Source organism: Nelumbo nucifera, chromosome 1 (assembly GCF_055504915.1).
Source record: "Nelumbo nucifera cultivar China Antique chromosome 1, China Antique-T2T, whole genome shotgun sequence".
In the NCBI taxonomy this organism is placed as follows: Eukaryota; Viridiplantae; Streptophyta; class Magnoliopsida; order Proteales; family Nelumbonaceae; genus Nelumbo; species Nelumbo nucifera.
Window position 1 is genome coordinate 206312910 of NC_142649.1, and position 288358 is coordinate 206601267.

Below are 288358 nucleotides of genomic sequence, written 5' to 3' on the forward strand. Positions count from 1 at the left end.
TGTGATGAGAAGGAACTTCTTCTGCGCAACCGCGGTGGGGAAGAGGCTGAGGATGTCCATTCCCCATTGGGCAAACGGCCATGGGCTGGCGATCGGTTTCAAAGGGGTCGCAGGCTGGTGATGTAGATTAGAGTGATGTTGGCAAATATCGCACTTCCAGACTAACTAGGTGGCATCCTGCTTCATCGTCGACTAGAAGTACCCTTGTCGGAGCACCTTATCGGCTAGTGTGTGTGCATCGGGGTGATCTCCACAAATGCCCTCATGTATTTCCCTAAGGACATAGTTTGCCTCGATTGGGGGGAGGCACCTCAAGTAGGGAAGCGTGTGGGAACGGCGGTAGAATTGACCCTGCATCAGGCAATACCTGGTTGCTCTGTGTTGGAGTCTTCTTGCTTCTGCCCGACCCTCCGAGGAGGTGCCCTCTCGAAGATACTCGATTATAGGGTCCATCCAAAATGAGCCATGTTGCATTGGAAGGATGAGGACGACTGACGGTGCGATGCTCGGTTGGGCCAGTGTGTCTAGTCGGACACTTGAGTTAAGATTGGTCTGCGGCGAGTTGGCGAGCTTTGAAAGGGCGTCGGCTCAAGCGTTCTCGGCTCGAGGGATTTGCTGGATGTCAAAGTGCTCGAGCTACTAAATGAGCTCCTGCACCTTCTGTAGGTAGCTCGCCATAGAGGGAGTTCGATGTCCGAGCCTCGAATTGGCTGTGGATTTGGTTGACCACAAGCTGAGAGTCGCTGAAGGCCTTAGTTCATCGTGCTCCGTGGTTTAAAGCAAGGCAGAGCCCATAAATTAGGGCCTTATACTCAACCTCATTGTTGGACGCTTTGAACTCGAACTTGAGGACGTGTTCCAACACTACGTCGTCTGGACCGAGGAGGATAAGGTCAGCGCCGTTGCCCTGCTGGTTCGACGAGCCATCAACATGGAGGGTCCATGCTGGGGGCAGTGGGGCCGGTTCCTCCACATTGAATGTACATTCTGCGATGAAATCTGCCAAGGCCTGGACTTTGATCGCCGGCCAGGGAGCGTACTTGATGTCGAATTCACTTAGTTCCACGCCCCACTTGACTAGGCAGCCCGACACTTCTGGTCTCCGTAGCACCTGCTTGAGGGGTTGGCTAGTGAGTACTCGAATGCAGTGGGCTTGGATGTAGGGTCTGAGTTTTCTGGCTGCGGTGATGAGGGCTAGAGCCAACTTTTTGAGATTGTAGTACCGGGTCTCTGCGCCATTGAGGACCTTGCTGGTGTAGTAGATCGGCCATGTACTCAATCCTCTTCTTTTACCAATACTTAGCTGACGACCTCATCCCCTACCGAAAGGTAGAGCAATAGCTCGTCTCCTGGGCTTGGCTTAGTTAGGAGGGGCGGGAAGCTTAGGTACTGCTTTAGTTCCTGGAAAGACTGCTCACACTTTTTTGTCCAATGGAGGTCCTTTGGCCGTTTGAGTGCTTTGAAAAAGGGGAGGCACCAGTCCGCGGACTTGGACATAAACTTGCCAAGGGCGGCTATTCTTCTAGTAAGTCGTTGCACTTCTTTGTGGGTCCAGGGGGATGGCATGTCAAGAATGGCTTTTATCTTCTTCAGATTTGCTTCGATTCCTCTCTGTGTTACCTTAAACCACATAAACTTGTCGGAGCCAACCCCAAAGGCGCACTTGGTTGGGTTTAACTTCATCTTGTACTTTCTAAGTGTGTCGAAGACTTCACGGAGGTTGGCTAGGTGGTGTTCGGCCTTTTGGATCTTCACAAACATATCGTCGACATATGCCCCCACGTTCCTATCGAGTTGTTCTTTGAATACCTCGTTCACTAGTCGCTGATAGGTAGCGCCGGTGTTTTTGAGGCCAAAGGGCATTACCTTGTAGCAATACAGGCCGCAGTTAGTGATAAATGTCGTTCACTCTTGGTCGTTCGGGTCTATCCGGATTTGGTTGTAGCCTGAGAAGGCGTCCATGAAGCTTATGAGCTCATGTCCTGCTGTTGCGTCGATGAGCTAGTCGATCCGTGAAAGGGGAAAGTTGTCTTTGGGACATACCTTATTTAGGTTGGTGAAGTCGATGCGAATTCTCCACTTTCCGTTGGCCTTCTTCACCATCACTACGTTGGCCAACCAATCGGGGTATTTGACTTCCCTAATGAAGTCAGCGTCGAGCAACTTCTGTACTTCTTCTGCGATCACTTGCCACCGCTCTGAGGCGAAGTTTCTCTTTTTCTGCTTCACAAGTCGGTAACGGGGGTCGACGTTTAGCGGATGTGTGATAGTTTCGGGATTGATTCCAAGCATTTCCTCTACCGACCAAGCAAATACATCGGCATTATTCCTCAGTAGTCGAACAAGTTTCTCTTAGAGGTGGTCGCCAAGCAGGGAGCCAACTTGGACTGTCTTTTCGGGGTCTTCCTCAAATAGGGGGACCTGGACGAGGTCTTCCGTGGGTCGGTCGGCTGTGCCTTTACTTCCACCATCAATGTATTGGTCATTGGACGTGGTCCTCGGCAGGATAACTGATAGCAATTCTGGTCCCCGCCCCCCCCCCCCCCCCCCCCTATGCAATACTTGGTTGGAAATTTCATGGTGAGGTGGTATGTTGGTACTATGACTTACAGGGCATTGAGGGTCAGCCTGCCAAGGATCACGTTGTAAGAGGAGGGGCAACACACCACAATGAAGTCTACCATGGCCGTCGCAGCCACGTCTTCATCTCTGATCAAGAGGGGAAAAGCTATCCTCCCAGTGGGTTGGAGGGACTCTCCTGAAAATCCCATAAGGGGAGTGCTAATTGGTGCAAGCTGCTCTCTGGCAATGCCGAGATTTTCGAACGCATCTTCAAACAATACATCGACAGAACTCCCTGTGTCGATTAGGATCCGCCGTCGCATAAAGTTGGTCACTTCGGCAGTGACGACCAAGGCGTCGTCGTATGGTGTCTGGACCCCTCGGAGATTGTTGTCAGTGAAGGTAATAGATGTATCGTGCTTCCTCCCGTGACCTTGGTCGTTGATTTTGCTAGCCGCGCATATCTTTTCCGTCCCAAGCTGCTTTCCCCTCTGGAGGCGGTTCCTCCCAATATCACGTGGATGACGCCGACTGGAGGGCATCGGGGCGGAGGCTACCGAGCTTCATCCGCTCTTCTTTCCTCTTGGGATGACTTCTCCGTTCTGTCTACGAAGTCGCTGAGATAACCACGCCTAATTAGATCTTCGATATGGTTGCACAGGTCGAAACAATTCTCCGCATCGTGGTCGTGGTCCTTGTGGCACTCGCAATATTTGTCTCGATTCCTCTTGTTACTTTGCGTCTTCATCTTCGCGAGTCACTTGACATAGTTGCAGTCACGGATTTGCATCAGAACATCAGACCACGGAATATTAAGTGGCATGAAATTCTGATAGGTCGGCGAAGGGGTGCGAGGTCTATGGTCGGTTCGGCAATCTTGCCTCTTGTGGTCTTTGTCCGACCTCTCGGACTTCCGCTCGTCGTTCTCTTTCCTTTTTTCTGTTGTGCTTCTCATCCTCGTCTCTGAGTTGCGCTTGGGCCTCTTCAGCGTTGATATACTTTTGCGCATGGATCATTAGCACGGCCAACGTTTGAGGAGGATTGTTGGAGATCTTGGAGATGGAGAAGTTGAATGGGGAAGGGCGGAGTCTGTGTTGTATGGCCGTCACCGCGACTGATTGATTTAAATCCCTGACTTGAAGTGCTTCTTTGTTTAACCTCGCCAGGTAGTCTCTAAGGGACTCCGCCTTTCTCTGTCGGACCTGCATAAGGCTGTTCGAGGTTTTCCAATGCTTCTGACTAGTTGTAAACTGTGCCACGACCTGGGTATCCAGTTGGGCCCATGACGCTATAGACCTCGACAGCAGGGAGGAGTACCATGCCAAGGTTGGACCTTGCAGCGTGGTTACAAGGGCTTTGCACATCAGTCCCTCTGGTGCACCATGTAGCATCATCTGGGCTTTGAGCACCGCGACATGGTCGAAAGGGTCGGAGTTCCCGTCGTACTTGTTGAATTGGAGGGCTCGCCATCCGACAAGGGGTACCTCGTCCACTATATCCTGGATGAAGGGTGGCTCCTTGGTGATATGCGCGATGGCCTGCACAAGTTGGTTTACGACGGGAATTGCACTCTTATGGGTGGAAGTGCGCTCTAACTCTTCCAGACGTTGTCGGAGCTCTTTAATTTCGGCATCTCTGTTGTCTGGGGCTGCAGTGTGTATGGCCTCCCTTTTGGGTCGTGTGGGGTGATCCTTGACCGAGCTTGACTCGGTGACTGAGACTACGAAGGGCGGCGTCCTTTTGCCGAGCCTTTCTTTGGCGAGGAGAGTGTCATTTGGCCCAGCCTAGTTCTCTCTTCTTCCCGTAGAAGACAATGAATGGTGTCTTCATTAGTTCAAAATCTCAAATACCTCGACTAGTTCAGTCATAAGGTAGAAGACAATGAACAGTGTCTTCTTTTTGATTAATTGGTGCAAGTGTGTCTCGTCTGTAGTCCTATGTTCCAGTTTACACTCTACTAACCTCTCCTAGACTCTCAAGTCTCACCGTCTCAACTCTTATGCCTTATTATGTGAGACTGTGACTTATTTTTCCTCTAAACTCTAAAGTCTCCACAGCTCCACTCTCCAGTCCACTCACGTACTCACGTTCTCTGTTCTCTCAAATTGATGTTCCTTAAGAAAACGGTGATGTATATGTGCATTGGAAGCACCGTTTCTGACGGTGTTTTTTTTTTCTATTTGGAAACGTGATTGATAGGTAGGACATTTTCTGGGGCAACAACAATACCTTCTGTTTGGTACCAGTACTCCATATCTGTTCTCAGCACTCGTACCCATTAGGTAGTCCACGTCACAACTACTATATGTTTTCATTGGCAGCAACGATATCCAAATTGAGAAAACATCAAATTCGTTGTTTCCCCATACCACGCCTTCTCAATTTCTAATGCGTGGTTTGGAGCAGCATTTTTTATGGAAAAATTGTTCCAAATATATTACCGTTTTCTAGAGCATCGACATCAATGCCAAACACTGCCTAAGAGTTCAGGCTTGAGTTGTGTCAATTCTAAGTTATGGCAGTGTTTTGCTTACCTCTTGAGTTTCCAGTGGAAATTTTCCACTTTCCACTCTTTGATAGTTTGAATCCAACCCAATACAGCAACTCCAATCTAGCTATCTTTTGATTTTCCCAAATCGGCAAATCCTAATATGTACTATGTAGTATCCCACTCCCACTAGTAGTTATAGTAATTACTAATTAATTTAGGGAGAATGATGGTTCAACACAGGGTCAGAATTTCTAGGCCCAAAGTACAGTTGGGGTGGGTGCCAGCTTGGAATTGATGCCAACCACCAGCTCGAAATTGATGCCAATTCATGGGCGAGCGTTGGTGTATAGAATGGGGGGTTTTGACATTTTGAATGTTTATAGCTCTGCGTGGAATTCAGAAATCTGCATTGGACCTGTCCGTACTTCTCTGATTAATTTAAAGTATTGCTTTTATTTATTACTTATACTAATTTCAATTGGGCCCAAAGCCTAAAGGTGGATCATTGGCTATATAGTTCGGTTGTATTAAACTATTATATAATATACAATTATATATAGTATAGTAATTCGATTTTCAGTTCTTTTAATTTTTGTAAACAAACTGAACCAAAACAGAAAACCGATTTTTTAACATAGAAAAAACCAAACCAATATCCAAATTAACTTATTCGGTTTGGTTTTCAGTTTCTGATCCAAATTTGAACACCTCATATCTTTGAACCCTTACCCCCTATCCAGCCCCTTCTTTGGCATCTGAACATACAAATGAATGTGAACCATTTGGTTGGATACCCCCATGGAGTTTCTAAAGATTAATTTTGATGGTGCTTCATCCCCTCATAGGCTACTGTTGGAATTATCATACAAAATCATAAAGGGATAGGGATGCAAGCGTATCGGATCGGATTCGAATCAGGTATTTTTGAGTCCAATTCAGGCTTGATGCAATCCGATCCGAAGATCCGGTCAGATTTCACAACTATTGATTTGGATTCGAATTCGATAAAGATGTTGGATGTCTGAATATGATCCGATCTGATTTATTTTTTATCAATAATTTATTAAAAGTAAATATAACAATTTAGATGAAGAAAAAACAAAAAATGAAGGTATTTTTCCAACTATTTCATCAAATATATACATTTTTTTATAAAAAAAATAATATAAAAAATCTACAAAAGTATAATCGAATAGGGGTGACCCTAACCGGAGCCAGTCAAACATGAAAATCCAAATGAAGACATTTGAATCCGACAAAATAGGATTGGACTTCTGATCGACCATAATCCCCATGGGGAATTCATATATGGTCGAACAATTAATTTGCCTTCGAAAGCTAAAGCTTTTGGTTTGTTCCATGCTTTACATTTTGTACGACAACTTGGTTTGACTAGAAATTCTTCACCAACCTTGGTGTATTGTCCTAATTGCTACTTGCAACCTCCGCCATGTTAGCTAAAACTCTAACCGGATTGCCCATAGCATTGCATAGTATGTTTGTTATACACAAAGCATCTCTACCAAATAGGAAAACAAAATGATTTTGCTCAAAAAAACAATACAGGTTTTTGAAATTATATGATTTATGAAACATGATGTTGAATAATCAGGTGAAAACATGTTTTTTGAATCCATATTCAACAACACATTTTTAGTTTCAGTTTTGAAAACAAAAACACACATATGCAGCCCAACATTTTAAATGTATTCAATTTTCAAACAAAATAGCTTTGTTTTATTTTTGAAAGTACAACAATAAAAACAATTCACGTTGTAGAAATCCATCTAACACTAGAGCGCTTGGTTAAAAGGAAAATCCATCAACCTATTTTTTCATGTATTTGTAGTGTTACAAATTTTGAATGAAAGATGTCATATTTCCATTGGATCCGACAACCGACCCAGATTCCAGCGTTAACGAGCAGATCCGGATTGTCTGAAACTGAAAACCTGTCACAAGACTCACAACAACTCCACAAGCAAACGCAGGAAAATAAACAATGCAGCAGATCCGGAATCGCCAGTCGGTTTATAAGGGGAGAGAAATTATTTAGACGCAACGGCCAATCGTTGCCAAACAATCTCTCTGCGAATGTCACGTACTGGAAAACAAGAAAGAAAAAAGAAAAAGGTTTAAGGCCTTTGAAGCCTCCAGGGGCGTCTCAGACTCTCAATCGCATGGCGTCAGAGTTCGAAGAGCATTAGAGTTCGTTCGGAAATAATGGCTTCCACCCCAAAACGACGGAAATCACTACACAAAACCCCCAATCATGAGTCTTCTTCATTGGCGTGGTTTTTGACGGAACCATCGCCAGACCTTTTTCCTTCCAAAGAGGAGTTTTTAAGGCTCCTCGCCGTCGTCTCTATTGCTCTCTCAGTTGCCATTGGTTGTAACTACGCAGTCAGTGTCCTCAATCGTCAATCGAAACCCTTTTGCGATAGCGGTGGAGCTTCTGAAGACTCAGTTTCTGGTGAGTTCCTTGTTTTTGTTTCCTTATATAGAAATTACACGGCTTCCCCATTTGGGGCTTTTCTTTTATAATTTTAACTTCCCGAAGATAATGTTCGAATAATTTATTTAAACAAATGAATGATTTTGATTGATCGGTTGCTCTAACTTGGTATGTTTATAGTTGTTATTCAGTTGTTCATAGCTACTCAGAGTTACAAGGGTAATTTTTTTCTGCTCGGTTAGAAACTTAGAAGCGTGATTTCGTGGTTGATATGCTGCAGCCTTGGCACACTAAAAGTTGATAGTTAGTACTGTGGATCAATTGGTATTGGTACTATGGGTTTTTGTGGGCAGTGTTTTCTATTTGTAAGTCTGCGACTAGTAATTGAAATCTGATAATGCTCAGTTTGGAAGGAGTACAAATACAAATATGTAGAGTGCAAAACCTTGTATTTTGTATTATTTTATATGTATTTGTACTCTTTTCAAACTGACCGTAAAGAACCATTCTTTTTCTTTTAAATTCTAACTCGTATGGATATTTTTTCCCAGTTTTGCATTCTTCATATTCCTTTGCTAGTTGAGAAGTTAATCTTAAAAGGGAAAGTAGATTTCTTATTTATGTGATCGACAAACACTCTTTGCTTGTTTCAACGGAATCAATATATGACATTTGCATAGATGTTTACACTGCGTACTGAGGGGATTTCAGTGATTTCCCTATAATCCAAAGTAGAAGTGTGCAGCTCCTTTTTGTGGAGAGCAATATTTTTTCGTGGTCATTGTATACAAGTCTACAACAATATCCAGGCTCTTATTTCATATATAAAACTGAAATATACAAAATGTAATTACAAACTGTACATTACTTCTGATTAACAATGTTTTATCAGTTAAATATGACAAATTCTATTATACTGAAATGGTATGATACCTGGAAACCTTTAACCAATCACAAATCCATGTGAACTTCAATGAATATCAGTTGATTGGTTACAAATTGAATGATACTGGTTGATTGGTTATCAGTTTTTTAGGTTTGATACCTTTTCGATATCATAGTCAGACTTGTTATATACTCGTTGATTTCTCAATTTGAACTTCATTGTATTGCTTGTTGTCATATGGGCCTCTTGGCTGTTTTTCTCTTTATCATTTAAGATGATATTCTAGTTAAAATTTGAGCAAATTGTAGTTATCATGATCTTTGTAAGTTCTTTTTTTTTTTTGGTTATGATGTGATGATATAACTTGTATGGTCTTCCTTCATAACCAATGAAACCTGTTTCAGATGACTGTGAACCTTGTCCAAATAATGGAGAATGTTTTGAAGGCAAGCTTGAATGTTTTCATGGATACAAAAAACATGGAAGGTTATGTGTAGAGGATGGAGAAATTAATCAAACAGCCAAGAAACTAGTGCGTCCTTTTGCAATCATATTTTTTTTTCCTGACATAGTGCTTTACTTTGTGACAATAGAAAATACTTAATGAACTTATCTTTCTATTTCATTTTTCTAGCTATTAATTGCAATATTATCAAATGCAGTCGGAATGGGTACAACTACGTGTTTGTGAAGCATATGTGCAGTTTTTGTGTGATGGAACAGGGACAATTTGGGTCTGTTTTCGAAACTAGCATTTGAATTTCATCCATATATGTATGTATGTATGTATATATATATATATATATATATATATATATATATATATATATTAGTGAATATTGATATCTGTAGTTCAACTACAATTTATTCTTTCAGGTTCAGGAGATGGGGTTATGGAAAGAACTTGATGGGTATCGTTTGAATAGAAATTTTGGCTTGAGTAATGATTCTTTTGTGTATACTAAACAGAAGGCACTAGAAGCTGTTGAAAGCTTGTTGGAAACAAGGAGAGATTCCAATGGGTATACTTTTCTTATCTTTGTTGCTTTAAAATACTAAAAGACTATTGATCCTTCTACTGGTTGTGTCACTTCATTCCTCTTTTTTTTCTGCTGCCTATAGGGTTAAAGAACTAAAATGTCCAGACTGGCTGGCAGAGCGCTATAAACCATTCCTCTGTTACATCCGGCAATGGATCTTGGAGAACACTTTGTATTTACTGCCCATTTCTACATTGGTATGCTACTTCAATAAAGCTTCTGAAATTTCCTCTGTTGTGTGATTGTGTGTCTACATATAAACATCTTAACATTATTAAGCTTTACAGCTTGTAGGTTTCATAACCTTATTGGTGTTGTTACTTAGGCGAGTGCGTAGGAGTAGATATTTATCGAGCAGAGCAGAACAGCTTTACCAACAGGTATAGATAGTTTGTTTTGAAGTTTTTCCTTATAATATATCCACAAACTAATTTTGTGAAATGCCACAGGAGTGCATCCTTGTTAGAGGGAAAACCTGATTAAGTATGCAATGTTTTTCTTGGTTATAAGATTTAGTTGAAATCACAACTAGAAAATATGTTATGGCTCACATCCTAACTTAGGGGTCTTGACCTGTCTTTTTTTGTTGGAAAGATTTTATTGTAATTCTTTAACATTTAAAATAAAGGTTGGGGTCTTTATCTGAAATGTTATTGACAGGAGAGTCTAAATCTAAATATGTGACTTACTGGCTTAGTGTGAAAAATGCCTTGTCAACTCCTTACCAACCTTAAACAAGAAGTTTTTTGTAGATAGCTTTAACCGTAATTCAATATGTTGAGTGCCATTCCCAAATAAGTAGCATGTTTGAAACTTTATTTGAACTGGTGAAAGAAATAATATTTATTTTTACAAGTCTCTCAAAAAAATAATATTTATTTTTACTGAAATATAAACAGTTTCTCACAGTCACTTTTGGATATGCAAGTTGTATCTACTGGAGATTTTACAATAAATTGATTGGATTATAGTTAAAATACAAGTAATCAGATAATAGAACCATAAGCACATTCCATCTCTGGAATGTATGAAAGGTACATACCAGCCCACTGCTGACTAGTTGGAGTTGGAGTTACAGATTGTTGCCTGTGTTCTTGATACAAATTCTTCCCAGGACTAGGGAGATCCACAGATTTATGATGCTTTCGCACTAGATATATAAGGTTATATTTAGATTTGTTTTGTTGAAAATTTGATAAAGTAGATAGAAAATGTTTCTTCTTCCTCCCTTCTCCTCAACTCTCCATCTAAAACCCTTTAGTTAACTATATTTTATACATGCATTCAATCTATGCTTTTGCCAGTGTGCTGAAAGAGAAAATGCTTTTAGTTAGATATTTCCTGAATAACATTTTTAATTTAGGGCCATTGCTTGGTGCAACAGGAAAATCTTGGGCTGCCAAGCATAGGAACACAATTTGATTCTAAGGGAAAATCCTTCCCGCAAAAAAAAAAAAAAGAAAGAAACAATAATCCGGAGGCTAGAACTGTACCCAGTCCCCACCCTGGATCACAAGGAACTTCATTGAGTGCTGCACTTTTGTTTCTTGAACAAGGGTGGTGCAGATAAGGAAGAGGAAAGAATCCATGGAAAAATAAATCAGTTTTTCAATTCCTTCACCAATTTCAGAAATTTGGGTGATAAGGAATTGGTCTTTGCCATGCTGTTGATGATGAAGCTATCCAAGACTACCTCCTTAGAATATCATATGTTGTGAACTCTTCAAACTTTTCAATGTCTTTACACAATAAGCGGCCCTAACTACAATGTTTTCTATTAAGTCTACCTTGCTCCGTGCCTTGTCTTTAAGAATTCTCGAATTCCTTTCCTCCCACACTGTCCATATTAAGTCTTCTAAAGATTTACTATTATTAGTAAATACAAAATTACTAGCTATGGTAATCTTGACTTGCTATTTATGGTAATTTCTGCAACTACTCTTTATAGTAAAATCGCAGTTTATCATTTTTAGTAGTTTTTTTGGGTTTCTTTACTAGTTTTAGTAGGATTGGAGTTGTTTCGGGAATTATAATCCTTTTTCAGTGTCTCTATGAGTTACCTATCAGTTTGTGTTAGTTCCAAAGCACCTAGACAAAGTTGTTTCGAGTTCAAATCGGAGTCTAAAGAGGGACATCCAAGTTCTTATGTTAAGTCACAGTAATTGCTAGGAGGATTAATTTGATGAAGTAGAATCTAGTTTATAGAATTCTGGTCGTTTTCAGGAGTGTTTCTCTTTTTTTTTTTTTCCATATTTCTTCTTCCAAATGGTCCTTCTCTTTGATATTTACTCTAATAGCAAGAGTTCCTCTCTTTCTTTCTAAATCTCTTACTCATTCTTTGGCGTATACCAAGCAATGTACTTGCTTCTCCATCTCTATTCTTCATCCTTAATCACCCAAAGCCATTCATTCAACTCATAAAGTTCACCATGAGATTTGGAACTTTAGGACCCTCCCACCTTGTCCTACATCAAAGGGTCATTGTGCAATGTTGGTCCAAGCTATATGGGGTCTTGGGAGAGGTTGAATTAGGGGTGATCATTCTCAGCTTGACCCAAATACCCAACCCAACTCAGTCCACGATATATATTATATATTAAATATTTTATATAAAAAATTAATATATTATATATATCCGCAAGTTGACACATGAGTCAACTCAAGTATGAGACAATAACTTGTTCCCTAGAGTTGTTTATTGTTATATAAATGAAGGAATAGACAACCATGTGTTGAAAACCATATCCTATTTTTTGTGTCATAGACCCAAAGCCAAACCAAGCCCAGCCAACGTGTGCCCATGCAACAATTCTTTTTCATGTAATACACATCATATAATATAAAATTTTATAAATAATTATGTTTTCATTATTTGATGTCAGTGAGGCGGGTTTGGGGCATGGACCATTCTCCCCATCACCGATCCCGACTTTGAAACAAATCCCTGTCCCCAACCTTGACCCCTGTCGAGGATAAAAATGACACCGTCCCCAATCCCCAATGGAGACGAGTTCCCATTGGGGATTCGAAGTTAAATCTTAAATACCCCTTATAAACTGGATTTTTTAGAAAAAATAATGAGCAGAAGAGACTTTTCAGTCTGGGGTAAAGGACTCAGTCTGGGAACCTCATAACAAGCAACATATATTTTGTTCGGTGGATCCACCATATTGTTCTGACCTAAGATAGGTCCTAAATGATCAGTTGTTTTTTTTTATCAATACCGATCAGTTGTCATTTAACTATCTGACTTACAAATTAATTCCAGAACTTAAGAGAGTTTCTCCACCATCCAAATGTTTGCAGTAAAACCACACAGTTGGAATATTAGTGTCCATCTATTTTTTGGCTCCCTAAGTCTCTAAAATGAGGCCCTTAGAATGTTGGGCTTCAGTCCTGTAAATAAGGGGCATGCAATAAGTTATGGGGCACCATGGGTCTCCTGGTCTCTGGCACAAGCTGTTGCCAAGATATAAGTGAAAATAGTAGTTAATAGTTTTTAATTGATTTATTTGATAAATGTACAAGTTAAAAATAAAAACCATATAACTTATGTATTATTGTTATTTTTTTCTCTAGCAAATTGTTACCACTGAAGCTTATATTTAGCTATAAAAATTTACAGCTTTGGGATGGATTCGTACATTTGATGTTGATGTCTGTCTTGTACATCATATCTTCTTTACTTTTAATACAATTGCTTTAATCCTTTTTAATAATTTACCAAAAAAGATGTCTGTATGCCCTTTCTTCTATAGTGCGGTGTAACAGATGTCTTTCTAATTTCTGTTTATGCGTTTTCATTTTCTCATAACTTCTCAATATTTTATTTATCCTGCATGATCTATCTATTTCCTGGAAGAAATGCTTGTGTGCCCTCATTCTAGCATTTCCAGACATTTCATAAATGTATTGATAAAAAAATCCATAAATGCTTAGCAGCTTCCTTAGTATGTCTCTTTTTAATCATCTTGAGCAAGTTCTAAATTCTGGTTGGCAATATTTTTGAAACTAGTGAGTAGGGACCACAATGTACATTTACAACCAATGCCGTGAGTCTATGAATTAATAAAAGCATATTATTATCCATGTCGAACAGAGAAAATTCTTGTCCTACTTTTGAACTAATCCAAATAAGAAAAAGGAAAGTGAAAAACTGCTAATTTATAGGTTTGTGACATACTTCTTTTTATCAATTAGGTTTGTGACATACTTGAAGAGAATGCAATAATGGCAAAGAATGTGAATGGAGAAGGTGAACCTTGGGTGGTTGCTTCTCAGCTGCGAGATCATCTACTGTTACCAAGGGAGCGGAAGGACCCTTTGTTATGGAAAAAGGTACTATCCTTTATTCAGGAATCAGTCATACTTGACAAATGAACCCCTTTCCACTGCAACCTTAACAACTAACATTTTCCAATTGTTACCCAACTTGCAGTTTCCTGTTAATTGTCTTCAGATTCTGCCTCTAATGTTGTTTGAAATATGAAAAATTCCTAGCTGTAGTAATCCTTCTATGTGGTGCATTGGTGTCAGACTTGGACCAGATCTGATGGTTGACCTAGTCACCTAGTGATCTTTCTGGGTTCTGGTTACTTGATGAGCTAACCCACCTGGTTAACTGGTAAAACCATGACCCACTGATCATTCTTTTTTTTCACGTCTGGTCTTGAGTCTGATGACACATTGACACCATGGATTTGGTGAGATTGAAAAAAGATAGCAAAAGTTTTGCTTCCTGTGAGTCATCACTGTGCAAAGAAAAATAAACAATTTGGGTGCAGTCATCACTGTGCAAAGAAAAATAAACAATTTGGGTGCACAGTGCACCCACTTCTATTATACACTTTACTATCATGAAACATTGCTCTTTTTTTTTTTGAAATGTTCGATTTGTTTTCCCATGAAATGTTTTCTCTAGAATGTGCAGGCTATACAGTTCCATTTTCAGATTGCATCTCAAAGAATGTTAAATTATAGGTTCACATAGTCCCAACTGTTGAGTCCCAGTGACAATTAAGAAGGATGTATGGTCCTCCTTTTTGATACATAGTACATGGTAGTTGCTTCACTTTAAAAATTGAATATTTACTGCTTGTTTGCATGTTAGAAAATCATGTGCAACACATGCCCTTTTACTAGTATGCAAAAAATGCATGAACAGAATACCTTTTATCAATGGGGGAGAGGATAGTAAATCATCTATGGTTTGAAATTTTGAATTATTAAAGGAAGAAATAGGGATTGTTTAAATCAGTTTCAAATAGTAAAGTGTCTTTTTGCAGGTCAGTTGGCACACCCAAAATATTCAAAAACCATAAAACAATAAAACAATAAAACAATAAAAATATAAAATTCTTCTTGGAATTTTTGCATAAAACTTCTCCCTTCCATCATCTTGCATTTCCTTTGGAAATATTCTTTTATTTGGCATTGAAGAGATTTTGCCTCTCAGTGTTCTCAGTGTTTTTTTGATAGATAACAAAGACTTTTATTAATAGATATTAATAGAGAAAGATACAAAAGGAGGGGTAAAAACTCTTAACCCTCCCAAGAGTACAGTTCAGATTACAATAATGCTCAGAAAAAATTGACTCTTCCCACCCCTTGTTTGGCCAATGAATCTGCCAAGGAATTGGCACACCTCTTAGTCCATTGAAACTTGACTTCCATGTTTTGAGTGAGCTGTCTAACTTTCTTCTTCTCATTTAGAAACTTCCACAAACTAGGATCATCCTTCATTAGCCAATTTATAGCCAACTTAGAATCACCTCCCACTATCAGTTTTCTGATATATATATATATATATATATATTGATGAATATCAGTTTTCTGATATTTAACTCTTGAACTCTTTTTAACCCTTCCAAAACAACCAATATTTCAGCTCTAAGAGAATCCCCCATCCAATAGAACCAGAATGCAATGCAATAATTCGACCTTCTCCATCCCTCAAAGCTCCCCATATACCCGATGGGCCTGGATTTCCTTCGCTACTACCATCAAAGTTTAGTTTAGTGAACCCCGAAGTTGGAAGGGTCGAGGGGACCAAACTAGGTTAGATGAAACCTTCCTTGGAGCTGACCAAGCCACTTCTTTCCACTTCCCTGATGATGTCTCCTCCTGAATAGTATTAAAAAAGTTGCAAAGTCTTAACCCAATGAACCACCCTTATACAAATTAATTCAATAATTACACCCTTATTTCTTTCTTTCCCATGAAAGGTCAGTAGAGATCACTAATTGCAGATTTAGTCGAGTTTCTTGTGAAGGAAAGAGGGGGAAGATGAAGATTTCAGCAGTAGAGAAGAAAGGAGAAGAAGAAGAGAGTAGGAAGTCAACCAGGATTGTGAAAAAAATTAACCCTAGCCGCCCCCCTCTCATTATATTTATACTTAAAAAGATGAGATATTACAAGGATGCCCTTAGTAGGGCGGCTACTAAAAGCTGAACAGTCACAACTTAAAAAAACATAAACTAATGGGCCTAAAGCCCAACAACTTCCTAACTAAATAAAAACAAACCAGACCAACTCAACACTCCCCCTCAAGTTGGGAGTAAATGTCACACATTCCCAACTTGCGTAGATCATGCTCCAGCTTGTTCTTTGCAACACCTTTTGTGAGAACATTAGCGAGCTGCAGATCAGAAGCAACGTATGGAAGATAAACTTCTCCAGAAGTTACCCTTTCTCTGATAAAATGTCTATCTACTTCAATGTGCTTAGTTCGGTCATGCTGGACTGGGTTATGGGCAATGTTAATTGCTGCCTGGTTATCACAGTATAGCATCATAGGTTCTTCTGCCTGTACACCAATTTCTTCTAACAGGGAACAAATCCAAAGAAGTTCTGAAACTCTATGTGCCATGGCCCTGTATTCGGTTTCAGCACTTGATCTTGCCACCACTGTTTGTTTCTTACTCTTCCATGAGACAAGGTTACCCCCAACTAGGGTGCACACTCCTGAAGTTGATCTCCTGTCATTAAGGCATCCTACCCAATCTGCATCTGTATAAGCCTCTAGTTTCAACTGTCCATGATCAATAAACAATATGCCTCTGCCCGGGTGTCCCTTCAGATAAGCAAGAATCCTGTCAACTGCCTCCCAATGCTGGACTCGTGGAGCATGCATGTATTGACTTACTACACTTACTGCATAGGAGATGTCTGGTCTTGTCATACACAAGTATAGCAGCCGACCTACAAGTCTCTGATATCTCCCAATGTTCTTTACTGGTTCACCTTCTGATGCATTGATTTTATGGTTCTGATCAATAGAGGTGTTGATTGCCTTTGTTCCAATCTTCCCTGTCTCTTGAAGAAGATCCAATACATACTTCCTTTGTGAGATAAGAATTCCATGTTTTGATCTTGCAACTTCAATGCCTAAGAAGTATCTCAGTTCTCCAAGATCCTTAATTTCAAACTCTTTATGTAGGTTCTTTTTCAGACCTTCAATCTCACTCAGATCATTCCCGGTGACAACAATATCATCCACATAAACAATTAGGACTGACACCAAAGATCCCCTTCACTTCACAAACAAGGTGTGATCGGATTGAGTCTGAGTGTAGCCAAAAGCAATCAAGGCCTGTCTGAATCTGTCAAACCATACTCTGGGAGACTGTTTCAAGCCATAAAGTGACTTCTTAAGCCTACATACCTTTCCCTTTTCAATATCATTGTAAAAACCAGTAGGAAGATCCATATACACTTCTTCTTGCAAATCCTCATTTAGGAAAGCATTCTTCACATCAAGTTGAAACAAGGGCCAAGAGTATGAGGCAACAAGAGAAAGAAGTATCCGAACAAAGGTCATCTTTACAACTGGCGCAAAGGTCTCTAAGTAATCAATGCCATAGGTCTGTGTGTACCCTTTTGCAACAAGTCTTGCCTTGTACCTTTCTATACTTCAATCTGCCTTATATTTTACTGTGTAAACCCATCTGCATCCAACTGTCTCCTTGCCTTCTGGTAGATCCACAATGTCCCATGTCTGATTCTTAATCAAAGTTGCCATCTCTTTCTGCATAGCTGTCTTCCACCCAGGTTTGGAGAGAGCCTCACTAACACCCTTGGGTATAGACATTGAATCCAAAGAGGAGAGAAAAGCACGGTAGGAAAGAGAAAGTCCACTGTAGGATAAGTACTGTGAAATACAATGAGCAATACACTTTCTCTTCCCTTTTTTGAGAGCAATAAGGAGATCAAGGTTATCTGTAACAGAGTTAGTAGGATCAATGGGAACTGAAACAGTAGCGGGACCAAGAGGAATACCTGAATCCATGGTAGCCAAATCTCGTCTCTCCAAGGAATCGATAGGAAGTGATGTGAGTTTTGTTGTAGTGGAATCAACCTCCTTGTGAAGTCTCTATCATAAGTAATGTTGAGAAGCAAAACGCAAAGGAGGTGGCAAGGTAGGTGCCACAGGGTGGTGGTCAAGCACTGGAGTAGACACAGGGACTGGAACTGGGAGAGGAATAGATTGCTGACTCGCTTCCCCAAAACATTCCCCCTGAGAAGGATTCTTTGAGAAGAAGTACGAGGATTCAAAAAAGGTGATATCCATGGTAACATACCGGCTCCCAGAGACTGGATCATAGCAGCAGTACCCTTTCTGATTCTCTGCATATCCAAGGAAGACACTTTTTTGCCTTGGGATCAAGTTTCGAGCGGTGAGGACCAAGGGTATGTGCAAAGTAGACACACCCAAACACCCTGAGAGGAATATGAAACATCTCCCCCTGAGGAAAAAGAAGACTGAATGGGGTGCTGAATCCAAATATACGAGAGGGCACCCTGTTAATCAGATATACTATTGTGAGAACTGCATCACCCCAAAACCGAACTGGAACTGTAGATGTGATCATCATGCCTCTTGCAGTCTCAACAATGTGTTTGTTCTTCCTTTCTGCAACACCATTCTGCTATGGACTGTAGGGGCAACTGCTCTGATGGACAACACCATATTCTAACAGATATGAGGCAAGATGTCTTTCAAAATATTCCCTGGCATTGTCAGATCTTAACACCTTTATTCTTGTTCCAAACTGTGTTAGTACCATATGATAAAATTGCCTCACCAAGGATGGTACCTCATCGCGGGATCTCATCAAGTAAATCCAAGAGTATCGTGAGAAATCATCCACAAATAAGAGAAAATAGTGATAGCCTCCCATGGAAGGAACATGGTAAGGGCCCCACGCATCCGAATGAATAACATCAAAAGAAGAACATCTTTTATTACTAGGTTTAAATGAATGTCTACAATGCTTTCCAAGTTGACAACTTTCACACTCTAGACTTGACAAACTAACAGACTCAAAAAGTTTTGGAAACAAAAAACTCAAAGATGAAAACGGTAAATGACCCAAACGATTATGCCAAAGCATAATTTGACTCATTGACCCTGACTCACTATTCATGTTGACATGATGACTCTGATGAGAAGGAAGTACATCCAGGAGGTAGATTCCATTTACTTCACAACCACTCCCAATCGTCCTCTTTGAATCCAGATCCTGCAAAATACAATGACCAGGAGAAAAAAATACTGAGCAGTTCAGGTTCTTAGTCAAACTAATAACAGATAACAAATTAGTGCTCAATCTGGGAACATGAAGGATAGAGGGTAGAGAAGTAGAATCACTAATCTTGACAGATCCCTTCCCAGCAATAGGAAGTTGAAAAAATAGTAGAGCTCTGGGTCATGTGCTCTGAGGCTCCAGAATCTATAATCCAAGGAGGTCCCTCCTTACCTGAAGTGGAAGCATAATTTGCAGTAACGTGTGAACTACCTGTGTGAGCAAAGTAAGTAGAGTGGACTCCACCAGTGCCACCTGTACCTTGTTGTCCGCTTGCGGTTGAACTGGAACTGTTTATATCCCGCTGGCTTAGAAGTAGCCCATACCTCTGAAGTTTGGCCCTTACTGCAGCAATTGCAACAGACTCCATAGCAGCTGTAGTAGGAGGGGCCGGAATGTCACCAGTAAGTGCCATGTGCGCATTTCCCTTCTTATTTTTCAATCTAGTCGGCACAAGATGTGGGTGAAGCTTCCAACAAGTATCTCTTGTATGTTTAGGCTTCTTACAGTAGTCACAGATCAGATCTCTTTTATCTTCCTTCTTGATGTCACTGCCACTTTGTTTAGGTTTCACAACACTTACCATGGCAGACTGATCAGAAATAAGGTTTTTCATCATCACATCTCTCCTGCACTCCTCCCCTGACACAAAGGCATATGCTTGGGAGAGAGTAACACTGTCCCTGGAAAGAAGGTGTTGTCGTGCAATATCATACTCAAGATTAAGGCCAACAAGGAATTCAAACACCCTATACTTCTCTAGATGTTTCTGATAGGTAGCTGCATCCTTAGTAGTTTCCCAAGCAAATGTCTCTAAATGGTCAATCTCCTGCCACAGGGTTTTAAGGACTGAAAAAATAGGCTGCAATAGATCTATCTCCCTGCCTTGTAGCAATAATCTGATTTCTCAATTGATAAGCCCTAGCAACATTCTCCCTCTGTGAATAGGTTTCTGCAACCCGATCCGATATTTCCTTAGCTGTATTTGCCCATAAAAAATTTTTACTTATATGTGGCAACATGGAATTACACAACCAAGTCATCACCATATAATTCTCCTGTACCCACCGGGAGTTGTTAGTTTCGGGTTTCACCTCTTCACCAGTGATATACCCTAACTGTAGTAATGGTCCCATCCCCGAAAGGGTCTCCAACACCTCCTCCCACTGGTCCTATTTCACTCCCGGGCTTATTTTCAACTCCGTGGCCCTCCATGCTTCTCAAAAAATGTAAAGAAAATAACTGAAATTTGCAGCAAGATCAAACAAAACACCTTTTGGAACTAACAACACCTTTTTGGTGTCGTAGACTTTCTTCCCACAAAAGATTCCTTTTCTGTGGGACGGGAGAAGAGAGAGAAGAGGTAGCCGCCCTCTCTAGAAGCCTCCAAATCAGGCAGGACTTGAATCACCCCCTTACAAAAAACTCCAAGGAACCCTAAAAAATTAGGGCGCTACTTCTTAGGTCAAAATTGAAGAGTCCAACAGAAACATGACTCTTCCCCGTTCTCCAGTTTTTCCTGATTTTGATGAGAAACCCTAGGCCAGCTATAGAGCACACAGATCCACCAAAAAAAATCCAAAAATTGGGCTTACCTGAGAGCTTCAATCAGCCTCTTAAATCACCATGCAATCGGCCGATCTAGGGCTGCATGAGAGAACAACTTCAAGGAACCTTCGGCCTGCTCTGATACCAAGTAGAGATCACTAATTGCAGATTTAGTCGAGTTTCTTGTGAAGGAAAGAGGGGGAAGATGAAGATTTCAGTAGTAGAGAAGAAGAAAAGAGTAGGAAGTCAACCAGGATTGTGAAAAAATTAACCCTAGCCGCCCCCCTCTCATTATATTTATACTTAAAAAGATGAGATATTACAAGGATGCCCTTAGTAGGGCAGCTACTAAAAGCTGAACAGTCACAACTTAAAAAAACATAAACTAATGGGCCTAAAGCCCAACAACTTCCTAACTAAATTAAAACAAACCGGACCAACTCAACAAGGTCCATTGATTCCTTTCCTCCCAAACTGCCCAACATACAGCTGCTCTTACACATCTCCACTGAATTTTCCCTCTCTTCTTCAGCCCCCTAACAGTAGTTGAATGGAATAGGCTTTGTACATTTGAGGGGGGGGGGTCCACCTGCAACCAAAAAGATAGAAAAACCAACAGCAGATCTCTGAAACAAATGGGCAGGAAACCAGTAAGTGATAACAAGTCTCACCATTCTTCTTACAAAGGATGCACCAGTGTGGGGATAAACACCAATTAGGCCTTTTTCTTTGAAGTAAGTTGCAAGTGTTACACTTTTCAAGGAAAGCTTCCCAACAAAAAGCACTAATTCTGGGAGGGATTGGTCTACCCCAAACTTCCAAAACTAGAAATGGGAGTCCAAAAACAAGTGGGGAATGAGCCAATTCTTTGAAGAAAGAGGAACAAGAGAAGACACCCGAAGGAGAAGGGACCCAAATCCTACTATCCCTCCTAGAGGGGTCAATAACCACCTCATCTAGGATTTTTAGCAGGTCAGAAATAAGGTTCAGTTCAGAGTCTCTAAGGGCCCTTCTAAAGCCCAAGTTCCGGTCAATAGTTGAATTAGAAGTGGTCAAAAAAGTGGAGATTGGCTCATTTTTAAAACGTGATGAAGAATACAAAGAAGGGAATAGCTCTTTCAACGGAGTGCTTCCCACCCAAACATGATCCCAAAATTTCACGAGGTTAACGGAGCACAAGTCATACCTGATTAGAGGAAGGAAAGAAGGAAGTATGGCATGAATGGATTTCCAAGGAGAAGCTCTCGTATCCCTAGCTGATACTCCCGAGTCCCAGCCATCCGCCGCTTGCCCATGAATACTTAAGACAACTTGAGCCTACAATTTATCCCTCTCCAAAGTCAACCTCCAAAGCCATTTCCCCAACAGAGCTTCGTTCTTTTTCTGCAAATTACCTAAAGGAAGCCCACCATCACTTTTGGTTTTGGTAAACTATATCCCACCTGACTCTATGGTCCCTTTTCTCCTCTCTTGGTTCCCATAAGAAATCACTCATTAACTTTTCCAAAGTCCCACATATTCCCTTAGGCATTTTAAACACCGACAGAAAGTAAACTGGCAGATTGGTCAGTGTTGACTTGATCAAAGTTGTCTTGCCTCCCATGGATAGGTAATTTTTCTTCCAAGATGCTAACCTCTTAGTGAATCTATCAATCACTGGATTCCAAAAACTCTTTTTGCTTGGTTATCCCCTAGTGGCAGCCCCAAATAGATCAACGGCCATTGAGCAATCTCACAACCCAAAATTCAGGCTCTATCCTCCACCTCACTTTCACTCAAATTAATGCCAATCACATAGCTTTTATCTAAATTCACTTTAAGATTGGTCACCTGTTCAAACACATTGATCACTTGCTTTAAATTACCAGCCCAACTTACCTCATCCCCACCATAAAAAAGAATTGTGTCATCAGCAAATTGTAGATGTGTTACTGGAACCCTATTCCTCCCTACCCTCTAGCCTTTCACCAAGTTTCTAGAATCTGCCCTCTCAATGAGCTTTCCTAGGACTTCAACAATTAGGGTAAAAAGGAAAGGAGAAAGGGGGTCTCCTTGCCTAATGTAGCTAGGAAGTGATCTACCACCTTACCATTCACTAAAATGGAATAGTGGCAAGTCCTAATACATCCTTTCACCGACTTGCACCACTTCTGTCCAAATCCAAAAGACACTAAGACTTTCAGTAGGAATGACCAATCCACCAAGTCGTATGCCTTTTCGAGATCCAATTTGCACACCAAACCTTTCTTCCCACTTCTTTTGAAATCTTCCACACTCTCATTTGCAATTAGGATTTGATCAACAATTTGTCTATTCTTCACAAAGGCACCCTAATTCGGGGAAATTATTAAGGGCAGCACCTCTCTAATCCTCCGAGATAACATCTTAGCAATGATCTTATAAAGGCTGTGTACCAAACTAATGGGCCCGAACTCTTTGGGGTGACAAGCTTCTCCCTTTTTTGGAATCAGAGCAAGGAAGGTAGAGTTTAGACCTGGATTGATCACCCCTCTTTCAAATAATTCAGAAAACACTCTTTGAATATCCTCCTTAAATATCTCCCAACAGTCTTGGTAAAAAGCCATTGTAAAGCTATCAGGACCAGGTGCTTTAGATCTATTCATAGAAAATATGGCTACCCTTATTTCTTCCAATTCAAAACTTCTTTCCAACCACACCCTCGATTCTTTCGGGAGTCTAGGCCACTCCAAACCCTCAATCTGTAATCTGCTAGACATAGGCCTTCTATAGATGGATTTGAAATGGTCCACAAAAACCCCTTCAATCTCATTCTGTTGGGTTAATGTTACACCATTAATCACTAGCTTGGAGATAAGATTCTTCTTTCTCCTACCATTGGCTATAGCATGAAAGAATTTTGTGTTCCTATCACCTTCCTTTACCCACTTGTGTCTGGACTTTTGCCTCCAGCTAATTTCTTCTTTGAAGAGCACATCCTCCAAATTTTTCCTTAGCTCCCACCTAAGCTCTTTGTCCCCTTCCCCAAACGAGCCTAGTTCTTCTTTTGCATCTAACTCCTCAATCTGATTAATCAACTGTTGTTTTCTTTCCTCTAGCCTCCCAAAATGAAGAATATTCCATTCTTTGATTTTACTTTTCAACTCTTTCAGCTTCCATTGAAATTTCATACCCTCCCAATTGACCCTTGGGTTACTTCCTACCCACCATTCTTTTCACTTTCTCCTTGGAAAGCTATTCAAGGTATTTTGCCTCTTATGCTCCCTTATTCCAAATATGATGTTTGCACTGGAAATAAAGTCTTGTTTTGGGAAGATGTTTGGGTTGGTGAAAACTCCCTTAGAGATAGATTTCCTTCTATTTACTCCTTGTATAAAACAAAAGAAAAGTGATCTCTTCAGTGTTTGTTGATAACTCTTGGGATTTGGGCTTGAGAAGAGGTCTAAAGGATTCTAAAATGGGGATGGTTGATGATTTGATCATTCAGTTAGGGGAAGTCTTTCTTGATTAGTCTTGTAGAGATAGCAGAATTTGGAAACCTTCCCCTTCTGGTTTTTTCAATTGCTCTTCTTTCTATAACATTTTGCTTCAGACCTCTAACCTTGTAGAGAACTTTCCTTCAAATGAGGTGTGGGGTAGCCCTGTACCCCCAAAAATTCAGGCCTTTTGCTAGGAAGTGGCACTCCAAAAAATCAACACCTTGGATTTATTGCAGAAAAAAGAGGCCAAATATGTGCCTCTCCCCCCATGTTTGTTGTCTCTATTTGGGTTTTGGTGAGACAATTTCACATTTACCAATCTCATGCCCCTTTTTGTCCTTTATTTGGTTTTGGTTCTCTTCTCTCTTTGGCAGCAGATGGACTCCCTCCTCGAGCATGGTGAAGCTCTTTAATCCAGCTTTTTGCAGGCAACCAACGGTTTGTGGAAGGATTATGTGGAGAGCCACTAGAGCTACTGTATTGTGGTCAGTGTGGGAGGAAAGAAACGATAGGATCTTCAAAGGTAGTTGTAGATCCAAGGAAGAGGTTGTGGAAGGAGTAACTACCAAGGTTATCCATTGGTTGAAATCCTATGATCTTTTTAAGGATTTCTCAGATGAAGACATATATAGAAGTTGGGGTATTGTGGCATTTACTACTACTACTACTACTTCCAAAGCTATGATACAGGAAGTTTGGTCTCCACCGGCACAACAAAGGGTAAAACTGAACTTTGATGGAAGCTCTATAGGTAATCTGGGCCCATCTGGTATAGGAGGTGTTTTTCAAAGATAATGAAGGCAAGACAATGGCTCCGTATTCAGGTCCAGTTGGAGTTGGAGATTCCTTAAGAGCGGAAATCTTGGCACTACATCAAGGTGTAGAACTGGCCAAACAATTGGGGCTACAGAAGATTGAGATAGAAGGAGACTCCAAATTGGTAATTGGGTGGATGCAGTCAGGGTAGCTGGGAATTTGGCAATATAGACAGCTGATAAGGGAAATACTTGGCATAACAAGGGAGGTGGGTGTTTGTTTCAAGTGGGTAAGGAGATCAGCAAATGGTTTTGCTGACGCCCTAGCAAAACAAGGGACTGTAAGGGAGAGACTTTACTTGGCAGTGCTGTAATGTTTGATGTTTATTGGATCAACCTTTTCTAATAAGGGTTGACTTCTGTATTTCAGTTTAATTAATCTCTAATGAAAGTTATTGTTTCTGATAAAAAAAATTGAAGAGGTTTTGCTTTTTATATATAGTCTATGGGATCATAGTTCACCATGGTCCATTCATTCTTGCTGTTTTCTTCATTTACTTCTCTTCTGAAACTGCATCTTGTTCTGTATGGTAGAAGCTATTTGTTGCGTCCTAGACCTTTCTTTTCCCTATACTTCATTCTTGTGAGCTCCATTGAGTTGAGCATTATTACATTGATATGTCAAACAGTTCTCTGTTTAGTTTTCTACGGTGGAGGCCCTTTGGCTGACAATTGTGTTGTTTCACTAAAAAGTGCCTTTTATGAATGGTTCAATTTCAAAATTCTTACAATGATGGATCAATTTTTGTCGATTTGGTTCATGCCATAATTTGTTTGATAAATATGTTAAAAGATAAGCAAAGTAAGAAAATGGCTTCATCAATATTTGAGAAAAATGTGGGAAATCCACCTTGAATTGGACATACTATACAATGGAACGGATTTAGCATCCTATAGAGTGGACATTGTTGCCCTGATGAAGGTGGGATTCATACCCAAGCCTCTGCTACTACCAGCAGGAGACTCTACTGGCAAGCTATAATCCTCCTTTCTTCTAAGATGTAGTTTTGTTCTGCATAATTGGAGAATTTGATTTTTGTTGCTTTGAAGTAACCTGCTTCACAATTTTTTTCTTGTCACACTCTTGAATGTCTGCGACACTACACTCCTTTTAACTTGTATGACCTTAAGAGACTTGCCTATATGGTGTTATTTTCTACAGTCTATGACTTAACTGGTTTTTACATATTCATATTTTCACTTAAGAATTCTTGGTGATCAATTCATATCTTTGTTGTAGGTTGAGGAGTTGGTGCAAGAAGACTCACGTTTGGATCAGTACCCAAAACTGGTGAAGGGCGAGTCAAAAGTGGTATGGGAATGGCAAGGTATTGTTGCATGTTTCCTCCATATTGTGATGGTTTTTTTATTCTCTTCTCATCGTTCTTAGTTGTAAATTATAGTGGGGTTCCAGATATCTTTTATTATATCCTTTCTTTTTTCGGTGCCTTGCCAGTTTGAATCAAAATGGAAATCATATTATACTTGTGAATTCCTTGAATTTTGCAGTTGAAGGTTCTCTCAGCTCTTCAAGGATGAAAGCAAAGGGACGAATGAACAAATTGAAATCCAGTTGGGGCATGTGTGATTCTTCTGCTCAACAACAGCAAGAGGAACATCAGCAGCAACAGCAACAAAGACACACGTTGAAGGCTCTCGGGCTGCTAAATTCCTGATGTATATTTTTTCATGGCTATGCTTTATGTATTATATAGTATATTATGGACTTTCTCTAATGGTGGGGCCGAACCAGAAGATACTTTTGCAGCATTCTACGCAGTGATGAATCCCCAGGCCCACTCTACCATGTATTTTATCCAACGAAACTGCTATCCCGGTGCTTTATTCATATTTCATAGCCCTGCAGTTCCATAGTACCTGGTCTTTGTATGTGGCAGCCTTTAATCTTCTTGTAAGAAACTGTAACGAGGTAGGAACTGTTTCATGGAATGGTCTGTCGAAACATGGAGACCTGTTTTCTCTCTGTGGTGCATCGTGTCAAAATCATGTTCAAACGGGCATGAATTGATGATATTTGACGAGGAAATAACCTTAAAAGAAATTCCTGCCATGGTTTTGAAAACTGGACTGGAAAGGATCCGCTTTGATCACCGGTTCCCGGGTCAAATGATCCGACTGTCCAGTCCAAACCCCAGTTAGATGGTTTTGGGGGTCCAAAACCAGACCCCGAGCCGTGATCAGTTCCTGAGTCAACCGGTCTGGTTATCCAGTTTGATCTGGTTTTTACATGATTCCTGTGTAAAATTTGAACATGTAAACGAAATAAAATATCACATCAAACTAGCGTTTGAAATTAAAGGAAATTTATGGTTTGTTTCTCTGAGAATTTTTTATTGATTTTCTGAACTCAAACCCAAGGTTTTTAAAATTGGATTGGATAAGGAACCGTTCTGGGGATTGATTCCCAGGTCGAACAGTCTGGGCTGTCTGGTTTGAAGGGATGACCTAAACTGCTGTCTGGATCAACGATATGAGTGCCTGGGTCAGTGATTCACTGATCAAATCAACTATTTTCTGGTTAAAAAGTGGCTTTGGGGTGAACTGGTACCTATCAGGTGACTTTTTTCCGGGGGGGGGGGGAGGAGGGTAAGTACACTGCAACCCAATGCAGAATTATGAATGACAGCCCCTCATAGTCTATTAGTTACCCCCTCCCCATAAACCCATGAATTTGACATCAATTCAGGATTCATCCCCCTATATGATGGGGTTAAAAAATTCTGATCTGGACTGATCAGTCATTCTCCTTTTTTTTTTGTCCAATCATCTGGTCCAGTCCAGTTTTGAGTCAAACCCCCTCTACAGTACCTCTTGAATAGTGATAGATTTCTCACTAGTCCCTGTTTTTAATTGTACAAATTCAAAAATTTCTAAGGTGAAATAATTAACAAAAACCCCTAGATTAAAACAATGATGGGTTCAAAATTCATCGGGGTGGTGGTTAATAAATGTGATATCTAGGTGACAATTCTCAGCCCTGATTCTACCTGTACTTGCATAAATGACTAAATGAGAAAGAAATCATGAAATTAGATCATTCAAACTATTCTTGTCTCTAGCGCTTGGCTAGTATGAAGCTTCAAAAATGTTAAGCTGAAAGAGCATGGGAAGTCATATTTTTCTGTATTTCTGCTAGTCGGGTCATTTAGGTTATGTTTGGTTTGAAGGAAAAAAGGTTGGAAAACCTTGATTGTAAAGGTTTCTCTATCTTTTCCTACCTTCTCCTTCAAACCAAATACAGACATAAGGGGCATTTGATTCCCTACAGATAAAGTAACTTTTCTACTGATATACGACCATCAGTAGAAGAGTATTTTCCATCCATAAAATACTTTTAGGAGGTTGCAGGCTTCTTGGGCTGTGTTTGGTTTGATAGAAAAAAAATAAGAGAATAAAAAAAATCAGTGCGAGACAAAATTACTTTTGAGTGAGTTTGAGTTTTGAGAACTTATGCACAACCTTCGAACCAATAACTTAGGATCTGTTTCGTTTGCAGTTGGAATCGGAATCGGAATCGGAATGGTTCATTTCCATAATCTGTTTGGTTCAGATAGAAATGGGAATGAGATTTCATTCCCAAGGGAAGGGCAAGGAATGACCATTCCCTCAAATGGGGGAATGCAATTCTAGCAGGAATGAGAATGAGATTCTGATTCCGCCCAACCAAACATTTAGTAGGGCTGTTCACGGGTTGGGTTGGGTTGATTTACTGAGGTTTTTCCAACCGACCTGACTTGGTTGGGTTACCTGAGATGAAAACCGAAACCGACCCAGTGTTAAGCAAAACCGACCTGGTCGGTTTGGGTCGGTTTGAGTCAGGTTGGGTTGGTTTGGGTCAGATATTTTAGTTTTTATGTAAAACTGAAATATCTTTATTTAACAGTTTTAAATATAAAATATATTTAAATTAAAATCAAAATATATATTTAAATAGATTAGGTCGATTTAATTTAAAATCGAAATATATATTTAAATAGTTAAGTAGGAATTAAGTCGGCTCGGCTCGGGTCGGTTTCGATTTTCACACAAGAAAACCGAAACCGATCCGAACCATCGGTTTATGAATTTATACAACCCAAAACCGACCGATGCTGATGAAAACCCGACTGACTCGGGTTGGGTCGGTCCAGGTTGGTCGGTTTGATCAGGTTGGGCCTTCTTATGAACAACCCTAACATTTAGAATTGGAATAGCCCATTCCAATTCCAATTCTAGATCCCTATTCCTGCAAACCAAATGGGACCTTAGTTATAATGGTTGAAGCTGAAGCTTGATAGATTACTATACCATGAATATTTTTATCACTTAATTATTTAGTAAATTACAAAGACCCCCTTGTACTATAGGGTCAGTGATAAAACCCCCTATATTTTAATTTGCGACAAATGCCCCCTCACTAAAATTTATCTATTTCATTTTTCTTGTTATTCTCTCTTAAAACCTAATTGATCCAAAAGTACCTTTAGTCATTGTCAGAAAAGGGCAAAAAAAAAAAAACTAACTTTCTGGTGAAAAATAATGTGAAAGTGATAATCTGTAGAAAAGAAAAAAAAAAAAAAACTCCGAAAAATTCATCATTGATCTTGAACCAACGCATCAACCAAAACTAGCCATCTTAAAAATATGTCTTTTGGAGTTAACGATCCTCTGTTGAGGATTTGTTCCGTGGTGAGGTCTATATGCTGAACTTCTAGAAAATTTTCACCAAATGAACTAAAGCTGTGTTTGGTTACAAACTTACAATGCAAATAAATTTGCACTGATGCAAAATTGTGGTAGTGCAAATGATTTAAGTGTAAATTATGACTTATTTTTGTTTCATATTTTAACTTATTTTGTTTGATTGCAGTAAAAATAAAGTAAATTAAGACATAAAACAAAACAAAATTATATAAGAATTTGCATTTTTTACATTTGCACACCCATTCATTTGTACTAGTGCAAATAAATTTGCACTGCAACCAAACATAACCTGAAGTGGCAAGGGACGGTTTCATTCCCTGAATGAAATGAGATTTTTGAAACACATTAGATGATTGTAGACAAAAGAAGCCAATGGGTTCCAGAGAATAGATAGTCGATGCACATGAAAAGACTACGGTACCTGACGTGTGTGTGTCCAAAATGTGTGCCTTTGATATGTAGCCTTCATTATTTCATAGTTCAGTTCGGAAACAGTAGAAATGCAAATATGTAGAGTATAAATACATACAAATAATATAAAATATAAGGTTTTGCAATCTACATATTTGCATTTGTACTCCTTCCAAACTCAGCTTAATAGAATTATTGTCTTCGCTCTATGAGCTACAGAGATACTCCAAAATCTGCAATGCCGTGGAATGCCTCCATTGTTTACCAATTGAATGGCTGATTAATAAATTAAGCATCTCAACAACAAAATCAGGACAAGATATAACCATTCCATGGAAGATCGACCCAATAATCAAGGACACTTGAGAAAATGGCAAGGGACATTAACATCTTGGTATTAATACAAGTCATCAATCCATGGAAGGTAAACAAATTGCAAAGCAGACCGTGAAGGATTTATGAGTATGTACTGAATTAACCCAACATGGCCCCATTTCTCAGGTCAACATCCATGTCTATTTTCGTATTCATTGATCATCCGCAGGCCTAATTCCAACTATAGTCAAATTAACAAACGCAGCTTTCTGGTTCACACAAATAGTTGTCACTGACCCTATAATACAGGAGTCTTTGTAATTTATCAACTAAGCAATAAATCATTCATTAGAAGCTGCCATCTAACAATCTTGAGTATTTGAAAAAAAAAAAAGAAAAACTTGGGACTCCCCAGGCACAAAAGTTGTAGGATCTTAGGAAAAGAGAAACAAATGTAAATTTGCGAACAAAAAAGCGAGTAATAAAAGTGGATATTGGGAATTCATAATTTGCCTCTTATTCCATGTTTAGAGAAATGTGATTTGTGATCCCACCGTTTTACACATAAATATACACACATTTGTGTTTTGTACATATATACACAAGTGTTTGCATACATAAATTTATAAAATTATACACACAAATCTAAAACTAAACCAGGCCTGGGTTGGGTCAGATTGGTCATGTCCTCAATCTTAACCCAATCTGAAGTTAAGTTAGGTTTACGCTTTTAACCCCAACTTGAGGTTCAACCTGGCTTGGGGTTGGTCTAACTTGTCCCAAGTTGCAGCCCCAACATTGATTAATCGTTAAGGCTCAATTTGAAAGAAGTACAAATACAAATATATACAATGCAAATACATACGAAATAATATAAAATGCAATGTTTTATACTCTACAAATTTATATTTGTACTCTTTCCGAACTGAGTCTAATGTTTTATAGGATGTCAATAGTATTAAAGCTTGCCTTAGCCCGGCCTGCACCTTGGGCCTGATATTACATGCCCTGGCTCGGTCACAAGCTGGCCTATATGAATTAAAATTAAAAATTTAATTTAATTTTATGTTCATAGTTATAAAAAACATATTTAAAAAGTTATTATATATATAATATCATATATACATGTTATACATACTTATATGTTAGTAAAATATTATACAATATTATCATAATGTGAGATATTATATAAATAAGTTATAATACTATATATTATGTACCCTATAATTTTCGGGCCGGGCCAAACAAAGCCCTACATTGTACGCGGACTTGATGGCGGTCCAGGATGGGCCGAAGTTGACAGAAATATGGATGCTCAGGCTCAGAAATTTGCGGACCGGGCAAGGCGGGCGGGGACGGATCGTAAATGATCATCGCTTATCAAAAGATCCTGTGGCTGCAGTTAACGAAAAGGTAGGACTAGGATGTAATTTCGTCGTACCTAAAGGTGATGATGAAAGAACACACGACCCTCTTGTCTTTTCCTTCTCCCTCCATAAATAATTTTTGATTAATTAATTTGCGCGGGAAGGAGTAAAGTAACAGTGCTCTCTCTCTCTCTCTCTCTCTCTCTCTCTCTCTCTCTCCAAATAAAAGATCGAAAACCCTACCAACTAAACTACGAAACCAAAATCCTAGCTTTCATGGCTCCCAGGAAAAAGTCTGGTTCTTCATCAGCGTCTAAGAAATCAAATCAGAACAACCACCAGTCCCAACCTTCCAAGTTTGGAATCCAGCATTTCTTCGAGCTTCACACTCAAAATGCCTCTCAGGCCTCCAAAAACGTCCAAGCTTCACAAACAACCGATCCGAAGAACCCATCCCAGAGTACGCCTCCACCCAATCTTCCGGCAGTTGCCGCTGCTACCATCACTACTACCGATGCAGCAAGCAATGCTGAAGACCACTCAACCGTGGTTTCGCCGGAAATTAACAAATCGGGTTCATACAAACGTTTCAAATTTTCACCTGGAATGGTATCTTTTATTCTCATGTAGATTAAATTCTATATTTTCGAAGGAATTTATCTGGATTTGGGTTTTCAAATCTGAAGCGATTTTTCTTTGTTTTGGTTGTTTAAATAGTTAATAAAACAGAGCCAGGATGATGGGGGTGATGAAGTCACATGGAGGATTTCTCCAGTAAATGAGAGGCTTCAGGCGATGTCGAAGCATTTGCCTGAGATGATGAAAGCCTTGGCAGATGCTTCCAAGCTGAATGATTTGAATTTTCGACGTTGTTCACAGAAACAGGCACGTTTTATGTGAAAATTTTCCGTGGTCACTTTATTTTTTACTTGTGCCATTTATAACGAGTTATAGATGGTTCAGAGCCCTCCTAATTCGGTCGGGAAGCTCGAGACATGGCTTTCTTCACCCACAATGAAGGACCCCGAAAGATCTTTAGTATTGTCAAGAAGGATTTCTCTGAAAGCAATTGAACCAGTACGGGGAGTGGAGTTCAATGGAAGCTGTTCGGGTGCAGATGACCTCAACAACTCCAATGTGGTTAAACGGCACAGCCCTTTTAGGACTCCACCCTCTGTATCGTGTTGCTCTGATGGGGTAACGAGACCTTCATTTTCTGAGTGGACATACTAGATTGCCACTATATTTACCATGCTGACTGGTTAAATGCTTTATAAAGTGCAGTCTGCTAATGGCATTTTGTGTCAAGAAGCATCTAATCAACTTGGTTTGCGGCAACACAGAAAGGTTCCTTCACTAACTCTATTCACTGAGCTTTCTATTTGGGTGCTCTTTTTTTTTTCCTATTTTAAGCATAGCTCTTTTCACTTCTCTCTTAAAGTGGCTTGTCTTATGGCTCCTGGTAGTTGGTTTGATCCTAATGCCTGTATACCATTATGCTATGTTAGTCATCAAATAATTTTGTCCTGGCATCGGTTTTAATGACCTAAAAATACCCTCTACAGGCGCTGCTTGATCTTTTAGATCAAGTGGAAGATGTCATTGCTGTCGAAGATACAGTGGTGAATGAGACAGACACATATTTGTTCAGAAATCAAGATAAAATGGAAAGAGGGATCACTGTTGAATCTGATACCATGGTGAAGAAACAAGGAAATTTTTCACAGCAAAGGGTCAATAGAGGTTCTTCTGATCTAAATTTTCTTGTATTGGAGGTTTGCCCTGTATTCTTTAACTGTCTTCTATATTTCTTTTTGTTTTTGGTATTTTAACGCAGCACACTAATAACTCTCCAAGGTGGTAACCGGTAGTGGGACTTGAATCCTCATCTCTGCTGGGACTACCCAGCTAACATACCAACTGGGCCACCACTCAGTTGGTATAACTGTCTTGTATATTTCTTAGAGGAACTAGGCCATTGCTGGGTGTAATGGTAAAATCTCAGTCTGACACACACGAGAATATGAGTTTGAGTCTGAGAGTGGCCACTTTGTGCAAAAATGCCAAAGGTAGGTCTGTATCCGATTCACCCAGGCACCTGCCAAGAACCCAGATAGCTGGGACCAACAATGGGTGATGGCTTTTTTTATTTTTATTTCATAGCGGAACTGGTCAGTTTTCCTTGAATACTGATCTTTTTCAACACTTCTCTGCTGTAGGTTTGTGAAAAGCGCCAAACTGATGAATCATTTTCTGCCCAATGCTCTTTTAAGGTTCTTGTTGAATTTCAATTATGCACATGTATGATTCTTTTGGGTTCTGTATTTAAAGCAACTACCTGCTTGTTTCCTTTTTAGGTTGTTCGTTTACTGAATGAGCAAACTGGGGAAGAGAGGGCTTTGCATTTGCATGATGAGTGGTATGTGTTGGTGGTTTTGCTTTAAGTTCTCTTTACTTTCTATATCTGTTTGTTGAACTGAATTTTTGAGTAGCATGTTGTATTATTTAATAACACATTGATGATGAAGTGTATTTTGTTAAATGAGGAAGGCCATGGAATTGTCTTAGAGTATATTTGCTCATTGGTCTAATTGTATGGCTGTTATGCTACTGATTGGCAGTGTCATGTCTATTCCCCATTGCACATGGCATGCATTTCTTTCATTGTTTCCTTTTGTAAACATCATTTGAACCACTACTATTATTTTGCTTCTTTGATATGTAAATATTTTTATGTCAGTGAAGTGTATTACTAGAAAGTTATTGATCGGCCCAAACCTGGACACTGGACATTTAATTTTTATATATTATGGAAATTTTGAAGACTTTTGAAACAAAAGTAGGAAAAGAAGATCCATTCTCCCAGTTTAAACTTGAATCCTCCAAATGCTGGTATCATGATTTTCTTGATTTTATCCACCAATGAAATTAATGAGTCAAAATAAATTACCTCCAATGTTTTCTTAATTTAACATTTTCATTTGGACCTTATTTTTTTCCTCACTGTGCCTTCCAATGTTTTGAAAATTGTAATTGTATCATAAATCATAAAGAAAATTGGAAATGCATTGTAAATTGTATCATAAATCATAAGATTATTTATTTCTTAAAAAATTGTCAAAAAATTAAATATAGATATGCTTAAAGGCAAAATATAAATAAAAAAGTGATTCTACTTTTTTTAATTCATATCTACCATATATGTACCTAAAACAATAGAATTTATCACTTGTACAATAGAAGTCTAAGATGACATAGTCAAGTTTGACTTGAAAGTCAATTAATCCACATGCAATGGCTCTATATCATACACATGATGGGATATAAACTCAATATATGGCCTTAAATAACGTAAATAAATGAATCTCTAGTAAGGTCCTCAAAACAAATCACCTTTGACAGAATTAAATATAAACAAAAAAATGGCAAAGTAGAGAATCTTTATTGAATTGTTTTGAATTGCAATGAATTGTATAAATCGTAAGATTTATGAATCAAATTGTGGGATTCAAACAAAATTTGTAAGATTTTTGCAAAAAAGGATTCAAACATAATATTTGAATCAAAACCCTTGTGATTCATGATTCAAATCGTGAATCGTATTATAAATTGTAAGATTTTGATAACATTGGCGCCTTCTATTAGTATTGTTCTCTATTCTAATTTTCTTTCATTTCTAGGAGGAATTTTCCTTTATGATTCTGATTTCTGATGTTACATAGTGTTCCTGGACTTGTAGGTTTTACAGCATTATTGGACCTGGAGACACTATAAATTTGATTGGAGAATTTGATAATGAAGGGGATTATGTTGTGGACCATGAAAATAATCTCATCATTGTTCATCCGGACATACTGGTTTCTGGAACTCGTGTAAATATCACCTAACAGACTGAATTTTGGTTCTTATCATTATAGAAACCTAAGCATTGATTTCATTAGGCTCAGTTTGGAAGGAGTGCAAATACATATAAAACAATACAAAATACATGGTTTTGTACTCTACATATTTGTATCTGTACTCCTTCCAAACTGAGCCTTATGTTCAATGAATTTTGGTTATCTATCCTGTAAAATTAGCATCTATTTATTCCTTGCTTTGATGAATTTCAATGAATTGAACCTCTTCCAGGTTGCTGCTAGTTTCGGCTGCCCTAGGAGATCTGTACTGGATGAGAGGCTAAAGAGCAATGAGCATTCAGTTGCAGCTCTAATTGGTACCTTGCTTCATCAAATTTTTCAGGTTGTCTGCTCTTCTTTTGTTACTTCTCCAAAAGATAATAACTTTGCCAATAGGGGTGTCACTATCTATAGGTCAGGTTAAACAGTAATCTAACCTATAGGATTGGGATTGGAGCAGCCTTAGGCTGCATTTAGCATTCCTTATTTTAAGGACTTGCTCTTTTTTGCAGTTAAAATGTCTCTATGAACACTGAAATTTTAACAGCGAAAAGGAGATAAGTCCTTAATATAAGGAATGTCAAATGCAGCCTTAGTCAGGTGTAGGGTTACATTTAGACTGCATTGTGTTTGAATCAGGACCAGGTTTTGCTTGTCCTGACTTGTCAGGTTGTTGTGTCCCTACACATACAGGGGTCATGTAGCTGGTTATGCCATTGTCCCTTTATTTTATGTAGCTGGTTATCTCTTGATGGTTTTTACGGGAAGGGCAGTTTTTGACATAGTATTGAAGAATATGCAAATATAGCCTTTACTAAGAAAAGGTGTTTTGTTCATGGGGTGTGGAGGAGGTGGTATCAGTTGGTACCCTATAGATTGCACGGCATTCAGTAATTATATTTCATTAAGTTGGGTCATGAGTTTGGTAGTGGGTGCCTTAGCATTGGGAATAGGATGAGGTGAGCCTGTATTGAATCTGCTCCATTGACATCCCTAGACAGAAAGATGATTTGGTTTCCATCTCTTTATGTTTTATGGCATTTCTTTCTTCTTGTAGGCTGGACTTCTAAGAGAGTTACCTACAAAAGATTTTTTGGAGGAATATGCAAGGACAGTGCTCCAGAAAAACATTGACAGCTTGTATGCATGTGGAGGTTGATATCTGTTAAACCATTATTGAGATATAGTTTCCCTTTTCTTGTTGGTGAATACAAATCCTTGCCAACTAAATAAATTTCAGCTACAAGATCCTAGATGCTTATCAGAAGTTTTAATCTCCCTCATCTAATGTGGTTTGTGCAGTAAACGAGGACGAAATACACAAAACACTGATTGATGCAATTCCAAGAATATTAAATTGGCTCCTTTGCTTTATGGGTTTGAAGGTATTACATAATTATTTATCGTGCGTGTTTAGCAATGTCTTTAGATAAATAACAACAATCTTTTTAGGCCAACAGGGCAACACCTTGCAGTAAATCTTCAAGTACATACACAGGAATATCTATGCTATGACTACTGTGCATGCATACATACACACATACATACATACATATATATATGTATGTGTGTGTGTGTGTGTATATATATATATTATGCACATACATGTTTTTATTTATTTGAATGTATATACACCTAGAGGTGTAAATCGGGCTGTGCCGTTCACGGCCCGGCATAATGGTCCGTGGGCCGTGCTAGGCCTGGCACGATCATGTGGGCCGTGCTGGGCCTAGGGTTTTAGGTCCATGGGCCGACACGACACGGCATGACCGAGCGGGCCGTGCCGCCTGCAGCCTGCGGGCCGGCACGACCCAGCCTGCAGCCTGGCCCGACACGACCCATATATATTATTTATATAATATTATATAAATTATAATTATATGATAATATATAGTATATAATATATTAATAAAATAAATATTTTTTTTTTTATTTTAATTATACTAATTTATTTAATTATTGTATATATAAGCAATTTTATACACAAAATTCATATAAAATTAAAATTTTAAGTTTTTTTTTAAATAAATAGCTTTGGCCCGATGCACGGCCCGACTTGGCCCAAGGCTCGGCCCACGGGCCAGCCTGGCCCGCAGCACAGCACGGGCACGCATGGGTCTGGGCCGTGGGCCGTGTTGGGCCGACCCCCAAATTTTTCACTGGGGAGGGTGGCACGGCCCGCACTTTGCGCGGGCCGCCATGGGTACACCATACAGTTGCCTAGTCATGTAGGCAAGCTTTTTATGTGACCTACCTAATTCTGCCACATAAAAAGCATCAAAGATTTTCTGTGGCAATGGCAAGGAAGAGGGCTAGGTCAAAGGGGCAAACTCTACTGGAACACGGTGGTCCAAGCAGTTACGTGGGGTGTTTGGGAAGAACGAAACAATTACATTTTTAACAATAAAGCTAGAACCATGGAAGACCTAAGCTCTCTTATCTCTTACATATTCAATTTGTGGGTGCTGAATTCAGAGATGCACAAGGTCTTCTCTCTAAACATGCTTCAGCAGAACTTGGTGGAACTGTTGTTCTTTTCACCTAGTGCCTTAAGAACTACCAGCCTTCCCCATTCAAGAGAAGAGGTGACCTTGTACTTTGATGGAAGTGTTCTAGGGAACCCGGGTTTGGGTGGATTTAGTGGTGTGTTTAAGAGGAGGGATGGTAGTCCTTTGTGGTTCTTCAGTGGACCAATAGGGACTGCAGACTCTACAACAGCTGAAGTCCTAGCAGTGCTAAATGGCCTCTGTACCACAAAAAGACTGGGCTTGACCAACCTGGTGGTCAAAGGTGACTCTAGCAACATGATAAAGTGGCTTGGGGAGAAGGAAGGCGGACCTTGGAGACTGGATCACTACCTGGACGAGGCTAGAGATCTGTTATGCTCCTTGAATACAACTTTAATCTGGATTCCCAGGACTCAACTCTGTAGCCAGATAATTTATCCAAGTCTGGTACTCAGGGAAAACCGTTATAGTGATAGTGTAATGCCTTTGTACCCTATGTGAGGCTAACCTTTTGTACATCATCTCATGTGCTCTTTCTTTCTCTTTAATAAAGTTACTCTTTCTCTCAATAAAAGTTCCCTACAATTTTTAATTTTTAAAATTTAAGACATGCCCATAAACAAGTGCTTATTTTGAAGTCTATTTGGCTCAAGTTTTTCCATGAGTCTATGTCTAGAAGAACTTGTGGAATCCTTTTGAATTCTGAAGTTGCCACGTGGAAGATTCTTAGGTCATTCAGACTTCTTCACTATGACCAGACTAACAAAAACATTGCCACATATTATATACTAGCCATGTGACACAAACATTCAGCTCCAGAGATTGATTTGGAAATGAGCTTTTAATGAGTGGAGAGAGTGGGTGACACAGAAAAAGGATAAATTGCAAGGATTAAAGAAGTTTTGGGATCACTGAAAGGGGGAGTGAATCTTTCCCTTTCATGCATGTTTATGTATGTATGATAACTTTAACTTGTAATGCTTTAGGCTGATAGTTTTTAAGATTGCTGGCAGGATTCAAAAATACCTGAAGTTGATTTTGGATCAAATAATGGACAAAAAAAGGTTAATGTAACTGAGGTAAGGCAGTTTTCACTTAATCTCCTTTGGATTTATTGAAAATGTTCATGCATTTTCTCATGCATGTGCATTAATCATTGGATGTATATTTCCTGCATAGGCATGTTACATTATTTTATATTCATTCACAAAGCAGATGCATGGGTTTTGTTTTTTATTTTTGATGCATACAAAATGTATCTAAATATAATGCATGCTTGTTGGACATACAGAAATGCGTATCCTCATGGCACAAAGTTCAAAATATTGCAATGTATTGGTTGGTATTGTGTGCGTGTTTTCATCTTTTGAACCCACTGAAACATCCTTTAAAAGGGTTAGGGGTGGGTCTCTAGGTTCGTTTATCAGATCCCCTCTTATCTTACCTAATGGCACAAGGTTCAAAATGTGTATCTTACCTAACCCTGGAACATCATGATGAAGAAAAAAAGAGTATCACAGCTTTATGATGTGCGAAAATTGCCATATCAATACTTTTAACCTTTCATGCATTTGATTTTTTCTGTCCACTTCTGCATCTGTACCTCTACATACATATTTTCAAATATATACCTGAAATGTCCACAATTTTCATTGAAGGACAAAATTCAGGTACTGTAGCTGGCCTTTAGGTTCTGTTTACTTGTGTGTGTACTGCCAATAATGGACTTATCAGAGGTTTATTTGAGAATGTAGGTGATAGATATTGAAGAGATGGCATGGGCACCAAGATATGGTTTGAAAGGAATGATTGACGCTTCCATACGAGTAAGAGTAGATTCAAACATCAATGGAGCTGATGAGAAAATTATGCCTTTAGAATTTAAGACTGGGAAAGGAACTAGTGGTCAGGTCAGTTTCTGGTCTTGCAAAATTTATGTCCTAGGGATTGAAAGATGGTTTTCTTTACATCAATTAATTTTCAGGGGCATTGATATGATTTGCCACTTCTCCTTTTGTGAGATGCAATTGGAACTCATATTCCTCATTTGTGCAGTCTGCTATGGAACATTGCGCCCAGGTGATCTTGTACACTCTTCTAATGTCCGAGAGGTGTGGGATCTATCCTTTTTTCTTCTTCTGTTATAACCTTATCATGGCAATATTTCTTTGAGGAGTTTTCTTTTCTTGTATATCTTATTTCTTTCATTTTTCAGATACCTGAAGCATATTGATTCTGGTCTTCTTTACTATCTCCATACAGATCAGACACAGGTATAATCAACTATATTTTTTGATTGATGTTACAGTTTTTAACACTAAATACTTTAACTATGTGGGGTTTAGCCGATAATACATGCATACAAATTACTTTACTTTTTACATGTTTTGTCAAGGGAATTGCGGTTCAAAGATCTGACTTGATTGGGCTAATCATGCGCCGAAATGAACTTGCCAATGATATTCTGAAGGCATCAACATTACAACAATTACCTCCAATGTTGCAGGCATGAACTTATTGAAATACTGGAATTAAATTTTACTTAAATCACTTGGCATGATTGGTTTAATTTTATCTTACTTCTATTGTAGAGTCCAAACACATGCAGAAGTTGTCGCCACCTCAATGCTTGTACCATCTATCATAAGGTACAAATTCTTCATTCTGCAGAATTCTACATATCAATTGGCAGGCTTTTGTAGTTTCCCATTAAGAAAACATGCTCCCTTCAATCATCTGGTTATTGCAATAACACAATTGCATCCAAATCAAATGGTTCTTGGTCTCTTGGATTAGGTGATTAAGAGACCTATCCATTTACACTAAAACCAAGTCAAATTGACAAGCTTTAACCCTTAAAATGTAGGCTGCAATAAAAGCGACAAACCTGCACCTTCAATTTCTTTAAGCTCTAAAATTTCTCCAATGTGATTTGTTAAACTATTTTAATCCTATTCCTACAACACTGACAAACTAGAAAATAGCTCTTAAAAAACTCAAATGGACCAAACCTTGTGCTTAATGTTTTGGATGGATGGTTATGCCACTGGTGGTGTTTCTTACACTACATAAAGGTTGGAACCCTAGCAATGTTTTTAGGTTTCATTGTGCTATAATAATATTCTTAGAAAATAAAACTGTACTCAAAATGTTAGTATTTTCTTTATCAGTAATTAGAAAAGTTTAGGAATGAAATAATGAGAGCTTGAAGAAAGATGCTGTGTTCATAAAAATTGATATGCACAAGAATATAGATGAGTAAATTTGTTAGTGTTGCCATATAATGTACTACATGAATGCTACCTCTCTTAAAAACATTTGTTTGTGTTGAGTGTGCAGATGAGTTTGGGCAGTGATCAATAAAAGAGATACTATTGTGTTAAAATTGTTACTATCGATAATTCTATTAACTACATTGTCACCATGTGAGAACAAACAATTATTTGGGAAATATGTATCAAAATAAATTTTAGCATATTGGCGGATGTTAAAGGGTTGTGGGATGGGCCCTGGTGCGTGGGCAGGGACTTCAATGAGATTAGATTCTCGGAGGAATCCAATAAGGTTAACCAGAGGGTGACAAAAAGCATGAAGAAGTTTAACAGCTTTGTGGATGACTTTGAGCTTAAAGAGATCCCCCTAGCCCATAAGACATTTACTTGGTCAAATCTCTAATCTAGACCCATTTGCTCTAAATTGGATAGATTCCTGTTCTCTCTGGATTGGGAAGTTCATTGGGGAACCTTGGCTTCTAGAGCTCTTCCAAGGGTGACCTCCGATCATTGGCCCATAGTGTTATGTAAGGAGGAAAGAAGGTGTGGAGGTCCTACCCTCTTTAGATTTGAAAATATGTGGTTACTCCACCCAGGGTTTAACAACAAAGTGAGGGAGTGGTGGTATGAGTGTAACCCTTTGGTGGAATGAGAGGGGATGAAGTTCCATAAGAAACTTCAATTTTTGAAAGCAAAAATCAAGGAGTGGAATTTGGTGGAGTTTGGGAGGATAGAAAAAAGAAAGGGAGATCTGCTGGATAAGATTGAAAGCCTTAACTCTAAAGAAGAAAGGGGAGAACTTGGAGAGGAAGACATTGAGCTCAGTGGAGATTTAAGAAGACAGTTAGAGGACTGCCTGCATAAGGAGGAAATTAGCTGGAGGCAAAAATCTCGGTGTAAATGGGTGCAAGAGGGGGACAAAAACACTAGGTTTTTCCACTCTCTAGCAGAAGGCAGGAGAAGGAAGAACCTGATCTCCAAATTGGTAGTAGATGGAGTTGAGCTAGTGCATCAAGAGGAGATTGCCGGGGCTTGTGTGGAGCACTTCAAATCTATCCTAAGAAGGCCAGTGTGTAGAAGGGTGTGGGTAGAAGGTTTGGATTGGCCAGATGTAGGGGTGGAGAACAGGAGAAGGTTGGAGAGAAGCTTTAGTTTAGAAGAGATCAAGGAGGCTGTATTTTTTATGGATAGAACAAAAGCCCTAGGGCCGGATGGGTTCACAATGGCTTTTTATCAGGACTGTTGGGACATTTTGAAAGATGATCTTTTGAAGGTTTTTGAGGAGTTTTACAGGAGAGGAATTGTCAATCCGGGTGTGAACTCCACATTTATAGCCTTAATTCCTAAAAAGAAAGATGCTTCCCACCCGAAGGATTTTAGGCCAATTAGCTTGGTTAATAGCTTGTATAAGATCATTGCAAAAGTGTTGTCTTTGAGGCTGAAGAAGGTTTTGCCAGATATCATTGCACACTACTAAGGAGCTTTTGTGAATGGAAGACAAATTACTGATCAGATTTTAATTGCTAATGAGAGTGTGGAGAACTTTAAGAGGGATAAGAAGAAGGGAGTGGTTTGTAAGTTGGACTTGGAAAAAGGCTTATGACTTGGTGGACTGGGAATTTTTGAGGAAAGTTTTGACTAAATTTGGGTTCTGGGCTAGATGGTGTAAGTGGATCATGGGTTGTGTCCAAAATTGTCATTACTTAGTGCTAGTGAATGGGACAGTGGTAGACTTCTTTCTAGCCAGTAGGGGTATAAGACAAGGAGACCCCCTTTCTCCTTTCTTGTTCATTCTAATTGTGGAGGTTTTGGGGAAATTGATTCACAGAGCAGATTCTAGGGGGCTCATTAGAGGCTGGAGAGTTGGGAGTGTGGAAACCTTTCTTACTCACTTGCAGTTTGCTGACGACACGATTTTGTTTTCTGAAGGAGGTAATGCGAGCTTTATTAGGAATTTGAAGTCAGTGATACAACTATTTGAGCAAATATCCAACTTGAAAGTTAACCTTGGGAAAAGTTGTATTGTGGGGGTGAATTTGGAGGAGGGAGAGATCAGGGAGAATGCTGAAGTGTTGGGGTGTGAAGTTTCGGGATGGCCTTTGAACTACTTAGGGTTGCCTTTAGGGGATAATCTCATGAGAGAGAGCTTTTGGAACCCGGTGGTGGAAAGGTTCGAAAAAAGACTGGTGTCATGGAAAAAGAACTACCTCTCTCTTGTTGGGAGAATTACTCTTATTAAGGCCACGCTTGCTAATTTACCTATCTTTTTCCTGTCGGTGTTTAAAATCCCAGTGAAGGTTGCTAATAGATTGGATAAGTTAATGAGAGATTTCCTGTGGGAACCGGGAGAGGTAAAGAGGGATCATAGAGTGAGCTGGGAGATATTTTGTAGGAGTAAGACTTGTGGTGGTTTGGGGCTTGGGAATATTAGGAGAAGGAATATGACTCTGTTGGGAAACTGGTTGTGGAGATTCCCCTTGGAGAAGGAGAAGCTTTGGGCTAGAATAGTGGCAAGTATTCATGGGCTGGAGCATAATGGATGGGACGCTGGAATCAAAGCTAGGACCACAAGCAATTCTCCTTGGAAAGCCATTCATGCCCTGCTACCAGTTTTCTCCCCCAATATCAGGTATGATTTGAATTCCGGTAACTCCATAAAATTTTGGGAACAAACCTTGGTGGGGAGTGCCCCTCTAAAGGATCAGTTTCCTTCTTTGTTTGCTCTTTCTGATTTGAAAAATGAGCCAATCTCGTCTTTTACCACCCCGTCTTCTTCCATTTCTGGGATTGGGTGGAACTTGGGTCTAAGAAGGGATTTGAGGGACTCAGACTTTGACACTATTTTGAGCCTTATTGCAATTCTTGATAACGTTGTCTTAGACCCCACTAGGGCGGATTCTAGAATTTGGACTCCTTCTCCCAATGGCATTTTTTCTTGTGCTTCTTTCTTCAAAGTCTTAAGTCAGTCCACCAGTCCTACCTTCCTTCCTTTTCCTGTTGATGAGGTTTGGTGCAGAGCAATACCTCCTAGGGTTGGTAGTTTTTGTTGGGAAGCCTATCTGGAAAGAATCAACACTGGTGATTTACTCCAAAAGAAGAGGCCCAATACTTGTTTGTCACCTCAGTGGTGTGTTCTTTGTAAAGCGGATGGGGAGACTGGTTTTTACCTACTGGTGTCTTGCCATTTTGTGAGATTAATTTGGGAATGAGCTTTGTCCCTTTTTGGTTGCAGTTGGAACCCCCCATCAGACTTGCAAGGCCTTTTTTCCCCTTCTTTTTTCAGGTGGCGGATAAAAAGGGGAAGGACAATGTGGAGAGGACTAAGGGCTGCAGTGTGTTGGACACTTTGGGAAGAAAGAAACTCCAGGATATTCTTAGAAGCTCAGAGAGGAGCAGCAGATCTGAGGGCTATCATTCAAATTAGGGCGGTACAGTGGCTGAAATCTTTGGAGCTTTTCACAGATTACACTGTGGATGACTTATTGAGGAAGTGGGGTGAAATTGCAAGTTGCACACAAACTAAGTCAGTAATTTGTGTGGCTTGGACCCCTCTACCTAGTGGTTTCGTGAAACTAAACTTTGATGGGTGTAGCAGGGGAAATCCGAGACAATCAGGGATTGGGGGTGTTTTTAGGGATGAAAATGGGGTCATTTCTGCCATGTTCTCAGGCCCAATTGGAGTGGGTGACTCCCTTAGAGCTGAGATCTTTGCAGTTATGGAAGGAGTCCAAAAAGCTGAGGAGTTGGACATCAGGAAACTCTTAATTGAAGGGGATTTAGAGGTGGTGATAGGGTGGCTGCTTAAAGATCACAATGGTTTATGGAAGTACAATAATGAGAGGAGGAAATTCAAGTGGCTGGTGCGGGAGATGGAAGTTAAAATACGTTGGGTTAAAAGATCGGCTAATTCCCTAGCTGACGGTTTAGCTAAACAAGGGGCAGAAAGGGACTCATTTTTTTGGGCCAAGCTGTAACTGTAGTGTGTTTTCTTTCTTTCTTTCTTTTCTTTTTCTTTTTTTTTTCCTTTTCTTGAGGTTCTTTGTTGCTCTTGGAAGATAAGCGTGTTTGTCTTCTTTTTGTAAATCTTCTATTGATGAATTAATGAAAGTGTTATTGATAAAAAAAAATAAAAAAAAAATAAATTTTAGCATATTAACACTAATCTAAGCAGAAATTAAGCCTCTCAATCTATTAAATGCTATTAATAGATACAATCTGCATGTTGCCTGTTTTTATCTTGTAACCAAAAGGGAAAAAGCAAAACAGTAATTTAAGCATGGTATGATCAATTCTCATATTTCCTTTAACTGTTTATTTGGATTTCATGATTTTTCAATTATATTTGTACTGAACAAACTTTTAATTTATCTTTTATTTATATTATTGATACCACCTTTGCACTGTTTGGATGCTTTAGGTTCATATCCTTTTACTTTTTGTTTAATTTGTACCAAGTCCGGCATGACATTTTAGATTTTTAGGTAGATGTAAGAGTACTGGAAATTGTGCTTGAAATAAATCCATGTTGTATCAATGCCTCAGGCACATGGTGGGAACAGGGAGAGTAGTGGACTGGGTGATTTGTTTGATTCACATGTTGAGCACTTAACCAGCATCCACTTTGATTTCCTTAGGCAATGGGAACGGTTAATTGACTTGGAAGCTAAAGTGACACAGGTAAAATTTTGCAAATTTCAGTCACAATAATTCACAGTGAAGTGCCACATATTTGATTTTTAATTCATCGAAATCCTTTTTTTTCCTCTATTTCAGGTTGCAAAGAACAAAATCTGGCAGTCACATAGCCTAAAGAGTGAAAATTCTGCCAATGGCCTTTCTTCAGTTATCCTTGATGCTTCAAATAAACTCTCCCAAAATGAGTATCCTAAGGATGGCCGGTACATTTATCGTTTTGTTCGTCAAGATTTGCCTCATCATAATATAGAAACACATGATGTAGACACAAATGAAGCTGGCTCTTCTCCAATGAGCAATCTGGATTGCACACTTAGAAGTGGGGATTATGTGGTATAGCCATATAGATTATATGCTCATGTTTTAACGTTAAAGTAAAATTGCATGTGTATATTGCTTATGAATTCCATATTGGTGTGACTGTGATGCACCTACATGAGAAAAAAAACTGAGTCGAACTTTGTTATGAAAATTTTGGTGCACTCAAGTGTTCTTTAAAATCCATAATATCACTGGCATGTAAATGATTACTCGTGTCTTTAACATGCTTAATTCTTAGTTGTATACAAATTTGAGTGTTCATGCATGATACTCACATGCCTATAGTCGAAAAAGAAGCTTCCTTTGGTAGGTTCTATTTCTTAATATTGTTTTCCCCCTTTTGTGTCTAGGTTCTCAGCACAGAGTCTGGGCATGTAGCCATTGCAAATGGAGTCATAACAGATATTAGTCGTGTCCATGTTTCTGTAAGAATCTTCTTATCCATTCTTTCTTTCTTTTCTTTCTTTTCCTTTTGTTTTTGTTTCTATTGTGCTGCCTTTGTTGTCATACCTACTTTTTTTGATAAGCTTGACAACTAGCTTACCAGTGGTTCACTTCATAAGAATGCTCTGAGCAAGGAATTCCTCTTAATTTCATGAGATCATCTCTCAACTAGCTTAACAGTTCCTTGATTCTTTCTTTTTTGTTTTTGTCCCTGAACAAATGCTAGGTTTCCTTTTCCAGACGCTTAAGGCTTCCAGGGAGCAATCGTGCTTCAGATATAGGTGATCTCCTTCAGACGGTTTGGCGTATTGATAAGGATGAAGTTATTACCTCCTATGCAATAATGAGGTAGTTAACTCTACCCCCCCCCCCCAATTATCTACATACTAAAACACAGCATCCTTTTTTTTCACATGTAGATTCAACCTCATACAACTGTTTTCCCAAAGTGCACAAGGTTCTCACCTAAGGAAGATGATTGTTGATCTTGAGGTGAATATATTGCCACATCTAGATTCTAGATTTCTAGAGTTCTGGGTAGTTGCTACACCTGTATTTCTGAAGTTTAGCATGTGGGGATGATAAGCACTGCTTAATAGTTTTTTAGCTTATCCCTTTCAGGCACCCAGGTTTGATAGTGGAGGTATATTCAGTCAGGATCCTGCAATATCTTATGTACGGTCGGAGAAAAGTTTAAACAATGATCAGCGAAGAGCCATCCAAAAGGTTAACTGTCACTCCACCTGGCATTGGAAAAAAGGAAAAGAGCTAACCAGGTTTTTTTGTGCCACTTACCATATACTTTTATACCTGCAGATACTTACAGCAAAGGATTATGCTCTTATTCTTGGAATGCCTGGAACAGGCAAGACATCCACTATGGTGCATGCTGTGAAGGCATTGCTAATGAGAGGTGCATCTATTTTGCTGACGTCATATACAAACTCAGCTGTTGATAATTTGCTTATCAAATTGAAAGCTCAGGTTATCTCTATTCCATTTGCATCTTGCAACAACTTTAGCATGTTAGGGGATCTTCAGCAATCATATTAGTAGTACATTTCAGAAAATAGCAAAAGAAATCAAATTACTCTTACAAAAATGGATTCAATTTTTGTTAACTTCAAAGAATTCAGGTGGTCATTAATCAGCATTAAACAAACAAGGATATGCTGATCAATGCAAAATTGGAGGTTGATCTATGCATGTTATTCTCCATCAATTACCTTCATTTGAAAATGATAAGTCCATAATACGGAGATTTGAGATATTGTTGGAATGCCATATCCATGGAAGCATGGTGAATACCTTAAAATATAGGTTGAGCCATAGTTGTCAAGGCGTAGGCAATTCTAGGACTATGGGGTGCCTAGTCGCCTAGGTAATAAGAATTTTCTAAAACACAAAAGTAAATTGCCCCACACTTGATTGGTTCATCTCCAACTAGCTATCATCCTTGGAGATGAACAACTCGAACTGTACACTACAACAGCTTGTTATAGTAGGACCTACCATAGAATATCACCCTAACCACCTTCCTGGACTTGGAGTACGAAAATACTCTAGAAATTTCTCTTACAAAACGGAACAACTCATAATGAATAGTCGAGACCACAAATCGTGAAGAAAAATCAATCATAAAAATTCAAATAAAAGCCTTTCTTATTGTTTGCCAATGCAAAAGGAACATTGGGGCTGATATGTTATACTTGTTAAATTACTGTAATTCCTTAATGGATTAGCAAAAAAATTGTAAGCACTTTAATTCTCTTAAAACAATAAAGTTCTACAAAATTATTTTTGAGTACAAAGGATCTAATAGATATTGACGTTTCAATTCTAAATAATGAATGGGCCCAAAGGAAAGCAACACAAGAATACTAATTAGGTAGAGCACAACTAGTCTAGATGGTCATTACTTGAAACAACTAATTGGCATGGTATTAGAGGTGCAACTTGGATTGGGTTGTATTGGGTTGAGATCAACCAAAGCCCAATCCAAGGCAAGGGTACCTCAAACCTAACCCCTTCTAGTGATCCTCAACTCAATGAGCCAACCCAAGCTCTATTTGACCTTAGACTGTGTAACCCTCACCCAAGTGCATGCTATGTAACCTGAGTGTCAAAACCTGGTTGGTTGGGTGAAGTTAGCCTTATAAGTGCATGGCATGTCCAAATTTCATTTTTATTTTTGTAAAATGATTTTTTAAGGTCTAATTAAAACTAAACTTACATAAGATCATACTATTTACTTTGTAGAGAACACTGATGTGGTCCCCACTATGTTCGTATGGCACAATTGTTTTAGTTAGTTATGGCAATGTATTAGTTGGTAGTTATTTCAATTTTTTATTATTAGTTTTCTTTATTCTTTTTGCCATGTAAGCAATAAGGGCAATTCGGCCCTTTTATTCTTCTCATTTTCAAATTACTATTTGTTTCTTTTTAAACCAAGATAGATTGTAGTCTTGATCGACTACTTGGTATCAGAGTCGACCTAGGAGTTCTTATGCTAGTCTAATTAGGCCGACTACATGAGAACTTCCTAGGTTTGGAAGCTTTTCAATAGAGAAGGTGGATCGGCTGATTCTTGGAGGTTACTGGCAGTAAGCGGCTGTTACTAAGGAAATTGTAGAAGCTTGGGAGAGTTTCAATGATTAGGAAGAATCAGAAGAAGCTTCAGACCCTCAAGATTAGGGTTTTGCATCAGCTAGAAGGTGGCAGCCAGGAATTTTTCATAAAGTAAGCCTTTTTCCTTGAGATCGACTTTAGAAAAGATCATCTTGGTTTATTTTGAGAGGTGCGGCTGGAAAATCTTTGCCTTTTTCAATTGTGTTTTTAGGGTTTTGAGAGAAAGCCCTAAAATTCAGAACTGTTGTTGGTTTCAGATCAGAATTTGAATTTGTTTCATTCAGAACTATGTTTTTTTGTTCTCTGGAAGACCTAGGTCGGCTGTTATCAGTTGTTTGGGTGTTGTTTCTCTTATTACAGTAGTTAACAAAGGGTTTTTTATTAATTCTTGATCAAGAATGGAGTTTAAGAATCAAGGGGAAGGTGTTTTTGGGGCTAGTAGTTCAGGTAACATGTTTGAAAATACCATTCAGATTACAACCGTAAAGTTTGATGGATCAAACTACTTAGAATGGGCTCAATCGGCCATGATGGCCATTGGGGGTAGAGAAAACTTGAACTACTTGTTGGGAGATGTGAAGGAACCACCTAAGGAAGATCAAACTTATACCAAATGGGTTCAGGAGAACTATTTGGTTATGACATGGTTGTGCAACTCTATGCAGCCACATATCAGCAGAAACTATTTGTGGGCAAAAACAGTTAAGGAAATCTAGTATGTCATGAAAGAGACCTATTCCCAACCCCTTAATGTTGCCAAGGCCTATGAGCTGAAATGTGAGGTTAACAACCTTAAGCAAGGAGAGAAACCAGTCTCGGTTTACTTCTCTACTTTGAAATCTTTGTGGCATGAAATTGACTACTTAGAAACACTTAAGTGGGAAAGTCGGAAGGATTCACAGACTCATAGAAAGTAGGTTAAAACTAATAGGGTTTTTGAGTTCCTAACTGGTCTAAATCCTAAATATGATATTGTGAGACAACAACTACTGACAAGAGACAGTGTGACCTTATCACAAGCCTACTCAATGCATACTGAAGGGACTAGGAGAAAGGTTATGATGCAATATCAGCCCTTCCAATCAGCCTTGGTAGCAGTTAAACCTAAGTTCGGGGGTGATACGGAGAGGGATATAAAGAAGGAAGACAAGTGGGATCTGGTATGTGCATTGCGAGAAAACTAAGCAGACACTTCTTGGAAGCTGCATCATCATCTAGTTCTAGCAAAATTCGGGAACAAAAGGGGTAATGCTAATAGGGCTGTGAATATTGATTGTGCAACCTCATCGGGCATAAAAGCCACATCTCTAGACACCCTAACTATTGTCTGGGCTGCCCTGACTCAGTTGGAAAAGGAAGTTGGCAATTCAGCTCAATCATCTCAGCCGCCATCAGCTTTTGCTCATTCAGGTACTCGGGCCTTAGCTTATCATGCTTCAGCTCCAGGTAACATTGAACATTGTTGGGTAATAGACTCATGTGCATTTGACCATATGACTGGCTTGCCATCATTGTTTATTACCTATCACTTATCATTTGGCAGAGATAAAGTGTCAATTGCTAATGGTTCCCTTGTTCCCATTTCTAGCAAGGGAGACATCAAGTTGTCTAATACCATTTCCTTATCTTCAGTTTTGCATGTTCTTAAACTTAGTACTAACTTGCTTTCAGTCAGTAGCATTACAAAACACCAGAATTGTTCAGTAACCTTTTTTCTTGATCGATGTGTTTTTCAGGACTTGGAGACAAGAAAGGTGATTGGGACTGGTTGTGAGACGAATGAGATTTATCTGCTTTGAGAGAGTTCTCATTGGGAAGATAGTGAAGATAGGAAGTCTTTTGTTTCTCAGTCTGTTAGTCAGGTTATGCTTTGGCATAATCAGTTGGGTCATTTATCTTTTCGGTCTTTGAAGAGTTTGTTTCCTAATTTATTTGAGTCTGTTCAGATGCCCAGTTTGAGATGTGAGAGTTGTGAGTTTGCAAAGCATTGTAGAGCATCTTAATCATTGAGTAATAAAAGAAGTAGTAATCCTTTTGATATTGTGCATATCGATGTTTGGGGACCTTATCATATCACTGCTATGGGGGGATACAAATATTTCTTGTTGTTTGTTGATGACTACACCCGTTTTTCTTGGGTTTACCTTATGTGTTCTTGAGATGAGGTTCCTGCTTTGACCTAGATCTTTCATCAAATGATTTTAACCCAATTTGGGGTCAAAATCAAAATCTTCAGATTGAATAATGTAAAGGAATACTTTCCCAACCCATTAGCCTCTTATTTGCTTAATCATGGGATCATCCACTAGAGTACTTGCCCTCATACACCACAGCAGAATGGGGTTGTTGAAAGAAAGAATAGGCACATATTGGTGGTGGCTAGAAGCATCATATTAACTCCAATGTGCCTTTTCGTTTCTGGGGAGATGCTATTCTTACAGTAGTGTATCTCATCAATCGAGTTCCTTTACGGATCTTTGATATGAAACCTCCATTTACCCTTCTATGTTCTGATAGGGAATTGTTTACTGTTCCCCTTAAAACCTTTGGTTGTATTTGCTTTGTTTAGATTCTTGGTCCTCATCGTTCTAAATTTGATCCTAAGGCCTCCAAATGTATTTTTCTCGGTTATGCACAAGCTCAAAAAGGATATTGTTGCTATGAACCTACTTCTGAGAGGAGATTTGTCTCTATTGGATGCTACCTTCTTTGAGGATGTACCCTATTATCCTAGGGTTTCTCCTCAGGGGGAGAGTAGTGAGTGTGGGGTTAACTCATCAGAAGTTCCTTTACTTATTCCATTGAGTGATGGGGGATGTAATGGGGAGGGTTGTTAGAGGTGCCGGGATTTGAGAGTTTATCACAGGTAGTGGAGGCAAGTTGATTTCGGTCATCAACAGTCCAGGCCAGCCCTAGTTCCTTCTGTGGATCCAGATCCAGGTAAGAGAGTCCCTTTATCAAATCCAGATTCCACTGAGATACATTTCACCATTGAGCTCTTACCTCCATTGGATGACCTTGACCTCCCCATTGCAATCCCTAAAGACAAACGGCGTTGCACCACATTCACAGCTCACTGCATTTCCTAGTTCTTGTCCTATGATCACTTGTCTTCTTCTTACAGGTCCTTTCTTGCATCCATTACCGATATTCCTATCCACAGAATAGTGTGGGAAGCCTTGTCAGTTCTTGAGTGGAAAGATGCAGTGAAGGTTGAAATGGATGCTTTTCTGAGAAATAATACTTGGGAGCTAGTTGATCAGCCTAAAGGGAAGAAACCAATTGAATGTAGATGGGTGTTTACTATGAAACATAATGCTGATGGTTCCATTGAAAGGTATAAGGCCCGATTAGTTGCAAAGGGATTTACTCAAACTTATGGTATAGACTACTTGGAGACTTTTGCTCCAGTAGCAAAGATGACCACTATTAGAGTTTTATTATCCTTTGCAACTAGTTATTCTTGGCCCTTATTCCAAATGGATGTTAAAAATGTCTTTCTCAATGGAGACTTGCAGGAAGAAGTCTACATGCAATTGCCTCTTGGATTTTATGATGAAGAAACAGGAAAGAATGTTTGCCGGTTGAATAAAGCCTTGTATGGGCCGAAACAGTCCCCCAGAGCTTGGTTTGATAGATTTAGATAAGCCCTTGGAAAATTTGGTTATGTGCAGGCCCAGTCAGACCATACATTGTTCATTAAGAGAGTGGATTATTCTTTGACCTTGCTTGTTGTATATGCGGATGATATTGTAGTGATAGGGAATGATAACAGTGAGATTGAGTCTCTTAAACAACTCCATCAAGAGTTTGAGGTAAAAGATCTGGGAGAGTTGGGTCTAAACATAGGATTTTTGTTTCTCAAAGAAAGTATGTTCTTGACCTATTGGAAGAAATCGGAAAATTAGGTGTTAAGCCTGCAGACACACCTATTGAACAGAATCACAAGATCAATGCAGAGGGTGGAGGGCCTCTTGACGGTAAAGCTATGCTCCAACGTTTGGTTGGAAAACTCCTCTATCTTTGTCTCACACGACTAGGCATCAGTTATGTAGTCAGTATATGCACTCTCCTAGAACCATTCACTTGCAGTTGAGAGGATATTAGCATATTTGAAGAGGTGCCCAGGTAGAGGTATACTATTCAAGAATAATGATCACATGAAGATAGAGGTTTACACAGATGCTGATTGGGCTGGGAGTGTTGATGATATAAGGTCTACCTCTGGATATTGTGCTTTTGTAGAGGAGGTAACTTTATCTCTTGGAGGAATAAGAAACAAAGTGTTGTTTCTCGTTCCAGTGCTGAAGCTGAATATAGGTCCATGGCAAATGGTGTGGCTCAAATCCTATGGTTGAAATCACTATTTGAGGAGTTGGGTGTTGCTTATGAGAAGCCCTTAATGCTGTACTATGATAATCAGGCTGCTATTAATATAGCCCATAATCCGTTATAGCATGACAAAACTAAGCATATTGAAGTAGACCGACATTTTAGAGAAAGGATTTCATCTCAAGAAGTGTGTCTTTCGTATATCACCTCCAGCATGTAGCTCGCAGATCTTCTCACCAAAGCTGTTCCAAGGAAGAAGTTAGAGGCAGACCTATGCAAGTCGGGAATGACAAATATCTATTCCCAACTTGAGGGGGAGTGCAGAGAACACTGATGTGGTCCCCACTGTGTTCGTATGGCACAATTATTTTAGTTAGTTATGATAGTGTATTAGTTGGTAGTTATTTCAGTTTTTTATCATTAGTTTTCTTTTATTCTTTTTGCTATGTAAGCAATATGGGCAATTCAGCCCTTTTACAGTTGGTTAAGCATATATATAAATCATAAGAGTGGATCGGCAGATTTTATGACCCTCTCTCTCTCTCTCCTTCTCTGAATTTCTCTTCGTGTACTTCTCTTCTTCTCTTCTTCTCTTCTTCTCCTCTTCAAATTACTATTTGTTTCTTTTTAAACCAAGACAGATTGTAGTCTTGATCGACTACTTACTTCAAGCAAAAATTTTGTTCCATTAATTTCACTCTAAAATTTCAATTATAATTACTCTTTTTGTAGACTAATCATGACTTCATGAGAGCTCCAATCTCCCTTTACAAACTCCAATTCCAACTAGGAAGCTGATCCAGAACAAATTCTGCCAACTTCAAAACTAAGGCAACCCAATGGTTAATGTATAGGGAGTAGAGACATTTAAATAAGGACTCTAACTCCTAAAATAACTCTAAATGCCTGTTAATAGTCTTATCAAAACTGTATGTGGAGAACCACTAATTAATAAATAGTAAATCACAATTTTACTATCAATAATAATTACAGGAATTTACATTATCAAAGTTTTGACTGACTAATCAGTTGAGGGCCAGATTGGTTGCATCACTAACTAGTTGGTTGATACCCATGATGCAGTTGCCTAGGATGACTAAGGTAGTGTTTTCAACTCATTGTTGACCTAGCTTGTTGAATCAAACATGGTTGGTTCATGTTTCTATATGCTATTCTCTTGTTTTGTCATCATGTCATTTTTTGTTATTGTAATTTATTGAAACATTGAGCATTATAGGGCATTGATTTTGTACGACTTGGAAGATATGAAGCTGTGCACGAGGAAGTTCGGGGACATTGCCTTTCAGGTTTGATCATGCTGCAGTATCAACTTTAGTTCCTTCCTTTGATGAATAGCTTTTCCATCAATTGAGGCTTTATAGAGTCTGAGCCCTAGCCCTGAACATAAGTATCTGTTACATCACAAACTCATTACAATGTTCTGTTTACTCCTTGTTTAGACAATGCATTGGTCATGCCATTGTATGACCTACTAACCTTTTTTTATTCTGCAGTTATTCCACTACTTGGCTCTTATATTGCCTTTATTGTGTTCTGGTGTTGCTATATGACCTGATTCTTCTTGCATAGCTAATCCACAACCACTTTGAAAGTTTGAATCACCCTCCACTGCTATGTTGTTCAGATTCAACCCCCATGCTGTCATTAAACCTTGCAACACAGTTTTTAATTCTGCTTTTATTGAATCCTTGTGGCCAATTACTTGACTATAGAGCTAGAATTGTTCCATTGCAGTCCCTATGCCTTCTGGCGTTGAATAACCCATGCTACTGCATTAAAGCTCAATTTAATTGCAGTAGTTCCCATTGTAATCAGATATGAGTCCTTTGCACTGATAAGCTTGCTATCCAATTCAACCTTCTTAGTAAATCCACCAGGAAATTCTCAAATGCCTTTCGTGTACCAGCTTTTGTTTCTTTGTGATATTCCTTCTTAATGCAGTCATATTTAACCTTTTCTATTGCAGCAATGGACATACACACTGTGGATGACATTAAACTAAGATTGGACCAAGTCAATGTTGTAGCAGTGACTTGTTTGGGGATAACCCATCCTGTGCTTGCTAACAAGAGTTTTGACGTATGCATAATGGATGAAGCTGGACAGACTACCCTGCCTGTATGTATTTTCTTTCTTAATGTGTCTTTTATTATCTATAAATGCCATTTTGCTATTAGAGTTTACAAGTTATATTATTATTTATTAAAAACAAGAATGATATAGTTTTGCTTTTATCTGTTATCAATGGGAATCATATATACTAAAACAATAAAAAATCTCTCTCTCTCTCTCTCTCTGTGTATATATATATATATTGAGAAAAGGTAAGGTAATTTTATTAAGACAAGTAATAGTATAAAGGGCCCCCCCCCCAAGGAGAATTCCTTGGCGGAAACCGCCAAAACAAAGCAAGATTACAAATACCAAAAGTTCCTTGAATTCAGTCTAGCCTCCGAACTGAGAGGCCTGAATCCCTTTTTCTGTCGAAACCCAAGAGATCAGTTTTCCAAATGAAATTGATATAAGATCCTCCTGATTTCTGGCAATACTATGAAAAAGCCTTTTGTTCCTTTCTGCCCAAATGGTACTAATTACAGCAGCTGGAATGGACATCCATACAGCAGCAGCAAGCTTTGATAGCCTTTGTAACCCCCAGCTCCATAACATCTCCTTTACTGAACCAGGCATAACCCAAGCAAGACCGAGAGCAGAAAGATAATGGTTCCAGATACAGGGCAGTGAAGAAATAGGTGACTGTTATCCTCCACGTCTTGACCACACAATACACATCTCTGATCCTGGGGTTGAAATCCTCTTTTAGAAAGATGACCTTTGGTTAAACATCTGTCTAAAGCTGCAGCCCACACCAGGGCATTGACTTTTGAGGGAGAGATCGGGTTCCAGATTTTGGAAGCATGCATGTCTTCCAAATTACTTGCCGACAGATGAAGAGCAAAGGACTTGATTAAGAATTGGCCATCTGTACTCCAAATCCAATACCGACTATCTTCTTTGGACAGGTCAAGAGGCTGGTGGGAGATAAACTCAAGTAACTTGGCTAATTTTGTAATTTCCCAATCCTGAATGTTCCTTCTAAATCAAGGACACCAAACAACAGAGTTGCCAAATACCTCAAAACAGTATGTTACCACTGCATCGCGAAGATCAGTAATTAAAATAACTGTGGGAATAAATCTGATAGGGAGGTAACTCCACACCAAGGATCTTTCCAGAAAGCCAACCTGTCGCCCTTCCCCAGCCTTGGATTTAAATCTCTGATGGAATTTGGAAGAATATCCATTATTTTCCTCCACAAAGAGCAGCCTAAGGAGGGGAGAGAAGAAGTGGTTATCCAATCTCCTCTATCTATATTATATTTAGCTGCAACTTTGGTTCTCCACCAATTACTTCTTTCCATTCCAAATCTCCAGATCCATTTTCTTAGCTGTGCCTTATTGAAAATCCTCAACCGACTGATACCCAAGCTTCCTTTTTCTTTCGGGGAGCACACCTGATCCCAGTTCACCAAGTGAATTTTCTTCTAATCTTCCTCCCACCCCTCCACAGAAACTCCCTCTGCAGTCTCTCGATTCTTTGAGCCACTTTCCCTGGAATTGGAAATAAAGAAAGGTAAAAAGCAGGAAGGTTAGTCAGGGAGCTCTTTAAAAGGGTGATTCTACCCCCCAAAGACAATTGTTTAGCTTTCCAGGTCGCCGATTTCTTTTTCAGCCATTCCAAAACTGGTTCCCGTATCAGCATCAAAGTACATTTAGCTCCTAAAACAATAAACAATATATTGTTTAGAACATATATGGACCATGGTTTCTATGCTAGTTTAATTTTTATTTTCCAAGAGGCGAGGAGGTTGATTTGAATCATGCACGTGACTTACAATATGCATCATTGATTCTTTCTATGTTTGCTAATCCTAATGCTTGGTTCCATGTTTTGAGCTCCATGGGAACCTGGGATGTAGTTTGCTGGTGTTTTGGCTTTTGTTTTACCTTCACAACTTCATTGGAAGTAGGGATCCTATGGGCTTCAGTATCTTATTTGAGAAGGGTATTTAGCTTTGAGTCTTCTAGTTTCATGGGCTTTGGTGGCTTTCAGGGATGGGTTTTACATAGACAGGAGGTGTTTATTCAACTCTAGGCCCCCACCCCTACACGTTGGGGTTTTGTCGTCTCTTTTTCCCTTTTCTTGTTCTTTCTTTTATATGTTTTGTATCATAGTTGTATAAATTTTATGATTTATGATTCAAATCATCAACCCCGAGGGTTTCAATTCAAATCATTTTTAATCCTATGATTTGATTCATGAGCCTTACAATTGATGTGATTCATGCATTTCAAATAAATTCAATTGAGATATAATTTCCAATTTGTCATTCCTTTGTGTTTCTTTAATTCTTTTCAAGGGGCACTTGTATGTTGTTTATTTAGGTTATTTAAAACCTATTTAGAAACCATATTGAATTTGTTTTCTTTCATGTATAGGTTAAAGAGCCATTGTATTTGGTTTAGTTGACTTTTAAGTAAAACTTATACACCATCTAATATTCTAGTGTTCAAGCAGTAAACTCTATTTATTGTATACATATATGGTATAAAGTTACTTTCCTATATCGTCGTCATCTAAGCCTTGCTTGAACTATATGGGGTTGGCTATATGAATCGATCCCGCTTTGCCATTTTGTTCTGTCCAGTGCCATATCCATTTTTTAAAATCATTAAATCATTTCTTACCACTAGCTCTTATAGCCTTTTCAACATGTATCAAAATCCAATATAAGTCTTTTTTCACCAAGATCTAGTGTTTTGTTTTGTTTTTTTTGTCGAGTTGGTCACTTGTCTGTACAGTCTGCTGATGTCATTTGACGGTGGGGTGATGACATCATCTCAGGAATGGTGCAGTCAACAGAGGAGGGTTGGTTTCCTGCTCTGATACCAGGTAGAAGATTAATGGCAAAATAAAGTGAAAGACGGAAGAAGGAAAAGAAAGGAAGAAGCGGAGAAACAAAAAGAGAGAAAGATTAAAGGGCCAAAAATGGCTATGTGCCCTTCACATCAGTATTTATAAATAGAGTACAATGGCAAAAATACCCCATAGTAAGAACATTATATGCCACTTCTACATACCATATAAAGTATTCAGAATATAACATAATCTAGCAAGGAGAAAATATGCTGAAAGCAGACAAAATGATTTGGATTTCTATGGATTTGAAAACTAACAAATTCTGCACTTGTTAATAATGGTTATACAATTTTCCTTCTCTTTCTTTTCTTTTCAACTTCTCATTAGAGAGTGAACCCTTACTGCCTTGTTTTTTTTAGTTTATAGGTTTTTGGGTATTTAAATTTCATTCTCAATATTTTCATTTGAAGTATTTTATAGGGGAACATTATTTACTTGATTTATTATATTGTTGAAAGATCCAATTCTCTGTTACTATATAGTTTCTTTATGCAAAAAGATCAGCTTGGTGGAAGTATAGTCTTAATATTTTCATCCTCTATATGCATTTAGGACTAACTTCTAAGATATTATCTTATTGACTTATTCTGGTACTGGGCTGCAGACATTTAGAATCACATTTTATTTTATCTATTTTAAGTGGCTCATTTGAGCTAAGCTCTATATTTGGCCTTCCTAATGATTGAAGTTTCCCATTTAGGTGTCTTTGGGGCCCTTGATGTTTGCTTCAAAATTTGTCCTTGTTGGAGACCATTACCAGCTACCTCCACTTGTCCAAGTATGCATCCATGTCTTTTCAGTTACTACTAAAGTTTTATATTTTTATTTACTGCTTGATTTGTCTTACTAGACAAAAATATTTCTGAGTTTTTCACGTATTTTTAGAGTGTTGAGGCTCGTGAAAATGGAATGGGGATAAGCTTGTTTTGCAGGCTTTCAGAAGCACATCCACAGGCAATTTCAGCTTTGCAGTCCCAGGTATCTTTGAGTCAGCAACCATATTGCTACACTTTATTGTCTCTTTTCTGATACTCAAGTATCAAATCAATTAACTGCATTTGAACATATTACTACATGAAGTATCGCATGTGTGCTGGAATAATGGAACTATCAAATGCCCTAATATATGGGAATAGATTGCGTTGTGGTTCCTCTGAAATAGCGAATGCCAAGCTAAAGTTTTTAGGTGCAGAGCCTATGACATCATGGCTGAAAGAGGTAAGCCAACTTTCTGCAGAAAAATTTTCTTGCACAGTTGTACTTTATTGTTTGTGCCCAGCATTTCTGTTAATGGATTTCTAGGTCATGCTATAAGTTGATGCTTTGCATTATTGAAAAACCAAACATTGTATCAGAACCCAACACATTAGAGTCTCCATTAAATAATATATCAAAGCATATCTAAAGAGGTCTAAGAGATTTTATTAATAAGTCAGCAAAAATAGAAGTACAAAGAACAGTCCATAGATCTTGAGGGAAAAACAAAAATATCAATTAAAACCATTAACCAAAACAGGGACACCTAAAGGCTAGTTCACCATGGCTGGTCCCAATACAGCCCTTCTTGATTTACATCTTCTCTAGATATATAATTTGCAATTAAGTTGAGCTTTGTACCCATTTAAACAAGATAGTTAATCTTGAAGAAAAAAACCCAGCCTCCTTAGTATACTGAAAATATTTGTTGCACAAATAAAGGAATTTTTAAATAAGGAAAAAGTGATGGGTGAAGCTACATGGCCTTTGATTGTTTTTCACTGTCATCATCATCATCATCATCCAAGCTTTATCCCAACCATATGGGGTTGGCTATATGAATCCTGTTGCAGCATTCTGTTCTGTTTAGTGCCATATTCATTATCATAATAATTTTAAATTTATAATAGCTTTATAATGTAGATATGTTTCTAATTCTTACTAATTTTCAATAATCTATTATTAGAAAATAAATGAGGTTAAAAAGACCATTTGCTTCAATAGAATATCCATCATAAGAGTATTGTCTAAGAATCTTAATGTTGGAACATTTTAATGGTACTACCAACATGAAGATGAAGTTAATAATTATGGTCCTTTTCCAGTCTGTTTCTGCATAAATGTGTTTCTAGATGTTATTTATGAATATGAATAGATCTTTTTTATCAGTAACTGTAGATTTCATTAATAGGTGGAAAGTAAAAACAGAGCACAATAAGAGTATACAAGCAGTGAGAGATAAACCCTCTTATCTCTCCCCAAACCACTCTTCCTACAATTGAGCCCAAAACAACTGATCTCTTCCCATCCCCTGTTTAACAAGAGCATTGGCCAAGGAATTTGCACTTCTTTTAATCCATTGTATGCTCACTCCATATTCTGTATCAACCATTTGAATTTCTTCCTTTCATTGTTATAGCTCCATAGTTTTGCCTCCTCACTTTGTAGCCACCCCAGAACCAACTTGGAGTCTCCAATAATTAGTTTCTGAGTGTTCAGATTTCTTGCCCTCTGTACTCTTTCAAGCAAACCCTTGTATTCCCACATGTACAAGTGTGTAGTCTGCTATTTGCATTGTTAGTATTTAAACAACTGAATGTCAATGCAGCTTTGATGTGTTAATTCTGTTTCTCTTATTTGTGATTACTTGATTTGTTGTGAACTTTTGTGTTTTGTACTTTGCATAGGTCTTGAATCCAAGCAGATCAGTTATATTTATCAACACAGGTTAGTAAATTTATGTTATTATTTGGTTGGTATGTAAGATTTTTCAGTATTTATGCATCCTTTTTCATATGTTAGATATGTTACCTGCTTTGGAAACGAAAGATCAAAATGCTGTTAACAACCCTTTGGAAGCTTACATTGTTGCAGAGGTACAATACTTGCCATTATACTACTCTCAAGAAAAGACTTCAGTTCTCTCCATTTTTCTATTTTGCTTGGACTTCTCATATATATAATGTACCAGTCAAAAAAACAAGATGGTCTTCATATTTTTATTGCTTTATTCGTAGGTCACTGAAGAACTAGTGAACAAAGGCATTATTGGGGAAGATATTGGTATCATCACTCTTTACAATTCTCAGGCAAATCTTATCCGACGTGCTGTCTCTGCAACATCTGTGGAGATCCATACCATTGACAAATATCAGGTTCTGTTTTTGCCACTATTAGTTTGATAGATACCTCCCCCTTTTCTCTCCTTTTTTGTTTGAAGATGACCTGTTTGCTGGAATGGCAAGAGTGTCCATCTTTTAAAGTTAATGGCATTTTTCAAGTTTGTGTTTGATTCTTTTCACTTGCCACATGAAAGCAGTAAGAGGTCTTGAATTGCATTTTGTATATTGAACATGTTTACATTGTGGTGCTTCCTCAATTTTAGTTTAATATTTTATTTGCTAGTTTTCTATTTTCTTAATATTTCTTCTGCTTCCAACTCCATCTTTGCCTATAATATTTCAATTTGAAATAGATATATGAATGGGCTGAGATCAGAATCATATCAGCAACATCAGCACGAGTATTTCTCTAATTTGTTGTGTGACCTGTATTGACTGATCAGGGACGGGATAAGGACTGCATATTGGTATCCTTTGTAAGATCTAGCGAAAATCCAAGATCCTGTATATCTTCACTTCTCGGAGACTGGCATAGGATCAATGTAGCTCTAACACGTGCCAAGGTAGGTGATGAATGTCATCATGTCTAAGTAATTTTCTTTCAATCAAATTTACAGTTTGAACACTTCAAAGTTTCCAACCTGGCTTTAATATATACTTGTGCATTTTGAACATGTAGATTAAAAGTTACAAATAAATAATTGCATAAAAATGATGGAACTATTTTCATTAACCTGCATGAAACCAAGGTTCAAAATATCGATACGTATTGGCCCGTATCGGCTGATACATATTGTATCTGGGCCTTCCCGATATGCCCCTACAGGGAGTGTTTTGGGTCAGGCCATGGTTCAGATATAAGGTACAGGAGCAAGTATGCACTCCTTCAAGGGAGTAAAACTGAACCACCAAAATGACATATCAGCACCCCTTCTCTCTAGAAAGTGCTAATCATTTTCAGATATTAATTTGGTCATTGTGGTTTGTGCAGAAGAAGTTGATTATGGTGGGGTCATGCAAAACTCTGTCAAAGGTTCCACTGTTGAAGCTTCTGATAGAAAAGGTTGATGAGCAATCTGGCATTTTGAGCGTCTCTAAGAAGGATATCAATAATTCACCTAAACTGAAGAGATGCTCTCATCCAAATGGTGTACAATAATGCATCAAACCCCCTTCACCAATTTTGTATATTAAAATTCTGTGATTATTTTTTTGTTCAATTGGCAGTGTGCAATAGTTCATTGATCTGCCTTTCTGCCAAAGGTTTTCTGAAAATTTTGTAATCATTGTGTTTAATTCAGAAATGTAAATATGATTAAGTGTTCAGTGATCTCTCTCTCTCTCTCTCCCCTCCCTCCTACTACATTTATTGAAACAGTTAAGATTAGATAGAGCTTTCTAAACTAAACTAAACTAATGAAGAGAAAACGAGGGTCAACATTTTAAAAGTAATCTCATCGTGGTTTGTCTATTTTTGTGTACTTAATAATAACGAACTAATATGATTAGTAGAAAATTAGTAATGAGCTGATGAACACTGTTCGTTTCACTTATTTTGGGTCTTTGAGGTCAAGAACCGTCTCGAGTCCGGTTTCATTTAATCTTAGATCCTACTCATGTACATCTATTATCTAGCTTCTGTGCTCAGTCACCAACTGATAATCTGTTGGCAGACGAACAATGGAGATGTTCCTAATACATGTTGGGATATGCTGTGGGGTGTAGATGTAAATTAGTAGCAGACTCGTAGAAAACAAGGCAAGTCTGACATGAGGAGCCACTGAACAATACCATTCTCATTGTATTAGAGTGCTCTTAGCGTCAATCAAGGTTCAAAGTTTCGATATAAAAATTGGGTGTACCGGACTTTGTATCAACACTTTTATATACTTTTTTTTTTTTTGTTTTTTGTCAAAATATGTTGAGGGGTCGGTTAAAGGCCTGGTTACCCCGTGAAACAGGTCGTACTCCAGAACTCTTTACATTTCGTGTATCGGTGACCCATCAATATGATACGCATGGCTGATATGTAATGAAAATTTGAACCTTGGTTCGAATCCTTTTCCAGCTATTCTAGATCCATCGGTGGTTGATATTCCCTTGAAGGTTCCCTCAATCAAGTGGGGGAACCTGTGGGCTTTTTCAGATGAAGAGATTGAAAAATACCTTTTGTCTTTGGTTTGCTTTGGTTGGGAAGTGCTCGTATGGTAGGCCTTCTTTGGCTGAGATTCGAGAGTTCTTGGTAGGATCATTTCGTCTAAAAGGTGCTTTGATTGTTAGTGTAAAGGATTCCTAACATTTTTCTTCCTTTTCCTACTTTTTTCTTCAAACCAAACTTAAATGGACTCAGGGGATGGATAAACGTGTTTTAAAATTAGATTAAGCAATAACGAGGTAACTAGAAGTCTAGAACCACAACGGGTAGGGTTTATGTGGGGTGGATCTATTGAAGGAAAATCCTAGTCAAGTTTGGGTGGGTTTAGGGAAGGAGGGTTTTTGGCAGAAAATAGAATATGAAAACGAGACTCCGCAAATACTGTCTCTTTTTGCTTTTTTAAGTATGGGCATCGGGAGGAAGATTGTAAGTAGAAACAAAATAAGAATTCCAATGAGGAAGGGGAAACTTCAAGTCTATGAATTTTCAATCCAATGATGAAGCCAAAGGAGATCGTAGAGCCGTGGTGGTGAGAAAGGAGAAACTGGTGGTTAAACAAATATACCATCTAGTTAGGAAGATTGTTCCAACTATGGCAAAAAGGGGGAAACAGATGAAGACGCTACGGACGAGGTGGATAATCTAGTTGAGCCAATTGATACCCGATGCTTGGAAGTTAGGGAGGTGATGCCTGATGGGAACAACTATTATACGGAAAACTGGAAGGAGCCAAGCTGATTTGAAATTGATAAAAAGATGATATTGGGATTAAAATGACCTTCTTAGATGACACCACTTCTACTTTATCCTCTGCCTGATAGGGTTATGAATGCAAAAGAATTCAGGAGGTCGAAGGTGGAGTTGGGTGAAAGGCTGAAACAATGGGAGAAGGACAAAGTCCAAAAAATTGATGATGAATTGCTCTCTAGAATGTCTGTGAGATTGGAAGGAGCTTCCTATGTTGTTTCGGAGGATGAGTGTGCGACTAATGCTGATCATTGCCCTCTGGAGGAGGTTTTGGTGGGTTTCAACAGATGTGGTTGCACCATACCAGTTTTAAAAATTTGGTGGCTGTTGGAAGGAAGAACCGAAGAAGTTCATGCCAATTCATTGATGAATGATGACTCTTTTTCTTTAGTTACGTAAGTTGAGGAGTCGGCTTAAGCAGTGGAACTTCGATGTTTTTGGTAATATTCACCAAGGTCCAAAGGTGCAGAAGATGGTGTACAGAATGCGTAAATGATCCACTTACAACAAAATACTGACAATAGTCTTGCTCAACCAAGGAAAAAGCTCCATGAGGTGATCATATCATATCATTAGAAGAAATTTTTTGGAGACAAAAAGTTAAAATTAAATGGCTGAACTCTCAAGATCGTAACTCTAAGGCTATGTTTGGTTTGAAGGAAAAAATAGCGAAAGGAAAGAAAAAAGAAGAAAAACCTTTATAAATCTTGTATAGATTTCCCTACATTTCTCTATTCTTTCCTTCAAACCAAATATAACATAAGTTCTTCCATCTTTCTGTCAAGGTGAATAGTGGCCGCTTGGCTCCGTTAATTTCGAGTGGGAAAGGTTTGGGTCGCTTGGTTGTTGTTTACCTAGGCTGTTTTTTTTGGTTGAAAACATGTTCACCATGGACATGTGGGGGTAAAAAATAATTTTAATCAATACTTTTTTAATAAAAAAGGCATATAAGGGAGTGAGGGACTGCGTGAGATGAATTCTGATTCAATTCTCACAAAACCCTACTCTCACTGCCCTAAGTTTTTTTCAGCCGTGCATTGGGAACATTTTCCTCTAGTCCAATTGTCATCAGAACATGTGTGCAAATTTGGCTACATGACCGATGACAAATCAAATATTACTCAAACCAAGGTATATATCCTTATTTTGGGAGTCCAGATCACCTGCCAATATGGGTTGGAACGTGTTTTATTAGCAAAAGGTCTAACTCTGTTTTAGGATTTGTAATTCCTCAGGATTCTCTACTTCTATTTTCCTCCGATTACTGTCCTACTGTCTCACTCCCAAGTCAAATATTATTCCTTCTTTCTTAATTCATCAAAACCTTCTTCTTCCTCGTTGTAAACGTATTCTTTTTATCATTCGTTACTTCATCTTTATCGTCAAATTTCTTCTTTATTTCATTCTCATTCTGATTCCAATTCTGATGATTTGATCTCACTTCATCCTTCTCTTCTTCTCTTCATCTACTTCTATTTAATTTCCTCCTCGTAAATGTCTGGAAGAGTTCAAGGTCGGCGTTGATGAATGCATACTTATCGAGTAGAAACTAGAAATAGAGAAAGAGTAATTAATTATATTAGAAACTATATTGCTTGTGATCGATCAAGAGTTATAAATATTAGACAGCAGATGGTTGCTTTAAAGTTTAATACCATTTCTGAATATAAACACATACTTGTATTAATTTATTACTTCCATTAGAGTTCAAGAGGTAGAAAGATAATCAGATGATGCAATATACAAAAAGGAATCCAATTTACTTGGGAAAAAAACCCTAATGAATCCAATCTGTTGACATCCCTACCCAAACTCATTAGTAGGCTTGTTCATGACCGGTCTGAAGCCTGAAAAAGTAATGTAAAATGTTTATGGGCCGGGCTTTGAGTTGACCCATGAACATTTTACATTGCTTTTATCTTCAGACCGGGCCCATTTAAAATTTGGCAAAAGCTCAGCCTGAGCCCAGCCCATGAACAGATTTATTCATCGGCCTGTTGTTATAGGCGAGATCAGATGGTCTGAAGACAAAATCATGCACAACAGGATGAGCAACCTATCACGAATGAAACATGCCAGTGTTTCATAACAAGCCTTTCATGGGGCAAAGTTTTAGGGTTAATCTATTTGAGATATCTACATTATATGTGGAACATCAGGGAGGAGTGCAATACTTCTGGCTGCAACTGCTTTCAAAGGCCCCTTGATGCTAATAAGAAATGAGACCCTCCTCCAAGTTGAAGTTGGTCTTATGGATATCTTTTAAAATGTTCCAACTCATTGATGATGGCTTGTTATATGCATCAGAGCTGTTAATCTACCAGCAACACTTATGGCTCAGTTTGGAAAGAGTACAAATACAAATATGTAGAGTGCAAAATCTTGTATTTTGTATTATTTTATAAGTATTTGTAGTGTTCATATTTGTATTTATACTCTTTCCAAACTGAGCCTATAGGATTCAAAGTGTTAGTAAATCAGATACATCCAAAAGTATTTAATTTAGAATGCACAAATGCAGCACCGGAGAAGAAAATATATTTAGGGTTCATTTGGTTCGCAGTTGGAATCAAAATTGGAATGATCTATTCCCCCAGTCTGTTTAGTTCAAACAGGAATGGGAATGAAATTTGAAATCAACAGGAATGAGATTTAATTCCCAAGGGAGGAAGAGGGAATGGCCATTCCCTCAAATGGGGGAATGCCATTCCACTAGGAATGGGAATGGGATTCCAATTCCGTCTAACCAAACAATTGAAATCAGAATAACCCATTCCAACTCCAGGTATAGAACCAAACGAGGCCTTAGTTTAGTGAGGGACCGAAAGGTGAAAGGGAGCTATTGGCACTCGGCATTGGCATCCCTCCAATTCCAGATGTGGAGGTGTAGGATTAAACCCGTATAACTACAGGCTTTCTTGTAATGTCAATCGGCCTCACATGCACCATCAGGATTTCATTCGCTTTTACCTTTCAGACTTTTTTTTTTCTTTTCTTTTGAACATAGAATTTCCTTTTTGGTAAAAGAATTAATTCAATTACAAATTTCCCTAGTTGTAGTTGATTTTTCCTTTTTTTTTGTATTTAATTTAGGTAATTAGATTAAGTGGCGAGGTCGGATCAGGTCCCAACGCAGGGTCCCAACAGCCTTTGCAACCGTGCATTGAGATGACAGCATCTCCCTCTGTCTTTCATGGCGAGATGCTCTTCTAATGTATAGATGCCGGTGCCTACCTCCATGGACAACCCCCATCAATACATAATACGGTCAGGCCCATGATCAGCTCTGATTCGATTCATTATATCAAATGGGCCTGGGGCGAAAAGACAATGAAAAAATGAGAATGATTAATTAGGCGATGTGATAATTGGGCCATGCTGCACTGGAACTGGAAAGGACAGAATGGGAAACAAGGATTATTGTATTTGTTGCTGAGTGCTGACTGACTCCATGCAACCAGGACAGGACAAGAGCCAAGAGGGAGTATGATTTATGAACCAAGGGGAACGATACCGTAAAAACGCCATATCTACGTTTTGTAATAATGGGCCCCACAATGTAGTGTGAAAATTTCAAGAGTTGCATACAAATCGTTGCTTGCAAGAAATGCACGTGAATTGTGATTTATAATGTTATGAAACATGGATGTTTTGAAAAGCATTAATAGCATCTCTTGCCACGTGGTCATATTGGACCCACAGAACCTTCGTTACACAAATGGGTATCTATCTATCTCTTCACAAGGAAAATTAAAGCAACAAATCATAAAATGAAGAGGCCAATAACGATCAGGATAGACAGGACACGGAGTTGGCAAATGAGTATGGTGGTGAGGGAGCGACCGACGAGACGACGATCCCATAAGGGTAGTTTTGGAATTTAAGTTAATTCATACCGACATCTTTCCTTTCGAATTCATTTATTCCTTGTTTGATATTTTTCGTCATGTTGCGTGGTGGGTAACCACTAACCACTAACCACTATACACAGATCACAGATGTTCACTACAATGCTGGTTTAGTGGAGTTATACCCAGTCTCAGTCACACTTCCCTAAGCTCTATCTCTGGTCTGGACCGTCTGGTCTCTACTCTAAATCTGCCTCAGGTGCTCTCTTCTCTTTCTCTCACCATTTCAACTAATGTAATGGCGAGAGACTGAGGAACCGACACCACTAGATCAAATCCGTTAAAGCACTCTTCTGACAGGTACGTCTCTCTCTCTCTCTCTCTCGCTCGCTCCTTCATTTCCGTACAAATTGTAGTTTTGTTTCGAGATTGCTTCACTTACGCTGTTCTCTTTGCTTTTACTTGCCGAGATGTGAGATTTGTTCGTGAACCTCTCTTGCCTCTCCTTTTTGGGTTAACTTGATTGAATTTAAATGTCGGTACTGAAAATTTTATGAAAAGAAAGGATGATATGTTCGGATTTGTGATCTGAAGAACTTGTATTGGGTGGTGAAGCGGCTCACTTAATTCTGTCCCCTGTTGTAATCCTGGGGTTCTAGGTTGATCACATTTTTTTTTTTTTTTTTTTTGTAGATATGTCATCTTTCATCTTAGAAACAAAACGATTGAAAGGATCGGAAATGTTTTTGTTCTCTAAACTTAAAACGAATGCTACATTTTTTAGTCCGTCGGAAATGCTCTTGGCAGCAGTTCAATGAGGGTATTCAATTTGAAAAAGCAAATGCACTGGGTACTATGGCGGAAAGAAAGGAAGGGCAGAAAACATATCAGTTTTTAAATTAAAAAATAAGAAAAATCATGTGTAATTGTGCCAATCGTTGACGTTATCAAATTGAGGGATTGAATGAAATAAGGAAATAAAAAATAGAACTGAAATCGACTTTTGCAACCTGATTTGCTTATTGTTCGACCTTAGTTTTTTTTTAAGGTGAAAATTTTATATGCAATCTCAGTTTCTGTTCCTTATTTTGTTGCACTTACTTGCATTCATTATATGTGTTGTGTTAAAAGTATCTTTACGTGTTTTTCACAGTATAGAGCATATGTAACACAGGCCTCATGGGACTATTAAGAACCAATAATGCGAATAAGGTCTCAAACAAATTTTATCAAACCAACAATATTTTAAAAGAGAATGCCATAAGCGAATTGTTATCTTGCTGATATGAATACAGTTTATCTCTGACTACTGAATCATGCTTCATACTCCTTTGAAGTTTAAATAAAATTTCTTGTCTTTCATTCTTCAACAACTGATCAGCGATTTCCTTTGTGGTTATTGTGCTTATCATTGTTTGACACCATAAAGTAATAATTCCCGCCCAAAAGAGATGAAAAAAAGAAAAAAAACGGAATATGTACTTTGGCAATTTGTTGCAAGTTCTTACCTCTTATTTGTTGCAAATTACAGAAAACTGGGAACTGTTCAAAGCATATAATGGGCTCAAAACTCAACTCAGGAAGCAGTAGGACTCGAAGCCCAGCATCTATATTTATTGTGGTTGGCCTCTGCTGCTTCTTTTACATACTGGGGGCATGGCAGAAGAGTGGTTTCGGAAAGGGAGATAGCATAGCATTAGAGATTACCAAACAGACAGACTGCAGTATCTTGTCCAATTTGAATTTCGAGACTCATCACAATGATGTTGGTGAGATTGTTGACCCTTCTGATACAAAAGCTGAAGTCTTTGAACCCTGTGATGTTAAATATACAGACTATACTCCTTGTCAAGAACAAAATCGTGCAATGGCCTTCCCAAGAGAGAACATGATCTACAGAGAAAGACACTGTCCCCCAGAAGATGAAAAATTGCGATGCCTTATTCCAGCACCCAACGGTTACATGACTCCATTTCCCTGGCCAAAGAGCCGTGACTATGTACACTATGCTAATGTTCCTTATAAGAGTCTGACAGTTGAGAAGGCTGTCCAGAACTGGGTACAGTTTCAGGGTGATGTTTTCAAATTTCCAGGTGGGGGAACAATGTTTCCTCAAGGAGCAGATGCATATATTGATGAACTTGCATCAGTTATCCCTATTGCAGATGGTTCGGTTAGAACTGCACTGGACACGGGTTGTGGAGTATGTTCCCATCCTTTTATCTTTCGTTTTTTCTTATGGTAAATTAGTGAATATATCTATTTGGTTTGTTTTCTTAGATTTCATGCTTCATAAATTTGGACTTGCATCATCCTTCTCTTCCATGTGTGTAGCTAGTATTTAAAGTTAGTTAGATTTTGCAGGGTCTTAGACATACCCAAGAAGCCACTATTCTGCTTCTAGAGGAAGGCTTTTAAGGACTGATGGACATGGCACAATGCTTTTTTGTAAGAAAATCTGGCATATGCTTCTGTGCTTAGGGATGGGTTCATGGCACAGCAGCATAAACGGTCATTGGGGCAAGAAAAAAGTAAAAAAGCAAAAGAGGAAGTTTCCCTATTTAATTCACACCTGGTTGCCATCCCTTTCTATGGTCAAGATCCACCATGTGATGGGTCTGACCTTGATAATTTCTTACCTGATTAACTGAACTGAATGGTTCTCTTGGGCTTAATAATCAGGATTCTGGCTATTAGATATCTATGTTGAGTGTTGACTTGATCATATCCATTCAATATACCATACCTTTCTCAAAAAATAAAAAAATGTACAGAGTTGCTTCAATTAGTTCAAAAATCAAAATGTATGCCTTGATCCTGATAACTCAGACAAGCGTATTTGGGCCCCTCAACCTAAGGGTCTGTTTTCATGTGCCTCCTTCAAGTCTCTTTGTAATTATTCCCCCTCTCCTTTGTTCCCCTTGAAAGAGTTCTGGTGCAAACCCGTTCCCCCTAAAATAAGAGTTTTTTGTTGGGAAGTAATTCATGGAAAAATTAATACCTTGGAAATGCTACAGAAGAGGAAACCCAATTTATGTCTCTCTCCTAACTGGTGTGCCTTGTGCAGATCTGATAATGAGAGTTGCTCTCATTTATTGATTTCCTATTCTTTTGTTGCAGATATATGGAATTGTTTTTTTTTCTTTGTTTGGGTGCAGGTGGTCCTTACTAGAGGAGGCTAATTTGTTGTTTGATCCTTCTATGTTTACTTGGCCAAAAAAGAGGGGAAGGATAATGTGGAGGTGTGTCAGAGCAGCCTTGGTTTGGACTATTTGGGAAGAGAAGAATATGAGAATCTTCTCTGAGAAGGAGAGAAGCAACGAACAGATAAGGGACTGTGTGATGATTAGAGTGGTGGGATAGGATCATAACCCAAGAAGCAAAGCTTGAAACCAAGTTTACTATAGAAGAAACAAGCATTATCATGTGGAATATATGGAAAAAGGTGAAATAAGAAGATATTCAATAACAAAACTTTCCCCACTGATCAAACAATTATTAAAATCAAATGGGACTTCGATGAGTATTTAAGGTATGTCACCCAATGTCCTCAATTGCCTCCAAGGGGAATGGTGAGAATCTTATTAGATGGACCTGGCCGAATAACGACATAGCTAAGATTAACTTTGATGCTTCCAGGAACCCTGATGGTAAAGCGGCGGTTGGTGCAATATTAAGAGATGAGTGGGGGCAGACTTTATGGGTGACCTGTGAGGATGTTGGTGTGTGCTCGATAAATGAGGCTGAAGCTTGGGCAGCTCTTGAGGCTCATCGCATTGCAACCAAATTCCCTCAGTATAAATTCATCATTGAAGGGGACTCGTGCATTATCATTGATTGCATTTGTGATCATATGGTGCCTCCATGGAACATTTACAGCCTCATCAACGTATGCCAGCTCCTGCGAGTAAATTCTGAGCTCAACATCTCCTATTCTCATGCATTCAGGGAAGCAAACTTTGTGGCGGATCGACTGGCTAGCCTGGGTCACTCTTTATCCTTTACTGGCCGAAGGCTTTCTGATCATCTTCTTAGTTACATTTGTCTATTTAATGCTTGGGGTCATTATTCTGAGCGTCATGCTTCGTTCTAAGGCTTAGTTGTCTTTTTCTTTTTTCTTTTGTGCTTCTTTTTCTTGTTCTCGTTGTGTTGTTTCTTTGTTTTATCCTTCCCATTGTATAAAAAAAAAGAAGAGTGATTCATTGGATCAAATCTATGGATCTGTTTTCTCAAATTTCTCCTGATGACTTGTGGAGAAATTGGGAAGGAGTGGCAAGAAGTTCTTCCAGAAGGGAAAGGATAAATGCTGTATGGCTACCCCCACCTGAAAACTATGTGAAACTGAATTTTGACGGGAGCAGCAGGGGGAATCCAGGACCTGCCGGCATAGGAGGGGTTGTGAGAGACATGGATGGCAAACTGTTAGCCTTGTTTTCTTGCCCAGTGGGGATTGGGGACTCTCTCGAGGCAGAATTACTTGCTGCCTTACAAGGAGCACAAGGATATGAACTTGAGGATAGAATGGGTGAGGAGATTGGCTAATGGGTTAGGTGATACCCTTGCCAAACAAGGGGTGAATAGACAATCTTTGTTTTGGGCTCACCTGTAATATTTTTGTAATAGTTTATGTTCTGTTTTTGTTTATAGAGAGGTAGCTTCTCGTGCCTCTCTAAGGGATGCTTGTAATGCCTATACCTTCAGAATTAATAAAATCTATTCTCATTCATAAAAAAAAAAGATCTCTTTGATGATAAAAACAAATGCAATGGTTTGGATTGTTGATTTCATCTTGCAAGTATATGACATTTTGACCTAGGATATCTTACAATCATTTTTTGGTGGGGCCCTACCTCCTTCATGAGCTATTAGCATTAAATATAAGATAGTAATGGCACAACTAGCATTTTAAACAGTTTTCCTCATTTATTTCTGAGTGGAATATTCTTTCTATGATAGTGAGAAAAAAATCTTTAGTAGAAGATCAAGACTGTAATCAGTCTTAAATCCTAATAGGTTTTAGGTTTACAAAACAGAAGAAAAGTGAGAGAAAGGAGAGAGAATAGAAGAGAAACAGGAGAACACAAGTGGTTGAAAGGAGGGACAGATTCTAACAGATCTGTCGCCGCCACTCTCTTAATATTTATAGGTTATGTTTAGTACACAATGGAAAGGACACATCTGCCCTTAGTACTTACATAATAAATAAAGTAAATAAAAGCTGAAATAAATAACAACTGAATTAACAAACTGACTCAAACTGACACTACTATAACTGAAACAAATAACTACACTACTGTCCTACGAACACAGTGGGGTCCACATCAATGTTCTCTACACTCCCCCTCAAGTTGGGAGTAGATATCTATCATTCCCAACTTGGATAGGTCTGTCTCTAACTTCTTCCTTGGTACAGCCTTGGTGAGGATATCCGCGAGCTGCATATTAGATGTGATGTACGGAAGACACGCTTCTTGTGATGTGACCCTTTCTCGCACAAAATGTCGATCAACTTTGATATGTTTAGTTTTGTCATGCTGCACTGGGTTGTGGGCTATATTAATAGCTGCTTGATTATCACAATACAACATTAAGGGCTTTTCATAGTCAATACCCAAGTCTTCAAGTAGTGACCTCAGCCATAAGATTTCAGCCACTCCATTAGCCATTGACTTGTATTCCGCTTCAGCATTGGAGCGGGAAACAACACTCTGCTTCTTACTCCTCCAAGAGACAAGGTTACCTCCCACAAGGGCACAATATCCAGAGGTAGACATTCTGTCATCAACACTCCCAGCCCAATTGGCATCTGTATAGACTTCCACCCTCATGTGATTATTGTTCTTGAGCAATATACCTCGGGCATCTCTTCGAGTATGCTAATATTCTCTCTGCCGCAAGAAGATGAGAAGTTTTAGGGGAGTGCATGTACTGGCTAACAACATTAACTGCATAGCTGATATCCGGCCGAGTGAAGCAGAGATATAGGAGCTTTCCAACCAACCGTTGGAACATAACTTTGTCTTCAAGAGGCTCCCCACCCTCTGCACTAATCTTGTGATTTTGTTCGATGGGTGTATCAGCCGGCTTAACACCCAACTTTCCAGTTTCCGCCAACAGATCTACAACATATTTTCTCTGAGAGATAAAAATCCCCTGCTTGGATCTAGCAACCTCAATACCCAAAAAGTACCGTAGTGCACCAAGATCTTTCACCTCAAACTCCTGATGAAGGAGCTGTTTAAGGGACTCAATCTCATGACTGTCATTTCCTGTCACCACAATATCATCAACATATACTGCTAGTAGTGTCAGAGAGGACTCCACCCTCTTGATGAATAGTGTATGATTTGACTGGGCCTGTACATAACCAAACTTTCCAAGGGCTAATTTGAACCTATCAAACCAGGCTCTAGGTGACTGCTTCAAACCATACAATGCCTTGTTCGGTCGGCAAACCTTCTTACCTGTCTCTGTATCATAGAATCCAAGAGGCAACTGCATGTAAATCTCTTCTTGTAAGTCTCCATTTAGAAAGACATTTTTAACATCCATCTAAAACAGGGGCCAAGAATGATTTGCTGCAAGGGATTACAGAACTCGGATGGTGGTCATCTTGGCTACTGGGGCAAAGGTCTCCAAGTAGTCTATACCACAAGTCTGAGTGAACCCCTTTGCAACCAGCTGGGCTTTGTACCTTTCAATAGAGCCATCAACATTATGCTTCACAGTGAACACCCATTTGCATCCCACCGGTTTCTTTCCTTTTGGTGGGTCAACCAGTGCCCAAGTATTATTCTTCAACAGGGCATCCATTTCAACTTGCATTGCATCTTTCCATTCTAGAACTGATAAGGCTTCTTGCACTGTTCTTGGAATAGGGACATCGGCAATGGAAGTGAGATAGGACCGGTAAGATGGAGACAGACGATCATAGGATAAGAACTGTGAGATGCTATGAGCTGTAGAAGTGGTGCAATGTCGTTTCCCTTTGCGAATGGCAATAGGGAGATCAAGGTCATCCATAGGAGGGGAAGTGGCAACAGTGAGAGGTATCTCAGTAGGCTCTGGATCTGGAGCCGCAGAAGGAACTGGAGCTGGCCGGGACTTCCGAATACTAGGATCAACCTGCCTGCATCGCCTGTGATAGACTCTCAACTCCGACTCCCTCTGACCACCCTCACCGCTACAACCTTCATTATCTAGTGGAATAGGTAAAGGAACAGCCCCACTCAAAACAACCCCACTTCTACCAGCCCCACTTCCACTCTCACTACTCTCCCCCTGAGGAAAGAAACTCAAAACAGTCCCACTCTCACTGCTCTCCCCCTGAGGAGAAACCCTAGGATAATAGGGTGTCTCCTCAAAGAAGGTGACATCCATGGAGACAAACCGTTTCCCTAAAACCGGATCATAGCAGCAATAACCCTTTTGAGTTTGTGCATAACCAAGGAAAATGCATTCGGAGGCCTTAGGTTCAAACTTGGAATGATGAGGCCCGAGAAGCTGAACGAAACAGGTACAACCAAAGGTTTTAAGGGGGACAATGAACAACTCCTCGTCTGGGTATAGAAGGGAAAAGGGGGTTCTCATATCAAAAAACCGGGAGGGAACTCGATTAATGAGATAAATTGCCGTGAGGATAGCATCACCCCGGAAGCGAATAGGTACATTGGAGGTAAACATAATGCTTCTAGCCACCTCCAAGATATGCCTATTCTTCCTTTTGGCAACGCCATTCTACTGTGGTGTATAAGGGCAAGTGCTCTGGTGAAGAACTCCATGGCTAAGAAGGTAGGAGGTCAATGGCTGTGCAAAGTATTCCTTTGCATTATCAGATCTAAGGACTTTGATTTTGGTCCCAAACTGAGTGAGAACCATCTGATGGAAGTTTTGGGTCAGAGCAAGAACCTCATCCCGAGAACGCATAAGATAGACCCAAGAAAAACGGGTATGGTCATCAACAAACAGTAGAAAATATCTGTACCCACCCATAGAAGAGATATGATATGGCCCCCAAACATCAGTATGCACAATATCAAAAGAGGAATTACTCCTTTTATTACTTAAAGAATAAGAGGTTCTACTATGTTTGGCAAACTCACAACTCTCACACCTCAACTTTGATAACTCAACAGACTCAAATAAAGCAGGAAACAGACTCTTCAAAGACTTAAAAGATAAATGACCTAATCTTGGCATAACCGAACTCATAGACTGGGAAACAAAAGACTTCTTATCCACTAACTCTTCCCGACGAGAACTCTCTCCAAGCAGATAGATCCCGTTCGTCTCACGGCCAGTCCCAATCACCTTCCTCGTCTCCAAATCCTGAAAAACACATCGGTCAGGGAAAAATGTTACTGAACAGCTCATGTGTTTGGTAATACTACTAACTGAAAGCAGGTTAGTATCAAGCTTAGGAACATGCAAGATAGAAGATAAAGAGATAGTATCTGATAGCTTGATGTCCCCCTTGCCCGAAATGGGAACAAGAGAGCCATAAGCAATGGATATTCTATCTCAGCCAGAGGACAAGTGATAAGAAGTGAACAAAGATGGCAAGCTAGTCATATGGTCAGATGCACCTAAATCTATTACCCAGTAGTGGTCAGTATTAGCTGGAGCTGAAGCATGGTAAGCTGAGGCTCGAGTACCTGATGGTGACTGAGATGGCTGAGCTGAACTCCCAACTTCCTTTTCCAACTGTATGAGGGCAGCCTGAACAACAGCTAAAGTCTCTAGGGATGTGCCTGATGAGGATGTTGAATCAGTGTTCACTGCCATATGAGCATTACCCTTCTTATTTCTTAGTTTTGCTGGGACCAAGTGAGGATGTAGCTTCCAACAAGTATCTTTTGTGTGCTTGGGTTTCTTGCAATGTTCACATACCAGATCCCTTTTATCTTCCTTCTTCCGGTCCCTTTCTGAGTCACCCCCTGGCTTAGGTTTAATAGCTGTCAAGGCTGGGAAAGAGGGCTGAGGCTGCATCATGACTTTCCTCCTGGTCTCTTCACTATGCACCAGAGAGTATGCTTGAGAAAGGGTCACACTATCTCTTGTCAATATCTGTTGTCGCACAATGTCATATTTTGAATTCAAACCAGCCAGAAACTCAAATACCCTATTCGTCTTGACTTGCTTTCTGTGAGTCTGTGCATCTTTGGGACTCTCCCACTCAAGGGTCTCTAGATGGTCAATCTCATGCCACAAGGATTTCAAGGTAGAGAAGTAGACAGAAACTGGCTTCTCTCCTTGTTTAAGGCTGTTCACCTCACACTTCAATTCATAGGCTCTGGCAACATTAAGGGGTTGGGAATAGGTTTCTTTCACAACATCCCATATCTCTTTGGCTGTCTTTGCCCACAAGTAATTTCGGCTGATATGTGGCTACATAGAATTACACAGCCATGCCATAACCAAATAGTTCTCTTGAACCCACTTGGTGTATGTTGGGTCCTCCTTGGAAGGTTCTTTCACATCTCCCAAGAGGTAACCCAGTTTTCCCCTTCCTCCAATAGCCATCATGGCTGATTGAGCCTACTCCAAATAATTTGACCCATCAAATCTCATAGTTGTAATCTGAAACCCGGTTTCAGATACACTACCATAACTGTGGTTTCCAAAACTACTTTCTTCCTGACCCTTAAACTCCATCTTTGATCAAGATTCAGTGGCTACAAACTGTTAGAGCCACTATACCAGAAAACAGAGTCAAACAAGCAAGTCTGAAATCTGATCCGAAACCAACACAAATCTGATCTTATCTGATCTGAAACCAACCCAAATCTGATCTGAAATCAATCGCCTATCACAGTATATGCAAGAAATCAACTCAAATATGATCTGAAATCAATTGGCATGCACAGTACCAGGCAGCCTATCAATCTGAGATGCTATTTTCTGAAATCACTACTGTGGGGCCCACTGCTGCGAGAGCAAAATTAGGGTTTCAACTGTAGGTCTGAAGTAAGTGCTCAGCTGCACTCTCCAAGCAGTCCGCACAAGTGGGACTTGTCGTAGGGCAATATGAAACCCTAAAAACTAATCACCTCTGAGGGGGGGGGGGGGGTTCGGCCCAACAGTCAAACCCTAGAAACAAATTTAAACACAGTTCGGCAAGCCAAACCCTAGAAACAAACTTGAACACAGTTCGGTCCCTCTTTCTAGATAGGTCCAACCTATCTCGACTGATTGCAGTTGTGTACTTGTGTACTTCGGTTTACTGTCTTCTAGGGTTACCTGAACCCTAACCTTCGCTGCTTCTTCCTGATTACCAACTCTCTGCAAGCCGCGGCAAGTCTTCAACTGCTGCGAACCTCTCCTGGTAATCTCCAAGATTCAGCCACCGAAAACTTCTCAAAGCTTCTAGCCCTAGCTAGTCCCCATGTGGTCGGCTGGACTAGACACACATGAGAAGCCCTAGATAGGCTCTGATACCAAGTAGAAGATCAAGACTGTAATCAGTCTTGAATCCTAATAGGTTTTAGGTTTACAAAACAGAAGAAAAGTGAGAGAAAGGAGAGAGAATAGAAGAAAAACAGGAGAAAACAAGTGGTTGAAAGGAGGGACAGATTCTAACAGATCTGCCGCCGCCACTCTCTTAATATTTATAGGTTATGTTTAGTACATAATGGAAAGGACACATCTGCCCTTAGTACTTACATAATAAATAAAGTAAATAAAAGCTGAAATAAATAACAACTGAATTAACAAACTGACTCAAACTGACACTACTATAACTGAAACAAATAACTACACTGCTGTCCTACGAACACAGTGGGGACCACTGCAGTGGGGCCCACATCAGTGTTCTCTACATCTTTATTAAAACAATGAAAGGGAGAAAGAAGAAAGACCCTTTGGAAGCAAGAAGGGCCCAAAACTACACATTTCCATCAAGGTGTTTTAAGCAAAATTATGTTTTAGCTTGGTTCTGTACATTATTATCCTTGTCACATTCTGTTCTAATTTGATCTCTCTGTTGATGACCTTTGGTACTCGATCATTTGTACTGGACTGACTACCACAAGCATGACATAGGTTGCAAGCTGGGGTGCCTACCTCTTGAAGAGAAATGTACTGGCTATGTCATTTGCACCACGCGATAATCATGAAGCACAGGTGCAGTTTGCTTTGGAGCGAGGTGTACCCGCTATTATTGGTGTTCTTGGCACTATCCGTCTTCCTTACCCATCAAGAGCCTTTGATATGGCTCAGTGTTCTCGATGTTTAATACCATGGACATCAAATGGTAAATGCTAGTCCTGACCCAAAATGGACATTGCAAGATCTCTTAATGTTCATTTTCATCAGGATAAGGAAATTACTTAATACAACTATGATTGTAATGTTGATACTCTTTAAAATTTTATTTTATTTATTTTTTCATCACTTTAAGTTCTGTTTTTTTTTGTCTTTTCATAAATCATCTTATGCATGTAAAGTAAGTGCTTTTGGGATTATCTATATTCTATAGTAATTTTTCAAAGTATTGTAAATCTCCTTGATTTAGAGATACTAGCAAAAGGTCTAGCATGTTGCAAGTTATATATTTTTCAAGAAAAGTTATTTCCTTTTAATTTTTCAAAATTCTGGCAACATGTAGAAAGCTGTAAAGTGTATATTATACACCTATTTTCTTTTATTACTAATAAGGGGCAGTGATGTGATTTTCACACTATTTTTAAGAGCATATATTCTAAGGGTGGGCCGGCTATGAGGCTATCACTCTTCATTCTCTCATTCAAAGGTATAAGATTTCTGTCTCTGTTTATTAAATATTCCTAGACAAAGATATCACAAGATTTTCAGGAACTTGATGTTTATAATTCAATGTATTGGAAGAAAAATATAGAAAAAAAGGAAAAATCTCATACCTCAGTGTCTTCCATTTGCAGATGGTATGTATATGATGGAAGTAGATCGAGTTCTTAGACCTGGTGGGTACTGGATCCTGTCAGGCCCTCCCATCAACTGGAAGACCTACTACAAGACATGGAAGCGGTCTAAGGAAGACCTCCAGAAGGAGCAAAGAAAGATTGAAGAATTGGCTGAACTTCTTTGCTGGGAGAAGAAGTATGAGAAAGGAGACCTTGCAATCTGGAGAAAGAAAGTGAATGCTGAATCCTGCCATAGAAAATCTGCTAATTTCTGTGTATCAGCAGATGATGATGTCTGGTCAGTTTACGTGCTTTTCCATTTTGTTAAAGAATTCATTGTGCTTGCTTTACAGATATTGTTACATTGGTCAAACATGGGTTTGAATTGGATGCTGCAAAAGATAACTAGAACATGTTCTATCATATCCAAGGAGTTTTCATGCTTTAGTACTTCATCTGTAAGATTCTTAAAATATAAATTTGATTTGCCAAAAACATTGGGCTTTCTAATCTGTGGTCAGAATTTCTAAATGAATTTTCAAAGCAATAGGTTTAGTGCTTTATCTTTTTTGATGCTCTTGTCCTCTTGACTTCTTGACCATTGTAACAATATTGTTACTTCTCTGGTTATACAGAAAATGATTCCCTAATATGGTCAAATAGGGATATACATAAAAAAAAATATGGTCAAATGGGATCTTTTGTACATAACCTGCCATATTTCTGCCACATGGAAGGATAATGTGCAATCTGAACCATCTGCCAAGTGGGGATCCTCTGGATTGGCTACCTATGTTGTGCAGTCTTCAAGTCCACATTATTATGTGTCCCACCTTTCATTAGTGTCTTCCACAAATAATATTGACCATTGAAAGTTTCAATACTTTTGTGGAGATATAACTTGTATATTCATTCATATAGGCACAGATAACTTGTTTCAATATTTTAATATTCAAGACACTTTGTATTAGTGTCAACTTCGCACTTGTATAAATAAGTTTTTTTTTTTTTTTTTCAACTGGCTTATTTTTTACCAAAATGTGTTAGCTCAGAGTGCCAAATAGCCTTCACTTACATCTCACTTTTGTAAGCAAGTTTTGTTTTTTCTCTCCTTCCAAACTGGTTATTTTCTACCAAAATGTTCCAACTCAGAGTTCCATATAGCCTTGGATTTTTAATTAGCATCTAATGATATACCTAGTAATTAGGATGGCATTGACCCACGTCTACTATCTATAAACAAGGCTCATGGTTAGATCTCCAAGATTAGGAACATAACCAATAGATTAGATCTTTCTCTTCTGAAGGTTTACTTTCAATTTCAATATCACTTCAAAGCAAATAAGAACACATTTAAGTAGCTTAGATCTTCATGGAGTGCTCTAGAAAAAAAATAACAGAATCATCATCAAATTGATGTTACAATCGCTCTAACTTTCTATGTTAACCCGCAGAAAGGAAAATAATAAACCACAAAATTGAAGAAACACCAAGATTTATGTGTTTTGGCTTGGTGCAATGGGCACCGGTTTGATGGAAGGTGGAGGAACTTGAAGGAGTGCTGCTCAAAAAATGCACCAGAAGATGCTATGATCGAAAAAACAAACAAAATTGAACAAAACCCAATACATCAAATCACAAGTTTCTAATGGAAAAGCCAAACCAATAACAGAACAGAAGATTGAAAGTATAATAGTAGAATCACCAGAGTTATCGAAACTGAAGAAAAGAAGATTGAAAGTATAATAGTAGAATCACCAGAGATATCGAAATTGAAGAAAAGAAGATTGAAAGTATAATAGTAGAATCACCAGAGATATTGAAACTGATAAGAACCCAGGTAGAAAGGACAATTGGCTGCTGAAAAAGCCAATATAATAATGTAGAACAACTGCTGAAAGATAGCATTGAACACCTAAATGCACAATGGAATTGAATTCAGAAATCAAGATCTTGGACTAATTATAACTATCCTAAAATTTGCTACAATATCCCAAAAGAATACCTCAAGAAAATTGTACTGGTTCTTCAAAATCAGAACTCCTAAGAGATCATCAAACTAATTACCATAGAGAAAACTAAATATTCATCTGAGAGATCAAAACCCTAAGCTCCTAACCTAAATATTCAGAAAGATGATTTCACCTCTTCTTAGATGACATTTAACTAGAAATAGATGCCAAATAAACTGATGAGATTGTCACCAAATACCAGAAAAAATCCCCCCCCCCCCCCCAAAAAAAAAAAAAAAAAAAAAAAAAAAAAAAAACAACCATGGTGTAGCTGAAGTAGTTGATGTCCTGTTGGACACCAAAATATGGATTTCTCAAAATATGAACTTAAAAATGACAAGAAAACTTCTGGTCCTGAAGTAGAAATCCAAATGGTTAGAGAGATATGTTTTGGTAGAATTCTGTCGCATTGATTTCCAAAGTTGTCAAATCTAGGGCTGATTGAAACTAGTCTATAAACTTTCTCCAACCTAAAAGAATGACCTGAACAAACCAAGATAGGAATCTGAGATAAAAACTCAGCCACTTTTTCAGGGCTGAGGAGGGTGAAATAAAAAAAAAAAAATGACACCTGATCTATGGGACCTTGCTGAGATTCCAAAGAAACCCCTTGATCAATGGTGTTAACAATCCTACAAGCACTCCAAAAAATCCTGAAAAAACTGATGACCTTTAAAAATACCTCCTACCACTTATGGAATGAAATTGACTGAATAGATCTCATTCACTGAAACAAAATCCACATGCCTCTGAACACAAATCTAAGAATTGCAAGTCTCTCTTTAGCCCAATAAATTTTCAAATTGTTCTCATAAAATGTTTTCCCTTATTTTAATCCAAAGGCTGGTGTTACTCTGATACCATGTTAACCTGCAAACAAGAAAATGATTGAAAATAAGAGGAGGAGATACACCAGGGTTTAACATGGTTCAGCTCAGTAGATCACCTTGACCAAGTCCCATTAGCTGTCAAAGGAGTCTTCTATTCATGCTGACTAATACTTTGCATCAAGTATTTGACAAATCCATACTGCATGTGACTAAAGCTTTCTCCATATCTATCTTGCACATGACTTCTGGTTACTCAAAAATGCATTTATTAGCAGTCAACTACATCAATATTTTTCTAGCACATGACTTCTGCTATTCTTCTAACCAGCTCTTTTAGAAAGTTGTCAGGAATCCATCCATACCGGGGGCTTTGACCAAAAACCCTAGTGGATGGATAGGGTTGTGGATCCCAAAATAGCTGTATGAACACCACAGGGAAGGTTCTCCATAAACTGCCCTCGATTGTATAATGCTTCAGATATGGTGATTTATTGGCTTGAAGTAGTATTGAGAAACTTCCACTGAATTCTTCTTCACATATAGTATGCCCAATATATTTAAATCAGTATTATGAGAATTCTGATCTCTATAATAAAAAGAAGGTTCTTTTTTTTTGATAAATATAAAAAGAAGGTTCTTTTAATGATTGAAATTGGTCAGCACATTCCTTTTCATGCTAAGATCTCTTGTCATGGTTTTAAAGTAGTTCTTTTCTTTATCAAAATTTAAAGTATATATATTTCTTTGCTACGTTACCATCCTGAAGTTCAATTTGTGGTGTATTTTAGGTACAAGAAAATGAAGAAATGCATTACACCTCTCCCTAAAGTGACCAGTCAAAATGAAGTTGCTGGGGGAGCATTGAAGAAGTTTCCAGCTAGACTTTTTGCAATCCCTCCTAGAATATCTAAGAGGCTTGTGCCAGGAGTCACAGCGGAATCTTATCAAGATGACAATAAACTGTGGAAAAAGCATGTGAATTCTTACAAAAGGACCAACAAATTAATTGGATCAGGGAGATACCGGAACATTATGGATATGAATGCAGGCCTTGGAAGCTTTGCAGCAGCAATTGAATCACCAAAATCTTGGGTGATGAATGTTGTGCCTACTATTGCAGAGAAGAATACATTAGGTGTTATATACGAGCGGGGTCTGATTGGGATATATCATGACTGGTATGTTTCTATGATGAATTTTCTTTCTTGTTGGTGTCAAGTCCGGATAGCAGAGAACTCACTGCAGATCAGTATTCCTTAGTAACATTCTTTTATAATATATTGGACTTAGTCATAAGAATTGATCAGACATTTGGTTAAGCATGGCTGAAGTTCATATCCCCCCCCATTATTGTTACAATTTCTCTTAGCCAGTGGATGCAGTTGAAATTTGGATTTGTAAATTCAATTACAGGAAAGGAAGGAAGCATAGCAGTGGAAATGTTGATATGTTTTTCACTGTCATTTTTTTCAGGTGTGAAGCCTTCTCTACTTACCCAAGGACATATGATCTCATTCATGCCAGTGGTGTTTTCAGCATGTACCAGAACAAGTAAGCCATTTTCTTCCCCCTATCATAAACTAATGACATTCAGCTTCTTCAGATTCATTTATATTCAATAAGAAACAATTGGAGTTTGCAACGTCATTTGTTCATGAACAAAGGTGAAAATTCCTTACAGAACTTTCATGGTTTTAATGTTTTTTGAAAACCTAGTTCAAGTTATTGATTCAAATGTCTAAAATCAATAAATCCAAATACGTTTTGCTTAATTTTATGCAAAAAAAGTACTTTGAGCATTTTCTTTGGTTTCACAATTGTTTATTGTTGGTTTTGGCAAAACTAATGAACTTTTCCTAATATCTGGCTAAAATGTGGAACATTTATACAAAGGAAATTGAATATTTCATTGATAATGTCATTTTTTTTAAATATTGAAGAAAGAGAAGATTGAGAGAGATATTTGGAGTTTCTTTTGGGGTTTTTACTGTTCAGTCCACCCCAGAATTCCTAGCTCCACCGTACAGGTGGGGTAGGAGCCATCTTGGAATTGATGCCAATTCACAGGCGGGTATGGGTGTTATAGATGGAGCTGTTTATAATTTTGAATTGTTGTAGGTCTGCAGTTTGAATCAGAATTCTGAGGTGGAGTGCAGTCTAAAAATCCTTTTTCTTTTTAATATTTCAAGATGCTTTTGTTTTGCCACTTGGGAAATGGCTAACTATTGGGGAAATTTCGCCAAGTTTCAGGGAAGTTGCTAACCATTGTTGGATGATCATCATAGATCTTAACTTTTTTTTTCCCCATATTAGTAAGCCTATTTCCAGTTTTCCACTGAAGCAAATGCTTGACAATCAGATGTCTTACTTTTCGAAAAGAATAGCTTTCTGTTATGTTTTTCTTTGACATGAAACAAATAAACAGGTGTGAGGCTGTAGACATCCTTCTGGAGATGGACCGGATCTTGCGCCCCGAAGGAGCAGTCATTATCCGGGACAATGTTGATGTCTTGAACAAAGTGAGGAAGATAGCAAATGGCATGAAATGGGACACCAAAATGGTGGATCATGAAGATGGGCCGCTTGTGCCTGAGAAGATACTGGTTGCTGTTAAACAGTACTGGGTTGGTGGTTCGGGCAACAGCACATCCCTTGACGAATAAACCACTTCCTGAGTTTGGGACTGTATTTTCTTTGAGGAATAGCTTCAATTGTTATGTTTAGAGATGTGTTAGCTTATATCAATTTATTAGTCTATGTACTTATAATTAATTGATCCCAAATCAGGGAAGCCCGACTGAAGGAGCTGGCTGGAGGAGCTGTAGTTTGTAATTTCTTGGTTTCTAAGCCTAAGCCCAACTTTGCAAGGCCGTCCCTTAATTAATGCTGGATTGTACCAGTCATAATTTATAAATTATAACACGGATATTTGTTTGCTCAAGATTCCTGATCTTCTTAAGGTTGTTTGTTTGTTTCTTTTTTTATCCCTTGCAAGGTTCAAAGTATCGTTATGTTGGCCAATACGTATCGGAAGCACCCTGATATGTCCCTACAGAGGGTATATCGGGGTTTTGACCGGTTCAGAGGGTGGAGGAATCTTAAACTGGCTCTTTTAACCGGAATTGAAAAAAAAAAAAGTAAAAAAAAATATCAATACTGTCTGATACGCCCCTACCGGTGTATCAGCCTGGTCGATATTTAGAACCTTGTTGTAAATACCATTTCAAGTCTCAACATAAGGTAATGGGGGATAAGTGATCAAACTTAATGGGGTTAATACGGAATAGGTAATCAGACAATCAAATAAGTATAAGAGACCCTATCTATTCAAGAATACCGAGTCTTTTTTTTTTTTGGTATTAGCCTTGATGTGTCCTATGAGTTACAAAAACGTGTTTATTTATTGGATATATAAAATTATAATTTAAGATGTCAAAATATCGCAATAATGTATGTGTGCATAACTCACCAAAATGCCAAATGTTGAGATTTAGGCTCAGTTTGGAAGGAATACAAATATATGCAAAACTTTACATGTAATTGTACAGTACATATTTGTATTTATACTCCTTCCAAACTGAGGCTCAGGAGAAAAGGACATATTCAACCGATGATACCCTTCATAGAGATGGCCTGGTTCAAATCTTCAACCGATGATACCAAATGTGTCAACAACTCATCACTTTGAAGTTTGAACCATTATTTATTCCTGATAACCTTGGGAAAATTTATAAAGCTTCCTAGTTGGCTAGAAGGGATCAAGTGTAGTTGCTTCATGGCAAGCAAAATGTTTTACTATGATACCATACAAGAACAAAATCCTTTATTTGTTTTTTTTTTTCTTTGTAGTCAAAAGTAATGAATACAAGTTGTAAGAACAGAAATCCTGTTAATTGGACTAGGCAAAGACCCTTGATGATTCAACCTCAATAATCTTGGTATTTGGGTCGAATTCTGATATGCAATTAACAAATTGGAGTGGACTTGTTTCTACACACTAAAGGGTAATGGTTCTTTGAGGAATTGAGATTAGTTGAACGCAATAGCTATTCAGCGGGCTGTGGAACCAATGACCAAGTGGTCTAATGTTCTATCTCCATCACCCACTTTATAATTAATTAAATTTTGGTACAAGTTGTGGGTGGATCTGTATTTGTCCACGCTTCAAGCCTAATAGGTTTCATATAAGAGGGCATGTTAGAGAATAATAACCTATTCAAGGACCTTACCCAACAACTTAAGCTTTTAGAGAAGGCATATTAGAGAATAAAAACCCATTCAAGGACCTCACCCAACAGCTTAAGCTTTTAGGTCAAATGGTTCTTTGAAAATCCTATCAAGGTCATATTTATGCTTTTGCCTAATCCCAAAGGGCAGGAATGGGAAGGTGGCTATGATCAAATACATCATCCATTGGTGTTGATGGTCCTGGGCCCAGACCTGTAAGAAAACCTGTGGGATCAGGTTGGGCTGTACTCTTCAACCTGTGGTCTGGTTTCAGCTTAACTGTAAATACTAATGTGAACTAAACAGACAAAGCTTTAGCCAATCGGCTGACAGTCTCCTCAATATTTCAAAAGCTACAAGGAAAGTGGCAGATGAATGTGTAACACAGTAATCCAGTGCAAAGCCAAACAACAATTTGAAGAAGGAATCTAACAGGACAGATCCAACCCAATACGTCCTACTGTGCTTACATCCATTTGACAATTTTGGACAATTCGATTGGAGCTTGTCATTACACCATGTGTTCGATATTCAGAAGCTCAGGACACATCACGACTTCAAGCAATCTGGTTTGTGCATCATTGTACAGAGCTTTCAAAGACTTCCAATGGAAATAGTGTATTGTTTTCAGAACTTTCAAAGAGTTCTAATTGAACATTTCTCCATTTTCAGAAAAAAAAAGGATGACTGATTGATCTACCCATTATCCAAGAGGGGAAGCCCTATAAAATTGCAGTGTTTTGGGTCTTTCTTGTGCTCATGTGTCTCCAGACCTCAGCCTTTTCCTTTGTAAATCGTACACCCTTGTCTACTTACCAAATTCACTTGGAACTATTCCAACTTTTAACTTAGTCTGCATTTGTTATTTGCAGTTAAAATGTTTCTATAAACACATAAATTTTTACTGTAAAAAAGAGGTAAATCCTTGAAATAAGGAATGTCAAATGCAACCTTAGCCGCCCGGGCAAAGAAAATGAAAACTAGGACCATCAATTTAAAGCAAGGCCAATCCCCTCTGGAAAGAGTCTCCTCAGTTGTCAAGTGTACATGTACTGATAATGGAGACAACAGTGTGGCCCATATTCAAATGCACACCTTGTTTGCTATGGTAGTGGTCTTAGAAATTTGCAAACATGCATGGGCATTTGTAAGGGTGTCAATGAACCGGTCCAAAATATTTATTAGATTGGATTGTACCTGGTCCATCTGTAATAAATTTATATTGGATTAAGCCAATATCTGGTCCATTGATATAAGATAAGAATATAAGTATTAATGATTGGGTTTAGGTTGAAACCAATCTAAATAAAAATGAATTTGAATAGATTAAACGGTCCAGACATTGAATTGGACCGGTCCAAATTGATCCAAAACATTCATTGGATTGAATTGGACCTGATCCATTTATAATGACTCACATTAGACTGGATCGGATTGGACCAAATCCAGTCCAATTGACACCCCTAGATAAATAGATTATGATAACATGTAATGAGGCTATAATGCATATGTACAATAACAAGCCGAAGTAAAGTTGGGTTGACAAAAATCAACCCTGACCCTAACCTAATCGTCAAGACAACCCAACGGACGGTTGGTTCAAAATACATAGTTTGTAATTTTTCAAAGGGGGTTGGTTTACTTTGAAGTTGTCCTTATAAAGTTAAAATTGATAAAATGGGGTTCAAGCGTACACGTAGGGATAATAGAGGGAGGCAAAAGTATGGTCTATATTCAATGCACTATTCCTTTTGTTTGCTATGGTAGTCATCTCAGAAGATTCAAAACATGTATGTCCACTTGTTCCTGAAGCACCTTCAAAGTAGATAAAGCTCATGTTTTGTAAAGGACCATAGAGTGGTTTGCTTTGAAATTGTCCTTGTATGTTAAAATGGTAAATTGGGTTGGATAATCTTATGGGTTGAAAATTTAAGAAGCCATTATAATATATATATATATATATATATATATTATTTATAATATGATATTATATATGTATAGTTTTTTATTATATATTTATTAATAACACCAGTCATAGGTATAAATCAATGGGGCCATCCTGCTCACGATTCGCCTGGCCCGGCCCGACCCGCACCTTGATCGGGCTTGAACATGTAATTAGGCCCACGGGCCTGACCTCAGGCCCAAAACACCAAACCTGATTGTGTGTTGGGCCGGGCTCAGGATTTGTCAAAAAAGCCCAGCCTGGTTTGACTCATTTATATAATATAAAATATATACATTTTTATTTTTTTCTTTATAATCTCTCTCTTTCTCTCTATTCAGCTACTTCAGTAGAGGGATGAGCTATATACTTCGGGCTCAGGCCCAGGCCCGGGCTTTGGGCTTTTTATAAGGACTGGGCTTGGGCTCAAGTTGAAGGCCCAATGATCGGACTGGGCTTGGGCTTGGGCCCAGGCCCGAGCTTCGGGCTTTTTATGAGGGCCAGGCTCAGGCCCAAGTTGTAGGCCCGACAGTTGGACTGGGCTCGGGCCCAAGTTATAAGCCCGATTGTCGAATTGGGCTCGGGCCTTAAATAAATCTATTAACATAGAGTGAAAGCCCGACCTAAGCCCAACCTGGCGTGGCCCATGAATAGGTCTACTGTCGACTCCACAACTGACTCCGCACATTCCAAGCAACATCTTCTCTACTGCAAGCAAATTCCAACCGTCCAACGGAAGTTAAACAGTAAATTAGAATTGATTGACATCTTTAATCAACCACTAATATATTGCTAGGTTGCTGGTTAGCGACTGCAGGACCACCATCATCTACTAGATAAAGACACTCAAAAGCCAAACAGTTCCTCTTTAGGGAGTAACACGTACATTGTGCTTGTGCACGTACCAAATGCCAATACCTCCATAAAAGATGGTTAATTGATTAGTACCTTCCTTAGTTGTTAAATTAGCCAAATGCATCCTACCCTATCTCTCATGCCTTATCCTTATTATTGGTGTGTGTGGCTGCAATGAGAGAATCCAATAGCTTTATCATTGACCTAAGTTAGTTTCTAATTAGTGATTTAAAAGGGAAAATTTATGATGCGGAAAAGATATGGTATGGAAAAAGCTTGATCTATCAAAATCCACCTATGAATTTTGATAAATACATTATCATGTTTATGATTCCAATTTATTGGTTTGTTATTTTTCGGATATCTTATCTTTTCCATATCATAGTTGAACCCGATTTCAAGGAGATGCAAATTTAATTTGATTCCTTATCACCCCTTCAAAATGATTGAATGCTTAGAAAATTACAAAGCCAATCCATCACAAGGGTAGGTATCCGCTTCATCAAACTGGTGAAAAATAGTATGGTTTTCAAAACCAGATTGGACTGGGCGGTCAGACCGAAAAAACTGGGAGCTGGTCACTTGACAGGTTCTGTTTTCCCCCAGAGCCGTTTTTTTCTTCAAAACCGTTGATTTTAGTCAACAAACCGCTGACCTGGACGATTAACCGTTCGAATGGTTTTGACTGTTTTTTAAATTCTTTTTTAATTTTTTTGTCAGAATGGGCCGACTGTTCAGGTTGAACGTTCGGACCATTCGAACCAGTAACAGACCCCTGAACGGTTCGGTTTTAAAAACCATGAAAAATAGTTTACTGACAAAAGGAAAATTAAAGTAGAACTTGGACTATTTTGAGTAGAGTTTTCAGACTGAAATATTTCAGCCATGTATCTGCTGACCCTTTTTTTTAAATTAGTTTTCTTTCTGTCTCTTTAAGTTACTTTGATGTAAATGGCAAGACAAACAAAGTTTTCATTGTAAATAGAATGAGTGAAGATCTAATTCAAACATTTCAGCCTGAAAATTTTCCACCATTTTATATTGAAACAAATGGATCGATACTGTAGAAAAATATAGTAGATTAATGAAAGAAGAAGCTTATTGTGTTCAACAAACATAAAATTAAATTCAAGTTAGTGAGCGATGTGTTGCCTGAGCAGGAATTTCAATTTTGTTTAAGCAATAGACGTGGGTTGGAGATCAAAGTTCAGAATCTCAACCCTAGACGTATCCAAAACTCTCAATTTTTTTTTTTTGCAATCTCGACCCTAGATCGATGCATCCAACTCTCAGCTTTTGCAATCTCAACCTTAGACGCAACATGCCAATGTAACAAACTGGCCCATGTACTTTGTCAGCTCAAACAATGTATTACGTGATGTATTGTAGAGCCCGGTAATTCATTTATAACCTCTCTTTCGAAAATAGGGGTGTAAATTTGGTCCAATTCAATGTCTGGATTGCTTAATTTGTTCAAATTGGTTTTAATTTAAATTTATTCTAATTCAAACTTGGTTCATTAACATCTGTATTCTTATCTTCTATCAATGAACCGGATATTGGTTCAACCTAACCCAATTCAATATAAATTCATTATAGATGGATCAGGTCTAATCTAATCCAATAAATACTTTTGGACCATTAAGTTTAGACTAATCGGGCCAATTCAATGTCTTATTGGTCCATCCAACCAAACCAAATTGATTTTGATTTGGATGGGTTCCAACCCAAAACTGGTCCATTGACACCCCTATTCAAAAGGACTTTGATTCACTGATGGTTTTGATGCAATGGATTCGGCCTTAGGGTTTTCAAAAAAAAAAAAAAAAATCAATTTTTGCAATCACATTTGCAATCCCACATTGGTGAGTAGTTATGTTTTTTGTTGTATTTAAGGTAAAAAATGGAAAATTATTTCTTCAATAACGTTTTTTTACTTCTAACTGTTGGGATTTAATACAGCTTTCCCAGAAAACCCCTACTCTTAATTATTAAAGGCCCAAACCCCAATTTTAAAGATGAAACAAATGATTTTCTTTTACTGTTCTAATTTTCTACTGAGCTAAACTGATCTTAGGTAACACTTTTGAGTTCTGTTTGGCTCATATATGTGGATACAATTGGGATCTCTTACAAGTTTGCAACACTAACCATTGAAAAGAAGGTATGAATGTTATGCTTGGATAAGCACTTACAAAATCGTTGTGAGTGCTTGAATAAGTGTTTCTTTTAAAACCATAATATAAAGTCGAAACAATTTTAAGCCCCAAAACACATAAGCTAAAATTGGGGCTTCAAAAAACACAAATCTTATTCAAATGCAAGCTTAATCGACTCTCAAACATAAAAGTGGAGGAATATAATACCAGAACTTTGACCAATCAGACCCTAGTGAGTTTTGATGAATTTTCACCCTGGGAGATTTATACTTGCATACAAAATGCTTCCTAGTACAACCCATCAAAGATCATGAAAAATTCTATCAGTAGTAAAAAACATGTTTTGTCCATCAAAGGTGATCATCCAACAGACTGAGTCATCCTATATTTAGTATCTCCTTTCATTATTTGTTGTCATAGCATTAGTCAAACAAACTCAGTCACCAAATTGAGTCATTGGTTATCAAATTCTTGGAAGATTAAACATCTCTTTCAAAATACAAGCCAATTCTAATCTATTATGTGAAAGATAAGAAGACCACCCCTTAACTTTCTACCCTAAAATTTTTGAGAGAGAGAGATTTCAGCATTAATAAATTGAATATAAGCATTTTCATGAAGACACAAATACATTCATCCCAGCAAGCATATATTATTAATATATAATACTAATACATGTTTTATGTGTTATATTACACCAAACAAAATAACTTAGAATTTGAAACAAAATAGGTCAAAATTTACAGTCAAATCATATACACTGCCATAATTTTGCATCAGTGCAAATGTATTTATATTGCAACCAAACACAGCCTAAAACACTAATCAACCCATGGGCTACCTACCCTACCATCTTTAGGCCAACGCCAGAAAAATGGTATGAATGGTTCATAAAGGAATTTGTACTCCAATCTGTATTATCTGCCATGGTTGGCCCTAATCACATGATATGCAACAAAAAGAAGAACCTAAAAAGTTAGGAGTTCTAGCATGATTAGATGGCAAAGCATTCATAGGATATTCTCTTTATTCTTGAAGGAATAGCAGAAAATCCAAATTATCACAGAAAAGATGAATCTGGACCTGGTTTCAGTTCAATCCACTTTGTGTTTTTGGACTTTTGGCTAATAATAACGGTGACCTTTCTGAAAAAAAATGATAACTAAAGAAAAGGGTATTCTTTTGCCACGTCCACATGGTGTATGATCAATGTTTGGCACATGTTTAATGGGCATGCTATTTGGAGTAAGCTTGAGCTTGTCAGTATTATTTCTACCAAACACATTTTCTTAAAGGATTTAGTGATTCTTCAAAACCCTCAAAATTACTGAATCTAAAAAAACAAAAAGATTTTGAAAAACTATTTTTCCAAACAAACACCGGCTTGCTGCGTAAGCTTTGTGGCTCATTTCCATGTGAATGGCCAACCAAGTGGTGATGGCTCTCCCAAGTCACACGTGACTGACTTTCAGTTGTAAAGACACTCCAGGAAAAAAAAAAAAAGCTTATTAGGGCTCGATTGGAAGGGCTGAGCTGAAGATTCAGCTAATCCCGATGTGTGTACAAATTATGTTTAGGCTGTGTTTGGTTGCAGTGTAATTTTATTTGTATTAGTATAAATGCATGGGAGTGCAAATGTAAAAAAAAAATGTAGATTCTTATTTTTTGTTTGGATTTTACTTTATTCTACTTCATGTCTTAATTTACTATATTTGTACTGTAATCAAACAAAATAAGCTAAAATTTGAAATAAAAATAGGTTAGAATTTACACTCAAATCATTTGCACTGCCATGGTTTTGCATTAGAGCAAATTTATTTGCATTGCAACCAAACACAGCCTTTGTGAAAAACCCAAAGAACCCAAATCAGCTGTCAAGGATTGTCCGCTTCAGCTTCTTTCAATAGCTCATCCAAAGCACTTCAAAGTAATTGAACCAGTTTAACTGAATCTACAGGTCATCCCTCAAACAGTCCCTTAATTAATCCATTAATTAGGGGTGAGCAAGAAAAACCAAAAAACCAAACCGAAAATCCGGTTAACCAAACCGGTCGGTTTGGTTTTAGTTTTTTTTTTTTTTTAACTGAAGGTACCGGTTTGGTTTCTATTAACCAATATAGAAAATCGGTGGTTAATTGAACCGACCAATATACATATATTATTTTCTATATATTATAAATTAATAAATATGCATTATATATTTATAATATATAATATATAATTTATTATTTAAAATATAATATTATAAATATATATTTCTATTTTTTATTATATATTTATCTATTTTTTATAATATATATTATAAATATAAAAAAATAAAAAAACCGACGAATCGAACCAACAGTTAACCGATCGGCTTCGATTCAGTTTCGGGTACCAGTTTTCCAGAAACCGATAAGACCGATTCGATTTCAAAAATAGGCCTAACCGAACCGTGAACACCCCTACCGTTAATTTTATTACAAAGTTAACTCCCTCGGTGAGCTTCAAAGTCTCAAATCTGATCATTGAAATTTTTGGTTTTCAGTGGTTTGGGGGTAGTGGGTAGGTAGCACCTCTCTAAGCATGAAAAAGTATCTCCAACTGGTTCTGGTTCTCTGTGGTAGGACCACTTCCAAAAGTAGTTGTAGGTTTTTAAGAACTTGTTTGGCAGAAATACCCCTGAAGAATAGTCCTAATTGGCATGGGAGACCGGGAATGAAGATGCACATGGGCTAATGCCTAAATTGCATCACAAGCCCGGCCAAAGCCAAAACTTGTGAGAATGTTAGGTTAATAATATATGTTTGGACAAACTGGGCCTGAAAAGAAAGGGTCTCAAATCTCAATTCAACTCCCAATTGACCTCCGAAGACAGAGAAGGCTTCATATGGGGCCCACATCCAAGATGGGCCATCCTACCACCTACCTCTCTTTGGGCCCCCCCAAAAGGCTTAACACCCCACTCTCCTCCACCCTTTCCATATTGAATTCATGCGACAGTAATCCCTCTTAGTCTTAGGCCCTCACCTCACCTGATGTCTCCTTTTAAGAATCAATGAGAAACAAGGCCATCCATAAAATGCTCAACACTGCCCATTCAAAGCCCAAAAGCTGTCAGAAAGCAACCTAGTGTCCCATCCGCAGCCCATATTTGGCCCTAAAACTTTAAAATCAACCTCAAGGCTCCAAAGACCAAAGTCATGGTTTCCATTGAAGAATGAGTGAGAATAATTATGCATTCTAACTAGATTACCAATTAATCTATAAACTAACCACTTTCACAATGAATGAAAAAGGATGTCTTTCTGCTTGCTAAGTTGGTCAAAGCTCTGTGGCCCTGTGGGTGTTTAATAGTTACAGTTGTTAGCTTGCTCAGTTGGTAAAGCCTGTGGTTGTAGGCCCAGTTGGGAGGGTTGAGCTGAAGATTTTCGCCAATCTGGTTCAGCTGCTTTGTCTATTGCCCACCTCGGAAAAGCCAGAAGCTGCTGCGCTAACTTGATTTTTAACCGAATTAACCAAAATCCGAAGGGCTCAGTTTGGAAGGGATACAAAATCTACGGGGAAAACCGCAAAACATAATTAAGGAAATGCCGAAATAATCAAACTAAATTTCTTATTCGGTTATTTCAATTAATTCAAATTTTCAGTTAACCAAAATTTCAAATATAAGAACCGAAACTGATAATCGAGATATTCTAAAACTAAAACAACCAGACCTAAAAAACCAAAACCAAAATAACTCACTCCTAGCTGCACTTCAGCCCTCCCAAACAGACATTATATGTAGGGCTGTTAATGGATCAGACCTGATAGAACTGAACCAAATTGATGCAATATTAAAAACCCTCTTATATCTTAATTTTCTCTACTAAAATTTATCATTCCCCACAATAAATCCCTTATTTCCTATTAAATTAAATATCTTGAGACTCTTTTGACCCTCCCTAATAAAACATTCTTCCAAATCTCTATCGTTAATAGGCGCAAAACTAGAAATTTTGACTGATTCCGATTCAAACTTTCAGTTTAACTAAATAGCAATAATCAGAATCCGATCGCAAACCAAACAGACCCCAAGTACTGCTGGCATTTTACCTTTTTGGTTGACCTAACGAAGATTAATACCATTTTAAATCAAAACCGATTCATGACCTGTTTAGTTGAATTGCTAACCTGATTCATCCCACTGTTTAGTTCATCAAATTAAAATAAAAGAGTTCTGAAAAATACAAACTTTTAGCCTTTCATATGATGAGCTAGATACGTATCAATACTAGATTGAATCTACAGCATATCCAGCTAAATCCGAATGTGGATCTGAAAAAGGTTTTAGGTCTCGTCAGACCCAAAATCAGCAAACAGGACCCATATCGGCTCCATTTCAATTTAACCCAAAATAGATCCCACCCTTCCACTTATTATTGCATCTATCCAACTCAGATTTATTGTACATCAAAATATATATTCATCCCATTTTTATGAATCGTTTTAACAACCCAAACCCGTAAAAAATATAGACATGCCTAGTATGGGATCAAAGTTCGGGTGGACCCGCTCCATTACAAGGGTCAACGAGTTTAAGGTAACTATTCCTCACATGGGATGGCTAATGGCTTTTTGAGTTTAAACTTTAAACCCTCAGATTGGAGCTGAAGGGGTTGGAAAGAGAAATGCTGTCTTACGTAAGAGATCTGTCGTTGAACTGAAATTTAAGCAAGATGGGAGTGGGAAAGCAAGCAGCAAATCACCAAAGGTGATCATTTCATAATATGAAGGTTTAATGGGTAGTCAAGTAATCTGATTGGGTGCATGGAATCCATTAGAGAGAGGAGTTATTACTCATTGGTCTCTTGTTTAGATAATTGTAGTATTTTTTACCTCTTCCGGGACAGAGAGAGACTGCATTTTCTGTGGTCTGGAGCAACCGACAGCAACTGCACACTGTACAGAGGCGCCACGAGAAACCGCATTATAGCTCTTTAACTCCATAGAGTGTAAGCTCTGTCTCTCTCAAGCGTTCTATTTGCAAGTGAAGAAAAGTAAAACCAGCAGGTGAGAAGAGCTTGTCTTCTTATAGCATGTAGATAGAGAAATAAAAGTCGATATTTTCAATGTTTGTGACTGCCTTTTCTGTTTCTAGCGTTGTTTGGTTTTTCTCTGCTGGGTTGATCAGTTTCTTCCTTTTTTTCTTGGCATTTGCAGGTATTTTGGTTATTAATGTATTCTGAGTCGTATTTTTTTAGCATTATATAACAGTTTTCTTCCTTCTCTCATTAATGGGTTTGGAGGTACTTGTTTGACTATCTTCCGATCTTTATTACCGTGATTTCGGATTTTTTGTCTGATCTTTAATTTCTGAAAAATTAAATGGGTTTATTTCAGATTCCTGGTTTTTAGAACTGGCATGCACTAATAGGATCTTAAAATTTTGATGGATTCTTCTTCTTTTTCTTCTTCTTCTTCTTCTTCTTCTTCTTCGACGTAGACTTTTAGACTGGTGTCTGAAACTTCAATGGGTTCTTTATATGCAACCTGCAGAACTATGATCTCACGGTTGCAACGGAGTTTTGTTTCCGGATTAGTCCAAGGTTGTCTTTTAACAACTTGGATGAATTCTCCTGATTATGAGTAGTTCATTAGGTATGGTCTTCTAAGCTGTTATCCCATATACCTTTTAGTTCTCAAATGGTAAACTCCGGTTTGTTTTTTATTTTTTGAACTGGAAAATCATGAATTTGTAAGCAACATATAAGAATTTGTGTTTTTTTCTCTTAATATCCTTCTCCAATAATTCTTCTTAGATTGAGGAATGGGAATCTGATGGAATCTTCGTTGGGTCATGCAGGATAATGATCTGGGAACTGTACAATTAGTAGGATGTTGACAAGTCGAAATCTCATACTTTAATAGGTTAGCCTAAGAAAGAATGCTAAGAGAGCTATGGTTTGCACAGCTGATGATCTTCTGGGCTGGAAGGATTTCCCCAAAGGCCTCAGGGTACTTCTCCTTGATGAAGACAGTGTTTCTGCAGATGAGATAAAATCGAAGCTCGAAGAAATGGACTATATTGGTTAGCCACATCAATTTCCTCTTCATTCTTAGTTTTAGATTAACAATTTATTTCTCCTGAATTAAAACTTGGTGTCTTTCTTTTTTTTTTCTTGTTTTTTGCATTTTTCATGTTTCAGCTAATTTTGTTTTACTATATTTGATACTTGACATCATCCTTATAGTCATCTCAAATTTCCATTGATTACTCTAAATTGTTACTATTTGATTCTTCATGGAAATTAAACATGGCTTTGGGTTTTATTTGGTGCATACATTCTAGAATAGTTAGAGGTGGTGCAAACTTGGGTAGGAACTTTTTGAAATGCTCAAAGGATCTATAATTAAGCTTGTAGGCTGTAGCCTCATCCAAAAAAAAAAATGAGGCAGTTTCTCTTTCTAAATTAAGGATTCGAGAGATTTTACTTTAGCCATTGTTTAACATGGAATTTCTTCCAAGATCCTGGATACACTTTCTTCCAGTAGTTAGAAATACATGTCACAGAACCTTGGAATATATAACCATATTCACTTTGTTTCAAATTTTATGATTTTTCTCCATGATAGATTTGTTTCTACCCCCAAAATTTTCCCTTTTTTTTGAATGAGATGAGAGATCAGCCATGTGAGCCAACCCTTTGGGGTTACAATACAGACCTCACCAATCTAGAGCAAGTATAGCATAACCACCATTATTTTAATTTCTAAAGGTGTTTAATTGATTTTCCAGCCCCCCAACCCAGCAAAAAAAAAAAAAAAAAGAAACAGCAGAAAGATAAGAAAATGAATTTTCAGTCAGTGGAATTTGAAGGGGTAAAACAAATTACTTTCGTCTCAGATCTCACTTTTCTTCATTGTTACACCATGTTTACTATTTTCAGTTTCCACATTCTGCAAGGAGAGTGAAGCTTTGACGGCAATTGCAAACAAACCAGACAGCTTCCATGTTGCAATAGTAGAGGTAACAAAGTTCAACTGCAACCAAGGTTCCAGAATATTTGGACTAATAATCTAAAACATAACAGAGGGAAACATAAAGTGTCTTATGGTAATGCTATGTATATTATCAATTTCTTTTCTTGTCCTGCTTCTGTGGTTACAGGTAAGCGTGGCCAAGAGCCATGACAGTTTCAGGTTCCTTGAGACTGCTAAAGATTTGCCAACTGTCAGTAAGTTTGCTCAACTATCATAGCCTCTCCATTTTAGATGTAACAAGTTAATATATTTCGCTCATGGGTTAAATTTTGCTCTTGTATTCTGGTTATTATAGAATTGGTATAATTTTTTTTCTTTAAAATTTAAAACTTGTCTTCTTTTTTTCTCCTTAAAAGCCATTTTGTCCTTTGGCTATTAGTTTTATTGGATATTCTAATTATCAAACAGTAATTTTAAGTCAATATGAAAACTGGAAAGGTTGTTATGAATAAATTACTACAGGAATGAGGGGAAATGAAATGAGTTCTACAATCCTTCTTGTCTCTTTAGCATATTTTACAGCTGAAGCTGATATGATATATGGATAATTTCTACTGCAGTGACCTCAAGTGTTAATTGTCTAAACACCATGATGAAATGCATTGCTGTAAGCTTTCTAATCTGGCCTCCTTGTTATCAATAACATAGGGAAGATTTTGCTGCACAAATATGCTGACTGTTCTCATTGATGCCATAACTTGCATATTATCCCCAGCTTGGTGCAGCAGAGTTCCTTCAGAAACCATTATCTGAAGATAAATTAAGGAACATATGGCAGCACGTGGTCCACAGAGTAAGTTTGTGGTATAAATTCGTTGTGATTATTGTGTTTTGACAACTTCAATCTTTTATTTCTTTTGAAAGGCACTGCTAATGCCATGAACTGAAAATGGAAAAGTTTTCTGATCTATCCTGAACAGGCCTTCAATGCAGGGGGAAGTGGCATCTCCAAATCATTGAAGCCTGTCAGAGAAACTGTAGTTTCGATGCTTCAACTCCAAGTGGAGACCAGCAAATCAGAGAAGGAAATCCTGTTAGAAAAAGAGAATGAAGTACAGGACCTCAAACATGATAATGAGCAAACAGAAGCCAGAGATAGGTTCTCAGCACCCTCAACCCCACAGTTGAAACAAGGGGGAAGATTGTTAGGTGATGGGTATTGCCAAGACAACTCTAGCTCTTTACTCGAGAAAGTGATTGGCGACCAAGAGGGGGAATCAAAATCTGTCGATACTACTTGCAACAACTCAGTTGCAGAAATTACTCTCAAGGTAAACCAATCACCAAAACCTGAAGAGGGTGGATTCGAGGAGGATGACTCAACTGATGATTCAAAAACTGGAAGCAACATATCTTCTCATCCACGGGACAAGAGCAGTGTAGCAGATTCTAGCATAAATACTGACAACCCAAATAAGGCATCTCTTCTTCCTAATTCATGTGGGAACAAAGCTAGTAAGAAGAAGATGAAGGTAATTTGATTTATGAAGGGTAAACTAGAGATTCAAAATTTGTTTAGGCATCTCTGTCTCAATTGACTTTTCCTGGTCAATATTGATACAGGTTAGTTGCCACGAATATTATGGTTATTGACATACAGGCTTGAAAAGCACTAGAACTGCTCAACCCTGCTAACTAGAATTAGATTTGCCTGCCTTTCGGTCTATGACTTGGCATTGAAGAATGATATTTTACATATTTTTATTTGGATTGTTTTGGGTTCCAGGTTGACTGGACACCAGAACTGCACAAACGGTTTGTACAGGCTGTTGAGCAACTAGGCATCAACCAGGCAATCCCTTCTCGAATTCTAGAGTTAATGAAAGTAGAGGGTTTGACAAGACACAATGTGGCAAGCCACCTCCAGGTCAGTATTGGAATTGGTTTAACAGTTTGGCAAGGGGTTTTAACAACAGATGGACTCATTGATGATTTGATGTGATCTTGAATTATGTCATCCATCAAGTGGTTTAAGAATTGGAAAATCTTTACACTGTAACTAGTGAGATCACCATTCATTTATCTCAAGATAATTAGTTGAGTGACTGTTTACTGTCTTCACAGAAATATCGAATGCATCGAAGGCACATTGCACCAAAGGAAGATGATTGGAGATGGCAACATCCACGAGACACTGTCCAAAGGGTTTATCCTCATAAGCCTGTCATGGCTTTCCCTCCTTACCATTCTAATCATGGTTTTTCAGCCAGTCAATACTATCCTGTATGGGGCCATCCTGGCACTAACCCCCCCAATGTCCCAATGTGGGGTCACCCCAGCTACAACATGTGGCAGTCTCCAGAAGGTTGGCCATGCAAGAATTATCCAGGGGTAATGTTTGTTGAAACTTTAAGCTACCAAAGTCCATCACTGAATATATTAGTTCCTTCTTCAAATCCTTTGATAACCATAGAATATAATTTGTTCATGACAGAAATGTGTTAGGCTTTCACGCCAGTAGATAAACTTTTATCTTTCATTTCAACTTTTTCGGTTATCAATATTAGCATGCACAGCATTCCTTCACATACAAACAGCAGTCTTAAACAAAAAGCTACAGAAGTATGCTACTGTTGGCCCTAGTAATTTGACAAAGAACTGAATTGAATTGTCATACAACGGATATGACACTGAACAGAGCGGAAAGACAGAACTGGATTCATGTAGCCAACCCCATATAGTCAGGACAAGGCTTCTTTGAGTTGACTTGAGTTGCTTGATAGTAATCAAATTGCATGCATGTAATATATTAGTTTTTGAAGAACATTAAATTCATTCCAGATGCAGGCTGATGCATGGGGCTGCCCTGTGATGCCAACACCTCAAGGTCCTTGTGCTACCTTCCCTCAAGTGAGTATGGCTGATATGGAGGTTCTGTTTGCATTTTATGCATCGTTTTGGGCATTCCCACAAGCATGTTGTATGTTGTTCTCATTGATTGTTGTTTTGAGTTATACAGGATGCTTCTAGATTCCACAGTAGTTTTGAGGGGATTGGAGACAGAAGCAGCCTACCAAGGAATTTCATTGATCTTCACCCGGTAAACATTACTCCCAATATCTGCATTTGTATGTGTCTGTCTGGTTTCTTAAAGCCTCTGGGCTCTACCCCATTAGGATCATTCTTACAGTTGGATCCTGTCATAATTTTCCTATTCATATATGGTTGGTTGGTGGATTCAAGAACTGCGACCAGCCCATAACACAGTTCTGTAGCTATAATACAATGGTAGTTAGGGGTATAGGGAGGGACCCACCAGGGAAAGGTTGTGAATAGATGTGTTGGGCCCACACAACCAAACGAGGGAGAGAGAGCAAAGGGCAGATCAGTAGAATAGGTCCATTGAATTTGGGGGAGGGGGGGGGGGGGGGGGGGTGGTCTAGGGAGTAGGGTGTGGAGAGTGGAGACGTTAAGAGCATGTGCATTATTTAATAATACTACAGTGATGCAGAGTGCAGTACAGGGAATTACGAAATCACATCATTCATTCTCTCACCAGCCAAAAAGTGCCCTAAATGGCATTGAATTTCATGCAGGCAGAGGAGGTAATAGACAAAGTTGTGAAGGAAGCAATAAGCAAGCCATGGCTGCCCTTGCCCCTAGGCCTCAAGCCTCCGTCAACTGACATTGTTATCTCGGAGCTCCACAGACAAGGCATCTCCACCATCCCTCCTTACAAAAACGCCAACAACTCTTGCTGAGTGCTTCTACTCCCTACTCCCCACGTTAACCACAAGGACTGAAGGACACAGCAGATGGATGACAAGTCTCTCGTCAGTCTCTGAACTCTGATCGACTGATCCTATCCATCGCGCCTGACAGGTGTACGTGCATGAAGGGTTTCTACGGCCTTAAATGGGCCACGTGTGTGGTTGGCAATGTAGAAGAAAGTTGTGGCTGTAAGTGGAGCATGTTTCAATGATGAGTAGGAGGATGTGTGGGGGCGTTGAATGAATCATGAATGTTGAACGTTGTGCCTTCGGAGTTTTCAGTGTCTTGCCGGGTGGGGTGGGGCCTGCTTATGCAATTGTGCGATCAAACGGATGGATCTGCGTAGATGCTGGATGTTGCTGTCGCTCTGACTGTACGATTGGGATACATGTGTTATCTGGGATGGGCCCACCAGTACCATGATGTGGACGAGACCGGTAGAGGCAGTTTTGAGTTTGCTGCTTCTGCTGCTATTATAGCAGCCTAGCTGGCTGTACCCATGTGTAAAAAAACGAGTTAAAAATAAAAGAAGTTACTACCGATTTTGGAATAATAGCCATTAATGTAGGGGTCGAGTCGGTTTAAGCCTTTTGGATCCGGAATCTATCCTATTAAGTTTGGTTTCGGGGTCAGTTCTAGCCGTAGTGGTTTTAGGTCGGTTCTATCCTATTAAGGTTTATATCTATGAAATTTGTTTTTTATAAATTTGATTTTTAATAAATATAATATAATATAATTTAAAATTTATATTATATTTATTGATTAAATTGAGTATCTTAATATATAAAATATTATTATATAGTTCAAAACTTATAATTTAAATTTAAATTTTGTAAACATTACATTTTATATTACTTATTATACACACTCAAATACTGAAATAAAAATAAATGATTTAAATAATTTAAGTAACTCAATGATCAATTGAGACTACCGCCTTTTGTAATTATGAGGTTTATTTTAAGATAAATTTGGTTCCAAAGTAGGTTCTACAGGCCAACCGAGGTTGGTTCGGGTAAGATAAACCCTTTAGGCTTTGCATATTAAATCCAAATTTCAATCAATCACATTAAAGTTCATTAACTTTTTATTGGTTCATTTTTTAGTTTAAGAAAAATTCTTAAACTATCCTACTGTTTAGTTAATTAACTAATTATATCCTTAATTTTTAATTATAATCTTGCACCACTCCTATAGTTTTTAATAATTGACATTATAGTTTTAATGGAAAAAATGAAATGTCAAATTATTCTCTATCTCTCCCTCTAATTCCGTCTCTGTCTCTGCCTCCAATTCTGTCTCCCAAGGTTTAGAAACTTACCTCTGACCGTCCATCTTTCTTCCCTCCCTACAGGTCTCCTCTTGTTCTCTATCTTCTCTTTTTCCTCCCTCTTCTTCCTCTCTTTCTTCTCATCAATTTCACTTGGAGATCATCGTCTACCTCTGTTGTCAGCCATGAAAGAAGCTACACAGTAGCTACATTCACTCGTACTCATCATCATTTTCTTTTTCTTTTTTTGGTTTTTGTAAAATATCTTTTTGGGCCCACTTTGGATTTCCACACCTGGAATGCATATCAGTGAGGGCTGTCAAAACCATAACATTGTTAGATGACAAGAGTGACAAATGGTGAACGGCTATATATAGTTATGGATCCAACGAGATGTATTGGCACAACCTAGCTCTTTCTGTTTGAAAACAAAACCGGTGCACATATGATGACATGAATCGGCAAGACGAAACTAAGAGGCGTTAGTTTGTGGGATTCATTGTTGTGGTCTGTGACTGTGACTATGAGCCTGTAAACTAATTCCGTGAGCATTGGGGGATGCCAATTTCCAACCACTTTGCCATTTGCCACAAGCATGAAAACATTACAACACACCACCAAGAATCCAAGACTAACAGTTCGTATAACACCACCCACCTCCACCAGAGAAAACAATCAACCCATTTAATATAATTTCAACGAAAAACATCTTATTTGGTAAGGTTAATTGATGTAACCGTTTCTGGTCACGTATCATTTTTTGGCTAAGTACCTCGTCACCTCGTCTGCTCCCAAGTGACCCATGACTCAGAGGCTGAAGTGGAGTTCCCTAGCATAGCGTAGCCCAGATGCTCCCTACAAGAATTGATTTGGCTACCTGCAACGACGGGAACTGAACCAACTAGTCCCTGTTGGAGATGATCTGCTCATCTATGTAGGCGGCAGGAGCTGAGGAACCTACAAGAACTGAATTAGAGAGCCCAGGGGTGTATACCCGGCGAGGTCACTCCGATGGCTAAGTCAGTACTTAGTAGCGAGCTGAAGATGATATTAGAGAGTGAGAGATCTAGAGAGCAAGGGTTACCATCTATTTTTCTCGCCTCCCTTTGCCCCTGGGGGGTGAGGTCTTTATATACTGGAGTCCTCGTGGGTTTGGTGGAGCAGTTCCTGGATTCCTGCTGTGATGGGACCTGCTTTCGTGTTAGGTGGGCATAAGGCCACCAACCGGTAAGGTTGCTCATTTCCGCCTAAATCGGGGAGTAGGTGAGCTAATACAGCCGTTACAAATCACAATCCCATAAAACACGGGGTGCAGTGATGAGCTCCTCGGGGTTGTCATGCGGTGGCCAGTTTGACTAGGAGGCGAGCTGCCTGTGGAGTGCCGAGTTGTCTAAGTTGCCAGGTTACACGATGGTGAGCTGCCTGTGAAGTGTCGGGCTGCTTGTGAGGTGTCGGGCTGCCTATGAGGTGACGGGCTGACCAGGTGCCGAGCTGCCTGTGAGGGGCGAGCTACCTGTGGCGAGCTGTCTAGTTGTCACGAGGCTGCACTTAATTGTTACGCGGTGCCAGGTGCCATGATGTCATTGGAGGGCCAAATCCGCCCTCATCATTTGCCCCCCACTCCCGAGTTGAAAGTAACTCGGCGAAGGGAGTAGATTTCTCCTTTTGGCCCGTAATTCGACAAGATCGTAAGCGCTGATTCAGTTTCTTAGGCTCTGGGAGCTGCTTGGAAGCGAGCTGCCCGTAAGGTGCCGAGGTCTCTGCTAGTTCGGTACTTTAGCCCTTAGGCTCTGGGAGCGACTTGTAGTCTACTCTCCTTGACTTTGCCCATGCCGACGAGGCGGTTGAGTCTTGTGCAATATTGTAGCCCTTAGGCTTTGGGAGCGACTCGTAGTCCACTCCTGGACTTTTCCCATGCCGAAGAGGCGACTGGGTCTTATGTAGTATTGTAGCCCTTAGGCTTTGGGAGCGACTCGTAGTCCACTCCTGGACTTTGCCCATGCCGAAGAGGCGACTGAGTCTTATGTAGTGCCGAGGTCTCTGCCTGTGAGGTGTCGAGCTGCCTAGGTGCCGAGATACCTGTGAGGTGTCGAGTTGCCTATGAGGTGCTGGGCTGACCAGGTGCCGAGCTGCCTGTGAGGTCCAAGGTTGACTAGGTGCAGGGCTGCCTGTGAGGCGCCGGGCTGACCAGGTGCTGAGTTGGATTGATGAGCTTCATTGCTCTTTAGAGACTTGCAAGGAACTAAATGTCAGAGGACCCGAGGTGGATAACCCGGTGAGGTCACTCTGATGGCTAAGTCAGTACTCTCATAGTAGACTACGAGCTAAAAATCACAGTCTGAGAGCTAGAACTTGCTTACTTGCTTCGGGGGTTGGTGCCTTTATACAGGCATTGTTTGGCGTGGGCTTCACGCACCATATCCGAGATTTCCGCGAGGTCGTCTAAGTGGTTCGAGATTCCTAGAGGTAACCGCCATGCACATTGACCACCCTCCAGATCGCTCAGCACGAGGGCCAACTTCCAAGGATCGTGGGAGTGTTTGGATATGCATTCCGAATTCGTCGGCGAGAACATCTTGCAAGTCGCCAGGTCGGCGCATGTGCCAGGTCGCGCCTGGGCCAGGTTGCGCTAGAGCCAGGCCGCCGGGTGGGCGCCTTAGAGCTATGACTGCGCTGCACCAGCCTCGTGATGCCAGTCACCCACTCCTACAAGGAGCTACTAGGAACTCAACCTTCGGGGGCAGTACCACTAACTTTAGGTCGCCAGCTCGCACGGGAGCCTTGGAAGGCTCAACTAGCAAGGGCGCCATGTAGTCTGTTGGCCGCCAACTCTCGCGGAAGCCACGAAGAGCTCGTCTTTGTAGAGGGGACCTCGCGAAGAGGATTGGTGAGGTTTTATTTGAATTGAAAGTAAAGTTGGTAGAGATGCTTAGTCTATTAGCTCCCTTTACAGTCTTTGAGTTCATAAAAAAAAAGGAAAATATAAAGCGAGAGATTCAATTTCTAAAAAGTGAGGGCTTAGATTTCTGGGAGAAGAGGACTTAGCTTTTTGTAGGATGAGAACTTAGCTTTTGGTAGGATGAGAACTTGGATTTTTGTAGCTTGTTCCCACAGACGACGCCAATTGATGTAACCGTTTCTAGTCACGTATCATTTTTTGGCTAAGTACCTCGTCACCTCGTCTGCTCCCAAGTGGCCGATGACTCAGAGGCTGAAGTGGAGTTCCCTAGCATAGCGCAGCCCAGATGCTCCCTGCAGGAACTGATCTGGCTACCAGCAATGACGGGAACTCAACCGGCTAGTCCCTGTTTGAGATGATCTGCTCATCTTTGTAGGCAGCGGGAGCTGAGGAACCTACAAGAACTAAATCAAAGAGCCCGGGGGTGTATACCCGACGAGGTCACTCCGATGGCTAAGTCAACACTTAGTAGCGAGCTGAAAATGATATTAGAGAGTGAGAGAGCTAGAGAGCAAGGGTTACCATCCATTTTTCTCGCCTCCCTTTGCCCCTGGGGGGTGAGATCTTTATATACTGGAGTCCTCGTGGGTTTGGTGGAGCAGTTCCTGGGTTCCTGCTGTAATGGGACCTGCTTTTGTGTTAAGTGGGCATAAGGCCACCAACCGATAAGGTTGCCCATTTCCGCCTAAATCGGGGAGTGGGTGAGCTAATACAACCATTACAAGTCATAATCCCGTAAAACGCGGGGTGCGGTGATGAGCTCCTCGGGGTTGTCATGCAGTGGTCGGTCTGACTAGGAGGTGAGCTGCTTGTGCAGTGCCGAGTTGTCTAAGTTTTCAGGTTACACGATGGTGAGTTGCCTGTGAAGTGTCGAGCTGACCAGGTGTTGGGCTGCCTGTGAGGTGCCGGGATGACCAGGTTCCGAGCTGCCTGTGAGGGGCAAGCTGCCTGTGGCGAGCTGTCTAGTTGTCACGAGGCTGCACTTAGTTGTTACACGGTGCTAGGTGCCATGATGTCATTGGAGGGCCAAATCCGCCCTCATCACTAATCATGCAAAGATTTTGTCCTAGGTCTAGGTGGAGCTGCATATCCGTCACCTGGGCGTCTCTAGCCTTGGCCCGTTCGTCGGTATCAATCGCAGAAACCGCTCACTCTTTGCAAAGATAAAACCCACCAAGTTTGTCTTAATGTCTCCCTCTCCCTCACAATCTCCCTTTATCCTAGCCCTACGCCTATTTATTAAAGCGAAACAGGGGTTTCACCAAGGTTAAAAGTATCGGAAACGCTAAGTGTATTGGAAAGACAATTATAATTCTTCATTAAATTAATATAAGACCTCAAAAAGGTGTATATACATTAAATTAATATATTCTAATAGTTTTATAAAGAAACATATTGTAGTTAATTATAATTCTTCATTAAAAATCCTATTCTTAACTATAATTTATAAATTATAATTCTTAAGTTTTAATATTTTATGGAATGGGAAAAACCCAACTCTCCTATCCAACCATAAAACATGCATTGGCACAACTTCTATGTGAAAATATAATTAATAATTATTTATTATTCATTCGAAAAATTATAAAAAATAAATAGACATTATATAATATATTCAAAAAATAGTTATTAAAGAAGAAATTTCTATTGCTTTGTGGATATGGTAGATCATCCATAGAATTATAATATATTCAATCATTGTGATCAAATGATAAAATATAATTAATTAATTATCTATTTTTAATTTTAAAAATAAAAAAATATATATTAAAGAAGAAATTTCAATTGCTCTATGGATATGATAGATAAATCCATAGATCTAAAATATATTTACTCTTTATAAGCAAAGAAAAAATTATATTTTCAAATTTTTTGTTAATTTATATTTTCCCTAAATATCTTCATGAAATTTCCATAAATCTATTGATAACACCAAAAAAATTGTGATTTTGAATGTAAGAAATGTAGATCAACATAAATTTAAACATTCAAGAAAAAAAAAGAAATCACAAGATATTATAAAAAAATTGAAAAAATTTACCTATTTTTGCCAAATTTTTCAAAATTTGAAAAAACTTTAAAAAAATTAATGATTCACACTTGTTTTATGCAAACTTTTGCAAATCTAGAACTCTAGGAATGAAGTTTGGAGTTTTAGAGTCATTTAGGGGTGAAAAAAAGGCTTATTTCAGGGAAAAGAAGCTTATTTTCCCCCTTTATTTTTTATTTTTAGTTTTTTGTTGTATTTTTTTCGTTGATATGCTATCAATATGCCCTAGTACACCCCCAATATGCATGAAAAAAGACAAAAAGTCCGATTTCCATGCATATCTTGTATCTATTTTTCAAAGATACGATACAATACACTCCATATCGAGCGTATTGGATCAAAATTTTAAACCTTGGGTTTCACCATGTTTGTTGCTAGTGCGCAAGACTTAAGAGCGCAATCCTAATTACCCAATCTGTTGCTACTACCATTGGCCCCATTGACTTCATCTTGTTAAATGTTTGAGGTTTTTATTGAACCGACTTCCAGGAGGTCATTGAACAGGTCACAAGAAGATTATTTTAGGAATTTAAAAGCAATTATTAGTCGCATGATGTCATGTGCACAAAGTGTGACGGAGAATTGACAGCAAGGGAGGTTTTAAACAATTGTCAAAAAACTTAAAGATACTTTAAGACAATAGTTAAACAGTAAGGGTATAGCTAGTCAATTAGTGTAGGGATAGTTTAAAAAATTTGCCTATTTTTACAAAGTGTATTTTACATTTAACTAGGGCTGTCAATTGGACTAGATTTGGTCTAATATGGTCCAATCCAATATTGGTCCATTTACAAATGGATTGGACCAAATCCAATTTAAATCCATACAAACCAAATCCAATCTAGTCCAAATAAAATGTAAAAAGACCAGATTGGGTCCAATCTAATCCAAATTAAATCAAACACCAAAATAACACGAGATTACAATGAAAAAATTACAACACTTGCTACAATCCAATCTAGTCCAATTAAAATGCAAACATATTGGATTGGGTCCAATCAAATCCAAAGTGGATGAATAAAAGTACTTTTGTAAAAGTGGTTTTATAAAAGTACTTTGGTAAAAGTATTTTCATAAAAGTATATAAAAATACTTTTGTAAAAGTACTTTACTTGCATAAAAGTGCTTTCATAAAAGTGTTTTTATTCCAGCTTCAATTTCGATCGGTTTCAAATTGGACAGGGGTTTGGCCTCATGGTCAGATTATTGGAAATTGATTTAGGTCCACTTTTTACCAATAAAAATATGGACCAATTTATTTTGAATTGGCCCAATCCAATAATTATAATAAACTATCTAAATTCCATTTGATAAGGTTTGAATAGGATTGGATCCGATCCAAAACCGATACATTGACACGCCTACATCCAACCAATCACATCTTTCAGTCAGAATACAATGGATATACCATAGATTTTGTGTAAATACATTCAAATTTTAATCTCTCAAATAGATCGGTGACAAGTTAGGGGCCTGGCCACCTATATTAGATAGGATCAAAGAAATTGATGGGAAGAAGGATTTGGGTGGTCAGAAAAAAAAAAAAGGTGGATGGAGACTTGAACTCAAAAGAATCTGTAACCAATTAACCATCCATGATTTGGGCCTCAGAACCCAAAGACGTGCTAGGGCCTGTTTTATTTAAAGGGTTGTTTCATTGAGTCTGATTTAAATGGGCCAAGCATTATATAGCTCAAAGAAAACATAATAAGCTCTGATGCATGATTCCTTGTCGGGCCGACGATGGGGCATAAGTATATTGACAGTGACAGCCTAAAACACACGTTAATCAATATAGCAACTAAGGCTAGATTTGTAGGGCCCATGAATCCTTGATCTTGAAACATTATTTGGCCCATAAATTGCCACATGATCACAATTCACAATCCACCACCCAATGTAAACCCATGGCCCATGGGAAATTGTGTCAGCTTCACTTCATGTCTTCTTCAATTCATCTTTTTCTGGGAGTTGGGAGGGATTTTAGTACAAATTTGCAACTCTTGGATAGCTTTACAATTACTAAATTAATGCATGGATGAGAGGCTCAAGTCATCTGATGCTGAGTTTTAGTGTAGGGAGTCGGGGCAAAGAACTTCCTCCGGATTGATTGGATTGGAGGACTTATGATGGGTCGTCATCACCTGGACATGCAACACTCGGTAAGCTGTAACTCCAGCTACGGAAGTGGCTACAGGACCTGTGATTACTGATCATGCTTAAACATCCTTCGAGGTGTTTGTTAGTATGCCTGTGTGTGTGAGGATCCAACATTTATGCTTTAGGGCTTCAAAGGCCTTTTGGCTCAATTTTGCTTGTCGTTTATTTGAAAAACATCATCACTTCAATATGTCGAATAGAGTTTGAAACATTATTTGATTAAACTATTTATCAAATAAATGTTTATCTCGGTTTTATGTGAGAATCATCTATTGAGAGAAGTTTTTTTATAATGTTTCTTCCAATATTAAGGCATTTCTTTTCACCATTCAGCTTTTATGATGTAATGGTGTCTGGCTGTCAAAAAACCATTTTTCAAGATGAATGTCATACAAAACGTTTACTTAATAAAGAAAAAACTAAACAGCCCCTTTATTTTATTACAGGTTCTACATTAACTCGGGATGTGTATGTGTGAAGAATTAGAAAAGAGCCAGCACCAGGCGAGGGGCAGGGCACTACCATCCTCTCTATTGGCATCCACGTGCTGATCTCTGGACACTGAGGGAGAGCGTAGGGGCAATAGAAAGGATTTGGGGTTTGGGCTGGACACTTGCAACAGAACGTCCCAGAGCAAACCCAACATGGAATTGAATCGGATGGGTAGAGCTAGCTGCAAATGGATCGAATTGAATTGGATAGGTAGATCCATATTTGATTCATTTATATTCGAATTCAAATTATTATATCTTTTGGATATCTAGTGGATTCGAATTGGGTTCAGATTATAATCAGATATTAAGTTGTATAAATAAATTAGACTAAAAAATTATATTATAGTAATAAAATAAACTAAAAATGACTTCAATAGTATATTTTATTACTAAAATAAATTAACAATTACTTATATGAAATTTGAACCTTATGGCAATTTAGTGAAAATGCATCATCGAAACCAACTTAATTTACTGATATTATAATATATACAGATTAAATCCGAATTACTTTTAATAGGATAGATTCAAATTCGTATTTGAACAATCGGATACCGTTTGCAGTCCTAGCTTTTTGTCTCCTATTAATGTTCTAGAGTTTAATTTGTTTCATATAGATTTATATTTTATACAATACACGTGGCAACCTAGTTATCCTTTCATCAGAGTTTATGATAATGATGATAATGATGGTAATATATATTCAAAGATTCAGAATTCCGGTGGATTCCATTATCTGTCATGGTGTTAACGCCCAAACCATATTAGCACATGAAGGAGCTGGAACCCCTTGTTTTATTAACTCATGTACTTCATATGAAGTTTAATTAAATTAGGCCTGATGGGTTTTCTTTTTTGGATTTTGAGAGTGAGAAAAGTTGGTTAATGGAATTTTTGTTTTTATTGATCAAAAAATCATATTCTTTTTTTAGATTTATGTGGGGACTACGAAAAAATTATATTTATGGGTAAATAACTTTTTCACTTGGGGGAAAGGGGAATTGCTAACATTTGAATGAGACGAAAATGGCCCTTTTTAATAATATATTTTTATGACTAAAATGGTCATTGCTTTATTTATCTAGGAAATAAAAGAACATGGATAAATGCACTTACTTGAATAAATAACTTACCAAAAAGCGAACTGGACCTAAATGTTATAATAAAGGTATAATGATCAATATAAACACACAAAAGAAAAAAAAAAAAAAAAAAAGACTTGAGAATCAAGTGATTGAACACGTATTGTGATGACCCTGCATAAATGTAGTGCAAACAGCTCACCCACTTGATGACCATATTTAGTATGATTTTGCCTTCAATTAGACAAGTAAATGAATCATGATCAAGGATTCTACAAATTTGCATATTTAGTATGTTTTTAGACCTGAGTGTAAAATATTAAACTTAAGTTCAATCTACAAATTTTCATGCCTGGACACAAAACCCACGCTTGAAAATTTGCATAATAGATTTCCAACTCAAGCTATAATAATCTATAGGATCAAAAGAGTCTATGACATGGTTTCCACTTTTATTAAATAAATATATAATTCACCTCCCCCATTTTGCCAATGACCACATAGTCCAGTCCATATTCTTCCCATTAGAGATTTGGGGGTGAAGTAAGCCGTTCATGTAAGCTAGTGGATTCCTTGTGCATCCATCCTACTACCCTAATCCCACTAATCTGTTTACTATAATTTGCAGTAAATAAAATCTCATCCCTATGGGAGCCAAAGCTGCGTAGCAATACCTGCATTATATATTCCTCTAGGCTGGGTGTTAGACAGTATATGCCCTTATCTCCAATCAGAATGATGTACCTTATGACATTTAATGTAAGTGAATAAAGTACATATTTGATTCATGTTATTATGGTATGTTTCTGTGTAATGCCCTTAAATTGGACACATATGAGACTCATGTTAGTTTAGAATCTTCACAGTCGTTGGATAGATCTTGGGAGATTTATCCTGCCAAGGCTGACACTGATGTGCCGCCAAGTTGGTTGGGGTGGTTTGTCTCAGCTGCAAGGGTGAAACCTGAGGTACATGCAGTGTGAGTTTTCTTGAAACCCTGAACCGGACCAAAATTTCAGTATTGCCCTAGACCTTGGAGATAGATGGGCAAAACTGAAATGTTATACCTGACCCCTAGACTCGACTATGATACTGCACTAGGTGTCGGATTTGGTTGTCTTTGATATGCCAATCAGTGAGATCCTTAGAGGGGGTCAAAACCTGGGTATGTTGGGACAGTCCGAGAATTCATCTGAATGGGTGATCATAATGACAGGATCAACCCCTTTGTCAGACAAAGTGAATGATTAGGGATGCACTCTTTCTGATGGAAACCAAAGCTGCTGGTAGCCGATTTCAACCGTTGAAATTTATTTTGCAAAATATATTTATATGTATATGTATATTATGGTTTCAAAATGTTTGTAAAATGTTTTAATACCTGGGATCCATGCGAGTAGAGAGTGCAACACTGTACCTTGCAGCCGAGGGAGAGGTCATCTCTTGTCGGGCATTGTTCGATCATTATGGGCTGAGAGGTTAAGTGTAAGACCATTAAGGGTAATACCTGATGGGCTAATCTTGCATCTGCCCATAGTCCTTGGGTTTTTATAAGGTGGCTTGACCCAATGACCATTTAGTGTAAATGTTGGGCCCATTAAGATCCCATGGTGATGGACTCAGGGGTTCACTGTCTCCTACAGTGAATTCGGCCAGGCCTTGTAACAGAGGCTAGGCTGGACCCATCTGGCTGATGTGTAGATCAATGTTTGGGTCCCATGCCATACAAGGATATCCAACTGGGCAACAGTTTGGAGGATAAGTGAGCACATGGACTTAATGGGACTAAAGCCCAATTCGAACAAGCTCAATTAGATTAATTAAAGAGGGGCGGTTCTGGGATTTAGATCAGTAGATAGGATAATGGATAGTCCCTATCCACTCTGAGAGTCCAGATCCAAATAAAGATTTGGATTTATTTTGATCAGGAAACTCCTAATTGGATTAGGAGGGTTGATCTTTATCTGTAGATAAGATAAGGGATTATTCTTATCTCTTAAAGAGAGTCAAGATCCAAATACAATATTTGGATTAGGAAACTCCTAATGGGATTAGGAGAATCTCTCTTTAAGGCTATAAATAGAGGAGAAGGGTGAACCCCAAATCATCCTTCAGTCTTACTGATTCAAGAGAGAAGACAACATACAGTTGGACTGACGCCATTTTCTGCTCTTGCCTTCTCCTGCTATTGCCATCATTGCCAGTTCGATCTCCACCTCTAGGAGTGATCAAAAAGTGTTCTTGATATCACCTTTTGGTAGAAAAGGTGATATGAAGTCGTGCTCACTCACCCTCCATCAGATTCTTGGTGAAGAATCAGGTTCTTGCTGAAGAGCCATCCTAATGATTCTGCTCCACCTACGCTGTGTCATATTCAGTGGGAGCAGTCTTTGGTAATCTCCTTGGGCGTGAACACCTTCGTTGGGGGTTACTACTACTCCGTATCAGGTATATCCCTCTCCTACCTTTTGGTTTCAGATCTGGTTTGGTTTAGGTTCAAGATTGATCATTGAAAATGTTGTTTTCTAAAATAGGGAATGTGATTCCCACATGGGAGAGAGGGAAATTTTTGAAATTTCGCCCAACCTACCTGCTGGGTTCGGCCATCCATATGATGGATCTCTCATCCCTTCACTGGGTTCGTTCAACCTACATTATTCAAACATTATGAGAGAATGACGCGCATCCATAAGCGTATGTGCATTCTATATTCGTGCGGTTGTTACTCATCCCTCATTCAAAATGTTTTTGTGAAACCCTTTCAGTTCTCTTCTTTCCCGTGTCTCTCCAGTCTCCACCCAAATCGACCCATCCCCCTGTTCTGCTATCCTCTTTAACCGGTAAAGACAAAAGGCATCACCGCTGGTTAAAGCTTCTTCCGGCAACCGGCGACCGGAGACAGAGAGCAGGTAAATCTTCCTTCTTCTTTACTTCTGTACAACATAGTCTTCTTCCCATGAAAAGCCTGACCCTTAGTGTTGATGGTAGTGATATTCCGCCAGTGACGAACGACTTTCATCTACAACTAATCTGCCATCAACCTACTGTCTGGAAGAAAAAGCCTACCCAAGCTCTCAGAGCTCTGAGAGTCCAAAGTGCTACATGGGATCCCAAAATATTCTGAAACCATCAGATATAGTCCAAAGTGACTATATCTTATTATAGTCACTGGGCAGAGAATCCGTTATTTCTGAATCTTGCTTAGGTGCTGGTGGAGTCAGAGATGCTTGTGGAGCAGGAATAGCCAAGACCTCCGGTGAATCTCCGCTGTAGGAGAGAGACAATTGGACAAATCCTGCTAGAGAATGGAAGAGATCTATCGAGGAGAGAGAAAACTCCTGTGCCAATTTTCCATTGCCAATAAGAACATCCGAAAGAGGCACCAGTGAGAATCCAAGAAACTAGTCTTCAAGATAATTCTTGACCCTGCTGAGCATCCATATCTCACATTTGAGGGAGGATTCTATGGTCCGAACATTGAGTTGAAGATTCTCGTTGAAGGTTGGATTCCTTCCTCCGCCGTTAATGATCTGAGTTGAGATGGTAGCTTCAGGATTGCTGGTCAGGCAAAGCTTGGCATAGACATCTTGCTTAAGGCGGCGGTCAGTTGTAGATGAAGCCATTCATCATTGGCGGAATATCACTGCTATCAACAGTAAGGGTCAGGCTTTTTCATGGGAGAAGACTGTTTTTAGAGAAGCAAAGAAAAAGGAAGGTTTACCTGCTCTTTATTGCTGGTCGCCGGAAGAAGCTTTCATTGCTGGTGATGCCTTTTGTCTTCGCCGGTTGGAGAGGATAGCAGAACAGGGGGATGGGTTTCGCAAAAACACTTTGGATGAGGGATGGCTGACGGCATTCATGATAAATGCCCGTTTACCATCCCCGCACGAATATAGAATGCACACGTGGTTATGGACGCGTGTCGTTCTCTCATAATGTTCAAATGGTGTTTGAACCCATCAAGCTTTGACTGAAGCCGAACCCCTCTAGGCTGTGTTTGTTTGAGGTGTAGAGACAAAAATCCATCGATGTAAAAGAACATTGGTCAAACATGTAAGCGCAAAAAATGAACTGGATAGATGCAGCTCTAGGATTTTGTTTAAAAACTATTATTAAGACAACCATTGGGCTCTGTTTGGTTTATATAAGAAACAGAGATAAACCAAATACAAACTAAAGTTTTTTTTTTTCCTTTAAGCTATGTTTGGTTTGAAGGAAAAGGTAGGGAAAGGAAGGGAAATGTAGGGAAACCTTTACAAACCTTGTATAGGTTTCCCTGCCTTTCCCAACTTCTTCCTTCAAACCAAACACAGCCTTATTGTTTGTGGTGACAGGTGGGAATTAATAAAGGGAGAGGTTTTTTGATAAATTACATGATCCAACACTTGCCTTAGGAAGGCTTTCACGTTGTTGGGCTTTATGAGTTGGGGCTGGCCCAAAAAGTCTGTAAGCTATGTTTGGTGAAAAAATCAGAAGAGCCCAAAATGACTATTGTCCATCTCATGGTTTTTAAAAACGAACCAGTGACTGAATCGGTCGGGGGTCCGGTTACCAGTTTGAACGGTCCAATGGTTCGACCCGAACGACCAGCCCGTTCTGACAAATAAATAAATAAAATAAAATAATTGAAAATAGTCAAAACCATTTGAACGGTTCGAACGATTAACCGGCCAGTTCAGTGATTTACTGACCAAAATCAATGGTTTTGGGGGGAAAAGCGGTTTTAGAGGAAAACAGAACCAATCATATAACCGGTTCCTGGTTTTTCCGGTCCGACCGTCCCGTCCGGTCTGATTTTAAAAACAGTGGTCCATCCACACTAATATGGGCTATGGCTGTAGTTGAGACTTCTTTCGGGGGCTTCTTCAAAGCAGCTCAGCTAATGAAGCCTCGAGCAAGGTTTAAGCTCTCCCAAACAGGTATAGTGAAGTCTGGGTCAGAGAAAATTGATGCAAAGGAGTAATATTAACTTTCCAATTGCCAGCAGCAATAGATGATGTGGGCTGTGATAATAAGGCAAGTATTTTCAGGGTCAAGGTATTGAAGGCTGTTGATCAAGCAATAGGTCAGCTAGCCACCACTCTCCTCCTGCCAAGCAGAAATGACATTGCTATGGCCTCTGCTGGTTACTGTCTGAGGCTGGTGCCAAACTAAGGGTCTGTTGGGTTTGCGGGCTGTTTGGTTGGGTGGAATTGGAAATTCATTTTCGTTCCTGTTAGAATGTCATTTTTTCATTTAAGGAAATGGTCATTCCCTGACCTTTTATTGGAAATGAATTTCCATTCCTATTTATTTTAATTTCTATTCCTATTCTTATCTGAACCAAATAGATTATAAAAATGGACCATCCAATTTCAATTCCGAAAGATTTCGATTTTGATTCTAATTCTGACTGTGAACCAAACAAATCCTAAGAAAAGGATGGATGTGGACTTAAAAGAGGAAAGGGGGGAAGCATGATATGGAAAGCTTTCTAGTATGGGGATTCTGGTTTATCAATTCAAGAAGATAGCAGTGGCGAAGTCTGGCCAGCTTTTGTTCCGAAATTTTGTTCAAGAATCCAAGTAAATGATTCATGGCATGGGCTTGGAGAGAGGAAATGTATTTCTAATTCAATGGATAATGTAATATCAAGAAAAATTTCCCTCCCTTTGTCATGAAAGTTTTATAGGAATTCCGATGTTTTGCCCTTAAAGAAGTTGCATCTCCACTAAATGATGTTTACCCCTTTATTTATGTTTAATTTGCTTGTGTGCAAGTATTATCCGTTATCACGGACTAAGGTTCAAAATTTCAACAAGTATTAGACTGTATTAGTTGATACGTATCGTATTCGTACATCCTTATAGGGGAGTGCTTCGAGTCTATTCTGGTTCAGGGGGTAAAAGAGCCTTAAACCGACGCTCTCAACCAGTTGGAAAAGAAAAACTAAAAAAAAAGGGACAAGCAACAATACAAACCAATACACCCCTACTGGCAGCCTATATCGATATTTTGAACCTGGAGATCATTCTTAACTATTACGTAATTAGAAGGGTGTTTGGCAATTGTGTGTTTCAGACCTATTACATTTGCCATATTTCATACAAATTTATTGTTTAATATGATCACTTTAGCCCCATGGCTCTTTGTAGATGAAAAGTGAAAACCATCTTTCGTTGCATATGCAACTGAGTGAGTGAGAGAGAGAGATCTGTCTCTTGGATAGATAAGGGTCACTGGGAGCACACAAGGACATTCACATTCCATTGGAAAGACAGGAGGATACATCAGGGAATAACACGTCATTCCAGCACTTGATAAACATAGAAAGTTGGGACATACAACTGACACATTCTAGGACAAGCAGCCATCAATCCAGCATCCAAAGTGAAGTAGTAATCTCTGAAATCGCAATGGGACATGGCCTTCAGAAGCGGCAGTCATAATCCATACAAGGCCATAGACCCATAGTGGGACTCTCTTAACAATGAACTAACCAATTCTGAGCAGATTTGCTCGTGAATTTTACTTGTTACATGAACTTTGTTCCTTTAATCCTTTTATTTTTCTCTCTCTATGGATTTATTGCTCCATCTATGGAATTCTAGAAAGTGGCTTTTTGGGAAACCACTTAAATTTAGTGGAATGCATGTGCTTTTTTGTCTTCTTTTTCTTTTCAAACCTTTTTATCTATATAATAGGGCTGGAGCCTGAGTTGCATGAACAAAACATGATGATAAATAGTTTATCAAAAGTAAATTATATAGGCTGCGTTTGGTAGAGGTGTAAAATCGAACCGGAGTAAATTTTACACCTCGGTTTGATTTTAAAGGCATTTGGTAGAGGTGTTAATATACTTCATCAATCAGTGTAAATGTCTATTCTTGTCCAAATATTCATCGAAAATCAGTGGAAAGTTTATATCGATAAAATCAATGTAAAACTTTACCTTCCTCTCTATTCAACGGTTACCTCGCATCTCTTCTGTCTAATGGCTGCATGCCTTTGTTCGATCGAAGAAGAGAGTGAACCAGTGCAACGATGGCATCCCCCACCTCCAGCCGGATCCCTTTTCCGCTCCCTCTCCGGCCTCTCTCTCTCTCTCCTTCTATTCCTTCTTCTCCTACCTACGACTTGCCCTGTTCACTGTCTTAGTCCGAAGAACACAGAACTCCCAACAGCGATAACACAAATCCTGCAATCTTCTCCAGCTCTGGCATATCAGTGAGCAGTGAGTGGCAAGCGGCATATCAACGCAAATCTTGCAATCCCCCTCACCGATAAACAGACTAGGATTCAACATTATCAGTGAGCGGTGAGAGGTGAGAGTTGAGTAGCGAGTGGCATATCAGAGTTCCATCAAGACCTAGTTCTGGCATATTAGAGTTCCGGCGGCGGTGAGCGGCGTATCAGAGTTCCATCAAGACCCAGTTCTGGCATATCAAAGTTCTGGCGGTGGTGAGCAGCGTATCAACACAAATCCTGCTGATGTACGCATTAAAGCACTGCGTAAGATTCACTGCATTGTTCACCTTTTTCTGTCGAGACCCAGTTTAAAAATTTACACCATAGAAAACCAAACATGATCCATGTAAATTTTCAAAATCAACTGGTCCCAATTTCCATCGATCACTAAACCGGTTCACATTTTTCCATGGTGTAAAATTTGAATTTACACCTCAAACAAATGCAGTCTTAGGAAAAAAATTGCAAAAGTTAAATTTTTTTTTAATTAAAAGTTTATTGGAAAAAAGATCTATTTAAAATAAATAAAAATTATGGATAATAATATATTTAATTTAATAAAATAAAACAATAAATAAATAATCACGACCATCGAACAGTAGAGTTAAAGAGGGAGAGATGAATTTTGTCATTGTATTTTTGTTTTATGTAGTGGAATAATTGTAAATAGTTAAATATAAACACGATTCTATGTCTTACTTTGCTAGCAATAATAATTTGTTAAATTTTTAAATTATTAACAAAGTAAATAATTTAGTAAAATAAGTAAATAAATAAATAAAACTTTATGTATTATCAACACATGATTGCTAAAGGATTTCTCAAATTATTTAATTAATGGCTGAACTATTGGGCTACCGAGCCCATGAACAGGCTTGGCCTGGCCTAGCCTAAGACTTGAACCGTGGACCAGCCCAGCCCGTGGCACAGCACGGGCCCGTGTGGGCTTGGGCTAAAATAAAATTTTAAAAATCTTCTTTAATTTTTTTCTATTTTTTAATTTATGTTAAACTTTTCATTATTTCTTCAAAATTTTTGGAAAACATGGATTAACCCAGTTTGTGGCCCAGATTGGCCTAAGACTTGGCCCACAGACCAGCCCAGCCCGTGGCATGGCACGGGCCCACACGAGCTCAGGCCATATATATAATTTTATTTTCAATTTTATTATATTATTTCATTTTATTATTGAATATATAAACAATTGTATACATCAAAGTTCATATAAAATAAAATTTTAAGAAAATTTTTATTTTTTTATCTTTTTTAAATTATGTTAACTTTTTCATTATTTTTTTCAAAATTTTTTAAAAAATGGATTACCCCGGTTCTTGGCCCGGCCTGACCGAAGACTTGGCCCGCGGACCAACCCAGCCCGTGGCATGACACAAGCCCGCATGGCTCGGGCCGAGGGCTATGCCAGGCCAACCCCCTAAAGTATTCCAGGGAGGGAAGTACAGCCTACATGACACGGCCCAACATGACCCGATTGTAAATAAAATGAGAGATAAAGACAATTTTTAACAAATATGAAAAATGTAAAAATTTAGTAGCATCATTGATAAATAATTACTAAAGGCACCATTGTAAATAATTACATATTTAGTATCAAATATGAAAAAAGAAAAAGAGAAAGGACAGGTTATGCTTTTTTTTTAAATCAATAGCATCATTCTAATTAATTAAATTTGTAATAATAATAATAATTAAAAGCATGAAAAGGGAAAGATTATAAAATCATAAGATTTCATTTAAATTATATAAAAAAAAAAAAGATTTCATTTGAATGCAAGCCTTTTGCTTTTAAGTTATATATATAGATGCTCATCCATTCATTCTACTAAAGTTCGTTGGGTAACTAGAACTGGTCATTGAGCAAAATCAACTTGATACATTACCATTTTAACCAGCTGACCAAGCTAATAAAAGAGATAAGTGGAAAATTATGATGATGTCGCAATTACTAGGAAGCTAGGAAACTGGTGAGAAACAAGATGTTTTGCCTTGATTTCTAAGAAAACAAATCCCACTAAGAAAATAGTAGTAGTCATTCTCCCTTACCATTGGGAACAATTCTCTGTATAGAAATCTTCATCTTGTTTCTTGTGGCCAACGGACCAACCGACCAAGCATACGAATGACCTAAATTTTCCGCCAGGGCTTCAGTCAGTGTAAACAAATGGATTAGAGGTGTTTTTAACCTATCGTTGACCTGGCTGGCTGGACCAGTGATTCAATCACACTTTCGGTTTGGGTCAACTTGTCAACCTTTAACCCACCATATTATTAAACCCAATAACCCATTGATTCGACCAACAATTTAACAGTCCGGACGGTTAAAATTAAATTGTTGACCTATCTGATCCGTTTAACACACTGTTTTCAAAACTGGACCAGACCGAACGGTCAGACCGGAAAAATTGGGAATTGGTCACCTGATTGGTTTCGTTTTTCTCTAAACTGCTTTTTACTTTAAAACCGTTGATTTTGGTCAGCAAACCGTTGAACCGGCTGGTTAATTGTTCAAACCGTTTGAACGGTTTTAACCGCTTTTCAATTTTTATTTTTTTTGTCAGAACAGGCCAGTCGTTCGAGTCAAACGATTGGACCGTTCGAACCGATAACCAGACCCCTGACCGATTCGATCACCAGTTCGTTTTTAAAAACCATAATTTAACAGATTATTGGATTTTTCTAAATGGGAAGAGACTTAAACACACTTTTTTATTAATTGGCTTAAATATACCATTAGTAAAAATGGTAAGTAAGGCTTTAACACGGATCTTGAGATTGATTAAGCCCCACCCAATTCAAGCTGAATTTTGTCTATATAGATTCTAATGCTGGAAGTTTTAACAACTATGTTATCAGCTACACAAATACAAAACTAAAAGATCTGAAACGACTAGTCCATATTATATTAGGAGTCTTTGAGAAGTAGATGCATCTTTAAAAGAATTAGATTTAATAATTCAAAAGTTTTAGTCCTATATGAGCCAAAATGCTTAAAGAGTAGCCACATTGATGTTAGAATTATGCAGAAAGATTTGTTCCTCCAACTGATACTATAAAATACATCGGATATGCATTGGTCGACAGTTTAGCATATATTTTCTAGGCTAATTATTGACCACTAATTTTTCAAATAAAGAAGTGAAGGTCATCCTTATTATAATTCAAACATCTTATTACATAAGATGTTTCGTTGATGGGTTATGTTTAAGTCAAGGTTTTAAAAATCAATTCGGAATTGGAATCATTTTAGCCACCGGTTTCCAGGTCGACTATTTGATCATCTAGTTTGAACAGTCGGTTTATCCCAATGAAATAATAAAAAAATGATCAAAACGGTTGAACGGATTGACGGTTCGATTGCCTGAATCAGTAGATCACTGACCAATTCAATAGTTTCTGGCTAAAGATAGAATTTGAGATAAAATAGAACTAATTGTCTGAATGGTTCCCGGGCCAAATGGTCCGACCACCTGAATCAACAACTGTTCGAAAATATTGGTTTAAGTCTAATGGGGTTGATCTACAACATATCTTTAAGTCTTTTTTAAAAAACTCAACATAGGTTAAATCCTTTTACCCTTTTTATATTCTTTTATTTTTATATTTTTATAAACTTTTTGCATTAATGTCGTTATGAAATGGCATATTTGACCCAAATAATTAAACCATCAACAAAATAACTATTTACTTACACGGGGCTGGATCTATATCTTGAGTTCCAGCTATTTGGATTGGGAAATTATAAGAGCACATGATTAATACCAAGTTAAAGACAGTATAGTCGGGTCTTATCTGATTAGAACGGAATTTAAAAAACATGATTAATAATAGCATGGACGATGCCAACTGGTTCAGTTGGTAAGATCTCTAATTGGTTGTAAGGTTTAAAGTATTGATACGTGTTCTATCGGGGGCTTTTCGATATATCCCTAATGTCCAGTTCAGATGGTGAATGGACCTTAAACCAGTCCCTTTAAATTAGACTAAAAAAACTAAAAACATAAAAAATCTATTGATATTGTCCGATATACTGCCACTATCGGCATACCACACGTATCGATATTTTGAACCTTGGTTAGTTGTAGAAAGCTTGGATCAAATCCCACTGTCATTAAGGTGGGAGCTTATGGGTAGGGGGTAAGGCTGCAATTTGGGCTGGGTTGGCCCGAACCCAACCTGAAAAAGTTGGGTTGGGTTGGGTCGGGTTGATGTTTGGGTTAGGGTAAGGGTTGAAATTCATGAACCCGACTTTACTTCAAGTTGGGTTAGGGTTGACCCCTTAGCCAATCCGACCCAACCTGAACCCGACTCTATAGTACATGTCATATACAAATATATGTTATATGTAATATATAACATACATTGATTTGGTTAGATGCATGATATTTGTATAGCCCCCACCACATAATATCATGTATTTCTTTTAGGGTAAAATACAAAAACCTCCCGTGAAGTTTTTGACAATCATAAAAATCTCCCCTTTAGTTTCACTTTAACAAAATCCTCCCCTAAATTTTTAAAAAATTCAACAAAAACCTCCCTTCCATCACTAATCCAGATGGAAAATGTTAGACCAATGCATCATTTTTTTTCCAAATACCCATTTTACCCTAACAAAATCGACAACAACACACCCAAAACTGCCACCGTATTTTCATTCTACTCAAATAATGCAGCTCTTCCCGATGGCCACCGGAACAATAACCCTCTCTCCTCCTGCTCTTAGTCAGGGTCATCGATGCGAGACCAACTCATCATAGAGATCAACCAACGCGAGACCATCATGGTATGTGTAGTCTACAATGGCGGCATGTCAGACCTCCTATCCAAACACCTCTCCATTTACACCATCAAATTATCAAAAACGTCTTATCCCTTCATGTTCTCGATTATTTTGGTGCACAGAAGTAGCATCAAATGACAAATGGTACGGTCTTGACTGCCACCATGTTCCAAGCCACTGGCCACTGGCTTTGCCCCCGACGCTTCTAGCTTCGTCAACATCACCAATCTCATAGGCAGTAAGGTCGGCTTTGGAGCCGAATCCAACCACGGCAAGGTCATGGCATCCGCTGAAGACGATGCCCCGACTCTAGGCCCTAGCCAGTTAAACCTCACATCTCTAATGTCAAAGCGAGGTTGTAAGGTTTTCGCAGATACGCTAGTGGCTTCCAAAGCTAAGTAGACATTTGACAACAACATTGAAGGAGGGTTAACGGTGTTCTGCCCCACTGACCAGGTGTTTAAGGACTTCATGCCCAAATACAAGAACCTAACAGCAGATGGAAAGAATTTGTTGTTGTTGCATCACAGAATTCCTATTTACCATTCCATGGAAATGTTGAGGTCAAACAACGGAGTTGTGAATACGTTAGCAATAGATGGTGCCAATAAGTATGATTCCACAATTCAAAACAACGCACGAGTTGGTAAAATTGGAGAAGATCGTGACAGCCAAGACAACGAGGATGTTGCTAGACCAGCATCCTTTAGCGATTTACAAGATTGACAAGGTGTTGTTACTCAAGGCGTTATTCAAGGCTTCGCTAATGCCAATGCCAACGATGGCTCCAACACCGGCGCCTATGGTTGCTAAGTCTCCCAAGGCATTGAAGCATGTGTCAGCACCGATACTAGAGTCCATGTCTCAGAATGGTGAACTATTTGATCAAACCATGGCTGATGACAAACAACGTTATTAGATTTAACGGTAAGAGATAGACAGTAGCGGTTTTGGATGTGTTGCTGCCAATTTAGCTAGGGTAAAATGAGTATTTGGAAAATTTAGGGGAGGATTTTTTTACGGAAGGGAGGTTTTTGTTGAATTCTTTAAAATTTTAGGGGAGGATTTTGTTAAAGTGAAACTAAAGGGGAGGTTTTTATGATTGTCAGAAATTTCAGGGGAGGTTTTTGTATTTTACCCTTTCTTTTAAGATAATCACTTCACTTAATCCTAACCAGAAAAACTAAAACCTTAATAACATTATTTCATGTTTTTTAAAAATTTTATTCTTCATCTCCTCTATGTTGTTTGTCACCCAAGAATGATCCATTGTAAGTCATAACTCATAATAAACTATAGTCATTTCTAACACTTGTTTTTTTTTTTTTGTACTGAAAGAACAAAAATATAGCATCAACAAACAAATACTAATGAAACATAGGATTAATATATATGTAGTAAAAGTTGAGTTAAGATTTAAAACCGAGAAATTCTATGAGGTTTTTTAAGGATGGGAAGAAGGTTGGATTAGACCCAACCCGAAATTGACTTTGGGTTGAGTTGGGTTGGGTTGGGTTAGAGTTGAAGGAATTTAGTTAAGGTTAGGGTTGGGGGTTTAGCACTTAGGGTTGGACTAGGGTTGGCCTCAACCCAACCTAATCCGACCCAACTTGCAGCCCTAGTAGGGGGCGGGTTGTCCATTGTATAGGCTGGAAGAGGAGGAAGAAGATTAATAATAGGACCGGTTCTAGGTTATAAACCCTGGACCAGGCATGTATGGGTTGAATCTAGGTCGAACAAAACCTTTTTTTACGGTAATGACTAATGAGCTATACGATAAGGGTAACCCTACCCTCCCTACCCGGGTGAAGGCAGGACTCGATCCGGGTCGAACCCAACCTATTGACAGCTCTATTGCTCTTTCCATAATACACAAGTGTCCTTATGACCGCCCCAAGGATAGAGACATAACCAGGTCTAGTCGTCTAGGTCTGAACCTCAGCCCAAATAGTATATAGGTTATATATACATCCTGAAAACGTGTCCTTCCCTGTTCACTTGGAGAGACACTGGCGCATTCGTGGAAAGAGCAAAAATAATCAAAGTGGAGCCGTAATCTTTTTCGATATGCCCTAATTAGCCTTGTTATAATTGTTTTACATTGGCCTAGCGCACTTCATCATTGAAAGAAAAACCGTTAAGCTAAAGGGTTGTTAATCAATGTGATTGATTTTGTTTAAAAATAAAATACGATTGTCAAAGTTAATTTCAGTATAGTTTTAAGTAATCATGTATTTCTTAGACTTTTAAAGTTAATAAAAGAGATGAAAAGAGAAAGCTTTAAAATATTGATAAATCGGTATGGTTTTTTGTTGTTGTTTTTTTTTTATTTTTTTGTGCAATCGGTTCAGAGGGCCGGTTTAGGACCCCCACCCCCTGAACCGGTCAGACCCCGATACACTCACTATAAAGGTATATCGAAGGGATCCTGGAATACATATCAGCCGATACAGACCGATATGTATCGATACTTTGAACCTTGAAAAAAAGTAAAAACCCTTCCTATTATAGAAAATAAAATCAATTTATTCCTAAGACATTGAGATTTGAGAACATGTTATCCATCAATTGACAATCCAAGCATTTTCAATAACCCTAAACAACGACACATATATGAATATATACTTTGAATCTTGGTTCAAATCATTTTATTCGGAGTAAAATGCATGGTCTTAAGAATTTCATTTGCAACACAAAATGGGTCTTAATCCTTTTGCTTGAAGGGAGAGACAGATTCAGCAACAATCTGCCTCATATAGATCAGGCCTAGTTATGATCAATCCTGATAGGGACTAATATGAGATGAGACAATGCCGACTCAACCTCTGTACTTCTACTGCAATTTGTGTTCTTCAAGTTCAGTCCATTGTCTAGTTCACAAATGAACTGGTTTTTGGGTCATATTTACAAGCCCATTTCATGATCATATCACCACTAAGCAGTAATTGACAGTGGCGGTGCATTACAGAACATTAATATTTGCCACGTTGACATCCTAGAAATAGGCCACGTCGATGATGGGAACCATATGATTAGTGAGGTGACGACAAATCTTTTATTCTTTGTGTCCTACTCCTAACACTAACACTGCACCGAACTGCTAATATAGCTATCATCTTAACCACTGAACCACTAAAATTAACACTTGCTTCTCATATACACCTTCAAAGGTTACACTAGCAAACACCAACCTGAGTTCAAACAACCATCCAAAAGACCGCCTTCAGAAGAACGAGCCACGTGACATTCCCTCTCAAACCCAACTTCCTACATGGCAAAAACTACCAACGTACAAACTCATCCCTATAACCAGATATGCTTGAACAAGAATCCCATCTCTCCCCGTTGCACCCACTTCTTAGTTGTTTCTGTCAATCTTCAGAACTAAAATGAGCTCACTCTCTTTTTCTGGAACATTTTCCTAGACTTCACAATAGTCTTACCCTTCCTGCTAGTTGTGGTCGAAGGGGCTTTCGAACAAGGTGAAGAAGTGGGTGGAGAAGCGTTTCTATGAGGAGATGCTACATTTAAACATTATGACAAGTAAGCTCCCACTGATCTTAGAAAGATTGTCTGTGAATGAAATGAAAGAAAAGTTTTAGGAGTTAACAGCTGCTTAAAACTGAAAACTATGGTACACCTATAGTGTTCTTCCATTCTGGATAGGAACTGAAACTGATAGGTTTAAAGTTAGCCCATTTGTGACTTCAGTTTGCAGATTCTTCCGGATGTGAATACATTTCTTAAAAGGCCAAAAACAGTAGTATCTGGCTTCATTGAGACTATGTTTAGTTTTGTTATGTTGCAATGTATTGGTGTTTTAAAGGATGTGATGTTTGAAAAACTGAAGGCTGAAGCTTACAAATAAATTAGAAATAAGACTCAAGGAAGATAAATTTGCTTCTTGTATTATATGTGGACTCTAGGGGTTGATTACTTTCTGTATAATTCACTAAGCCGGCTGGTGCAGTACCAATAAGATTGTTGCCTGCACAAATTAGTGTTGGTCCAAGTCTTTCAAACTCCACTAAGCCAAAACCCAAAACTGAGGAGAAAAAGACATAAGTAAAGGAAATATGAAATATATCTTTGCAAAACTTATGGACTTCTTATTTAATCATGGAAAAAAAACGAAAGCTAGTATTAAGAGGTATTCTGTGGTTCTGATTGATATATCTCTCAAACAATATTACTTTCTGTGGTTGCAAGCATGCTAAACACTTTACACACACACACACACACATATATATATATATATATATATATATATATATATAAAGCGCATAAGTTTAGTAGCTGTGGAGTGTTCCTTAGAAGGGAGATATTGGTTCCAGTCAGGGTTCCATAGATTGTTTCCAGTCAGGGTTCCATAGATTGTGTCATTTTCCACTGCTATTTTAACAAAATGGTAAAAAGGAAACATGAAGTGATCATCCGATACTATCATGTAGACAACCAAAAATGCAATGAAGATCCAAAATGTTCCATCTACCAGAAACAGACAAATCTTATGACCATTACCATCCATATACATTCTCTATTATTGAAATGATGGGTTCCATCTCCTTGTGTGCCATGGCCCATGGGTACCACTGAAGCATGCAGAATTTCTTTTCTGCCGTATACTAACTGCCTACTAGAACAAACTGTAACACCTGTACAAATGTAGAACTGCCATTATTCCATACAAGTAATTTGACTAAATCAATCTTCCATACAAAGAGATTGTAATCACAAATAACCTTTCTTTCTAGCCAAAAGATTCTGCAGAGAATGTGAACCAATGATTGAAGTTTCAAATTCAAGTTGTGTTGTAATCACAAATAACCTTGGCTTGAATTATGACTATAATGTTATAGGACATTTATGCTCAATGAGCATTAGTAGAGTGCTGGAAGTCAACAAACAAACTCCTTTTGAAATTGATTCTATTTAACCACAGAATGGTTTTATTGTTTCATCAAATAAGAGCGCAGAAAGGAATAATCCATTTGATAAAAGGTAATCTATGACCTAATTGTAGTTGTATAATGTGTGTTTTTGCACAATTCATATATGTGTGCATCCATTGGAGTGTCGAGGATGGGATCCACCACTCTATATAGGAGGTCTCCCATATTGATCAAATGATAGCACTATCCAACCTGTGACATGTGCAGAGGCCTGAAAAGGTACAGTGAAATTTACATAAAACCTAGCTTGACTTTATGGAACCTACAATTATTGCTTCAGGCCCTCTATATGTATCTAGTATATGAACACTCTGTTATTGATGGGAATAATTCTCTGGGAAAAGAAAATGATTAAACCTAGAATCTTGATATAGCTTGACCAAAGAGATAAATAAGAGCAGTTGATATGTAGGAAGTAAAAATGCAACTTAGTTGAGGAAATAAAGCATGCCATATAATGGGTATGCAATAATGCTCAGTGAGAATGAAACATATCATGACAACACAGAGATGAAATTTTGGTCATCTCTTGTTAGAGTCCTCAAAGTTCAGATTTCCTTAAAGCCTTTAAGGAAGCATGCATACTGGTAGGCAGGAAAGTTTTGATATTAAAAGATATACATTTCTGAAATGAATACCAAATCTATCAAAGAAATGAAAAACTTTTTTCTTAAGCACTTGAGAAAAATAGGTTAGATATACATACTCAGGATACTGCTGAGTGGTGGGATTACTGCTGCTACAATTATTGCTCCAGGCCCACTCCCGTCCTGCCATAACTTATAGCCTCCTTAGAATGTGAATAGTCTATGCTTATAGAAGCAATAGATGCAAAATTCCACCTAAGGAGAGAATGTACACAAAAAAGTCGCAATATAGATTAAGACTGGTTATCAATTCTTTTAGACAGAATGGTATCCAGATTAAGGTTTTGACTATAAATGTCTATACTGAGTTCCAAGGTCGAATATGGGGTGCGCAGAGGGATGAATTTTTTAATAAATTCATTGTAAAGAATTGCCAACTTGGCTGTATCTGGTACTGTTCTTGAGAAGATCCTAGCAGAAAAACGAAGTAAACTTGAATATTCAGCCCTTGATACTTCGCAAAATATATATTTCTACCACCAGGAGAGACAAAGTACCCAAAACAAAAACTTCAATAAATATTATCCATTTAGCCAAGCAAGTGATCATGTAGTCAACATGAAAAATACTGAGATATTTTTGTCTTAAATCACCTAGAGTAGGAGGGGAACAGGCAAACAGCACAAGTAATAATGAATAAAAGCAATGATATATGACTGTAACTTCTTGGCCCTGGGCCTTTTTTGATTCACTAACATCATTTCTTAATGTGCAAAAGATCTTGAGCTTCAAAATTGGAGAGAATGGATGCAGTTAAGGTCACCTTGTTTCAGGGAGGACATCATCATAATTCTCCAACTTGGGTTCCTTGGGAGTTTATTAATATACCTTTTACAGAAAATATTGAGAGAATCATGCATACAGAGATCAAAAAGCACACAGAAAGGAGCACAAATATACTCCTCTGGTGTAAGACTCAGCCTCTCTTACAAAGCCAATATAGGCTGCTCTATTTTGCTATTTGGAAGCCACTTTCTTATGCTTCTAATGCTTCTGAATGGAAATCGAATTCGTTGCAAATCCACAATGTCATATTTTTTGGCAGAAACCATGCAAACAATTTCATGGATGATTACATTAATTGCACTTGTCAATATTTCAAGAGCAAGGTCCTTGAAGCTTCCTTTGACTCTGAGAGGATGGTGGGTATACAGCTTCTTGCAATCAGTTATCTGTACTTCTCTTGATATCAACTACATTCTTACAGACCAAAGGTCCCCCAGAATAGGAGATTATGTCAACTTCCTTGGTCTATTTGCCTCCATCTACCTGTTGGGAATTTCAATTAAAGGGACCACAGGAATCTACTTCTTTGAAAATGACATCACAGACGCACTTCTCAACGGGACAACTGAAAAACACGCAGAAGGAAATAGGAAATCTCCATATGGAAGTGCTACTCTTCTCCAACTAATTACGTTCTCATGGCTTAACCCACTGTTTGCAGTTGGGGTCAAGAAATCCCTTGAACAGGATGAGATTCCTGATGTTGACATTAAGGACTCTGCAGGATTCCTTTCTCATTCTTTTGATGACAGCCTAAACTGTGTCAAGGAGAGGGATAGCACCACAGATCCATCCATCTACAAGGCAATCTTTCTGTTTATCAGTAAGAAAGCAACGATAAATGCAATCTTTGCAGTGATCAGTGCTGGAACATCATATGTTGGCCCATACTTGATTGACGACTTTGTGAAGTTTCTAAATGAGAGAAAAGAACGCAGCTTGAGGAGTGGATACCTTCTAGCATTGGCTTTTCTAGGTGCCAAAATGATTGAGACCATGTCCCAGAGGCAATGGATCTTTGGGGCTCGCCAGTTAGTTCTTCGATTGAGAGTAGCCCTGATATCCCAAATTTATAAGAAGGGTCTACACCTATCAAGTCAATCCCGACAAAGCCATACTAGTGGAGAGATCATTAACTATATGAGTGTGGATGTTCAACGTATCACAGACTTCATGTGGCACTTGAACATAATTTGGATGTTGCCAATACAAATTTCCCTAGCAATCTACATTTTAAATATGAACCTTGGTCCTGCATCATTAGCTGCATTAGCGGCAACAACAATTGTAATGGCATGCAACATACCCATTGCAAGGATCCAGAAAAAGTTCCAGTGCAAGATAATGGACTCCAAGGATGACCGGATGAAAGCCATGTCAGAGGTTCTCCGAAACATGAAAACTCTGAAACTTCAGGCCTGGGACGCTCAGTACCTACACAAGCTTGAAAGCTTGAGAAAAACCGAGTACAGCTGGCTATGGAAATCACTAAGGTTGTCAGCAATATCAGCTTTTATCTTCTGGGGATCCCCCACCTTCATCTCAGTAGTGACCTTAGGGGCATGTATTTTAATGGGTATCCCACTCACAGCAGGGAGAGTTTTATCTGCATTGGCAACCTTCAGAATGTTACAGGACCCTATCTTCAATCTACCCGACTTATTGTCAGTGGTCACACAAGCCAAAGTTTCAGCTGATCGAGTTGCATCATACCTCCAAGAAGATGAGATTCAAATAGATACAGTAGTATTTTGTCCAAAAGATGAAACAGAGTTTGAGATAGAAATCAGTACTGGAAATTTCAGCTGGAATCCAGAGTCAGAAAGATCAACACTGAAAGGAATAGAGTTGAAAGTGAAGAGAGGAATGAAAGTGGCAATTTGTGGGACTGTTGGATCAGGGAAGTCTAGTTTGCTGTCATGCATACTTGGAGAAATACCAAAGCTGTCAGGAATGGTGAAGGTCAGTGGAACAAGGGCTTATGTTCCTCAGTCTCCATGGATATTGACAGGAAATATAAGAGAAAATATTCTTTTTGGAAATGCATATGACAGTGCCAAGTATGAAAGAACAGTTAAAGCATGTTCTTTGATGAAGGATTTTGAGCTCTTCTCTTGTGGTGACCTTACAGAGATTGGAGAAAGAGGTATTAATATGAGTGGAGGCCAGAAGCAAAGAATACAAATTGCCCGTGCAGTCTACCAGGATGCTGATATATATCTTCTTGATGACCCCTTCAGCGCTGTTGATGCTCATACAGGCACTGAACTCTTCCAGGTTGGTTTTCATCAGACCATAATAGTCTAGCTATTATTAAGGCTCAATTACAATTAGGTTTCAATTGGTACAAAGCCCATTCAAGTTTCAACAAATTATATCCAGACTAATCAACAGTTATTTCATTAAATATAACCCCTTCAAAGTTCCAGGGACACTAGTGTGAATCAGGTACAATGGCACAGAAATACCTATTTTGGGGTCCATGCAAATTAAACATAGAAAACCCCTACCCATGCTAAAAATTTGGTTAAGATAGCCCAAATGGATTCCACTTGATCATACCCATTTAGAACTTAGACTGAACTTTGAAGCTAGTCAGTTTGGACATAAAAGAAAATTCTTTAAACCTTGATTCAATTTTACAAGCATCCCATCCAGTCTCTTATTTTGAGCTCTCTTTTACTTGTTTCATGCAGGACTGCCTGATGGGGATCCTCAAAGATAAAACAGTACTTTATGTCACCCACCAGGTCGAGTTTCTTCCAGCAGCAGACCTCATTCTGGTATAAAATATGCAGCATAAATTTTATTTCATAATCTCTAAAAAAAAATATTACATCAGAACTTAAAATAATCTTCACAGGTGGTGCAAGATGGAAGGATCACACAAGCTGGAAGGTTTGAAGAACTTCTAAAGCAGAATACCGGATTTGAAGTCTTAGTTGGTGCACATGGCCAAGCTCTAGAATCAATCCTCACAGTTGAAAATTCAAGTAGAACATCTAAAAGACCTATATCTGATAGTGAAGCTGAGGTAGACCACACCATCATAAATGCAGAAATTACTAGGCATGAATCTGACCATAATCTCTCCCCAGAGATAACAGACAAAACGGGAAGATTGATGCAGGATGAAGAGAGAGGAAAAGGAAGCATCGGGAAAGAAGTTTACTGGTCATATTTAACTGCAGCACGTCGTGGGGCCTTAATCCCAATCATACTCTTGGCACAGTCACTCTTCCAAGTGTTACAGATAGCCAGCAACTACTGGATGGCATGGGCTTCTCCTCCTACAAGTGGGACTGAGCCAGTTGTGAAGATGAACATTCTCTTCCTTGTTTATATACTTTTATCTGTTGGGAGTTCACTTTGTGTGCTGATCCGAGCCTTGTTAGTAGCAATAGCTGGCCTAGTGACGTCCCAAAAATTTTTCATTAATATGCTCCATAGTGTACTTCGAGCTCCAATGTCTTTCTTTGATTCAACCCCAACTGGAAGGATTTTAAACCGGGTAAGTAATTTTTTTGTGGTAAATAATCAGGTAACATAAACATATGTGTATGTATGTGTGTTGTGTTTGTTGATCAGCGAGTGAGTAATATATAATTATTCATGTTTGCATGCATGTAGTTATAAGATATCTGATGACAGAAAAACTTATCATCTAATACAGGTTTTATAGGTTGGCCTTTTATTTTTCTTTTTTGTTTTCATTTTTTTTTTTTGGACAGGAGAATATACAACAAGAAACAGCATACTAAAAATGGAGAAGAATTAGGTAATAGAAATAACTTGCAGGAAAAATGGGGGGGAGGCTGTATGATACATTATGAGTATAAGCATCAAATATCACTTAAAGAACTAATTTCCTATATGTACAAAGCCTTAAAATTTACAAACAATTCAATTTACCCAAACGACCAAATATATGTATCAAAGATTTATGAATCAAGTTTCTGTATTTAGTAAGAATAAACTGGAAGAACGGAATGGAGAAAAGGAAAATGCCATCTACATATATGTTAGCACACATACACACACATCTTACAATGTATATTGAGGAAAGCCCAAAACCAGAACTGACCTTTAGATCTTGATTCGATACTTCAGTTAAGGATCTGCTTTTCATTTTCACCCTTTGATGCTTTTGTTGGAAACCAAGAAAAAACTGTGGAAGACATTATTGAATGCAAACCCATATTCTCTGATAATGTATGCTTAACTACTGTATTATTGGATGCAAAACAGGGAGAAATAGTGAGAAGAAACCTTGTACACAGATATGCATATATATTTCTTTATAAAGAAAAATATATATTTAATTCTTCAATGAATGCAGCTCAGACATTTTGAACTGATGCTTTCCAGAATCTTATTATGCCTATGTAATGTGCATATATGGTTTACGCAATTATATGTAAGACAAGCCCATACATGAGAAGCTGGAAGTCCTGAGTACTAATAGACTCAAAACATCTTGACTTCAGGCATCTATGGACCAAAGTGTGCTAGACTTGGAAATAGCAGGCAACTTAGGATGGTGTGCCTTCTCAATAATACAAATCCTAGGGACCATCACAGTCATGTCACAGGTGGCATGGCAAGTATTTGCCCTCTTTATTCCAGTAACTGCGATCTGCATATGGTATCAAGTAAGACATTTCTTTCAATTGCAAAGGTTATTCACTCAAAAGATGGTTATAGAAATTATTTCATTCTCTGCTCCACTTGCAAGCTGAGGTTTGGAGTAGGGGATTTATACAACTTAAGCTTATGGCTGACAGCCAATTCAGAAACTGAGTCTAATATTTGCGATGATCACTGCAGCGATACTATATACCAACTGGAAGAGAATTGGCTCGCTTAGCTGGAATTGAAGGAGCTCCGATTCTCCACCATTTTGCAGAATCACTTGCAGGAGCTGCGACAATCCGTGCTTTTGACCAAGAAGACCGCTTCCTTGAAGCAAACCTCAGCCTTATTGATAACCACTCAAGGCCATGGTTTCATAATGTGTCAGCAATGGAATGGCTTTCCTTCAGATTGAACATGCTATCCAATCTTGTGTTTGCATTTTCATTAGTTTTGCTTGTGAGCCTCCCAGAAGGAATTATCAATCCAAGTGAGGATAGTGAATATACATTTTCCTAAGATGTTTTTTTTTTCAGTAGGTAGACCATGAATAAAAAAGCCATTACTTAGTGATGGTCCCACCAATCCAGAGTCTTGAGAGGGGTAGACTCGATTCCTACCTAATTTGGCATTTTCTGCACAAAGTAGTCACTCTTGGACATGATCCCGTTCACAGACTTGTCAGCCCACGATTTTACCACTGTACCAAGCAATGGCTCCTTATGGAATGGCACTCCTACAGACATCAAAAACATGTGCAGAAGTTAGAACCAGCATTATAAAGTGTCCCACTTATGAAATTTCCTATACAAAAATAAAAACAATCAGATGACCATGCTCATTATTTTATAGAAATATTAGCATAGGATATTTCCTAGGTTAGAACCATCAAATGGTAGGGCCCTATCACCCTGCATGTTTACTGTGCATATTGTTGAACCATGACCTTATGGCCTAGCTCATGAACATATTTAACTTTACATTCTTAATCACCGGAGACTTGGTGGTTTTATATCAAAGTACCAGAGAGAGTTCATTCTGAATTGGATATCTTAACAGGTATTGCAGGGTTAGCTGTGACATATGGGTTGAATCTGAATGTTCTGCAAGCCTCTGTTATATGGAACATGTGCAATGCAGAAAATAAAATGATCTCAGTAGAAAGAATTCTGCAGTATTCAAAAATTACTAGTGAAGCTCCCTTGATAATTGAAGAATGTAGACCACCAAGCAACTGGCCACAAGCTGGAACAATTTGCTTCAAAAATTTGCAGGTAAAATTACATCATCATCTAAGCGTTGTCCCAACTATATCAAATTAGCTACATGAATCCTGATCCTCCATTCCATCCTGTTGAGTACCATATCCATTGTTAAATTATGGGCCTTAATCATTTCTCACTGCTTCAACCCATGTCCCTTTTGGCCTGACCCTAACTCTTCTAGCCCCTTCAATTTGTAATATAGTTGTAAATGGCTCTATTATGTAATATTCCACTACGAATCCCGGTCACTTCTTCTTACTGGTTCCGTAGATGGATATAGTTGTAAATGGCTCTATTATGTAATATTCCACTATGAATGACTATAGTTGATTGTGAGTACTGGTAGGCATGTTAGATGACATTGGCATTCAAAACAAAACTAGTATACAATGTGCATGCATTTTAAACAAATTTATGTAGAAGAAATTAGTAGTAGACCAAGAACTCTAGTGTTCAATATATTTTCTTGTTTAACTTCTATATCTCTTACCTCTTTTATTGTCTACAAAGGAAAAAGGTAAATTAGACGCATGCCAAGCATATCACAATCATCATATTTTACAGTAAAAGTAAAGTTAATCAGGTTAATTTAGATATGTCATTTATTTTTCATTTTTCACCTAATTTTAACTTCACCAAGTTACTACAGTATCAAAATTGTTTCTGGAACTGTGCTGGTTCATAGTGCTCCTTTATCTGTAGCTTATGCGGAGTTACCCAGAAAATCATAAATTCAAGTCTCCACCCTAAGATGGCAGTTTCTACATATAGTGCAACTACAAAGCTACAAGGGAAACTGACATCTAGGAAATCTTCCAAGAAGGAACCAAAAGTAGGATTCCACAAACCATCTGGCCTATAATCCATCTAAGAAGCAATCTGCATATGCTTTTCAACTGTCAAAAAGAATGATATGAATTAGACTGTCAGTATAGTATCAATTCATATTAATTGATTGTCCAGTAGATCTTGTAGGTTGAACCCATGGAAACTGTGAATATTGACTTCTTCGTTTCAGGACAGAACTAGGATGTAGTCCCACATCAGCTACTAGTATATGTGCATACCAAAAAGATACCCTCATTCAAGATTTTCTAAAATCCATCCAAGTTTAAAGCAGTACTTACAACTAAGTTTCATTTACTTGCAAACAATTTCTCATCTGTACAGAATGGATAACTTATTTACTTATAGATTTAAACATATTTGTCAATTTTACAGATCCGATATGCAGAGCATCTTCCATCTGTCTTAAAAAACATTACCTGCAAGTTTCCAGGAAGAAAGAAGGTTGGTGTTGTGGGACGGACAGGCAGTGGGAAATCTACTCTCATTCAGGCCATATTCCGAATTGTGGAACCCAGAGAAGGAACCATTGAAATTGATGATGTAGACATTTGCAAGATAGGCCTTCATGACTTGAGATCCAGACTTAGCATCATCCCACAGGACCCAACAATGTTCGAGGGAACAGTGAGAGGAAACCTTGACCCTTTAGAGAAGTATTCTGACAATGAAGTATGGAAGGTGGTTATTTCTATCTGCAGCAAAACATTTTAAGTAGAATACTTAAAAACAAGACGCAGGACACATACATCATGAAGTGATAATCGTACTAGGGTATAGGATGCAAGTAAGTTTGCATGCCTATTTCCTGTACATGATGTGAACTACTAGAGCATTGACCAACATTTGTCAGTCCAACCAAGGATGTCTATTAAGTCAAGATTGACTTGATTTATGAACATAACTATCTAATCTGTATTCTAGATATGGAACTCTTTCCATATTGTTTGACCATAAAATTGAATACAGCAATTAGATACCAAGGATCATAAAATCGGGTAGAACTTTAGAAAAAGATCCTTGGTGGGGCTTACCTAATTCTAGATCCTGACCTCCTGATTTCTTCCTATTCTCCTATCCAGATATCAATCTTGCTTTAAGTAACTCTAATTGATAATAACTTACCCTAAGTGGATTCTGAAAATATGAGCATTCACAATTTTTTGTTTAAAATGGAATGTTTGAAAAAAAAAATCACATTTTCAGGTCCTTGATAAATGTCAACTTGGTGATATAATACGTGCAAAGAAAGAGAAATTGGACACCACAGGTAAGATTAATCAATAGGAATAGCAATTCATTATCAGGTTTTTTGAATTCTCGAGTTTTGACTCCTAAAACATATGGCTCTTACAGTGGTTGAAAATGGAGAAAACTGGAGTGTGGGGCAGAGACAGCTTTTCTGTCTTGGAAGAGCCTTATTAAAGAAAAGCAGCATCCTTGTTCTAGATGAAGCCACAGCCTCAGTTGATTCCGCAACTGATGGTTTGATCCAGAAGATCATACGCCAGGAGTTCAAAAACTGCACAGTTATTACCATAGCTCACAGAATCCACACAGTTATAGATAGCGATCTTGTTCTGGTCCTGAGTGAAGGTAAGCAATTAAATTATATTAAAAGTTTAGCAAGAAATAGGAAAAATAAAGAAAAGTGGGAAAATAAAGGAAAATTGAATAGAACTAAAAATTCTTTTTTTTATAGTATTTTGGTAAAATGGGTTGAAATTATTGTTTTGTGAACAGGAACGGTTGTGGAGTATGATACCCCAGCCAAGCTTCTGGAAAGAGAGGATTCATTTTTCTCAAAGCTTATAAAGGAATATTCGTTGAGATCACAGAGCTTCAACAGTTTTGCAAACTTACAAAATACTTGTTGTAACACAAACCTGGAAATCTCAAACATCCAGGTGAAATAAAGAATGAATGATCTCTCACTCACACTGATTATAAAGCAGAAACAACTTCCTTGAGAATTGAGATGTAATGTATTCATTGCTAGTATTCCTCAATACCAAAAGATATGACCAAGGTCACTGATTCTTCATCTCTGCTTCAGCCCTACTAATGGGTCAGCTGCACAAATTTAATTCTGCTACTCTCTACTTGATAGAGTGATTACTATTGCAAAATATTGAATCATTTCTTCCGTTGCTCTTCTTTATTCCCTTGCACAAGAGTACCCTCCGGCCTCCGCCCCCCCCCCCCCCCCCCCCCCCCCTTCTCTCAGGCTGACCGCGATTACAAGTTCAACTGAGCTGCATCACTCTCCGCCAACAGAGTGCTCGCATGTAGGCTTGAATTGTGCCTAGAACGAAAACCCACATGTTAATTTCTTTCACAAATACTTTCGAAAAGCCTTGACACTCTTCTTTCTGCCTTCAACTCTTCCTGTCAATTGATTCGATAACAGAGAAGACGATGTGCAGAAACTTGATCTTGAACACCATCCAATAGTTTTGAAAGTTCACATTTCAAGTGGCTCTCCAAGTGCTAACTTCACGTGCTGATCACAATCTTGTGGAGATGCGTCCGGACAAAAGATTGAGACCTTGCATTTTGGGGGCCCTGGATAGTGCAGATGCCATGCCATGGTCGGGGTTCGATCAAATGTTTCGTCTCTATCGATGAGGGCAAATAGATATGACTGTAACTGAGTAGGATTGCATGACTACAACGCTTTTTTTCCTTGCGATTACCCTTGTTTCTTCTTCTTGCAAGTCTCAAAATTGGACTCGAGTTTTGGGCTAACTCGGTGGTTGGTGTTTCATGGACGCATCTTCGCAATAATGTCTGTGTAGACGAGAAATCCCGATGGGGGGGAGGGGGGGAATCGCGCGAAGGTTTATAGTGTAAGTGTGTAACTGTATTAGCAGTGAAAACGGATCGAATTGATTTTAATTCGTTTCGAATCTTAACATCTGATTCGCATAGGATCCGAATGGAATTCGGGTTATCGAGTGAAATAGATGTCGAACATAGCGTGGATAATTTGGTGTCCAACTTTAAAATGCGAGAATTGAATATTCAAACTTTCAAATAATTCAGTATCGGTCATTAAATTGTTTGTTAATTAGCTGTTAAGTGATATTTGAAAAAGTCAAAAATACCCTTCGAATTTCATCCAATTCTTTTTAACAACCATCCAAACATTAACAAAAAACTGAACAATCCCAAATCCTACTTTTTTCTATTCAAAAAAAAGTTGATGACTATTTAGAAGAATCTAGAATTTGGGACTATTTATTTTATTGCCAATGTTTAGATGATTGATAAAGAGAATTAGATGGCATTCAAAGGGTATTTTTGACTTTTCAAATGCCACTTAGCGATTGATTACGGACTGGTTAATGGGAGGTATTGGATTGTCAAATTTTGAAAGTTTGAATGCTGAATTGTCACATTTTAAAATTTAGGGACCAAATTGTCACTCGAGCCAAAGTACAGGTACTGATCGGGAATTTTCCCAAAAAAAAATTTGGGTCCGTTTGGTTCGTGGTTGGAATCGGAATCGGAATCCCTTGGAATCGGAATCAGAATGGTCAATTCCCCCTACCTGTTTGGTTCACCCAAGAATCGAATCAGATTCTGATTGATGCTGCTTGGTTCATGAAAAGGCCGAAATCGGAATCAACCATGATTTCCAGTTTTGCCCATAATAATAATAATAAAAAGCAAAAAATGCATGAAAATACTAAAAAATGCAGAAATTGCAGAAATTTTCCATGAAAATGCAAAAATTACAATAATTTTGTAGAAATTTCAGAAAAATGCATGAAAATACTCAAAATTTGCAGAAATTGCAAAACAAATGTAGAAATTTTGCAGGGAAAATGCAGAAATTACTACAATTTTGCAGAAAATTCAGAAAGTGCATGAAAATACTAAACTTTTTGTAGAAAATTGCATGAAAATGCGTGAAAATACCTGAAATTTTGCAGAAATTGTAGAAAATTACAGAAATTTGCAAGAAAATCAGAAAATTATAGAAATTACAATGATTTTGCAAAAACAAAATCAGAAAAAATGCATGAAAATCAGGAATTTTGCAGAAATTGCAAAAGTTGCAGGAAAATGCAGAAATTACAACAATTTGCAGAAAAATATAGAAATTACAAAACAAATGCAGGAAATTGCAAAAAAAAATGCAGAAAATGCATGAAAATACCTGAAATTTTGGAGAAATTGCAGAAAATTGCAAGAAAATCAGATAATTACAGAAATTACAATAATTTTGCAGAAAAAAATCCAGAAAATGTATGAAAATATCAGGAATTTTGCAGAAATTTCAAAAGTTGCAAGAAAATGCAGAAATTACAACAATTTTGCAGAAAATTATAGAAATTATAGAAATCTTACAGTAAATTGCAGAAAAAATGCATGAAAATACCTGAAATTTTGCAGAAATTGCAAGAAAATCAGAAAATTGCAGAAATTACAATGATTTTGCAGAAAATTTCAAAAAATGCATGAAAATATCAGGAATTTTGCTGAAAATTGTAGAAAAATGCATGAAAATACCTGAAATTTAGCAGAAATTGCAAGAAAATCAGAAAATTGCAGAAATTACAATACTTTTGTAGAAAAATTCAGAAAAATGCATGAAAATATCAGGAATTCTACAGTAAATTGCAAAAATTGCAGAAATGCCGAAATTACACGCTTTTCTTGCAGATCGGTTAAATCTGGCATGTATTTGGATCTGTGATGCACCATTATTGGGGGTGCAAGTTGGATAAAGTGGACACTAATTCATTTTAGTTTCCTTCTAATTTCTCACAAACAAATAAGATAGCCAAATCTGAAGCAAAAACAAATTAGAATTTACATTCAGCTTGTTTGGACTCAATTCAATTATATTTCCATTTAGCAATACAAACACAAAGATTCCAAGAATCCATTGGATATGTGGCTCATTATTGACTAAATGGTCTCACAGAGTTGACTGTGTAACCACAAATCCTAGAGACCATCTAGATACTAGTAATACTAGAGTTAAGCCAAATAGAAGGCAATCTAGTTTTAGGGGCTGGTGCTTGACTTAGTAAATATATAACCTGAACCCTGCCTCGCCATCAAGCAGGCCGATCCATGCCTACCTGAATCCACAAAGGAGCAGGAGGGTTGAACCTCTGAGATGATCAAGTGATTCAGGTTAATGATTGCCATTCATTCTGAAGAATGAAGGGATTCCTTAAGGTACATTTGGTTTATTAGGAAACTAGTGAGAAAGGGGCAATTATAAGACATTTCATGGAATTCCTGAGAATTTTTTGTTTTCAACTTTTCCAAGGAACCAGACAAGCATTTATAACTATATAAATGCTTTATGAATTGGGTGTTGTGTGTAATATCATATGAACCAGCTAAGTAAGATAGCATGATCAACAACTGCACAAGGTTGGTTCAGTCTATAGGAATGTTCAACCACATGATTGGTTTTGTTTTTCAAACAAAAACAACCGCCCCATTAGCAAAATCAATATATTTTTGATGGCAAGGCAACTGTATTTGTCTTGAAAAAACATACACATCAGTGAGCATCCCCTAAAAGGGTAAGGCACCTAGAATGGATTGACAATAACTTCTTCAACTTAGAGGTTGATTAGCAAGGCGGTATGGTTGTTGGTATGAACAAGAATGGATCTGAGTCCGTGGTGTATCTCTACAATGGCTTTGTAGTCTCTGCTATCTGGCATATTCAAATATTCAAGAACAGTTCAATGTAGTCTCAATAACACTTGTCTTTTCTTGTATGTGAATAGGAAAAACAATAGTAAGGCTCACTACATGGCAAACCTGGCCAGAAATCAAAACAGCTTTTATCTCGTTTATAAATTACCCTCCACCTTGGCCAAACGTGTAATCTTTGGTGGAGCTTGTCTTATTGTGTCTCTTCTGTTTCCTTGGTTTGATGAAAGCATACTTACAAATAGATAAATAAATAAAAATGATTCTGAGCTTTCAAACACCAAGTTTATTTTGAGTTCGACTATGAACTATACTCACCGATTGTCTGGATTGACTGGTGTGAAAAACTTGTTAATAGTAGCAGTGAAGAAGTAGATCAATCCCAAATAGAGTAGGAGAACATAAAATGATTTCAGTCTCCGTTTGGTTCGCATGAATAGGAATCTGGAATCGGAATCGGAATGGGCTATTTCGATTCCAACTGTTTGGTTGGGTGGATTCGGGATCCCATTCTCATATTCACATTCCTGCTGAAATGGTATTGATGATGCACGATCCGGTCGGCCTTAACTACCGGTAATCTTGCCTCTGATGGAGTCGAAGATGCCCGAAACAAAGAAGAAATCGGAGATTTCCGGGGAGGAACCCGATAGGAATACTCCAAAGCTCAAGTCAATACTCTTGATAAGGCAAGGAAAATAAGAGATTTCAAGACCAGAAAGCACAAATATCACATACCTCTTTCTCTCGGGGAGGAAGGCCTTTTGAAGTCACCCGGTACACTTACTCCCAAATTTCTGCCAAGTCAAGTATAACCGCCTCTGTGGGGGGCAGGCATAACCGCCACTGTCCTTTCTGCCAGGGCCGTCTCTGCCACAACTGAGATGACAGTGGCAGGTGGCCGTTACGGCGTGATTGTCGTCTGTCAGAAGACCCAGACCAGTCAGGCGTTCTGCCCCATAGTATGGATCTGTCAAATATGGTTTCACAGTCGCGCGACCTGGAGCCGAAGTGTCGGAGTGGTGCGCGAGGTGAAGTCTTGAGTTCGAATGAGTAGGTCCTACTGTCCCGTAGTGTTGGCATATGGTCCGAACTGGCCCGGGGTGGGCTAGTTTCGGCCTTGCCCTTCGCGGGCTTCGTTGTTAGCCTCGGGATCCTTTAGGGAGAGTTCGGGTTTCGCCTCCCAGGAAGCGTGGATTCCTTTTGGGAACCTCGGGCCTCTTCTTGGGGAGCTCGGGAGCTCGGGCCTCTCTTTGGGACATGGCCACGCTACGTCATCGTGTCGAGCTGGCATTCCTGCCAGGTCATCTCGTCTTCTTCCACGTGTCGCACAGCCAAGGGGTCAGGCCAAATCTACCTTCATCAGGTATTCTCCCATTTGAGGGAATGGCCATTCCCTGCCCCTTCCTTGGGAATGAAATCCTATTCATGCTGATTTCAATATCCATTTCCATTCCTGTCTGAACCAAACATACTATGGGAATAGACAATTCTGATTCTGATTTCAGAGAATTCCAATTCCGATTCCGATTCTGACTGTGAATCAAACGGACCCTCGGTTAGTGATAAAAGGGAGGAAGAGGAGGCAAGGAAGCAAAGCACAAGCGGTGGGTTTCGAAGAAGAAGAAGAAGAAGATGATGAAAGGAGAGAGAGATCCATGATGACCTGGCCAAAGTAATATAGGTCAAATCTTCAGAGTTCAACCACCGAACTGCAGAAGGTTTGAAGGAGGGCGTGACGAGAGAGAGGATAAAGAGGGTTGGAAACTTAAATCGAGGGTTAGAGGGGTTTTTCCGTTATTTTCCTTTTTATTGTTTTAACCGGCTGGAATGGGAATCCGATTCTGAGGGGGTGGGTCGGGAATAGCCATTCCCTCAAATGGGAGAATACCATTCCTCACCGAATGGGAATCGGATTTTGATTCCACCCAACCAAATGACTGGATCATTCCGATTCCAATTCCGGACCCCTATTCGTGCAAACCAAACAGACCCTTATAACCAATGGACTGGAATCATAAAAATGGTAAACAATCTGTGTTCATCCAAATCAAAATTCACGACTGCTTTTGATTGGTAAAGCGATTAAGTACCTGAATTTTAAAGCAATTTGGTTCCTGGATTTTAAAACACCTAAGTATTTGAGCCTTCAAAATGCCTCAGTTTAGTCCTTATATACGACTTAAAATTTTTGAAAATATCAAAATTATTTTTCGAAATAAAAAATTTTTCATTATATTCTTTGGATTTGGGCATTTGGATGATTGATAAAAAAAATAAAAAATAGATTACACCCAAATGGGTATTTACATCATTTCACATGCCATTTAACAGTGGTTAATGAATTTGAACTAAATTACGATGTTTTAAATTCGGAAACCAAAGTAAGACTAATCTACAATTTACCTATTCCATACATCTACTTATAAACCTTGATATTGTTTTTGAGACTGCGTTTGGAAATAGTGCATGGTGCGCAAACTGAACTAAAAAAAGGTAAATTTGCAAACATTTTGTAAGATTACAATGACAACATCTTTGTTTTTATCTAACATGTTTGTATTTAAAATTGAAGCAAAGTTCGTTCCAAAAATTGAAGGATAAAAGACTTAAACATACTCTGGGTTTTCATAACTGAGCTTTTAATTAGTCTTAAATATACATTTTCATCCTTCTTTTTGACAAATTCAACAAAAAAGACATTATTGCCCTTCGTTATAACGTGAAACAGGATTGCTTCTACCTTGAGACACCACCCTTCAAGTCGGTGGTTCTTCTTCCAACTTTAAATTAACAAACTCACAATCTCGCTGGTCTTGGAAAAGATTTTGAATATTTCTATAAAAAATCAAAATTAATCTAATAATTTGAATAAAGCAAAAATAAATAAATAAATCTTTTCAGTACCTCCCCTGTGCTTGCATAGACAAGAGTTTATTGAATGTAATAGGGCATCTTTTCAATCACACGTTATTGGTCATTTAATAGGGCATATACTCATCAAGAGGCAAAACGGGGTTTTTGAAAATTTAAATAGGTGACGTGATGTTATTTGTTAACAGTTCTTAACATTTTAATAATAAAAGGTATATTGAAGTTTAGTGAGATTAGCCCATAAGTTATATTTAAGTCTAATATAAAAACTCAAGGTATGTTTAATTCAATTTATGAAAACTTAAGTCTGTTGTCAAAATTGAAGCAAATATTTGCATCCAAAAATGACTCCTCTTTTTCAACTTCCTATTTGTACCCATCAAAACCAAATACATTTGGTAAGAAAACAGAATTTATCCATGCAAATCCAAACTAAAAGTTGGTATTTTTATGAATTGTACTTTGTACATGTTTGCATTTATTCAAATGCTCTTACCAAATGCCTAAGGCTCAATTTGCTGCAAATCTATACTGCCTTAAAAGGTACAAATAGCCTTAAGAATATTTATGGAATTTTGTGAGGACAAAATTTATCCCTCTATATTTAAGTTTATTAATAAAAAGTGTGGGCAAATATGGTACATAATTGGTAATGATATTAAATGAGTTTAAAAGAGGTAATTTTAATATATTCAATGCATTTAATTCTCTCTCATTAAATCCAACATTTAAGTTATTATTTTGCATTCACTTTATCGTATATTTAAGGCTTTTGTTTATTATTGATGTAGCGCGGTCTGGTTACTCCTAACTGGCACTCACGTGGCTCCTGGAAGATATTTGAAATGAAGAAGAAGAAGAAGAATCCCCGGGGGCTTACCCGGCGGGAACACTCCGATGCTTAAGTTAGTACTCTGTAGGAGAAGCAATGAGAAGACGAAGGCTAAGAGTGTAGATAGCGCGTTATTACTATAATCGAGAGATTAGAAGTCTCAAGAAGAAGCTTCTCTTCTGCCCCAAGAGCTTTTTAATGGGGCGCTCATGTCAGGTCGGGCATAACCGCCACTGGGCTCCTGCCACAGCCGTTACCTACTAGGGCTGCACAGGTGGCCGTTGTGATGTACTCCTCGCCTGGGTGAGTGACACGTCTCCAAGGTGGTAGGCACGCCTCCGCCTGCTGAGAGACGTGGACGCAGACTGTCGAAAGGACAGGGACTGCGCCGTCAGTAAGGGACGTGGTGCAGTCTGAGCGGTACGGCCTGTCAGATAGAAGCTTCCTGAGGAGCGCTCATGCGGCTTATTCGCGAGCTACTTTGTAGCGAGCTGGAACACTTCAGGATTACCCTTAATAGAATTGGTCCTTGGGATGACTTGTCTGCTTGGGAGCTCGGGCGAGCTAGTTCCCCTAGCTCGCAAGCTAAAGTTGCCTCGGAGTATCCCTTCAAAGGTAGCTCGGGGAACCCGGAGCTCGCGTTGTGGCGAGCTCCTCCTTTTGTGAGCTACAATGTAGCGAGTTGCTTTATGGGCCCGTCACTTGGTCGCACTAGGCTACAATGTTAAGCTGTCGCTCGTGCTAAGTCAGTGTCCATGTGTCTCCGTCTCATAGGTCGGGTCAAACTGTCATCCATCAATTATCATCGTTAAATTATATATTTAAATCCATACATAATAAATTAATAATTTCAATAACATATAAACTTATACTTTCAAAATCTACTTGGAAAAATAGTGTTTTCATCTAGGTGGTGGTAAGAAATTAAACCATTTGGGTCAAATGGGTCAATCCATGTTGCTACAATTAAATAATAAAATTTAAAAGTATATAAAATATAAAACTATAGAAATTAAAAAAAAATGAGAATATTTTTAACATCATATATTTGACATATTAAACAATAATAAGTATGATAAACAATGTTTTAAAAGCCAACCCGGAGGCTGATCGGCTTTTGCCTTTGGGTCATAGGTCACCAATTCAATTGTCAAAGTCAAACGAGTCAAACTACTATGTATGTAAAAATACATATTTTATCAATAAATAGTATAATTATGTTTTGCATATATTATAGTTATGTTTTACATATATGTTTTTCTAATTCAGTTTTAATTTTTTTATTTATAAAATTATTAAAATTGCAGTTTGGGGCCAAAAAAAGTTTTTTTTTTTTTTTGTGACAAAATAGTAAGGTAAGGATCCTAAGGCCCTTACGACGTATAGATCTTGAAAAGTCACTCAAAATAAATAAAAAATAAAAAAGATAGCCTCAATCGGACATTGGAGTGCAAAGTTATGGCTTCCAAAAGTTTGCACATAATTAAACGTGCAACTTGTGACCTGGTTACTAGGTCAAATGGGTCAATGGTTGATCCACCCAGGTTAGACGGTTTTTTACCAAAATGGGAAGTTTCAACATAACCAAACCTATAATCAAGGCTAAGTGATGATTCGAACTGGCTAGGTCAAGAACAAGTTGAAAACATTGATGATAAATAAGAAATGTTTTTATTAATGATGGAAATGAAATGTAAACTTTAAAACTAATTGGAATTAAAACTATTTTCCTATTATCTCTCATTAAATTTCATATCTAAGGTATATTCTCTCATGGAATCCTATATTTAAGATATATTTTTTTCTCATCATTAAATTATACTAATTAAATCCACTCCATTAATTTTTATAATATAAAAATAAATATTTTGAAAACAAAACCATTTTCTTCCCTCTCAATGGTGGATAAGCAACCACAATTCAACCATTTGAGGTCAAATCCATTAATAAATAATGTTGTAATTAAATAATAAAAAATTAAAGTAAATAAAATATATAATACAAAAAATAAAAAGAACTAGGCATGTCACTAATATTGTATATCTATTATACTGAACAAAAATAAGTATGAAATGTGATGAAGGGTTTTTTTTGGCAGCACCCTGTTGTTCGGACTACTTCTAGGTGGCCGATGACTCAGAGGCCGAAGTGGAAGATTTTTGTTGGATGAGGACTTGGATGCCGAGTTGACCAAGCCAAGTTGGGGGTAGATTGGGTTCCGAGCTAGGATGATTTCCGAGCTGGGTAGCTCTTCAGAGAAACCTGCAAGGAATCAATGTTAAAGAACCCAGGGTGGCTAACCCAGCGAGGTCGCTCCGATGATTAAGTTAGTACTCTCATAGTAGATCGTGAGCTAAAAAAATCAGAAAGTATGAGAGCTAGAATGTGCTTACTCGCCTCTCTCCTATGTCATTGGGGTTGGTGCCCTTATATAGGCATTGTTTGGTGTGGGCCTCACGTACCACATCCGAGATTTCCGAGAGGTCGTGCCTAATCGGTCCGAGATCCTCGGATGTAACCGCCATGCACATTGACCATCCTTCGAAATATCCAGTACGTGGGCCAACTTTCGAGAAACCTAGGACTGTCGGGATATGCATGTCGATTTATCGGCGAGCACATCTCGTAGGTCACCGCCTAGTCCTCAATCAGGTCGGCAAGCCCTTGAGGGAGATCGCTCCTCACGTCGAGGTCACTTCGGCTAGTGACGAGGTGCTACAGGTCGGCCCTGGACAAGGTGCTTCAAGCCGACCTAAGTTGTGGTCGAAGTCGCTAGGTCGAAGTGAAGATGAACCGCGATTTGGAACTCCAAATCATCGCTTAGGTGGTGTCCAGGTGTCATCCAATTGTTCTAAGATGCCATGTGTCACAATGTCATTAGAGGGCCAAATCCGCCCTCATCAATTGCCCCCCACTCTTGAGCTGAGAGTAGCTCGGCAAAGGGAGTAGATCGCTCCTTTTGGCCCAGAATGACTGATACGATAAGCTCATAGTCGTAAGCGTCGGTCCAATTTGCTTCTCAGGTCGAAAGGGTCCAAGTGTTTGCATCCTTACGCAAGACCTTGCCGTCTTGATTATCGGGGCACGAGAGCGAATTCATCCGCTCGAGGAAAGGTGGAGCAGGTACCCTGAGGGCATCTACCTTATTAGGGATGCGACCATCAAAGGGTTCTACAGTCCAACTAAATACCTCAAGAGCGAAGCTCATCATGCCGTCCTCAAGAAGGGGTTCTGTGTGGTTGTTTTATCAGGTTGTTCCACCTAGGTGGACTTGGACGCAGTGTTTCTCGAGCTGGTTCTCAAAAGAGTAGATGGCGAGTTTGATGCGGAGCCAAGAACCGAGGTGGAGGTTGACCGTGAAGAGATCAACCAAGTTTGCATACATCATGATGCTGAAAGCGAACTAGTCTTTCCTTTGTTTTTCTTTCTTGTGCCAAATTAATCTTCCTTCCGTTGTTTTTTTTTTCTCTCTTTCTTTTTTCTCCAAAAAAATTTCTAAGTGTGGATTCACCCGAGGTGCCAAACTGGTGGGCTGGGCATAGTTAGGAATGATCCGAGGTTGATGTAAGCCGAGGGGTGCGAACACTGTAGGGAATGTATCCAACATGTTTGCACACTGATGAATGCGAACTGCTTTTTTATTTCACCCATGCCTGAGAGGTGATTGGGGTTTAGGTCACCCCTGCCGAAGCGACTAGGGTTTAGGTTGCCCATGCCGAAGCGATTGGGTCTTGTGTGATGCCGAGTTCTTCTGTCAGCTCACCACCATAATCCTTAGGCTTAGGGAGCGACTCATAGTCCACTCTCCTTATTGTTGACTTTTCCCATGCCGAAGAAGCGATTGGGTCTAATGCGGTGCCAAGGTCTTTTATCATCTTGCCACCTTAACCCTTAGGCTCAGGGAGCGACTCATAGTCCACTCTCCTTATTCTTGACTTTGCTCATGCCGAAGGGGCGACTGGGTCTCAGGTTGTACCGAGGTCTTTATCAGCTTGGCACCTTAGCCCTTAGGCTTTAGGAGCGACTTCGTAGTCCAATCTCCTTAATATTATTTGGCCGATGTGCGGCCTGACCTTTCCACCTACGCGGGTGGTCATTCTATAGTAACTTCTCATATGGTTGCTTTTACGTCATCCCGTGGGATTATCTTCTTGGGTGAGTGCTTGTGAGACCACGACATACATGTTCTGTCCCCCTTGCGAGGGCATAATGTTGTTGTCGGTGTGAGTCAGAAGTTCGGGGCCACGACTGCGCTGCATCAGCCTCATAATGACGTCGGTCGTCCACTCATACGAGAAGCCACAAGGATCTCAACCTGTGGGGGCAGCTCTACTAGCTGTAGGTTGTCGACTCACTCGGGAGCCTTGAGGGGCTCGATCCGCAAGGGCATTCGCATAGTTCGTAGGCCGCTAACTCCTATAGAAGCTGCGAAGGGTTCAATCTGTAGGGGAGACCTCGCAAAGAGGACTGATGAGGCTTATTTGAGCTGAAATAAAGTCGGCAGAGCTGCTTAGTCTGTTGGCCATCAACTTCCCATGAGAACCATGACTGGCTCGGTCTGCGGGGACAGCCTTACACCGAGGTGCCTATCGCCAGACTGCTGATTGTTAAGGTCATTCTGTTGCTACCTATTCTGCATCGACATGAATACGTCGAGTTGCTCTCATGCTCACATCTAGAAATTCATGCTTCATCTCATGGAACTATTGCGCTTCGATCCCGATGGGAACTGTTGATGGCTTTACCACGGGGAGAGGGGCGTTCACATGCAGTAGCGGGGTATTTATCTGAGCACTAGGGATGCTAAGTTAGGCTTGAACTTGACTGATTGTCAGAGGGGAGTTCTCTAGGTTCATCACAGATGTTTTTGCCCCCAGTAGACCTGTTCATGGGCTGGGTGGCCCAGCCCGACCCCCGGACGGGCTTGAACAGGCTTTTTGGCCAGTGGGCTTAACCTCGGGCCAAAAAGCCCGGCTCGCATAAAATTTGAGCCAGGCTCGGGCTTTGCCAAAATAGCCCGGCCCAAGCCCAGCCCGGCCTGACCTATAGTTAAACCTAAGTAAAAAGCCTATGTGATGTCCATTTGAATAATTTTTTTGATTTGAGAAGGTTGTTGATTCACTTGTAAGCCCATTCTTCATTTAAATAGGGGAAAAAAACATTTGAATTAAAAATAGATAATGTCTATTTGAATAGGGAAAAATTTGAATTTCTTTTATTAGGTCGGGCTTCGGGCTCGGGCTTGGGCTTGGGCTTCAGGCTTTTTATTAGGGCCGGGCTCGGGCCCAAGTTGTAGGCCCGCTGGTCGGGCCAGGCTCGAGCTCGGGCCTAACATTTTTCTGTTAATAAAGAGTCAAAGCCCGGCCCGACCCATGAACAGGTCTAGCCCCCAGTAATCGATATTCGTTATGGGTGTTGATGCTGCTCAAGAGTGCCTTTGAGTTCAGGTGGCTGATGACTTAGAGACCGAAGTGGAGGATTTTTGCTAGATGAGGACTTGGATGTCGAGCTGACTAGGCCGAGCTGAGGGGTAGATTGAGTGCCGAGCTAGGTTGATTGCCAAGCTAGGTAGCTTTTCAGAGAAACCTGCAAGGAGTCAATGTTAGAGGACCCGGGGTGGCTAACCCGATGAGGTCGCTCCGATGATTAAGTTAGTACTCTCGTAATAGATCGCAAGCTAAAAAATCAGAAAGTATGAGAGCTATAATGTGTTTACTCGCCTCTCTCCTATGTCATTGGGGTTGGTGCCCTTATATAGGCATTGTTTGGTGTGGGCCTCATGCACCGCATCCGAGATTTCTAGGAGGTCGTACCTAACCGGTCCGAGATCCTCGGAGGTAACTGCCATGCACGTTGACCATTCTCCGAAATATCTGGTACGTGGGCCAACTTCCGAGAAACTTGGGATTGTCAGGATATGCATGTCGATTTGTTGGCGAGCACATCTCGTAGGTCACCGCCTGGTCCTCAGTCAGGTCGGCAAGCCCCTCGAGGGAGGTCGCTCTTCACGTCGAGGTCACTTCAGCCAGTGATGATGTGCTACAGGTCGGCCCTGGATGAGGTGCTGCAAGCCAACCTATGTTGTGGTCGAAGTCACTAGGTTAGAGTGAAGACAAAACGCGATCTAGGACTCCAAATCATCGCTTAGGTGGTGTCTAGGTGTCATCCAGTTGTTCCAAGATGCCATGTGTCACGATGTCATTGGAGGGCCAAATCCGCCCTCATCAAAATGTAAGAAGTATTTTCGTAAATGATGAAAATGGGATACCAAAATTAAAATCAACCTATAAATGAAATGATGTCATAGTCAAATAATTGAATAATAGATATTTAAAAAATATACAACACAAAAAATAAATAAGTATAGTGTTTTGTCAAAGACATTTCAGAACATTTCCAATGTTATATAATCGTCATATTAAGTAAAAATAATTATTAAAATAAAAATCATTTTTATTTAAGACAGAAATGAAATACAAAATAGTAGTAGTGGTAGTAGCAGCAGCAGCAACAACAACAACAACAACAACAACAATAATAATAATTGTTATTGTAATTTAAAATTTCTGTAGGTGCACATTTAGTACAAACATTTAAGTTTATTTTTAATCATATTGTTGTTTTTATTAATTTTCAATTTCTATCCTAACTATGATATATCTAAAATTAAAATAATTAATATGAAAAAAAATCATACATGAAAGGCACATGCTTAATTACTAATAAATATAAAATAATACAAAACATAAGGTTTTACACTTTACATATTTGCATTTGTACTACTTCCAAACTAAGCCTAAAGGAATTGAAAATTACTTGCTTGTGTTGTTTTTGTGTAAAAAAAGATGTCATTTTCAAAAGAAAAAAAAAAGATTGATAGATTCTATGGAGAAAATGATTAGTTGAATTTGGTAATTGTCTTAGTGGTGGACCAATCAGTGGTGGACCATACCACCTTATTTTGTGGATGGTTCATTTTTTGAACAGTGATATGTGAGCATTGATTATATGATTCATGTTAAGTGTACTTGCACTATTTGCTTTTGATCATACAATCACCATCCATATATACATTATGACTGTAGCTAAGGGTGTCAATGGACTGGTTTTGGATTGGATGGGATTTGAATGGTTCAAAAAGACATAGTGGGTTAGACCAATCCGGTCCAAAATATTTATTAGATTGGATTGGACCTGATCTGTCCGGAATAAATCTATACTGGATTTAGTTGGATTAAGCCAATATCCGGTTGATTGATATAAGATAAGAATATAGGTATTAATGGACTGGGTTTAAATTGAAACCGATCTAAATTAAAATGAATTTGAACAAATTGGATGGTTGGAACATTGAATTGGACCGGTTCAAATTATTAATTGGATTGGATTGGACCTGGTCCATTTGTAATGGGTTCACATTGGACTGGATCGGATTGGACCAAATCCAGTCCAATCGACACCCCTAACTGTACCATGTTGTGTGTAAGACAATCATATTACTGCCACGTCATGGTTACACCAACAAATCATGTTTCTTAGTTAGGTAGTTAGGTATAGAACCACAAGGTTGCTAATTTCAAAACTCTTGGGTTGGGCTCAGGTTAGTCAATGAATCCATTTTAAAATTATACATATACATATACACATATGTATATATGTAAGGTTGGGGCGGGCTTGAACTGGGCTTGAACTGCCTAAGGGCTAAGTCCAGGCCTAACCCAAAAAGTAAAAAAAAAAAAATGCCCAAAGGCTTGGACCTAAGCCCAACCCAAACACCAAAAATCCAAAAAAGGGAGGTTTGTATGCACACACAAGACTTTGTACACAATAATTAAACTCCACTTTCTAAACTAAAGCTTTTTTTTTTTTTTTTTTTTTAGGCACAAGAAAGAGAAATATATTTATATAGTAAAGGATACATGTTGCGATTGTTTGGAATTATATTGCAAACTAAACTGACCCTTACAGAATATATAAGCAAAAAGATGGGCTGTTTAATTATGGTGCCTTACAATATGTACACAATTTATATATTCAAACGAATCTATTAGACGTCTCAGATGATTTCTATGCAGCTGCTCGAATTTAAACTAAAGCTTAAGCCATTAGGTTTGTCCACGGATTCTCTTAAGTCTTAATTTTAGATTTTTTTTTTTTTTTAAATTTCGAACTTTTGTTGAGATTGAATGTATATGATAAAACCCAACGTCTTACGGAAGTTTGTGTAATTTCAATGCAAATAAATTAATCGTATTTTTCAACCCTGATAGCGGATTAAGTCCTAACTCGAATACATTATTTATTTGGGCTTCTAGCCGATAAGGACAATATTTTGCCCCAAATACCAATAAAAATAATGCTTTTCATATAATAATCAGAATAAGATTTTTTTTTTTATTTTTTATTTTTAAATATCAAATAAGGGTAATTGCACTGTTGCCTGTCTTCCTCCCTACCTCTGTATTCATGCGAACAGAATTTGAAGAGGCTGACGTGTCAGTGTTTTAATGGGTCGCAAGGAAGTTGAAGTCTTTGCTTGCAGAAAAGAATTAATGCTTGTAAACAAGAACTGATGCAAGTCTTGTTAGGTGGTTGCAATACTTGATGTTTACCGGCATTTCTTCCCTTTTCGAGGACATCGAGGAGAATGGTTGGACTTAGCTAAAATCCACCCATTACATGTTTGCCAAATTGACAAACGGCACAATCAATGAAGAGATAAGTTGTTATGCGAAAATCGTGGATCGAGACTTACTGGAACTGCTGTCTCTGGCGCTGAAGGGAATAGAGGCGGTCACTGCCGATGCAGAGCTGGCAACATCTGAAGCAAAAGAGCCATCTCGGCTGACCCATCGCACAATGTGAGGTTTTCCACCTTTATCCGAAATGTTATCAATGTGCCCATCTGTTTATTCAACATGTTCGCTTCCTTCATTACCTCCTCCACCTTATCCCTGTAGAAGATATTCACCTTGTTGAATTCGTCATTCAGTCTTCTGAAGTAGATGAGCAACAATGGGAATTCGTCATCCCTCCCCTTACCCTGTAGAAAATATTCACCTTATCCTGGAGAAGATACCCAAAAGTAGAGGAGCACTGGGAATTAGAACATTAGAACTCTTTTTTGACACAGAGAATTGTTTCTTTGTTAGTAGAGGAAGACGAGCAAAAGTGTGCAGTGCTTTTATTTAATATTTTTTTAAAAAGTTATCTTGAAAATTATTTTTGCCCTTATCGGCGGCCAGAAGCCTTATTTGTTTTCACCATTTTCGAACTTGATTTGGATTGGATCTGGGTTCACCCGGCCCAACTTGCACAAAATACCCTCGCTTTTTGTCCAGTACAAACCAACTTTTCATGGGCGAAAAAGAAAAGTATACTCTCGTCAATGGACGAAAGGGCTCACCATGTGGCAGTAGTATAGCTGATTTTTCATTTTTCAACACTTTTCAAGGGCTGGGCAAGTGGCTTTTTATTTATAAGGTTCACCTGGATTGAGAATTTGAGATTTGAAATTTTATTGGTGTCGTTTTCACTTGTTGCAGCATAAGAGAGTTGCGTCGGATTGTGAACGGAAGAATTCAATTACAACGCCCTCGGTGGGATTCGATGTCGAGTCTCTCAGTCTCACCCACTTCATCACGCTTGACAGGTAGCTCTTGTCTTTGAATGGTAAGTGGGTCTCTACTCCCTAGTCCCTACGCTCAGCCGTCGGCCCTTCATCTTCCCGCCATTTCTTTCTCCTCTTTTGGATAGATATAGATACCCGCCATTTTTTCTGAGGCCCCACTGCCGGCAATTGTTTTGCTTACATCATGCATCTTAAACCCTTTGATCATTTTAATTTGGTAGCTTGCGAAATACCAGATCTCTCCCGTGGTTAATACGAATATTCCATATATTACCCTTTCTTTAATTAATTCCAGCTAATCGACGGAAACAAATTGGGTCCCCAGCGCAGCGGTTTGCCGGTTTCAGGCTGTCTTGTACTTTTAATGGCTAAAATACCAACACACACTATTGACAAAATACCATAGTGCAAAAGCAAGTTCTGAAAATACAATTGAGGGTATTCGTGTAAATTAACAAATAAATTTCTATCTGCAGCCTGCCGGCCTGCCGGGTTGAGAACATGGTGATGGGAGAGGGAGACCGAAGCACTTTTGCACCGTCCTAATCCAAGTTATTCATCTTAGCCGTTCATAGCTACCTGAAGTTTACGAGATTTTGCCACGTGCCACGAGACAACTGGCCATTCGCTTTTCCCCTGGTTATTAGAAAATAAACAATAAATCAATAAAATAGAACGTAATTCATCATTTTCTCCTGCTGCTTTCAAGGATTGGCTCTCCTTGCAGGTCTCTAGATTTCTTCCGAGCAGGATCTCTATATCTGGTAATCCATAGCTCGGAAGCATCGGTAGTAACTGCAACTCTGCAAGTTTTCCATCGGTTTTGGTAATTTCTCTTCTGAGATTGGCATCTCAATGGTTTTTGGAAGGAAAAATTCGAGAAATTTTCTATTTTCTAACCGATCTAGCCGGTTTCTGAGGATATTTTTGATCGTTATCGCCTTTTTGATTCGTTTTTCTCGCCTGAAAAGTATTGACCAAAAGATTTCTCAAAGCTCGGCGTGTAATGTCTACTTTTTAGATGATCAGAGGTGGAGTACACGAAGAATTTCATTCGACATTGTATTAGTATTAAAAAAGTGATATATATTCTTTGAACTTTATTCACAAATTTAGTGGTTTATTATTTCCTTTCAATCTTCAATTGGACTTTGTTTTAATGGGAACTCCTAATGTTTCAAGGTGGTGATTTGGTAATTGATTTTGGAGGCCAATGCGGGTTTCAGTTGAGGGGAATAAGTGAGATCATCAAATAGAGAAGCATTTGCTTGAAGAGAGCGGGAAAAAAATTCGAAAAGATGGCTTGCAGAGGGTGTTTGGAGTGCCTATTAAAGCTTCTGAACTTCTTGTTGACGCTAGTTGGGTTGGCCATGGTGGGCTATGGCATCTACTTGTTGGTCGAATGGAAGAAAACTTCTGCAGACACGGATTCTCTCTCGCCTCTCAGCGACAATCATGAATTTGTACAGCTTGGTCGGCCTATGTTACTGGTTGTGTCTCTGTCGAGCAACATTTTTGACAAACTACCAAAAGCCTGGTATGAAAATCTCTTCTGCCGTAAATCATAATGTATTTTTTTTTCTAGTCTTGATATTGAACATGGTGTTTGGTCGGTAAAAATGAATAATTGATGAGCTATTTACCACTGTTTTCTGGATTTATTCAAAGTGAGGGCAGTTGGATATATGAGGACGCCTAGCTGAAAAACCTCCCCGAACTTTTTTTTGAGCAAAGTTTACTTTTATTGAAAATGAGACTGAGCAAGTTTAGGTTTCTAACTTTGTTATAAATCTTCTTGTAATTCTCAGATCACTTGTAGTCATTCATTACTTATTGTTATTATCTGCAGTTTGAAAGTATAGCTCTCTGTTGTTGTTATGTTTCTTTTAATGTATTTATGCAGTATTAATCTCTTGCTTCTGTTCCAACAAAATACAAGACTTGTTTTGTATCAATTATCTTTTGTTAGAGAGAGAAATATCTTCTGAAATGCTCCAGTATACATCAATTGACCCTCATACATTAGCAATCCACTGATCATTAAGGTCTTTCCATAATAATATGGTAGCTAGTGTCTTATCCTTTTATCTTGATGTCCTTGTGACATGTTTTTTCAACTCGTGCTGCTCTTGCCCAAAATCAGCCTCTTCCAGTATATCTGACTGATCATGATCCTTTTCTTCCACTCTGACAACATAAACAATATTTTCGTCTTATAACCTATATGTTTAATCTAAAGTATTTGGGGTTGCATTGAGTTTTCTTATTATCTTTAGATATTTCCTTGGAGATTTTCTGATAAAATTGAATATGGTTATACCCCTCCAAACAGAGACTGTATCAGAAATAATGTGCTTTCAAATCTAACATATGCATGCCTATTATCATTTATTGCTGTATATATAATTGACAATATGTCAACTTCTATCATTACCATTGGAATCCTGAAATTTATTTCAAGGTATTAGTGTATTTGTTTTGAAGATAATGCATGTGGTACTATCAACTATCAAGAAAGGGGGAATATGTTAAGGAAAAATGGTGGTTTATATCCAAAAATTCTTTTGCATGTGTGGCCTCATATAAGCAGCTCATGCATTTTAGATCCATCCTGCATCATATTGAGCTTTTGGCTAGTGTGGCCCAAATCAATAACTCCATTTTTCCATTCTCTATCACACATTGAAATTGTTTACCCATATCGTTTGTTCTTTTTTGTTTATTGTAATATTTTAATAAAATGTCATATATAGAACATTTATCAAAAAAATTCCCATAAATAGAAGAGGGGGGCTTTGGTTTCTTTTAATGCATTACATTTGATTGAATATGAGACGGTACAATTGTTTATAATAATGTTGTACAATTTATGTGAATTATTAATTCTGAAGTTCTGATTTGCAACTTTGGAGTGATATATTGATGGTTGATGATATATTATGGATGATGATACTTCAATTCTATGTTCAAATATGATGCTTCTATTATTAGAAATTGGAAAAAATGAAATATTCTAAATTCTCATAATGTTACTATTTTTATCCTATTTTAAGTATTTATTAATTAAAAATATCCATGATTGGGAGGCTTATGCCTCTTGCATTCTGGTTTATGCTTCATGCCTTAGGATGGTGGAATACCTTATGTCACACCTCGGCGTTTTAAACATTTGACTATATAACCTAGACATGCTTCAAACTGCTATTTGCAATTAGATAGAGAACTATATATAACACAGGAAAACTATATACCATTCTAATTAAGATGAAAAGAAATTAAGTGACATAAGCTGCAAGGTTAAACCTTGTGATGTGGTGGGAATGGCTTACTCTAATACCAAATTCATGTAGGTCCACTTGCTAAGAATTGCAGATTATTGTTGGATGGTGGAAAAATAGAAAATTCAAAAAAGTATAGGTATATAATTTTTCAATGAAACTTTGTAGAGATGTTTAGAATGAGAGATTGTATGGGGCAATTTAATAAAAAAAGCATTTGGATATTTTTTTTGACAAAAGGATCAAAAAGTTCCCTATGAGGGAAACTAGAAAAATTCTGGAAACTATGGTTTCAGATGGGGTTTAGGATGAAATTTGGTAGGGTTAAAGGTGATGAATATCCAAGAGTGTGGAATGAAGTAGCACACTCTTCTGAGAAGAAAGAATGAAAAGTGATGGAGTGGAAGCCCCCAGCTCTCAACAAAATCAAGCTGAAATTTGGTAGGGTTATTGGAAGCCCCCAATATTGGCAGGCATTGGTGGTGTGTTTAGAGACTCCTCAAGCAAAGTATTGGCTATGTATTCAGGACCTTTGGAGGAAGATGATTCATTAAAGGCTGAACTATTAGCTCTGCTACAGGGGTTACAACTTGCCAAGCAAGCAGATCTTAAGAACTTGGAGGTAGAAGGGGACTCAAAAGTCAAAACTAGTGATATCATGTACTAATACAAGGGGTAATGCTCCTTGGATTTATAGACATCCCCTAAGGGAGATTGAAATCCTAGCAAGGGAACTCAATGCCTCTTTCACATGGATGAGAACTACAAATGGGATGGCTGATACATTAGCCAAACAGGGAGTTCATAGGCAGCAGCTTTTCTGGGCTTTTTATCGTAACACAGTGCAATGTCTGCTCTCCATTATCTGTAATTCTGTATCTGTTTCTCTTAATTGAATAAAATTCTTCTTTGCTGATAAAAAAAAGGTAAAACTTTATTAAAAGAAAAAGAAGGAAAAAATGAGTGGTGCCATCTAAACATGGGATAATGAGATTTGAAGATACTAGAGAGGTATCATCTTTATACAGGTTATGCATGTGGAAAGGCCGAAAGGGATTATCTTCAAGCAGAATTTGATAGACTTTCAAAGTTCATGGTTGGGGAAGGAACTAGGCTGAAGTTTTGCTAAGATGAATGGTGTGGAGAGGGCAAGCTTTGTGAACATTGTCCTAGACTATATAATTTGAGTTCTAAGGACATCTCACTGAGTCAGTGCTTTGAAAAGAGAGGTGAACATATTGTTTGATGTCTAGTTTTCAGATGTCCTTGCTGGACAGAGTGATCAAAGAGCGTGTTGTACTTTCTTGTTTTCTAACTTGGGATAGATAGGGAATTCTCTGTAAAGTCATTTTATGGAGCTATATTAAGAGGGCAGGCAGAAAGTTCTAATGTTAGTGGAGTGTGGGGAAATATGATTCCACCAAGGGTGAAAGCATTTTCATGGTTACTATCCATGGACAGTATTCTAACATTGGACCATTTAAAATGTAGAAGTTTTCAGTTTTCAGTTACCAAGCGTTTCCTTGGTGTGTAATGAGTGAAAAGATGCAAAACATCTATTTATCCATTGCAGTAAAGGAGTTTGTCTGGCTCTTGTTTTTCTCAATGTTTTAGGTTGCAAGTCAGACTCATCAGAACCAAGGGATCACAATGTGGCCTAGAATTGAAGGTGGTAAAAAAGCACATGCGAGTATTTGAAGATAAACTACGACCAAGAAATAAATTAGGTTATGTTTGGATAAGCTTCTGGGTTTGTGATTTTAAAGTTCAAAAGTACAAAGCCCCAATTTTAGGCTTTGCATTTTGGGGCTTAAACAAATGTTTTGTCTTTAGATTTTAATGCTTTTAAAGGCAACTCTTATTAAACAAAACTATGACTGGAGAAGTTTGTCAAATGACAAAAATACCTTCGCTATTTCTAAAAATATAAAAAATTCAAGAGAAATCCCATATTGGACCACTTGGCTCCCACATCACCATAGAAAACGTTTGGTATTTGCTCCAAGTGATGCCATTTCCTTTTTATGAATTGGTAAACCACTTTGAATAAAACAGACATCATTTGGGTAAATGATTGTGTACGTGATTTCTTTGGTAAGATTGTCATTTTCTGTATATTTGGGTGTTGAGGGGGGATGTCTTGGTTCTAAGCATTTGCATAAAGCTCAAGTTATCTAAAAGTGTGGATAACATGTATTATTAGAGCACCATCTAATTATGTTTTAGACTGTGGAAATTATTCTTGACCCAAGGGACTCTAGGAAGGTGAATTTTCCAACCTTTGACGGCCCCATGTTTTAAATGGAGGCATGCATATTAAGTGAGAAGAAGTAGCTAATATTACCATTATTGGTGTTCTTACAGGTTTATATACTTGTTCATTGCTGTTGGAGTTATTCTTTTCATCATATCTTGTTGTGGCTGCATTGGAGCAGTTACAAGGAATGGTTGCTGCTTGACTTGTGTATCCTGATTCATCACCTATTCTTTTCCTTTCCTAGTTGACATTAACCAGCTTCTATTTATATGTGAATTTTTTAGGCATGATTTATCATTATTTCAATAACAGGTTTCAAATGATTTTGAGTTTTAAGTTTTAAGATTACATAAATTTACTTGATTTTTGTTGCAAGTTGAAGGGGCTAGAAGGGCTAGGGGCTAGTCCAAAAAGGACATAGGTTGAAGTGGTAAGAAATGATTTAAGCACTCGTAATTTAACAATGGATATGACACAGTGTTTTAAAAGCGCAAGGCGCAAGGCGAGGCACGCGCCTTTTTGAGACAAGGTGCACAATTAAAAAAAAAGCTAAAAATTCAAAAAAATTGCAAAAATTAAAAAAAAAATTATAAAACATAATTTTAATAAAAATATGAACTTAAGTTTTAAAATAAATGTTTTAAAAAACCTATTATCTAAAATTAAAATACATAAATATAATATGTAAAGCATGTTCAAATGAGAATTTAAAAATGAAATCAAACATATAAAACCCACAATCTCTTTTTTTTTCTCAATTGCATCAAGTAGCTAATGTGACATATTACATCCTAATTCTATGAGCCGCCTTTGTGCCACACCCCTTGAGGCAATCCCAAACAAGTCCATGTTAGGGTCTTAAATTCTTAGATTTCACACAAAAAAATATAATTTTATAGTTTTAATTGCTTTTAAGAAGATATTTTATTAAGATGAATGAATAGACAACATTACCAAATAGGGGATTCTTGAAGCTTCGGTGTATAATTTTTTGTGTGAAATCTAATAATTTAAGACCCTAACATGGACTTGTTTGGGTTTGCCTCGAGGGGCGTGGCATGGGGGTCCAGGGGTGGAGCCCCCGGCCCAACCGCCAGACTCAAAAAAAGGAAAAAGCGGCAAATTTTCAAAAGGCGCACTAGGTGCATTTTGAATGGGCTGCACCTAGGACTTGGGCGAGGCGCCTACCCTAAAATGCGTCTTGCCTGAGGTGCGCCTTTTAAATCACAGATATGACACTAAACAGAATGGAATGGTGAAACAAGATTCATGTAGCTGACCATATAGTTGGGACAAGGGCACAAGATGATGATGAATTACTTGATTTTTCCTGAAAAACTTGCCTTGTTTTATTTACTTATTTGTTTTTGCACAACACAAGTTTTTCTTTCTGTTTTGCTTTCTTTCATAAGTTGTTCAAATGTTCTTCTTTTGAAAGTCCTTACAAATTTTCTAGTTCTGTTTCAATGTCTAGTTACTAGAAAACATTGTTAATGACGTTTAGGATGGTAGATGGTAAATTAAACCATGATATGCAGATACCTGTACAAAGGTGCCATATCATGTTGGATGCTTCATTTTTTAGTGCAAATCTGGTATCCGACACATTGTCCAGTTGTCCTTGCTGTGTCTGGGTAAAATAACTAATTTCATCATTTTTCTTCATATTTTTAATTGTTGTCATAGGAACTCCAAGATTCAAAAGCATTTATCTCTTTTGCTTCAGTTTCTTTATTGTGAAATGGTGTCCTTAACAAACATAGTATTCCATATTGGTTATTTTATTGATCTTAGTGGAGCTTGGATGTGCAGCTTTTATATTCTTTGACCATAGCTGGAAAGATGTAAGTTACATAACTTAACATGGCTTTTCAATTGGTTGCTTTGCATTGTTGGTTGCCTAATTACTCAATTTGGATCTTTCAGACACTTCCAACTGACAAAACTGGAGACTTTGATATGATCTATGAATTCCTGGAGAAGAATTGGAAAATTGCAAAATGGGTTGCCTTAGGAGCTGTAGTATTGGAGGTAAACACAACATGATATATTTTACTCTCTCTCAACATGGAACTTTGTTAATCCCTTTTTGCTAAAACTAAGCTAATGATATTATGGTATGATGAGGTTACCATTTCCCAAAAAATCATCTTAATACTGATTCCATGGCAATAATAAATGAACAAGACAGAGGGAGGGAGGGAAATTATAAATACTTGAGAATATAACTGGTATCGAGAAGTTTGTTGTCCACTAAATATTGGAGTTAAACTCTCTTTTTTATCTAAGGGAGGTATTAGGTATATTTATAAAGAACTGATTAAAGAATATACTAAAAGGACCATTACCCAATGTTGATCCCAACCACCTACGGTCTTGGGAGGGGTGGACTGAAGGCAGACCTAACCTTTTGACATTTTGCACAAAGTGTCAGCTCTCAGACTTGCACCTTACCATTTTTCTAACTACCGGGGCCCCATGTGATGCATGGGAAAATCCAAAAATTGGTTAATTTTATTAATTGGTAATGAATAAAAAAATTGAATAACATCGTTTCTGATAAAAAATGAATAATTGTTAATTTATTGGTAATTTAGTGACAAAAAATTTGTGTTCAGTAAAATTAGAAATTAATGGACAGTAAAACATGGGCATGCTGAAACTTCCCTTTCTTATGGGAATTTAGGAGGAAAAAAAAAAGAATCCGTTCCTGTGGTTGAAATGAGGGAGACCATTTGTTAGAGGCCCTGACAAGCCTGCATAAATAAATAAATATATTAAAAAATAGTGAGATTTTTATGTGATAAACAAAAAAGTTTGAAACCATCACCACCCATTCAATGTCTTCGCCTCTATCATATCCTTGCACGGTTCTGTTCACCCCTAAGTACCTACAGATAGACAAAATTAGAACATGGAAGAGTCAAAGTGATAACTCTAAGAAAGTATCAATTGCTTTTATACCATCTTAGCATGCTATTTTAAGTGAATGTCACTTGAAATTGTGCCTAACATGACTAAGTCCTTTTTGTTTCTTTCTTTACTTTCCTACCCTATTGACTCTTGATAAATTTTAGTTTAGAAGTAACCATAATTAAGAACTCCCATGTGACCGTTGCCTTTTCAATGTAATAAGAGGAATTACTGAAAATGCAAAAGAAAATATTTAAAAAATGAGGGAGCTTTAGAAGGAAGGTCAAATAAAGGATCCATGAAATCATTAGTCAAGCTAGAAATAAGTTGGGCTACCAGCTTACTGATATAAATCATTAGTCAAGCTATAAATAAAATTTTCATCAATTCTCATCTAATGACTTTTGGAGAAACTGGTCAGCAGTAGCGAGGTGTTCATCCTTTATGAACAAGATAATTACAAGGTGGTCTCCTCTGTCTGAAGGCTCACTGAAGCTGAACGTTGATGGAAGTAGCATGGGTAACCCAGGATTATCTGGAAGCGGGGGGGTGTTTTGAGGAACGATAGTGGAGAGATTGTTTTGCTTTACTCAGGTTCTTTAGGATTCGGAGACTCTATCAGGGCAGAGCTATTAGCTGCTGTACAAGGGGTGCAATTTGCAAATCAGTCAGGGGTAGAGCATTTGATAATTGAAGGGGATTCCAAGGTGGTGGACCTGGTGGTGGGCTGGTTGAAAAAGCCTGAGGGTGCTATATAAGAATGAAATGAAGAAATTTAATTGGTTGACAAGGAATATGTTGGTTTCTATACAGTGGGTGGGGAGATAGAAAATACTTTGGCTGATGTGTTATCCAAGCAAGGGGTAAATAGAGAAGAACTGTTTTGTGCTCAGCTGTGATTTCTGTAATTTACTCCTAGTTTACTTGTAAGCTTCTAGGAGGGACTGTGGCTTACGCCTCTCCGTGGGATGTTGTATGAAATCACAATTTTAACTCAGTTTCTGAATTAATAAAATTATACTATTACTCATAAAAAAAGGTGATTGGTGAGGTTGTCATCAATCTTATAATAAACCTAAATAGAGAAGAACTGTTTTGTGCTCAGCTGTGATTTCTGTAATTTATTCCCAGTTTACTTACTTGTAAGCTTCTAGGAGGGGCTGTGGCTTGCGCCTCTCCGTGGGGTGTTGTATGAAACCACAATTCTAATTCAGTTTCAGAATTAATAAAATTATACTATTACTCATAAAAAAAAGGGTGATTGGTGAGGCTGTCATCAATCTTATAATAAACCTAAAGACATCCCAATTCCCTTGATTTTTCTCTGTAAATCACCAGTAGAAAACTGACCTTTAGCCCCTCTATTGGTTTTGTCCTATGCTGTAAATTAGAGTAGGATTTTCACCTTAAAGCCCCTTCATGATAACTTGCTTCTCTGCCGTAAAATAATGTAAATTCCCAAATGAACCAAAGTGACAATATATATACACCAAAGTTTTACTAAGAAACCCAAAAAAATAAAAAACTATGGAAGGGGAAAACACGTAATAAATCCAAAGACAATTTAACCTGTAGTGGAGATTCATTAGCATATGCTCAAATACTTGGATTCATCCCAAATTTTATACCTTGCCTGCCTATGCGGAAACAAAGAAAAGTCCTCATCACTGTTCCCACTGCATCAAACTTCAAGTGAAATATGCCTTGAAGGAAAACATAGACAAATGGGTTCATTGGTATATACTCAAAACAGAAAAAATAAAGCAAACGGGTTCATTAGTATATACTAAAAAATTCTACTTCTTTTAGGAAAAAAAATAAATAACAAACAGTATAATATGCAATTTCTTGGGTGTGCTAAAACAATATACCTTGCAAGAGAAACATGAATATAGACTTGGAAAAGGATAAATTCTAAGTAATCTAACTAATAAAATATATGGCCAAATATATCTAATTACTTAGAAAAACACACATATGTAATGACATTTAATTTTTATCCAAACAACAATGATATAATATTGAGCTTGGTTGCCTATACTAAACATGTTAATGATCTCAACGACCTCAAATATGTATTATAATAAGACAAACACCAAAATAAACTCAGATGGATAAAAATCACAATATCACAATATAAATAAACAATTAAACAAAGCATAAAACCAAAAGTTGCATCGAACTCATGCTAAACAAAGCATAAACCAAAACAACCCAATTGTAATTTCCAATAAAACCTAGGGTTCAAAACTCAAACACTATCATCCTAAACTCATCCATGAATCATAAAGGAAAAATAAGTGAGAAAAACTACAAAAAATAAAAACTAAAATAAAAAGTCAAAATTCAAATTCAAGTAATAGAGAATCCCTATATCCAATAGAACAAAAGAACTAATATATTCGAAAACTTCACCAGAACATTAACAAATAGGAAGCTGCCATTGTAGAAGAGGTCAGCACATGAACAGACAGAATGATGCAGAACAGGAGGGCAGGCTCCTTCTAAGAGGAAGGCCAAAACCTGATACATATCAAGTATCAGGGAAAACCCCAAAACAAAAGGAGATCCTAACATGAAGTAAGCTAAATGTTGCTGCAATTGTTTAATTTCTCTATTTTTCCTTTTTACCTATGTAATGTGCTTTGATTTAACCAGCACGTCGCCTTCCTTCCTTAGAGGACTACTTGGCATCAACCTTAGGGCTCTTGGAGAGTCCCAGATTCTGAGAAGAAGCTGTCTCATGGTGGAAATTAGATGCTCTGTAGGGTTCAAAGGTGGAGTTGATAGAAGGCTTCTTCAGTACTAATCAGCATCTCCAATCTGACGATCTCATCTTTGACAGCTGCACAAAGACCATAGATCCATTGACCTTGATACCTCTCATGTAGCCTTAGAAATCACGCTGACTCCTTGAATCCTTAAAACATACAGAGACACAGAGCATTCTAGGATTTTGCCCAAAACAAGAAAGGGGAATATTAGGGTTTCCCTCCCTCGTTCTGGGCTCTTTCCCTCAAGACCTGGTGGGAGGGTGGATTCTCGCCTTTGATTGGTTTTCTTACAAATTATGTGGAATAAAAAAATAGAAAATTCAAAAGCACAGGAAATTAGGAAGGGAGGGGGGTTTGGAGCAAGGAGAGGCCTTCTGACCTGGACCACCTTGTTATATATATATATATATATATATATATATATATATATATATATATAAGCATCCTAAGATTTTACCATTGGACCAAGTACTATATATAGTACAAATATATATATTATAGATGAGCTTCCTAAGATTTCTCTTTTGTACAGCCTCAGGTTGTACTTTTGTTATTTCTCTTTTGAATGAATGGATACTTTACTTCTCATAAAAAAAATATATTGTACAAATAAAATTTTGAGACATTATATTTATTATGCTTTGTATTTTCTGCCCTAAATCTCATTCATGGGGAAAATATTCTATAATAATGTCACCTTCTTTGTCCCACTAGGTATTCTCAAGTCCAATCATCCAGTCAGTGAATTGGGACCTTTTTCTGCAGTCCTCAGATGCCATTTTTTTTATCTTTTATTTTGTTGCACTCAAACTGATGAACTGGAACATCTGATCCATCTTTTCAAGTGATGATGGTTCATACTCATTCCCATTAATAACCCAGTTATTTCCCTGAACATGATATGCTCAATTGTATGCTAAAGTCTAACTCTGTAGTCCTCAGATAGTGATTAAGAAACAGTGTTTACTTGATCAATATTTTACTATCTGTGAAACTGCAGGCGTTGTTGTTTTTGTTGGCTCTTGTGGTAAGGGCAGCAAATCGACCAGCAGACTATGACAGTGATGACGAGTACATTGCTCCAAGGTCCACAGTCCGGCAACCATTGATAAACAGGCAAGGGGTTCCTGCTACAGGAGTGCCAGTGGCTTGTGCCCTTGATCAGCGCCCAAGCAGGAATGATGCCTGGAGCACACGGATGAGGGAAAAGGTATGATTCATCCTAGTTCCATTTCTTTCTTCCATAAGTAATAAAATAGTCTTCAGAGACTTTTCTGTAAAGAGGGCCCTATGGTGTTACTGGAGGAAGGCATCTGGTTGACTGATTTTAGGTATCAGCTGGTGCCACTCCTTCATCTACCAAAAATAAATAGGGAAAAAGAAAAGAAAAAGGAAACCGACTTTACAAGCTGTTGGAGTTGATAAATACCATCTTGATACTCTTTTCCATATCCTTTTAATTAATGAAAGTTTCTGTTGTTAAAAAAAAAGAAAAAAAACCATCTTGATACAATTGATTGTTGACAATACTTGTTTAGTATGTCAAAACAAGGGTGCACATGCTTCTATTACTCTTACCTTGATATTCTGTGTTCTCTCTTGTGCATATAACCAGTATGGCCTTGATACATCAGAGTTCACGTACAACCCTTCCGAGTCAAACAGATTTCAGCAAGGGCCAGTACAGCCAGCAGAGGAAAGGAGTCGTTGCACCATTATGTGATTCATTACGCGTCGTCCTAGTTTGTCTTGAATTCAAGGAAAGTGATTCTGTGAAACGGGTTTTGATGGACATTGGTGTGCAATTTTCAGACTTGTTGAAGTTATCTTTCTTTTCCCATCCTTTCCCTGGCTTGTGTAGAATACAAAATTTTCAGGACCTCTTTTTTCTCATTGGTATCTTCTGCAGAACATTTCTTCTCATAACTTCTTCACGTCTGATATGGCAAATTGGTGATGCTGCAAATTCCCGTTTTAGTCAAAAATCAAAATGTGTTGACAAGTTATCCTAGTACACCAGGAGAATCGGATGATGGCACTTAAGACTTGGCAACATAATCATACAAGTAATGGTTGACTATCAGTTATATTGAGTTGTATTTAGTCTAATATGGTTTGGTCAGGGGTTTAGCCTCTATCAGCAAGGTTTGTATTTAAATTTGTTAGCATTATTTGAATGTGTTTAACTAGGTCATGTTGTATGTGGACCTTTGTCTTGCAAGAGATGGCCTATTGATTGGAAAATATGGCTGTATTAGAGTCGATGGAACACATGTAATGAGTGGATGAATAGTCCTTGGTTGCTATTAGATTTCTGCCAAGTAGTCCTTGATTGCATGGAGTACTCTGTTTCTCCCAAATACACTGGAGCTGATTTCATGGAAATTGGTGAATGCATCTCATGTATCATTGTAGGATTTGATCGAGGTGTAGAAAGAGGGGAGATGTTGCTCTATTTGCACCACTATATGTTGTTGGCCTTGTTGTGATCAAATAAACAACTATGATGGCAATGTTGGCGTGCTGGGACTGGGAAGGAAATCTTAACCCTTACCCTTTTTTTGATGGATTAAGAGCATGGCATCCAGCTGCATATCTGGAATGTCTGCCACCTATAAGTTGAATTCATGGGAAGATATTCTTTATGTACGGTTGGATTCCATGCTCATAGGGTGTGTACACGTTTTTTGCTTTCAGGAGATCGTCTCACAGAAATAATTTCTAGCTAGGCAGCTAGAGATGGGAAAAGTAGTATTATCAATTGTTCTCATGGTGAATCAATAATGACCTAACTCGAGTGCTGAAAACGAATCTATGAATGGCAGGTTATTTCCCCTTTAACACCTACCCTCACCTAAAAGAAAGAAGGCAGCTGTTCTTAGATGGGGATGATTGTAGCTATAATCTCCTGAATATACAATGTAAGGGATGCTTTCCGGGTCAACCTATCAACGCCAAGAGTCCTTTAATCTCAATGCTCATTTTGACCTCTTTAAATTTCACACGTATGGTTATTTATTTTTAAATTAAATTATTACTTTCTCCAATAATATCATTCTTGAAAACCTCTCTCCTATAGTTAATCTTTGTAATGTCTCCCCTCCCATTAAATCCCTTGTTTCCTCATGAATCCGTAATCCCTTTTGGTTCTATCTATTTCTCTCATTAAGTCTAGGTATCTTAGTTTTTAACGTTAAATTTCACTAATTAAATTTATGAACAATATTTATAAAAAGTATAAAAACCTGTGATTTTAAAACTAATTCAAAAATGAAATTGTTTTTTAGGATGGTAAGTTTGCATCAAACATATTAAGCCATGATGCCAATAATTAGATACTAACTTTTTAAAATAGATAAAAACATAAACAGTAAAGAAAATTTTGGTCCAACCTTCTAGATCAAATGGGTTAATCCATGATGTCAAAATGAAATAATAAATATTTAAAAAAAGGATAGAAACACAAAAATATGAAGAACTTGAAAATTTTTGTAGAAAAAGGTGAGCACATCATATTCATCCTTCTAAACAAAATAAGTGAAAAAAATAAGATGGTTTTACTAATGTTGGAAAAGCAATACAAAATTTAAAATTGATCCAAAAGTAAAACGACCTTTCCATTGATGTGGCGGGTTAGCATTTCAATCATCTAGGTCAAATGGGTTGATCCATATGTCCTAGCTAAATAATAAAAATTTAGAAAATAAACAAGCATACAATAAGTTATAAGAAATATGGAAATTTTGTTGAAAATATGGTCTCATCTCTAATATTATATATTTATTGTATTAACATTGTGATAAATAAAAATTATTTTTATTATCGATAAAAATGGAATACAAAAAATAAGAAAAAGAAGTAATATCTAATCCATGACCCCACTACAAGGTCAAGAGGTTCAATTAGCTAAGTAACCATGTTGTTGACTAAGTTAATGGTTTTTGTTTTGTAAACATTCATCTTGGTGGTAAATGGACCCAAAACCCTAATCATGTGATAAGTCAACCAATCTGACTTGACTATGAGATATAAAACGTTGACAAAAAAATGCTAAAAATTGATTAGGACCACATTTTCCTCTCAACTAGACAAATTGATATGTGATGTCATGAATTAAATAATAAAAATAAAAATATAGAAAATTTAAGCATGTATTTAACATTCTATATTCATCATATTTAAGTAAAATATGTGTAAAAATGAAAATCACTGTTATTAATGATGGAAATGGCCAAAGTACAAGAAAAACGAAAACTAATGTCTTATCTATGATCCCTTGACTTGATCAAATAGGTCAATGATTCAATCAATAAGGTCATCTAATTGTTGACTAGTCCAATGATTATTTATTTATATATTTTTTTTTGCAACAAAGTGATTTGAGTTCAAGCATATCAGAAATTTGTCTTTGTGACAAATCATCAATTTGATTGTCTAAAACTACAAAATGAAAACATTGACATAAACACAAGTTAGAAGATTTGAAACCAGGTCTTTAGGGTTGAAACTTGAAAGACAATAAATCCATCAATACAGCATGTTTGGTTATTCATCTTTACCAACTAATGATCGCTTAGTTAGTAAGGTCTCTAGCTTTTATGGGTTGCCCCCTATTATATAGCCCTTGAAACAAAAAAAAAAAAAAAAGAAAAAGGAAAGAAAAAGATTAATTATCTATGTTACATGGGTTTTGATAACATCATCATCATCATCATTATAGACCCTAATCTGGACCCAAACAATGTCAATACCCAAAGCTAACCCCATTTCTAATTGTCCATGCTCTTGCATTACGTGGGTTTTCTTGCTAGTTGCTAGTTATTGTTAAAGAGAGCAAAGGCAGTCGAGTCATGCTTCCATATCGAGTATAAGCTGGTTTCCAAATCCCAGCAATTCGAATTGTTTTTTGTTGCATAAAGTTATCAGATTAGAGTAAATAATAACATATGTTAAGATGAAATTGATGATGTTAACCGAAGTTGGCCAATTCGATCGAGAACAGAAATAGAGTATATTTATAGAGACAATAACATGATGAAGCACCATCCACCATGGTTGTCTGAACCCTGAAAAGCTGAAATGGCATGAGATACTGTCAGGGCAATGGATACCTCATACAAGATTGGCATCTAATCTTTAGTTCTTTACACCCTTTAGCTACTGCCTAGTAGTAGGTTGATGCCCCCACTTCATCAATGATATCAACTGCTTGGCTACCTTGGAGAGAGAGAGAGGTTGATAAATAAGCGTCCTCGACCATGAAACTTATGCTCCCACCCACCCATGAGTACTATTGGGACATTGGCTTTATGGTGACTTTTTAGAGTCAATTTCCAGCCTCATCTTTTTCTGAATCCTCTTCCATACGCCACAAAATTGTTCTCTCCTTCCTGTGTAATGGATATGAGTTAGGTATTCTGGTCGGTGGTCCAGACTCACACAGAGGATCCCCAAGATTTAGTAGTTAGTACTCTACAGTCTACCCATCCGCATTCGCCCGTTTGGGAGGTCTTTCACGCACTCGTTTCTGGCTTTGCGACTTTGCGAGATATGTAGGCTCTACGTGTATGGTTTAAAAGTTATCTTAGGTGAAAAACCCAAAAAGTTATTGGTTATGTTTGGATTGCGTGGGCATTTATTAAAAAAATTCCACCACATCAGTGCAGGTTGGTTTGGTTTGGTTTGGTTTTTGGTTTTTGGGGTGGGAAGGGAAAATATGAAATATTCTAGAATATTCCTTCTTTCCCATGTTTGGTTTATGGGATGGAAAAAATATGGGATTATAGATTCCAATTCTTGGGATGTGGAGTCTTACCATTTTGGTGGGAAACAAATGGGAATGTAGGGGGAAACTTGTTTAACAAAAAAATCAACTTTGATGTAGTATTTCTAAGAGTTAATACTAGATCCATGACCCATATATAAATTAATAATTATTTAATAATATACTAATAAAATAATTTAATTAAAATTTTAATAAATTAATTAAAATAAATGATTAATAAAAATATTAATCAATAAATAAGTTAATAATTAATTATTTTTAATAATTAAATATTAAAATTATTAATTAAGACATAAAAATATTAATAATAAAATGCTAAATCATAAAAATATGATTAATTAATTAATAATATTTTATAATTATTAAATTTACTAATTAATTAATTGTTTTATAATTCATAATTTAATTAAAATAAATAAAAGGGAATAATTTATCAATGAAAAATAATTTAACAATTTATGAACAAATATGTTAAAATTATTAATTAAGTCGTGGTGATTAATAAACTATAATATTAATAATAACTTATAAACTAATAAAATGTATAATGTTAATTAATTAAAATAATTAATCAACTAATAGTGGATTTTAAATAATTAATATATAACTAATAATAAAATACTAAATAATAAAAAAATATTATTAAATAATTAATAATTAGTTTACTATGTAATTAATGAATAAATAAATAAGGATTTTATTATTAATGTAATTAATTATTCAATAAAAATAATTAAGTAATAAAAATGTTAGATAATGAACAATACAAATAAAATTATTAATTAATTCATAGTAAATATTAATAAAAGAGATTTTAAAATATTAAATTTTATTTAATAATTAATTAGATAATTATCAATATTAAGTAATTATAAAATTTATTTCATTAAAATATTTATAATTAATAATTAATAATAATAAAATATAAAATAACAAAATATTACTAATTAATTAATTAATAATTGTTACTAGGGTTGATTTTTCCATTATTTTCCCTTTTGCGACCAAACAATGGAACATTAAAATTCTCCGCTCATTCACTTTTCCAACCCATCCCATCCCACCAAAACATTCCTACAAACCAAACACAACCTTAAAGCAATAAACACCACATTATAAATGCCCTTGGAATCAAACACATACATTTTGTTTTCATTCATCCAAAAGATTGGTTTTTGAGTCAAGCTTGTTAGTATCTTCTTCCAAGTGGCTCAATGAAAATAGTTCAATTATGACTTGTTTGGGGAACATGAGTACGGATTCGTTGTAAGCAAATTCTTTGCACACAACATCCAACTGCACATTGAGAATATTTTTCAGACCGTAGAAGATCCCTATTGTTTGTTTGATAGGTTTCAAGCCAAAAATAAGTTGATATCTCAACTCATGTAAGCCCATATTCAATGTCCATATAAGGAGGGGTGGTCAACCTCCTTGGGTGCTTGACCTTGACACTTCTAGACCAACATCCCCTTGTAGGGCGGCCCTAGTTAATGGTTAGCATAGCTATCAGGGTTCCTCATGTGCACTCACACATGCCCATGGGGACAGTGCATGGACCCATTGAAGGGATGCTTTCCATGTGGGTTTGACCCAAGCATGTCCCAACACCTCGCCGGTCCCATGCTTAAGTTGATCGAGCTACTCCATTGCCTACAGTGCATGGGTGTGCTCAGGCCCAATAGTTGCTTTTTATCATTGACACAATAGGTGCCTCACATCATTGGCACAAATATGCCTTTCATCATGGCGATCCCCTTTTAGCACGTAAGAGGTGCCTCCCATAGACCAGCAAGAGCCACGGATAGCCTCGGCCATGTGCTGTGAGGTCATGGTCCAATGCCATTAACCTTGGTGGAGCCATCATTGGGCCAACACATGGCCCTTATGCACACATCAAGCTTGTCCTGGCCGCACATGGCCCGAATGTCGCATGTGTTTCTTCCTTACAAACCTAACCCCGTGACAATGGCCTATGTTTGTTAAAATTCCAGAAAGCTAATATAGGCTTTCCAAATGCCCAAAATTACTTTATGTAGCTTCTCCAAAACACGGTGCTTCACCACTATAGCTCAAAGGGAAAATTCTCAATTAGTACCCTTTACTTTGGGTCTAGTGCCACTTTGGTCTCCTAAACTTTAAAATGCGACAATTCAATACCCGAATTTTTAAAGTGTGTCAATCCAGTATCTGCCATTAACCAGCCATTAAGTGGCATTTGAAAAGACAAAAATGCCCTTCTAGTGTCATCTAATTCTCTTTATCAACCATCTAAACATTGATAAAAAATGAACAATCCCAAAATATCCTTGTCTCTTCCATTGAAGAACTAAGATGTGACCACAACTTTCTTGAATAAAAGAGGCAAAAATTTGGGATTATTCATTTTTTATCAAGTATTAATGTTTGGATGGTTGATAAAGAGAATTAGATGACACTTGAAGGATATTTTTGTCTTTTCAAATGCTACTTAATGGTTGATTAACAGATTAATTAACGACAGGTACTGGATTTGAAGTACTAAATTATCACATTTTAAAATTCAAGCACGAAAGTGTCACTAGCGTAAATTACGAGATACTAATCGGGAATTTTCCCCAGCTCAAATGCTCAATTAACACAATGCACTCTAAACGCAGAAGCCCTCTCTCTCGCTGTTGGTTCATTCCGCGCCAAGCTATGCGCCTTCGGTTAGTAGCCGTTAATATTTCCGGGAATTCAAATCCAAACATTTCTCTCCTAACGCGCAGAGGGTTATCTTCTTTTTCTTCTTCAAATATTAACCATCTGAAACAAATTCATGCCAAGTTGATTAGGAATTCTGGAATTCAAGATGTTCTAACGGCTGGGAAGCTCATTGCGGATATTGCTGTCTCAAATCCTTCAAACCTCGAATATGCTCGATCAGTTATGGCCACTCTCGAGTATCCTCCCAACACATTCATGTGGAATTCCATGATCAGGGGCTATGCGCATAGTCCCAACCCTATAGAAGCAATATTCTTGTACCGGAAGATGCTTGAGCAAAGGCACTTGCCCAATAACTACACCTTCCCCTTTGTTCTCAAGGCATGTACGCATCTGATGGATCTCAACCTAGGGCTAGGGGTTCATGGGACCGTAATCAAGTGTGGGTTTGAGGATTCCGATGCCTTTATCCAAACTTCACTGGTTAACTTCTATGCTTCCTGTGGGTCCATAGAGACTGCACGACTGTTGTTTGATCGATGCCCTGAAAGAGATGTTACTTCGTGGAATGCTCTTATAAAGGGGTATGTTAGGAGTAACCGGTACTTGGATGCAATCCGTGTGTTTAGGCTGATGCAAGATAGGAGAGATGTTAGGGCTGATGAAATTACGCTACTTGGTGTAGCTTTGGCGTGCACTCAACTGGGGGCATTGGATATGGGTAGGTGGGTTCATGCTTACATTGACAAGAATCATGTCAAACTAAGTGCGAGCCTTGGGACGGCACTCATTGATATGTATGCAAAGTGTGGGAGCATCGATGTTGCAATGCATCTGTTTGAGCGGATGCCTGAGAAGGATGTGAGAACTTGGAGTGTGATGATTGGCGGGCTTGCCGTTCATGGCCTTGCATATGAAGCTCTTGAGCTCTTCTCAGAAATGCAAAGGTTCGGAATTAATCCGGATTCAGTTACCTTCACTGGTGTCCTGTGCGCCTGCAGTCATGCAGGCATGGTGGAGGAGGGGTTGCAAATTCTAGATAAAATGGGTAAGGTGTACAGTGTAGAACCTACAATCGAGCATTATGGTTGCATTGTGGATCTTCTGGGTCGTTCTGGGTGTCTCGAGGAGGCATTGGGTTTGATTAGAAGAATTCCATTAAAACCAGATGCTGTTTTGTGGGGTGCTCTTCTTGTTGCTTGCAGATCTCACAACAATGTGGCGATGGGAGAATTGGTAGCAAAAGAGATGCTCAAGTTGGATCCTCACCATTGTGGTGCCCATGTATTCTTGTCCAATGTATATGCCTCCACTGGCAGGTGGTCTGAAGTTGAACAGGTGAGGAGCTCGATGAAAGAACAAGGGATTAGGAAGCCACCAGGGTCTAGTTTGATTGAGTTAAATGGTGATGTTCATGAATTTATAGCTGGAGACCGTTCTCACCCACAGATCAACCAAATTCATATGATGTTGGATGAGATTGCCACACTTCTCAGCCTCCAAGGACATGTACCAGCTACTCGAGGAATTGCCTTGGATATAGATGAGGAGGAAAAAAAGCTGGCCCTATCACAACATAGTGAGAAATTGGCAGTTGCTTTTGGATTGATCAACACAAAGCAAGGGGCTGTGCTTCACATTGTTAAGAACCTAAGGGTTTGTGAAGATTGTCATTCTGCAATGAAGTTTATATCAAAGGTTTTCCATCGGCTTATAATCATCAGAGATCGCAGTCGTTTTCACCACTTTAAGGATGGTTTTTGTTCTTGCAGAGACTACTGGTGAAGGTAGATGTGCGAATCAGTTCCACACTATGCTATAGAGATGGAAAAAGGATGATTTCCAAGCAGCCTATTGTAGCATTAATTGATACAAGGGGAATTATTTTGTACATTTTGTGTTTTGTTTTTCTCTTGTATCATGGTTTGTTTGTAAATCTCTATTCATGGTTTCTTGTTCTGATTTCTAAACAAGTCAAAAAGATGCATTTATTTTATTAAATTGGGCAGCTGTAGTACTTTGTTTCTGCCTTTCAGGAATAATAAAATTTTTGTTCTTTGATTCTGCACCTTTCATTTTATGCTTCTTTCTCATTTTTAACATCAACTTTATTCTCAATGAAAGTATAAGCAAACAAAAGACTGCAAAGTCGAAATTGTCCATGATCTGACTGCCCCCGATGTGATGTCCTCTCTATGCACATGGAGGAACCAATTTTTTTCGGAAATGGTCCACTAAGTAGGTGTTTGGCGTCGGTGCTGGGCATGTCTGGGTTGTAAGCACCGTTTTTTGTTTGGAAGCAGTGCTGCTACATAGGCAGCACTGGTTTTGTTTGGTACCAATGCTGTTGAACCGCTTTCAGCATTTGTCATATCCAACATCCAAGATGATGTCACATTGATGCCACATCATTGCACCACTGGCAGCAACGGGCTTTTTTCTGAGAAAACATCAAATTTGGCATTGCTTCAGACCACACTTTCCTAATTTCCAAAGCATGGTCTGAAGCAATGTTTTTTTATGAAAAAACGGTACCAAATAAGAGGCCATTTTCTGAAGCATCGCTTTTTTCTGATGTGACGCCCTCATGGCGCTATTTTTGCAAATTTGGTGTTGCATTCAACAAGGATGAATGCATGTGATATTAAATTGGTGTAAGCAGGGATAGATGCCAGTTCAAAGTAGGGCATTGGCGCTTCTGGATTCCAATTCTGTGTAAAAGGTGTTAGAAGGAAAGACATGTGATCATTGTGAATCAAATCTTCCTAGAGATAAGTGATTTAAGAGATGCCCCACTTTTGAAGTTTTGGAGTGAGCCTTTCTTCTTCACTTTAATAGCAACCTGACCCCTCACCCTCCCTTTTTCTTTTAAAGGTAAGTGTGATAGCAGCCACAGAAGCTTAGCACAAATTGGTTGCAACAAAAGATCATCTTCTTTTGCCAAATGCACCTGAAGATAGAGCAATATGGCAAACACATGGAGCGCATTTGAGATGGTACCTTGCTTGTGTACATGAAGCCATGAAAAACCTATCTCTGCCACAACTTGTCTAGCAGACACAGTAGCCTATTAATACAGTGGGAGTAGAGAGAACTGGGTTCTATTTCAGTCAAAGATTGCAATAGATTCTCACTTTGATCAAGAATTCCAAGAATTCAAGATATCTTTCCATCTGATGAACATCCCACTTTCCATCTGGCAAGTTTCAAACGAATATTCATCAGCCACGTGGCAAGTTTCAAGCCAATATTCATCGGCCTATTAATATTAAGTATTAATACAGTGGGAGTGTGGGACTAGAGAGAAACTGGGTTCTATAAGTTTCAAACCAATATTCATCAGCCACGTATCAAAAAACTCTTATTCTACTTTTACGTAGAAAAACTTTACACGTGGCTAAACTGGAAAAAGGCGGGAGAAATGAATATACATTCCTTTCTCTTTTCATATCTTTAACGGATAGAAAGCAACGAGAGCTCACATTCGCGGAGCGTCCTTACCTCCCTATGTTGTTCCCTTGGACGTAGACTGGTGTAGAGAGAGACAAGTTGGTTCTGAGTGGACGTCTATTTCAGCCTTGCCGAATCGCTCGAAATCGAATCATTCCCACACGTTTTCGAAGCTAATCTATAGCTTGCTGAATGCTGACTCCGCAGTCTGCTCTGGTTCCCAACAGTGCGATCCAGATAATTGAAAGCGATGTCTTTGTTAGGGGTTTCTTTGATTCCGTGATCTTTCTTTTCTTCTTTCAGGATTTTTGGGTTAGTTTTCTTATGGTTAAATATGGTGCATTTTGTTCCGGTAGTGCATTCGAAGCTTCTTTGAACACGCTAGGGAAACAGCGATGATCTTATCTGTTTTGTTCTTTCTTGATTAACCTGGATTTCCTGTATTTGTGTTTTGTTACTGAGGACGAATCTTTTTTCTTTTCCAAGATTGAGATTTGGTAGTTTTAGGAAAATTAGGGACACGCAGGTGACTTCTCTTTCAAATGTTATATTCATCCTTTTTTGGCTTGGCGGATCTGAAACTTTACCACTCTTCTTTTTCTCTTTTTCATTTTTCATGTGAAATTCCTTAAATTTCTAACAGAAAAGGAAAATTGTGTGATTTTGACTATTTCTTTTGATTGCCTGTCCTTTTATGAATTGATTTTAGGTGACCATCTGACTTTAATTCTGCTTTTTCTTTTCTGATGCTGGTATAAAATCATTTCTCGTCAATGAAAATTCTGGTGAATTAGATGAAAAGCTTACTTTTATCTTCTTGAATTACTTTTCCTCCTTTGCAATCGATCAAGACCGAACAATTTGAAGACGTATTGGATTTTCAAGTAAAGCTCGCTTACTTGCCTGTGGGGAGAAAGAAAAATATCTTTCTTTCCGCTTTTCTTTCAGCTTTCAAAAATCTATATTTATATTAATTAGACTTTGAGTGGTAGTTGGAAAGTTCCTATATGTAATACCGCGCTCCATTAACACCCATGAAGCGTCATTACTTTACCTCTCGCTCTCACTGAATCTAAATTTGTCTCCAGAGTCCACCGGTCTTTTTGCTTTTCGTTCTTATATATACTTATTACTTGCTAACTAAAATCAAAGTCAACATCCATCTTCAGAAGAGACAGCTAAGTACAAATCATCGTTTGCTAAATTAAATGAACTCATGATTGATAAAAAATGAAGAAAATAGAAGAATCGTCTATGAAAAAAATTCTGACAAGCCGACTTTTCATTACGTTATTCTATTTTCATGGCTGTTATTGAAGTCACCTTCGAATCAACCTCGAACCAAGTATTTTATGGTTGGAATTCGTCAGCACTTGTAATGCGCAGGGTCCACACTCTGCTCACCCTTCTATCCGAAGTAAGTAATGGTTTCGTCTCTGTTGTCCCTATTAAATTATTTCATGGTGTGTCGTTTTATTACTACCTTCCTCTCCATTTGTGTTTTTGTTACTATTTTTTCTTGCAGAAGAGAAATGCAGTGCTGTAGCTTCCTGGACACCGCTCTCTGGTGAAAAACAATATAGTATTTTAATTTATGTTCCAGCCGTCCCTTTGACTCCAACCCATCATTATAGTTTCAAAAGCTATTTTTTTTCCTTATTTTATGTAGGGGTTTCAGGTTCCGCGTTTCTTGGTATTTATGTTGGTGGGTCATAGCAATCTTGGTTAATATAGGATAAATGGTATCATAATTTGTTTATTAGGGGATGTCTTGGTTTCTAATGTTAACCAATCTTTTGTGGTTATCTAAAAAGGGTTCTGGGCATATAATCTTGCATTTGTATTCATGGTGGGGATAGCGTGCCAAAGGGGAGTTGCCTAAATTGGAATTAGGTACTATGGTAATGCATTTTATAATGAATGACTTGGATTTTTGTCCTCCTTGAGAGATGGCTTTACCTCCTCTTGTCTTGGGTGAATTGTGGAGGTGGTTCAATTTCTTTTCTATCAACTCTCTCAATAGTTCATCCTATCCACCCTGCTTAGCTGAAGTAGTGCCTACAACACCAAACGGTGCAAGTTTTCCTATACTGAAAGAGACCTTTGGATTCTTATTGTTGTTGTTGTTGTTGTTGTTATTTTCTTACAGTCGGTTCTATTTTTAAAGTTAGAAAAATGATGTTTTGTGAGGACCATTGATTGCTCTTTCAACTTGAGGTTGTGGATGTTATTTTCTTCAACTTGACCACACTTTTCTGTCCTATCTATTTGGCCGTACTAAAAATCCCCTCTCTTGAGCATTGAACAAGCCTAACTGTTAAGAAGCTTGTCAATTGTTCAATTTGACTGCAAGATCAGTGACTACTAGATACCTTTGTAAATTCTGAACAGTGTCTTCTGCCTTAGTTGTTTTCTTCAATAGTTCTGAATTTTGATTGATAGACAATGAAAGCAAGAAGAGGCAAGTGTTCTGAGGTTTGTACCATGTGCTTTGATACCTTTTGATTGACTGTATTTTAATTTGTGATCAAATTTATGACTGTTCTTTCTCTAATTGAACAACTTTGCATCTATGCAGTCCTTTTGGCGATCCATTGTAATGAAGAAATGGTTAAATATTATGCCCAAGGTGCATGAATTCAGTGAAGATGAGGTTGATACTGAAACTGAAAGTGAGGATGATGGTAAGGTTTTGCACTTGACAGGGAAAAGTTAATTGAAAATTTTTAGTCTTTCTTCTAATTTTCCTATTCTTATCCAGCTTACTCTCTTAAAGATGCAAAAGAAGATATGGGTGGGGATAAGGTCCACAGAATACAGAGGAACCAACCTGTACACCTAAGTCAAGCTTCAGGCAATGGTGAACTTCTTATTTCACCACTTTTTTCATGTGTGGATGAGGCCTGCTTACCTCACTGCTTTTAAGCTTGTAAAGATACTTATCAAATCAACTCTTCAGTATTATATCAATCTCTTCCTTATACATAACTTTCTTTGTTCTACGTTTTTTTTCTTCATGTCATTCCTTGCAACACAATAATTTCAATAAAGATTGTATTGGCCAAATTATCAAAGGTGGAAAGGTGGTTTATTTGCATCCATGGATGTTAAAACTTCTACATGCACACATGTTATTTTATTCCACTTCCTTTTATCCTTCTGTCTTAAAATATGTCAACTTATTCATCCACATCTTTTAAATGTGAACTTATTTTATTCCACATCTTTTAATTGTGCTGTTTTTTTTTTCATTTGATCCGTCTAGGAATACCTTCAAAAGGTTATCTGTCGAAGCATAGGAGAGGAAAGTCAGAAACTCTACGCGTTCAGTACATAAATAGGAAGGACATTAGGTTTGGCTCTATTACCATGTCATTTCTGTTTTGTTCTTTTGTTTTTTTCTTGAAAGGCATGGAGCTCTTTTTTCTGAACTTAAATTGGTGTGTTGTTTTTGCTGAGTTCATCGATTAAATATATGCTTTTGTAGGGTGATGGTGGGTACATGGAATGTTGCAGGAAAACTCCCATATGAGGATCTTAAGATAGAAGATTGGCTTTCTATGGAAGAACCAGCAGATATGTATATTCTTGGGTAATTCCTTTTCTCAAGTTAGCGAATCCTTTTAATTGCTCAAAATCTTATTAGCGCCTACATGACATAAGACAACACTGTACTGTTTAAGAAGGTGTCAAGCCTTTTCAGACATTCTTTTACTGTTGGATGGATAAATAATAAAAAAATCTGTTTTTTTTTTCCTTTATTTATAAGTCTTAATTGGATATGGTGTCATATAACTGTTTCATTATAGATTCCATTTATGGGGTTATTTTTATATTGGATGATTAGAATGTTGAACTTCTCATGTTTTCTTGATGTTGAACTTTAATCCTTTCTGTAGTTTTCAAGAAGTGGTGCCTCTAAATGCTGGGAATGTGCTAGGAGCAGAGGATAGCAGTCCTGTTCGAAAATGGGAGACCATCATTCGCAGAACTCTCAACAAGTGTTTGCAACCTGAAACGAAATGTAAAAGTTATAGTGCTCCACCCTCTCCAGTATTGTGCAGATCCTCTACTGCTGATGTACTTCGAGATAAGATATGTGCTTCTGAAGTAGAGACAGTGAGCAAGGAGCCTTTGGGGCTTGCTGATGGCACTGACCTTGAAAGCCAAAAGCTGAATGAAGTAAATAGTATAGGGATGAAATCCCACTTAAAAATAATATATGGAATAGACAATGACAGTAGACTAGATTGGCCAGAACGTTCATTAGATATGACACCACAAGTTTTCTCTTCTAGCAAAGGGTTGCGAAGAGTCTTCAGCAGTTCTGCAAGAATTGGTTTTGATTGGATGGAGAAGCCTCTGGTTTTCACAACTAAAGATTTAGAGTTCAGTGGTGGATTGAAACGAGTGCACCATAGTTCAGGAAACCTAGGATTGATATGGGTTGATCAGCAGGGTCAATCTAAAGACCTTGAGTCATTTTCTGATGTTACTGACTTGTCTGAAGAGGAGGAAGATTCTTTTTTGGAAATAGGAAAGGTGCATTGTGAAAATGGAATCAAGCGAGAAAGTGTGAAGGTCCGTTCCAAATATGTGCGTATTGTGAGCAAGCAGATGGTGGGAATATTTGTATCAGTTTGGGTTCATAGAAGGTTGAGGAGGCATATAAACAACTTGAAGGTTGCTCCTGTTGGAGTTGGTTTAATGGGTTACATGGGAAACAAGGTGACCTACTACCTTCCATACTACAAAATGCAGACATCTGTTAATGAGATCTTTTTTGTGTATTTGGGATTTCTAATAAAAGTTTCATGGTTGGTAATGCAGGGATCTGTTTCTGTCAGCATGTCTCTTTTCCAATCACGACTATGCTTTGTTTGCTCACATCTAACATCTGGACAAAAGGAGGGGGATGAACAGAGGCGTAACTCTGATGTGTACGAGATCTTACGACGCACCAAGTTTTCCTCTGTCTTTGATATTGATCAACCATTGACTATTCCATCACATGAGTAAGTTCTTTCCTGAAATTAGAATTCCCATTTTTCTGAAGCCATTATTTGATGAGCATGTGAACATGAATATCTTTGTTCAGAAGTTCTATTTCTATTTGGAGAAAATCATTTGGATTTTATTAATATTTCCATATTTGTACTATGAACATGTCTTATGTTGTTAGAAAGTAAGAAAGAAGAAAGAAAATCATGCTTATATGAAGATTATGAGGAGAACCAAGTACATCATGGGGAAATGTTTAGAACCAATCAAAAAGCCACAATTTAAGAATTTGTGCAGTGAACGGGTCCAGTTTGGTTAATAATCCATTTTCCATTGCTCTGAGGATCTTTTCTTCCTTCTAAATTGTATACATATTTTCATGTGATCATTTTCCCTTGTAAATTGTATTTGGATTTTCATGTGGTCAGAAATGTCTAATGGGTTATATAAATGGTGAACAGTCAAATTTTCTGGTTTGGAGATTTGAATTATCGCCTAAATATGCCAGATGCTGAGGTGAGAAAGCTTGTAGCTAAGAAACAATGGGGTGAGCTTATCAACAATGATCAGGTAAGACTTGCAGCATTTTGCTTTCTTATGCCAAAAACATAGCAAGGTATTGAGATCAGGGAGACTGGTCCATATCTGTCTGAGCCAAGTGCAACTTCACTGAATCATTTGAACACTTCCCATCCGAAATTGCCAGGTGCACCTGTGGTCCCTTTTTAAGCCTGTGGCTCATTGGTCTTTAGCAGGGTATATCTGTGAAACCTTGACCAAGAATAATCCAAAAAAAAAAATCTTTGTGATATTGGAAAATCCTGGAGTGGGTATTGTTGGATAATATCATCATACTTCTGAGTTTTTGGACTTTCATTGGAAGATAAAGGACCCATTAGTTAATGAGGAAAAGCAGTCAAGAGATGGGTGTGCATGTACATTTGTACATGTGTACTTAAAAACTACTATTATGGAATATATTCTCAATGGAACAAAGCCATAATTATTTTTTTGTCATATTATAACATCCTTGATTAATGTTCTCAGTCTTTTCTAATCAGCGAGGCCCTTTGATTCCTTGTCTAATCTCTCTATGTATTCATCATTGAGAGATGCATTTTAATTGTAAAGAAGATTTTGATAAAATTATGTTGGATGTGGCAGCTGGTTAAAGAACTTCGCACTGGTCATGTTTTTGATGGATGGAAGGAAGGAGTGATAGACTTCCCACCCACTTACAAGTATGAAGTCAACTCAGATAGATATGTTGGAGAAAACCCAAAGGAAGGAGAGAAGAAGAGATCCCCTGCATGGTAAGGGCAGGTTGTGTTTTTTTTTTTTTTGGTTGAAAGATAAAGCACTTTTAATTTGTACAGGGGGCCATTACATGGTGTAATGATAAAATCTCAAGTTTCATGAGGAAAACATGTTTGAGTCTGTGAGTGGCCACTTTGTGCAAAAAAAAAAAAAAGAAAAAAAGGTTAGGACTGTGTATTCAGTCTACCCCTCCCAAGACCCCAGATAGCTTGGGCCAACATTGGGTATTGGCCTTTAAGCACCTTTAATCAACACACATTTAGTAGTTAGATGTATTGGGAAAATAATGTAGCTACTAGCTAGTAGAGAAGAGAACATGGATACCTGACTCTGTTATGCATAATGTTGGTTGCTTATTGTTGTTAGTTTGTTTCTTTAGATCCTTGAAATAGAGGGTGACAATCTGCTGGCTAAAAATTATAATATTCAGAGTTCTAACTGCCTGAGATATCAATCTCTAACAGGGACATTGCATTTGTAGCATTCTAGTTTTTAGCCTGTTAGATATCAATCTCTAACAGGTCAATTAGGGAAGCTCCCTAGTTGGTTTTCTTTTTCCATGCAGAGGAATCTCGTGATCAGTTTAAATTGTCCATTGTACAGGAATTCTCAGAATTGATCAGATGATTAGTTTTATACTATATAATCCTTCCTGTATTGAGCTATCCCAAGTGACAGGATCCTTCATTTTTTTTTTCCTTTAAGTTTTAATTTAGAAAGGGTATAGTGTGGTTATATTACACGGATCTAAGAAGATTGCCACTAAAGTTTTTGGTGCTATACAATTATACATTAGAACAACATAATGCTTCTCACGACTAGAAATATAGCTACTTTATTGTATATAGTCTAAAAAAAAAAAGAGGAAAGGATCACTTGCCTAAGTTCCTTTCTAATCAGCATTCAAGAATGAATGATGATTATGGATGACCATTTTCAGCCCAGCCCGGCCCAACACATAAAGCCCGTCCAGGCCCACAAATTTCAGGGGCTGGGCATATATATATATATATATATATATGTGTGTGTGTGTGTGTGTGTGTGTGTTATTTAAACATAATTTTTACATACGTATATATGTTATATTTTATATTTATATATAAATATATACAGTATGACCATAGTTGTCAAGGCGACAATGCACCTATGGAGGCTCGCCTCGCCCAGTTGCCAAGTAGTTTTGTGCACTATGTTATAAAATACTTTTATATTTTTAATTTTTTGACATTATAATTATAAAAATAGGCATTATTAAACTAGAATACTCATTTTATGTGTTTATGTACTAATTTCTTTTTATCATTTTCTTATTTGTTAGGGTTTAATCAACACAAACACTGCTAATTGCTGTATTGAACCCATGGTTCAAAGTATCGATACACCTCTGTGTATCGGCAGAGGTGTATCAGTACTTATAACAATACTCCCCCTATTTTTTTTATTTCTTTGGTTTTCAATTTCATTTATATATATATATTATTTTAAAAAATGGGTTCCCGAAAAAACCTGTAAACATGTGTATTGGGGTGCCAAAGATACAATACAATACACCCAATATGGAGTGTATCGTATTGAAGTTTTGATCCTTGATTGAATCCTCAAAGATTTCAGAACCTGAACCAATTAGCAAGGGAAAAACTTAAAATTTTGTCTAATCAATACATTTTCTTCTTACAGATCTTTTTCTTCCACATTTTCTTTTCTTCTTTTCCTATAACAAAAGTAGGGGTTCAGCCCCTATATTTTTTTAATTTTCTTTCCTTTGTTCCTTTTCTTCTCATAAAATGTTGATTTCCTAAACTTAAAACATGAAAATTATACTTCTATTATGAAAATTATGGATAATTATTAAGGAAAGATGGTTATGGAACCTAGGGAACTGCACTAGGATATATGGTTTTACTTAAAAAAAATCCATTGCCTAGGCGACAAGGCACCCCCCTGTCACCTAGCCTTGCCTTGGCACCTTAAAAACTATGAGTATGGCCTGGAATCAGGCCAAGACCCAGGCTAATGTTTCAGTCCCAGAACCTGGGCCAGGCTGGGCTTGGCCTGACCTTCCTCAAAGATAGCTTCCTTGGATGAGTTTCATCTCTCAAAGTACCAACCGAAAAAGACTGCAAAAGGTAACTTTTTGGGAGAACTTCTCCCTCTAGTATTTTCAATTTCCAGCCCAAAAGGCTTCAGGGAAAAGGCCTTAAATGGATTTGGTGAACTTATAACATAGAGAAGGGTGGTTGGCTTTTTAAAATTCCTCTGAGCATAAGGTGCAAAAAAAGTTGGACAATGTCTGGTCCAGTTTTAACAATTGTCCAAAGAGTCTGTTGAAACCAGTGTTTAGAAAACCGGACTGGACCAACTGGTCGGACGGGTTGAATGACGACTAGGGGCCTTGGCTGGGCGGTCACACCCAATAACCGTATTTGCTAAAAACCCGGCTGACCTACGGGTTTAACCAAAAAACCAGTGAACCAGTGCTGGTTTCATGAAATCGCCCAGGCCATTAAATACTTGAAATTTTAAAACGAGTTTGAAAAGAGTTGAATCCATGACCTCTTATTTCCATATATTGCTTAATTATCACTAGTCCACCTCTTTACTTGTGCTATTTAATGACTGTTTATTGTATATATTACTTTATTACACACGTATTTTAAAGAAAATGTAAATTATAAGACTTGAACCCTGGTCATTTGCTTTAAAAGTTAAGGACTTGCCACCCATCCACCATATTTAAGTATATTAAAAGTTGTAAAATATATTATATATAGTAATAGTATTATATAACCCATAGTATATATACATATATGCCACAACATCATGGTTTGGCCCTGGTTGAACCTCTGACCCATGAACCTCTCCCTTCTCCAGTTCTATGTCCGGTCCGAGTCTCTAAACATTGGTTTAAACCAGGAAGGAAATCTTAGAAGGAAATGGAATTCCAAAATCTACTCATGGACCTGTCACCATAGTTTGAATTTTATGGAAAAGATTGGACTTTAAAAGGTTCCCACTCTCTGGCTCCTAGACTTTTTAGTAATAGTTCTTGAGCTTCTATCTCTTAGTTGTTCTAATTGCATTTGAAACTCAGATTCCATGTGATGTCATGTGGAACTTAAGAATCTTATTGAGATCCATCACCTACCCTTTATTTTATCCCTTCAATGAAGATCAGGTACAAGGAAAAATGGAAAATTTTATAAAGGCAACCATTAGGCCAGCTATGTTGCAAAGAGGTGAGTGTTGGGCAACTAAGAAACATGTCCATTAAAAAGAGTATAACAGATGTGAATGTTGAGATGGATGAGTGGGAATACCAGAAAGGATAGGATAAAAAATGAACTTATTTGAAATAACCTAGAAGCAGTTCCAGTTGGTGATAGAATGAGGAAAATTAAAGTAGGATGGTCTGATCATGTGTAGAGAAGATCATCTACAACACTGGTAAGAAGAAGTGTCTATTACAAGTTCAACGGTCTAGAAGATCTAGGGGCAGAGCAAAAGGACATGGAACTATTAAAAAATGATTTAAGGGCCCATAATTTAACAATAGATATGGCACTAAACTGGGTAGAATGGCAGAACAAAATGGTGGTTTTGGGCATTGCCAAGCGTTTTATAATCTAAAACTTGTCCTGTGAATGGAGGGTGGCAAGAGGAATATCTAAGGGCCTTTTGGGCCCCTGAACATTTAGCTTTTATGGAAAATTCCTAAGTTGCTTGGACTTGATCAGTAGATTACTTGACTAGCAAAGCCTGCTCCCTGCAATTACATCCTAATCTCTCAAGAACAAATTTGCCCAACCAATGCAATAGTGTTATTGTTGGCTCTCATTAACATTTTTTGCACTTAAGTAAATTTCTTTTATTAGTATAGTAATCCATTCTCCTTATAAATATATGTTGTGAATTTGCCACAAGAGTAAATGAATAGCATGATCTGTAATTTTCTCCCATCATGTCTCTTCAGATTCTAAAATTCTATCTACTTGCTTCTTGCTTCACCTCTTATGGTGGATAATTAGGATTTAATGTATAAATTTTCAAGAAACAAAAAAAAAAGAGGGCTTACCCCCTTCATTTTATCACCTGTTGAGGCTACTCCAAGATTCCAATGATGTACCCATTTGTAATTTGCAAACCATTCATATCAACATTCCCATTTATGAGAAAAAGAATGATAGAGAATGCTGTATGACCTGCATATACAATAATACTTGAGGAAAATTTCATAAGATAGTTATAAGACCAGTATTGTTATATGGGACAGTGTGCTGGGAAATTAATAAGCAAAACATTTAAAAAGTGAGTTTGGCTGAGATAAGGATATTGTAATGGTTGAGTGGCAAGAGTAGAAGGGACCAGACCAGAAATGTAAGCATTAAAGAGGATATTGCAATGGATGGTTGGGTTGTGCATAAACAACCAATGACTGTAATATCACAAGAGTGACTTGGTGCAAGTAGAAAGCTCCAAAAGAGCAAGGGGGCAACCAAAGAAATTGTCATCTGAAGTGGTAAGAAATTATCTAAAGACTTGCAAAAACATGGCTTTTGATGGAGCATAATTGTTAGACAGGATTCATGCGCTGATCTCTGATAGATGGGATTAAGCCTGAATTGAGTTGAATTGCAGGTCTAGTGGAATTTAATTGAAAGGAGAAGCCAAATATTGATCTTTGATGCAGAATTTTTCGATGTTGGACCCATGTCATGAAGGGTTCCTTTCCTTGTGTGTCATACTACTGAAACTCTTGTAATTTGATTTCCTATTATTATGGAGTACATATAAAAAATGATGATTGTATTGTTTCCTTTTTCTTTCTTTCTTTTGGCTGGGTATGGTTAGGGAATTTGTTTTTTTTTTTTTTTTTTCCATGTATGTGGGACATACTTTTTTGCCATCCTGTAGGTGTGATCGCATTCTATGGTTAGGGAAAGGCATCAAACAGCTTTCGTACAAGCGGGCTGAAATAAGACTCTCAGATCATCGTCCTGTTAGCTCAATCTTCTTGGTTGAAGTTGAAGTATTTAACCATTGGAAACTCAAGAGGGCTCTAAATTTTACTAATGCTGCAGTACATCCTGAAATTTTTGCTGAGGAGGAGGTGGACTGGGAAGGTCAAAGATATTAGGTAATCAAAATTCATCATTGCAATATCTATACTTTTGTACCCATTTGCACTTTTCTTTTAGTAATCTTGTTGGAAATGACATTCCTGGTGGCAAAAATCATTTTATTAGATGGTTGGCCAAAAAAAAAAGATTGTTAAGTTATGATTAACTTTCTGAAAATAAAATCTATAGTTCAATTGATTGACTTGACCTAAGTTACCAACTTACATGGAGATAGGGGGGAGGGGTATAAGAAGAGAAAAAGGGGAAAAACTGTCAAGCAAAGATTCAATTAGAATAATGGTTTTAGGAATCTTGATCTTGAGTTTACTTCATTGCTGGTCTTATCCTAACTTTTTCATGACAAAACAAACCATTTAATGCAGGCTAAGTTGCTACAGGAAGAAAATCTAGGAATTACTTAAGGAAAGAGGCACAAAATGATGAAATGAAGAAGGAAAGAAGAGAAAGGAAAATATATTTGAGCTTTAAATATCATTTATATAGCATGACTATAATAGTTGGTTGGGTATTTTTTTTTTATTGGTAACAGTAAAAATTTTATTGATTATGATGTAAAGAATGATAGGCACAAAGGAGAGCATACCAAACTAGATTTGTATTTTGCACTTCATCTTGTCCATTTAGGTTATGCTTAGATTTATGTCATTACCTCAAATATAGAAGTACTTCCATATTTGCTGAAAATAAATAATTCTGCTGATTGATAATTGGCTATAGTAGCATTCAGGGACCAAGAAGGCATAACGATACTAATACCAATATTAATATTAACACTTAGTATTCTTATTGGAGTGGCTATCAATTTGCTATGGTTATGATGTAGAAAACTGTAAACTTGTCCTTCTATAACTTGAAAATAAAAGTGATTAAATTTTAGTATGCATTAATCCGTTGTGCAGGGTGAACTCAAGGAATGCTATTAGAAGTCCTGATGACATGGGAGGAAAATCTTCTTGTCTAGTTTTTTGAAAACTTAACTAGATTTCCTGCATGCTATTTTCTGATGCAGCTGCAAGACACAGTAATCATGAATCTATGCAAGAAAGCATTACATGACAAATACATTTTAAATACTAGCGGGAGTGGTTCAAGTAATGCCAGAGAGTTTTGATTTAGTTAGTATGGAGTATTTCAGACCTTTAGGTAAAGGAATCGGGGTTTTGTTCCTAAGATGTGAAAATGTAGAGAAAAACAATCTCTCCTCTGTAAAGCCATTTGATTATGTTTGTAGTTGATGATATTCCATTTTAGTTAGGTGAATGTATTGTTTTAGGTTGTATAATTATGATGATTGTACATTCAATGTGGGTGTTTTGGAAGAAGAAAGAGGTGAGCTTTTAAGAATTCAAGGTGTATTATTACCATTCCTTGATGGCAGATGGTTCCCCTGACGCCAATGATATGGATTTGCTTTTATTCTTTCTGATGCATTTTTAGTTGTGCGCCCGTAACAAAATAAGAGAAGATAGACCAAGGGGTGTTGGACAACATGGTTGGTTTTGCTTTTGAAAATAAAATCAACTGCCACAACAGCAAAAAAGTTGAACACTCCTTAAGGTGGTTTGGTTGCATGCATGGAAGACCATCCACAGCACTTGTAAAGAGTGACCTGTTATAAATTGGGGGGCTAGAAAAGAACTAAAAGGACATGAGTTGAATAGTAAGAACTGGGTCTAAAGTGAAAATGTACTGAACAACAGAATGGTGAAATAAGATTCATCATTCATGTAGCTAACCACATATAGGTAGGACAGCTTAGATAGTTAGATGATATGAAGATGATTTCTTTTTTAGTTGTATACGATGAGTCCATGGGTTTTTGTTACTCTTATATCCATGGAGAAGGAATTACTGCTGCATTTCAAAACTCAGAAATACCCAACAAAGATGCACTTAAGAATTATCCCTAAGTGCATGTATTATGCGATCAAATTCATCTTGACGGTTGGGTGGGTTAAATGGGTTGGGTGGGTTAAATGGGTGACCCAACCCATTCTGGACCCGCGTGACCCAACCCATTCTGGAGGTTGGGTGGGTTAAATGGGTTGGGGTTGTTGAGTTGGGCCTAGTTGTTTTTATTCTTATTTTAAGTTATTTAGTTAGGAAGTTGTTGGGTTTTAGGCCCATTAGTTTATGTTTTTAAGTTGTGACTGTTCAACTACTTTAGTAGCCACCCTACTAAGGGCATCCTTGTAATATATCATCCTTTAAGTTAAGTATGAATTATAATGAGGGGTTGGCGACTATGGTTAATCTAAGAATCCTGGTTGACTTCCTACTCTTTTCTTCTCTACTGCTGAAATCTTCATCTTCTTCTTTCCCTTCACAAGTAATTCAACTAAATTTGCAATCAGTGATTTCTACTTGGTATCAGAACAGGTCAAATGTTCTTTGAGTTATTTTCTCATGCAACCCTAAATCGGCCGACTGCATAGTGATTTAAGAGGCTGATCGAAGATCTCAGGTAAGCCCAGTTTTTAGATTTTTTGGTGGATCTGTTTGCCCTGTAGCTAGTCTAGGGTTTCTCATTAAAATCTGCTACTTTAAGTTGTTGAGCTAGTTAGGAAGTTGGGCTTTAGGCTCATTAGTTTATGTTTTTAAGTTGTGACTGTTCAACTACTTTAGTAGTCGCCATACTAAGGGCATCCTTGTAATATATCATCCTTTAAGTTAAGTATGAATTATAACAAGGGGTTGGCGGCTAGGGTTAATCTAAGAATCCTGGTTGACTTCCTACTCTTTTCTTCTCTACTGCTGAAATATTCATCTTCTTATTTCCCTTCACAAGGAATTCAACTAAATCTACAATCAGTGATTTTTACTTGGTATCAAAGCAGGCCAAAGGTTCATTGAGTTGTTTTCTCATGCAGCCCTAGATCGGCCAACTGCATGGTGATTTAAGAGGTTGATCGAAGATCTCAGGTAAGCCTAGTTTTTGGATTTTTTAGTGGATCTGTTTACCCTGTAGCTGGTCTAAGGTTTTTCATTAAAATCAGGAAAAATTGAAGAAAGGGGAAGATTCCTGTTTTTGTTGGACTCTTTAATTTTGACCTAGGAAGTGGTGCTTTAATTTTTTAGGGTTCCTTGGAGTTTTCTATAGGGGCGGTTCAAGTCTTGCCTGATTTGGAGGCTTCTAGAGAGAGTGGTTGCCTCTTCTCTCTCTTCTCCCGTCCTGTAGAAAATGAATCTTTTGTGGGAAGACAGTTTAGGACACCAAAAAGGTGTTGTTGGTTCCAGAAGTGTTTCGTTTGATCTTGCATATTTCAATTATTTTCTTTACACTTTTTGAGAAGCATGGAGGGTCACAGAGTTGAAAATAAGCCCGGGAGTGAAATGAGACCAGTGAGAGGAGGTGTTGGAGACCTTTTCGGGACTGGGGCCATTAGTACAGTTATGTTGGATGGTGCAAATTACTTAGAATGGTCACAATCTGCAAAGGTGGCCATTGGTGCTCGTGGGAAATTATGGTATATCACTAGTGAATAGTGAAACCCAAAACTAGCAACTCCCGGTGGGTATAGGAGAATTATATGGTGATGACTTGGTTGTGCAACTCCATGTTGCCCCATATAAGTAAATTTTTTATGGGCAAATACAACTAAGGAAATATGGGATGGGGTTGTAGAAACCTATTCACAGAGGGAGAATGTTATTAAGGCTTATCATTTGAGAAATCAAATTATTTCTACAAGGCAGGGAGATAGACCTGTTGCAGCCTATTTTTCAGCCCTTAAAACCCTATGGCAGGAGATTGACCATTTAGTGACATTTGCTTGGGAAACCACTAAGGATGCAACTACCTATCAGAAATATCTAGAGAAGTATAGGGTGTTTTTTCTTGCTGGCCTTAATCATGAGTATGATATTGCAAGACAACATCTTCTTTGCAGGGACAGTGTTATCCTCTCTCAGGCATATGCCTTTGTGTCAGGGGAGGAGAGCAGGAGAGATGTGATGATGAAAAATCCTGTTTTTTATCAGTCTGCCATGGTGAATACTATGAAACCTAAACAAAGTGGAGATCGGGGTGGTAGTGAAATTAAGAAGGAAGATAAAAGAGATTTGATCTGTGACTACTGTAAGAAGCCTAAACACACAAGAGATACTTGTTGGAAGCTTCACCCACATCTTGTGTCGAATAGACTGAAAAATAAGAAGGGAAATGCTCACATGGCAGTTACTGGTGACATTCTGGCCCCTTCTACTACAACTACTCTAGTGTCTGTTGTATCTGCTGCAGTAAGGGCCGAACTTGAGAGGTATGGGCAACTTCTGAATCAACGGGATACAGCTAGTTCCAGTTTGGCAGCAAGCAGACAACAAGGTACAGGTGGTACTGATGGAGTCCACTCTACTTCCTTTGCTCACACAGGTAGTTCACATGTTACTACAAATTATTTTTCTACTTCAGGTAAGGAGGGAACTCCTTGGATTATAGATTCTAGAGCCTCAGAGCACATGACCCATAACTCTACTATTTTTTCCTCTTACCAGCTCTGTTCTGACAGAGATAGGGTCTCTATAGTTGATGGATTCCATATTTCCATTGCTGGGAAGGGATCTGTCAAGATTAGTGATTCTATTTCCCTTCCCTCTGTCTTTCATGTTCCCAGATTGAGCACCAATTTGCTATCTGTTAGTAGTTTGATTAAGAACCTGAACTGGTCAGTAATTTTTTCTCCTGGTCATTGTATTTTGCAGGATTTGGATTCAAAGATGACGATTGGGAGTGGTCGTGAAGTAAATGGAATCTACCTTCTGGATGTGCTTCATCCTCATCAGTTATCATGTCAGCAGGGATAGTGAGTTAGGGTTTGTGGGTCAAATTATGCTTTGGCATAATCGTTTGGGCCATTTACCTTTTTCTTCTTTGAGTCTTTTGTTTCTAAAACTTTTTGAGTTTGTTAGTATGTCAAGTCTGGAGTGTGAAGGTTGTCAACTTGGAAAGCATTGTAGACATTCATTTAAACATAGTAATAAAAGGTGTTATTCTTCTTCTGGTGTGTGGGGACTTTACCATGTTCCTTATATGGAAGGCTATCGATATTTTCTCTTATTTGTGGATGATTTCTCACGATACTCTTGGATTTACCTGATGAGATCCCGCGATGAAGTACCATCCTTGGTGAGGCAATTTCATCAGATGGTGCTAACACAGTTTGGAACAAGAATAAATGTGTTCAGATTAAACAATGCCAGGAAATGTTTTGAAAAACACCTTGCCTCATATCTGTTAGAATGTGGTATTGTCCATCAGAGTAGTTCCTACAGTTCATAGTAGAATGGTGTTGCAGAAAGGAAGAACAAGCACATTGTTGAGATTGCAAGAAGCATGATGATCACATCTACAGTTCCAGTTCGGTTTTGGGGCGATGCAGTTCTCACAGCAGTATATCTGATTAATAAGGTGCTCTCTCGTATACTTGGATTCAGCACCCCATTCAGTTTCCTTTTTCCTGAGGGGGAGATGTTTCATATTCCTCTCAGGGTGTTTGGGTGTGTATGCTTTTCCCATATCCTTGGTCCTCACTGCTCAAAGCTTGATCATAAGGCAAAGAAGTGTGTCTTCCTTAGATATGCAAAAAATCAGAAAGGGTATTGCTGCTATAATCCAGTCTCTGGGAGCCGGTATGTTACCATGGATGACACATTTTTTGAATCCATATACTTCTTCTCAAAGAATCCTTCTCAGGGGGAGTGTTTTGGGGAAGTGAGTCAGCAGTCTATTCCTCTCCCAATTCCAGTCCCCGTGTCTACTCTTATGCTTGACCCTCCTGTGTCACCTACCTTACCACCTCTTTTACGTCCTGCTTCTCAGTATTACTCACGACAAAGACTTCACAGGGAGGTTGATTCCACAATAACAGAACTCACATCACTTCCTATTGGTTCTTTGGAGACTCCAGATTCAACTGACATGGATTCAGGTATTCATCTTGATCCTACTACTGTTTTAGTTCCCATTGATTCTACTAACCTTGTTATAGATAACCTCGATCTTCCTATTGCTCTCAGAAAAGGGAAGAGAAAGTGTACTGTTCATTGTATTTCACAGTATTTATCATACAATGGACTTTCTCCTTTCTACCATGCTTTTCTTTCCTCTCTTGACTCTGTGTTTGTACCCAAGGGTGTTAGTGAGACTCTCTCCAAACATGAGTGGAAGACAGCTATGTAGGAAGAGATAGAAACTTTGATTAAGAATCAGACATGGGGCATTGTGGATCTACCAGAGGGCAATGAGACAATTGGATGTAGATGGGTTTACATAGAAAAAGATAAAGTAGATGGAAGTATAGAAAGGTATAAGGCCGGACTTGTTGCAAAAGGGTACACACAGACCTATGGCATTGATTACTTAGAGACCTTTGCACCAGTTGCAAAGATGACCTCTGTTTGCATACTTTTTTCTCTTGCTGCCACATTCTCTTGGCCCTTGTTTCAACTTGATGTAAAGAATGTTTTTCTAAATGGGGATCTGTAAGAGGAAGTGTATATGGATCTTCCTGCTGGTTTCTACAGCGATGCTAAAAAGGGAAAGGTATGCAGGCTTAAGAATCACTTTATGGCTTGAAACAATCTCCCAAAGCATGGTTTGACAGATTCAAAAAGGCCTTGATTGCTTTTGGCTACACTCAGACTCAATCCGATCATACATTGTTTGTGAAGTGAAGGGGATCTTCGGTGTTAGTCCTAATTGTTTATGTGGATGATATTGTTGTCATGGGGAATGATCTAAGTGAGATTGATTGTTTGAAAAGGAATCTACATAAAGAATTTGAAATTAAGGATCTTGGAGATCTGAGATATTTCTTAAGCATTAAAGTTGCAAGATCAAAACATAGAATTTTTACTCTCAAAGGAAGTATGTCTTGGATCTTCTTCAAGAAACAGGGAAATTTGGAACGAAGGGAATCAATACCCCTATTGATCAGAACCATAAAATCACTGCATTAAAAGGTGAGCCAGTAAAGGACATTGGGAGATATCAGAGACTTGTGGGTCGACTACTATACTTATGTATGACAAGACCAGACATTTCCTATGTAGTAAGTGTGGTAAGTCAATACATGCATGCTCCACGAATCCAGTATTGGGAGGTAGTTGACAGGATTCTTGCTTATTTGAAGGGACACTCGGGTAGAGGCATATTGTTTACTGATCATGAACAATTGAAACTAGAGGCTTACACAGATGCAAATTGGGCAGGATGCCTTGATCACTAGAGATCAACTTCAGGAGTGTGCACCTTTGTTGGGGGTAACCTTGTCTCATGGAAGAGTAAGAAACAAACAGTGGTGGCAAGATCAAGTGCTGAAACTGAATACATGGCCATGGCACATGGAGTTTCAGAACTTCTTTGGGTTCGTTCCCTATTAGAAGAAATTGGTGTACAGGTAGAAAACCTTTGATGTTGTACTACGATAACCAGGCAGCAATTAACATTGCCCATAACCCAGTCCAGCATGACCGAACTAAGCACATTGAAGTGGATAGACATTTTATCAGAGAAAGAGTGACTTATGGAGAAATTTGTCTTCCATACATTGCTTCTAATCTGCAGCTCACTGATGTTCTCACAAAAGGTGTTGCAACGAACAAGCTGGAGCATGATCTACGCAAGTCAGGAATGTGTGACATTTACTTCCAACTTGGGGGGGGGGGGGTGTTGAGTTGGGCCTAGTTGTTTTTATTCTTATTTTAAGTTATTTAGTTAGGAAGTTGTTGGGCTTTAGGCCCATTAGTTTATGTTTTTAAGTTGTGACTGTTCAACTACTTTAGTAGCTGCCCTACTAAGGGCATTCTTGTAATATCTCATCCTTTAAGTTAAGTATAAATTATAATGAGGGGTTGGCGGCTAGGGTTAATCTAAGAATCCTGGTTGACTTCCACTATTTTCTTCTCTACTACTGAAATCTTCATCTTCTTCTTCTTTTCCTTCACAAGGAATTCAACTAAATTTGTAATCAGTGATTTCTACTGGGGTCAAGATTGCCAGACTTATCTATACTCACCAAACCTCAAAAACAATTGAAGTGGCTCAAACTCAGGCCTCTTAGCACGTCCACATCTCATTACAATTCCAAACCACCATACCACATTTCATTTTGTAATTAAAAGTGAAATAAAATAGATTTTATAAACTTTCGTATTCACATGCAATTTTATAAAGTAATTTTTTGAAAAAGGATTTTTACAAAAGCACTTTGGTACAAAAGCACTTTTATAAAAGTACTTTTACATAAAAGCATTGTTGTGCAAGCACTTTTATAAAAGTACTTCTACAAAAGCACTTTTACGCGAAAGCATTTTATGAAAGTATCATTACGAAAAAACTTTTATGAAAGCATAAAAGCACTTTTATAAAAGTACTTTTATGAAAGCACTTTTACAAAAATACTTTTACGAAAATACTTTTATGAAAGCATTAAAGCACTTTTATAAAATTACTTTTACAAAAGCACTTTAAGATGAAGGCACATTTATAAATGTACTTTTATGAAAGCACCTTTATGAAAGCATAAAAGCACTTTTTATAAAAGTATTTTTACAAAAACACTTTTTATAAAAGTATTTTACAAAAACACTTTTTATAAAAGTATTTTTACAAAAACACTTTTATGATGAAAGCACTTTTATGGAAGTACTTTTATAGAAGTACTTTTATAAAAGTACTTTTGTAAAAGCACTTTTACAAAAGCACTTGTATAAAACTTATGATTTTTTTGGTATTTGTTTTGCATTTTTTACAATTTTATGGTAATTTTATATATTTTCTAAAAAATTTTGGTATTTTCTCCATTTTCTACAATTTTTGGTGATTTTTTGCATATTTTTCTGATTTTTTCTTCAAAAGTTTGCATTTTCTGCATTTTTTGGTATTTTTATGCTTTTTTTAATTTCTTGTACTTTTTGAATTTTCTGGAATTTCTGGTATTTTTTGTATTTTCTATAAAATTTCTACTATTTTTTTGCATTTATCTATTATTTTTGCATTTTCGGGTATATGAGTTTACCTGACTTGTTTTTGTCATGTGACAATCTTTGAGAGAGATGATTCTCTCAAAAATGTTTTTTTTTTTCGGATATGCGGGTCAATCCAACCTATTTCTATAATGTGGTAATTCTTAAGAGAGATGATTTTCTCAAAAATGTTTTTTTTTTTTCGAATACATGTGTTGACCTGGCCTGGTTCTATCACATGGCATCCTTGAGAGAGATTATTTTCTCAAAAATTATTATTTCGGGTATACGTGTTGTCTTGACATATTTTTGTATTTATAGGTGAGGGTATGTGGGTTAGTATGGGTGAGGGTGGTTAGGAGTCAATATGAATGGGTCAAGTGGGTCAGGGTTAGAGTGGGTTATGACCTTGTAACAAGGATTTATGATGGATCATGGTGGGTCAATATAGGTAGGTTGGTATTCAACCTTTACCCAACCCAACGCACCCATTTGCCACCCCTATTATAGATAGAGCTGACTTTGACCTAACCCATCCTGACCCTAATGGGTACCCTCGAGCCAACCCTCTTTACCCTTTCCATTGACCCTAATGGGTTATTTGACGCATATTGACTCGCCAATAGATTGGGTGGGTATAGGTGGGTTCCAAGGTGGGTGGTCAAATGGGTTGGGGTCAAGATTGCTAGTCCTAATGAATGTTTTAGCCGTTTGAGACCATCTTAATCCATTGTATATCATAATAGTAAATGTCTTGATCCATGGCTTTTCATATTTTGATTCGTCAGATGTAAGTCTAACCTTCAAATTTGATATAAAGAACTTGATTAAAAGAGGAATACATCAGAATAGAAGAAGAAGATGGAGAAGAAGAAGAAGAGAGCTTGATAATCTCCTCTCTCCCTTCTTTATTCTTTTATTAATCTTTATTAACTAGGCTAATTACATGTCTGCCCTTAAGTGGATGACTAGCTAAGTAAGAACTTATAAAAGAGATTAACATGTCCATAAAGAAAGGCCCATTAACATACACAACAAATAAAAACTAGGCTTAAACATAAAACAGATGCTAGGGCCCATTTGGCCCAGTCTCTCCACATCATCCTAAAGGATGAAATAGCGCCAGAAAAAATATGGGTGCTGGTTTGCATTGGTTGTTTTCTCCAATCAACGATGGTTGTTCCTTCCAATCAACGAGAAAACTTTCAAACACAAGTCAGATCATCTTTGATAGCTACTGTTTCGTTTCCTTCCTCTGTGATGAAGAAAAGAAGAGGGCTTTGAGTGGGGGGTAGGGGCAATGAGATGGCTTCGAGGACAAGGGAGCGATACAAGAAGTTAACGAAGATGAGCTTGGACTTGCCGTGATGGAGGAGGACAGAGATGGTCCGAGCATCCAAGTGGGTATTGATGCTATTGAGAATGGCACCGACCATGGGGATGGCAAAGTGGAGCTAGTACATGGCTAGGACATTTGGAGCAATGATAGGGACTGTATCACCTCTCTCTCTTAATGCTAAGCTAAGTGAAGGCTAAAGCAAGTTGTAGGCACCGACAATGGGACGAGGTGTAGGAGATAGGCAATAGAGTGTAAGGCAAAGTATAGAAATGATAATAAGTGTAAAATTATTCGAATAATTATCAAAAGAGTAGTTTGGGGATTTAAAACTCTTGTAATAGCAAAATGAGAATCTTTTTTGCCAACGGAATGCTAATGGAAGGGTGTATTTTCTTAATGATGAAGTTCAGGGGGTCTTTGTTGCAAAAAACGTGTAAGGGGTCTTTGTCTTTGAATTACACTAACCCCATAGTACAGAGGGTCCGTGTAATTTACCCAAAACAAATACGGAATTTAAAGTTACAATTTTGCCTTTGAATGATTGATGTGCACATCACATTCTGTGCACCCATGGGTGCACTGGACAAGTGCTGGAAGGTTGGGCGAAATTTTAAAAATTTATTTTCTCCAATCTGGGAATTGCATTCCCTAATTTAGAAAACTGCATTTTCAAAGTTTATTCTTGAATCTAAAACCGGACCAGATTTGAAACCAAAAGGGAGGAGAAGGATATACCTGATACGAAGTAACAGTAACTCCCAATGAAGGTGTTCACGCCCAACGAGAAGACCAAAACCCGCTTCCACTGAAGATGACACAGTGTGTGGTGAAGCAGGATCAGTAGGACGGCTCTTCAACAAGAACCGAAATTCTTCAGCAAGAATGAAACAAGGGTTGGTGAGTACGACTTCAGATTGTTTCTTCAGCCAAGAAACAATATCAAGAACCGTTCTTGATCAGATCCACAATTGGAGATTGAACTAGGTAGAGATAACAAGAACAAGAGAGAACTCTATAGATTGTTATGTATAAAATTGAGGAATTCGCCCCTTATTTATAGTCTTCTTTGGATCAGCCTCCTAATCTAATTAGGAGAGAGTTTCTTGAAACAAATCTGATATTTGGATCTGGACTCTTAAATGGATAAGACTTATCTTATCCTTCAGCTAATCATAATCAGATTATAAATAAGATCTTTCCCCTTTTAATTAACTAACTTAAGCCCAATTCGAATTGGGATTTAGGCCCATTAAGTTTATGTGCTCACTAACTCCTTAACCTGCTGCCCAGTTGTAGTTCATGATATTGCTGAGTTCCTAAATGCTAACGTTTAGCTTATTCATGTTGTAGTTCATGATAAACTGATTGAAGTACGGAGGCAAGGAATTGAGGACAACATCAATTTTGATGTCATGATCTAGCCCTGACCCGAGAGCCTCCAATTCATTGATATAACCCATCATCTTTAGACAATGGTCATGAACTTGTTGGTTCTTCGTCATCTGTGCGGTCATAAACAATTGTAAGACCTTTTGTCGAGTAGAACGGTTCTGCTCTTCATATATAGTCTTCAGACTATCCAATATACCCTTGGACACTTCGATCTTATCAAATTGTCACTGTATCAGATTGTCTAAAGAGGTTATAATATAACACCGGGCAAGAAATTTTTTCTCTTCCTATTCTTGATATTCTCTCCTTTGGGCCTCAAAAGCCCTGTCACCCGGACGATCCGGAGCAGGGTTCTTAGTAATTTTGTCCAATTTCTCGGACATCAGAACCAGCATAAGGTTTTGGAACCAATCAGCATAATAAGGGCCCTTGAGTTTGTTATCATCCAACAATTTGGTGAAGTTTCCATTTGCCATTTCTAGTAAAGGCAAAGCAGATTTATAAGTCCACAACGTAATTGATTCATGTCATTACATAGAGACAATTGTGTCTCTGGAAATGTGGGAAACCACATGGGGTGCATGGAGCCAATTGTTTCAACTGCAAAAGCCCACCACCTTCTGTGAAGGATCCCATCCACTCATCTTATGAGCTTTCCCTTTGGCCTCTGTTAGACAAGGTTCATTACCATTTTAGGTTAAACTTTTTTGTCTAGTAAGTGCTCACCCATCATGTTCATGAACGCCAAAGTACCGTGAGAGAGTTTTCCATTTTAGGATAGGCCCTTCCCACATCGGTCTATGACGCTCCTATCATCTCATGAAGTAATCCAGCCAACTACATTAGTAGATGGATAACCCAATTTTATGGTGCATCTCCACCCACCAATACAACCAACCTTCATACTAATAATGGAAGGCCTTTAGAGAATTCATCATATGAAATTCCCTATCACATGCACTTATATTTAATGGAGAGAATGAAAAACCCCCTATATTTGATTTAGGTCAAACCAAAGTGGCTCCCATTGGCTTTCATAAAGCCAAATTTAAAGTGGGCCTGAAACGGCTAGGGTTCCGGGGTGTTCCTCTTGGGGAGAAACTGAAGTGGGCCCCACTGAGAAGGGGAGATCATCCAATGATCTTAAGGGCACCATGGCAATGATGTGCATTCAGTCATGGTGTTTGAAAGAGCTACTATCGAATTAACATGGGCCAAGCATTTTGTACGCATCACATCACATCACATGCATCACATGCATGAAATCCGTAATTGACCCAATCAATTAAATAACTGTAAAACCCATAATTAAAATTTAAAAATCTTTTCAGCCCATTTAAAGCCCATAATATTATCTAGGTATATGGGTTGAACTGCAAAGAGCAGTTTGGCCCATATAGCATTTATGCTGAATTAGGCTAAAGTAGTTTTAACAAATTAAAATTGAGTTTTACAGATGTGGGCCGAATTGCATCTTGCAATTAACCATAAACCCCTCGGCCCATGAAGGAAATTTTAGGGCTAAGAATAGCCCCATCAAACCACAAATTTGGTCCCACCAGTTTGCCGAATTGCATCTTGCAATTAACCATAAACCCCTCGGCCCATGAAGGAAATTTTAGGGCTAAGAATAGCCCCATCGAACCACAAATTTGGTCCCACCAGTTTGGTCCAATCTGGTTCAAATGGGCCTAGGGTTTGATGTTTAATTCAAGATCCAATTCAAGAAACATGATCTGAAAATAAAGAAATTGATACATGACAATCAAGAATCAATAAATAATAGCAAGAGGGTTGTTCATAAGGCTGTAACCCTGCAAAAGCAAAATTAGTTCGCATTTGCAGTTTCCAAAACTGCAAATTGCAGATCGTCGAACCCAAATTTGCAAAATTTTCTCCTTCGCGCTTCTAGTTTCGTCTTCAAATGAAATAAAATAGAAAACCTAATTTTTTCTATTAATATTACATCATATTTGAATTCCTATACATTCTGTCTAAAATTAAAAATAATAAAAATTAATTACAGACTAAGAATTAATAGAAAAAATGCAGATGCTCAGATTTCTTGCGCTGTAGAAAGATTTCGATCTCTTCTATTCGAACAACCCAAAATTCAAGAAATATAAATAGAACAATTCTAAATATATAATTGAATAATAAAGATTTATTTTCAGATCATTCGCCCAAAATTGGGAACTGATTTCCAAAAAAAACGCTAACTGTGCAAATCGGGTAGAACGGTTTCTACCGTTTTGTGCAGATCAAATCTGGCTAAATTTCAGTTCATGAATCAAACCATGGCTCTGGTACCACTAAGGGGATGCGAGATCCATCATATGGATGGTCGAACCCTGCAGGAAGGTTGGGTGAATTTTCAAAAATTTCTTTTCTCCCATTCGGGAATCACATTCCCTAATTTAGAAAACTGCATTTTCAAGGTTCATTCTTGAATCCAAAACCGGACCAGATCTGGAACCAAAAGGGAGGATAAGGATATACCTGATACAAAGTAACAGTAACTCCCAATGAACGTGTTCACGCCCAAGGAGAAGACCAAAACCCGCCTCCACTGAAGATGACATAGTGTGTGGTGAAGCAAGATCAGCAGGACGGATCTTCAGCAAGAACTGAAATTCTTCAGCAAAAATGAAACAAGGATTGGTGAGCACGACTTCAGATTGTTTCTTCAGCCAAGAAACAATATCAAGAACATTTCTTGATCAGATCCATAATTGGAAATCGAATTGGGTAGGGATGGCAAGAACATGAGAGAACTCTACAGATTGTTATGTATAAAACTGAGGAATTCGCCCCCTATTTATTGTCTTCTTTGGGTCGACCTCCTAATCTAATTAGGAGAGTTTCTTAATCCAAATATGATATTTGGATCTGGACTCTTAAATGGATAAGACTTATCTTATCCTTCAACTAATCCTAATCAGATTATAAATCAGATATTGCCCCTTTTAATTAACTAATTTAAGCCCAGTTTGAATTGGGATTTAGGCCCATTAAGCTTATGTGCTCACTTACTCCTTAACTTGCTGCCCAATTGGCTCTCTTTGTATGGCGTGTGACCCTTGCATCGATCTACACATCAACCACATGGGTTCAGCCTAGCCTTTGTTATAAGGCCTGGCTGAATTCACTATAGGAGACAGTGAACCCCTGAGTCCATTACCATGGGCTCTTAATGGGCCCAACATTTACACTAAATGGTTCTTGGATCCAACCACCTTATGAAAACCCAAGAACTGTGGGCAAATGCAAGATTAGCCCATCAGGTATTACCCTCAATGGTTTTACACTTAACTTTTCAGCTCATAATGATCAAACACTGTCCGACAAGAGAGGACCTCTCCCTCGCTTGCAAGGAATAGAGTTGCACTCTCTACTCACATGGATCCCAAGAATTAAAACCTTTTGCAAATATTTTGAAACCATATATATGTATGTATGTATGTATATCTCTATATAAATATATTTTGTAAAACAAATCTCAACGTTTGAAATCAACTGCCGACAAATTAGGTTTTTATTAGAGAGAGTGCATTCCCCGATCATTCACTTTGTCCGACAAATGGGCTATGATCACCCACTTAGATGAATTCTCAAACTATCCCAACATACCTAGGTTTTAACCCTCTCTAAGGATCTTATTGATTGTCATATCAAAGACAACCCAATCCGACACTTAGTGCAGTACCATAATCGAGTATAGGGGTCAGGTGTAACATTCCAGTTTTGCCCATCTATCTCCAAGGTGCAAGGCAATACTGGAATTTGTTCTGGTTTAGGGTTTCAAGAAAACCCATAGTGCATGTGCCTCAAGTCTCACCCTGATAGCTGAGACAAGCCACCCCAACCAACTTGGCGGCACATCAGTGTTAGCCTTGACAGGATAAATCTCTCCAGACCTATCCAATGGTTATGAATATTCTAAACTAACACGAATCTCATAAGTGTCCAATTTAAGGGTATTACACAAAAACACCCCACAATAACATGAATGAATTATATACTTTATTCATTTACAATAAATGTCAAAAGATACATCAATCTGATTGGAGCTAAGGGCATAACTGTCTAAGACTGGGCATCCAAGTGGGTATTGATGCTGTTGAGAATGGCACCGACCATGGGGATGGCAAAGTGGAGCTAGTACATGGCTGGGACATTCGGAGCTACGATAGACTGCATCTCCTCTCTCTCTTGATGCTGAGCCAAGTGAAGGCTAAAGCAAGTTGTAGGCACCGATAATGGGGCGAGGTGTAGGAGATAGGCAATAGAGTGTAAGGCAAAGTAGAGAAATGATAATAAGTGTAAAATTATTCGAATAATTATCAAAAGGGTAGTTTGGGGATTTAAAACTCTTGTAATAGCAAAATGAGAATCTTTTTTGCCAATGGAATGCTAATGTAAGGGTGTATTTGCCTAACGACGAAGTTTAGGGTGTCTTTGTTGCAAAAAAAGTGTAAGAAGTCTTTGTCTTTGAATTACACGTGGGTCTGTCCAAAACAAATACAGAATTTAAAGTGAATGATTGATGTGTACGTCGCATTCTGTGCACCTGTGGGTAGTGCACCCGGGAATGAGAGGTTAACACGTGTTAATCACTAATTAACGAAAGTTTTCTCCGTTATTATTAATTTGACTGGTTGAATCGGCTATTGTTGATTCTCCTCCGGTTGAACTGTCCATAAAGGACAAAAAATTATTTAAAGGATTTCTTTCAAGGATTTCATTCGAACCCCCTCAGTCCTCCCATTTCCTCCACTTCGCCGGTTTTCCCAATCCCACAAATTTGAACGAAGCACTTCGCCGGTTCTCCCAATCCCACAAATTTGAACGAAGAAGAGAAGAAGAAGAGTCCGAGAGCCTTCTCAGACTCTAAAGAGCTTCTAAACGCGCGAAAACAAGCATATTCGATGTGCAACCACGATATTCTTCTTACACTGTTAACTTTTTTATTTTATTTGGAGAGGTCTAGCACCAAGTTATTTGGCCCTTCCTAAAAGGGACTCGATCTGGTCACAGAACCATGGATTCACACTTCCTTGTTCACAACCCAAGTTTCAGACTAGAATCCAATGAACGGGGCATTGCTGGAATTCCCCTTCTTTACGCTTTTATTTAGAACCAGCCATTACTTCGAGAAGGTCGAAGTTAGATTGGCTATTAATAGATGTAAGCCTGAACCAAACCAGGGAATGCAATTGGAGCTAAAATGGTTTTAATCAAGGATGCAAGTGATGGATTGTAGTCATTCGAGTCCAGTTCCTTCAGGCCGAAATCCGATGAATGGGGTGATACTAGGGATCCCCTCTTCACACCTATGAATCGGTCCCTACGTTGGAGGGAAAATGGGCATTGTTGCTTACTTGGAGGGCTCCACGCGGGATTTGGTAGCTTTGTCTACCTCTGCATTTGGTAGATTTGTCTGGAGCTCTAGCGGACGGTAACTGCACAGCTTGGAGGTATCCCACAAAAAACCCCTGTTTCTGGTCGACGTGTCCTACCTGTTCGTCCTTCAGATCGGACCTACTATCGGGAGAAGATGAAGAAAAAGAATATGGAGAGTTGAAGAAGAAGAGAAGGAGGATACGTCGCCGCCACCGGAACTCTGTCGCAGTCGATGAAAGAGACGATGGGCAAGGGTTACTCTGTTGTATGGATAGGATTCAGTGGAGAGAAAGAGACGAAAGAACTGGAAGTAGAGTCGATGAAACTAGGAAGAAGGGGCTTTTTGATTGAACATTCGACCGGTTCGTGTTCACGCGAACCGGTTAGTTTCCCCGCGAACCAGACCAGACTGCGTTAACGTACAAACGCACGTTAACGTTAGGCGTATCGAAAGTATCGACGTTTCGATACGCCATTCGTGGGTGCACTCGTCCAATGCATCCACGGATGCACAGAATGCGAGCTCAATGATGTGAAGGATGAATTTGAAAAATAAATCAATTTTAGAAAAGAGATTGAAAAGTTTAGATTAACCATTAAAATTTAGAAAATAAATATTTTGATCAAAAATAATTTTATAAATATTTTAAACACCTCAGCCCAACCTATTGCAGCCCATCGACCACTAAGGCTAAGCCCATTAAAAGAAAAAAAAATGTTATATCAAAAATAAAAGATGCAATGAAGAAGGGCTGGGCCAAGTTGGGCTCGGGTCCATTCCCCTAGCCCTAGAGTGGGCACACGCCCGGGGATCTTGCCCAACTTTATTGGATGGGCCTCAATCCCATAACTCGCCCAATGATGGTCGATGGACAACGGCTTTGCCGTGTGGCGTGTGAGTGTGATGGTGTCTGTTTCCTGTAATTTCAATTGCAAATCAAATGTACAGAGATTGTCTAGTCTGGGAGACATGGGATCAGATGAGGCTAAGAGAGACCAGCTCCAGGTAAAAGACCGGCATATGTTAGGTCAACGCCAAGCCAATTTCCTCTACGACTACGAGCGAACTGATCTACCGACCGACTAGCCGGAATCCAAACTGCAAACTGCTGTTCGGTGGAAGAGACGATAGAGATTGTCCGACAGGAGAAAGTATATATTGATGGCAGCAGGAACTGCATGTCTGATAACGTCCATCAATGCTGAAGCCGCCCCGTCCAACGGTGTTCCCCGAAACCAAAACCCTTTGCCTCGTTTGTCCTTCTCAAGACCTTCTTGGGTTGTCAGAACCGAGGTAACAAGCTTCTTCTCCTTGTCTCAGATGCCCCAGTCTTGATTACTCTATGCGGTAAGTCCTGAGTTACTGGAAACTCTTTGGAATCTTGTTCTATGTTTTTAGTGGCTTTTAATGACTCAAATGGAAGAGGATTGGTGCAAAGGGAACGGTTTCCTTGCTTATCAAGTGAACAGCATTGAAAGTTCGCACTTGACATTGTTTTTAGTCTCTAAATCCCTTTTGGTCAAAGCACGATGGTTATTTAAAGCTCTGAACAGACCCTCTGTCAGAGTGTTTGGCATGGTCCCGTCTTATTTTGGTTTTCACTTTTCAGCCTTAGTATTACAGTCATGGTTCTCATTCAATTCCACATTCATAACAAGCTAAAACATGTGCATGGTGTGAACATCCATGTAGACTATTCTAAGACATAAAAACCTAACAAGAATCACAAGAACCATCTCTTTCTGTATATTTGTAATCAATTTTTTCTTTTCTTTCTATATTTTCACACCCTTATATTGGGCCCTTAATGGGATTTATTTTAGTTGCATTGCATCTATAGTTCCGAATTTTGTCCAATGGGATTTATTTTTTATTTGAACATTCTGTTAAAGCATTTTTTATTGATATGATGGTTGATGGCTTCTGATGCAACAATTTTGTTCCAAATGCAGTCATGTAAACTATCAATAAGTAAAAAAATGTAGTCATGTAAACTCTGTTTGATTTGTAGACCAAAATTTTGGTTGATATGATTCTCTCCTTTTTTATCCCTTCACATGTATTCAATCATGTGCATATTTGCTCCTTACCTAACATGTGTGCATATAAGGCTCAGTTTGGGAAGAGTACAAATACAAATATGTATAGTGCAAAACCTTGTATTCTTTATTTCTAAACCTGTATTTGCACTGCATGTTTGTATTTGTACTCTTCCCAAACTAAGCCTAAATACATATGATAAACTCAAAAACTACTCAAGGATGTTGAACCCTGTAAATACTGGGATAGAATGCTCTCTCTAAGAACATGTAAGTTAATGCATCATGCTATTGTCATTCACTTCTGGCAGAGTTTGAATACCCTAGTACCCTACTGCAAATCATCCATTGTTTGAATATCTTCCTCAGTAAACTTAGGGTACCCATTTTTATTTTTGGAAAAAGGTAATGTAATATTTATTGAAACAAAAGCAGCACATACAAGCTGAGATCAGTCCCAGAAAGGCAGACTGATCAACTCAGAAATTACATACCCCACCAAGAACTAGAATGGAAAGCAACAGACAAATTACAATTTCTAAACTCCTCAGGAACTGACACCCAAGAGATTAACTTGCCCACAGCTTTCTGGATTAAATCTTCTGGACTTAAGGCCTTATTACAGAAAAGCCTACTATTCCTCTCAGACCAGATGGACCATAAGACAGCACTAAGAATAAATTATTGAAAATTAAGTATCAAATTCCGGTCAACCTATTAAAACGATACATATTAATTTTACATGTTTAGGGGTTCACCATGGGTACAGGTTAGTCGTTTTACAGGAGAAAATAAATTATTGAAAATGTCACTTCTGGTCCAGTGTTAGTGGACAAAATCTTATGCATTTAACCAGTCACAACTTTGGAATATCTTTTTAGGTAACAAGATATTATTCAAAATAATGTTTCTTGGCTAGCTAATATTAGGGATGCTAGTAAACAACGCTTTATGCAACTCTTGAAGCTTTTTGAGAGCTGGTTAAGTACTAATATAGTATTAAACAAATAGATCTATGTACAATAAGCAACTGTATATTTGGAATTTACAAAAACTTCTGTAGCATATCTTGATTAGTTACAAAATAAAATCAGTTAAAAAAAGAGCTGTATGATCTTCCTTTGAATAATTTATGCATGGCTTCCCATCCCATGATATAATCATTCCCACACTTTTTTTAGCAACCATAATCTCCTCTAAAAGTCTGTTTTCAAAGATGCACACATTTCCTTCTCCAAAAATTGCCCACAAGACTGCAGCAGGAACCATTTTCCACAAAAGCTTCCCACCTCTACTCATTCCCCCCTCCTCTGGCGGTCTGCTATGCCTTGAGAAGCTCCTTAACAGATCAACAGACCTGCCATCTGTTCCATAATATGATATACTTATTTGCAATGAATAAAGATGGTGAACAGATGCCAAACTGCCATTACTGAAAATGGAATTCGGATTTCTCCAGTCAATTCTCTTTTTAACAGGTTATCAGCAGTAAGACATTTATTATGCATTACCACACAAAGGAGAAAATAAATCCTTGGGACTTGAGAGCAATGCTGCTCTTTTTTTTTTTTTTTTTTTTTTTTTGTGAAAAGGTAACACTATTGTATTGATAGAACCAAAAAAGTATACATAAAATCTTGCTTTTTATATACTACACATATGCTGTCCTCAAAACCCGTTTACATCTTCCATTACATTATGCAGTCGAATGTCCGGAAAGAAGAAAAGAACAAGCCATATCCACCTTGTGTTGTATGCAGAGGAAGTGGGAGAGTGAAATGCTGTCATTGCCAAGGAAGAGGTCTCTTTCTCGTTCTCTCTCTCTCATACACACACGGATGCACACAAGAACTGACACAGGCACATGTATGGATAAGTGCACATGCCACATGTGCATGCACACATACACAATTTAAACTATCAACATTTTGTGATCCTTGCAATCCACACAACAATTGATATGTTTCTCCTATTAAGATACAGGTCAGACACTCCTTGTTATTCTGAATTCTTCTGTCTCTGTTTTGTTCTTTGAGGATTTATTTTGGGAGGCTGTTTGATGTTGGTTGGGAGATCTTCTCCTAGGTGAATATTTACATAATTTTGAGGGGGTTAAATTGTTAGGGAGCTCTCATTTGGGTGGGTTTGGTTGAAGGTTGGATCCTGTTCTGAGTAATTTCTTATCACCAGCCTTTGTATTCTCTTTTTGTTTTTTACATATATTCATTTATTATAAGAAAGAACATTTCTGATAGCATCTTAATTCTTTGCTAAACACAAAAATATGCTATTACCTAATAGCTATCCAGGGTCTTGGGAGAGGTGCACTGGATATAGTCATACGGACCTAACCTCTAGCAATTTTTGCATGAAGTGGCCAATCTCAGACTCCAAACTGCATTCTCATGCTTGTTCAGCCCAAGATAACATTTTTTTTTGAAATGGAAAGAGCAATTCTATTAAATGAGCAAGAAAGAGTACAAAGAGATATCAACCAAAGAAATTACTATCAGGAATCTCTTACCCAAGATACCATTTTTTTTTGAAATGGAAAGAGCAATTCTATTAAATGAGCAAGAAAGAGTACAAAGAGATATCAACCAAAGAAATTACTATCAGGAATCTATTAACAAATTATCATCTCTATATCTATCAAAAAAAAAAAAAAAATCATCTCTAATGATCCTTCGCCAATGGGAACAAAAGCTTCAGATGGTGAAATCCGATAGACCTGTTCATGGGTTGGGCCGTGTTGGGCTTTCACTTGTTATCTGCGCAATATATTGAGGTCCGAGACCGAGCCTGACCCGACCATCGGGCCTAAATCGTAAGCCCAAGCCTGGCCCTGATAAAAGCCCGAGGCTCGAGCCCGAGCCTAAAGCCCGAGAAATGATTTGAGAGAGTTACATTTCCAATCCAGAGATTGCTGATTTGCCGCAGGAAGGATCGGCCATCGACGAACTGGAGATGGAGTTCACTAGTTGTTGCTTGGCTTGCCGTTGTAGATGTCGCTGGCCGTTGTTGGGGATGCCACTACTCTAGAGTCTGGACCCAAAGCTCAGAGAAATGGAGATGTTGTTGAGTATTTGGAGTCAGAGCTCAGAGTTGGTTGTCAGCTTGCTATTGTAGTTGCCGCCAACCATTATTGGGGACGCTACTACTTTGGACTCTGGAGTCTGGACTCAAAGCTTAGAGAAATGGGGACAGCGGGAGGCTGCTGAGTACTCGGAGTCAGAGCTCGGAGAGATGTCGTTGCCGGCTCGCTGCCTATAGTATAGAAGATAGATAAACTACTGCCGGTTGTCGCTGTGAAAGGGAAGTTTCAGTTCATTCGAATAAAACAGGGATGAGGAAGAGTGAAAGACTATCGATTCAAACGAGCTAGGGTTGGAAAAAATATTATTATATTTTTAATGATATATATTAGTATTTAAATTACTGTTGGGCCCCGAAATTAAGTCGAGCTTAGATAATAGGGCCCGGGCCCAGGCCCACAGGCCTAATAATATGTCCAAGCCCGCCACAGCTCATCCGGGCCGGGCTGTCGGGCTACCTGGCCCATGAACAGGTCTACCGATAGGTCCTTATATAACATAGACCAATGATATAACAGTCTCTCTGACTTACCAACTACTTCTTCTGTAGATGAATTCTTGCCACTAAAAATCTGATCATTGCAATTAGACCACATAACCCAACTGTTTTGGAATGGTAGAATATTGATATGTTTCATTCTATTGCCAATGGGCATATTTATACAGTAAGTTGCTGCAATAAATAGAAAGAAAGAAAAATAGAAAGAAAGAAAAATAGAAAGAAAAGAAAATAGAAAGAAGAAAAAATAGAAAGAAGAGAAAATAGAAAGTACAAAAATAGAAAGAAAGAAATAGAAAGAAAAAACTTTCTAAATCAATCCTTCCACAATCCTAGGAATATATACAATTATATTTTCAGATCTGAACCAGTAACCCCACATTTTCCAACACTCCCCCTCAAGCTGGTGAATAGAGATCCTCCATTCCCAGCTTGGCTATAATTCTCCAAAAGTCTGTACTATTGAGCCCTTTAGTAAGTACATCAACCAGTTGTCCTTTTGTAGACACATAGGGAGTGCAAATCAACTTGTTGTCCAGTTTCTCTTTTATAAAGTGTCGGTCAATTTCGATGTGCTTCGTCCTGTCATGTTGAACAGGATTGTGAGCAATATTGATGGCTGACTTGTTGTCACAATATAGTTTCATAGGCTCTTCTCGTGGAATCTTCAGGTCTTCTAAAATTATCTTCAACCAGAGTAATTCACACACTCCTTGTGCCATAGCCCTGAATTTTGCCTCTGCACTTGACCGAGCCACTACATTTTGCTTCTTACTCCTTCAAGTGACTAAGTTTCCTCCTAAGAAGGTACAATAACTAGAAGTGGACCGTCTATCTACTGGAGATCCTGCATAATCGACATTTGTATATGCTTCAAGAGTCAGTCCTCCATTTCTTCTGAATAAAATTCCTTTTCCTGGATTGGCTTTCAAATAGTGCAGAATTCGATGAGCAGCCTGCAGATGAACTTCTTTAGGATTATGTATAAACTGACTTATTACACTTACAACATATGCAATATCCGATCGTGTATGTGCAAGATAAATGAGTTTTCCAACTGGTCTTTGGAACATCTCCTTGTCTACACTTGCATTCTCGTTGGCTTCTCCAAGTTTATGATTGGGATCTATAGGCGTGGAAGCTGGTTTACATGCCATATTTCCTGTTTCTCTCAAAAGATCAACAACATACTTTTGTTGAGAGATAAAGATGCCTTGTTTAGAATGTGCAACTTCAATTCCGAGAAAATACTTTAGTCTCCCCAAGTCTTTTATCTCAAATTCTCTGGCAAGGCAGTTTTTCAATGCTTCCTTCTCCTTTTTATCATTCCCAGTAACGATTATATCATCCACATAGACTAATAGTGCAGTAACTCCCCCTAAGGCTATGTGTTTGATAAACAATGTGTGGTCACTTTGACTTTGCTTGTAACCTGTACTCAGCATTACCTTCGTAAACCTTCCAAACCATGCTCTCGGAGATTGTTTGAGACCATATAGTGCTTTCTTCAGCCGACAAACTTTGTTCCCTTTAATGCCTTCTCCAAAACCCGGTGGAATGTCTATGTATATCTCCTCTTCTAGATCACCATGGAGAAACACATTTTTTACATCAAACTGTTGCAAATCCCAATTATAGTTAGCAGCCAACGACAGTAACACCCTTACTGTATTCATTTTAGCTACTGGGGCAAAAGTCTCCTAATAATCTACCCCATTAGTCTGTGTATATCCCTTGGCTACCAGGCGTGCTTTGTACCTTTCTAATGGCCCATCAGATTTGTACTTAATTGTGAACACCCATTTACAACCTACCGTCTTCTTGTTTCTTGGTAGATCCACAACTTCCCATGTGTTGTTTTTTTCTAATGCCTCCATTTCCACTCTCATGGCTTTTCTCCACTCCTTATTAGAAAGTGCCTCGGCTAGAGTATTAGGAATTGGAATGGTGTTAAGGCTGGCTAGAAAACTTTTATGGGATTTAGAGAATCTTTGGAATGATACATATTTGGCTAAAGGGTACAATGGGCGTTTGGTACATTCTCTGGTTCCTTTTCTCAGTGCAATAGGTAGGTCATACTCATACTCAGACTGTGAAGGTGTAGGTTCAGGTTCTAAGCATCCCTCAGTTCTAGGATTAGGAGTTGAATCTTGGACTTGCACAGGTTGAGGATCTGGATTTTTCCTCCTAGAGTAAACCTGCATATATCTCACATTATCATGCACATCATTCGTGGGGTTAACAGTGTCCGAATTTGGTTCAATGGTCGGGTCGTTTGACTTTTGTTGAGACTCGGGAATGTGGGCCTCAGAGGAATGTGACTCAGAGGGATGTGATTCTTGACGATTGAATGTTTGTGAGGAGGGTAATACATCTAGGGAGAGTAGATCCGAGGCCTTATCTTCCATTAATGAGGGCTTCCCCTGAAGATAAGGTTGAGTGAAAAAAGATTTTCCTTCCTCAAATGTGACATCGATGGAGGTGTAGAATTTTCTGGTGGCTGGATGATAACATTTATAACCTTTCTGAGTTGGGGAATATCCCAAGAAGACACACCTGATTGCTCGTGGGTCTAATTTTCCCTTATTATGGACATGAACAAAGGCAGTGCAACCAAAAATTCTTGGTGTGAGATTATTTGAGGCTCGAATATCAGGGTAAAATTGAGAAAGGACTTGTATTAGGCTTCGGTTGTCAAGAACTTTAGATGGTAGTCTATTTATGGTGTAGGCAGCAGTAAGGACAACTTCCCCCCAATATTGTTTTGGCACCTGATTTTGAAAGAGAAAGGCTCGGGTGGTTTGCAAAAGATGGCCATTTTTTCTCTCAGCTACCCGAATCTGTTGGGGAGTGTTAACACAGGAGGATTCATGCACAATGCCTTCTTTCTGAAAAAATGGGGACAAATTCTGATTAAAATAATATGTAGCATTATCAGATTGAAACCTTTTAATTCTCACACCAAACTGAGTTTGGACCATGTTATGAAAGTTGGGAAGAATCGTACCCACATCAAATTTAGACTTAAGAAGAAAAATCCATGTGACCCTAGTGCAATCATCAATAAAGGTGACGAACCATCTGGAACCAGTAATGTTGGGAATTTGAGAAGGGCCCCATATATCCGAATGAATCAAATAAAAAGGAGTTGAAGATCTTTTATTGTTGATTGGGAAAGAAACCCTTTTGTGCTTAGCAAGTTCACAAACATCACAATGAAAGGTTTCAACATCAATTCCTTTAAACAAGGAAGGAAGCATTGTTTTTAAAATAGGAAATGAAGGATGACCAAAACGGAAATGATGACGCCAAATTAAATCTTTATTGGAGGTAGATAAGAATGACTCGTGTGTGACATGCATAACAGTGTGAGATGATTTGTTGGTTGCTTCAAGGTAGTAGAGTCCATCTCTTTCCTTAGCAAGTCCAATCTTCTTCCCCGAAACCTAGTCCTGAAATACACAGTAAGAAGGGAAGAACACAACATTACAGTTCACATCCTGGGTGAGTTTATGTATAGAGATAAGGCTAGTGGATAACTTAGGAACATGAAGCACATTTTTAAGTAATAGGGGTGGAGTAATTTGAATATTCCCAATCCCTGCCACTGTGGTGAAAGAACCATCGGCAACAGAAATTTTTCTATTACTAGGACAGGGTGTATAGGTGAGAAAATGTAGTGAAGAGGGTGTCATGTGGTCAGTAGCTCCAGAATCAAGAATCCATGGAAAAACACTAGTCGAGGCATGTAATCCTAGAGATAAAGACTCACTTGAGAGAGCAAGAGAGGTAGAACCACTTCCTGGTTTCAAGGATTTCAGGAAGCACCTTAGCCTTTCAATTTCTTCATCATTAAATGGTCCCTGACTTGAGTGTTCTTGCTGCGGGGTTGTGGAGACATTATGGGCCTGTTGAACTCCTTTTGAAACTCCTCGATTTCCCCATTCCTTGCTGGATGTGGGAGGTTTCCCATGAAGTTTCCAGCACCGATCTTTCGTGTGTCTGGGCTTCTTGCAATAGGTGCACCAGAGGTTATCGTTAGAGTCACGGGTGGTTGTGTCATGAGCCAAGTTGTGATTGTTCTCACCCTTTGAACCACTGTAACTTCCTCCCCTTGCCACCATGGCTGAGCCTTCGGGATCTTTAGGCTCAAGCATGATTCCACGGTGGCTTTCCTCAGCTCTGACAAGGGCTATGACTTCATTCAATGGAGGCACTTCTTCTTTGCCAAGAATTTGTATTCGGACCTGATCAAATTCAGCATTCAGTCCGACCAAAAAATCATACACCCTATCTCTTTCAATAAAATTCTTCAAGATCACAGCATCATCTGTGCACTTTGTCTCAAGAACCCGATAATGATCAAGCTCATGCCATAAATTTTGCAGCAGATTTGCATACTCTGTAACACTCCTGCTCCCTTGTTTGGCCGCCACAGTTTTCACTTTGACCTCATAGACACGAGCAGCGTCATGGGCTTTGGAATAGGTTTGTTGGATAGCATCCCAAATAGCCTTTGCAGAGGGAAGAAACATACAAGTATCACTGATCTCGGGTGTCATTGAACTCCACAGCCATGACATAATCATGGAGTCCTCTTCGTCCCAAGAATCAAAATTTGGCTCGCCCAACCTTGGTCTTGTTCCAAGGAGGTGACTAATTTTTCCTTTTCCCTTCAAATAGGTACGCACTAGTTGTGACCACTTCAAGTAATTCTGGCCATTCAGTCTATATGTTACCTAAATATTCTGCAAATCACCAGTGTGAGGATGAGAATTTGTTGCTCCTTCATCGGTTTGGACGGGAGCACTTGTTGCAGTCATGTCGGACATTGTTAATGGAGGAAAAATAAGGCCAGCAGGAAAGGAGAATAAAGGAACACTTCTGGTTACAGATCAACATTGAAGGCCAGAAGAGAAAAACACAAAAAACTGGCAATGAAGGCCGAAAATATCTCAAGGTTGACAAACCTAGAGCTCTGATACTATGTTTTGGAATGGTAGAATATTGATATGTTTCATTCTATTGCCAATGGGCATATTTATACTGTAAGCTGCTGCAATAAATTGAAAGAAAGAAAAATAGAAAGAAAAGAAAATAGAAAGAAGAAAAAATAGAAAGAAGAGAAAATAGAAAGTACAAAAATGGAAAAAAAGAAATAGAAAGAAAAAACTTTCTAAATCAATCCTTCCACAATCCTAGGAATATATACAATTCTATTTTCAGATCTGAACCAGTAACCCCACATTTTCCAACACATTCTGCAATTGGGACTAACTTATACAGAGAGCATAGAGCCCCCCCAAGGATACTGAAAGAAGTGCATCCATATGCTGTAAGGGAAGTTGCAACGAATCAGAAAGTCGGAGATAGGTTCCCCCCCTCTTGGGAGCATGTAGTGGTTAACTGGCACCGTGCCTCTTGCATGCAGGTGGTTGATAGTTAGAATCCTATCCATTTTCATGCTATTGCTGAGCTGGTAGATCCACACAATTTAGAGAAAAGGATTTGACTGAGAAGGCTCCCCCATTAGATACAACCCACCACATTTGGTCTTCGGAATTGGGGTGAACTTTAAACTGAGCAATGTCATTCAGCAATGCCATTGTTTCCTGAATTTTCGGATCATATGGAATTCTGCATAAAACAGGGGCCCAGACCGCTTCCCCACCAATAATCTGATAGATATCTTTAACTACAGCATCTCTGTTTGGAGCTATATTAAAGATATGAGGATAGGATTGGCTAAGGGTGTTAGACAATGTATGCCCTTAGCTCCAATCAGATTGATGTACATTATGACATTTATTGTAAATGAATAAAGTACATATTTGATTCATGTTACAGTGGTGTGTTTCTGTGTAATACCCTTAAACTGGACACTTATGAGACTCGTGTTAGTTTAGAATGTTCATAGCCGTTGGATAAGTCTGGGGAGATTTATCCTGCTAAGGCTGACACTGATGTGCCGCTAAGTGTTGGGGTGGGCTGTCTCAGCTGCCAGGGTAAGACCTGAGGTACATGTAGTGTAGGTTTACTTGAAACCCTGAACCGGACCGGATTTCCAGTATTGCCCTGGACCTTGGAGATTAGTGGGCAAAACTGGAAAGTTACACCTGACCCCTAGACTCGATTATGATACTACACTAGGTGTCGGATTGGGTTGTCTTTATGCCAATCAGTGAGATCCTTAGAGGGGGTCAAAACCTGGGTATGTTGGGACAGTCCGAGAATTCATCTGAGTGGGTGATCATAGTGACAGGATCAGCCCCTTTGTCGGACAAAGGTAATGATCGGGGATGCACTATCTCTGATGGAAACCAAGACTGGCGGCAGCCGATTTCAATCGTTGAAATTTGGTTTCAAAATGTTTGCAAAAGGTTTTAATTCCCGGGATCCATGTGAGTAGAGAGTGCAACACTGTTCCTTGCAGCCGAGGGAGAGGTCCTCTCTTGTCGGGCAGTGTTTGATCATTATGGGCTGAGAGGTTAAGTGTAAGACCATTTTGGGTAATACATGATGGGCTAATCTTGCATCTGCCCACAGTCCTTGGGTTTTTATAAGGTGGCTTGGCCCAGGGACCACTTAGTGTAAGTGTTGGGCCCATTAGGAGCCCATGTGATGGGCTTCGGGGGTTCACTATCTTTTCAAGGAATTTGGCCAGGCCTTGTAACAGAGGCTGGGCTAAACCCATGTGGTTGATGTGTAGATCAATGTTTGGGTCCCATGCCATACAAAGAAGCCCAATTGGGCAGCAGCTTGGAAGGCCACTGAGCACATAAGGCTTATTAGGCCTAAAGCCCATTTCGAAATGGTTTAGTTGGACTAATTAAAGAGAGGGGCGGATCTGGGATTGGATCAACAGATAGGATAGGGAGTTATCCCTATCTACTCAAAGAGTCCAGATCTGAATTTGGATATGGAAACCTCCTAATGAGATTAGGAGAGAGTTGATTTAATCTGCAGATAAGATAAGGATTTATCCTTATCACTTAAAGAGAGTCTAGATTCAAATAAGGATTTGAATCAGGAAACTCCTAATGAGATTAGGACCTGATCTCTTTAAGTCTATAAAAGGAGGAGGGGGCGAACCATCAGCCCATCCCCAGACATCAGATCTTAGATCACCCAGAGAGAAGACAGCAACAGTGTGACTGCGCCATCTTCTCCCTGCGTTCTCCTCCAGTTGCCGCCTGCTGCTAGTTTGTTCTCCAGTTTTGTAGGAGCGTTCAAGAACAGTTATTGATATCAGTCTTTGGAGAAAGGGTGATCTGAAGTCGTGCTCACAGCCTCCATCAAATTCTTACTGAAGGATTCGGTTCTTGGGAAGAACACTGCTAATTCTGCTCCACCCTACACTGTGTCATCTTTAGTGGGAGCAGTCTTTGGAGACTTTTTTTGGGCGTGAACACCTTCATTCGGAGATACTATTTCTTCGTACCAGGTATATCCCTCTCCTACTTTTGGTTTCAGATTTGGTTCGGTTCTTGGTTCAAGATTGATCTTTGAAAATGCAGACAGGGAATGTGATTCCCAGGTGGGAGAGAGAGAAATTTTTGAAATTTCGCCCTACCTTCCTGCATGGTTTGGCTATCTATATGATGGATCTCTCATCCCTTCAAAGGGGTCTTCCTCCACACCATGTGTCATACCAGAAAGAAATTCACTCTCCATTTCTAGGCTTAAGAGTGATGAACATAGAGAAATCATCTTTAAGCCAAGGTACCGTGAGAAATCATCTTTAAGCTTCATCCATCTCATTGGTGTACCTCCATAGTCATTTTCCTAGAAAAGCTTTATTCATAAGGCAGAGAGGTTTAACGCCTATCCCATCTTCTTTCTTATGGAGACAAAATTAAGGCCATGCTACAAGATGAAACTTATTCTCATCATTAGAAGTCCCATCTGCGGTCTGTCTTTCTCCAAAGAACTTAGAACCGAGGTTAGTGCTGTAGATAAAGACAAGAAATATATGGGAAGAAGATTAGAGAGAGCACTCTGGTTAAGTGTTACTTCCCCCCCCCAATTAGTAGTTCCTCTTCCAACCTGCAAACTTGCAATGGAACTTTTCTATTATTGGGTCCATAGCTCCTATTATTGTACTTGGCACCAAGTAGAAGATTTTACTATTACACCAGGAAGCAGTTCGTCCATTTATCTGCTTGAAAGATTCTTCAGAATCATTTATAAGGTGTTGATTTTCATTAATCTTGTCACTTTGCAGAGGTTGCTAGATTTTTTACATCATCCAGCATATGATCGTAAAATAAGTACATTATTCTCACTGGTCATTAATGCTACATATCATATCATCCCTTGACTTCCAAAACCCTACCTTTACGCCACTTGCATCCGATTCTCCCTTCACAACACTCTTCAACCCGGGTCCACTCTGCAGATATTGGCATTCAATATCAGAAAATCAGGAAATGGATTACTTGTATCACGAGGGTAAGTAGATGGACAAATAATGGAGGTACGCCTTAAAATGAAGTTTGTAAGGGGACTTGGACTGAATTTAGAGACCGTGTTGGGTTAGTTATAAATTATCCTTCTTTGTTGTTTAAAAGTCAGAAAAGGTGGGGAAGAGAGCTTGGCGAACCCTTTCCATGTAAGATTGTTATTCCTTAGGAGGAATGGACAGAAGCTTCTGCTATTGCATTTTTGTTGAGGTTACTTCAAATCCTGAGTTATGTTTCGATGTCTAGGTGTACTGATTCCACTAAGTCTTTATCCTTATCTTTTTCTCTTTTTTCTTTTCTCTTTTTCTTTTCTCTTCTATTTTCCTTTGTTAGTTCCTTGTCACTTTTGTATTGATTTTTTGCTCCCTGTCAACAAGGTTTAGCTTTATTTACACCTCCAATGGACCTCTTCTTTTTTATTGAAATGTAAGATAAAATTTTATTAGAAACAGCAAGCAAATAGTACAACAGCTCCCTAGCCACACCGAGATTGGCTAGAAAGCAGATGAGATTGCAGACTCCAAAGGGATTGGAATCTTAACAACTCAGGCACATACAGGTTTTTGAATTCAGGTTTTACAGAGACCCAAGATATCAGTTTACTAACAGCACAATGTATTAGGTCCTCTGAACTCTTCACTTTGTTACAGAAGATTCTATTGTTTCTTTCAGTCCATATTGACCCAAGAACAGCTGCAGGAACAGACCTCCAGACTAGGTTTCCTTTTTTCTTCAGCCCTTGGACTTTCCAGAAGCACAGTAAGTCTTTGACTGAGCTCGGCATTACCCAACTGATCCCAACAGCATTAAGAAAGTATTCCCACACCTTGGAAGTGACAGAATAGTGGATGCTGTTATGGGCCCAGGAATAGGATCTCGTCACGGGTCGGTCCACGGGGAAAACCTCCTGTTTTCCCTTGTTCCTTCCTGCTCTTGATGAACCTATCTTGGCACCTTGGTGATTTGTTCAAGAGATCACCAACTCTCCTAACTCACTTTTTTAACTGAATATTCGATATCCTCATTCAATAATGGTGTCTCCTTAAATAGGAGATTACAAGAGTCATAATCTTAGGGAGTCTCCTTGCTGAATAGGGAGACTTCCAATTCTATCTTGCTAAGGATAAGATAAGCTAATCCTAATCTGATAATAAGATAAACTAATCCTAATCTGATAACAAGATAAACTAATCCTAATATAATAACAAGATAAACTAATCCTAATCTGATAATAAGATAAACTAATCCTAATCTGATAACTTACTAACAAGATAAGATAAGAACAATAGAATAAGATAAGAACAAGCAAGATGATCTAATCTAATCTGGCGGTGGGTCAGGTTCCTGTTGCTGCCGGCGGCGATGGTACGTCTTTCCGAGGAATGCGTCCATAACAGATGCTCAGATGATCTGTAGTTTCAGGCACTAGGCCACGGAGGCCTCTTTCAACCTCAGTGCATTTTATTATTCCTTTACCCATCATTGAACCCCTATGTATATCAATAGACCAGCCTCTGTTTCACCTTTTTTTCTTGCCATGTTTAAGACTGGCATCCATAATAAGGGAGATATTGAGGAAGATGTCATCCGTAGAATCAGAGCTGGATGAGCAAACTAGAGGGGTCTGGAGTGTATCTTGAGTCCTATGTGATTGGAGAATACCACTTAGGGTAAAAGGAAAATATTATAAAATGGAAATAAGGCCAGCAATTTTATGGATGTCACCCACAGGATCGGAAATGTGCATATTTATAGGAATTTCACAGTAGCTTCAATCTATGATACCCATATACCTGTACAGCAGTGCTGTATAATGTCAGATGCTTCAAATTTAGTGTAAATTCTGTATCTGTTACTTTGTCCAGGTGCATCCTTGTTGTATCCAGCCCTAGTTGGTGATGAAATGAGGGAAAGTAGACTAAGGTGGTTTGGTCAAATGCAGAGAAAACCATCTATAACACCAGTTAGAATTGATTTATTGCAGATTGAAGGGTCTAGAATACATAGGGGCAGGCCAAAAGGAGATAGGTTGAAGTAGTGAAAATTAATTTGAGGGCCCCATAGCACTGAACAGAGTAGAATGGTAGAATGGGATTCATGTAGCCAACCTTTTATTCTTGGGATAATGCTTAGTTGAGTCTGAGTTGTGGACTGGTATGAAGAACAGTATCACATGTTACATTTCATCTTTTAAGTCCTCATGTTCCTATCTTTATCTATCCTTTTTAACCCTGAATCCTTTCTACAGGCCTAGAAGTCATTCCTTACCCCATCATCCATTATTTCCTGCCAGGTAACCCCTATTTTTAAACGTGTAACAATCTCAAAATTTCCCTAGAATTTATGAGACACTGCACTATTTGCTATTCATTATTACAGTGGTTGTGAAGTAGATTCAGTTTCTGTCATCATTCTGTATACCATGTAATTATGCCATGATTTTCTGTTTCTTGGCTCCATTTCTTCGAATGGCTCTACTTCTCTGGCAGATCTGGGACTTGCAGTAGGAATGGTCTTGGTTGTTGCTTCTGTTGCTTGGGGGCCAGAATTCAGGAATATTATGCGTTTGCATTCCATGAAAAAATGGAAGCTGAGAGAACCCTCAGGCAGGAGGCCAACAGTCAAATATCTGTTACTCGGCTCCACTCCTGCATCCAAGTATCAAGAACACTCTTTATATACTGTATTGATGAACTAATTTACCATTTATTTTTCTAACAGTTCAAATCTTGCACCATGGAGGCAAGTTCATTGGTCAAGTAAAGGGTTGAGTTCCTAATTTGCTTGCTTTGCATAATTCATAGGACTACAGCTTGTTTTGAATTATATGAAGGAAAATAAAATAAGTTTCATCATTTGTGTGCATCTTATTGTTTTTCCTTGACATGGTAGGTAGGACGAACTGTATACAACTGGTTATGCTACCAAAAGGAGAATGGCCAAAATGGTGAACTGTTTACATAATGTGTTATTGTGTTTGTGTGATATATATTTTTTTTCCCATTTCATGGATCAATGTCATCAATGATCTCCACTTCCCTGGCAGGTGCAAGACTTGTGGTGGGAGTGGCCTTGGTTACTGCAGCCGTTGCTTGGGGACAGGAGAACATAGGGGTATAATGGGTTTTCGTTTCATGAAGATGGATGCTCAGGGGACGCAACAAGGCAAAGAGAATCCCCAATAAACTGTAAACAGGGATGCTATTAGTAGCAGATTAACCCCATTCTTTCCCAGTTCATTTTTTCCTTTTTTTCCCTCTATGTACACGTGCTTCCAACCTGTAGGGTGTCCTTGATGTTCATAAGAACAAATGAACAATGGAGCTTTACAGAAACGATGTGAAAGGAAAAAAGTAAGTTACATCTTAGATTGGTTCTGGTTATTACCTTATTATATGATTGATCTGTTACGGCGTCTCACATCTGGATTATCATTACCTTATGGCTTAGGACTTGCTAGCATGATTCTATAATTTGAATCATGCCTAGGACTTGCTACTTCTGATTCTCTCTCTGATTCTTGCACTCTGGTATCAAGGCCTACCAAGTCACATGGCTACATCCTGGTCTCGTGCTGCATCTCTTGATGCAGCTCGTCTTATACTGCACTTCCCCTGGAATGTAATGTCCGGATGATTTTGATATATGGGAAATGCAATGTGGGTACAGTTTGGATAGCTACTCAAATCTCTCTCTTGTGCTGCTGTTCCTTGGGACATGCTCCATCTCCTTGCTCTCCAAAGCAAGTACTTTGTGATTTATTGGAGAGGATTATCCGTCTGTATCCATAGTTTGGGTTGTAGTTTAATATAACCCTCTTTGTTGCTTCACAAATCACAATAGAAAGTTCTATGAAGAATTTATCCTGATAAAAATCCCTAGAACGTAAGACTTTCAAGATGTTTGTATATTACATTTCAGTTATCAGTTTCACTGTGGTCCAATAACCAAAATGATACTCAAAATAATGGCTCAACCACATTCGATACTTGACAGTTGACATAATCTAAAAGAAGAATTGTCTTATAAGACCACATACGATGAACCACAGTGCCAAGCTTCTTGACACCCTTTTAAGTTTCCCTTTGTTGGGTATGGAATGCCCTTTCAAGGGCTAAATTCCCACTTTATTTGGTAAGTTCTTCATTGCCCTCAAAAGCTTCAACATATTTTGTCCTTTTAGTGTGTTTCTCTTACTTCGTTGCCAACTAGTCAGCAACCTCAACACGGAGATGATGTTCCATCCCAAGAAAAAGCCAACAAGGCAAGAAGTCGAGTGATAAACAAGAGTTGTAAAATTCGTCTCAGGCAACGTTTTAATTGGCTTGGAACCCATCGTCTAATGGTATTGGTGGATAACTAGCTATTCATCGGCAAGTCATATGGGGGCCCAGAGTTTGACACCCATCAACGTCCCCAGATTTCTCAACATCACAGACAGACACCCCATCCCCACTATCAAAATTTTAGGACTTCCCACATCGTGCTTTGTTGGCAAGTTGCAGTTATCAGTCTGGATGAACTGGAGACAAAAGCATAAACACCCGGCTGAACTACCTATCACGGTTAAATGCGCTAATGCTCACCGTGGGTTTCATCTGGGACCCTGCTGTACTGAACACTGGTGTGCTCAACCGTGATAGATAGTTCAGCCGGGTGTGTATGTTTTTGTCTTCAGCTAATCCACTACCTGCAGTTATAGGGTTGTACCCGTCAACAATGTATGGTACGGCCGGGTCAGACCGGAACAAACAAGAGAACGCCTTGCCCTTGTCTTTGTGTTTTTACATATTCCAATTGAGTGGCGTGTGAGTTGTGACTCAACAAAAAGGTGTGGGTATCTACTGCGACTACATGCGTATATAAAATTACACGTGGGATGGATGGGATGATGGGAGCGAGTTCCACATCATTGTTTTTAGAACTGAACCGGTCAGGGCACCGTTTTCTGGTTTGGAGGTTCAACCGTTTGGGTTGAACAGTTCGACCAGTGACATCATAAATAAATAAATACTTATATATAATAAAAATACCATAGAAATTTAAATAAAATACAAAAAATACACAGAAAAATACAGGAAAAAGAACAATACATGAAAATAATAAAAATAATAAAATACAGAAAATACAAAAAAAAATACAGAAAAAAATCCAAAAAATATAGAAAAATTCTAAAAAATTCCAACTGTAGTACTTAGATCCTTTGGCCTACCTGAAGCATCCATGCCAAAAGGTATGTAGTCTAATAACCAAAAACCCAAGGCCCTAATGCAAAGCAACTTGGATCCATGTTGCCTTGGGGTGGTCTAATAATCTGTAGTTCTGTACAGATCTGTATTTCCAAAAGATCTGCAGTTCTGTACATTCTTCAATAAAGGGGTAGTCTAATAAATATTAGTAATATACTTATAGCTGCAACCAAACACCACAACCTACATATATATGGTCTTTAATGACAGAATTACTACTGACTAATTGTCAAGAACTCATTCAATAGATTTTGTATGTTCAAGAAGAGGGTTGAGCAACCACCTTGTCTCCTTTCTGCTTCAAATTTTGCAAAGAATTTCATCAATTCATCAGTCATTACAAACACGGGTTCTTCCTCTTCTTCTTCTTCTTCTTCTTCTTCTTCTTCTTCTTCTTCTTCTTCTTCTTCTATTTTTTCCATCAAGTCCTCTTCCCCTTACTTATTAGAAAATACCCATTATAACAGCTCAATGCACCTTACCATTAGTTAGATAAATAAAATTTTTAATTAACAGAAAAAAGCTATAAACTTATAATTGAGAAACAAAATCATTCCTTGAGAAATACCCATTATAACAGCTCAATACACCTTACCATTAGCTATTTCAGGCTTTTAGCTTATACTTTCTTTGAGTTTTTGACAAACCCTTTTAATTTGTATTCCAAATATACAAAGAAAAAGGTAAGAAAAACTTCTACCAGGCCATAAGCAATGCATACTATAAAAGGAGTACTTTCTTTCACTTTATGGAAAGGGACCCCTTTAGATGGTCAAGTCTTTCAGAGTTTCCTCTGGACTTCTCGTTCAAAAACACAAGAAGACAAGAAAAGAAATTTTGCAAAAGATTCTATTCATATTGCTATAATATCGTGCATTCTTAATTCATCAAACATAATACTTAGATACTCAAAAATAAAAAGATCATAAACACAAGTAACAAAAAGATCAAAATCCAAATTCACCAAGAATTAAACACAAATCAAAACTTCAAGTTCAACATAGAGTTTGGTTCACTAATCTAATCATCAAAATTCTCTAGATATGTTGGTCCCACTTCTCAATGATACCAACTACCAACCAAAGCCAAGTGGTATTTCACCATCATCTTCATCTTCATCTTCGGGAGGTTGTGTTTCATCTACATCTCCAACAGATATATTGGTCCCACTTCTCAATGATACCAATTACCAACCAAAGCCAAGTGGTATTTCACCATCATCTTCATCTTCATCTTCGGGAGGTTGTGTTTCATCTACATCTCCAACTTGGGTGTTGGCTGCATTTTCCTTCATGATTACCCATTGTTCAATGAAAAATTCATCATCATCTAAAGAACGAAAATAGAAAATTAGAATTCAAAAAATAGCTAAAATAATCAAGTATGAAAATGTCATTTGAGATAATATCAATGATAGTTACCATCAGTCCTAACTCTTTTTCTTGATGGCGATTTCATTATTGGAAATGTTGTCTCATTAGCTTTAAACATATCATCCTTCTCATTATCACCAAGTAATGGAGCATCCTCATCATTGTGCACTATCCAATCTTCCACAGCATCAACATATTCATGCCCAATTGGGTCATGACTTTCAGTTTTTCTCCCACAAGTCAATAAATGATACATTAGATGCAATGCAAGCATTAAAAAAAAAAAGTAATCATGAAACATAAAAGTAAAACACTTACCCATCCATCACATGCATGTTGTAATGAACATATACTAGGCCATTGAGCCTCTGGTGTTCTAACCTATTCTTTCTCTTCGTGTGTATACGTTCAAAAACACTTCAACTGCGTTCACATCCAGATGAGCTACACGTTTGGCTAAGGATCTGTACAGTAATCCTTTTCAAATTTGGAGTGTCACAACCAAATCTTGACCACCATTCACCTATATACAATGAAATAGAGTTAATTTAATTTATAAAATAAAATTGAAAATTGAAATAATAAACATGTTATAAGAAAAAAATATTTGTTACCTGGAGGCGTTGACTTAAATGTCTTCACTAAGAAAGGTCTTCCAAATTACCACGACAATTTTCAAAAAGAATAAGCTCTTTGTTCAACTTTATTTTCACATCATCTGATTTGATTGCAAGCTTTTCAATGACATAAAAAATTGTAGACATAATAGCCAGGGATTTAACTTTTGATTTCGGATCATAATGGAAGGTCAGGTTAAAATAATACCCTGCAAGTTGAAGCCTCTGACCCATTTTTCTATTCCATCTTCTATCAATAATGTCCATGATTGGGCCATATTTAGCTTTCTTATAATTAAAAAACTTTTTCAGTGATTCTTTTGCCTTCAACATTGCATGATACATATACCCCATTGCAGGCCTAAACTCAGAATCTGCAAGTCTCAATGCACTAACAAGAGGTGATGTGAAACTTTCAATCATTTTGCATTGTGCCCAAAATTCAGAATCCAAAACTATTTGTATTACTTCCTTCCCCTTTGCATCTTTTGCATACCTAGAATCAATAAAACTCCAATCTGTCACCAAATTTTGCAAATCATGCATGTGCTTCAAAATGCTATCCAATGCAATGAAATTAGTTGCAAAATGAGTGGTTTCATGACGTACTATCTCAGTCCAACCAGGTCTCTTCCTTAGCATTGAGAGTACAAAAATATGATTGTAGACAAATTTGGTAATTCTAGATGCACGTTGAACCACATTTGCAACATAATCTATTTCCTAAATTTCCTTTAACATCAAGTTTAGACAATGTGTTGCACAAGGTGACCAATATATCCATGGAAATTCTGCTTCCAACAATCTTCCTGCAGCTACATAATTTGCAGCATTGTTAGTGACCACTTGAACAACATCTTCTGCTTTTACCCAATCAATAACTTCCTTAAACAAAAGAAATAAATTCTCTGCACTCTTTACTGTTTCAGAAGCATCTACAAACTTCACAAATGTAGTTCTTGTAGGACAATACACTAAAAAATTAATCAATGTTTGGCTATGTGTATTTGTCCAACCGTCAGCCATTATAGTGAAGGGATGAGAGATCCATCATATGGATGGCCGAACCCTGTAGGAAGGTAGGGCGAAATTTCAAAAATTTCTCTCTCTCCCATGTGGGAATCGCATTCCCTGTTTTAGAAAAACTGCATTTATCAAGGATCAATCTTGAACCAAGAACCGAACCAGATCTGAACCAAAAGGAATGAGAGGGATACACCTAATACGAAGAAATAGTATCTCCCAATGAAAGTGTTCACGCCCAAAGAAAATCTCTAAAGACTGCTCCCATTGAAGATGACACAGTGTAGAGTGGAGCAGAATCAATAGTATTCTTCCCAAGAACCGAACCCTTCACAAGAATTCGATGGAGGCAGTGAGCACAACTTCAAATCAATCTTTCTCCAAAGACTGATATCAAGAACTGATCTTGATCACTCCCACAAAACTAGGGAACGAACTGGCAGTATGGCGGCGACAGGAGGAGAACGCGGGGAGAAGACGCAGTCACACTGTGTTCGACTTCTCTCTGTGCTCTGAGATCTTGTATCTCTGAGATTTCTAGGATGAGATGAATGGTTCGCCCCCTCCTTTTATAGCCTTAAAGAGAGCTCCTAATCTCATTAGGAGTTTCCTAATCCAAATCTGTATTTGGATTAGGAGTTCTCTTTAAGAGATAAGGATAAACCCTTATCTTATTTGCAGATTAGATCAGCTCTCTCCTAATCTCATTAGGAGGTTTCCAGATCTGAATTTGTATTCAGATCTGGACTCACTGAGTGGATAGGGTAAGACCATATCCTATCTGCTGATTTAATCCCAGATCCGCCCCCTTAATTAACTGATCATATCAGCCTAGTTCGAAATGGGCTTTTAGGCCCATGAAGTCTAAGTGCTCAAACTGCTTTCGAACTACTGCCCAGTTGGGCTTCTTTGTATGGCATGGGACCCAAACATTGATCTACACATCCGCCACATGGGTTCAGCCCAGCCTCTGTTACAAGGCTTGGTCGAATTCATTGAAAATACAATGAACCCCCTGAAGCCCCCATCACATGGACTCCTAATGGGCCCAACACTTACACTAAGTGGTCCATGGGCCAAGCCACCTTATAAAATCCCAGGGACTGTGGGTAGATGCAAGATTAGCCCATCAGATATTACCCTCAATGGTCTTACACTTAACCTTTCAGCCCATAATGATCATACACTGCCCGACAAGAGATGACCTTTCCCTCGGCTGCAAGGAACAGTGCTACACTCTCTACTCACATGGATCCCGGGAATTAAAACCATTTTGCAAACAATTTGAAACCATAAAATATATATTTATATCCGTATATAAAATATATTTTGCAAAACAAATTTCAACGATTGAAATCGGATGCCGGCAGTCTTGATTTCCATCAGAGAGAGTGCATCCCCTATCATTACCTTTGTCCGACAAAGGGGTTGATCCTGTCACTATGATCGCCCACTCAGATGAATTCTCGGACTGTCCCAACATACCCAGGTTTTGACCCCCGCTAAGGATCTCATTGATTGGCATATCAAAGACAGCCAAATCCGATACCTAGTGCAATATCATAATCGAGTCTAGGGGTCAGGTGTAACTTTCCAGTTTTTCCCACTAATCACCAAGGTCCAGGGCAATACTGAAAATCTGGTCCGGTTCAGGGTTTCAAGTAAACCTACACTGCATGTACCTCGGGTCTCACCCTGGCTGTTGAGACAGGCCACCCCAACACTTGGCGGCACACCAGTGTCAGCCTTAGTAGGATAAATCTCCTTAGACTTATCCAACGGTTGTGAACATTCTAAACTAACACGAATCTCATTATGTGTCCAGTTTAAGGGTATTACACAGAAACACACCGCAATAACATGAATCAAATATGTACTTTATTCATTTACAATAAATGTCATAATGTACATCAATCTGATTGGAGCTAAGGGCATACACTGTCTAACATATAGTGCAACCATATGTAGCCCAATCCTTACGGAGTTTATCAACTGACATTTGCACCTCTTGAATTAAATCCTTCAACAAATTGGTCCTACATTTATGATATGAAAGAGCTTTGTACCCTCGACCAATAGTAGCAAGGGCATTCAACATATGCTGAAAATATCTTGAACGCAAAGCATTCAAGGGAATCCAAGCATCACACAACCACTTCATAACAACATGGTCCACATGATTAATTGCTCCCTTAGATGTCAATACACTCTTAATTCCAGGTTGTGCACCTGGAGTGGTCCGTGGAGCAAAATGGCTAGTTATTAGCCTTGAAGATGCTTTCCCCTTTCTCGATGATGTAGTTGGTTTTTTCCCTTGATAGGTATCATGTGTACTAGGTAGATTCATTTCTCTAATCTCAATATCATCATCATTATCATTCCTTCCACATTGTGCTCTACTGTCAACAAAATTCATTGGTTGCTTTTCACTTCTTTTTTTGTCATTGATTTCATTCAACGATTGCTCCATTTTGAACCTTACATCATGGGGTACTTTATGACAAATTGCAATCTCACATTTCCTTTAGGCAAGATGTTGTTTCATCCTATTAATCCCTCCCCCTTCAAAAGTCTTTTGACAATAAAGACATGTCATTGACTTTGATCCATTAAGAGGTTCAGCTTTAAGGGAAACATGCTCCCAAGCAGAATCAGTTTTTCCCCTAACATTTAAGCCAAATTAATTAAACAAAGAACTAAGCATCTGATCATCAAATGAAGTTTGAGGGTTCAGCAAGGCATATAATCAACAAGAAACTAATACAAAAATACAAGCAGCAATTTTCTGCTAGAAAATCTATCAACTTATCATCTGCTACTCCTAATTATAAAGTATAAAGTACTCACTAAAAGCCTCTGCCTAGCTGGTCCAAAGAAAAATGATGAATCAAATGAAGAACAAACAGGGGTTGATGATCCAAATGAATCACAATAATTCAAAAAATCAATTAAATCACAAAAAAAATCAGAAAAAAATTATACCTTCAGGGTTTCACTGTCGAGTGCCGATAATGGTGGTGTGACAGTGGATTCACTGCTGGTGGGCTTGGGCAGTCGGGCTTGGTCATAGGAAAATTGCCACTGCAAGCCTACAAGTGTTGAGTGCCAAGTGGATTCGTTGTCGTTGCAAGCCTGCAAATCGGGCTTGGGCTCGCTAGTGCAAATGCCGAGTGCTGAGTGCCACTATTGAGTGTCGAGTGCCGAGTGCCGCTGCAAGCTTGCCGTCTGCCGCTGCAAGTGCTGGATCTTCTCGTTGTTGGACGCCGCTGCAAGTGCTGGGGTGAGGGTTACTTTTCGCCGCTGCAAGCTCGCCGGTCGCCGTTGATGTGTATCGTCGTTGGATGCCAGAGGTGATGGCCGCCGTAGGTGATCGGTCGATAGGGTGTGAGGGTTGAGAGGAATGAGAAGGGAACTCGGGAAAATGGGAAATAACCCTAAAGCTAAAGGGAAAATCGAATAAGGATTCAAACTAGTTGGGATATAATGGGTATTTTATTTTTTGTTTTTTTATTTAAAACATTAAAAAATAAAAATCTTAACCCGCGAATGACCGCACATGTCAACGATTTTTTTGACTTTGCAGCAACGTTTTTTTCAAATTTTCGGTTTCTAATAAAACCGGACCCGGATGGCTGACCGGTTACCAGTTTATGTTCCACATCTAACCCACAACAAAAAGGTGTGGGGCTGTTGACTTATTGCTTGCATAATTTCAATTTCACCTAGCTGACGATGTTACAATATCAAATAATACTTAATGGCCTATGTTTCTAAGAAATTCAGCCTAGCTTCTATGCTATTTCTCAGAATCTCAATTTATTATTATATTTGTAATTTATATTGCTAATCAGTCGAGTTACTTTCCACCGTGGCATTGCCTTTGAAGGTGTAGAGCTCCATCGTCCAAGCTTGCTTGTATGGAGAAATCCACAGAAAGAATTAGGTACACAAAAGTCTAAATCTCCACCTCAAAAGCTAATTTAATTATCAATGGCTTTCTCCGATTTCTTTAACATTAATTAATCTTAAGAAGTAATCAAGAGAGATACAGAAAGTTGAGGGAATGTTCTCAAGGCCTAGCAATTTCATTTGTACCGAGACAAAAGTATGATAGTGCAAATTTTGAGCTATTATTGTTTTAAGTTTTACTTTATTTTGTTTGTTTGCATTGTAAATGAACCAAATCAAAATAAACCTTAAAAGAAAAGTGAATTAAAATTTATTCTCTTCTAATTTGTATAAGTGTACAAGAAAGTATAAACAAAAGCTTTCCCTTTCCGTTTCTCTTATCTTATAATCAAGTGGAGAAATCTTGTGGTCAACACACCAGCCCATTTTATGCTTTGTTTGGTTTTTTATTCAGTCAAGCTCGACCCTAAAATATCTTTTACTTTTATGATCTAAAAACAGATGATAGACCAGAGAACTTCACATCAACCTCACACAAGGGGCACCCCACAACGTTTCACAGAACATCCCAGCCGTGTATTGAGATTCTGAGATTATATCAGTGCCTCATGGGCACCATACATGTACATCTTAGTGTGCATCGAGAACATCTCTCATATTTGTCATTGGGAGATGTTCCTAAGACTGCCTTTGCAAAAAATGTAAAAAGAGTATAAATCCCAGTTCAGAATAAATTTGCATTCTGCTTCACTTTGTACTGTATTTGACAATATTGCATTTATACATTGACAAATGACAGATTAATACATATTTACATTGATAATAAAACTCAATTTGAAAGTTGTACAAATGCAAATATATAAAATATAAATATATACAAAATATAAGGTTTTGTATTCTACAAATTTACATTTATAATCTTTCAAACTCAGCAGATGTAAAAATACATCAATAAAGAAAAAACATATAGCCGACATAATATTAATGCCACTCTCCGCCGCTTGTTGGCAAAAAAAAGGAAGGGATTGAGAGGATTTAGGTTGAAGCATCGCGGGCATCAATGTATCATTGAACTGGAATCTCATTCATGTCTCAATTCTGGGGATTTTCTGAGATGATACGACGTTACAACCATAGCCGACGATGTTATATCTACTGAAAATTCAGGATAAGACGGCAAGCGTTGAAGTTCTTTTTTTCACGCCGAGAATGGAAATTCAAGAAACTAAAATGTCAAAACAAAATCATAAATTACCGAAGCATCCGTTTCCGCTCTCTCTTTTTTCCCAATTGAATCAAAATTAACAAGAAATTGTATGTAATCAAGAACGAGCTAATATTATCATTTATCGTCTATTTAGATGGGCCCAAAGAGATTTGACAGTTGACTTAAAAATTGATTTTATGATAGAAGAATTCAGCGAATTAGAACCAAAAGGAAAAAGGAAAAATAAACCAAAATACATAATAACAAGATGAAAATTAAAGTAACAACAAAAAAAAATATGGCAAAAGAGATTACCTTAGGGAGTTAGGGGGTGGGTATCTCTAATTGATCCATGGACAGAGATCTGATCTGAACTAGCCAATTTGAGAAGAACGCAAGAAGAAAATAAGTAGATGAGGACATAAGGAGCCAAATGTTAGAAAGTTATGCCCTTAGCTCCAATCAGATTGGTGTACTTTTTGACATTTATTGTAAATGAATAAAGTATATAATTGATTCATGCCATTGTGATATGTTTCTGTGTAATACTTTTAAACTGGACACTTATGGGACTTGGGTTAGTTTAGAATCTTCACAGCCGTTGGATAGATCTGGGGAGATTTATCCTGCCAAGACTGACACTGATGTGCCGCTAAGTTGGTTGGGGTGGCTTGTCTTAACTGCTAGGGTGAGACCTGAGGTACATGCAATGTGTGTTTTCTTGAAACCCTGAACCGGACCAAATTTCAGTATTGCCCTAAACCTTAGAGATAAATGAGTAAAACTGGAATGTTACACCTGACCCCTAGACTCGATTATGGTACTGCATTAGGTGTCGGATTTGGCTGTCTTTGATATGCTAATCAGTGAGATCCTTAGGGGGGTCAAAACTTAGGTATGTTGGAACAGTCCAAGAATTCATCTGAGTAGGTGATCATAGTGACAGGATCAGCCCATTTGTTTGACAAAATGAATGATCGGGTAATGCACTCTCTCTGATGGAAACCTAAACTGTTGGCAATTGATTTCAAACGTTGAGATTTGTTTTGCAAAATATATTTATATAGAGATATAAATACATACATACATATATATATATATATATATTATGGTTTCAAAATATTTACAAAAGATTTTAGTTCCCGGGATCCATGTGAGTAGAGAGTACAACACTATACCTTGCAGCCGAGTGAGAGGTCATCTCTTGTCGGGCAGTGTTTGATCATTATGGGTTGATAGGTTAAGTGTAAGATCATTGAGGATAATACCTGATGGGCTAATCTTGCATCTGCCCACAGTCGTTGGGTTTTTATAAGGTGGCTTAACCCAAGTACCATTTAGTGTAAATGTTGGGCCCATTAATTAAGAGTCCATGGTGATGGACTCAGGGGTTCATTGTCTCCTACAGTGAATTCGACCTGGCCTTGTAACAAAGGTTGGGTTGAACCCATGTGGTTGATGTGTAGGTCGATGTAAGGGTCCCACGCCACACAAAGAGAGCCAACTGGACAGCGGGTTAAGGAGTAAGTGGGCACATAAGCTTAATGGGCCTAAAGCCCAATTCAAACTAGGCTTAATTTAGTTAATTAAAAGGGGCAAGATCTGATTTATAATTTGATTAGGATTAACTGAAGCATAAGATAAGTCTTATCCATTTAAGAGTCAATATCCAAATATCAGATTTGGATCAATAAACTCTCTCCTAATTAGATTAGGAGGCTGGTCCAAAGAAGACTATAAATAGGGGCAAATTTCTCAGATTAACACATAGCAATCTGTAGAATTCTCTCCTATTCTTGCCATCTTTACCCAGTTCGATCTCCACTTGTGGAATTGATCAAAAAGGTTCTTGATATTGTTTCTTGGTTAAAGAAACAATCTGAAGTCGTGCTCACCAGCCCCTGTTCGATTCTTGCTAAAGAACCCTGGTACTTACTGAAGACCCATCCTACTGATCTTTCTTAATCAAGGCTTGAACCTTAGGCACAATTCTTTATGCATGTTTTGAATTCCTTGTGGTGGTAATAATGCTTATATGTGGCATTTATGCTTAGGGCACATAAATAAGGATAAGTGCATAGAATGACACCTAATGATCATCTCCCAAAAATTGGGCATAAATTTTTAATACTGAATGAGAGAGAGAGAGAGAGAGAAAGAGAGAATTCCCCTTCCAAGTATAGAGACTATTATACTTTCTTAAACTTTGATGATTAGTAAATGAGAGTAAAACATTAGACCAATGAATTTCTAGCAAGCTATGAATGCATATACTTAGATAAATTAGACCAGAAACTGATTGTTTCCTGATATAGATTCGATATGAAAAGAAAAGAAAGGAAGGTCACAAACAAAAGAAAAGAGAGAAGAGAAAAAAAGAAGGAAGAGAGAAAGAAAAAGTGTGGTTCAATTGATTATGTCGCCCCACCAGATTAGTATTTATATATTGCATCTTAACTATAATGGAGTTACATAAATACCCTTGCTGAAGCAAAAATAAATATAAAGCAATATATCTAGCCTAACTACCATGCAATAAATATATAAAACATATTAATGGGACCACCCACACACTAACAATTAACAACTACCTCTATGCTCTCCCTCAAGTTGGGAGTTTATATTATTCCTTCCTAATTTGCATAGATCTGTCTCCAACTTGGGCTTTATAACCCCCTTAGTGAAGATATCAACTAGCTACATATCTGAGGCAATATATGGGAGACACACTTCTTGAGATGCAACCCTCTCTCAGGTAAAGTGTCGATCCACTTCAATGTGCTTAGTGCTGTCATGTTGTATCAATTTATAAGCAATATTAATTGTCATCAATATTGAAGTGGATCCACTCCACTAGCCATAGAATTATATTCAGCTTCAGCATTGAAGTGAGCAACAACATTTTGTTTCTTACTCCTCCAAGAAACAAGATTTTCCCTACAAAAGCACAATACCCGGAGGTAGATCTATTGTCATCAATACAACCGACCCAATCAGCATTTGTGTATGCTTCTATTTTCATGTGAGCATTATTCTTGAAGAGTATACCTCTCTCGTGACATCTTTTCAGATATGCAAGTATCATTTCCATTGAAAAAAGGTGGGTGGTTTGGGAAGAATGCATGTACTGGCTAACAACACTGACAACATAAGAAATGTCCGGTCGTATTAGGAAAAAATAAAGAAGTTTTCCAACCAACTGCTGATACATAATTCTATTTTCAAGAGGCTCTCCACTTTCTGCACTTATCTTGTGGTTTAGTTCAATGGGCGTGTCGGTTGGTCTAACTCCTAACTTCCCAGTTTCTTCCAACAAATCAACAATATACTTTCTTTAAGAGATAAAGATGATATGCTTAGATCTAACTACCTCAATTCCCAAGAAGTAGTTTAGTTCCCCCAAATCTTTTACTTCAAACTCTTGATGAAGAAGTTGCTTGAAGACGTCAATCTCACCAATGTCACTTCCCGTTACTACAATATCATCAACATAGACAACAAGAAAGGTTAAAGAGGAGTTTGTTTTCTTAAAGAAAAGGGTGTGATCTGATTGAGCTCGAACATAGCCATATTTTTCTAAAGCCAGTCTAAATCTATCAAACCAGGCTCCGGGGGACTGTTTCCGTCCATATAAAGCCTTCTTCAATTGGCAAACCTTCCTTTTGCCTCTGCACCATAAAAACTGGGGGGCAACTCCACATACACCTCTTCTTGTAAATCTCCGTTGAGGAATGCATTCTTAACATCCATCTGAACCAGTGGCCATGAGAAATTTGCAGCAATGGATAATAAGACTCTGATAGTATTCATCTTGGCTTCTAGTGCAAACGTTTCCAAATAATCTGTGCCATAAGTTTGTGTAAATCCCTTTGCAACCAATCCGGCCTTATACCTTTCTATAGAGTCATCAACATTATATTTCATTGTAAACACCCATACACCCAACAGATTTCTTCTCCTCAAATTGGTCAACCAACTCCCATGTATTGTTTTTGACAAGGGCATCCATTTCTACTTTCATTGCATCTTTCCACTCAAGTACCAATAAAGCTTCTTGCACTGTTCTAGGAATAGGAATAGTAGCAATAGAGGCCAGGAAGGATCTATAGGATTGTGAAAGTCCATCATAAGAGAAAAACTAGGAGATACAATGAGTAGTGGATGAAGTAAAACGGTGCTTCCCTTTACAAATTGCAATTGGAAGGTCATGGTCATCTGAAGGTAAGGGTTGAGGCTCAATGGTGTTAGGTATATCATCTGCAACATTGGGCTCAGTGGGCTTAGTAGTGGTCGTACCTAGATCTAGAGTTGTAGAAAGTACTGGGATCAGCCTGGACTATTGAGAACCAAAATCAACCTATACAGCATAATGCAACTCGGAGGGTGGAGCGACAATCAGCTTGCTATGTACTCATAGGCGAGGAATTGTACCGCAGGTCGCTAACGCTCCCTACCTACACTGCTTTCGCCCAGCTGAAGAGAGCCAGGTGCTATGAGAGATCCACGAAGGGTACTCTCTCTACTACTGAATACATTAATCGAGCCAAATGTCTTTTTGATAATTTATCTATTGTAGCCAATCCTGTTAGCTCTATAGATCTTATACTTTATGTATTAGTCGAACTATGTCTAGAATTTGAATATGTTGTTACCACTATCACCAATTGACCCGATATGGACCAACTAGGCATTGATGATGTCTTAGGCATTCTATTCAGTCATGAAGCTTGGCTAGAACAACATCATACCCAACCTTTGGATACCATGCCCACAGCCAATCATACTTCCTACAAAGGCAAAAACTAGTCCTCCCAAGAGCAGAGCTGAAATTTCTCAAATAACCGAGGCAGAGGTCACGGTCGGGGCAGCAATCATTTCAATGATAATGGAGGCATAGGTCGTGGTCGTTCCACTATTATTTGTCAAGTTTGCAACAACCCTAGACACGGGGCACTAAAATGTCGCAGACGATATGATCTCAACTTTAACAATGTACAAACTGAAGAATTTACATCTTCTGCTTATCATGGAGGATTCTCTTCAAATTTTGATCCTACATGGTACCCGGACTCCGATGCCACACATCGCATGACGCCCGATGCTGAAAATCTACAAAATTAGTTCGAATATGGTGGTTTAGATCAAGTCAATGTAGGCAACAAAACAAGTCTGCCAATTGCTCACATCGGTTCTTCTACTGTCTCTTATAACTCTCATGCATTTTAGTTGAGTGATTTAATGCATGTTCCTACTATTTCAAAAAATCTGTTATCTGTTAGCAAGCTCACTCGCAAAAATGATATCTATTTTGAATTCCATCGTGATTGTTTTGTTTTAAAGGACTATACAGGGAGAACAGTGCTTCAAGAACCCAGTAGAGACGGGCTTTATTGCTTCGGGTAGTCTTAGCATCAAGAACACTTTTCTAGTTGCTTTTGTTGATGAATGCACTACAGTAAATGGTTGGCATCAAAGGTTGGGCCATCCTATCCTTCACGTTGTAAGGTAAGTAATATCCAAGTTTGGATTACCATTCTCCACTGACAATTTTCTTCTGTTGATGACTATAGTAAGTTTAGGTAAAAGCCATATGTTACATCTTCCTTCTTCAAACAACTAGTCTAGCAGTCCCTTAGAATTAATTTATTTAGATGTTCGAGGTCCTACCCCGATTCAGTCAAATAATGGTTACAGATATTATGTAATTTTTGTTGATGATTATAGTAATTTTACTTGGTTGTTCTTGATGCGAAATAAATCTGATGTTTGTGAAATTTTTCTTAAATTCAAGAGTCATGTAGAGGTTTTGTTTGAAAGAAAAATTAAATGTCTACAATTTGATTCAGGAGGGGATTATCGACGTGTGTCCACCTTTCTGGCTCCTCACAGCATCACCCACTAACTTGCTTGCCCTCACACTCATGAACAGAACGATGCTACTAAAAGAAAACATAGACACGTCATCGAGTCTACCCTGTCTCTACTAGCTTCCTCCAATCTCCCATATTCCTTCTACGATGATGCTTCCTCCACTACTATCTACTTGATTAATCGGCTTTCTACATCATTGTTACAAGGCGCTTCTCCCTTCACCACCTTGTTTGGTAAGACACCTTAATATAATTTACTTCACACCTTCGGTTGCTTCTACTGCCCTCTTCTCTAGTCGTACAACCACGACAAATTTTCTTACAGACCTCTTCAGTGTATATTCGTCGGCTATAGTAACTCCCACAAAGGATATAAGTGCTTATATCCTTCCTTTGGTTGGTTATATATTGCTCGCCATGTGGTGTTTGATAAGAGCTCCTTCCCCGGCATAACCTCTTCTCCTCCAACTAATTCACCGAATCATACTGGTGTGACTATTCATGTGTCTCCAACCTCATCTTCGCAGGTAGCATGACTAGTTGATCCATCGGATCCACCGTCTCCAGCACCATCATCAGCTACTTTTTCTTTGTCCCCAACACCATCACTGGCCCCTCCATCAACTACTTTGACATCGTCAACTTCTCCTCCTCCACCGCACGACACTTGTTTAATACAAGATTTACTTGATGCCACCGCACCGGCTACCCGTCAACACCACAGGCTTACTCAATCTCAGACTGGTTCTCTTCCATCACGATGCAATGGTGCATCTCGTTATCCTGTTCCTAGAGCTCTCTTAGTCACACTGTCAGATATTGCTATTGAATCATCCTGATTCTATAAGGCAAATAAAGATCACGCTTAGCGCGAAGCTATGCCCCGTGAATTCAATGCTCTTGTAAATAACCAGACTTGAAAACTCATCCCACATCAATCACACAAGAATGTCATCGGCATCAAATGGGTTTATAAAGTAAAATTATGGGTTGACAGTTCTATTGATTGTTACAAAGCTCGTCTCGTTGCACAAAGGTTTAGCCAGGTTCCAGGCATTGACTTCATTGACTCTTTTAGCCTGGTGGTTAAACCGGTCACCATTCGCACAATTCTTGCTCTTGCCATTTCTTTTGGTTGGCTTCTTCGGTAGTTGGACTTTGATAATGCCTTCCTCAATCGTTATGTATCGGAGGAGATCTATGTTCGTCAACCCAAGGGTTTCGAGGATCCGGCTTCCCCCTCATATGTTTACAAACTTAACAAGGCTCTCTATGGCCTTCAATAGGCCCCATGTGCGTGTTACTCTCACCTCAGCACTCATCTTATTCAACTTGGCTTTCACATATCAGTAGTTGATCCTTCCTTGTCTATTTATCACAAGGGTTTGGTCACTCTATATATGTTGGTCTATGTTGATGACATTCTTTTCACTGGTTCCTCCTCCTCTTCTCTTGATGATCGGATTACCACATTGGGTCGTACCTTTTCCTTAAAGGTTCTTGGTTTGGCTTGATACTTCCTTGGAATGGAGATTACACCACAGTCTAGTAGCTTTGTCCTTTCTCAACGATGATACATCTGGATCTCTTACATCGCACCAACTTGGCTGAAGCTAAACCTCTCACTTCTCCTATGATTGTCACTACTAAGTTGTCCAAGTTTAATGGCAATCCTTTGCCTGATCCTTTTGAGTATCGAAGCATTGTTGGCGCTCTTCAATATGTTACCATCATAGGGCTGGCATTTCTTTCTCTGTGAACAAGGTATGACAGTTTCTCCACTCTCCAATGGTAGAACACTAGACTTCTATCAAGTGGATACTTCGATACCTTAAGCATACTGCGGATCATGGTTTGCATTTTTATTCTACATCAGCTCCGCTAACCCTTCAAGCTTTCTCTGATGCTAATTGGGCTAGTTGTCCTGATGACAAACGCTCTACTAGAGGCTATCTCATTTATCTAGGTCACAATCTAGTTGCTTGGAGCTATAAGAAGCAAGCCACCATTGCTTGCTCCAGCACTGACTTAGAATTTTGAGCTTGTGGCAATGCTGCAGTCGAGCTTCTTTGGATACATTCCTTATTGCTTGTTCTAAAACAACCTCCTGCGCGCATTCTTGTGATCTGGTGTGACAACATTGGCGCCACATGGCTTGCCGTGAACCTAGTTTTTCATGCTCGTGCCAGACATATTGAAATTGATTTTCACTTCTTATGAGATCTTGTTCTCAAGCGATCCTTTTCTGTTTTGTACATTTCCTCATATTATCAAGTGGCGGATCTACTCACTAAACCACTCAGTGGAACAAGGTTTACTTCTCTTCAATCCAAGCTTCATGTCCTTCCTGGACATTTCACTTGAAGGGGCATATTAGAGACTTGTGATGGACTTCATGATAAAGTTCATCGCATGATCCTTAGATGTGATGAACTTTATACTTAAGGTCTAATTGTCTCCTCGTCCTTATCCTGATAGAGGGTAATCAGTATTTTGGTTTTAAGAATCCAAATTGGAAAAAAAATAAAGAGGTTGGATTTGTATTTCAAATATCAAACCTGCTTATCAATCATAATCGTGTTGGATCTGCCTTCATCGTACTCCATTCCATTTAATATCCAGATGTTATAAAAAATTGCCATATCATATAACATTGTGTTTATAGTTTATTAATGAAAGGGAAAATTCTCGATAGTACCCTGAACTTTAGGCCAAGTGCCAATTTAGTACCCGAACTTTAAAATTCGACAATCTAGTACCCGAACATTCATTTTGTGACAATCTAGTACCTGAAGTTAACTCACCATTAAGTGTCAAGGGAAAAGACACAAATGCCCCTTAAGTTTCATCTAAATTTTTACTGTTCACCGCCACTATTCATTGTCTCCTTTGTTGAACACTGACACTGTTCCCTGCCACAAAAGAGAAAACCAGTATTCGTAGAGTTAGAACTAAACAAAAGTTCACCACCACTGTTCACCTCCATTGTTTCAGTCCATGAACACTGTTCACCGCCACTATTCTAGTCCAAACCATGGTTTCCACATCATATTGTTCATCAGCACTTTTCACCACCATTATTCCCCGCCACTTTGCATCTGTTGCCACCGGATTCAGGGGATGGAATTCTTTTAGTTTTAAATCCAAACTTACTCCAAAATTGGCAGTGGAATCATAATCCTCGTGGTTTCAGCGGAGTTACATGTAAGGACTCCAGATTTTTAGCTCTTGATCTTACGTTCACCTCCGATTTTAAGCCTATTGCTTCGACTCTCTTAAGCTTGGAGCATTTGGAGTCGTTGGTGTTGAAGCATAGGAATCTTACCGGGAACCTCTCGTCGACTTTGAGTTCTTGCTGTAGTAAGATGTTGAGCGAGATGGATTTGGTAGAGAACAGTTTGCCTGGTTCTGTTTAGGACATGTTGTGTTTGTCTTCATGTTCGAGCTTGAAATCTTTGAACCTCTTGAAGAATTCGTTGGGTCCTTTAAATGGAGGGAATGATGGAGTTTGGTTTCAAAACGAGACATCGTGAAACTCATCTGCCTGTACCTTTGCAAAGAGAGATAGAGAGAGAGAAAGAGAGAGAGAGAGAGAGAAAAGAGCCCCAAGAGAAGAGAAATACAGAGAGAGAGATGGAGATGGGACCTTTAAGTGTAACTCCGCCTGCATCTGCTGCCACCGCGATGTAAGAGTTGTTAACACCCAATTTTTGCTCGGTACTTTCACCTTACCTCTTTGTACATCCTCTTAGACCCCGAAACCCGAAATACCCTCCTCTAACACAACCCACAAGACAAATAACTACCTTAAGATCAACATCAACATTCGATCAAACATCACCCTCAGACTTCGAAAGCTACAACTTAGTTACACATCAGTTTCCATAACTAAACAACAAAAATCCACTATTTATCACGCCAACTCCCTTTCTAACGGCCTTGATCTATGCTATGTTCAAACTCCAACTTCTCATAATCAAATCCGACATATCCATCACCTCAAGATCATTAGGAAACAATTAACTAGCAAATCCTACCATGAATCTATGACAACCAACCACAAAGGCATCAAGATTTCATTCTGATGGCCAAGATTGACCTTATCTTTCTCAAATCAGAACCATCCACTTGACTCCTCCCCTTAATCCATGCCTACCCACCAATTTTCATCCCAAAATTTCCTCGTTTGACCCTTCATCAAATAATGGTTCTATCTCAGAAAATCTCATCAAAATAGAGCTTATCACCTATTATCCCAACTTCATTTGACGGATCAGACCACACCACTGTGTTCAAAAACCCAAGAAAAACCCTAGCACATCAAATTTTACAACCAAACTCCTCCATTTGACTGTTAAAAAGTGAGATTTCATTTTAAGTTGATAAATAATTAGCTAAAGCCTAGAGCCAAACCAAATCAGTCAATCTACACCTCTGATCAAAGATCCATCATTTCCATTAGATTCAGGATGTTCAAAAGTGCCAACAGACCAAATTTCATCCCAAAATTTCCTTGTTTTACCATTCATCAAATAAAGATTTTATTTCAACAAATCTTGTTAACCCGAACTTTTCAGCCATAGATCTCAATCATCCCAAGCCTCTTTGACCAACCAGACATCACCTTTGTCTTCAGGGGCCCAAAAAAACCCAGCACACCAAATTTCACATCCTAATTCATCTGTTTGACTATTAAACTAGAAAGATACTATTTTGACGCACCGGATTAAATTTCTATATCATCTAACCCAATCGGAAGCCTTAAAAGGGTGATGGATGATGTCATACCCATTGTTTACTCATTAGAACACTTTGACCAATGAAACATAGCCTATTAGGCTTAAAAATTTCAAAATACCAAACAACCCTCTACATAAAACTAAGAAATGACAAAATAGCATTTAAAAGTTTTTCAAATTTACATTTTCTGCCACTGACAACCCCAAATACGAGACTACAACGTCTAGAACGCCCCAAGCTCCCATTGGACGCACAAAACCCATGAAAAGCACCCCCCCAAATCAAAGAAAGAGTTTCACCAAACAGGAAAGCTTAACTAGGCACATATTTCTTTGAAGAATCTTTGCCTATTTATAGGAGAAATCCTTGTGGAATCTCAAGCATTGTAGCTAAGTGAATTCAGACCAGACCCCGTCCCTTGCTCTATAAATACCAATCTAATTCGAACCTGAGAGAGGGGGGACGGAAGGGAGGAAATCTGAGAAAGGTCCCTAGAGATACAAAGAGAGAAGGAGGAGAGCAGTTTTCTAACTTCTATAACACACCCATTCTTCTTGAAATCCTGAAATCCCTGAAGCCAAGCTTAAGCCTCATCCCCTGTCTTTTAAACTTAACATAGAATTGTTCAGCCAAGCTCCTACCTTGCTCAAGTTACATTTGAAGTCCTTTTAGCTGCTGGAAAACTCCTGTCAAGGTACATACAAAAGGTAAGTCTTTTTTTAGTTTTTCTGGGTTGCTTGAGGTTTTAAAATGTTGGAAAACCATCATTTTCAATTTCTTCTCGATTAAGAATAGAGGCAGAGAGGCGAGGGTCTTAGGGAAATCAGTACCTAAGACCCGATAACATCACCTCAAAATCGATCTTAGGAGAAGGTGAAAGCATGTTCCTCCAAATTTAAGAAATCCCTGCAACCATTTCCTTTTCTCAGAAAGAAACTGAACCTGAATAACTCTCGTTTTAGGCTACTACAACAGTTTGGAGAGAGGGGTGCCTAATACATTCCCTCTCCCAATCCTTAGAACCTGAAATCTCTTGATTGTGTGCATTTCCCATGAAAAACAAAATCACTATCAAAGACTTAAATCGAGTTTTTCAAATCTGAAAATGATGGCCCATTTCCTTTAAAAATGGGTGGTGACTCTAATTCTTTGAGCCGGCCATGCGCTTCCCGGAGCTCACAAGAGTGTTGAAGTAAACAAGTGAGTAACAGAGAAAGAGCAACAAAGACGAGAAAAGTAAGAGCGACTGATGATGAAGATCACGATAACAACATGTGCGTGTTGTCCTTTAGACGGATGGCCTTAAATTCTTTATCTAGGAAATGTTGGCCATGGTGGTGGCCAGCGGCAAGCCCTTTGGATTCTGTTTCATTTTCCTAAGAAAGGAGATGATGAATAGTGTATTTTCTAAGAGTAATTTTGACATTTTCAAAATTCTTAAATTGCATATGAGGTCACGTGATATACATAATTGACGGTCCATTAATGGTAGATACTAGATTGTCGCAAAATGAAAATTCGGGTACTAGATGGTCGCATTTTAAAGTTCGGGTACTAAATTGACACTCGGCCTAAAATATAGGTAACTATTGAGAATTTTCCCATAATGAAAATACCCAAACCGGATCAAGTACTTATGACCACAATACAAATATTTGCTTAAGAAACACATGTTTGGGATATGAATTTAAACTGATTTGTTTACCAAAAAAAAATGATTGGGCCCAATTTATGTTGAAAGTAGTAGGTGCCTCTCAATGAATAAATGAATGGTGGCTTCTCAAACTCATTCCATAATCACAGATTATAACTTATGCCTTATGGGTCATGGACCGAGCTACGTCTGTTTCAATGGGTCAATTAACCCGCTGATAGGTATTATTTCAGTCTATTTTTCCATATAGATCCTGGTTAGGTTAAAAGAAAATATAAGAGGGTAGATCAATTTGGACGTTTGATTTGGATTATTTGACTAATCGAGTTATATTTGGGTGGTTGAAATGCAAAAATAATAATAGTAATATACCTTTGGATATTTTAAAATGCCAAAGGAATAAAGGATATCTTGGTCATTACATAGCAACTAAATGACAACTAATAGAAGACAAGAGTAAAATCCCAAATTGTGTTTTTCCACTCTACGTAGTTTCATTTTCTATGTCAACACTAACAGAAATAGCATAAATCTGTTCAACTGAGTGAGAAGAAACTTGCATCTTAAGGAATGCCAACCAATTAATTAAAGAAAGTCTATTTGCTATTTGGTGGGGCAGACTCTGCCCAAAATTTCTTACAAGATGGATTACAGAGTCCGGTCAAAGAAAATGTATGGCTAGGGCCCAGATTTTGATGGTGAAGTGGAAACTAAGTATGGTGGGACTCTATCCAAAATGGATTCCAGAATCCAGTCAAAGAAGATGAATAGAGTAGACAGATTTTGATGGTGAAATGGAGATTATGTATTTAGGCTACGTTAAATAAGTGAGAATGCAAATAGAGTAGACTGATTTTTTTTTTTTTTTTTTTTTTGTTTGCTACGCAAACTTTAGTTTCTTACAGTAATTAATCGCATCTCCTGCTTTCTTCTACAGTACTGGTTCGATCTGCCAAAAACCCATAAGTTCCATTCTCACAGTTAGACAGAATAAATAAGGTGGAGACTGGAAATATATAGAAAGGCTTCTTAGCTACTTTTCTGATAAAACCATAAACAAATCCACGGAGCACATTCAGCTGAGTTCCATTCAAGATTGAAAACCATAATTCTGATTGATTCCATGCACCAACATTAATCTGAAAGCTAGATATTCTGTGTCATTAATTATCGGAAATAATTCTCTTCAAACAACCTAACCTACAGAAATTCAACCGAATAAACAGAGACTTTTTAGTAGATACAATACCTGAGCCATACTAGCACCGCAAAGGATCGGAACCGCAAGAACAGCCAAAGAAAGAAGAGAACTGATCAGAACGCCGAGACTAAAACCAGCTCACAACTCACAACACACGTCCCCGACCCATTTTATAAGGCATGTGAACTGAAGTAAGGCAGTTGCTTCGCTCTGTTAAGGAGCCCATCGTCGTGCTGCTTATCTTATCTCATCTCATGCGTCACGACTCAGGAGTCCGGATCACCAATGGAGCTATAGCGCCAATCACAGAAGCTGCTGCTATAACATTTCTAATTAAACCTTTGGATATTTTGGGTATATTGTGTTATATTTTATACCACCAACAACAGTTCTGCTTTGAGACGAAAAATAGAGATAGAGATAGAGGCAGCGACAGCAAAGACGAAAAATAGAGGAGGTATAGACGGAGATGGAGACAAAAATGGAGACGGATGTGGAGACGGAGACATCTGCTTTCTATGTTCTTAAAATTATTCATCATTTGGATTTTATTTTGAAAGTTTAAAGAATAGTGAAGGACAAATTTGATATTTTGTTTTTTCCGTTAACACTTATTGACAATGTCAATTGTAAAAAACAATAGGGGTGGTGCAAGACAATAGTTAAACAGTAAGGATATAGTTAATGAATAAGTTAAGCAGTAGGGATAGTTTAATTTGTCCTTTAAAACATTAATTTTCATTAACAATCATTGAATACTATATAAATTGCCCATACTAAATAAAAATAATCGTGAGAAGGAATAATGGTTTTGTTGATGATAAAAAATAAAGTACAAATCTAAAACTAGGCCAAAAAGTAGAGTTATTTTCCCCTTAAGTGGTGAGTCAACAATTCAATATTTTTGAGTCAAATGTGTCAATCCTTGATGTCATAATAAGTAATAATAAAAATTCAAAAGGACACAAAAATATAAAAAAAAAATAATTAAGCACATTTCCAATATCGCATATTCATCATATTAAACAAAAATAAGTGTGACAAATAAAAATAAATAGATAAGAAAATATAAAAAAATTTAGAAAATTTTAGAAACATATTATTTACTATCATCATAAAAAGTTATCACCTGCAGACTTGCTAGTTCCTCTAAAACTCTTATAAGGTGGTGTTGATCACTGCTCAGTTCTACTTGCGTTGCTGAAACCTACATAAGCTAAATTACTATTAATTTGTGTTTTTTTGAGGATCTTTGTTTTCCCCACATCACAAATTTTTACTTGATCGTATAATTGGGAACAATGACAGTGGGGGTATTGATGCCAATACAAAAGGAGTATGGTATTATAAGTGGAGGTGTTGGAAGTTATAAATTGTTATGAATGTACCATGAAATTAAAATATGTGGAGTGGATTTTAGTGAGATTTCAACCCTAGTCTTTTTATTAAGACTATGTTCGGATATGCTTCGGGGTTTGTTTTGAAAACCCAAAAGCACAATCCCCAATTTTAGCTAGACTTTGACACTTTGGGCTTAAAAGTGTTTTTGGCTTTGAACTGTTATGCTTTTAAAAGCAACTCTTACCAAACAATCAAAACACTTTGCTCATTTTTGTTTCACATACTCAAAATCTCAGGATCAAAAACTTATTCATTTTGGCTACTGTAGCTGTTATCCTTATTCTTCATCATCTCCTTGCTTTGAAATTTTTACTGTTTAACAATAGAGGTGCCAAATTGCAAACACTTGTTATGAGATCATGAATTAGATAGAAGTAACATTGAACCTTGCAGGATTATCATGGAAGAATTGCTACGCCAAAAAGTACTCATAATGATTCAAAATGGTCACACGGCACCCCTTCATTTGGAAGTTGCAGGATCAAACCATGGATATGCAGGCTTTTTGGGGTATGGCCAGTGCCTAATGGGCTCTGCCCCAACCCTGATTTGGTCTGAAATTTTGGGCTCTAGTTTGGGTTTGGACCTTCAAACTCATTTTTCACTTCAACTTGGGTTGACACTTCCGGCAGCCCGATTGTAGCCCAACACTTTTTTTCAGTATTAGCCCAACCCAACTGAGCATGTATGCATGTGGATCTTATGTATTTACAATATTGTTTACATTCTGAGAGTATTTCAGAATATGTATGTGATCAAATTCAAACCCCATGTCCACACATCCAGAAAAACGTAAAACTAATTGCATTTATTTGCAGTCTTGTTTTATTATACTTCTAAGCTGGGATTTCTAATAAAAGGTAGAACTGCATGCATACAACAAGAGAACTTTAAGCTGGGCTTTTTAAAATCCAACCAAGGCCACCTTGGCCCAGGACCAGCCCAAATTTTGTTGGGTTTAGCTTAGTTTGGGTTTCACTATTAACTTGGGCTTTCACCTTGGACTAATCCTGGACCTATTCCCAAAGAGGGCCTGAAATAACCAAAAACTAAAAAAACCAAACCCGAAAATTTCGGTTCGGTTTTAACCAAATAATGCTCACCCTTAAATGCACCTCTTCCATTAATTATTTTATAATAAAGACATTAAAATTACAACTAAGCCTATGAATGTGGATAGTGAACTCCATTGCCCATTGGCCTCTCTTTAAATCGCTTGAACGTGGTATTTCTACTAATAGGAGAGGTTTAAGTTAAACCCCAGCTTAGCCTTTGTCGTTGACTCAATGAAGTGAACTATAAAACCAACTTAAATAACGTGAATGACCTTTTTGGGGTACTTAGATATCGAAAAATCTTCATTCCAATAGAGTTTTTCATAGACAAAAACGGAACTTTAATATCTTTAAAGCATTATATCTGCATTTTTCATCAAGACAATTAATGGATATGGAATGTGTTTGTTTATTAATGTATTTGAAACATGAAGTAAGGTTTTATGTAGAGGTAAAAATATGGGGAAATTTTAAGTAGTTTTTCCTATAAAAGAACTATAACATTTTTATACTTGTGGTTGTCTGAACTTTTGAGGTAAGGGTGTGATGTATTACATGGGACCATGGTTTTTAAAATCGACCCAGTGACTGAACCGGTCAGGGGTCTGGTTACCGTTCTGACAGAAAAATAAAAGAATTTAAAATTTTGAAAAACTGTTAAAACTGTTCGAACGAATCAAATGGTTAACTGGCCGGTCAATGATTTACTGACCAAAATCAACGGTTTAAAAAAAAAAAAGATTTTGAGAAAAAACGGAACCAGTGAATTAACCGATTCCCAGTTTTTTCGATCCGACTATCCGGTCCGGTCCAATTTTGAAAACCATGGATGGAACGGCTATAATTTGATGACTCCATTGAATCAGCCATGTGTCCGATTATTCAGATTGGATGTGTTCAAATCAGACAAAACAGAGTACAACTTATGTCAATCGGTGGACGACAGAGGATTTTGTCTGACCCATAGTCTGCCCACATGTGTCGCTTTATATCTCTAAAACGTCGTTGTATTAAGCTATTTAGTTTATTTTCACTTCATTGGTTATTTGATTTATACGACTTTGAATTGTCTCATGATAGTGTAGCATATTGAATGAAGCTCGAATCAGGAATTGAAATTAAAACGATCTTAATTTCCCAGATGAGTACTAGCTAGAATTAGCCCACAGACTGCCATGGTTGCCTGGTCAATGGATTCACGATGATCTTATGGGGTTGGTTTTAGGGTTTACTTGTCGAACTTTTTTTTGTTTACTCTCTCTCTTAAAAAAATGAAACATGTTCTTTAAAAAGTTGATTTTTAATAATGGTACTGATATAGCGGGATCTGGTTGCTCCCTGCTCAATGGTAGTTTGGACATTGGTCTGCTTATGTGGCCAGTCGAACTACAAAAAGACAATATCAGATGTCCCGAGGTGCTTTACCCAGTGTGGGCACTCCAATACTTTAGTTAGTGAAAAATATTGTAGCGAGCTAGATTGTTTGTGAGTAAACAAAATAGCGCGTACCTTATGAGGGTGATGAGGGGCCTTTATATAGGTGAGCTTTTGTGAGGTTCATGAATGTCCAAGATCACCAGTCCATGTAACCTGAAGTCCATTTCACACCAGAGATGGACTTCGTGAGAGCTGAAAAGGCTTATCGAGTCCATCCGATCTAGGCGAGATGAGGATAAGGCTTGCTAAGATGCAGCATCCTCAGTCTTGGTTGAGGTACGTGAGGTGCCCGAATTGACCTAGCCTATTGAGGTGTTTAGAAATGCTGAGATATCATTCAATCATAAAGTCGCTCCATATACCCGCGTGCCAACGGGTTGGGCCAAATTACCCTCATCAGGTAATATATAATTTAAAACTTGTATTATGTTTATTGATTAAATTGAATAACTCAATATGTAGATTTATTATAATATATTAACATATGGTTCAAAATTTATCATATTATAATTTAAATTTTATAAATACTACCTTTGTTATTTATTATAAATTAACAAATGAAAACAAAATATTATAAATTTATCATATTATAATTTAGATTTATTATACGCATTCAAATATTAAAATGAAAACAAATGAAAATTTTAAAATAAATTAACAAAATAGACAAAAAGGTGAAAAATCTTAAAAATTAATTTTATATGAATTTTAATGTATACATTTATTTATATAAAATTGAAAATAAAAATTTATATAACTATTATTACATGTGGCATATACACATGTATATAATATATAATTAATGTACATTATATAATTTAAAATATATAATATATACATATTATATATGGGTCGTGTTGGGTTATGCCACGGGTCCATGACAATGGCCCACATTGTCATGTTGTGCCTGGCACAACCTAATTTACAGTTCTAGGAGTCAAGATAGGAAACAATTGGATTGAAAAATATATATAAAAGGATGTTTTGATGCAAATATTCTATATTATCAAGGTTTAAAATATCAATACAACCCAACCGACTGGGGTTTATTGGCATATATATCTTAAATTGTTTTTCTTTCTTTATAGTTTTTTTTTCAAATTGGTTCAAAATAATTGATTTAAGGCCCATCTATCCCCTAAACCAAGTTACACCCTGAAACACCCCTTAGGAGGCATAGCAGGAGGCCTCTAAATTTTGAACGGGAAAATAGTGGGAATCATTCAATAACAAAGAAAGTTTTTCAAACCCGGATCAGGATCAGATATCTTGGCTTAATCCACTAACCCAATTAAGCTGTTCAATGGATTATGGAACACACACGGCAAATATGTTCGACTATGATGCCCGAAATGCATGATACTGCAAAAAATTACTACCATACGGCACCATTGGTATTCAGGAGGGACTGTGATCTGTCAAAAGCTTTCAGGTATGATGCCTTTCGGCATCATAAATTTACCCTCTTTCTTATTTGCTATTTGGTGCAATTTTCATCGTTAATTAAAGGGTAATAGAACCTCCCTTGGGTTATGCCATAAATACTTACACCTTCCCTCCGGTTAAAACTAGGACTAAAACCTCTCCGTCAAAATTAGTGATTTGATTTGATAGAATCAATCAAACAACATTTTAGACCTTAATAATTCTTTAAATTTTCAAATAAAACCATTGAAATCATAAAGAAAACGTTTCCAAAAATAAGGCCATCAAAAATAGTTGCTCGATAAAAAACTACAAGTGGGAGATCAATAACTTGCCTGTGCAGTTCTTGAGCCACCTCTTCAAATATGTAAATCTTAGTATGATAGACCTCCAAACTACTACAACTTGAATTCAAGGTGTTGGTTGTTGTGGAGAAAACGATCAGAACCTGTCGGGATTCATGATTAACATCACACTAATAATTTCAGTGGATTGACAGACCATGAATTTCATCGTCACCTCATCTTCTCCAACATTCATCAACACACCTTTAACAGTGTTTTGAAATAAGGAAACTAAAGAGAGTGGAGAACAATCAAAAGGTAACCCAGATCAGAACCAGAAAAACAAATTAGGGCAAATACAAGACTACAACAATGGAAGAGAAACACGAGAACAAGATACATATCCGCTCAGAACTTCTTAGAGGGTTGTGCTGCCGTCACCGACGGCTCCGAAGAGCCCGCCTTTGGTACACAAACGTAAATCTTCATCATAGCGAATACCGGAATTGATGATACAAAAAAATAAAATTCAACAAAAACAGAAAATTGAAAACTCGGCTAGGAGGAAAAAAGACAGAGGACGCCAAAGCAGAGAGGCTCCGAAAGGCAGAGAATAGAAGCTATTGCAACGAGAAGGAGAGAGAGGTAGTCGTATTTTTATAGTTGATAGAAGTCGACTGAAACCCTAATCGGCTAAATCCCTACTTTCACAAAACCCTAAGATATCAACTATCAATGAATTGCCGACTTGCCATCTCCAGCCCATCCAACGGTATCGCTTTTCTCACCTCACTTATCACGGGATCGTCTATTTGGCATATTCTGCAGGCTACACTGTAATCTGGTCTGTCCAATTGACCGGGAATATAAGGGAAGATGGAGGTAGGGGCGCAAGTCGGGCGGGTTGGGCCGGGTTTATAGTCAATCCGGGACCAATCCTAGAATTTGGGCTTAAGTACCAAGTCCGATGTCAAATTTGATCTTTTTAACCTGAATTTAGCCCGCACTATATTATGATGCACTCAGATTGGGTTTGGGCTCAGGTTCGTCAATGAACCCATTCTAAAATTATACACATATTTATTTATATATGTAAATTTGTATGCAATATATATATATGGGAAAATCTATGATGAAGGAAAGATATGGTATAGAAAACGTTTTGACCAATCAAAAACCATCCATGAATTTTGATAAATAACACTTTATTCACTACCACATTTAAGATTCTAGTTTATTGGTTAATTATTATTCATATATCATAACTTTTCCATATCATAGTTGAACCCTATACACACACACACATGTATGTATGAATATGTATAGTTGGGTTGGGCTCAAGCCAGGTTTGGGCTATTTAAGGGTTAGGTCTAGGCTCAGGCTAAAAAATAAAAATGTCTAACTTCTTGGGCCCAAGCCTGGCCTAAGGACCAAAAATCCAAACCTAGCTCATGTAAAATTTTGGCTAGGCCTGCCCAAGTTGCACCCCTAGATGGAGGGTTGTAAGCGAGACGAATTAAGTTATATTTGAATCCAATTCGATTATTGGAATTTAAATCCGAGTGCAATCCAATTCGACTAGGCATTGGATTGGTACGTTTTAAAGTTTGAGATCAAAGTGAAACTAGGCCTAAAGTATAGGGTACTAATATATAATTTTCCCTAAATAAAATTGGACTAAGATTTGTATGGATTGGATGACTTAAATCGAAGTCCATCTAAAATTGAAATTGTCATGTTTTTTGTTTTTTGTATTCTAAATTGTCATATTAGGAAAAAAAATTGAAATGCAATATTGAATTATATTTGTGTTTTGAGAAGCAAAAACAGGTTTTGTTTTGGAATACATGTATTATGTGGTCTATGAAATATAATACCAATCTATAGAAGTGCCAATAGGTGTGGAATTTTCATTTGACAACAAATTTCCCCTCTCTAAAGTTTGAATTGGAAAACAAATAAAGGCATAATTATTAGTTTACATCTTCATTTAGTGCATTTTACATTTAATAATTATCTATACTATTATTAAAAGTGGAAATAATGGTCTGAAACTTTTATTTGACTAAATTGCCCCAATTTTTGAATTTGGTCATTGTCTAGTTTTAAGGACAAAAATGTAATTGGAAAAACCACTTCTCTCCTCATTCAAATCCCTCTCATATTTAAAGTATTAATGTCTATTAACATTCATTGAATCTTGTTCTTGATTAGAATACCCTTACTTTTGAATATGGTCCTTCTCTAATTATGAGGGCAGAAAATGTAATTTGAACTATTACATTTCTCCTCATTAAGTTCCCTCTTATTAAGTCTTATCTTATAGTATCAACTTACACTCTTTTATTGAATCCTATATTTAAGATATTATTTTCACAAAATAAAAACAAATAGTTTCAAACAATTAGATCAAAATCCAATACTTTTAACATATTAAATACATGTTTTTAACCAAAAAATGAAATTGTTTTTTCATCATGATGACAAGTAAGCAATTCAACCATTTGGGTCAAGTGTAGGGATGGCAATTTTGCGGGATTTTTCTAGTATCAGACCGGCCACGACCCTAATAGCACTCGTTTATCAAAATCCTATAGGGTTTGAGTTTTGACTTTAGAGTATCCGATGCCCAATATCTGGTTTTATTTGACATAGTATAAAATATATAGTATGGTATAATATATAGTATAAAATAATTTGTAAATGTATAATATATAAAGAGAAAATAATTAAGTAGAAGCCAAAATGAGACTTGTGGCCTAGACATTCCTAATTGGAATCCAAGCAAGACTTTTAGGTGAGTTGCTTGTTTATGAAATTTAAATTTTTATTAGTTAATTTTTAACATAATTATTATTAAATTAAATGAACTTTAATTTAATATAATTAGGATTTAAGATTGCAAAATACAAATGGTATATATTTGTTTAAATTCAAATTAAGAATCAATTGGTTTGGGCAAGTTTAAGTTCAATCAAAGCAATATTTCTAGGTGAAATATTTATCAATGAATTTTAACTTTTTATCAATTAATTTTAAAAAATTATTGATGTGGTTATTTCTAAATCCAAATGGACTTTAAATTAATGTTTATCAACATTTGGGATTGCAATTTTGTAAATGCTATCTATTTGTCTAACTTTAGATTGAGACTCAATTTGTTTAGGTAAATTCAAGCCCAACCCAAGCATTTTTTTAGGTGGCATACTTGTTAACGATTTTTAAATATTTATAGTTACTTTTAAAATCTTATTCTTGAAATTAAGATTGCAAATGGTATCTATTTGTCAAAATTCAAAATCAAACTCAATTTGAAATCATAATCTTAACTTTTAGGTGCTTTGGATCAAATCAACTCTCACAAGGGACAAGGTTGAGGGTTATGACACTATGGGCTTGGGGGGACGAGCATAGGCTACCCTCATCCCCGAGTCTCAAAAACCTTATGATTTCAAAATTAAAAAACAGAAAGAAAGAAAGAAAGAAAGAAAGAAAGAAAGAAAGAGAGAAAGAAAGAAAGAAAACAAGTGCTTTAGAATTTCATTGATCAAGCCATGGGCAAATTGTTGAAACCTAGCTGGTCCTTCAGTTTTTACAATATTGAGAACCAAAATCAAATTGAACTAATTGGTTAAATAATTGATTGGTTTATTTTTTTATCAATTTACTTATTTGGATTTTTTTTATTTATAATATATTATAAATGAATATATATATATACACAACCGATTCAATTAACAATCAATTTTTATAGGTTAATCGAAATAAAAGGATTTTTCAGTTTGACTTGGTTTGGTTCGTTGTTTTGGTTCTTGATGTGAACATTTATAGAATTTAAAAGGATATGATAGAGTTTTCTTGCAAGACATAAGTCTTATATATATTACATATTATAATATAGGGTATCATGTTATATTGTTATCATGCATTACAATATATATTGGAACATAATATATATTACATAAATTTTAAAATACAAACGAATAGCAAATATAGAAAAGTTGGATATATATAATAATAATAATAATAATAATAATCACATTAAAAAAATATAAGTGTGATAAAAGATAATTGTTCTTATTGATGTTGGAATATAATATAAATTTAAACTAATCAAAAAACAAAAATTAATTTTTGTAGTGGATCGACAAATCAACCTTTTCAGTCTATTTGGTTTGTGTGATTGGGATGAGAAAATAGGAAATATTTGCCCAAGATTCCTATTTTCTCACGTTTGTTTTGGGCGAAAGAGTGAGATGGGATGAGAAATCTCTTCTCAAAATTTGGGACGTGGGGTCTCACCCAATAGGTGCGACCCCAGTGAGAAACGAAACCTCTGTGATGAGAGTAAGAAAGAAACATCGAGAGCATGAGTACTGGTCTCCCAACCGAGCACCACTCCCCTACAATGGTTAGAACTTCTTTGGCGAAGGCAAGGTGTCGCCACCTTCATTGAGATCGCACTCCCTCTCTCTGCACTCGCTTACTGTTGTTCTTCCACTCGTTTCCAAGAGCCTTTGCACTGAGAACTTGTTTGCCAGTTTTGTCTCCACCACAAATTCGGACTCCTTTGCTCCGCTTGCCGATTTCGTACTTACAGTCTCATTCTCCCTCTATGCCAATAGCTTGGTCGGGGTGGTTACCTCCTTTTGGAACTCCTTCGGTCCGCAGTATTCCTCATTCTCCCTCTTGCTATTATCGTCTCTACCATCGTGAACTCTCTTTCTTGTGCCTTTCATTCTCTCTCTCTCTCTCCAGTTGAGCTTCAGATCTCCAAATGGTAAGTAATTAGATCATCATCTTTCAGGATTTTCTGGAAAAATAGATTTCGATGGAAGTAAGTTTCATTCTAGAATGATACTTGCCCTAACCATTCCATCATAGAAAGGTATTTTTGTCTTCATTTTTTCGATGAGAAACTGACTCTGATGAGTTTTTTGTTTCCAGTAGAGACTACAAGGTTTTTGAGTAAACAAAATAGCTTCTAATTGTTGGTTCCGGTTGAATGGAACAGAGACGCTGCTAGGTTTAGTTTTTTTGGTTAAGTACAAAAATAAGTTTTAAGTAGGTTTTCATTTTTTTTTTGGATTTAACAATCTAGTAAATTCATAGGTATAGACTGTTCTCTTTGAGGATTTTTAGATTACCAAAAAGAAATCAACTTATTGAGATTGCAATTTCTTCTTAAAATTGATGCAAGGCGTTATTGTTATTTCTTTATCAAACTTATCTGGGTTTGGTTTTGTTCTTTCCCAAAAAGAAATCAATTTGTTCTTTCTCAAATAGAGGCATTATTGTTATTTCTTCATCAAACCTATGTAGGTTGCACCTTTTTGTCAATTGCGAGGAGAAAAAGGAGGAATTCGAAACCTCATGAATCAAAGCAGGTTATGTAAACTGCAAGTAATTTCTAGTTTTGGGTGAGATAACTGGTCTTAACAACCAAACACTAGGAATAAATTTTATGGGATAACTAGTCTCAACAACCAAACATAGTGTGACAGGAATGAGAAAATAAATTTTCCCTTCCCATCCCATCCCTTCTCGTCCCATCCTTTCTCGGCAACCAAACGGACCCTTTGAGTCAAATGTGTCAATCCTTGATATCATAATTAAATAAAAAATAAAAAAGCTTTATTGAATAATACAAAAAAATTATAAATAACATTTTGACACCTATATAATATTTTATATTAATCACATTAAAGAAAGATAACAGTGATGAATAATAGTTACTTTTTTATGTTAGGAATAAAATTTAAAATTTAAAATTTAAAACCAACCCAAAAATGAAATTGTTTTCAGGTGGTAGGTCTACAGTTCAACATTTAGGGTCATATGTTTCAATTATTGATTTCAGAATTAAATAATAAAAGTTAAATACAAAATATATGAAAAGATATAAACTCTATAGAAAACATTTGGAGACATCTCTAATATTTTATATAATCATATTAAAAATTAGACACGATAGACAAGAATTATTTTTAACTTTTTATTGATGAAACAAATAAATATAAATTCAAAATTAACCCAAAAGGGAAATTGTTTTCCTATTTGGTGGCAGATCAATTCAACATTTCAAGTCAAATATGTAAACTCGTTACGTTATAATCAAATAATAAGATTTTGAAAAGACAAAAATACAAAAATATACAACAAACATATAAATTATGTAAAAGACATTTGGGCATATTTATATATTAATGAATCATAATAAATCTGAGAAATAAGAATATTTTTTTATAAAGAAAAATATAAAAAAAATGTATAGATTTTGGAAACATATTGTATACTATCATCATCACAAAATTTATCATTTGTAAAGCACATACACGTATTCTAGTTTTAGATAAAAATGTCATTTAAACTAGAAACTCAAGCACATGATTTTTAGTTTTGTTTTAAAAGTTAATCTATTTACAAATAATATATTTTTTATTGGTTTTTGAAATACTAAACCCCCCAACCCCAAAGTTGGTAGTTGCAAGAATGGAATCTATGTCTCTTTTGGGACAAACCAGTTAATGTACTAACTGAACACCCCCTAGATAGTGGCTGAAGTTTCTTATTTGATATAGTAAATAAAATTATATTTTTGGTTTTCCATTTAAAGATCATAATTACCATTCTGATATATATATTCTTTTTTGAAAAACTACCATTCTGATTTGAACAAGTAAATATAGAGGGTGTTTAGTTCCATTTATATTTATTGAGTAAACGTTTTGTACTTGTACGACTGTAAAATCGAGAAAAGCAATTAATGAGGGCATTTATGACACATAGGCGCCATTAGGCACCACATCAACAAAGTGCCAATAAACACCTACCCGTTTTAGGAAGCTCCAAAATGAAGCTTCCTGAAATGGGAGAGGCACACAGAAATCAATGTTTTCTTTTGTAAATATCAATACATACGGATGCAATTAATGAGGCCTTTGCTGATGGGGCACCTATGTGGCACCCTTTACTCAATAAACATAAACGGAACTAAACACATAGATAATATTTTAGGCTCCATTCATTTTTTGGGAAATTGGACGGGAGAAGTTAGTTAACATGAAAGTGTTATCCATTGACCAACTTTACAATGTTTTTTCGTTAGCTCTGGGTCCCACATTAAAGTTAGTTTCCTTGGATATACCCATCTCTCATTGTTTTTGTATGAATATAAAAAATATAATGGGACAAGTTTGTCCATTCTAGCATTGTTTTTTTATGAATAAAAAAGTCATTATAAAATTTACATGGGAATCAAAAGAACATGAATAAGTGAACTTACCTAAATAAGTATTTCCTAGAAAACATTTGCCTTGGTAATTGACTTTATGAAAAACGAACAAAGGCCTTAATATATGTAAATGAGACATGCATCAGTGTATAGGGGACCCTATCTGATCTACCCCTCATAATAAGACCCCATATTGGAAAATGACCTTGTTTCTATTACTTTATCTCCTTTTTCTATGAGCTAGGCCCATTGAGGAAAAGCCCTAAGAAAGTTACGTGAGAGTTTCCGCTGCATTGGGCTTGGGCCACAGTATCAAATTTTAAAGGCTTCTCAACCCAACCCAGTCCCGCCCAAGGTGCTACCTTAATATGTATGGTGCTTGGTGCATCAATGGCGGCTTAACATACACACCATGACCACATTTTCAACCCTGAGGACTCTATTCTTCTGAAACTCAATGCTTCAACAGATTTCTTTCCTGGTAATTGCATGCATTGGCCCTTTTAGTTGTCTTTCATTTTTTTTTCTTTTTTAATTTTTTCTAAAATTTTAAGTAGTAATTGGGTAAAGAACCACCAGAGCTGGTAGGATTGACAGTATATTATCAGTGGTAGGAGCATTTTCTTAATTTTTTTTTCTTTTTTTCCTATTCATTATACAATCGAGGAGTTGCTCAAGTAAGCCCATTGAGCCTTGACTTCAGAAGTCCATTTAAATTTCAACAGTTGGTTGTTTGAAGGGAGCAATTCTGACCTAATACGTCCAGTTACTGATGGCAATATCACATTCAGATGAAGTTACCCCTAAAATTGTTTTCTTCTAGCGCTTACAAATGAACCGTGCACCATTCATCTCAGACATGATACGTTATGTACTTTCAATCACAGATAGCACAGCAAACAGATCAGGTTCAATCATATATGCGTAGACCCAATTTTGGTTTGTTAATATTCTGGATCAGTGCATTTAAATCACAATTTAGAATAATTTGCAAAGTTGAACTTCATTAAGAAATCAAACTAAAGAATGACTTTGATATTTCATATCATGAATAACATTTAAAAAAAAAAAACTTTTGGAGATTGAACCAATAACTACTGTTTTACTGTAATCGAGTAATCATCATCATCATCATTATCCAAGCCTTATCCTAACTATATGACGCCCCTTACATAAATCCCATTTCACCATCCTATTCTATTGAATGCCACATCTATTGCAAAATTAAATTATGAACACTTAAATCATTTCTTAGTAAGACCCACAAAGGTTTAAATATTATTAGCGGGGACCCGTGCGATACATGGGATTTATTAAGCGAAAGCTAAATAACAGAAATGGTCATTTACTAAAATACCTCTTATAGTTTCATGGATTTACTAAAATCTACCCTATAGTTAAAATTTTATTAAAACACCACTTATAATTTGCAATGGATTTAATCAATCTTTCATTACATGATAGTGGAAAATGACAGTGTTGACCCTAATGTTCATTTAAATAAATTTAATAAAAAGAAAATAAAAATAAAAATAACATTTTTGCCCTTTATAAGACATGGGAAACCACTCTATTGGCTATATTTGGTTAATTTTGTTTTCTGTACAAAAAAAAAGTGTTAAGGGTATTTTTGGAATACAAAAATCATGGGCCTAATGGCAAAACAAACACTTCTTAATGAAAGATTGATTAAGTAAATAAGTTGTAAAATATATGGGGTGTTTTAATAAAATGAAAACTATAAGGTAGGTTTAAGTAAATATGTAAAACCATAAGATGTGTTCTAGCAAATGACCCTAATAGAATCACATAAGAGTATACAATTGTTTTATATTTTCAACTATTTAAATAATTAATAATTATTCATATTTTATATACTACTTTTAATAATTTTTTTTATAATACAAAAATAACAATAATTAATTTCAGTTAGGTTGATTCATCAAATTGAGGAAACTGACCAACCCGATCAACTCAACCAGAGTTGGTCAGTTTTCTAGTATATATTTTAGGTTGGCTTTGGTTAAAAAATTTTCCAATTCGACCAAGTTGGATCAATTTCACTTTGGTCATTTGTAAACCATCCAAAATCGAATGACCTAACCATGGATATTAATATATTATATTTTAAATATGGAAAAGTGGGAAATTTCTCATATTTCTTAATCTAAAATGTTTTATATCATAAATCTAATTTATAAATTTATTTTTTAATAATTTCACTATAATTTTTAAAATTAAATTTATTTTTTAAGTTTAAATCTTTTGAACTGACTAACCAAACCAAAAAATCGACCCAAACCGATTCAACTTAAGTGGGCCAAATAGCCTACGACCGAACCAAACCAACTCATGAACACTCATAATTTCAACTAAATTAATAGTCTCATCTCTAATAAATAACAATAGTTTAATCTCCAATAATTATTGATAATTTATAGCGGAAATACACAATTATTGAAAATATATTGATAATGAAAAAATACAATAAGTACTAAAAATATATTAACTTAGTCAATAAATAGTATAATCTCAAATAATAGTTTAATTTCTAATAAATATTAAACAATAAGTTATAATAAGTACAATAAATTAAATTTAAAAATTTTCAATACTAGTAGTTTAATATCCAATAATTATTGAAAGTTTTCTATTAAATAATAAAACAAAATAAATTTATACATAATCATTGAAAATACATTTACCACAAAAAACAATAAATAATTACTAAAATACAATAAATATTAATTTTAGTATATATAATTATATAATAAATACAGATTAAGAGTTTAAAAATATTATTAATAAATATTAATTTTTTAAAGGCATTTTCTCGAATTATGTTATAATTATATTTCTATTTTAGAGAATTTTTATAAATTTATTAAATACTTAAATAATATGTAAAATATTTAAATTTTAAAATATTAATTATTTATTGAAATTAGTTATCCAAAAAATCATAATTTATACTATCATTACATAATTTTGTTATTAATTTTGTAATATATTAAATTATTATTAATTTCAATATTATGTTATAATTATTTTTCTACTTTAAAGAATTTTTTTTAATTTATTACATAATTTCGTTATTTTAACTATTTAAAATCTAGTTATGATAAATCTCTAGTTATTTAAATATTTAAATAATCTATGAAATATTTAATTTTTTTGTTATTTGAATTTTGTTTATTTAAAGCTATTACATATTATTAAATATTTGAAAAGCATTTAAATTGATGGTCCGGAAAAACATAATTTAAATTGTTAGTACATAATTTCGTGATATATTTTTGTAAAAATATAAAATTATTTATTAGATGATTTCGTTATTTTAACTATTTAAAATATAGTTATGATAAGTATTTAGTTATTTAAATATTTACATTTTTTTGTTATTTGAATTTTATTAATTTAAAGCTATTACATATTATTAAATATTTGAAAAACATTTAAATTGATAATCCAGGAAAACATAATTTAAATTGTTAGTACATAATTTCATGATATATTTTGTAGAAATATAAAATTATTTTTTATGTTTTTAATAAATATTTTAAAGTGATTATATAATTTTGTTAGAATATTTAAATAATTTTTAATCCAAACTTTCTTTAGATAGATATAGATAAAAAGTAGGGGAGAGGATTAAATAGGAATTAGAGATAATTCTAGATAAAGTGGGGAAGTTAGTTTATGATAAGTTTTAGGAGAAGAGATTATTTAGGTTATTGGAAAAGTGCATCTCATTGGTTGTTTAAAAAATGAGATGAAATAAAAAATAAAAAATTCAAAAAATTCCGATAAGGTGAGCTCATATATTCAAGAATAGCTTTAGAGAATTCATGGGGTCAAGCTATCATTCAGGCCCTATATGCAAGTTGTAGGCTACCTTTTATCTCCCCAAATTTTTAGGGCAATAATTTGAACACATCGAATTATACCTTTTTTTATACAAGGGATTACAAATTAAACCATTCATTAAAGTATATGTCAAAAGACCAAAACACCCATATGTTTTAATTTTTGTTATAACCAACAAAAATGGTTTGTTTGTCTTTACACTAAATATTTTATTTATCATTCCCCTTGTTTTTTATTTAAGTAATTCATTTATATGTCTATACATAATATTACTGGATTCTTCCTTAATAGATTACACAAAGACATCTTAACAAATTAGGTGTCCTTATTATTTTATTATATACAAAAAAAAAAAATCAGGTAACGCAGAATTTATAATAATATACAATAAAAAATTCATATTAAAGGAGGTTAGGCAAGGAGGCTGCTTGGTGCTTGTATTCAAAGACTATCAAGAAAGTCCACATTTTTAAGAAAACAATCCACATATCACACATAGGAGGTTCAACGGTGGATAAACAGCCACGTCGCCCATGTTTAAAAGAACCTTAGACTTATCCACAGGACAACAGAAAAGTAGCTTTGAAAAACAGTTAAGTAGGTATCATTACCCAGAAAATAAATATTATTATACAGGGCTCCACCATTAATTTCGAAAGGACAAATGAATTGATTTGTATTACTCCAAAATTTGAACCCAATTTATATGAACAAGCCGACAGATGAAGAATGCTAGCAGCCGGCTGCCCGGGCAGCCCCAAACAAACACCTCACTGCCCGTAAGGCCGTAACAAAGACAAAAATTTTCAACGGGAGCCCAGGTGTCAGTGGCGTGGCTGCCCGGGCAGCCAAGCTGTTTGTTAATCTGTGAAGAGTGAACTGAAGACCCTCTCAGGTCTCAGCCGCCCACTTTGTATTTGCTTTATTGCCCAAGTGCTGGACCTGGTCGATAGTCCGTTTAGCAAGCAACCTTGATATCTCTTCCCTTATCTTCTATGCGTCATCAACCTCAAGTCAACAAAATGTGCACACTTTTATTCGCATCTTCGAGCAAACTCCAGACCACGCCACGGCCAGAGGCACCACCTGCTTCTATAAAAGCCCTCTCGGTCTCAGCTCAGACAAACAAACAAGCATACAAAGATACAAGAGCTTTTAAGATGGGCTTCCCAAGTAAACTCCCCATCTTCTTCCTTCTGTTTTCTGGTCTCGTCTTCGCCCTCACCCAGGCAGCCACATTTCTGGTCCAAAACCAATGTCCCTATACAGTCTGGGCTGCTGCTTCACCAGGCGGTGGCCGGCGACTCGAACCCGGCCAGTCGTGGACCCTTAACGTGGCAGCAGGAACAGCAGGGGCACGCATTTGGGGCCGAACCAATTGTAACTTTGACGGAAGCGGCCGGGGATGGTGTCAGACCGGTGATTGTGGTGGGCTTCTCCAATGCCAAGGCTATGGTTCCCCGCCCAACACCTTAGCTGAATTCGCACTGAATCAATTCATGAACTTGGATTTCTTCGACATCTCTCTGGTCGATGGATTTAACATCCCCATGGACTTTAGCCCGACTAGTGGTGGTTGCCGGGGGATCAAATGCACAGCTGATATAATAGGCCAATGCCCTGCCCAACTACGGGCCCCTGGAGGCTGTAACAACCCATGCACCGTATACAAGACCGATGAGTACTGCTGCAACTCTGGGAGTTGTGGGCCGACCCCATTGTCCAGGTTCTTCAAGGAAAGGTGCCCAGATGCTTATAGCTACCCCAAGGATGACCCCACCAGCACTTTCACCTGCCCTGGTGGTACTAACTACAGGGTTATCTTCTGCCCACGAGGCTCTTCTCATCTCTATGCCATGAATGTGACCTCCGATGCCATAATTGAATCCGCCAGTGAGTAAGGGTTCAAACACCAGAGGCAATTACCATAATAAAAGCCATGCATTTGTGCAGATCTTGTGCACATGTGCCTCTGTAATCGGTCATAATATCATATTTTCAAGAGTCAATGAATCAGATTATCAGAGTGTGTTTGTATAGCTCATCTGTGTTGATCAAATTACAATCTACGTAATTTCCAAATGCAACTGTGTTTCGTTAAGTCTAAGGGCCTGTTTGGTGCGTCGTTTTGAAAAGATCTTCTGATAGTTTTGACAATTAAAAGATGTATTGACTTTTGTACGAAGATCTAAGCAGCTCAAGGCATATTTAGCGGATGCACGTCTTTCCGTGCATCTTTCCGCATGAAAATAAAACACGAAAACATAAAAAGCTTCATTTGGAACTTTACTAAATCAGCCCCAAATGGGTTTTTTCATGTCCTTTCAGCATTCCGGTGTTTGGCGGCTAAATCTTTTGCATGCTCAACAGAAATACACCAAAAATTGGTCTTTTCAGATTGTAAACAACCGAAAGACATGAGAAAAGACATACCAAATGGGCCCTAAATTAGCTAAACTATCTCAATATTGGGACTCTAGACTAGAGTTGTCCAAAAAGTCAAAAACTAGAATTTGTCCTGCTCTTGGAGTTGACGTTATAGACTTCTAGGCGTGGGCAAATATTCAACAAGGGATCTTTAAGGCTGTGTTTGGTTTGAAGGAAAAATATTGTATGCTTAACAAATCTCTATGAAATGACTAGCAACCGTGCTAATTAATTGACTGAAAAATAATAAGAGAAACCCAACACCCTCTCAAGTTAGAGGTTACCGGTCCAAAATCCAAATACAAATATATTGACGGGAGCATCAGGATTGCTTTACGTCTGGTCCAGTGTTCAGTATTTAGACGTTCTTTGGTTGCAGTGCAGATCTGAATCAGATTTAAATTTTGCACCAGATTCGGGTTCACATCTATTTGTTGGTAACAATAATATGCACTTTTACATGATAAAAAAATGTGTACTTATTGTTCCATTTGCACTCCTCCCAAAGAAATAACCTTTCTTCCTTTATAAGGTGGAATTACACATTTTACTTGCAAGTTTACTTTTGTGCAATTCGGGTTGGCCCAAGTTAGCATTTTACAAGGCATCCGGTTAGGGCCTCAAGCCGGAGCCATTTAAATTTTGACAAAAGCACAAGCCAAACCCGCCAGAGTTAACTAACTGTTCACAAACAAACGAGACCAGGTCAAGTCTGAAGCAAAGTTAAACCATTATTTACAATACTTCAGCCAATTAATCCCATCCCATCCATTTAAACTCTATTGTAGATTTGCACTGCAACCAAACACAATCATAGGTTTTGATGTAACCGTTTTTGGTCACGTACCATTTTTTGTGATGTATAAATTTTTTGGCTAAGTACCTCGTTGTTTGACCCGGTGGTGATGTGCCTTGGTGATGAGCTACTTGGTGGCGAACTCCCTGGGGGAGAACTACTTTGTGACGAACTGCTTGGTGGCGAACTACCCAGTGGCGAGCTCCCTGGTGGAGAGCTACTTGGTGACGAATTGCCGGGTGGCGAACTGCCTGGTGGTGCTCCCTGGTGGCGAACTGCCTGGTGGCAAATTGCTTGGTGGCGAGCTACCTGGTGGCGAACTGCCTGGGGGTGAACTGCCTGGTGGCGAATTACCTGGTGGCGAACTGCCTGGGGGCGAACTGCCTGGTGGCGAACTGCCTGATGGTGAACTGCCTGGTAGTGCTCCCTGGTGGCGAACTGCCTGGTGGCGAACTGCTTGGGGGCGAACTACCTGGTGGCGAACTGCCTGATGGCGAACTGCCTGATGGCGAACTGCCTGGTAGTGCTCCCTGGTGGCGAACAGCCTGATGGCGAACTCGTCACTTGACTTGCTCCTAGGCGGTCTGCAATTCAGAGGACGGTGGAGCTCCTTGGTGCAGCGCAACCCGACTACCCTCCGTGTGAGGTGATTTTCTCTCCTTTGTAGACGGTGGGAGCTGAGGGACCTGCGAGAACTGAATGAGAGGACCCGGGGGTATTTTCCCGACGGGGACTCTCCGATGCCTAAGTTAGCATTCCGATTACAGAGGGCTTGGAGAGAAATGAGAGAGCTAGAGAGCGGGGGTTACCATCATTTTTTCTCCCCTCTGGCTTTGGGGGTCGGAGTCCTTATATAGTGGTGCCCTCGCGGGTTAGGTGGGTGAAAAGCCTTCAAATGGTAAGACGTCATATCCCGTCAGAACCGGGGTACGGTGATGAACTCCTCGAGGTTGTCAGGTTGGCGCTTGTGCTAGGCGGCCAGGTCGGCGCCTGGGCCAGGTTGTCAGGTCGGCGCCTATGTCAGTCGGCGGGTCGGTGTCCGGGCCAGGTTGCCAGGCCGGCGCCTGTGTCTGTCGGCGGGTCGGTGTTCGGGCCAGGTTGCCAGGTCGGCGCCTGTGTCCGGTCCAGGTTGTCAGGTCGGCGCCTGTGTCAGTCGGCGGGTCGGTGTCCGGGCCAGGTTGCCAGGCCGACACCTGTGTCCAGGTCAGGTTTTCAGGTCGGCGCCTGTGTCCGAGTCAGGTTGTCAGGTTGGCGCCTGTGTCCGGGCCAGATTGCCAGGTCGGCGCCTGTGTCCGGGCCAGGTTGCTAGGTCGGCACCTGTGGCAGGCTGATCCGGCCAGGTCGCGCAGGTCGCACACAGGCCGCGCGGGCCGCGCCAAGCCGCGTGCAGGCCGCCTGTGGGCCGCGTGCAGGTCACGCCAGGCCAGCCAGACCGGTGCCCGGGCTGGACACCAACTTGGTAAGTTGTTTCCTGGGTGCTTGCCTAGTTGTCACGAGGTGCCACATGTCGCAATTTCACTGGAGGGCCGAATCTGCCCTCATCAATTGCCCCCCACTCCCGAGTTGAAAGTAACTCAGCAAAGGGAGTAGATTTCTTTTGGCCCGTAAGTCGACGAGTTAGTAAGTTTTGATCCAATTCCTTAGGCTTTGGGAGCTGCCTGTATGTGGCAAGTTGCCAGTAAGACGAGGGGGTCTCCGCCAGTTCAGTAGTGTAGCCCTTAGGCTCTAGGGCAACTTATAATTCACTTTTGCTGATTTTGTTCCTGCTGAGAAAGCGACTGGATATTTAGCAATAGTGTGGCCCGCAGGCTTTGGGAGTGACTCGTAGTCTACTCTTTTTTGACTTTTGCTCGTGCCGAAGAGGCGACCGGGCCTTAAGCAGTAATGTGGCCCGTAGGCTTTGGGAGTGACTCGTAGTCTACTCTTTTTTGACTTTCCCGTGCCGGAGAGGCGACCGGGTCTTAAGCAGTAATGTGGCCCGTAGGCTTTTTGGGAGTGACTCGTAGTCTACTCTTTTTTGACTTTTGCCCGTGTCGGAGAGGCGACCGGGTCTTAAGCAGTAATGTGGCCCGTAGGCTTTTGGGAGTGACTCGTAGTCTACTCTTTTTTGACTTTTGCCCGTGCCGGAGAGGCGACCGGGTCTTAAGGAGTAATGTGGCCCGTAGGCTTTTGGGAGTGACTCGTAGTCTACTCTTTTTTGACTTTTGCCCGTGTCAGAGAGGCGACCGGGTCTTAAGCAGTAATGTGGCCCGTAGGCTTTTGGGAGTGACTCGTAGTCTACTCTTTTTTGACTTTGCCCGTGCCGGAGAGGCGATCGGGTCTTAAGCAGTAATGTGGCCCGTAGGCTTTGCCTGTGAGGTGTCGAGCTATGATTGTGCTGCATCAGCTTCGTAATGCCGGTCACCCACTCCTACAAGAAGCTACTAGGAGCTCGACTTTCGGGGGCAGTACTACTAACTTTAGGTTGCCAGCTCACACGGGAGCCTTGGAAGGCTCGACCGGTAAGGGCGCCTATGTAGTCTGTTGGCCGTCAACTCCCGCGGAAGCCACGAAGAGCTCATCTTTGTAGGGGGGGACCTTGCGGAGATGACTGATGAGGCATTATCTGAATTGAAAGTAAGGTTGGTAGAGCTACTTAGTCTGTTAGTCCCCTGCATAGTTTTTGAGTTCATAAAAAATGTAAACTATAAAGTGATAGTTTCAAAAAAATGAGGACTTAGCTTTGGTAAGATGAAAACTTAGCTTTTGTAGGATGAGAACTTAGCTTTTCGTAGCGTTTCCCACAGACGGCGCCAATTGATGTAACTGTTTTTGGTCACGTACCATTTTTTGTGATGTATAAATTTTTTGGCTAAGTACCTCGTTGTTTGACCCGGTGGTGACGTGCCTTGGTGATGAGCTACTTGGTGGCAAACTCCCTGGGGGAGAACTACTTTGTGACGAACTGCTTGGTGGCGAACTACCCAGTGGCGAGCTCCTTGGTGGAGAGCTACTTGGTGACGAATTGCCGAGTGGCGAACTGCCTGGTGGCAAACTGCCTGGTGGCGAATTGCCTGGTGGCGAACTGCCTGGGGGCGAACTGCCTGGGGGCGAACTGCCTGGTGGCGAACTGCCTGGTAGTGCTCCCTGGTGGCGAACTGCCTGGTGGTGAACTCCCTGGTGGCGAACTGCCTGATGGCGAACTCGTCACTTGACTTGCTCCTAGGCGGTCTGCAACTTAGAGGATGGTGGAGCTCCCTGGTGCTGCGCAACCCGACTACCCTCCGCGTGAGGTGATTTTCTCTCCTTTGTAGACGACGGGAGCTGAGGGACCTGCGAGAACTGAGTGAGAGGACCCGGGGTATTTTCCCGGCGGGGACTCTCCGATGCCTAAGTTAGCATTCTGATTACAGAGGGCTTGGAGAGAAATGAGAGAGCGGGGGTTACCATCCTTTTTTCTCCCCTTTGGCTTTGGGGGTCAGAGTCCTTATATAGTGGTGCCCTCGCGGGTTAGGTGGGTGAAAAGCCTTCAAATGGTAAGACGTCATATCCCGTCAGAACCGGGGTACGGTGATGAACTCCTCGAGGTTGTCAGGCTGGCGCTTGTGCTAGGCGGCCAGGTCGGCGCCTAGGCCAGGTTGTCAGGTCAGCGCCTATGTCAGTCGGCGGGTCGGTGTCCGGGCCAGGTTGCCAGGTCGGCACCTATGTCAGTCGGCGGGTCGGTGTCCGGGCCAGGTTGCCAGGCCGGCGCCTGTGTCTGTCGACGGGTCGGTGTCCGGGCCAGGTTGCCAGGTCGGTGCCTGTGTCCGGGCCAGGTTGTCAGGTCGACGCCTGTGTCAATCGGCGGGTCGGTGTCCGGGCCAGGTTGCCAGGCCGGCGCCTGTGTCCAGGTCAGGTTGTCAGGTCGGCGCCTGTGTCCAGGTCAGGTTGTCAGGTCGGCGCCTGTGTCCGGGTCAGGTTGTCAAGTCGGCACCTGTGTCCGGGCCAGATTGCCAGGTCGGCGCCTGTGTCCGGGCCAAGTTGCCAGGTCGGCGCCTGTGTCCGGGCCAGGTTGCCAGGTCGACGCCTGTGGCAGGCTGATCCGGCCAGGTCGCGCGCAGGCCATGCCAGGCCGCGCCAGGCCGTGTGCAGGTTGCGCCAGGCCAGCCAGACCGGTGCCCGGGGGGGACACCAACTTGGTAAGTTGTTGCCTGGGTGCTTGCCTAGTTGTCACGAAGTGCCACGTGTCGCAATTTCACTGGAGGGCCAAATCTGCCCTCATCAGGTTTCACACTGGTCAATTGGTCATAATTCATTAAAGGCAGTATCACATGTTGGGGATCAATGCTTATTTCTTATACAGAATTTCAATGCTTATTTCTTATACAGAATTTTGTTGGCCTTATAAAAAATTTCAAGCCCTAAATTACTCAAATCTGCAAGTAGATCTGTTCATGGGCTGGGCCTGGCTTTACCTCTTTAAAAACAGAAAAATACTAAGCCCAAGCCCAAAACCAGATTTTGATAAATTGATAGGTATTTTATAACATATTATTAATAATATATAATATATAACACTTTTTCTGCTATTAATTTTATTATATATATATATATATATATATATATATATTATATTTCTGTTATATATTTATTATTATCAAACCAAACTTATTTGGGAAAGCACAAGCCCGACGCAAAAAATAGTCAGGCCTGGCTTTTAGAGTCCAATTTAGGACAGGCCAGGCTGTCAGGCTACCCGGCCCATGAACAGATCTATCTGCGAGTGTTATTCCAGTAACCCTCTGATTTCCATAGTTCAATATATTTTATTCATGATATACAATATCAGCCTTTTTTTTTGTTCATTTTAATACCAATACAATGTTTTAGCCATTTTCGGTTTAATTTATTAATGCTATTAAATATCCGATTGCAAGCCAAATACGATTCAAATCTGATATAAACCCCATGGATAAAATTCAAATCAAATTAAGAACTACCTAATATCCGATTCAATCCGATCCATTTGTACCCTGTTTCTAGTTTTTATACCTACCTAGTTTGAATTCGTTGCGGGTCCAGCACAGTGAGTTCCGTCCCACCGACCTAAACAGCCATCTAATACGGATCCAACTCAACTACCGAATTTTCGAGCTACGTCTACTGCGAGGAGCACGCGAATCCAGTGTGACCCCAATCCATGATCCAACTAGTGTCGCAAATTACAAGCAGCAGGCCAGCTGCTTTGTCACACGCCCATAGTTTACAATGTAGAATATAGTCGATGGGTTTATCCAGCGTCGACACGACATAGTATTATTAGCCATTTGTGTTAGGAGAGTTAAGCAGACCGATCGTCATTTGCCCTTATTGATTGGTACTTGATAGCAAGCGCAATTAGAAAGCCCCAATTAAGATTATTCGAGCCAATAGGGGATCGCCCAGGGTCAGGGCCATCGAAATCGAATGCTTGTCATTGCCCATATTAACGGCATCTTAATGGATATGGACTTTCTTTTGTGGATTTGTTTCAACTTTCAAGCATTTTTCTTGAATCAGCATAAATATATATTTATTTACATTAAATTCTACTGGTCTGGAATTGGGGCTTACAATCATCCCCTCTCCATGACATAGCAAGCTAAGGGGAGAATGGAGATTAGCCCAGGTGGCTCTGGCTACAACTACAACTACAACTACAAGCATCGCAAAGATTTAAAAAAAGAAAATAGAAATAGCCATCCCATTAAGGCTGTCCCCCATTTTCATCCCTGTACAAGTTTTCTGGTAAAAGGAGTTGGCAGATCTCATAATCCATCCCAACAAGCTGTACATTGTAGATGCCACGGATTTGGCTCCTTTTAATTTGTTGATGATGCATATCTGGAGTGTTGGGTGCTCCTCCCTCAATCTCAATTCTCTCAGATCTCAAACGGAGGCCCAACCTGGTGCCCCAGAGAAGGGCTGGGATCCTAGCTCTAGTGTGATCCCCTTCTCCGGTCTGAATGTTTGGAAAACTGGAGTAGGACTTGGATATAATGAATGTGAAGTAGTTTCAGATATAAACAAAAGAGCAGTTTTAACTTTTAAGCACATACGTCAATCAGGACCACGTTAAATTTACACATCAATTAATCATCGTAGAATGGGGAATAAATCTATCCACACATTTTTCCAATATATATAATATTGGGGCAATGGGGAATTCAGGAGAGAGGAATAAGGAAGTCTAACGTGCCTAGTAGAGTCAGAGATCTCCCCACTAAACTCCCAAATTGTACAGTGTTAGAAAAACAGCAAAGCAATCACAGGATAGAAATTTTAGACTACAGCAATATGACAATCCTGTTTCCAGTTATAACTGTGGTAATTGGAGCTGAGAAGGAGAACAAGCCACGAATAAGATTTTTTGATTCAATCAATGCCCAAGCTGGAATAGGGTTCAAATCCACCCTGACAACAGTAAAAAAGAAAAAAAACAAAAATCCAACATGAAGCTACTCTCAGTGACACTGATTTGCAATATCTATTGATTAAAATTCATGTAAAGATGTTCTAGACCACTAAGAGTAAGATGAACCAGATTAAAATCTGGTTCTATGTAGGAATTGGACTGAGAAATAGGAAGAAGGGAAAGCATGATTCGTACAAATCTGAGTTTTATAAATGGACAGAAAACACACAAACAGGTCAAGAGACTTCTCAATTTGACAAAATCAACATTCTACTGGAAAGAGTGGAGAGAAACCTTGATAAAGAAAGGATATGAAGAAGGGCATTAAGGAAAGAAGTGGCTTCAGTGGTTAATAATAGCCATTTGTGGATTTGGAAAAAGCTAATGCCATTAATTATGTTAATAATTCAATTTTACTGAAAAATGCTACTCACAGAGCAGTCATCATGAACACGCCAAATTGTCTCGCCCAAAAGGTTTGCTACTGACAGAACAGTGAGCTGAGGAAAGTAGTTCTGTTCCATCACTGGAATGGTATTTGTGATGATCACCTCTTGAAACAACCCACTTGACAACCTCTCAATAGCAGGAGGACTGCAAGGAAAATATAAAGACTAGATCATAAGCATCGTGAGTGACAACAAATTGATGCATGGATTCCATATTATGTAAGAGAAATAACCTAAATCCAAAGTCTGGAATTTAATGGTAATAAAAGGAAGCATCATTTTTCTGATGTTTCTTTTGGCTAGTTGATGAGTAATTTATCTTTTAGATTATAACTACAATTTAGAATGGATAAAGATAGATATTAGCACTGCAACAGAACCAAGTGACTACTCCATAGTTGTACAGGGAGATTCAACCTAATTGGATGACCTTCACCATCCAATACTATCCTGTTGAAAAGAGAAATGGAGATCAAATACATGACCAAACTTGTTTTTTGATAGGAAAACTACTTTTTTTTTTCAGAAATACCAAACTATTAATTACTCCTAACAGTTTCCTGAATATGATCAGTTGTTACTGTTGAACTTAGAATTTAACAGTAACTGATTTCTGGATAGAATTCAAGTTCTCGGACATTGCAATGGAACTTTTCAAAAGAAGTGCATTGAGACTTCCCCTACTCATGATCATTGTAAGCCACATTGCAGTTTCAAGATTTTATGCAGAGCAAAAGGTAGAATTGACAGAAGGTCAAGTCTCTTCCATGTTCTCCAGGACTTCACCAATAATACTGGATTTAACCATTCCCATAAAAAACACAATTTTGGCACAAACCAAAAGTTATATACAGCAAAAGCAAAGGCTTGGGAGAAATTTGGTACCTAAAAACAGCATGTGTGGTGCATGCATAGACTTCTCTTGCCCCTTCTTGGTGTAACAACTCAGCACCTTTTGCAATAGTCCCTAATGTTGTCCAGGCAAACAAGTAATAAAATTAAATAAAACAAGCTTATAAGAAAAACAACTATACCAACAACAATCAAGCGGTTAATACTAGCGTTAGAACAAATTCAGCACAAGTTCACCAGTTGATGTCCTGGGGCCTAAAATGCACAATAAAATCAAACTTGCCTGATCTGCATCAGGTATGAGCAGATAGATCTATTATTGATAAGCTAAAACTACCAACTCAAGTTTACAAAGCAAATTAAATGGATGCAATGATGATTTATGTACAGCAAATATGGTGATGTATCATGCACTGCTAGTAGCATTATCTTGTTGCACTATTGCACATAGAAAATCCTTGTTTAGAGTCAACTCACCAGCAGTGTCAATCATGTCATCCACCATAACAGCTACTTTTCCTTTAACATCACCAATAAGATTCATCACCTACAAAATAATATTCAACAATAAATTATATAGCCTACAATAAATTATAGTTTTTGTTAAGACTTTAGAGAAAATGGCAGCTTATTTGCTTTGAAACCTTTGCAACTTAACATATGTTTGATTTTAACAATAAATTATAGTTTGCGCATTAAAAAAAGATCTCTAACAGTTAAACTTTACTATTTTATCATTGTGCTCTACTGATAAACTTCTATAGCCTACAAGAAAGTTATGAAGCAGATTTTTCATATCTATCATTAAAATATTTTGAGTGGATTTTACCTCGGCAACGTTGTGCCCATGACGCCTTTTATCCACAATAGCTAATGGGGCATCAGATAATTTCTTAGCAAAAGCACGTGCCCTAGCAACACCTCCAACATCCGGTGAAACCACTACCAAATCATCTGAACATATGGTCTTGCTGGCTAAGTAATCAAGAATTACAGGCTAAAGGCACAGAGAATGAAATAGCAAACTATCAGTCAAAAATTCAACTTGAAATGAACACTTTGAATAAGTAGATGACATAATGAAGCTCTGAAGAATGAAATCAGCTGAAATGTAGGGAAGACGTATTAATTACCTGACCATACACATGATCCACTGGAATATCAAAGTAACCCATGGACTGGCCCGAATGAAGATCACATGCAAGAACACGGTTTGCACCTGCTTCTGTTATCAGGTTTGCCACAAGTTTGGCTGCAATGGACTCACGACCTTGGGTCTGGAAATATAAATTCAGATGGAGTGATAAACCACAGTGCTATCATGAGCAAGCTTCTATCAACTTATTAAATTGTAAAATTAAAAGAATAATTCCAGTTACAAAAGTTATCTTCAGGCTAAGATAGCTACTGGCATCAACAAAGAGGTTGGTAATTCAATGCTTCTGAGAAATATATTTTTTTAATTGGAAAAAGAAAGATAATGAGATCTCCAAGATCAAACATCAACATGATCATAAAAATCCAATTAATTGCACTTTCAAAAGAAGGATTTCATAGAATGAATATTTTTTTGCCTATGTATAGCATATCCATATTTGATATTTAAACTATGAATTATGGATCAAATTTATCTTTTTTCTACCCAAGAAGCAGGAATTACCTTTCTATCAGCCCTAGCATATCCAAAATATGGGATCACAGCAGTAATATTTTTGGCAGACGCCCTCCGACAAGCATCAATCATTATCAAAAGCTCCATGAGATTCTCATTTGCTGGAGGACATGTGGGTTGCACCAGATATACATCACACCCTCTAACACTCTCTTGCAACTGAACATAGATTTCACCATCGGCAAACCGTTTTATCTTGATCTTTCCCAGCTCCAGGCCCATGTAGCATGCAATTTCCTGCAAGGATGAAATAATGCATTAGAGGAAATAAATCCACAACATTCTCAGCATCTTATGACAATAATGCTTCAAAAAGAAAGAAAGAAAGGAAGGAAGGAACAAAGGAGATCCCCCTGAAATGTAACAAGTTTTCTTCAGATAGATTCCAATACAATTAGGATAGCAAGGATTTGCAAACCAAATGCAGCACTAATAGAGGAGGCATGCACGACAAAATCTACGTAACCCAAAGTTCCATTGAAATGACTTGGCCTATTGGGTAACCTCTACACAAATAAACAGTAAAGAAATAAATATTTATTTTTCTACATCATAAAACAGGAGAGTTTCTCAAGTTCTATCGAGTGATTAAACTTAAAGGTGTTAAATGAAACATGAGAAAACCTAATTTCAGATTCTTCAATTAACTACAACTTTGAATCAAAACCAATAAATGACTGACAAAATAAAAACCAGCACTTTTCCAATTAAAGAGAAAATTCCTATATGTTGACCAGCGCCTAAGGTCAAATTAGAGCCAACTCATCTATTCATGCATGTTATACTCATGAGGTTAGTGATGAAGAAGTTTCCTTGTGACAGTGAAACTGCTTAAAAGTTGAATAGACAACTGGCATACATAAAGTTCAGCATATAGAATCAAAACTAACCAGTTCAACACTAAATAAGTGAAAAAGGACAAGCAAAGATCCTCACCCACATGAGTGAATTATACCAACTTCTTTTGATCATGAACAAATTTTTCCAAATTCACATATTAAGTCAATTGAATATATAGCATGAAGCTTAGTAAGAAGCAAAGAAACAGTAATGGAGCTAATATTTCTATCAAAACAAGCTTGCTCTCCAAGGCAAACAGTCATAGATCTAATAGAACTCAGCCAACTTATAATCAAACTCAAATCAAAGTGGTGTTAACCATATATTTCTCTATGGGAACTCCCAGCTACATGTTTTCTAGAACAACTATTTAGGTTCTACACTCTTGAGGCCGACTATCAAAAACTTTCATCAACAGCCACCTAAAATCTGAGATCTAAGAACATATTCCCAAAGCATTTTTCAGAGCTTGTATATATTGCTAAAGGTGAAAATCGTTTAAATCACAGCAACTTAATTTGCCTTCAAGGGGATATTAGCAGCGGTCAACTAAAGGGAGTTGAGATATTTTAACTAGAACATGATCTAATCCCCTTTTTTATCTCAAGGTGCTCAACTGAAATAGCATGCACAATCCAACGTGGGAGCCAGTTAAGTTCTTCTCAAGAATCTAATCATCTTTTATTTGCATGATTTTGATGATCAAGTTAATCTTTTAAATTAGAAAGTGTTATTACTAAAAATTGAAAAACAAAATATATCCTCTATACAAACAAAACCGACTTGCGTATGCTACGATAGGAAGTTGCTAAAAGAGAAATGCACACATGTACAGTATTTGCAAATTAGAATACATCTATATTTTCGAAATAGCATCTATATTCTAAAAACAACAAAAAAGTAGGAAGACTTACCTGAGAAAGAGAAGGATTAGCTGTGCCTGAGAAAATGCGCAGCCTGGTATCGTTTTTGTTCGTCAAGCTTTCTGCGTACCTTGAAGTCAAGAAACTGGACATGGTTTGGTCATTGAGCACCGGAATACATGGTTTTCCATTGTTAAACTTTAATGGCTCCACCAGATTACATCTCTTGACAAATAAAACCAATATAAATTAGAAGAATAGTTTTTTTTTCTAAAGAAACTTGGTAAATTGAAAAATAGCTTCTAACCAGAGATAATTTCCTAGCGCACAATAAGCCATTCCATCAATATAATTTGGACATTCTGAAAGTAACAGCAAAAGAAAAATGACATTACATGCATGCCTAAAGTTTTGGAGTTGACATGGCGATTCTAAAATCGACCTCAGAATTATTTTTCATATCATGAAAACAGAAATTAAAGTCTTATAGTGAGTTTCAAAACAGAATTACAGCTTCAGACCAAAAAAAACAGACACGAAAACTAGCCAAATGAGAAACCGGAGAAAAAAGTCGAAATTTGCGTCAACTGAATGTTGGAAAAATAGAACCTACAACTGAACTCTTTCACAATTAACAGGAAGAAGAATAAAGTAGTACTATTAGTAAAACTAACCACGCCACTTCGAGCAGGAATCCGAAAACAAGGCTCAACGGAATGGGAAGTTCCACGGCGTAGAGAGGAACGAGATACCAGAGCCGAAGAAGAGAAAGGCAAGGAAGCCATTTCCGCTTCTGAGAAGATATGGAAGTTGAGACTTAGGGTTGGGGTTTGATAAGTCTACAAGCGGCGCTTCGAGCTTCAGTTGTGGTTCCCAGTCAGAGGGAAGAAACGAAGAGCGAATTCAGAGGAGGGGCTTCCACTTATTTATAGGACTTGCATATAAATAAATAAATATAAAGAAAAATTAACAAAAAAAATTATACCAAAGAATTTTAGAAAAATAACTGGGGAACAGGAAAAGATGGAAATCCACAATCTTGTTGACGGAAAGTGCCATTCGTCACTTTTGTGTGACTCTCATTACTTTTGCCACGTGGCATTATATTCTCCAAGGATAATAGATCGTAGTACATTTGGACCTTTTTGTAATTTATGCAGGTAGCGGGGACGTATTCTAAGGAAGACTGAACCGAGCAGACATAGAGAGTAAAGCAAATTGAGTAAAGCAATGTCTAAAATTCAAATATTTTTAAATTGAAAATATAATTAAAAAGGGGAAAAAAGCTTTAAACCTCTTACATCTTCTCTAGTTTTATTATTTTCAATAGACTTAACCTCTATATTAATGCCCCGTTTGGTGCATTTTTTGTGCAATCTGTTGGTTTTTTAGAAATCCATTAGTTTGCGTTTTGGTTTTTTCCCATTTGATTGGGAAAATATTTAATTGTCAAAAGTCACAGTGCCAAAAAATGTGAGAAACCCACTTCGGGCAATTTTTGAGAAACTTTAAATGAAGTTTTTTGTCTTTTTTCAATTCGTTTTATGCGAAAAAACCTGCCTTAATCAAACGGTCTTCAAACTGCTAAGATCTTAATATAAAAGCTCACATCATCTTTTGATTGTCAAATCTACCAAAAGATCTTCTAAAAAAGACTTGCCAAATGGTACTTAAATAAAGAGGCATTTGGTATCTTGGATCATTGGAAGAATGGCGGATGAATCATGCATGACTAATTTTAGTTCATGCCACATCATTCTATGGTGTTATTGGAGACGGTAGTATAAATTAATTCACACTAGTGTAGATTGGTCCACATTATATTGCAATTTTTCATCTAACACTTAAATACCATGTAGCAATCCACACCATAATATATTCAAACATTTTTACAAAGTTTTGCAAGATTTTTTTTTTTTTTGTTTTTGAGAAAAGAAAACCCTCCTAATTAGTTACCACTTTTATGATGCCAGTTAATTGGTTTTAAATTTTGCTATGCCTTTCTGGCATTCAAGTCGAACCCGGTTCAACTATTATACCATAGTGGAGCCTAGTGAATCAATCCACATCACACAATTTCTTGTCTATAATACTGAACATCCTTAAGATGCTATTATATTTGACAATCAATGAAAAGACCACTCATATAAAACCTTAATTGTGAGAAGAATAGATAGGTGAGCTAGCAATTTGGTTTTCTCTCACTCTTGGTTTTGTAGATCTATCTCACCTTGTCTGCTCTCCTTTGGTTTTCAATCTTGAAAGGAAAATCATAGCATATCATATTCATCGTCGATAAAATCTCTGAAGGCTTTCATTTCATTCACCAAAGATGGAAACTTACCACCAAGGAATGGGTGATTGTGAGGACTAAGGAGGTTGACATCTTGACGAGATGATAGTGAGGAGCAATGTCGATTGTGATAGACAGATCTTCTTGTTTGAACTGTGGACTTGTTCAGAAACATTGGGCTTCAGTTTTATTTATTTTTTTGTTCTTTTGGGAGTGTTAATTATTTGATTTTTTTTCCTTAATAACGGAGGGAGATACTATTTGTTTAATGACGTAATAGAAGGGTTAAGTGTGTTAAATAGAGGCCAGGTTTCAGTATTTGATTAAGCTTTTAATAAAGTTCTTTATATTTTTTGCTCCAAATTAAAATTATACACACATTTTCTTTATTACATTTATTCCGTACACGTATTTACCAAGTATGCTATGGAGACGACTTGGGCAAGGTAGATTCTAATCGCCTGAATCGTGCTTGTCCAGTGATTGTACCCATCAAAGAGATGTTGAATGGAAAAAGGAAAAAAGATGAGTGATTAAGACTGGGTGATCATGACCGTCCAAGTTGTTGTTTGGCTAGGACCTATCGGGTAGAGGCCCCACTATGCATAAATCACTGTGAAAGCAATCATAGAAGTTGCCACCTGTCACTTGATATAGCTTTTCTGAATGCCAATGGTCAATTGAGGGCTTTCCCACTTGTGGCATGCATTCGTGTATACATTACAAGAACAGTAAAAGGCTAAAAGCCACCTATCACTTGATAGCAAAAGCAATTAAGTTGGCCAACCATTACCTCAAGAGGATAACCACAACTTGTGCGTTTTGTTTTAGACTGTATTATTTTGAAACAGAGATATCATGCTAATCTTTGAGCCAATAAGTGGAGCCCAAGCGCCAAGAATCCAAGATTGGGTTGATAGATAGACTTGGCTTCAATCTTGAGCTGCACACAATAGCTGCTTAGGGAGTTATAAATCCAATGATAATACTCTACGTCAATCATAATATATAAATATATATATATATAGGACCTACAATCATTCAACTAGGTTCTATATATTTTATAACATGTGGAAGGCGTTATTATGAGTTCCACAGCCCATTACACAGCCATGGCGTTCAATTAATTCGAAATAGAAAGACTTGGGTTTCAATTCAATCCACGGCAAGGAAAGGAAAGTAAAGCAAAAACAAGGAGAGTAATTCCATGAGGAATTCTTGTTTTGAGTGTTGATTGCGACTTCATTCCACCCTCCATGATCCACACGTCAAGGGCGGTGGCGTAGATTCTCTCGTCACTCCATCCTCGTTCTCATGCGGTGGAAATGCCATTGACCGCCACCACCATATTTTAAGTTTGGCCAGTGCTGGCCTCACAGGCTCACATCAAAACCAAAGCTTTTGGTTCTCAATGGTCTGTCGAGTGTAGACCGGAGACTTTTATCCCCATATCACTCATTGGGGAGTCCAGGCATCTTATTCTTGGAAAAGAATGGAGATCCTTGGTCGTCACAGTTATTAGTTAACCTCTTGGCTCTTGCTAGGGTTGCCGGCCTCAACATGAACTTATCCAACCCAAACCGCTTTTATGCTCGGCCGGGTTTGGTTTTCATTTGTCAGATTGGTGGAGGGATCGAACTTAACCACTAATCAATCCAATTTAAAATCACCTTGGCTCGCCCGAAACCGGAATCATAGGCTACTACTATGTTTGCATGAAAGAACTACAACATCCCAGAACAAGAGTTGAGATTGGGTTGAAGTTGAACCACCCAGAGCCGGAATATTCATTTCAATCAACTGACCCAAGGGCCCAAATTTTCAGAAAACTTTGGTTTTGTTCTTCCCAGTCCCAGGTAAAGCTCCCAACGTTGACAAAAACTGGAAACAGTATCCAATGACAAACTCTGCCCCATTCTTATCCTCAAAGGTCTCTGATAAAAGAAATCCTCGTTTAAAATCAAAATAATATGTATCAGTATATGATCGAATTCCTCATTCAAAACGTTGTTTCTGTTTAACTTAAAGACAACCCATCCGTGTTTGAACTTCTGATCTAGACTCTTACCTTGCGTCTTTTTGTGAAATGTGAATGTTGGACAAGTTATCGTGTTTCTTTAGAATTAGCTATCCGCTCTGCCTATTGAACATGTATCACTTTCTTCTTCACTGTAGTCGTTAAAGTCTAAAGATAACCCACCATTTGAAGTTGTTGCCCTAATCTTCCTTCACCAGGCAAGTGGGCATGTGCCGAAAGGAATCCCTTACTGAGCTCTACTTTACCTTTTTGTCCTATACACCAATTACGACACGGGTGATGGTGAGCTTTGTGTTGCTTCTCAACTCGTACGTGCTAGGTGCTACTCTCAATCAATTTGTTTTCAGAGAAATCTCACAGAAGGATAAAACTATGGGTTAATATTTTGTCCCATTTTAAGCAGGCTCACTTCTCTAATCTTACTAATTTTTACAAACTTGATAGTCTAAAATATGATAATCTGTAACCAAATATTTAATGCCCATTCCAACATATGGTGATGACTGATGAGAAGGGTGGATAATGCAAATGCTAAAGCCCATCTCGGATGAATTATAGAAGGCAATATACCAGTCAAACATCACAACTGAGTACTTGCTAAATATCATGTTTGCTTTCTGAATTCTCTTCCAAAAGTACACCCCATAATAAGGTCGTAAATTGTAACATATCAGCAAGGTGCCTCTAAATGTTTATCTGCTAGCTCTCATTCCTGAAATGCAAGCACAAAACGCATCTGTGAATAGTCACCAAAGCCACAACTTGTTCTTATATGCAATCGTTGGTAATGGATTTGAAAATGTTTTGTTTATAAATGTTCAAAATTTTACAGCATACACATTCAGAGAGAGAGAGAGAGTTAAGCTGGGACCGATGAGCTAAGCTTGCTTACCTCCTGGGACTGATGAGCTTGAAAAACAGAGTTAAGTTGGGAGCTTTCCATGTTAGAAAGCAACTGAACTACAGTGTTCAGATATGGGACACTGAAACAAAACCAATAGAACATGAAATCAGGGGAGAAATTTTAGCAGAAAGAGTAAAGGACCAAAACGCACTGGAATCAGCCAGTGGATGGGCATCTGAATTTTATAGTCAAATTGTGTTTCTTAGATAATGGAACAACAGTATTACATGTCACATATTGGGTCTGGAAAATCTTTGTGCTAATAAATCAAACCATTTTAATATTTTATCCACTGATTCTGACAATACTCTGCCCTGTATTCTTTTGTCTTTCATCCCTTTGTCTTTCTAATGCACCAAAAAAAGGACACGAGTCAAGATGTAAATCAGTCCTTTAATATCAAGTTTAAATTCAGTGATTAGCAGAATAAAACAGGTCTGAATAACTGTATAAGAGAAGAAGATAGCAAAGAGGTAAGAGAAGGAGTCGAATTAATTCTCCATTCTCCTCTAACCCTATTTTATTAAGATCTAAAAAATTAATGATGACAAGTATGCCCTTAAGTGGGCGGCCAACTTGGCAGTTACATAAAAGAAATAAACAAGAATAAATAACAAGCCCATTAAGTGTGGCCCATCAACATAAAATAAAAGATATTACAAGAGAGGCTGTTGGGGCTCATTCGGCCCAGTTTCTTTACACTCCCCCTCAAGCTGAGCATAGATGTCAATCATGCCCAACTTGCTTATATAGTGTGTCAATTTCCCCCTTGGAACTCCCTTTGTCAAGATATCAACCAGTTGCTCTTCTGATGTGATGAATGGTAAACAAACTTCTCCTGAAGAGACTCTTTCTCTTATGAAATGCCTATCAACCTCAATGTGCTTAGTTCTGTCATGTTGAACAGGATTATGTGCAATGTTGATAGCAGCTTGGTTGTCACAATAGAGCATCATTTGTTTCTCATAGTTCACCCCCAATTCCTCTAGAAGGGATCGTAGCCATAGTAATTCTGACACACCATGAGCCATTGCCCTGTATTCTGCTTCAGCTGAGGATCTAGCAACTACTGATTGTTTCTTACTCCTCCAAGACACAATATTCCCAGCAACCAGAGCACAATAACCAGAGGTGGACCTTCTGTCATCAATACATCCTGCCTAATCTGCATAGGAAATATCTGGCCGAGTCATGCAAAGGTATAACAACTTCCCAAGCCAAAAGTTTCAAGATAGGTGGAAGGGTTCTCTCAAAATACTCCTTAACATTGTTGGAGCGGAATATTTTGATACAAGTATTAAATTGGGTGAGGATGAGTTCATGAAAATTTTTCACAATAGCTGGTACTTCATCCTTGGATTTCATGAGATAAATCCAAGTGTAACATGAATAATCATCAATAAAAATGATAAAATACCTGTAACCCCCCATGGTTGGCATGTGATATGGCCCCCACACATCAGAGTGAACAATATGGAAAGGAGAAAGTGATCTTTTATTGCTAATTGAATATGAATGTCTACAATGCTTTGCCAGCTCACATGATTCACAATGAAGACTCGATAAAGACGCTCCTTTAAACATATCTAGGAACAGATGACTCAAAGCAGAAAAAGACAAGTGACCAAACCAAAAATGACATAATAAAATTTTGTTAACAGACCCTGACACGATTGACTCTAAGGAAACTCCATGAGGTGGTCCCAAAGCTTGATCTGGTGTGTCCAACAAGTATATTCCGTTCGCCTCATGGCCACTCCCAATCATCCTCTGAGACTACAAGTCCTGAATAACACAATGAGTGGGAAAGAAAGTTATGCTGCAATTCATGGACTTTGTTAAGCTACTAACAGATAAGAGGTTTGTGTTAAGCTTAGGGACATGAAGAACAGAAGATAAGAACAGGGTGTCTAAGGTCTTTATATCACCTTTACTAGAGATGGAGGCAAGGGACCCATCGGCAAGGGATATTTTCTCTTTCCCAGAGAGGTGATATGAGCAAAAAAGGTTAGATAGACTAGTCATATGGTCTGATGCACCGGAATCGATAATCCAAGGGATTTTATGATTAC

At 38.1% G+C, this 288358-nt stretch overlaps 12 protein-coding genes, 2 long non-coding RNA genes, 2 other non-coding genes and 3 pseudogenes across 52 annotated transcripts in view; 12 read left to right on the plus strand and 7 right to left on the minus strand.

Annotated features, from left to right (window-relative positions):
- The first annotated feature begins 7029 nt into the window (after positions 1-7029).
- On the plus strand, positions 7030-26716 carry LOC104610412 (Man1-Src1p-carboxy-terminal domain protein). Its single transcript, XM_010277026.3, has 9 exons — positions 7030-7526; positions 8799-8926; positions 9057-9128; positions 9271-9416; positions 9517-9631; positions 9722-9814; positions 13635-13772; positions 26080-26167; positions 26349-26716. The coding sequence occupies exons 1-9, from the start codon at positions 7277-7279 to the stop codon at positions 26513-26515; spliced, it is 1197 nt and encodes a 398-aa protein (XP_010275328.1). The 5' UTR covers positions 7030-7276; the 3' UTR covers positions 26516-26716.
- Positions 26717-31867: 5151 nt separating this feature from the next.
- Positions 31868-63163, plus strand: EMB2411 (DNA replication helicase). Of its 2 annotated transcripts, XM_010277022.3 has the most exons (34): positions 31868-32245; positions 32354-32521; positions 32600-32833; positions 32921-32983; positions 33202-33411; positions 33856-33909; positions 33994-34055; positions 35376-35508; positions 35768-35878; positions 36593-36689; positions 36838-36920; positions 39056-39121; positions 39797-39952; positions 40098-40153; positions 40258-40315; positions 40438-40548; positions 40634-40690; positions 45857-45991; positions 46088-46342; positions 46681-46755; positions 47001-47122; positions 47194-47266; positions 47396-47500; positions 47591-47758; positions 54975-55044; positions 55725-55876; positions 59436-59513; positions 59621-59713; positions 59816-59953; positions 61399-61438; positions 61514-61587; positions 61729-61866; positions 62277-62396; positions 62825-63163. In XM_010277022.3, the coding sequence occupies exons 1-34, from the start codon at positions 31913-31915 to the stop codon at positions 62990-62992; spliced, it is 4056 nt and encodes a 1351-aa protein (XP_010275324.1). In that variant the 5' UTR covers positions 31868-31912; the 3' UTR covers positions 62993-63163. The 2 variants fall into 2 exon arrangements, with proteins under 2 accessions (XP_010275324.1, XP_088752064.1); XM_088895938.1 differs by lacking the exon at positions 33856-33909.
- A 5493-nt stretch (positions 63164-68656) lies between these two features.
- LOC104610410 (putative methyltransferase PMT14) lies at positions 68657-86245 on the plus strand. 2 transcript variants are annotated; one of them, XM_010277021.3, is made up of 7 exons: positions 68657-68943; positions 70115-70786; positions 79624-79834; positions 80481-80760; positions 84093-84482; positions 84778-84855; positions 85730-86245. In XM_010277021.3, the coding sequence occupies exons 2-7, from the start codon at positions 70142-70144 to the stop codon at positions 85965-85967; spliced, it is 1842 nt and encodes a 613-aa protein (XP_010275323.1). In that variant the 5' UTR covers positions 68657-68943; positions 70115-70141; the 3' UTR covers positions 85968-86245. The 2 variants fall into 2 exon arrangements, with proteins under 2 accessions (XP_010275323.1, XP_088752074.1); XM_088895948.1 differs by lacking the exon at positions 68657-68943 and adding an exon at positions 69029-69242.
- Positions 86246-97137: 10892 nt separating this feature from the next.
- APRR2 (CheY-like two-component responsive regulator family protein) lies at positions 97138-103759 on the plus strand. 15 transcript variants are annotated; one of them, XM_010277015.3, is made up of 13 exons: positions 97214-97524; positions 98011-98112; positions 98318-98542; positions 99402-99481; positions 99623-99689; positions 100056-100102; positions 100211-100288; positions 100416-100967; positions 101222-101362; positions 101560-101826; positions 102277-102345; positions 102455-102535; positions 102947-103759. In XM_010277015.3, exons 3-13 carry the CDS (start codon positions 98413-98415, stop codon positions 103118-103120), a joined length of 1686 nt encoding a protein of 561 aa, XP_010275317.1. In that variant the 5' UTR covers positions 97214-97524; positions 98011-98112; positions 98318-98412; the 3' UTR covers positions 103121-103759. The 15 variants fall into 15 exon arrangements, with proteins under 15 accessions (XP_010275318.1, XP_088752066.1, XP_010275317.1 ...); XM_088895943.1 differs by having other exon boundaries at positions 97228-97524; positions 102283-102345; positions 103032-103759; XM_010277013.3 differs by lacking the exon at positions 97214-97524 and adding an exon at positions 97541-97674.
- Positions 103760-125201: 21442 nt separating this feature from the next.
- LOC148804407 (fasciclin-like arabinogalactan protein 1 pseudogene) lies at positions 125202-126184 on the plus strand (annotated as a pseudogene).
- Positions 126185-128577: 2393 nt separating this feature from the next.
- LOC104610442 (putative ABC transporter C family member 15) lies at positions 128578-140418 on the plus strand. Of its 3 annotated transcripts, none has more exons than XM_088895949.1 (11): positions 128578-128789; positions 131564-133908; positions 134328-134414; positions 134495-135142; positions 136119-136283; positions 136459-136753; positions 137323-137537; positions 138750-139055; positions 139581-139644; positions 139731-139970; positions 140118-140418. In XM_088895949.1, the coding sequence occupies exons 1-11, from the start codon at positions 128765-128767 to the stop codon at positions 140288-140290; spliced, it is 4563 nt and encodes a 1520-aa protein (XP_088752075.1). In that variant the 5' UTR covers positions 128578-128764; the 3' UTR covers positions 140291-140418. The 3 variants fall into 3 exon arrangements, with proteins under 3 accessions (XP_088752075.1, XP_088752076.1, XP_088752077.1); XM_088895951.1 differs by having other exon boundaries at positions 128579-128789; positions 132053-133908; XM_088895950.1 differs by lacking the exon at positions 136119-136283.
- LOC148804408 (uncharacterized) lies at positions 134416-140453 on the minus strand. 2 transcript variants are annotated; one of them, XR_016080990.1, is made up of 5 exons: positions 140314-140453; positions 139729-139960; positions 138794-139035; positions 135716-136999; positions 134416-135122 (listed from the first exon to the last, which is right to left on the minus strand). It is a non-coding gene; the product is annotated as an uncharacterized LOC148804408 (long non-coding RNA). The 2 variants fall into 2 exon arrangements; XR_016080991.1 differs by having other exon boundaries at positions 138794-139069.
- A 17572-nt stretch (positions 140454-158025) lies between these two features.
- On the plus strand, positions 158026-170981 carry TOM2A (tobamovirus multiplication 2A). 2 transcript variants are annotated; one of them, XM_010277009.2, is made up of 7 exons: positions 158026-158163; positions 158582-158936; positions 163042-163141; positions 164698-164778; positions 164861-164965; positions 169622-169831; positions 170237-170981. In XM_010277009.2, the coding sequence occupies exons 2-7, from the start codon at positions 158698-158700 to the stop codon at positions 170342-170344; spliced, it is 843 nt and encodes a 280-aa protein (XP_010275311.1). In that variant the 5' UTR covers positions 158026-158163; positions 158582-158697; the 3' UTR covers positions 170345-170981. The 2 variants fall into 2 exon arrangements, with proteins under 2 accessions (XP_010275311.1, XP_010275310.1); XM_010277008.3 differs by having other exon boundaries at positions 158068-158225.
- Positions 170982-175384: 4403 nt separating this feature from the next.
- Positions 175385-179168, plus strand: LOC104610441 (pentatricopeptide repeat-containing protein At5g66520 pseudogene; annotated as a pseudogene). Its single transcript, XR_016080992.1, has one exon. The product of XR_016080992.1 is annotated as a pentatricopeptide repeat-containing protein At5g66520 pseudogene (transcript).
- Positions 179169-180559: 1391 nt separating this feature from the next.
- On the plus strand, positions 180560-193344 carry LOC104610404 (type I inositol polyphosphate 5-phosphatase 2-like). 6 transcript variants are annotated; one of them, XM_010277001.3, is made up of 12 exons: positions 180564-181961; positions 182070-183019; positions 183123-183228; positions 183306-183404; positions 183810-183897; positions 184032-184136; positions 184444-185272; positions 185375-185559; positions 186007-186115; positions 186710-186858; positions 191774-191996; positions 192900-193344. In XM_010277001.3, the coding sequence occupies exons 2-11, from the start codon at positions 182990-182992 to the stop codon at positions 191994-191996; spliced, it is 1923 nt and encodes a 640-aa protein (XP_010275303.1). In that variant the 5' UTR covers positions 180564-181961; positions 182070-182989; the 3' UTR covers positions 192900-193344. The 6 variants fall into 6 exon arrangements, with proteins under 6 accessions (XP_088752081.1, XP_019055479.1, XP_088752080.1 ...); XM_088895952.1 differs by lacking the exon at positions 182070-183019 and having other exon boundaries at positions 180563-181961; XM_088895953.1 differs by lacking the exon at positions 180564-181961 and having other exon boundaries at positions 181984-183019.
- A 2243-nt stretch (positions 193345-195587) lies between these two features.
- On the plus strand, positions 195588-196998 carry LOC148804409 (uncharacterized). Its single transcript, XM_088895959.1, has 2 exons — positions 195588-196372; positions 196702-196998. The coding sequence occupies exons 1-2, from the start codon at positions 195955-195957 to the stop codon at positions 196737-196739; spliced, it is 456 nt and encodes a 151-aa protein (XP_088752085.1). The 5' UTR covers positions 195588-195954; the 3' UTR covers positions 196740-196998.
- A 12868-nt stretch (positions 196999-209866) lies between these two features.
- Positions 209867-227088, plus strand: ENA (DnaJ/Hsp40 cysteine-rich domain superfamily protein). Of its 5 annotated transcripts, none has more exons than XM_088895956.1 (6): positions 209867-210392; positions 212843-212939; positions 225443-225487; positions 225684-225960; positions 226087-226141; positions 226241-226315. In XM_088895956.1, the coding sequence occupies exons 1-4, from the start codon at positions 210261-210263 to the stop codon at positions 225890-225892; spliced, it is 483 nt and encodes a 160-aa protein (XP_088752082.1). In that variant the 5' UTR covers positions 209867-210260; the 3' UTR covers positions 225893-225960; positions 226087-226141; positions 226241-226315. The 5 variants fall into 5 exon arrangements, with proteins under 5 accessions (XP_088752082.1, XP_010275308.1, XP_088752084.1 ...); XM_010277006.3 differs by having other exon boundaries at positions 209869-210392; positions 225684-225852; positions 226241-226324; XM_088895958.1 differs by lacking the exon at positions 225684-225960 and adding an exon at positions 226645-227088 and having other exon boundaries at positions 209927-210392; positions 226241-226547.
- A 3369-nt stretch (positions 227089-230457) lies between these two features.
- Positions 230458-233926, minus strand: LOC148804410 (uncharacterized). Its single transcript, XM_088901174.1, has 3 exons — positions 233404-233926; positions 231253-231368; positions 230458-231156 (listed from the first exon to the last, which is right to left on the minus strand). Exons 1-3 carry the CDS (start codon positions 233924-233926, stop codon positions 230458-230460), a joined length of 1338 nt encoding a protein of 445 aa, XP_088757300.1.
- A 21866-nt stretch (positions 233927-255792) lies between these two features.
- Positions 255793-255879, minus strand: LOC148804411 (small nucleolar RNA snoR14). Its single transcript, XR_016081789.1, has one exon. It is a non-coding gene; the product is annotated as a small nucleolar RNA snoR14 (small nucleolar RNA).
- A 164-nt stretch (positions 255880-256043) lies between these two features.
- On the minus strand, positions 256044-256136 carry LOC148804412 (small nucleolar RNA U61). Its single transcript, XR_016081490.1, has one exon. It is a non-coding gene; the product is annotated as a small nucleolar RNA U61 (small nucleolar RNA).
- Positions 256137-267720: 11584 nt separating this feature from the next.
- LOC104610403 (protein P21 pseudogene) lies at positions 267721-268779 on the plus strand (annotated as a pseudogene). Its single transcript, XR_016080993.1, has one exon. The product of XR_016080993.1 is annotated as a protein P21 pseudogene (transcript).
- A 6666-nt stretch (positions 268780-275445) lies between these two features.
- Positions 275446-281960, minus strand: LOC104610402 (ribose-phosphate pyrophosphokinase 1). 5 transcript variants are annotated; one of them, XM_088895962.1, is made up of 11 exons: positions 281726-281743; positions 281359-281413; positions 281103-281276; positions 279741-279854; positions 279337-279585; positions 278810-278953; positions 278506-278673; positions 278154-278223; positions 277710-277791; positions 276810-276969; positions 275984-276374 (listed from the first exon to the last, which is right to left on the minus strand). In XM_088895962.1, exons 3-11 carry the CDS (start codon positions 281202-281204, stop codon positions 276336-276338), a joined length of 1128 nt encoding a protein of 375 aa, XP_088752088.1. In that variant the 5' UTR covers positions 281205-281276; positions 281359-281413; positions 281726-281743; the 3' UTR covers positions 275984-276335. The 5 variants fall into 5 exon arrangements, with proteins under 5 accessions (XP_010275296.1, XP_088752088.1, XP_088752086.1 ...); XM_088895960.1 differs by lacking the exon at positions 281359-281413 and having other exon boundaries at positions 281726-281958; XM_010276994.3 differs by lacking the exons at positions 275984-276374; positions 279741-279854; positions 281359-281413 and adding an exon at positions 275446-275949 and having other exon boundaries at positions 281726-281959.
- A 3942-nt stretch (positions 281961-285902) lies between these two features.
- The window catches only part of TOM2B (tobamovirus multiplication 2B), a 15755-nt gene continuing 13299 nt past the window's right edge, over positions 285903-288358 (minus strand). Inside the window, exons 4-5 of one of the 2 annotated variants that reach the window (XM_010276993.3) lie at positions 286275-286365; positions 285903-286094 (exon numbers count right to left, since the gene is read on the minus strand). In XM_010276993.3, the coding sequence (XP_010275295.1) occupies positions 286089-286094; positions 286275-286365 (97 nt within the window). In that variant the 3' untranslated portion in view covers positions 285903-286088. Of the gene's footprint in view, positions 286095-286274; positions 286366-286392; positions 286634-288358 lie in introns of those variants that run through there. The other variant, XM_088895963.1, reaches the window with a different exon arrangement.
- The window catches only part of LOC148804413 (uncharacterized), a 14166-nt gene continuing 12557 nt past the window's right edge, over positions 286750-288358 (minus strand). Inside the window, exon 2 of the long non-coding RNA XR_016080994.1 lies at positions 286750-287451. This is a non-coding gene — a long non-coding RNA (uncharacterized LOC148804413). The remainder of the gene's footprint in view (positions 287452-288358) is intronic.

Excerpts from the sequence above, each read along its gene's own strand:
- LOC148804410 (XM_088901174.1), bottom strand. The coding sequence starts at position 233,926 with ATGGAGCAATCGTTGAATGAAATCAATGACAAAAAAAGAAGTGAAAAG. Across the intron at positions 231,369-233,403 it reads TACATATGGTTGCACTATAT|ATGCTTCTGAAACAGTAAAG; the intron begins GTTAGACAGTGT and ends TGAAGTTTGTAG. Across the intron at positions 231,157-231,252 it reads CTAACAATGCTGCAAATTAT|GAAATAGATTATGTTGCAAA; the intron begins GTAGCTGCAGGA and ends AAGGAAATTTAG.
- LOC104610402 (XM_010276994.3), bottom strand. The coding sequence starts at position 281,836 with ATGGCTTCCTTGCCTTTCTCTTCTTCGGCTCTGGTATCTCGTTCCTCT. Across the intron at positions 278,954-279,336 it reads ATGCTAGGGCTGATAGAAAG|ACCCAAGGTCGTGAGTCCAT; the intron begins GTAATTCCTGCT and ends TTATATTTCCAG. Across the intron at positions 278,674-278,809 it reads TGGATCATGTGTATGGTCAG|CCTGTAATTCTTGATTACTT; the intron begins GTAATTAATACG and ends CTGTGCCTTTAG.
- LOC104610442 (XM_088895949.1), top strand. The coding sequence starts at position 128,765 with ATGCTACATTTAAACATTATGACAA. Across the intron at positions 134,415-134,494 it reads CAGCAGCAGACCTCATTCTG|GTGGTGCAAGATGGAAGGAT; the intron begins GTATAAAATATG and ends TAATCTTCACAG. Across the intron at positions 136,284-136,458 it reads CGATCTGCATATGGTATCAA|CGATACTATATACCAACTGG; the intron begins GTAAGACATTTC and ends TGATCACTGCAG.
- LOC148804409 (XM_088895959.1), top strand. The coding sequence starts at position 195,955 with ATGATGAAAAATCCTGTTTTTTATCAGTCTGCCATGGTGAATACTATG. Across the intron at positions 196,373-196,701 it reads TACTTCCTTTGCTCACACAG|GATTTGGATTCAAAGATGAC; the intron begins GTAGTTCACATG and ends TGTATTTTGCAG.
- LOC104610404 (XM_088895952.1), top strand. The coding sequence starts at position 181,848 with ATGGCTGTTATTGAAGTCACCTTCGAATCAACCTCGAACCAAGTATTT. Across the intron at positions 183,898-184,031 it reads ATAAATAGGAAGGACATTAG|GGTGATGGTGGGTACATGGA; the intron begins GTTTGGCTCTAT and ends ATGCTTTTGTAG. Across the intron at positions 185,560-186,006 it reads TTGACTATTCCATCACATGA|TCAAATTTTCTGGTTTGGAG; the intron begins GTAAGTTCTTTC and ends AATGGTGAACAG.
- EMB2411 (XM_010277022.3), top strand. The coding sequence starts at position 31,913 with ATGGCTCCCAGGAAAAAGTCTGGTTCTTCATCAGCGTCTAAGAAATCA. Across the intron at positions 47,123-47,193 it reads ACCTCCTATGCAATAATGAG|ATTCAACCTCATACAACTGT; the intron begins GTAGTTAACTCT and ends TTTCACATGTAG. Across the intron at positions 61,588-61,728 it reads AAGCTTACATTGTTGCAGAG|GTCACTGAAGAACTAGTGAA; the intron begins GTACAATACTTG and ends CTTTATTCGTAG.
- TOM2A (XM_010277009.2), top strand. The coding sequence starts at position 158,698 with ATGGCTTGCAGAGGGTGTTTGGAGTGCCTATTAAAGCTTCTGAACTTC. Across the intron at positions 158,937-163,041 it reads GACAAACTACCAAAAGCCTG|GTTTATATACTTGTTCATTG; the intron begins GTATGAAAATCT and ends GTGTTCTTACAG. Across the intron at positions 164,966-169,621 it reads TAGGAGCTGTAGTATTGGAG|GCGTTGTTGTTTTTGTTGGC; the intron begins GTAAACACAACA and ends GTGAAACTGCAG.
- ENA (XM_088895956.1), top strand. The coding sequence starts at position 210,261 with ATGGCAGCAGGAACTGCATGTCTGATAACGTCCATCAATGCTGAAGCC. Across the intron at positions 210,393-212,842 it reads CTTGGGTTGTCAGAACCGAG|TCGAATGTCCGGAAAGAAGA; the intron begins GTAACAAGCTTC and ends TACATTATGCAG. Across the intron at positions 212,940-225,442 it reads CTGTCATTGCCAAGGAAGAG|GCCTAGAAGTCATTCCTTAC; the intron begins GTCTCTTTCTCG and ends TCCTTTCTACAG.
- LOC104610412 (XM_010277026.3), top strand. The coding sequence starts at position 7,277 with ATGGCTTCCACCCCAAAACGACGGAAATCACTACACAAAACCCCCAAT. Across the intron at positions 9,815-13,634 it reads CAGAACAGCTTTACCAACAG|GTTTGTGACATACTTGAAGA; the intron begins GTATAGATAGTT and ends TTTATCAATTAG. Across the intron at positions 26,168-26,348 it reads AGTGGTATGGGAATGGCAAG|TTGAAGGTTCTCTCAGCTCT; the intron begins GTATTGTTGCAT and ends TGAATTTTGCAG.
- APRR2 (XM_010277016.3), top strand. The coding sequence starts at position 98,413 with ATGGTTTGCACAGCTGATGATCTTCTGGGCTGGAAGGATTTCCCCAAA. Across the intron at positions 99,482-99,622 it reads TCCATGTTGCAATAGTAGAG|GTAAGCGTGGCCAAGAGCCA; the intron begins GTAACAAAGTTC and ends CTGTGGTTACAG. Across the intron at positions 101,363-101,559 it reads ATGTGGCAAGCCACCTCCAG|AAATATCGAATGCATCGAAG; the intron begins GTCAGTATTGGA and ends CTGTCTTCACAG.
- LOC104610410 (XM_010277021.3), top strand. The coding sequence starts at position 70,142 with ATGGGCTCAAAACTCAACTCAGGAAGCAGTAGGACTCGAAGCCCAGCA. Across the intron at positions 84,483-84,777 it reads ATTGGGATATATCATGACTG|GTGTGAAGCCTTCTCTACTT; the intron begins GTATGTTTCTAT and ends CATTTTTTTCAG. Across the intron at positions 84,856-85,729 it reads TTCAGCATGTACCAGAACAA|GTGTGAGGCTGTAGACATCC; the intron begins GTAAGCCATTTT and ends ACAAATAAACAG.